Source organism: Tachypleus tridentatus, chromosome 10 (genome assembly GCF_004210375.1).
Source record: "Tachypleus tridentatus isolate NWPU-2018 chromosome 10, ASM421037v1, whole genome shotgun sequence".
Lineage (NCBI taxonomy): Eukaryota > Metazoa > Arthropoda > Merostomata > Xiphosura > Limulidae > Tachypleus > Tachypleus tridentatus.
In genome coordinates this window covers 25,605,915-25,866,015 of record NC_134834.1, presented here as the reverse complement: position 1 = coordinate 25,866,015, position 260,101 = coordinate 25,605,915, and the positions used below count along the sequence as shown (strand labels likewise).

At 34.0% G+C, this 260,101-nt stretch overlaps 4 protein-coding genes across 10 annotated transcripts; 2 read left to right on the top strand and 2 right to left on the bottom strand.

Moving 5' to 3' along the window:
- Positions 1–67,091: 67,091 nt before the first annotated feature.
- Positions 67,092–92,539, top strand: LOC143228910 (protein ILRUN-like). Its single transcript, XM_076460356.1, has 6 exons — positions 67,092–67,655; positions 78,009–78,163; positions 81,934–82,131; positions 85,362–85,514; positions 87,822–87,976; positions 89,751–92,539. The coding sequence occupies exons 1-6, from the start codon at positions 67,501–67,503 to the stop codon at positions 89,841–89,843; spliced, it is 909 nt and encodes a 302-aa protein (XP_076316471.1). The 5' UTR covers positions 67,092–67,500; the 3' UTR covers positions 89,844–92,539.
- Positions 92,540–94,089: 1,550 nt separating this feature from the next.
- Positions 94,090–114,173, bottom strand: LOC143228913 (protein transport protein Sec61 subunit beta-like). 3 transcript variants are annotated; one of them, XM_076460361.1, is made up of 6 exons: positions 114,063–114,130; positions 105,631–105,863; positions 97,791–97,891; positions 96,402–96,493; positions 95,789–95,896; positions 94,090–94,587 (listed from the first exon to the last, which is right to left on the bottom strand). In XM_076460361.1, exons 3-6 carry the CDS (start codon positions 97,791–97,793, stop codon positions 94,500–94,502), a joined length of 291 nt encoding a protein of 96 aa, XP_076316476.1. In that variant the 5' UTR covers positions 97,794–97,891; positions 105,631–105,863; positions 114,063–114,130; the 3' UTR covers positions 94,090–94,499. The 3 variants fall into 3 exon arrangements, with proteins under 3 accessions (XP_076316476.1, XP_076316474.1, XP_076316475.1); XM_076460359.1 differs by lacking the exon at positions 105,631–105,863 and having other exon boundaries at positions 114,063–114,173; XM_076460360.1 differs by lacking the exons at positions 105,631–105,863; positions 114,063–114,130 and adding an exon at positions 111,599–111,614.
- On the top strand, positions 107,259–137,587 carry LOC143228911 (uncharacterized). The gene is made up of 7 exons (XM_076460357.1): positions 107,259–107,415; positions 120,727–120,853; positions 125,791–125,924; positions 126,129–126,228; positions 127,817–128,004; positions 133,548–133,667; positions 135,679–137,587. The coding sequence occupies exons 1-6, from the start codon at positions 107,376–107,378 to the stop codon at positions 133,658–133,660; spliced, it is 702 nt and encodes a 233-aa protein (XP_076316472.1). The 5' UTR covers positions 107,259–107,375; the 3' UTR covers positions 133,661–133,667; positions 135,679–137,587.
- LOC143228909 (uncharacterized) lies at positions 137,584–236,144 on the bottom strand. Of its 5 annotated transcripts, XM_076460354.1 has the most exons (12): positions 235,692–236,144; positions 196,315–196,419; positions 170,925–171,066; positions 163,643–163,785; positions 160,794–160,902; positions 158,168–158,355; positions 156,934–157,060; positions 155,132–155,292; positions 154,075–154,119; positions 149,609–149,710; positions 141,815–141,959; positions 137,584–140,948 (listed from the first exon to the last, which is right to left on the bottom strand). In XM_076460354.1, the coding sequence occupies exons 3-12, from the start codon at positions 170,936–170,938 to the stop codon at positions 140,714–140,716; spliced, it is 1,269 nt and encodes a 422-aa protein (XP_076316469.1). In that variant the 5' UTR covers positions 170,939–171,066; positions 196,315–196,419; positions 235,692–236,144; the 3' UTR covers positions 137,584–140,713. The 5 variants fall into 5 exon arrangements, with proteins under 5 accessions (XP_076316469.1, XP_076316467.1, XP_076316466.1 ...); XM_076460352.1 differs by lacking the exon at positions 196,315–196,419 and having other exon boundaries at positions 235,692–236,140; XM_076460351.1 differs by lacking the exons at positions 196,315–196,419; positions 235,692–236,144 and adding an exon at positions 189,791–189,842.
- Between the last annotated feature and the right edge of the window lie 23,957 nt (positions 236,145–260,101).

The window sequence follows — 260,101 nt, the reverse complement described above, 5'->3', positions numbered from 1 at the left end:
TTGATATGTCTGGTCTATTGTTATGAATAATGTAATTAGTGATTACGTATTATTTTGGTATGTCTGGTGTATTGTTATGAATAATATAATTAGTGATTACGTATTATTTTGGTATGTCTGGTGTATTGTTATGAATAATGTAATTAGTGATTACGTATTATTTTGATATGTCTGGTGTATTGTTATGAATAATGTAATTAGTGATTATGTATTATTTTGATATGTCTGGTGTATTGTTATGAATAGTGTAATTAGTGATTACGTATTATTTTGGTATGTCTGGTGTATTGTTATGAATAATGTAATTAGTGATTACGTATCATTTTGATATGTCTGGTGTATTGTTATGAATAATGTAATTAGTGATTACGTATTATTTTGATATGTCTGGTGTGTTGTAATGAATAATGTAATTAGTGATTACGTATTATTTTGATATGTCTGGTGTATTGTTATGAATAATGTAATTAGTGATTACGTATTATTTTGATATGTCTGGTCTATTGTTATGAATAATGTAATTAGTGATTATGTATTATTTTGATATGTCTGGTGTATTGTTATGAATAATGTAATTAGTGATTACGTATTATTTTGATATGTCTGGTCTATTGTTATGAATAATGTAATTAGTGATTACGTATTATTTTGGTATGTCTGGTGTATTGTTATGAATAATGTAATTAGTGATTACGTATTATTTTGGTATGTCTGGTGTATTGTTATGAATAATGTAATTAGTGATTACGTATTATTTTGATATGTCTGGTGTGTTATTATGAATAATGTAATTAGTGATTACGTATTATTTTGGTATGTCTGGTGTATTGTTATGAATAATGTAATTAGTGATTACGTATTATTTTGATATGTCTGGTGTGTTATTATGAATAATGTAATTAGTGATTACGTATTATTTTGGTATGTCTGGTGTATTGTTATAAATAATGTAATTAGTGATTATGTATTATTTTGATATGTCTGGTGTATTGTTATGAATAATGTAATTAGTGATTATGTATTATTTTGATATGTGTGGTGTATTGTTATGAATAATGTAGTTAGTGATTACGTATTATTTTGGTATGTCTGGTGTATTGTTATGAATAGTGTAATTAGTGATTAGGTATTATTTTGGTATGCCTGGTGTATTGTTATGAATAGTGTAATTAGTGATTACGTATTATTTTGGTATGTCTGGTGTATTGTTATGAATAGTGTAATTAGTGATTACGTATTATTTTGGTATGTCTGGTGTATTGTTATGAATAGTGTAATTAGTGATTATGTATTATTTTGGTATGCCTGGTGTATTGTTATGAATAGTGTAATTAGTGATTACGTATCATTTTGATATGTCTGGTGTATTGTTATGAATAATGTAATTAGTGATTACGTATTATTTTGGTATGTCTGGTGTATTGTTATGAATAGTGTAATTAGTGATTACGTATTATTTTGGTATGTTTGGTGTATTGTTATGAATAATGTAATTAGTGATTACGTATTATTTTGGTATGTCTGGTGTATTGTTGTGAATAATGTAATTAGTGATTACGTATCATTTTGATATGTCTGGTGTATTGTTATGAATAATGTAATTAGTGATTACGTATTATTTTGATATGTCTGGTGTGTTGTTATGAATAATGTAATTAGTGATTACGCATTATTTTGATATGTCGGGTGTATTGTTATGAATAATGTAATTAGTGATTACGTATTATTTTGATATGTCTGGTGTATTGTTATGAATAGTGTAATTAGTGGTTATGTATTATTTTGATATGCCCGATGTATTGTTATGAATAATGTAATTAGTGAATATGTATTATTTTGGTATGTCTGGTGTATTGTTATGAATAGTGTAATTAGTGATTATGTATTATTTTGATATGTCTGGTGTATTGTTATGAATAATGTAATTAGTGATTACGTATTATTTTGGTATGTCTGGTGTATTGTTATGAATAGTGTAATTAGTGATTACGTATTATTTTGGTATGTCTGGTGTATTGTTATGAATAGTGTAATTAGTGATTACGTATTATTTTGGTATGTCTGGTGTATTGTTATGAATAGTGTAATTAGTGATTACGTATTATTTTGATATGTCTGGTCTATTGTTATGAATAATGTAATTAGTGATTATGTATTATTTTGATATGTCTGGTGTATTGTTATGAATAATGTAATTAGTGATTACGTATTATTTTGGTATATCTAGTGTATTGTTATGAATAGTGTAAATAGTGATTATGTATCATTTTGATATGTATGGTGTATTGTTATGAATAATATAATTAGTGATTATGTATTATTTTGGTATGTCTGGTGTATTGTTATAAATAATGTAATTAGTGATTACGTATCATTTTGATATGTCTGGTGTATTGTTATGAATAATGTAATTAGTGATTACGTATTATTTTGGTATGTCTGGTGTATTGTTATGAATAGTGTAATTAGTGATTATGTATTATTTTGATACGTCTGGTGTATTGTTATGAATAATGTAATTAGTGATTTTGTATTATTTTGATATGCCCGGTGTATTGTTATGAATAATGTAATTAGTGATTACGTAATAATTTGGTATGTCTGGGGTATTGTTATAAATAATGTAATTAGTGATTACGTATCATTTTGATATGTCTGGTGTATTGTTATGAATAATGTAATTAGTGATTACGTATTATTTTGATATGTTTGGTGTATTGTTATGAATAATGTAATTAGTGATTACGTATTATTTTGATATGTCTGGTGTGTTGTTATGAATAATGTAATTAGTGATTACGTTTTATTTTGATATGTCGGGTGTATTGTTATGAATAATGTAATTAGTGATTACGTATTATTTTGGTATGTTTGGTGTATTGTTATGAATAATGTAATTAGTGATTATGTATTATTTTGATATGTCTGGTGTATTGTTATGAATAATGTAATTAGTGATTACGCATCATTTTGATATGTCTGGTGTATTGTTATGAATAATGTAATTAGTGATTATGTATTATTTTGGTATGTCTGGGGTATTGTTATAAATAATGTAATTAGTGATTACGTATCATTTTGATATGTCTGGTGTATTGTTATGAATAATGTAATTTGTAATTATGTATTATTTTGATATGTCTGGTGTATTGTTATGAATAGTGTAATTAGTGATTACGTATTATTTTGGTATGTCTGGTGTATTGTTATGAATAGTGTAATTAGTGATTACGTATTCTTTTGGTATATCTGGTGTATTGTTATGAATAATGTAATTAGTGATTATGTATTATTTTGGTATGTCTGGTGTATTGTTATGAATAACGTAATTAGTGATTATGTATTATTTTGGTATGTCTGGGGTATTGTTATAAATAATGTAATTAGTGATTACGTATCATTTTGATATGTCTGGTGTATTGTTATGAATAATGTAATTAGTGATTACGTATTATTTTGATATGTTTGGTGTATTGTTATGAATAATGTAATTAGTGATTATGTATTATTTTGATATGTCTGGTGTATTGTTATGAATAATGTAATTAGTGATTACGTATTATTTTGGTATGTCTGGTGTATTGTTATGAATAGTGTAATTAGTGATTACGTATTATTTTGGTATGTCTAGTGTATTGTTATGAATAATGTAATTAGTGATTACGTAATAATTTGGTATGTCTGGGGTATTGTTATAAATAATGTAATTAGTGATTACGTATCATTTTGATATGTCTGGTGTATTGTTATGAATAATGTAATTAGTGATTACGTATTATTTTGATATGTTTGGTGTATTGTTATGAATAATGTAATTAGTGATTACGTATTATTTTGATATGTCTGGTGTGTTGTTATGAATAATGTAATTAGTGATTACGTTTTATTTTGATATGTCGGGTGTATTGTTATGAATAATGTAATTAGTGATTACGTATTATTTTGGTATGTTTGGTGTATTGTTATGAATAATGTAATTAGTGATTATGTATTATTTTGATATGTCTGGTGTATTGTTATGAATAATGTAATTTGTGATTATGTATTATTTTGATATGTCTGGTGTATTGTTATGAATAATGTAATTAGTGATTACGTATTTTTTTGGAATGTCTGGTGTATTGTTATGAATAGTGTAATTAGTGATTACGTATTATTTTGGTATGTCTGGTGTATTGTTATGAATAGTGTAATTAGTGATTACGTGTTATTTTGATATGTCTGGTGTATTGTTATGAATAATGTAATTAGTGATTACGTATCATTTTGATATGTTCGGTGTACTGTTATGAATAATGTAATTAGTGATATGAGCGTAGTTAAACCAGCTATTCTTTGTATATTCCAAAGTATTGTTGATATAAAGTTATAGTTTGTTTCTTTGAAGTTAAGCACAAAGCTACACAATGGATTGTTTGTGCTCTGCTCACCACGGTTACCAAAACCCGGTTTCTAGCGTTGTAAGTTTGCAGACATATCGCTGTGGGGTGAGGTTATAGTTAAGTCGTGTCTACTTCTGGTGTTTTAGGTGTTATTAGAGATGGCTGTTTAACGCCACCTATACAAACGTAGAGAAAAATGCTAAGGTAGAGTAGTGAATATATAGTATATAATATTATCTTTTTATTATAAAAATGGTGTAGCAAGAGTAGAAAGGTCAACATATGTGCAGCAGGTGTACGTTAGATTCGCATGTGGTAAATCTGTTTGTCAGAAATTGTGTTTTATATTTAAAATTTTGTTTCATATAATAACAATATTACATGTGTATATATTTATACATGTGTGTGTTCATCTATGTATATTTTAAGTGTCTTTGTCAGACTTCCAGTTAGTATGCGAGCATATAGATAAACCACGCGACCTACACGTGACAGCTGAAGCTCCGCCCAGTAATCTTAGTGTCATCCTCACCCCGAACCTCACCCTAATTTAGGGCTACTGGTGAAAATATCAGAGGCGACTTATGTCGTTACGTTGTATCCAGGAACAAAAATTATAGTTACTTGTGAGTATGTAAGTTTTTGTTGACAGCCATCGCCTACATTGGTCATTTATCACACCCATTTAGCCATCTTCTCTGAGCTGCGTAGAATCGACACTTTGCTTTCCAGCCCGCTACTGATAAAGCCAGTTTTAAAATTTCCGTAGCTCTGTATTTTTATCCAGATGTTACGTTAGACGAATGTATATATATATACATATTTATATATATATATAAAAGAAAGATAAAAGCAAACAAATAAACTGAACCTCAAACATGACAAAAAGTTACTTCTTTTGATTAACTAGGAGGCTGTTAGAAAAAAGTCTTAGAATTGCCACGTGCAGAATCTGTAAACATAAAATAATTATCACAACGACCTCTGTAAAATTGTGATACGGAAAACATTTGCCAATTAAATCCTTTCAAAAAAGTAAAAATAAGTCCATTAAGAGTAAACATTACAATACTTCCGAGATGGATAAAGTCCTGTAGTTCCAAAATCGGCTTAATACACTTCATAAAACTCTTACAAATTTAACAGTGTTTGTCTTCTACAGATGATTTATTACTATTGTAATTTCAAATTTGAAAGCAGTGATGACTTCAAAACTGCGCCTTCCTTCTTTTTATTCGCTCTAGAATGTCAAGCTTGTCTAATTACCCATTTATTTATCTGAAAAATAATATAATATTACAAATCTTATTGGAGTGTTAAAGGCTAGCGATATTGTTTTTTTTCCTCTTTCACAGAACATTATGTTCTTACAAATTTTTATATTTTGAAAACAAACTGGCCAATGTGTATAAATAACATTAATTATCTGTATGGTATTCTGTTGTGTGATGAAGATTGTAGCTGTGTAGTAATTCGTGTTATTACAAGAGAACAGAGGCGTAAAAAACTGTCTTATATCGTGGCCTTAGGCATGATTTAAAAAGTAGAACACGTTTTCAGTAAAAAAGACAGTTTTATTTGTTTTGAAATAAGCGCAAAGCGGCACGAGGGCTATCTGCGCTAGTAGTCCCTAATTTAGCAGTGTAAGACTAGCGAGAAGGCAGTTAGTCATCACCACTCACCTCCAACTGTTGGGCCACTCTTTTACCAACGAATAGTCGGATTGAACATCACATTATAACGCCCCCTCGGCTGAAAGGGCGAGCATGTTTGGTGCGACGGGGATTCAAACCCGCGACCCTCGGATTACGAGTCGAGTACCTTAACCATTTGACCATGCTGGGCCGAAAGGATAGTTCACTTAGAAATAACAAACACATATAATCCCATTTAGATGAATGATAAAAGATAATAACGCAAGGTTTCTACTCTACTCTGCTCGATTGATATCATAGACATTAGGAGCATTCTTCAGCTTCAAGTTATTGTAAGTCATTTAAAGGCCTGCATCTCGTTTAAATAAGTCTTTCTGTCTCCAATACTTCGTATGGTATGGACAGAAATCTTCCATTTCCAAGACACTGTATTACTTTAAAGGAAATTTTTCGTCTTTATCTTATAATGAATACTTCCACCTCCAAGAATCTTTATCTAGTTTAAATAAGTCTTTCCATCTCTAAGACCCTCTGTTAATTTGAAGAAACTTTTCATATCCAATACCCTTTATCTGAGAAAGAAAACTTCCATACTTAAGAATTTTTATCTTGTTTAAAGAAACCATATATTCTTTAGACTTGTATGCCGTCATTATAGAGAAGGCTTTCCGTCTCAAGATTCTGTATTTCATTTAAGGGAGACTTTTTTTACCTGTAAGGCCTCACATACTATTTAAAGAAGAACTTCTACTCCAAGAGTCTGAATGCCATTTAAAAGTTGTCATCTACAAAACCTTGTTTCTTGTTTAAAGAAGGCTTTCGCCATCAAGGCCTTGAATGAAACTTGAAGATTTCTGTTCTCAAAAGCCCGGCTTGGCCAGGTGGGTTAAGGCTCGTAATCCAAGGGTCGCGGGTTCGAATCCCAGTTGCACCAAACATGTTTGCCCTTTCAACAGTGGGGCCGTTATAATGTGACGGTCAATTCCACTATTCGTTGGTAAAAGAGTAGCCCAAGAGTTGGCGGTGGGTGGTGATGACTAATTGCCTTCCATCTAGTCTTACACTGCTAAATTAGGGACGGCTAGCACAGATAGCTCTCGAGTAGCTTTGTGCGAAATTCAAAAAACAAACAAACATCGGTTTACGCCTTTTCACGAGGAACTTGGAACGTCAAAGGATGTAGTCTGAATGTTGAAAAACCCTCGAAAAAGGTGTAAACCGAAACGTCGGATAGACTAAAACAACAGTTATCCGAAATTTTTTGTCGTATTTCTTGAATATATTTCGGTTTTAGCTGGAAACAAATTTAAGGGTGCGAATACTGAAACTTGTTTAAACTGGTAAGTTAATTAATAAATATGATGCTTATTTGGTCTCAAGTCAATGATTCACAGTTCAGTATTACAGAGATGTTTAGGTTTTGTTTTATTTTGTAGATATGTGTATTACAGAGATGTTTAGGTTTTGTTTTATTTTGTAGATATGTGTATTACAGAGATGTTTAGGTTTTGTTTTATTTTGTAGATATGTGTATTACAGAGATGTTTAGGTTTTGTTTTATTTTGTAGATATGTGTATTACAGAGATGTTTAGGTTTTGTTTTATTTTGTAGATATGTGTATTACAGAGATGTTTAGGTTTTGTTTTATTTTGTAGATATGTGTATTACAGAGATGTTTAGGTTTTGTTTTATTTTGTAGATATGTGTATTACAGAGATGTTTAGGTTTTGTTTTATTTTGTAGATATGTGTATTACAGAGATGTTTAGGTTTTGTTTTATTTTGTAGATATGTTTTTTTTATCACATATCCACTAACTCTGATGAACTTTTAGTGAACGTAACCTTAACTCAATAATAAAGTTTCTTAGAAGTTCGAGTATGTAATCAGTAATTGTTTTTATTTTACTGTAAGTTGGAGCTTAGTTGAAATTAAAAATATGTCTTCTTTGAATCAAATACTACAAACATCAAATCAGTTTCCACACGCCTATGCAAACTGTAACTCAATAGTAGTTATAAAAAGCACATGAATTGTTTCGAAGTGTACAACAAATGGTGTTTAAAATCTAGAAGATGTTTATGCTATCTAGTTTAATAGAAACAAAATGAAATTTAATATTATTTTTTGTTTTGTTTACCAATAATATTTCTTTTGGAGGAAGGCTGCGATCTTCAGTAGCTATTATTAGGTTAGACTGAGCAGTGAACTCAAATACGTTAAAGCAATAATGAATCTGGTGTTAGAGTATCAACAGTCAGAATCATCCAGCGGCGGAACCAAAATGTCATTTGAAGATGTACAATAGATTTACGATGCTTCTGTAGATAAGAGTAAACTTTATGACCCAGTGTTATAATTTTTGTTTCTAATAGTAGCGCCATTGTAAACAACGTTTATCTGAACCGAAGATGTGTATCACAAGTGAAAGTGTTTATTGGTGACAATAAACTCACAAGTGAAAGTGTTTATTGGTGATTCTATATAAACCCTATCGTGGGTATCGAAACCAATTTTAGCACTATAAGCCCGAAAACTTAACAGTGAGCTACAGGGAGAGAGAAAAGGTAAAGGTGTTTATGAGAGACGTCGATGATGGTAGACTGTATAGCTAAACATGTTTATAAGACATTGTTGATTATAGGTTGTATATCTACAGGTGTTTATGAGACATGTTAGTGATTATAGGTTGTATATCTCCAGGTGTTTATGAGTCATATTAGTAATTATAGGTTGTATATCTCCAGGTGTTTTATGAGACATATTGGTGATTATAGGTTGTATATCTCCAGGTGTTTTATGAGACATATTGGTGATTATAGGTTGTATATCTCCAGGTGTTTTATGAGACATATTGGTGATTATAGGTTGTATATCTCCAGGTGTTTTATGAGACATATTGGTTATTATAGGTTGTATATCTACAGATTTTTATGAGACATGTTAGTGATTATAGGTTGTATATCTCCAGGTGTTTTATGAGACATATTGGTGATTATAGGTTGTATATCTACAAGCAGGTATTCGAGACAACCGTTTCTTACCTTGTTGTAACATATATAAACATATACACAAGCTAAGTCAGTTCTTATAAAACAACTTAATATTACTACTTTATCATTTATACAATTACGACCATGATTTCCACCAGTGTCTCTTTCTATTCATCTTTCTTGTTTGTATTTCGATACAACTGAAACCCTGATTTGAGACTTCACGTTTAGGAAGTTATTCAGTTAAATATAACTTCGAACACAATTATGTACGTTCATATAACAAACACTTGGGTGAAGAAAAGACCATTTTATCTTAATATTTTTCTGATAAATACTTACAGTGTTCCATACTCTAACCAGTTTCACTAGAACAGCTACAAAAGAAACTAACTATTCATATTGTTTGATCTTCTATCCATGGTAGATAATACGGTTTCTTTCTGCGATTACAGTAATGATTTCTTATTATTTTTACAGACATCAAAGTAGTATCTATAGACTATTGTTACCTATAGATAGACAACAAAAGGAAGATTTTGGCCAGCTCATTCGTTCAATGCTGAACGTTGTTTTTGTACTATAGGTTTCTGTTTCCCTTTTGTCATTAACCAGCGCCTGCAGTTTTTCTTTATTCGGATTTCTTCGAGTATCACATATCAGTGAAAGCTAAGTTTTATTTCAACGGATATGTCTTTAAAAACAAAGCCACGAGACCAATTCGAACGTTTTGGCATTGCTATTGATGGTTTCTTAAGAGACAAGAAAACTTATTTTGAATCACAGAATTCTGAGATGTGATTTTTGTGCAACGTCTTCAATCACAAGTTAAACATTTAACTACAAAAGTAAGTGCCGACAATCAGTAGTTGCTGTTTTTGACCCACAGGCAAAGATGATTCGATTGAACATCCAAAGAAATTGGCATCACTTAACAATAAACACGAAAAAAATTCGTGCTTTATAAAATGGCCTGACAATGAGTAGAAATGAAAACCAAATAGGAATCTCTTGTCAGCTTCAAGTGGATCTTCTGCAACTTATTAAATTGCAAATTTTAAGAATTTGCTTCGTAAAGTTTTGACACAATTCACGGAAAAGAAGAAAAATGTTTTGTGGTAAAGCCTATCAATAATGCATGAGGATATAAAAAGTTTACACAAAGAAGTTATTGTTTGCCCATTTGCGTGATGAGAGCTCTTAAAGTCAGCTATTCTTTTCTTATTTCTCCACGTATCAGAATAATTACTTTTCCTAAGCAAGCTAAGTGATCATTGTAATAGTTCAGTCAACAACAAAGAAGACTGAATTCGTATGATTAATGAAGGACATTATGAGATTGATTACGTCATATAAATGATACAAATGAATTACGTGTTCTAATTATGTCTTCGTCCGTAAAGTAACAATTTATCGAATTTTGAAGCAATCATTCATCTTCCGTAATCTCTGTCCCTCCCTCTATTTAAATAGACCGACCTCATTATAACACTTTTCTGCATGAATTCCGTCCACTAGGCTTGAACTCCCTCAAAGGCCTTTTATTTTTTGCTTTTCAAAATGTTTTAAACCTTAACAATTGTCCTTGTCTTTTGATCCTAATATGAAAGTAATGGCCAGTAAATCAATGATGCTGACTGCACTAATTATTAATATGTCTACCAAATATCTTTCTTAGTTTGTGTGAAGGCAAGTAAACTGTTTTTTTTTTCTTAGGTCAAGAAGTATTAGGACACACCCAAAGGGCATCATTAAGGCCTATAGTTTCGAGTGTCCTATAGAAATAAGTGGTAAAAAGAAAATACACAAAAACACAAACTTTGGGATAGTGCTTCGTGATGCCTTTAAAATGGATAAAACAATATTAAATTCTCGTTCAATTTTTGAACACATCTACTTCAAGACTGTCTGTGGTAGACGTCTGGCCAAATAATTTAACAAACTTGATACTAAATAAGCTGCCACTATGAATACAGATTATTTTTTAAACTTTAGAGATTTGATGAACCAATCACAATATTAAAACAGTAACGTAAGAATATTTGCTTTATTTTGTGTCTGATATCCGCCCAAGGTTATAGAAGGACCTTCAAAACGCTATCCGTCTCTAATTTCGAAATGACAGACGAGGTTGGAAAGCAGCTAGTCAAACCCCACAACGCTAACTGTTGAGCTTCCCTTTTACCAACGATTAGTTGGATTGACTCTCATATATACATAAAACGCCCTTGCATCCAGGATGCCGAGCATGTTCGGCTACGGGTTTCGATCCCTCAATCCGTAAACTTGTAGTCAAACTTCTTACCGCTAGATCTTGCCAGATTCCGGATATTAAATAGAATGACTACATTTAAACTACTGTCATTCAATGCAATTAAGTGACAAGAAACTTTCATAGTATGCTTTCCAGGTGGTTTGAATTTATAAAGCTCAAAGGAGAAACACGTAAAAAATATATCTGTATTTTAATGTTCTTAATTAGTTCTGCTGTGTTAATTTTTCACTTTTATTGTAAATTGTTGTTGTTTTTAGCACAAAGCCTCAGAATCAGCAAAACACGATCTATCCACCACAGAGAATCAAAGCCTAAATTTTAGTATTGTATCTCCATAAATTTACTAATGACCCGGGGAAGGGGGGTGTATATGCAGTAAGTACATTTGGCTGATATAAAACATGCATTCTTGTTCTACTTTGTGCTCACAAGTAGTTGAAACAATTATATATTTTTTTCTTGTGGTATTACAAATATTATAAACACACTTTCAAGTGTTCAAGTTTGAGACTTCTATTAATCACTGATTGCAAGAAATAAAGGTTTCTTTAACGCTATGTCACAGACAACTGCTCTTCATTCTAGTGAAAGTGGACACCTGCCATTGCAATAATCAATGCAAAATTTCTCTAGTTATGGTTGAAGAAATTATTATTTGATGCACTCGATAAAGTTAAAACGCCTGAAAACGGGAGGCGTTGATAGATACAAATTATGTTTTGGAGAATTAACATACCATCGGAAACAAATCGTCATTACTTACGCCGATTAGTTTGTGTTTAATGATGGAAAGTTAATTAAAGTGATTGTTGCTGATTTGCATTTACCCTAACGATGGAAAGTTAAACTGTCATAATCAAAAATGTAATTATTTGTTTTATACTTTGTGACTGACGATGACCACATATTAACCAAAATGTTGATATTTTTCATTTGCTTATCACTTTTTTCGGGCTCGGCCTGGCCAGGTGGGTTAATACGTTCGACTCGTAATCTGAATGTCGCGGGTTCGAATCACGTCGCACCAAACACACTCGATCTTTCAGCCGTGGGTGGGGCGTTATAATATTTAGTCAATCCCACTATTCGTTGGTAAAAGAATAGCCCAAGAGTTGGCAATGGGTGGTGATGACTAGCTGCCTTCCCTCTAGTCTTACACTGCTAAATTAGGGACGGCTAGCGCAGATAGCCCTCGTGTAGCTTCGCGCAAAATTCCAAGCAAAACATTTTTCTTTTTTTTCTTTCTTTTGCCGTTTAAACGCCCCCCGCTAGTACAGCGGTATGTCTCCGGATTTACAACGCTAAAATCAGGGGTTCGATTCCCCTCGGTGGGCTGAGCAGATAGCCCTTTGTGGCTTTGCTATACGAATAACACACACACGCCGTTTTAACAGTGTGGTGTGACATTCTGTCTGGAGTTTTTCATTTTAAGTAAAAAGGTTTGATATAAATGCCAAATAGGATAGGCTGAACTGTAAAGTTTTTCAGTTAAAATGAAAAAAATAACATAACTTGAAGTCTGCGTTCATTGAAGATAACTTCACAGACTTTTCACACATGTGTGAAACTATCGAATAAAAGTAGAGACATTCCCTATAGTGTGCTCATGCCGAATTAAAGTGCAAACTTTGTAACTTCTCTTGTGCCAAGAAATACGAATTGTCCAAGTTACTATAATCGAAGGATATGTGGCAAGTTAACATATCTTAAGATTTATAAATCTTATGACGTCAATAAGGACAGATTCATCTTATATCTCCTAGATTCTTTTTCTGTAAGAAAGAGCTGGTTGTTGGTAAAACAGTCGTAAAAAGGTACTTACGTGAATGTAAACTCAAGGAAAAAAAAGACGTTTTTTTTTTAAAATGACATACTATACAAGAAATATACTCTGCATGACTATATATACTGAGTTTCATAAATATTTTTGTTCTGGAATTATTGAATTATTTATGGTTCATATATTCTAACTGTCTAGGAATATTAAAAAAAACAAACACGTATTAATCCAGTCTCATGGTGCAGCCAATAATAAGCTTGCAGCCTACTTACTAAAATTAGTGGGTTGTATATTCGTGTATACGTATTTTTGTTTTCGTCTTGTTAGAAAACTTCATAAACTATGCGGAGTAGCCTGTACGGTTATAACATAGTCATATATTTTGTGTTTTTGATGTTTTAATTCCAATACAGTCACATATATCATGTAGTTAATGTTTCAACCTGTAGGCGGTGCAGTGATGTTCCTTCGTATAATTCATGTAAATTTTCGTATAAAAAAATTACAAAACCTGCTTATTTTATGCACGTGCACATTATATTTTCATAACAACTAACTTCTAACTATATTTTAAAGATCAGTTGTTTTTGGTGTTGTTGTTTTTTTCATCCGTCGCTTAATGTGAAATGAGCAACACAATTTAAAATTTATATGTGGGGTGTAATGAAATACTTAAGAGATTACTTCTTTTGGAATACTGAGAAGAGAAACTTCCAGTTCAGTTATTTACGCCACATTATTAGGGTTGATTGGCTCTTATATCTAATATTTTAATATGCTATGTAAATCCTTCCATCTTGTACCTTACCATGCATAAAAATGATTTCTTCAAAGCGAATGAGCCGTCTTTTCATAACACTACATTGACTTGCAAGTTTGAACATTGCAGTCGGTCTTCATCTCGCGAGAGTTTTTATTGAAAAGTAGCTCAGTTTGTCTTTTATTTATTTCTTATTCGTTTTGTATATAAGTGTTTAAGAGGAAACTTCAAATTTAAATATCTAATCTTACCTAATAAATAACACTTTGTCTGATATAGATTTTTAAGCTGACAGCGTTAATCTATACATTTTTGGTATCACGTGAATATCAGACACTCTTTGATTGGACATTAACTTGTGACATTGTTTGTTTGTTTGTTTTTTTAATTTCGCGCAAAGCTATCCCCAATTTAGCAGTGTAAGAGAAGAGAGAAGGCAACTAGTCATCATAACCCACCGCCAGCCTTTGTGCTACTTTTTTACCAACGAATATTGGGATTGATTATCACATTATAATGCTCCACGGCTGAAAGGGCGGGAATTTTTTGTGTGAATGGGGGTTCAAACCTGGAACCCTCATATTACAAGTCAAGCGCCCTAACTACTGGCCATGCCGGACCGTTGTGCCTTTGACAAGAAACTATAGATGTGTCGTTCAACAATGCTTCATAACAATCCTTGTTCAACTTGAAACGTGTAGAAAAACATGTGACTTACTCAAAACTAGTTCATATAGTTGAGGAAAATTTAAGAAATGAAACATGAAAGTTAGAATTCTTTATAAGTAAATAACTGATAACATGTGGTCTTTACATACAAGTAACAGAATACCATGTTATGAAACACGTAAATATTTCGAAATGAATATTGAATTTTCTGCTGTGAAGATTATAATGCAAACTGCTACACTGCTGGCCAAAATCTTAAGGTCAATGAACATAAACACAAAATATGCATTTTGCGTTGTTAGACTCAACCACTTATTTGAATAGAGAGAGCTTCGAAAGATAAAAATAAGAAAAGGGAAAATAAAAATAATAAACTTTTTTAGAATTTAATAGGGAAAATGTGAACATTATAAAATTAGCCTAAATACTAACTGGTCAAAAGTTTAAGACCATACTGAAACAAAGCGTTAATCGGTAAACATGTAACGAAATTTAATCATTTGTGCTCAAGCATTAGCGTTGTCAATATCTCCCACTGACATCTCATGTGTTACACTGGGTAAAAACATGGCAAAGGCTAAAAAGTTGACAGAGTTTGAACGTGGCAGAATTGTCAAGCTGCAAAAGCAAGGTGTCTCTCAACGTGCCATCGCTGGTGAGATTGGGGGTAGTAAAACTGCTGTTGCAAATTTCTTAAAAGACCCTGAGGGATACGGAACGAGAATTTCAAGTGGTCGGCCCAAGAAAATTTCGCCGGCGTTGAGCAGAAGGATTCGACTGGATGTCTGGCAGGACACTAACAGATCGTCGAACCAGATTAAGGCCCTTACGAACGCAGAATGCAGCCCAAGAACAATAAGATGCATCTATGAGAGAAGGGCTTTAAAAACCGTAAACGTCTTCAAAGGCCACGCCTCCTTCCACACCACGAAACAGCTCGGTTAAACTTTTCTGAGAAGCACCTAACATGGGACGTAGAAAAGTGGAAGAAGGTTTTGTTCTCTGATGAGAAAAAACTTAACCTGGATGGTCCAGATGGCTTCCAACGTTACTGGCACGATAAAGATATCCCACTGGAGACATTTTTTACACGAAACAGTGGAGGAGGCTCCATCATGATCTGGGGTGCTTTCTCCTTCCATGGAACAATAAAGCTTCAGGTAATACAGGGGCGTCAAACAGCAGCTGGCTACATTGGCATGTTGAAGAGAGCATTTTTATTGACTGAAGACCCTCGCTTGTGTAGAAATGACTGGATCTTTCAGCAGGACAACGCTGCAATCCACAATGCCAGCAGGACAAGAACTTTTTTTATGGTGAATAACGTGATTCTTTTAGACCATCCAGCGTGTTTGCCCGAACTGAACTCATTGAAAATGTTTGGGAATGGATGGCAAGGGAAGTCTATACAAATGGACGTCAGTTCCAAACAGTGCATGATCTTCATGAAGCCATCTTCACCACTTGGAATAACATTCCAGTCAGCCTTATATCGACCATGCCAAAGAGAATGTTTGAAGTTATTCACAATGACGGCCGTGCAACTCACCACTGAGGGGCCTGGCATGGCCAAGCGTGTTATGGCTTGCGACTCGTAATCTGAGGGTCGCGGGTTCGCATCCCAGTCGCGCCAAACATGCTCGCCATTTCAGCCGTGGGGGCGTTATAATGTTCGGTCAATCCCACTATTCGTTGGTAAAAGAGTAGCCAAAGAGTTGGCGGTGGGTAATGATGACTAGCTGCCTTCCCTCTAATCTTACACTGCTAAATTAGGGACGGCTAGCACAGATAGTCCTCGAGTAGCTTTGTGCGAAATTCAAAAACAAACAAACAAACACTACTGAGACCTCTTGTTGGGCATGTCGTACCCTGTGTAGGACTTTTTTTTGTATGGTCTTAAACTTTTGACCAGCTAGTATTTAGGCTAATTTCATAATGTTCACATTTTCCTATCAAATTCTAAAAAGTTTTAATTTTTATTTACCCTTTTCTTATTTTCATCTTTTGAAGCTCGACTCAAATTAGTAGTTGAGTCTAACAACGCAAAATGCATATTTTATCTTTATGCTTATTGGCCTTAAGATTTTGGCCAGCAGTGTAACTGTAATTACTTAGTTACATTGACAGTGGTTCATGTACTATTATATAAATACTAGAAACTGTCTTGGCCGTTCTGTTTTAGTGTGTTAATGAAACCGGTTAAGACGCACGATTAAGCTGTATGAAAGCAATAGCCTGAATATTCAAATAGTTTATCCGATTAAGTGTTTCACGGTCTGGTGTTAGTGCACTCATCCTGCTGAGAACAGTATAGTTCTAACGTGTTATATCGTTAGATGGGCTCTTTGGATAATTTGGTAAAACAATGCAAAGTACAGCTCACCTAACCATAACGAATTAATCCGCCTCTTTAAGAGCGTTTATTATGGTATGGACTATGTCCCTTGTAAATCTAAATTCACAAACAACGTTCGATTAGAAGTTCCGAGGCCCGGCATGGTCAGGTGATTAAGGCACTCGACTCGTAATCTGAGGGTCGCGGGTTCAAACCTCCGTGACACCAAACATGTTTGCCGTTTCAGCCATGCGAGCGTTATAATGTGACGGTCAATCCCACTATTCGTTGGTAAAAGAGTAGCCTAAGAGTTGGCGGTGGGTGGTGATGACTAGCTGCCTTCCCTCTAGTCTTACACTGCTCATTTAGAGATGACTAGCGCAGATAGCCCTCGTGTAGCTTTCCTCGAAATTAAAAACAAACAAACAAAACAAAAGCTCCGAAACTTATTATATTTGGGCTTAAACTCGCAAATAAAACTCGCTGCTTACATTGAACTTAATAACACATTCATTACTTATTTTCTATTTCTATCGTACGCATATTTCTACACGCTACACAAAATTGCTCGATTCTTGATCTTAATGAACTTTCTGGCTATTGTTTTGCACCCTCTAGCAACATCTGAATCAAAATAATAAATATATATAGTTCACAAAACGGTTATGTATTTTCCGTGATGACGAGAAAACCCACTTGTAGAGAAGATTATACATGTAAAAATCGGCTGGTGTGGGTAGAGAAAGAACTATGTAGAGGAACGAACAACGTTTCGACCTTCATCGGTCATCATCAGGTTCACAAAGAAAGAAAGAGATAACTGACCGACAGCTGACCACATGTTTGAGAGCGGTTGTGTAATTGAGTGAAGGAATGTAGAGGGCGGGCTTAGATGATGTATTATATTTATTAATATAGATATAAAGATGTTCCGTTGTATTGGTTTATTTTGGGCTTGAGTTGTTGTATAAGTAAGGCTTCTTTAATTTTGCATTTGTTTATGTTTGTTTCTTTATTTAGTAGTTGGGTGATTTCAATGGTTATGTTGTGTTTATTTGACTTTTAGTGTTCGAAAACGTGTGAAAGTGGCTTTTTATGTTCTTTGAATCTGGTTTCCATTTTTTACTTGTTTCTCCAATATAGAAGTTGTGGCAGTTATCACATAGTATTTTATAAATAATGTTGGTTTTGTATTTCTCAGTGTAGTTTTTGCATGGTATAGACCTTAATTTTGTGCCTAGTTTTTGAATAAATTTGGTATTAACTGGAATGTCATATTTTGTTACTAGTTTTTGCCAAATGTTGGTTATTTTTCTGCTGATGTTGAGAATATATGGTATGTAGCAGTATATGGTTTCGTGACTTTTTAATTGTGGGGTATATTTACTTTTGTTAGTTGATTTTGCTTTCTGTCGAGGTGTGTGCGTATAATGTTTTCTACGGTTTGTGGAGGAAACTTATTGATGTTGGTGAAGTGTTGTTTTATTTTGTCTAATTCATCGTTAATTTTATCTGGTGAGCATAGTTTTATGGCTGTGTTTATTTGGTTTCTTAGTATGTTGAGTTTATGTTCTGTTACATGTGCTGAGTCCCAAGGAATGTATTGTCCAGTATAGGTGATTTTTTCGGTGGATTTCTGTTTTAAATTGTGTCGATTCTTGTAATTTTGAGGTTAAGAAATTAGTGGATAAAAATTATGTTGAATTGGTTAAATATAGTATGTCCAAAAGAGATGTTATTGGTTTTACCATGATTCTGGAGAAACTCAGACTAAATGAGTTTTGGAACCACCGGTTTACATCAAGTGAGAATTAATTAACAATTAATCTAAAATTGTTTCTTGGGTTTGGGGGCTACAGAAGAGGCTTAGGCACATTTTGGGGTGTCTTTAGGCCCAGAAAACTTTCTTACCACCACCCCTGCTTGGTACTAGTAGTGTTTGTAATGATATGATCTACTCAACTAACCATTTAACTGTCTCTTTAACAGTTCTACAATCTCTGTGTGTTGTTATAAGTTATATTGATACCAAACTCTAATTAATAATAACTCCCTACGATTATTTTCTGTTTCTAACTTTCCTTTGTAAATCAAATTAATCCAAAAATAATTAAAATTTTTACAATAAAATTACTGCATGTCTAATTACGTAGTCTCTGGTAAGAGTGTGAGGGCTTATAAACCTTAAATTTGGAGTTAGATACCTGTAATTAGTAAAACGTAAGTATTCCATTCTGTGTTCTTGTGTTTATCTTATAGCAAAGCCTCATCGGTCTATCTGCTGAGCCCACCGAGGGAAATTGAACCCCTGATTTTAGCGTGGTAAATCCGTAGACTTACCGCTGTATTAACTGGAGGCTGGTGTTTAGTAGCAAACAAAATAATCTAATTACTTTTATGGTCAATGTTATCAAGTTGAGAGCTTATTATTATCTAGTGTATAACATATATATAAATCTAAAAACACTGACGTTACAGTAGTTTATATTGTTTGATTATAAAAACGGGAATTTGTTTGTGGTGGAAATGTTGATTTGTAGACTGTATGACCTATAGTTCGAGCCCTGGTCCAATGCATACGCTCCGCATTTTTAATTTCAATGGAATATCATTATTAGCCTGAAAGAGCTTAACTTAACCCTTGTGTCAGTGAATGCTGTTGGCAGCCCTGAAAGAGCTAAACTTAACCCTTGTGTCAGTGAATGCTGTTGGCAGCCCTGAAAGAGCTAAACTTAACCCTTGTGTCAGTGAATGCTGTTGGCAGCCCTGTGTCTAGCCAGTAATTCGAAATTAGGAAGTATGGTATCAGAAATCTGTGGGTTTCTAACAAGGTTTTTCCCGATCCATGTGCGTGTTCAAATTCCAGTTATATAACTTTAAATAAGTTGTAAGGTTTAAACCCAAGATCAGCGTTTAATAAACATCTCTGTCTTTCTTGGAAGATGTTTTAAATTCAAACCATGTGAAAAATTAATAGGAAAATACGTAAGGTAAATGTTATTATGCTTTTACGTTTGTCCGTGTGTTTTTCTTATGATGTTTACAGATGGAAAAACTGTGGACCTACACTAACACTTAACAAACCTAAGACAATGGTGATATGTACTATCATAGGAATGTACCAGACACACATCAGAGTAAAAGTAGAAGAATAGAAACAAATACATCTAATTTACAAATTTAAAAAAAAGTAACATCAGTGTTGGAAGCAAAAAAACGACAACAGCAGCATTATACACTTTCAAAGGATTGTCAAGTAGGTAAATGTAGAGTTATAAAGGTCACTAACCAATAAAATGTTACATGTGGTTAGTCCTACTGCAGAAAGAATAAACGTGAACCTTGTTTGCTGAAACAAAGAAAGGGTTTAGGAACTGGAATGCGCTAAGACAGAAAGACAATATGTAACAAACAAGAAAAAGATGCACTACTTTGGGTATATTAGATCTCAGGAAAGGCTTACAGAGATTTTGGTGGGCATAACCTGAGGAGGGAAAACAATCAGAGACTCGTTTGGCCCTATAATATTAGAAAATGTATTGATAAATAGAAGCTTAAACTCTAAAAGTTGATAAAGACAGCGAGAAAAGAAAAAGACCATAGCTGTCGACCTTCAGAATATAGGAAGACACCGTTACTGGATTTTTTATGACCACGACCTAAAAACCTTAGCAACTTTTTTTTCAATATTTTGTAAAAGAAAAAAGAAGAAAAACATAATCACAGCAGTTTGTTTTAAGTTCTCAGGCATGCTGAGCATTGTTTGTTTTGTTTTTGTTTTTTGCGCAAAGCTACTCGAGGGTTATCTGCGCTAAACGTCCCTAATTTAGTAGTGTAAGACTAGAGGAAAGGCAGCTAGTCATCACCAACCACCGCCAACTCTTAGGCTACTCTTTTACCATCGAATAGTGGGATTGACTGTCACATTATAACGCCCCCACCGCTGAAAGGGGCGAGCATGTTTGGTGCGAATGGGATTCGAATCCGCGACTCTCAAATTATGAGCCGAATACCTTAACCATGTGGCCATGCCGGGTCCACATGCTGAGCACATTGAGATGAAAACTTTATTTCTCAAACTAAATGAATCTTTAAAAAGAATGAGTACGAGAAACACTTTTAAAACGTTTCAGTGATGTGTTTATACAACGTTTCATTTGTCTGTTGTAAAACGTTTCAGTGATGTGTTTATACAATTTTTTATTTGTCTGTTGTAAAACGTTTCAGTGATGTGTTTATACAACGTTTCATTTGTCTGTTGTAAAACGTTTCAGTGATGTGTTTATACAATGTTTTATTTGTCTGTTGTAAAACGTTTCAATGATGTGTTTATACAATGTTTTATTTGTCTGTTGTAAAACGTTTCAGTGATGTGTTTATACAACGTTTCATTTGTCTGTTGTAAAACGATTCAGTGATGTGTTTATACAATGTTTTATTTGTCTGTTGTAAAACGTTTCAGTGATGTGTTTATACAACGTTTCATTTGTCTGTTGTAAAACGTTTCAGTGATGTGTTTATACAACATTTCATTTGTCTGTTGTAAAACGTTTCAGTGATGTGTTTATACAACGTTTTATTTGTCTGTTGTAAAACGTTTCAGTGATGTGTTTATACAACGTTTTATTTGTCTGTTGTAAAACTTTTCAGTGATGTGTTTATACAACGTTTCATTTGTCTGTTGTAAAACGATTCAGTGATGTGTTTATACAATGTTTTATTTGTCTGTTGTAAAACGTTTCAGTGATGTGTTTATACAACGTTTCATTTGTTTGTTGTAAAACGTTTCAGTGATGTGTTTATACAACGCATTTGTCTGTTGTAAAACGTTTCAGTGATGTGTTTATACAATGTTTTATTTGTCTGTTGTAAAACGTTTCAGTGATGTGTTTATACAACGTTTCATTTGTCTGTTGTAAAACGATTCAGTGATGTGTTTATACAATGTTTTATTTGTCTGTTGTAAAACGTTTCAGTGATGTGTTTATACAACGTTTCATTTGTCTGTTGTAAAACGTTTCAGTGATGTGTTTATACAACATTTCATTTGTCTGTTGTAAAACGTTTCAGTGATGTGTTTATACAACGTTTTATTTGTCTGTTGTAAAACGTTTCAGTGATGTGTTTATACAACGTTTTATTTGTCTGTTGTAAAACGTTTCAGTGATGTGTTTATACAACGTTTCATTTGTCTGTTGTAAAACGATTCAGTGATGTGTTTATACAATGTTTTATTTGTCTGTTGTAAAACGTTTCAGTGATGTGTTTATACAACGTTTCATTTGTTTGTTGTAAAACGTTTCAGTGATGTGTTTATACAACGCATTTGTCTGTTGTAAAACGTTTCAGTGATGTGTTTATACAACGTTTCATTTGTCTGTTGTAAAACGATTCAGTGATGTGTTTATACAATGTTTTATTTGTCTGTTGTAAAACGTTTCAGTGATGTGTTTATACAACGTTTCATTTGTTTGTTGTAAAACGTTTCAGTGATGTGTTTATACAACGCATTTGTCTGTTGTAAAACGTTTCAGTGATGTGTTTATACAATGTTTTATTTGTCTGTTGTAAAACGTTTCAGTGATGTGTTTATACAACGTTTCATTTGTCTGTTGTAAAACGATTCAGTGATGTGTTTATACAACATTTCATTTGTCTGTTGTAAAACGTTTCAGTGATGTGTTTATACAACGTTTTATTTGTCTGTTGTAAAACGTTTCAGTGATGTGTTTATACAACGTTTTATTTGTCTGTTGTAAAACGTTTCAGTGATGTGTTTATACAACGTTTCATTTGTCTGTTGTAAAACGATTCAGTGATGTGTTTATACAATGTTTTATTTGTCTGTTGTAAAACGTTTCAGTGATGTGTTTATACAACGTTTCATTTGTTTGTTGTAAAACGTTTCAGTGATGTGTTTATACAACGTTTCATTTGTCTGTTGTAAAACGTTTCAGTGATGTGTTTATACAATTTTTTATTTGTCTGTTGTAAAACGTTTCAGTGATGTGTTTATACAATGTTTTATTTGTCTGTTGTAAAACGTTTCAGTGATGTGTTTATACAACGTTTCATTTGTCTGTTGTAAAACGTTTCAGTGATGTGTTTATACAATGTTTTATTTGTCTGTTGTAAAACGTTTCAGTGATGTGTTTATACAATGTTTTATTTGTCTGTTGTAAAACGTTTCAGTGATGTGTTTATACAATGTTTTATTTGTCTGTTGTAAAACGATTCAGTGATGTGTTTATACAATGTTTTATTTGTCTGTTGTAAAACGTTTCAGTGATGTGTTTATACAACGTTTCATTTGTCTGTTGTAAAACGTTTCAGTGATGTGTTTATACAACATTTCATTTGTCTGTTGTAAAACGTTTCAGTGATGTGTTTATACAACGTTTTATTTGTCTGTTGTAAAACGTTTCAGTGATGTGTTTATACAACGTTTTATTTGTCTGTTGTAAAACTTTTCAGTGATGTGTTTATACAACGTTTCATTTGTCTGTTGTAAAACGATTCAGTGATGTGTTTATACAACGTTTTATTTGTCTGTTGTAAAACGTTTCAGTGATGTGTTTATACAACGTTTTATTTGTCTGTTGTAAAACTTTTCAGTGATGTGTTTATACAACGTTTCATTTGTCTGTTGTAAAACGTTTCAGTGATGTGTTTATACAACGTTTCATTTGTTTGTTGTAAAACGTTTCAGTGATGTGTTTATACAACGCATTTGTCTGTTGTAAAACGTTTCAGTGATGTGTTTATACAATGTTTTATTTGTCTGTTGTAAAACGTTTCAGTGATGTGTTTATACAACGTTTCATTTGTCTGTTGTAAAACGATTCAGTGATGTGTTTATACAATGTTTTATTTGTCTGTTGTAAAACGTTTCAGTGATGTGTTTATACAACGTTTCATTTGTCTGTTGTAAAACGTTTCAGTGATGTGTTTATACAACATTTCATTTGTCTGTTGTAAAACGATTCAGTGATGTGTTTATACAATGTTTTATTTGTCTGTTGTAAAACGTTTCAGTGATGTGTTTATACAACGTTTCATTTGTTTGTTGTAAAACGTTTCAGTGATGTGTTTATACAACGCATTTGTCTGTTGTAAAACGTTTCAGTGATGTGTTTATACAACGTTTCATTTGTCTGTTGTAAAACGATTCAGTGATGTGTTTATACAATGTTTTATTTGTCTGTTGTAAAACGTTTCAGTGATGTGTTTATACAACGTTTCATTTGTTTGTTGTAAAACGTTTCAGTGATGTGTTTATACAACGCATTTGTCTGTTGTAAAACGTTTCAGTGATGTGTTTATACAATGTTTTATTTGTCTGTTGTAAAACGTTTCAGTGATGTGTTTATACAACGTTTCATTTGTCTGTTGTAAAACGATTCAGTGATGTGTTTATTCAACATTTCATTTGTCTGTTGTAAAACGTTTCAGTGATGTGTTTATACAACGTTTTATTTGTCTGTTGTAAAACGTTTCAGTGATGTGTTTATACAACGTTTTATTTGTCTGTTGTAAAACGTTTCAGTGATGTGTTTATACAACGTTTCATTTGTCTGTTGTAAAACGATTCAGTGATGTGTTTATACAATGTTTTATTTGTCTGTTGTAAAACGTTTCAGTGATGTGTTTATACAACGTTTCATTTGTTTGTTGTAAAACGTTTCAGTGATGTGTTTATACAACGTTTCATTTGTCTGTTGTAAAACGTTTCAGTGATGTGTTTATACAATTTTTTATTTGTCTGTTGTAAAACGTTTCAGTGATGTGTTTATACAACGTTTCATTTGTCTGTTGTAAAACGTTTCAGTGATGTGTTTATACAATGTTTTATTTGTCTGTTGTAAAACGTTTCAGTGATGTGTTTATACAATGTTTTATTTGTCTGTTGTAAAACGTTTCAGTGATGTGTTTATACAATGTTTTATTTGTCTGTTGTAAAACGTTTCAGTGATGTGTTTATACAATGTTTTATTTGTCTGTTGTAAAACGTTTCAGTGATGTGTTTATACAACGTTTTATTTGTCTGTTGTAAAACGTTTCAGTGATGTGTTTATACAACGTTTCAGTTGTCTGTTGTAAAACGTTTCAGTGATGTGTTTATACAACGTTTCATTTGTCTGTTGTAAAACGTTTCAGTGATGTGTTTATACAATTTTTTATTTGTCTGTTGTAAAACGTTTCAGTGATGTGTTTATACAACGTTTCATTTGTCTGTTGTAAAACGTTTCAGTGATGTGTTTATACAATGTTTTATTTGTCTGTTGTAAAACGTTTCAATGATGTGTTTATACAATGTTTTATTTGTCTGTTGTAAAACGTTTCAGTGATGTGTTTATACAACGTTTCATTTGTCTGTTGTAAAACGATTCAGTGATGTGTTTATACAATGTTTTATTTGTCTGTTGTAAAACGTTTCAGTGATGTGTTTATACAACGTTTCATTTGTCTGTTGTAAAACGTTTCAGTGATGTGTTTATACAACATTTCATTTCTCTGTTGTAAAACGTTTCAGTGATGTGTTTATACAACGTTTTATTTGTCTGTTGTAAAACGTTTCAGTGATGTGTTTATACAACGTTTTATTTGTCTGTTGTAAAACGTTTCAGTGATGTGTTTATACAACGTTTCATTTGTCTGTTGTAAAACGATTCAGTGATGTGTTTATACAATGTTTTATTTGTCTGTTGTAAAACGTTTCAGTGATGTGTTTATACAACGTTTCATTTGTTTGTTGTAAAACGTTTCAGTGATGTGTTTATACAACGCATTTGTCTGTTGTAAAACGTTTCAGTGATGTGTTTATACAATGTTTTATTTGTCTGTTGTAAAACGTTTCAGTGATGTGTTTATACAACGTTTCATTTGTCTGTTGTAAAACGATTCAGTGATGTGTTTATACAATGTTTTATTTGTCTGTTGTAAAACGTTTCAGTGATGTGTTTATACAACGTTTCATTTGTCTGTTGTAAAACGTTTCAGTGATGTGTTTATACAACATTTCATTTGTCTGTTGTAAAACGTTTCAGTGATGTGTTTATACAACGTTTTATTTGTCTGTTGTAAAACGTTTCAGTGATGTGTTTATACAACGTTTTATTTGTCTGTTGTAAAACGTTTCAGTGATGTGTTTATACAACGTTTCATTTGTCTGTTGTAAAACGATTCAGTGATGTGTTTATACAATGTTTTATTTGTCTGTTGTAAAACGTTTCAGTGATGTGTTTATACAACGTTTCATTTGTTTGTTGTAAAACGTTTCAGTGATGTGTTTATACAACGCATTTGTCTGTTGTAAAACGTTTCAGTGATGTGTTTATACAACGTTTCATTTGTCTGTTGTAAAACGATTCAGTGATGTGTTTATACAATGTTTTATTTGTCTGTTGTAAAACGTTTCAGTGATGTGTTTATACAACGTTTCATTTGTCTGTTGTAAAACGTTTCAGTGATGTGTTTATACAACATTTCATTTGTCTGTTGTAAAACGTTTCAGTGATGTGTTTATACAACGTTTTATTTGTCTGTTGTAAAACGTTTCAGTGATGTGTTTATACAACGTTTCATTTGTCTGTTGTAAAACGATTCAGTGATGTGTTTATACAATGTTTTATTTGTCTGTTGTAAAACGTTTCAGTGATGTGTTTATACAACGTTTCATTTGTTTGTTGTAAAACGTTTCAGTGATGTGTTTATACAACGCATTTGTCTGTTGTAAAACGTTTCAGTGATGTGTTTATACAATGTTTTATTTGTCTGTTGTAAAACGTTTCAGTGATGTGTTTATACAACGTTTCATTTGTCTGTTGTAAAACGATTCAGTGATGTGTTTATACAATGTTTTATTTGTCTGTTGTAAAACGTTTCAGTGATGTGTTTATACAACGTTTCATTTGTCTGTTGTAAAACGTTTCAGTGATGTGTTTATACAATGTTTTATTTGTCTGTTGTAAAACGTTTCAGTGATGTGTTTATACAATGTTTTATTTGTCTGTTGTAAAACGTTTCAGTGATGTGTTTATACAATGTTTTATTTGTCTGTTGTAAAACGTTTCAGTGATGTGTTTATACAATGTTTTATTTGTCTGTTGTAAAACGTTTCAGTGATGTGTTTATACAACGTTTTATTTGTCTGTTGTAAAACGTTTCAGTGATGTGTTTATACAACGTTTCAGTTGTCTGTTGTAAAACGTTTCAGTGATGTGTTTATACAACGTTTCATTTGTCTGTTGTAAAACGTTTCAGTGATGTGTTTATACAATTTTTTATTTGTCTGTTGTAAAACGTTTCAGTGATGTGTTTATACAACGTTTCATTTGTCTGTTGTAAAACGTTTCAGTGATGTGTTTATACAATGTTTTATTTGTCTGTTGTAAAACGTTTCAATGATGTGTTTATACAATGTTTTATTTGTCTGTTGTAAAACGTTTCAGTGATGTGTTTATACAACGTTTCATTTGTCTGTTGTAAAACGATTCAGTGATGTGTTTATACAATGTTTTATTTGTCTGTTGTAAAACGTTTCAGTGATGTGTTTATACAACGTTTCATTTGTCTGTTGTAAAACGTTTCAGTGATGTGTTTATACAACATTTCATTTCTCTGTTGTAAAACGTTTCAGTGATGTGTTTATACAACGTTTTATTTGTCTGTTGTAAAACGTTTCAGTGATGTGTTTATACAACGTTTTATTTGTCTGTTGTAAAACGTTTCAGTGATGTGTTTATACAACGTTTCATTTGTCTGTTGTAAAACGATTCAGTGATGTGTTTATACAATGTTTTATTTGTCTGTTGTAAAACGTTTCAGTGATGTGTTTATACAACGTTTCATTTGTTTGTTGTAAAACGTTTCAGTGATGTGTTTATACAACGCATTTGTCTGTTGTAAAACGTTTCAGTGATGTGTTTATACAATGTTTTATTTGTCTGTTGTAAAACGTTTCAGTGATGTGTTTATACAACGTTTCATTTGTCTGTTGTAAAACGATTCAGTGATGTGTTTATACAATGTTTTATTTGTCTGTTGTAAAACGTTTCAGTGATGTGTTTATACAACGTTTCATTTGTCTGTTGTAAAACGTTTCAGTGATGTGTTTATACAACATTTCATTTGTCTGTTGTAAAACGTTTCAGTGATGTGTTTATACAACGTTTTATTTGTCTGTTGTAAAACGTTTCAGTGATGTGTTTATACAACGTTTTATTTGTCTGTTGTAAAACGTTTCAGTGATGTGTTTATACAACGTTTCATTTGTCTGTTGTAAAACGATTCAGTGATGTGTTTATACAATGTTTTATTTGTCTGTTGTAAAACGTTTCAGTGATGTGTTTATACAACGTTTCATTTGTTTGTTGTAAAACGTTTCAGTGATGTGTTTATACAACGCATTTGTCTGTTGTAAAACGTTTCAGTGATGTGTTTATACAACGTTTCATTTGTCTGTTGTAAAACGATTCAGTGATGTGTTTATACAATGTTTTATTTGTCTGTTGTAAAACGTTTCAGTGATGTGTTTATACAACGTTTCATTTGTCTGTTGTAAAACGTTTCAGTGATGTGTTTATACAACATTTCATTTGTCTGTTGTAAAACGTTTCAGTGATGTGTTTATACAACGTTTTATTTGTCTGTTGTAAAACGTTTCAGTGATGTGTTTATACAACGTTTCATTTGTCTGTTGTAAAACGATTCAGTGATGTGTTTATACAATGTTTTATTTGTCTGTTGTAAAACGTTTCAGTGATGTGTTTATACAACGTTTCATTTGTTTGTTGTAAAACGTTTCAGTGATGTGTTTATACAACGCATTTGTCTGTTGTAAAACGTTTCAGTGATGTGTTTATACAATGTTTTATTTGTCTGTTGTAAAACGTTTCAGTGATGTGTTTATACAACGTTTCATTTGTCTGTTGTAAAACGATTCAGTGATGTGTTTATACAATGTTTTATTTGTCTGTTGTAAAACGTTTCAGTGATGTGTTTATACAACGTTTCATTTGTCTGTTGTAAAACGTTTCAGTGATGTGTTTATACAACATTTTATTTGTCTGTTGTAAAACGTTTCAGTGATGTGTTTATACAACGTTTTATTTGTCTGTTGTAAAACGTTTCAGTGATGTGTTTATACAACGTTTCATTTGTCTGTTGTAAAACGATTCAGTGATGTGTTTATACAATGTTTTATTTGTCTGTTGTAAAACGTTTCAGTGATGTGTTTATACAACGTTTCATTTGTTTGTTGTAAAACGTTTCAGTGATGTGTTTATACAACGCATTTGTCTGTTGTAAAACGTTTCAGTGATGTGTTTATACAACGTTTTATTTGTCTGTTGTAAAACGTTTCAGTGATGTGTTTATACAATGTTTTATTTGTCTGTTGTAAAACGTTTCAGTGATGTGTTTATACAATGTTTTATTTGTCTGTTGTAAAACGTTTCAGTGATGTGTTTATACAATGTTTTATTTGTCTGTTGTAAAACGTTTCAGTGATGTGTTTATACAATGTTTTATTTGTCTGTTGTAAAACGTTTCAGTGATGTGTTTATACAATGTTTTATTTGTCTGTTGTAAAACGTTTCAGTGATGTGTTTATACAATGTTTTATTTGTCTGTTGTAAAACGTTTCAGTGATGTGTTTATACAACGTTTTATTTGTCTGTTTTAAAACGTTTCAGTGATGTGTTTTATACAACGTTTTATTTGTCTGTTGTAAAACGTTTCAGTGATGTGTTTATACAACGTTTTATTTGTCTGTTGTAAAACGTTTCAGTGATGTGTTTATACAACGTTTCATTTGTCTGTTGTAAAACGTTTCAGTGATGTGTTTATACAACGTTTCATTTGTCTGTTGTAAAACGTTTCAGTGATGTGTTTATACAATGTTTTATTTGTCTGTTGTAAAACGTTTCAGTGATGTGTTTATACAATGTTTTATTTGTCTGTTGTAAAACGTTTCAGTGATGTGTTTATACAATGTTTTATTTGTCTGTTGTAAAACGTTTCAGTGATGTGTTATACAATGTTTTATTTGTATGTTGTAAAACGTTTCAGTGATGTGTTTATACAATGTTTTATTTGTCTGTTGTAAAACGTTTCAGTAATGTGTTTATACAATGTTTTATTTGTCTGTTGTAAAACGTTTCAGTGATGTGTTTATACAACGCATTTGTCTGTTGTAAAACGTTTCAGTGATGTGTTTATACAACGTTTCATTTGTCTGTTGTAAAACGATTCAGTGATGTGTTTATACAATGTTTTATTTGTCTGTTGTAAAACGTTTCAGTGATGTGTTTATACAACGTTTCATTTGTCTGTTGTAAAACGTTTCAGTGATGTGTTTATACAACATTTCATTTGTCTGTTGTAAAACGTTTCAGTGATGTGTTTATACAACGTTTTATTTGTCTGTTGTAAAACGTTTCAGTGATGTGTTTATACAACGTTTCATTTGTCTGTTGTAAAACGATTCAGTGATGTGTTTATACAATGTTTTATTTGTCTGTTGTAAAACGTTTCAGTGATGTGTTTATACAACGTTTCATTTGTTTGTTGTAAAACGTTTCAGTGATGTGTTTATACAACGCATTTGTCTGTTGTAAAACGTTTCAGTGATGTGTTTATACAATGTTTTATTTGTCTGTTGTAAAACGTTTCAGTGATGTGTTTATACAACGTTTCATTTGTCTGTTGTAAAACGATTCAGTGATGTGTTTATACAATGTTTTATTTGTCTGTTGTAAAACGTTTCAGTGATGTGTTTATACAACGTTTCATTTGTCTGTTGTAAAACGTTTCAGTGATGTGTTTATACAACATTTTATTTGTCTGTTGTAAAACGTTTCAGTGATGTGTTTATACAACGTTTTATTTGTCTGTTGTAAAACGTTTCAGTGATGTGTTTATACAACGTTTCATTTGTCTGTTGTAAAACGATTCAGTGATGTGTTTATACAATGTTTTATTTGTCTGTTGTAAAACGTTTCAGTGATGTGTTTATACAACGTTTCATTTGTTTGTTGTAAAACGTTTCAGTGATGTGTTTATACAACGCATTTGTCTGTTGTAAAACGTTTCAGTGATGTGTTTATACAACGTTTTATTTGTCTGTTGTAAAACGTTTCAGTGATGTGTTTATACAATGTTTTATTTGTCTGTTGTAAAACGTTTCAGTGATGTGTTTATACAATGTTTTATTTGTCTGTTGTAAAACGTTTCAGTGATGTGTTTATACAATGTTTTATTTGTCTGTTGTAAAACGTTTCAGTGATGTGTTTATACAATGTTTTATTTGTCTGTTGTAAAACGTTTCAGTGATGTGTTTATACAATGTTTTATTTGTCTGTTGTAAAACGTTTCAGTGATGTGTTTATACAATGTTTTATTTGTCTGTTGTAAAACGTTTCAGTGATGTGTTTATACAACGTTTTATTTGTCTGTTTTAAAACGTTTCAGTGATGTGTTTATACAACGTTTTATTTGTCTGTTGTAAAACGTTTCAGTGATGTGTTTATACAACGTTTTATTTGTCTGTTGTAAAACGTTTCAGTGATGTGTTTATACAACGTTTCATTTGTCTGTTGTAAAACGTTTCAGTGATGTGTTTATACAACGTTTCATTTGTCTGTTGTAAAACGTTTCAGTGATGTGTTTATACAATGTTTTATTTGTCTGTTGTAAAACGTTTCAGTGATGTGTTTATACAATGTTTTATTTGTCTGTTGTAAAACGTTTCAGTGATGTGTTTATACAATGTTTTATTTGTCTGTTGTAAAACGTTTCAGTGATGTGTTATACAATGTTTTATTTGTATGTTGTAAAACGTTTCAGTGATGTGTTTATACAATGTTTTATTTGTCTGTTGTAAAACGTTTCAGTAATGTGTTTATACAATGTTTTATTTGTCTGTTGTAAAACGTTTCAGTGATGTGTTTATACAACGTTTCATTTGTCTGTTGTAAAACGTTTCAGTGATGTGTTTATACAATGTTTTATTTGTCTGTTGTAAAACGTTTCAGTGATGTGTTTATACAATGTTTTATTTGTCTGTTGTAAAACGTTTCAGTGATGTGTTTATACAATGTTTTATTTGTCTGTTGTAAAACGTTTCAGTGATGTGTTTATACAATGTTTTATTTGTCTGTTGTAAAACGTTTCAGTGATGTGTTTATACAATGTTTTATTTGTCTGTTGTAAAACGTTTCAGTGATGTGTTATACAATGTTTAATTTGTATGTTGTAAAACGTTTCAGTGATGTGTTTATACAATGTTTTATTTGTCTGTTGTAAAACGTTTCAGTGATGTGTTATACAATGTTTAATTTGTATGTTGTAAAACGTTTCAGTGATGTGTTTATACAATGTTTTATTTGTCTGTTGTAAAACGTTTCAGTGATGTGTTTATACAATGTTTTATTTGTCTGTTGTAAAACGTTTCAGTGATGTGTTTATACAATGTTTTATTTGTCTGTTGTAAAACGTTTCAGTGATGTGTTATACAATGTTTAATTTGTATGTTGTAAAACGTTTCAGTGATGTGTTTATACAACGCATTTGTCTGTTGTAAAACGTTTCAGTGATGTGTTTATACAATGTTTTATTTGTCTGTTGTAAAACGTTTCAGTGATGTGTTTATACAACGTTTCATTTGTCTGTTGTAAAACGATTCAGTGATGTGTTTATACAATGTTTTATTTGTCTGTTGTAAAACGTTTCAGTGATGTGTTTATACAACGTTTCATTTGTCTGTTGTAAAACGTTTCAGTGATGTGTTTATACAACATTTTATTTGTCTGTTGTAAAACGTTTCAGTGATGTGTTTATACAACGTTTTATTTGTCTGTTGTAAAACGTTTCAGTGATGTGTTTATACAACGTTTCATTTGTCTGTTGTAAAACGATTCAGTGATGTGTTTATACAATGTTTTATTTGTCTGTTGTAAAACGTTTCAGTGATGTGTTTATACAACGTTTCATTTGTTTGTTGTAAAACGTTTCAGTGATGTGTTTATACAACGCATTTGTCTGTTGTAAAACGTTTCAGTGATGTGTTTATACAACGTTTTATTTGTCTGTTGTAAAACGTTTCAGTGATGTGTTTATACAATGTTTTATTTGTCTGTTGTAAAACGTTTCAGTGATGTGTTTATACAATGTTTTATTTGTCTGTTGTAAAACGTTTCAGTGATGTGTTTATACAATGTTTTATTTGTCTGTTGTAAAACGTTTCAGTGATGTGTTTATACAATGTTTTATTTGTCTGTTGTAAAACGTTTCAGTGATGTGTTTATACAATGTTTTATTTGTCTGTTGTAAAACGTTTCAGTGATGTGTTTATACAATGTTTTATTTGTCTGTTGTAAAACGTTTCAGTGATGTGTTTATACAACGTTTTATTTGTCTGTTTTAAAACGTTTCAGTGATGTGTTTATACAACGTTTTATTTGTCTGTTGTAAAACGTTTCAGTGATGTGTTTATACAACGTTTTATTTGTCTGTTGTAAAACGTTTCAGTGATGTGTTTATACAACGTTTCATTTGTCTGTTGTAAAACGTTTCAGTGATGTGTTTATACAACGTTTCATTTGTCTGTTGTAAAACGTTTCAGTGATGTGTTTATACAATGTTTTATTTGTCTGTTGTAAAACGTTTCAGTGATGTGTTTATACAATGTTTTATTTGTCTGTTGTAAAACGTTTCAGTGATGTGTTTATACAATGTTTTATTTGTCTGTTGTAAAACGTTTCAGTGATGTGTTATACAATGTTTTATTTGTATGTTGTAAAACGTTTCAGTGATGTGTTTATACAATGTTTTATTTGTCTGTTGTAAAACGTTTCAGTAATGTGTTTATACAATGTTTTATTTGTCTGTTGTAAAACGTTTCAGTGATGTGTTTATACAACGTTTCATTTGTCTGTTGTAAAACGTTTCAGTGATGTGTTTATACAATGTTTTATTTGTCTGTTGTAAAACGTTTCAGTGATGTGTTTATACAATGTTTTATTTGTCTGTTGTAAAACGTTTCAGTGATGTGTTTATACAATGTTTTATTTGTCTGTTGTAAAACGTTTCAGTGATGTGTTTATACAATGTTTTATTTGTCTGTTGTAAAACGTTTCAGTGATGTGTTTATACAATGTTTTATTTGTCTGTTGTAAAACGTTTCAGTGATGTGTTATACAATGTTTAATTTGTATGTTGTAAAACGTTTCAGTGATGTGTTTATACAATGTTTTATTTGTCTGTTGTAAAACGTTTCAGTGATGTGTTATACAATGTTTAATTTGTATGTTGTAAAACGTTTCAGTGATGGTTATATGATTCTTTATACATAGTTGTTGTTTGTTCTGTATGTGTGAATGTGTGTGTTTATTTATAGAAAAACCACATCGAGCTATTTGTTGTGTTCGAGGGAAATCGAACCTTTGGTTTTAGCGTTGTAAATCCTTAGACTTTCCGCTGTACCAGTGGGGGACTTTTTGTTCTATGAGTTTCATTAATTATTCTAATAACGTCACTGAAATACACATGTGTCTTTCTCTGTCATATATTATCGATTACTAACTACTGTGCTTGTTATTCTTACATAAATACAGCGAAGCTTTCTCTGCCATCTGAGCTCTCTTAATGTTTTGTAGTTCCAAACTCAGTCGTCTAAAATGTAAGTGATACAGTAGTGTGTGTTGTTTTGTAGCGAATCCCTAATTTCAGCTTTGTAAATCCGTAGACTTACCGCTGTTTAATCGGGAAACGAAGCAGTAATCACATGTATGTAGAGTCTAGAAATCTAATTAAGTGTGATGTTAAGACCGGTTGATATATTTATTTATTTCCCTTTCAAAACTCGTATTGAATATCAAAGAATGTTAAAAAAAATACTTAGTAGAATTGAATATGGGAATACTTAAGTTCTTATACTGCTAATATTCAGAAAGCATCGTTTTATATTTGTTAACCACGTATTGCTCTACATATGGTTGTTCATATAGTAGTTTTGTTGTACTGAGATAACCTTTTGACTTCTTGTAGCCCACAAGCTTAAGGACAGAATATTCTGAAGAAGGGGCGTCTCCTTGAGTCCATCGATCATGGAAACAAAGGAAAGAACCAGTCATCACAACCGCAATCAAGTTTGACGCTCAGATATCTTCGAGAAACATTGATTACAGGCCAAAACTTTGGACATAGCACTAAAAAAAATTGTTGTCGTGATCTGTCGTCTTTGGTTTGAAGAATCTTCTTCGAAGCAACTTTGCTGAGCGATGTCTTGTAATTACCATTAGTAACCGAAAGCTACAGTGGGAAAAACTTACATTTTTGTAATTATAAGCAGCCAATATGTTGTTTTGGTTATCGCGTCGTTCCTAAAGATATCACTCAGAACTACTGGTTAAATTCTTTGCTAAAGCTTCAAGTGTATTCATTAAGTCTTGCATACTGTTTGCAAAGACAAACAAACAAATCAAAATAGTCTCTTTCAAGTCTGTTTGTTTTGAATTTTCGCGCAAAGCTACTCGAGGACTATCTGCGCTAGCCGTCCTTAGTTTAGTAGCGTAAGACTAGAGTGAAGGCAACTAGTCATCATCACCCATCGCCAGCTCTTGGGATACTCTTTTACCAACGAATAGTTGGATTAACCATCACATTATAAAGCCCTCATGGCATGTTTGGTGAGACTAGAATTCGAAACTGCAACCCTCCAATTACGAGTTAACCACCTGGCCAAGCTGGGCACTGTATATTAAGAGTGAGCAGAAACAAAAACCAACTTGTTTTTTTCTATTTTTTGGCGTAATGAAAGACAACGCTTTTCATTAGTTGTTTAACCAACTAGTTTCAGCAACACAGTTACTACAGTAAGGGCTTGTGACTAAAATGTTAGCTTAGCCTATAGTAAACTCCGACTATTAATGGGTACGTTTGTTAATAAAATCAAGGGTAGGAGGGAAGTTAAATATTAATTAAGGAAATAGATTAAGACAAATAATTATTGCAACACAGTACATCGATTAGTCAGTTGTATCTATTTATACACACAGGTCTGCTTTTATCATGGGATATTTGTTTCAGTTTTTAAAAGATTTTTATATTTCTCAATCATAATTACATAAATGTCCAATTACCACAGAAGACATTATGTTATCGTATTCTACGTCATACTGGTGTTCTTTCAATCTCACCTTTATTTTCCTTCTTGAATGTCCTACGTACATTTTACCACAACTACAAATAATTTGGTAAGTCCATCTTTATCGTTAATATGTTTTAATCTTCCAGTGTTTGTAAATAATTAACAAATCTGTTTTGAGAAATGAATGCTACATTATCACCTTTAAATCAGGATGTTTTAACAACTTTTGTTTTACCGGAACGAACGACAGGATAAAATTGTATACAAATATTTTAAGATGATTTTAATGGAGTTAACTTGGAGTGTCTCATTTCATCAATAACTTCTATCCGCATCTATTGCACTGTGCTATGTACTTTAAGTGCTTGGAACATCTACCCTACAGTGGTACCTAGGGCACTAGACAAGCCTTCTGTACTTTCTGCAAAATATTTCCTTATATCAATTTTAAAACACTACTGTAGAAATTCGTTTTTTTCTCTAAGCCTTATCTAACCATTACAGCTTGCTGGGCATCAGGAGGCGTTATTGGAATTATGGCCTATAATACTGTAGCAGTAAACGTATACAACGGTTAAAACAATTGAATATTATATATATATACACAGAGAGAGAGAGAGAGATCGTAGATATATAATGAGATACATATCTATATATTTATTTATAGAGAGAGAGATATGTTATTATTTGAATAAGTTAGATCATAGATCGTAAAATGGTCTAAGCCTTTTACCGTTTAACATTAACAAATCTTTAAATCTAAATATTAGCATTTACTGAGTACCTAATTTTAGGTTTGTTTGTTTTGGAATTTCGCACAAAGCTACTCGAGGGCTATCTGTGCTAGCCGTCCCTAATTTAGCAGTGTAAGACTAGAGGGAAGGCAGCTAGTCATCACCACTCACCGCCAACTCTTGGGCTACTCTTTTACCAACGAATAGTGGGATTGACCGTCACATTATACACCCCCACGGCTGGAAGGGCGAGCATGTTTAGCGCGACGCGGGCGCGAACCCGCGACCCTCGGATTACGAGTCGCACGCCTTACGCGCTTGGCCATGCCAGCCTAATTTTAGGTATCTTAACGCTAATTTCTACTGACAGATGTAGTAGTAAACCTATATTACTTCAATGGGTTATTTATTATTAGAACTATTATCGGTGTTGCCAGTTATGTAGGTTATATACATGCATACGCATTACTGCTATGTGTATAATACTTGATTTATGTATTTCTTTCCACCTTTCATTATACAATCAGTTAAAGTAAAGAAGTGAAGTACGTTACATGAAAACGATTTTAAAATCTCGTCTTGTCGTTACAGTCTCTATCGCCCAGTTTTTGCCTCTTTACATTGCCAAAGTTTGTCATGTCCAAAGCACACAACTGTTCTCTGTAAACTTTCTATGAGCCATCCACTGTACTAGAAGGAAGGTTTCAACGATCCTATTGCACGGAAATATATGGGCACTGAGCACGTTGACTTGACCTGTATGATTTATATGAAGCAGCGTGAATACTTGTTTCATTCTCAAAATATATAGTATTTTTATTCGCATCATTTTCTGAAGACGTAAAAACCATCCACATAAATTCGTCACGCTGTTACATATCAAAACCATCATGGATAAGCAATAACATTGTTATTTTACTTTAATTTATTGTACAATGTAAGTAAAATAATAAACAGTATGAGAACTATTAATGGCTAATAAGAAAATATATTAAGATCACGTTTTACATGAAATCAAATTCTATTTTAGTCTAGGTTTCATTCAGGTTTTGTTGACTTGGCCAGGTTGGCCAGGTGGGTTAAGACGTTCGACTCGTAATCCGAGGGTTGCGGATTCGCATCCCTTTCGCACCAAACATACTCGAACTTTCAGTCGTGGGGGCGTTATAATGTGACAGGCAATCCCACTATTCGTTAGTACAAACGTAGCCCAAGAGTTGGCGGTGGGCGGTGATGACTAGCTGCCTTCCCTCTAGTCTTATACAGCTAAATTAGGGACGGCTAGCGTAGATAGCCCTCGAATAGCTTTGCGCAAAATTCAAAAACAAACATACTAATAAGTCAAATGACATAATCAGAGCTTTAAATAAACCTTTTACTTATATTCAATTTTCATTCAAGATGCAGCCCGGCATGGCCAGATGGTTAGAGCGCTCGACTCGTAATCTGAGGGTCGCGGGTTTGAATCCCAGTCGCACTAAACTGTTCGCCCTTTCATCCGTGGGAACGTTATAATGAAACGGACAATGCCTCTATTCGTTGGTAAAAGCGTAGCCCAAGAGTGTAAGTGGTGATGACAAGCTGCCTTCCCTCTAGTCCTACACTGCTAAATTAGAGATGGCTAGCGCAGATTGCCCTGATGTAACTTTGCGCGAAATTAAAAAAACAAACAAGCAGTTTTTCTTATGCGCAGTACAACAAAGTGTAATCCACGTAATAATACTGAATGAAAGACGAGTAAATAACAAGAGAAGTTCCTCAATAACCGCAACACTTGAAATTATTTCAGGAGGGGTTAGACTAAATTGTTTGTTTGTTTTTTTTATTTCGCGCAAAGCAACTCGAGAGCTATTTACACTATCCATCCCTAATTTAGCAGTGTAAGACTAGAGGGAACACAACTAGTCAACACCACCCAACGTCAACTATTGGGCTACTCCTTTACTAACGAATAGTGGGACTGACATACACATGTAACGCCCCCACGGCTAAAAAGGGCAAGCATGTTTGGTATGACGGAGATTCAATCCCGCAACCCTCAGATTACGAGTCGAACGTCTTAACCCACCTGGCCATGCCGAACTATGAGTAAATTAATTTATGAAATATGTGGTTTATCAAATGCACCAATCGAAAGGATTTGACCTCCTAAGTTTAAAACTGTTATTAGAACTCATATCGATCAAGAAATGATGTAGCTACGAACTCAAAGACTCTTCTTGAAAAATAACAACTCAGATTCATTCTATGAGCCGCTAAGCCGCGGCTAAATATTAACGTATAAAACGTAATCATATATATATATATTAGATTTAGAAAAGGCCTAAAGTGTATTTGTACTCTAACAACACTGTAAGTTGAGTATGTTTAAGACATAGAAACACAATTATTCAAAGCGAGGCTAGTTTTATTGTTTATGTCTAAATATCATAGCTCATGCTACTTACTCCGTCACCCCCTCCCCATAGGACAACGGTAAATTCATAAACTTAAAACGTTAAAATCCGGAGTTCGATTTTCCCGCGATTAAAATAAGTAGATAGCATGCTCTGGTTTTGTTATGAAACCACCACATTATGTTTTATTTTAGCTTTTAAATTTATATATGAAATATCTGTTTGTTTGGTTGCTATTTTTATAATGTAGTCGTTGGCTCAAGACCATTATAAACATTCGTATCACCATATCCCACAAAAATAAAGGTCACTTGAAAAAAATAAGCTTAGCGTAAGAATATAATAAAATTCCCTGTGAAGCAGTTTATTGGGCTGTTAAGTGAAGCACTTAGGTAGCCACAGTCATCGTGTCGTTTATTTTATTATCCTTTTGAATTGTTTCATTCACTTAAATTGGCACTCTATAGAACTGTATTTTTTTTTTTACCTGGGAACCGCGTAGATTAACTGGTTAGGTCAGGAACTCTTTGTTCCAGGTATAGAAGTCCATTATTATGAACTATTTTACCAGAAGGAGGGTAGTTAGCTAAGAGCACCCAACGTTACAAGGATACTTTAAACTGAATGAAAAGACAGACTGACACCTTTATAACATGCCCATAGCTGAAAGTGTGCTACAATCCTGTTATTCTTGATTTCATATTTCGTCATGTTAACCACTCAAAGCACCGGTTGCTAAGTGACGAAAAGGATACCACTTTTTTTACTAAGTCGCAGATCCAGATTTAGAACAATTTATTTAAAGTCCAACACCTTCAGGTAGTTTAAAACTCAAAAACAACTAAAATGGTATAGAGTTACATCATTCCAACTGCTTTTGAATTTTAGTGTTTGTAGAGTGTGGGATACCTTCAACGTTTATATTTATCCACAACTAGTATTGTTTTGTATATAATCAGAAGAACAAATAGTACATCATCACTGAAACAGTACGCTCAAGTTATTAAAGAGCTGCAAGACCACAGAGAAATTATTATATAGTTATTAAAGAGTTGCAAGACCACAGAGAAATTATATCTGATTATTGGTTAACTGTGTAGAAGAAGGAAAACAAATCGTTTTGTTTATGCATTCATTTCATGGAAGTCGCCTTTTTTTAAGGAAAAAAATTAACATGCAGTTCGTTGTTTGTTCAAAATGGAACTCTTCTCAGACCGTCAAACGTTAAGGAATAACCAACTTACTCCTTGTTGGTCCATTATCTGTTCATTAATAGCATCAGTAATTAACTAGGGAAAATATTCAGAGTAGAATATCTTATAAAGAGGGGGGCTCAATAAGTTCGAATTTTACGTTTCTGTAGCTCTTAATGAAACGTCAGCACAGCGAATTTCAAACCATCTTCTCCATTGTCCAAACGAATTAACATAATGAAAATTAATGACTTTTGAGAACAAATGAAAAAAGAAAGGGTTGCAGCTACTGTCACTTGCCTTTATTTGCGCCAGCTAAAAACATTGTTTTCTTTTGCTTCTGGATATTGCAAAAATAATCACCTTAAGAATGTTTCGTTAACGTATTTTTCTTGTCTTAATGGAAGAGTTAGGCAGGTTACTAATAAAACTATAAGAAAATAATGATTACCTGATTATTCGTAAGGTATACAACCTGAAATAACAGCTGTATCTTTATCAATATATCTCAGGACGGCTGGTATGGTTATGAACTTACTAATAAAGTAGAGAACAACGATTCGACCTTCCCAGGTCATCTTCAGGTTAAGGTCAAAACGTTGTTTTCTGATTTTTTAGTAAAAGTGTTAATACCAATACCAGCCGCCCTGAGATAAGTTTTTACTTCAAGTCGGTTTCATCATGAATTGTATCTTTACCAGATTTGCAGTGATAGCCATCTCGTGAAACACTAAACATTCTTGACTTTATATACAAAATGGGGATTTACTAGCCAGAAGTTTTGCTGAAAAAAGCCTACTTAATTATGCCCGAGCTCATGGGTGAGGCCTGATGTGCTTCATAGAAACTCCAAGGTTGGTGTTTGGAACGTTTTTCATTGACTTGTGGTATATAGCGACGCTGTTCAACTTTGTTGGCTTCAGGTTTATACTTCTTGTCATATTAGAAATTACCCTTCGTTTTACCAACGCTTTTTACTTTTTAAATTACTGGTTGTTTTGAACGTTGAATGTTGAATATATTACGGCAACACTGGATCTACTGGTTAATGTGCCAGATTGGACATTCGAATATTGATGGCTTTTGCCATAAAAACTTTCTCCTGATGGCAGTAAGTGAACTATAAATTCTACTGTTTGATAAAACAATAGGTGGTGCTGTTAACTCGCTGTATTTTGTTTAGTTTTATACATATTTTTTACACATTCACAAATTTTTCTTGAGCGAAATTTGTTTTTGGCTGACACGGTACGAGATACGAACAGAGGAACCTCAGATCCAACGTTAGGGAAGTGTTTAACTATTTACAAACAGTACGACAGATCAAACTAAGATATGACGTTAGTAAACTGACATCAAACCTAAGTATAACATGTTTCACATTTTGGATATAAGGAGTAGGGTTGGATGTTTACAAAATGTTCTGGTAATGAACATTTACAGCACCATTTATTTTCCAGGCAATTGGTTTGAAACAGAACCCAGATACAACTAAGAATTCTTTCCTGGAGATTTTACGATCGCCATCCAGTGTATATGTGATTTTCTTATAACAAACTCACATCTAGCTATCTGCTGTTTCCACCGAGGGGGAATCAAACCCCTGATTTTAGCGTTAAAAATCCGTAGACTAATCGCTCTACCAGCAGGGCACCAATTCAGTGCAACACAGCGAGTGTGTATTCGTCTCTTATAGCAGTTTTTAAACTGCAACACGACCTTCCTGTGTTATGATATTATTAATTTTCAAAATTACCTGCAAAAAGTGTTCTTAGATATAGAAGCTTGCGAAACTATTATAGTCACTTTAAGTCTTCAATTCGACGCTATAAAAACATTTCAACACATTGTTAGGTTTTTAGTTAGTAGCAAGCACAAACATTTTATGACTTAATATAATTTAGTCTCCATTTTATAAAGTACACATTTAGTATATTCAGAACTTGTGTCATGTTGAAATTCCCTAATAGCTTGGATAAACTATCAAGATGTGAAGATTAGAAAGTGGCCTAGTGGTTGTTGTGTTAGGACTTTAAAATCAAGGGTTCAGTGTTCTTATCCTCTCGAAAACAGGCTTTAAAATCATTCGTATTCTATAAGCGTAAGAGTGAAATTTCACTATTCGATTACAGTAGCCAAGAGTTGGCGGTGGGTGCTGTTAACTAGGTGTATTCCCTCTGGACTATCAGTTCAAAGTCAAATATTTTCAAAACGAGACCCAAACCTCGAATGCTTTCGAATAGCTGATTATTCTTCTTGAAACAGAAGAATAGTCAACTATTCGAAAGCATTCGAGTTTTTAGTCTCGTTTTAAAAATATTACAACTCTTATAGGTGATGCTGTATGCTAACCACTAAACCTGAGTTCAAAATCAAAGACGGATATGAGCATATATTTCATGTGTTGGTTTTGGGTGAAAACGTTAAACAAAATACACAGTCACGATATAGCCTAATCATTTATATCAAATATTTGTAAATAACATTTAAATACATGCATTTGTGCATATTTTTGATAGATGGATAGATCTAGAAATAAGATACTTTCTTCTTCGGTAATTTTTGGTGAAACTTGTATGCATGTTCAACACGTGCTTATTTATATATTAGTTTAATATTTTATTAGCATCCACTTTTGTTCTAATATTTTCGGCCCCTCAGTGGCTCAGCAATAAGTTTGTGGACTTATAATACTAGAAATCGGGTTTCGATACTCGTGGTGGGTATAGCACATATATCTCATTGTGCAGCTTTGTGCTTCACTTCAAACAAACTAATATTTTTGAAAGTTGCGTGTTTCCTTCTTCAGAAATGCTGGCATAGAATAAACAACTTTATTACTTAAACTAGCATAATACGTTATATCTGACCTTCTTAAAAATGGGCCCGGCATGGCCAGGTAAGTTAAGACGTTCGATTCGTAATCTGAGGGTCGCGGGGTTGAATCCCGATCGCACCATACATGCTTGCCCTTTCATCCGTGGGAGCATTATAACGTGACGGTCAATCTCACTATTCGTTGGTAAAAGAGTAGCCCAAGAGGTAGCGGTGAGTGGTGATGTCTAGCTACCTTCCCTCTAATCTTACACTGCTAAATTAGGGACAGCTAGCTTTATGCGAAAAAAAAATCTTTAAATGTTTTAAGTGCAGACAATTCTGTAATTAATTATAAAATACCTGGAATTATTAATATATATGAAAAAAATGACATGTAGCCGCAGTTGCAAGCCACAGCACACGTACATATTTGGTTCAAGGAGAGTTTCTGGCAATTCGACAGTGCAATACAACACCAAAGAAGACTTCTGACTGGAAGATTATGTCACAGCCATTTTAGAGGAACAATACTTGTACCGCAAAACTGTTAATAGATATAGATGCAAGTCCACAACAGTCCAAATGAAAGAACCATTTAAACAACAAAGAGGGTATTTAAAACAGCAACAAAATCTAAGGTAACAATCCTACCTAATCCAGAACAACGAACTTTTCCGTAAATTCGAAGCTATGTCACGAAAAGAACCTTCCGGTCCTCCAAAAAACAATTGCGATAGATCTAAAATAACTCCTAGCACAGTAAAAAAATCAATGGTTATTTGCGTGAAAAGAATGCTTGAAGAAACCTAGAATCAAAGTGGTCTCATTCAACGATAAAACATACCTTTGTTTTATTCCTGACGTTGATTTACAACAGTTGTATAAAACAAATGCCCCCCGCTAGTACAGCGGTAAGTCAACGGATTTACAACGCTAAAATCAGGGGTTCGATTCCCCTTGGTGGGCTCAGCAGACAGTGGCTTTGCTGTAAAACAACACACGCACACACATAAGACAAATAAATAAATCAAAATGATGCTATTGGTTTTTAAGAACAACAAAAGATTTTACTCATCTAAAAGTCGGTTGGAGCCTATTGGTTAGCGTGCTTGGATTGTGAATCGTGTGGTTCCAAGTCCATTGCTTCGCTTTGTCGCTGTTGGGTGTAATATAAGAGTGACAGTAAGTGCCATTCTATTTGATTAAAACTATTTAATAGCTGGAGGAGGAAGCTGTTTTTCTTATAATCTTTCAGTTCAAAATAAGTGGCAGCAAAATCACATAGCCCTTGTGTAGTAGTTTTTCGTGAAATTTCTGAAACAAACCATCCCATGAATAAATCTCTGTTAAAAACAAAACCAAATAGTTTCGGGGATAAAACTCTTTTCTAGTTAAAACTTCACTAATGTTCATTCTTAAATATCTTGATGTCTTTTGTAATAACGAGAGACAATACTGTTTACACTATCTGATAGCATTTTAAATGCAAATGTTTTATGACTTTCAACGTAATTCGAGTTATATTCCAGATATATTAAAGAAAGTATATCTAAGAGTGCAGCTATGCGGGTACGATAACAAGAAATATCTCTGAAGTTATAGACTTGTTTAACGGCTCATAGCCACTAAAAGATGTAAAAAAACGAACATTTTTCTTCAACAATTGTATTCATAAACATTTTATAAATCGTAAATTTTCAGCTTGGTTCATAAAGAACCGACATCATTCTACAATGTACAAATAAAATTATCTGTAAATCAAATTATTAAATAAATAGGAAAAACTTTTAAAAGAATGATTTTTTCTCTTCTCTTGGGAATAAAAGCACACGTAATCAACATGTTTTTGCAATCATTAAACTGGAAGAAAGGAAAATATACAAACTTCAGTTTTAAGAGTAGACTTTTCTTTGTTTGTTTGAATTTCGCGTGTCCCCGCTAGTACAGCGGTATGTTTCCGTATTTACAACGCTAAAATCAGGTGTTCGATTTCCTCGGTGGGCTGAGCAGATAGCCCGATGTGGCTTTGCTATAAGAAAACCACCAAACACCTTGAATTTCGCGCAAAGCTACACGAGGGCTATCTGCACGAGCCATCTCTAACTGAGCAGTGTAAGATTAGAGGGAAGGCAGCTAGTCTTCATCACCCACTCCCAAATCTTGGGCTACTCTGTTACCAACGAATAGTGGGATAGACTGTCACATTATAACGCCCCCACGGCCGAAAGAGCAAGCATGTTTGGTGCGACGGAGATTCGAATCCTCGATCCTCAGATTACGAGTCGAACGCCTTAACCCACCTGGCCATGCCGGGCTGAGTAGACTTTTAGTTCCATTTTTAAGAAAGTAAATCATTTTGCAATATAAAAAAATTAATCTCCAATTAAAGTTAAGAAACAGCAACAGATAAACATTTTTAATAATAAATCTCTGTTTGTTTTAATAAGGGCCCTCCTGTTGGGAAGCGGTTCGTCTTCAGGTTTACAACACTAAATTCAGGGGTTCGATTCCCCTCAGTGGACACAGTAGATATCCCGACGTGGCTTTGCTATAAGTAAACACAAACTCTTTAACAAGGAAGCAAAGTCGTTTAGCGGTAGACAAATAAAATGATCTAAACCCAAACTTGAAATCAATAAAACTTCAATTGAAAATAAAAATATTAAAATGGAGAACTTGCTGGAAGTTTTCCTTCCTGTGGATGATGTTTTATTACACTTTCGTGGTTCTTTTTAAGGTACATAAACTATTAATCTTCACCAGGAAATATTCCAATGGGTTTCTTATTATAAATCCATTTTATCGTGGATCTTTTTAAGGTACATAAACTATTAATCTTCACCAGGAAATAATATTCCAATGGGTTTTTTATTATAAATCCATTTTATCGTGGATCTTTTTAAGGTACATAAACTATTAATCTTCACCAGGAAATAATATTCCAATGGGTTTTTTATTATAAATCCATTTTATCATGGATCTTTTTAAGGTGCATAAACTATTAATCTTCACCAGAAAATATTCCAACGGGTTTTTCATCAGAAATCCATTTTATCAAACGATCCATCTGAGATTTTGGTCTTCTTCAATAATTATTAAAGAATATTCCTCAAAGATTGATTAATTAACGCTGTCCCCCCTGTGACAGCTGTTAGTTTTCGGATTTACAGTGCCAAAATCAGTGGTTTCATTCCCATTCGTGGATACTGCAGATAACCCGATGTGTTTTTTCTCTAAGAAAACGTACACAATTAATCTTGTAATAACTAAATAATATTTTTTTTCAAGTTTTGCTCTAAAATGTTTTCTAAGAGAAGTTGCTACAAGTGTTTTAATGTATACTGCCAAGATCTGTCATGATATAATAATAATGATTTTTTTTAATTTTAGTAGTTAACAATGTATGAAAAATATGTGTTTAGTCGTGTGTTTTTTCTCGCTGATTTACTTGAAAAGTTATTGTTGTAGTTGTTGTTTGTTATTAAGCAAAAAGCGACCCAAAGAGCCCTCCGTGCTCTGCCCGCCACTGGTATCGAAACCCGTTTTCTATCAGTATATGTCCGTAGAGATACCGCTGTCCCACTGGGGGTCGCTTGAAATGTATAAGCCCAACTATTCTAGCGTTTTTCAAACGGGACATCTTTGAAAGGTTTAGTTTGAGTTTGTTTTGAATTTAGAGCCTACACAAAGGCTATCTAAACTAGCCTTTCCTAATTTAGTGGTCAAAGACTGATGAAAAGGCAGCTTATCATCACCTCTATTGTTACAAATGGAGTGGTTGACCGACACATTATAACTCTTCACGGCTAAAAGAGCGAGCATGTTTGGTGAGACGGGGATTTGAACCTGTGACTCTCATATTGCGAATCGAGTTCCGTGAACAGCTGACCATGCTTTAATAGAAACTATCATTCACTTTATTGATAAAGTTTGTTTTAGAAAAATTGGGTTGTATTTTATTTGTCTAGGTTATTCAAGACGTTAAAGCAATATCAGAGGAGTCCTGACCATTTCCTAACACTCAAGTTACACAAAATATCGGAAATGAATAAGGTTTGGATTACTGAAAGTTTTTTATTTCGCTTCTATCATTATATGTTATAAACAATCAACTTTTGTACAATATATTACGTTTGCTTTTGAGAACAAACGGACATTGAGACTTTTATCATGAGCATTTTCATCGAAATACTTATAGGAATATTTGATTATATTTTATGCTAAAGATAAAATTTTGACTAAATATGAACGTTCCTTACTTTATTTTGTAGATAATAAAATAAAATGAGGAACAAAATACAATATTTAAATCTAAAAACATATATGGTACTAGATCCCTGTTGACGGGTGATAACAGTCTCAGCATTACTGAAGATACTATTTTGTATAGGGCATTTTGTGAAAGAAGGTATTTGAATACGATAGTCACGTATCATTTCATTTTGCAACTGAAACTATCTTAAACTTTATTATAGTTTTCTCCATTTAAATTCAATATATATATATATGTATATATATCCAAAACAAATTCTGGATCTCAACTTGAAGAGATGCGGAAAAAATAAAGAATTCGCCAAATAAATTAGACGAGACACTGTATTTTGAATACAGTTTTAACCATACACGTCTCAGAAGAATCGTATATTTTTTAAAGTTATCTTCGAACTAAAAAAGTATTCATCGCATATATATATATATATAATACTCAGTTAATGTCTGTCCTTAAAATGCGTGTGCAACGCGCACCTCATTTCAAAGGATGTAAATATTCTTTAGTAAACAGTTTGTACAGCAATATTAAAATTAGCAAGTCTAACTTTAGGTTGTCGAATAACATTATAATTTATTTATTATTAGTATTTATTGTTGATTAAACTAAAGGTTCCACAAGAATATAGACCGTGCTTAGTAAAGTCTTAACTAACGTTAGGCCTAAGACAAGTTGACTCAAAGATTTCGATATCTGTTATCAGAATTAATTTGTATTATTCTAGAAATACTGTATTTAAAGAAGACTTGTTGCAATAAAGGTATTAATTTGATTGCAAATATTTTGCGTGTTTCTACCAGTATATTATATTACTTGCACTAACAATTATCATTATATGTAAAGTGGTTAAAGAAATAGAGCTAAATCTATAACACGTTTAGTAAATCCAAGATTTTGTTTTTGTTTTACCAAATATATATATATATATTATTATTATTAGATTGAAAGATAGATGCTATTTTTTAGGACAAATTTACACAATGGGCTATTTGCACTCTGCCTATCGCAGGAGATCAAACACTGGATTTTAGTGCTAACTAAACTTATCGCTGACCCACCAGGGATAATGAAAGACAGATACTAAAAAGAGGGTCTCTAGTTTTACCACAGTATGTTTGTGTTCTTAGAACATAATTCTTGAGAATATCATACAATAGTTTTCTTAGAAGCTTTTGATCATTTTACGGAAATTTAATCGGTAAGCAAATTTTATCATTATATACATGAAATATAACTCAGGTCATAGGAGTTACAAAGATAGTATATTTTTCACAAAAATTACACATTGTTAATAATAAAAAATGCCAATAGAAACAAGAAATAAATTTTGTAACCCTTGTATATACGTATAATTTCATTGTTACAATGAATTTTGAACTTGTGTGTTGGGTACGTATTTTAAAATTCTATATGTTTCTGGGTTCTTACAGGATTACCACAAGGCGATTTTTATATTGAAAAATTACAATAAAGGTCACAAAACCTAAGATAGGTTGGTCCAGTCTTGGTTAAGAAAATATAGTTTATTTTCATATATTTTCACCCGTAAAATACTATTCCTATTTGTTTCTGTATTATTATTATATCGAACTTGTATAGTTTAACTCGCAAAATATCAATAATAAATTTGATATGATTCTGACACTACAGGCCCGGCATGGCCAAGCGCGTTAAGGCGTGCGACTCGTAGTCTGAGGATCGCGGGTTCGCATCCTCGTCGCGCCAAACATGCTCGCCCTCCCAGCCGTGGGGGCGTTATAATGTGACGGTCAATTCCACTGTTCGTTGGTAAAAGAGTAGCCCAAGAGTTGGCGGTGGGTGGTGATGACTAGCTGCCTTCCCTCTAGTCTTACACTGCTAAATTAGGGACGGCTAGCACAGATAGCCCTCGAGTAGTTTTGTGCGAAATTCCAAAACAAACAAGCAAACAAACAAACAAACTGACACTACGTTACCAAGCAAAATATCAATACATTTCATACGATTTTGACACAACACTTCCTATACTTTTGTTCCTCTATCCCCCACCAGTGGCAAAGCGATATGCATGCGGACTCGCACCTCTAGAAACCGGGTTTCGATACCCGTGGTGGGTATAGCACAGATAGCACTTTGTGTAACTTTCTGCTTGATTCCAAAAAAAAGTCAATGAATCAGTCCTTCTAAAGAAGTAATATTTAGAACATAATATTTAAACAACATAACATCGACTAAAATTACGTTTTGCTGTTAAATCTGTTTGTTTGTTCGTCCAAAACTGAACAAGCACTACTACGTGCGATCGCCGTCCCTAATTCTAAAGTTGTAGCCTATATTGCAAGACGCGTATTAAAACTCTACTGCTACTCTTATTACGTACTCATAGCCTGATAACTTCACCACTGGGACTCTCGCTTGATCCGAACCACTAATTAAAGACACACGCATACAAGGGTTTTGTTATTAATATCCAGTTCTGTTGTATATTATTAAGATACACATTTTTAATTTATCACGATGCAAACATCAACATTGTCTCTTCCTGTGCTATTCGAATTGACAAACAAAATTTAATGTCGAAGTAATGCAAACAAAACGAGATGGCTCAACTAAAACCTTCAACCGCTTTCATAGCATCTTAAAGAAAAGGGGATAAACTCCACCAATAAGTTTATGTTGTTTTAGTACTATATAGAAAATCATGTAATGGAAATAAGCTACGAAGCACTTTTAAACAATTTAAAAACAATTTTTAACCAATTTGATTGGTTATCAGAGGTCAGGCCTTCGATTATTTGTTGAAATAATAATAATTGTTTGTTTGTTTTAAATTTTACGTAAAGCTACACGAGAGCTATCTGCGCTAGTCGTCCCTAATTTAGCAACGTAAGGCTCGAGGGAAGGCAGCTAATCATCACTATCCTCCGCCAACTCTTGGGCTACTCTTTTACCAACGAATAGTGGAATTGACTGTAGAATTATAATTATTATGCCCTTATAGCTGAAAGGGCGAGCATGTTTGGTGCGACTACGATTCGACTTCTCGATCCTCAAACTGTGAGTCAAGAGCCCTAACCACCCGGCCATGCAGTGCTCAAATAATAATAATTCAAGATAATGAGTTAGTTTTTACCATTTACTTGTTTTCCTATTGGATAGACTATCTGCGTGAGCCACCCATAACTGCGAACTGAGATAATACAGGGAAGGAAGCTAGCCATCAGCACTCTCTACTAACTTTTAGACTACTCTTATCTCACCGAAGAGTAGGATTTGACTGACACTCTTATAACGCATCTATGACCCGACAGTACAGGTTACTTTTTATTATTATTATCCAGAAATGGATCGTGAAAGCCAAACAGATCCACAATCCAGCACACTAACCGCTGATCGTATTCGAGCCAAGAGAGAGAGGGGCGTGCATGTGTTTAAATCCCACGTTGTCCACCATTTTAGTCTGAACTTCATGGAAGCATAATTAATATTAAGCAGACAATTAAGTATTTCAAGTTGTTGATTTCTATTTACTTAACTTATTGATCGTGATTTCTGCGTTCCCCCATTTCCCGATCGATCAGCGGTAAACTGGATGGCTTTTAACGCTAAAAATCGGAGCTCAATACTCGCGGTAAATATGCCACAGATAACACGTTGTTTTAACAATGTGATAAAAACGCCTCTCAGTGGCACAGTGATACGTCTGCATGCTTACCCCTCTAAAAATCGGTTTTCGATACCCGTAGTGGACAGAACACAGATAGCTCATAGCTTACTTTTGTGTTGAGTTACAAAGAAACATATGTGTTTTTCTTATAGCAAAGCCACATCGGGCTATCTGCTCAGCCCACCGAAGGGAATCGAACCCCTGATTTTAGCGTTGTAAATCCGAAGACATACCGCTGTACTACCGGGGGTCCGCAAAGAAACAAAAAGATACACAATAAACATCAACAAACAATCGAGACGTATAATACAGTGTATATACCTTCATTACCAGTTAAGACATGTATATATCTTTATTATCAGTTAAGACGTGTAAACATATTCATTACCAGCTAAGACGTGTAAACATATTCATTACCAGCTAAGACGTGTATATATATATTTATTACCAGCTAAAATGTGTATATATCTTTATTACCAGTTAAGACATGTATATATTCATTACCAGTTAAGACGTCTATACATATTCATTATTAGTTAAAACGTATTTACATCCTTATTGCCAGTTAAGACGTGTATATATATATTTATTACCAGCTAAAATGTGTATATATCTTTATTACCAGTTAAGAAGTGCATATATCTTTATTATCAGTTAAGATGTGTATACATATTCATTACCAGTTAAGACGTGTATATATCTTTATTACCATCTAAGACAGTCTAGTAACTTGTGTTAGTTATTTATTGTTTGTTCAGTTTGCATGAAAATAATAATGTTAAGCTATTACTAGTTTCTAATGGAACATTTTATGTCTCAGTTGAAGCACTGTGTTATTATCACCTTTTGACTTCATACATTGATACAATGTTTGTGAACAGTTCATTGTTTAAAACAATAAGATATCAGTGAAAATTCGACAAAACCAATAAATGCACAATATATAATTTATATAAACAGGTATACATAGAGAACAGTTGACATACTGACTTAATGGTTTGTTTTCTTACCATGCCCAAAGCCACACAAAGGACTATCTGTGCTCTGCACACAACGAGTATCGAAACCCGTGACCTAACAGTAAGTCCTGAGACATACCACTGTGCCACAGAAGAGGCCTGAATAAATGGACAGACAGACAAATGCATGGACGAATATACACGTGTGTAAGTGTGTGGATATAACAAACAAATATATAACTCAATTCATAATAGTATTTAAGTATACTCATTAGTGCGTTATCACAACATGTAATAACTCGTATTTATTTTATTATGCAGTAATTGAGATTTTATTTTATTAAAGTGGTCACAACTAGCGACCAATTAGTGCTTGCAAGATTAGCAGCAGGGCGGCTGTCTAATGGCTTGTGTAAAGTTTTGGCTCGTAGTGGGAGTTCCAAACCACGTCTAGTTTGTTTCCACTTCTGGACATCAAATGTTCGTGGATTGACCTCCATAACCACGAGTTTAGAAGATGGAAGTGAAGCAAACGATAACAAGGAATAACTTATTAAAACTAAAATAGCAGCTGCAGGTTTACTTCCTAGAACATTAAAAAATAAATGTACACGTGCAGACAATGTTATAAAACAAAGTTCAGAATAATGACATAGAACGTAAGTACACAACAGTGGAATAGAACTATAAACACAATAATGACATAGAACGAAGTACACAATAATGACACAGAATAAAGTACACAATAATGACATAGAACTAAGTGCACAATAATGATATAGAACTAAGTACACAATAATGACATAGAACTAGTATACAACAATGGCATACAACTAAGTACACAATAATGACATAGAACTAGGTAAAGAATAATGGAATAGAACTATAAACACAATAATGACATAGAACTAAATAAACAATAATGACATAGAACTAAGTAAATAATAATGGCATAGAACTAAGTACACAATAATGACATAGAACTAAGTAAACAATACTGGCATAGAACTAAGTATACAACTATGGCATACAACTAAGTACACAATAGAGACATCTGCGCTAACCGTCCCTAATTTTGCAATGTAAGACAAGAGGAAAGGCAACTAGTCATCATCACCTTCCGCCAACTCTTGGGTTACTTTTTTACCAACGAATAGTGGGATTCACCATACATTATAAGGCACCCACGGCTGAAATGGCGAGTATGTTTGGTGTGATGGGGATTCGAACCTGCGACCCTCGGATTACGAATCGAGTGCCTTAACAACCTGGCCATTTCGGGCCAAGAGTTAGATTATATTCCATTATTTGGTCACACTCAATAAAACCTAAAATTTAATAGAATGAAATGGCAAACATTTTCTTATTTCTCATAATCCCCTTTATTCATCATGGCTTTCTTTACTCACGCTTGTTTAATATGAAATGTTGAATTAATATCTTAGAGATGTTTAAGGGTCGCGGGTTCGAATCCCCATTACACCAAACTTGCTCAGCCTTTCACCAGTAGGGGCGCTATAATGTGACGGTCAAACCCACTATTCGTTGGTACAAAAGTAGGCCATGAGTTGGCGGTAGGTGGTTATGACCAACTGCCTTCCCTCTAGTCTTACACTGCAAAATTAAAGACGACTAGTGCAGACAGCCTCCGTGTAGCTTTGTGCGAATTTCAAAACAAACCAAGAAGATGTTTTTTAATTTGGCTCTCCCCGAACATTCGTATCCTAGTAACGTGACTGTTTTGATATAACATAAATTACGTGATTCTGGGATCAAATAAACCAATCATTTCATAGCGTTAAGTAAAAAGCGAAAATGATTTATTTATCAATTTCTACTCTGAGTCTATTACCTTCCCTATCTGTCGTTAGTCACATAAGCTACGAAGGTGTTAAGAAAACGGAACTGTCAGTACTTTTTTCTTTATTTTACACTTCTTCAAATAAGATTGTTGTTCGACACTAATTCCAGGTGGCACCATAGGGAGCTTGGAAGCTTAAAACACTAAAAGTCGTGATTCGATACTTTCGGTAGATCCAAGACAGAAAAACGTTTCGAGCAGATTTACTCTTAAACAAATAAAATAATAGGCCCGGTATGGTTAGGTGGGTTAAGGCGTTCGACTCGTAATTTGATGGTCGCGGGTTCGAATTCCGGTCGCACCAAACATGCTCGCTCTTTCAGCCGTGGGGTGTTGTAACGTGACAGTCAGTCCCACTATTCGTTGGTAAAATAGTAGCCCAAGAGTTGGCGGTGGGTGGTGATGACTAGCTGCCTTCCCTCTAGTCTTACACTGCAAAATTAAGGATAGCCCTCTAGTACCTTCGCGCGAAATTAAAAATATAAAAAATAAAATAATAATAAACATTTTCGACACTAGAGGAGCGTTACCAAAACATCAAAAACAAAGCTTCATACAGTCTTTTTATTTATTACAAGCTCACTCTAATTGAGAAAAAAATCTTCTTAGTCTTTTCAGTGTTACAAGAGACATGAAGTAATTAATAATCAATATATTTTGATGTCTTTAAACATAAGATTTGTGGACACAGTCATAAAACTGAGAAATTTTTGAGTTGCGCCTTAAAGAGTATCAAACAAAATGACAGTTCTCCAGATGTCATAGGATTAATGATCCTTTACGCAACTTCATTCAAATTTTTTTCTTTGATTCCTTAAAGTAGCTTAAAAACAGTGCTGCGATGAAGTCATTCCGGGCGAGTTGTTACGAAATTCACGCGAAATTATTCTAGAGCTATCTACGCTAGCCGTCCCTAATATAACAGTAAAAGACTAAATGGTTTGTTTGTTTTGAATTTCGCGCAAAGCTACTCGAGGCCTATCTGCGCTAGTCGTCCCTAATTTTGCAGTGTAAGACTATAGGGACGGCAGCTAGTCATCACCACCCACCGCCAACTCTTGGGCTACTCTTTTACCAACGAATAGTGGGATTGACCGTCCCATTATAACACCTCCATGGCTGAAAGGGCTATCATGTTTGGTGCGACTGGAATTCAAACCCGCGACCCTCAGATTACGAATCGAACGCTATAACCCATCTGGCCATACCGTGCTTATACTAAATGGAAGGCAGCTGGTCATCACCATCAACCGCCAACTCTTAGGCTATGTTTTTTACCAACGAATAAATGAAATTGACGGCACATTATAACGTCCCCACAGCTGAATGGTCAAGGATGTTTGGTGAGACGGGATTTCGAATTCGTGATCTTTAGATTGCGATTCAAGCGCCTTAAACACCAGGCCATGCTAGGCCTTCTGGGAGAGAATTCACGATGACACGAGTTGATTCTGAACCCAATCTAACAATTTAAAACTTTTGTTCGTAAGGTGTAAAACCCAAGTACTGTAGATTTCTTTATAATTTATCACAATTACTGATAATAAGTAGCATGCTATATCCAGGTAGTCTGTGAATTTTAACAGCTTTCAATGTCTCACGGGCCGAGCACTGACAAAAAGATAGCATGACGAACTGTGGAGCTTGGGTTCCGTGGTTCACTGAGAGTACGTCATAAGAGTGACAGCCAAATCCAACCATTCGGTTACAGTTTGTTTTAAATCGAAATACATCTAGTACAGTTAACTCTCGTGCAGCTTTTAGTTTGAATACATCACGTATGTGAGGTAGAAACATTGTTATGTGTGTAATCCTTTTTGGTTAGATGAACTAAAATGATTAAAGAAATTAAATATTTGTTGTAGAAAGCTAATTTGGACAGCAGGGGGCTCTTTACACGAAGTCCAATAAATTTGTCTCACTATTGTTGTTTTTTTTCCTCTTCCTTTGCCACCTAGTGGCACAACGATATATCTGCGGACTTACAACTCTAAAATCCGGGACCCAGCACAGATAGCCCATTTTATAGCTTTGTGCGTAATTACAGACAAATTAACTTTTCCTTTTTCTTTTTTATTCTTTTTTTACGTTTATGGTGCTATGACATAAAAGCAGGGGCCCGACATGGCCAAGCGTGTTAAGGCGTGTGACTCGAAATGTGAAGGTCGCGGGTTTGCATCCGCGTCGCGCCAAACATGCTCGCCCTTTCAGCCGTGGGGGCGTTATAATTTGACGGTCAATCCCACAATTCGTTGATAAAAGATAGCCCTCGAGTAGTTTTGTGCGAAATTCAAAAACAAACAAACATAAAAGCAGTAATAAAATTTAATCAGTTTTTGTTTGTGAAGGGTCGATATGATAACAGCTATTAATGCATTCAACAAGTGTTTCTTTATTTTTATTCTTTGGTTGGTCACGCTGCATTTCAATTCCATAAAGTGACTGTTTTATTTTAGTAGGTCACTTTATATTCAGTTCCACGAAATGACTTCAAATGATATTTTTTCTCTGGTAGATCACATTAAATTCAGTTCCACGAAGTGACTTTAAATGGTGGTTGTTTCTTTCCCTGGTAGATCACATTAAATTCATTTTCATGAAGTGACTTTAAAGGATTTTTGTTTCTTTCTTTGGTAGATCACATTAAGTTCAGTTCCACGAAGTGACTTTGATGGGTGGTTGTTTTTTTTTTCTTTATATTCATTCCAGAAAGCGGACATAGCAAGTATACAATTACGTATTTGTTTTAAACTAAACACAAATACACACACACAGTCCAACAAAGTTACTTAACAGATAGGAACGTGTTTCCTTTAGTTTGTTACTTTTTATTTAATGGTGTAAGTGTTCTAAAAAGATGTTCCTTTTTCTTTGGAATTCATTTTGTACAGAGATGTTTTAGTAAGATCAAACTATGATTCCAATTACATTTCCTCAGGAACGCATAGTGATAAGAATGTATTAAGAATTCAATTATGTTTATATTACACTTTGGAATTGCTTTTCAAAACTTTTCAAACCAATCTACAATCCACTGAGATTTTATAAAACAATCTAAATATGTATAACCGGTATTTATGGAAACGTTTCTTTTGAACGTTTTTACTCTGTTTGTATTTTAAAAATCTTGTTTTTATTAATATTTCAGTATTGTTTCTAAGATTAAATCTGAATCAGTTTTGTTTTAATTTTCGTGCAAAGCTACACGAGGGCTATCTGCGATAGCTGTCCTTAATTTATCAGTGTAAGATTACAGGGAATGTAGCTAGTCATCACCCATCGTCCATTCTTGGACTACTCTTTTACCAACGAACAGTGGGACTAACAGCCATTTTATAACGTCTCCACGGCAGAAAGGACAAATATGTTGGGTGATGACGCGGATTCGAAAACGCGACCTTCAGATTACGAGTCGAGCGCCCTAACCATCTACCCACGCCAGGCCTCATGTTCGTCGACATAGCTCTAATTGTATTTTATCATCTGTTTCTTCTACTAAGAGACCATGGCTAAGTTATTAGCTTATAATTTTAATTTATACTCATCAAATATTGTTGCAGGTATAAAGTAATAGAATCTAGCTATGAACATGTATTTTTACATTTCAACCTTTAAAAATACGTGCATACATTTGATATTGAGCCATAATTACATTTAAGACGACAGGTTTATTTATTTCATTTTCAATACATTATTATTCTAGAATAAAAAATAATATTACTTTAGTTGTGATCCCAGTTTGAAATAACCTTAAAGTTTATACGGGTTCTAAAGAGAGCTCAGTGGCACAACTGCAGACCGGAGGACTGATGACTCTAGAAACTGAATATCGAAATCTGTGGTGAGCACAGCACAGATAGCCCGTTGTCTAGCTCTGTGCTTAACTATTAACAAGCCTGTGAGGAATATTCTGCTATGGTTGTTTTTTTTTTTTCATCGATACGTACACCTTGACTTATTTTTTCTCTTATAACAGAAAAAAAAGAAAAGCGAAAGATTATTGAGTCTTCCCTTTAACTTAAGCCAGGTCTTTAAGTCTTCCCTTTAACTTAAGCCAGGTCTTTATGTCTTCCCTTTAACTTAAGCCAGGTCTTTATGTCTTCCATTTAACTTAAGCCATGTCTTTATGTCTTTCATTTAACTTAAGCCAGGTCTTTACGTCTTCCCTTTAACTTAAGCCAGATTTTTATGTCTTCCCTTTAACTTAAGCCAGGCCTTTATGTCTTCCCTTTCACTTAAGCCAGGTCTTTATGTCTTCCATTTAACTTGAGCCATGTCTTTATGTCTTTCCTTTAACTTAAGCCAGGTCTTTATATCTTCCCTTTAACTTAAGCCAGGTCTTTATGTCTTCCCTCTGACTTTAGACGGATATTTAAATCACCCTTCTGATTTTTGATCCCGTTTTTCTATTTATTCCATGTCATTTTTACAAAACAAAGGAAGGAACAGAAATAGAATGAAAAAGAAACATTTAAATCTTTATTAAGCTCAGAGAGGGTCATAAAATATTAGTTGGGATAATAAAAAACGATCAAATAGCAGCTATGTAGACACGTGCAATAGACTGAACTGGTTTAATACCAGTTACAGCGAAACAGAATGGTTGGAGCCGATGGTCCTAGAAGAAAACAATACGTTATTTAATGATTTTTCCTTTACAACATCAGTAATTGATTTATTTGACTCTCTTACTTCTACACTGAAAATATTCACTATAATGTTAAAACACAGGAAATTAATTCTTACTATCTTTAGTTATGCGTCGAATGCAAGCATTTTTTACTTATTGCAAGTTGCTACAAATTAACAGTTCGTTTGGTCGTTGTTAAGCGTAAAGCTACACAATGGGCTATCTGTGGTGTGCCCACCACGGATGTCGAAACCGGGTTTCTAACAAAACGAAAATTCTCAGACTTACTGCTGAGCCACTGTAAAGCACAAATCAACATATGCACTGCACTAGCAGTGAATTTAATTGTAAAAAGGAGAAAAAAAAATCTTGATTTATTGATGGAACGCCATCTTAGTTGTTTATTTTTTACAAACTGTGTCGTCTGTTCAACTTCATTCTAACCTCAACTGTAGAAAATGTCTAAAATAAACAACTCCGTGTGGTCATGGCATTCGTCTGTTTAAGAAAGAAACACCTTATTTTACTTCTCGTGGACCAAACGCAGCTCAGTGAGTATTTTCTCAGGCTGTGGATCTAAGGTTTCCTGGTTTGCTTTGTTTGTTTGTTTGTTTGTAATTTAGCACAAAGCTGCACAATTGGTTATATGTGCTCTGTCCACCACGGATATCGGAGCGTGGTTTCTAGCATTCGCAGACATACTGCTGTGCCGCTGGGGTTGAGGTGACAGAGACGGTAGAATTTCACTACTTAGTCTGACAATAGTGATGGGGCAGAGACAGTATCCTTACCTTGATATTTATGCTTTTGTATTCAGAGTATGCAATACGTACTCGACAAAACTCGGTTCTGTGTCGGTCTGGCATGGCCTGGTGGCTAGAATGCTCAACTCACAATTTTCGGGGCACTGCTTTGAATCCCCTCGTCTAACATACTTTGAACTTTTAGGCCTTGAAATTGTTTGTGTGTGTGTGTTTTTCTTATAGCAAAGCCACATCAGGCTATCTGCTAAGCCCACCGATGGGAATCGAACCGCTGATTTTAGCGTTGTAAATCCGTTGACTTACCGCTGTACAAGCGGGAGGGATAGTTAAGTTTTATTTTTTATTTTAAAAAAGTTTACTTTATAATGTATAGTAATGCATGTAACTTAGTTAAAAATTTCAACATGAGACAGATAAGATATCCTTTCTCACTAAATATTTATTGATAACATAGTGAGTCAGTGTCTTCAGTGGCTCATAATATTTGTTTTTGTCTTCAAGCAAGACACTTCACCTACATACACAATTGCAGGTAGGTTAATCTGGGATGGTCATTGTTATTTGTTATTTTGAATTTCGCGCAAAGCTACTCGAAAGCTATCTGCGCTAGCCGTCCCTAATTTAGCAGTGTAAGATTAGAGGGAATGCAGCTAGTCATCACCACCCACTGCCAACTCTTGGGCTACTCTTTTACCAACGAATAGTGGGATTGACCGTCACATTATAACGCACCCACGGCTGAAAGGGCGAGCATGTTTTGTGCGACCGGGATTCGAACTCGCGACCCTCGGATTACCAGTCGAACGCCTTAACACACTTAGCCATGCCGGGCCACCTGGTATGGATTGGCATCCCATTCAGGGAAGGAGGGATGCCACCATTCTCAACTATGCTGGGGTTCAACATCGGATCCTATGTGGCATTTTGAAATAGGAGGAATTTAACTGAACTCATTAAGTAATTATTAAAATTTAACAGCAACACAAGTTAAATACGTGATTATAATTAACAGCTATTTTTAAAGTAAACGTTAATTAAAAAGCATTGTCGTTAAATATGTATAGCATTTATATTTATATACGCTGAACGTAGTTCATTTTCAATGTTTTTGTTTTTAAAACTTAAGAAAACAAGGTCAACGACCAAAGTCAGTTTTCTAAATAATGTTATCAATAATTAAGGTGAAATTTACAAATTATAATATGCTTTAACATGATATCATGTTATATCAAGGAGGGAAAAAAGGATGTCCCAATAAAAGCTTTTGCTCTTCAAAAAGTTGAACGTGTTTGCTTTCTTTGTTTCCATGGTTACGAAGGACAGCTAATTGACGCAAACTGCTCTTTAGATTCTCACAAAAAGGTTTAATAAAAATCTCACTCAGTCGTACACCGAACCAAAGTTTTTTACCATATAAATGGTATTTAGTATCAGCAACGCCAACTGAGATTTAATTAGGGGGGGGGGAGAGACAAATTCTTACGGAGGTTAAGAGGTCGCAGCTCTTGGATTTTTCTCAAGTGTATGTAGCCTAACATTGGATTCTAATGTAGTTTTACAACACACATAGCAAAAGCGAAAAAGAGGTATTTGATTCTTGAATTATTTTAATTTTCTCATTTGGGGTGGCAGATTTGCTCTTGTTATTACACAAAATTTATGTCTCTTATTTAGAATATAGCACCGAACAATAAGCATATTTTTTGAAATTTATATACCAACATTTAACATTAGGACGACGTTAGCGACATTAATAAAAACCTTAAAGAATATAGCATAATATTATCGTGCATAAATCTAAAATATATATATATATAATTTATTTCATCTCATCGCTTATAAAATATTTTTATAGGATGATTGTCACAACTGATAACGTATTTATCATTTTAAATTTATTATCATTTACTAAATAATAGTTTTATAATTATCATTTAGCGCTGAACAAGGAAAATAAACAAATGTATTTTAATGGTTAGCTTGCGAAGCTGTTAAACCAAACGTTCTGAGTTTGCATCCAATGACTGCAAAGTCGCGCTTCAAATTTTAAGGCCGTATGTCATTAGAGAGACAGTTAAATCGTGATACTCGATTTGAGAATTGACAGAGGGCGCTATTGACTGCCTGCCTTTCCTTGTGTGCGTTAATTAGTGCAAGATTAGGACACCAAACGCAGGTAGGCCTCATGTAGTTTTGCGCGAATATCTGAAATATTTAAGGAAACTTTCCAAAAGCGTTTATGTTTAATGATTTTCTGTTTGTTTGTTTTTTTTTGTTATCCTATATTTTGTGATTTTACGTTATTTTAAAAGTTATAATGCATTACTACAAAACTAGGACAGCAAACGCAGGTAGGCCTTGTGTGGTTTTGCACGAATATTCGAAACAATTAAAGAAACTTTCAAAAAACGTTTACGTTTAATGATTTTCTGTTGTTGTTTTTTTCTTGTTATCCTATATTTTGTAATCTCACGTTATTTTAAAAGTGGTAATGCATTACTACAAAACTAGGAGAGCAAACGCAGGTAGGCCTTGTTTAGTTTTGCACAAATATTCGAAACAGTTAAGGAAACTTTCGAAAAGCGTGTATGTTTAATGATTTTCTGTTGTTTCTTATATTTTGTGATCTCACGTTCTTTTAAAAATTATAATGGATATTTTACTGCCTTACTCGGGTGTGTAATCATAATACTTAAAATTTCTCCCATCATGTACTAAAATTTATCTAATTACGGCTGTACTTTGGAATGTAGATGTAATTAAAGAAACAATTATCGATTGTGTTTTGTAATATACAAACGATTAATAAAAACACGTATGTTACCACTTTCTTGTTTGTGAGAAGAGAAAAGGTCGTCTATTAACTGATGGTTAGTTAAGCCTCTATAGTTAATAATGCGGTATGACATTCTGTGGCACTCGTATTTTGTAGTTATTAGTAAAAAAAGAAAAACATATATCAGAATATCAGTCAGTTGTATTATTTCATAATAATTATTGTTTCATTGATGATTCGTCCACGAGTTGCTAAGGAAAAATGAATTTCCTCTTTGAATGCTTTATTTCTCTTTTATTATTAATGTTGCTATTCAAGCACTGCAAGGGGAAAACTTTGGTATAAGTAAAAACTAAAATTAAGCAAAGCTGATTGTTTCTCTTTACTCTTTGTATTGTGAGCATATTATACTAGGGTTGAATACGTTATATTAAAATGACATCGAAATCTCAACATGTTGTTACGATCCACATTCCAACTTTTGGTCATGTTCTGTATGACGCTCGTGAATCTTGACAATAGCACCGCAACGTAATATCTCTTGCAAAGAACTCTTTTGTAAAGCTATCATGTCCGAAGCACATTTTACTTTTCTACATGCTACTTATAAACCAATTAGTGAATGAGGACATGGACCTCGGGTTAATACATATATCATTTTTTTCCAATGTCACTAAGTAAAGGCCCGGCATGGCCTAGCGCGTAAGGCGTGCGACTCGTAATTCGCGGGTTCGCGCCCGCGTCGCGCTAAACATGCTCGCCCTCCCAGCCGTGGGGGTGTATAATGTGACGGTCAATCCCACTATTCGTTGGTAAAGAGTAGCCCAAGAGTTGGCGGTGGGTGGTGATGACTAGCTGCCTTCCCTCTAGTCTTACACTGCTAAATTAGGGACGGCTAGCACAGATAGCCCTCGAGTAGCTTTGTGCGAAATTTCCAAACAAACACTAAGTAAAAGGTATATTCCCAATCTTAACATATCTTTTTACAAGCTTAGTTTATAAATATTTTGCGTCAAAAAAAATGTTATATACCCTCTCAAAAGTCATAGACTCTCGGTGGTTTCACACCAACTACAGAAATACCAAACAATGGCAAATATAATTCTAATACATACCGTACCACCTTGGCTTCATAATGGTTATGGATGTCACATTAACTGTGATTAACGTATTACAATTGTTTTAATATAACATACTGGATCGATTCTCTGTGTATATATTGTGTTTTAATAGTTCAACTAACTAATAGTTTGCAAAGTCGTTTTCCATATGTGCTGTTTTTAAAATACATGTGTTTATTGTGGTGTATAAAATAAACCCACACATCTTTTCCTTCACCAAAGATCAATATTCTCTTTGTGACACCCATCAACCAGTTTGAGCTCAGGAAAAAAACACGAATCATAGACCTTACTTCAACCAATACTGTTAGCAGTGTAAAAAGGAAAATGTAAACACAAGTGCGAAAAAAGTTTGAGTAAAATTACTTATAATTTTATATTTCATTTGGCCTAGTTGTAATGTCATTTCAAGTCTTTCTTTAATCATTGCATAATGCCATATTCTACCTCCATTTCTCATGACATTTTAAAATTTCTTCTATAGAAAAACAATCAGATAAAAACTGTTTCCTTTTTTGTATTCAAGGAAGCTATATTAAGATATTTGTTAAACAGAAAAGAAGGAAGAAAATACACAAACCGTTACACCGTTTTTTTGCGTTTCTTCCTCTTGCCAATGCACAGTGTAAAATGGTTTGACTGGATCTTGATATGTTCTAGTTTGAGTTGTTAACAAAAAGTGATGCTACTAGAGCCGTTGTTGGGTTAACCCTTGAATTCAGTTGGTTTGAATTTCGCGCAAAACTGCAAAAAGACTTTTGTTTGTTTGTTTTTGAATTTCGCACAAAGCTACTCGAGGACTACCTGTGCTAGCCGTCTCTAATTTAGCAGTGTAAGACTAGAGGGAAGGCATCTAGTTATCACCACCCACCGCCAACTCTTTTATCAACGAATAGTGGGATTTACCATCACATTATAACGTCCCCATGGCTGAAAGGGCGAGCAGGTTTGGTGCGACCGGGATTCGAACCCGCGACCCTCAAATTATGAGTCGAACGCCTTAACCCACCTGGCCATGCCGGGCTCACAAAGACTATTTGCACTATCCGTTCCCAAAAAAGCAGCAAAAGAAGGCAGCTAGTCATCACCACCAACCCTTGGGCTATTCTTTTACCAATAAATAGTGAAGGAGTGAACATGACGTGTATTCGAACCTGCGACTTTCAGATTGCAATTCGAGAGCACATTCAGAAGTAGTCAAATGGGATACTGTGACGGTAAAAATAAAACATAACTAAGATTTCAAGTCATGCGTTATAGTGCTTCCATCTGTAGGTTGAATTTAAAATTAAGTGACTTTTCCATCTCCACAATTCTGCCAGGACAGGCTCATGAACAAGAGAAAGCAATATATTTCATAAAGATGAGTTACAGTGGAAAATGAGTAGTTTTCCTAACGTAGAATTTGCGCAAAGATGCTTTTAAAAATTAATGCAGTCAAAACCTAGTTTTTAACTTATCCAAGTTAAAATATTATCAAATAAAAACTTTTTTTTTCAGAAAGATTTCAACAAAAGAAGAACACAAGCTTCATGAAGTGTGATAATGGTTTGTGGTAATGTAATGATTATTTTATTATTCCGTGTTGTAAAGGAAAATTCACTTCATTTGATGACTATTTTGAGTTTAACATTCTGACAGTAGATACTTAGTCTTCTATGGTATGACGACAATTACAAACGTTTTGCTAAGTATGAGTCACCTGAAGGTTCAATTTGCCTGTATGAAAACTATAAACGAACGCGTTTATTGCTTGACCGCAAAGAATAACACAAAGTTATAAATTAGGGGAATGTGACTAGACAACTAAAAAAATTCGCAGGCTTTAAAATTATCTATTTCTTAGCAACTTTGAAATGTAAATTATTGAGTTACCTTATTTATTGTTAAGAGCAAAGCTGCACAATGGGCTACCTGTGCTGTGCTCACCACAAATAGAGAAACCATGTTTTTTTAGCGTTGTGAATTTTCTAACTTAGCGCTGAGTCTATTGGAGGACTTTATTGAATATATTATGGAATCGTAGTCAAATTGATGAAGAGGACAACTCTTACCAAACTGCAGATATTGATTGACACGTGGTTTTAAGAACTTATGATATCAAAGTCTATGACAATTCTGCAGTATACTACATAAATGCATGTATCTATATATGTATTTCTCTCCAAAGTATTTACATTGAGAGAAAAAAAAACTTGTAATTAAATGGTTATACATCATATTATAATTTAAAGCTATGCGTTTGTTTTCAATTTCGCGCAAAGCTACATGAAAGCTATCTGCGCTAGCCGTCCCTAATTTGACAGTGTAAGACTAGACGGAGGACAACTCGTCATTATCATCCACCGCCAACTTTAGGGCTACTCTTTTATCTACAAATAGTGGGATGACCGTAACATAACGCTCTCATGACTGAAAAGGCGAACATGTTTGGTGTGATGGGGATTCGAATCCGCAACCCTTAGATTACGAGTCGAATGCCCTAACCACCTGGCTATGGAATTATTTTTAGGTTTAGTTTTCACCTACCATCATAAAGAGTTTTACGATGTAGTTTTATATCCTTTTGTGTGTGTGTTAGTTTTTCGTTATTGTTGTTTTTAATTAGAGATTTATAGATTACTTATTTCTCTAAGCTAATTTCAACTCTTTCATGTTGTTAGAGTGGGATACCATAGATAACCATAACATGTTTAACAAATCTGAGAAAATGCACACTTGTCCCGATTTAGAGTTGTAATTGTGAATCTGAACAACACCTTATTCATCACTTAACTGTCCAGAACTTTGAACTGTTGACTCGCTTCCTACTCTGAAACGAAAAGCTCATAGCACAACGTCCCCAGTAACATGTCTGCGGACTTACAACTATATAATCCAGATAGCCCATTGTGTAGCTTTGTGCCTAACTTCAAAAGAACAACAACAATTTCGCAATACGTTCAGAAAGTGTTCAGTAACATCACGGCTCGAACCAAGTATCTTTTTATCCGTCTTTCGGCGTTGCTAAATCACACTCGACAAGCTTCTTGAATGTTCCTGACGTATGTAATAATGGTTAGAACATTATATTTTAAAGAAGAAAACGTTTTTGGTTTATAAAAAATAGATTTTACACACATATATATATATATACCCTGATAATATTAATTCATAAAGTTATTTTGTAATTTTTTCTTCTTTTTTATAACTGTGGCTAATATGTCAAATATCAATATTTTGAAGCATTTTAGATGTTCTTATTTATAGCATCACTTCTTACCTTTTTTTTCTCCTCTCGGTAGACTCAACAGATAGCCGGATGAGGCTTTGCTATAAGAAAACACCATCCTACGTTTTTCCAAATTAATTTTTTTCTGATTTTGAAGTAATTCGTAAAACCATATTTTCTTATTCATTTTTCTCTAGTATAACTGGTACAGCGGTAAGATGACGGATTTACAATGCTAAGATCAAGGATTCGATTCCTTTCTGTAGACTTAGCAGATCGCCCGATGTGGCTTTGCTCTCTGAAAACATACATAGTGAATTTACCCTCAGTGTAACTCCCTAATATATGTTACACCAATTGTAATTTATAATATAGCACTTTGTTTATAATAATTTTAATTTTCCGGCATTTCCTTGTTTAGTAAATGTAATTCATTAATATAATTTTCAGCTAGTGTCGATAAAAGAAATTTGAACGGACATCACACAAAATGAAACACATCATGGCATTGAACAAATACTTGGCTCAAAAAACAAAAGTAATACAAGCAACTCTGGTACGAATATTTCTCTTTCATAGTTCAGTTCGAACAAACTGTTTTTTTTTACTTAAAAATAATTCTGTTTTAAGATTCAAAGACTAAAATTTACCCCTGACTTCAAGAATTTCGTAACCAATTTTTTCATTTCGTCTTTCAAACAGACCCGCCATTTTGAAGAGGACTGTTCCAAAGTTCTTTTCACTTTGACTTAGTTATATAATTCTGTAATGATTTTATGTAAAGTTATTTGAATCAGTGGTGTATAAATTATCAAATTCATATTCCTGATAATAAGACGAAGCTATTTTTAATATATCATGTGATTATATTTACTGAAAAATAAAGCAACTTTGTTTTTGTATGTCTATAAAAATTGCGCATTATTTTACCCATCATTCTGTACGAAAGACACGTATGACATCATCTACAGAGCAGACGCTCGAAAATGGAGGAAAATCGTGTTAATGTTATTGAAGCGAAGTTAACAGTAGATTTATAAATACAGCTTTAATTTTAAAGTGTGTGATTTTGAGTGATTCTCATTGTGTTTGTAGTACAGTCAGAGGTAAAAAAAAAAGCGTTATGGACATTGACAGTGATTTAGATGCAAATTTATTGCAACAGTTCAGTTGCATGGGTACAACTGACCGAGATATTTTGATTTCTCAGCTTCAAAAATTGTTAGGAAATCAGCTCAATCCTGCAGGGTGTGCTTTCTTCTTGGATATGAATAATTGGTAAGCAGATATGATGTTTTCATTATTTCTGTGGTTTTCTGCCATTGAAAATATAGTCTAGGATCATAGTGGCGACTGTTCGTGAATTGTACGTTTTGAAAGTACAACAACAAAAATTATAACGTAGGGCAGTCTTTCTATAAGTGGAGTAAAATTGAAGCTATTATTAGCTAGAGCGCTAATAATAGGATTTGTTTGTAAGAATGAAAATGAGAGACCTAACAGTAACACTGTGCCTTATTACACTGTTAATGTTAAAGTGTAAAAATTTAGGCTAATTAAAAAAGCAGTATCATATTAAAACATTAATTTGAATAAATGCTAGAAGATGGATTATTTTCTAAAAAACACAAAGTGAGTTTAGTTGTGATAAAGTAAAAATTCTCTAGAAAGGGTATAATGTTTAATAAACATATAAAAGAAGGACGTTCAGAAAAGGTTGTGTGTTTGTTTATTTAGAAGGGAAAAAATATAACACCTAATGTATGATAATATGTTAATTAACATTGTTAAAAATTAAACAGAAGGTAGAAACATATTACTTCACAAAAACAATTTAATTCCTTCAGCTAGGCTTTTAATTTTAATATTTATCAAGCCTCCTGCAAATCTATTTCATCTACTATATCTGGAGGTAATCCATTCCAAAAACTAACCACTAATTAAGAAATGATTGCATACATATTATTACCAAGGAAACAGTCTCCCTCTTTCACTAACACTTGTGTCTATCTATAAATTGTACAGGAAAAACAGTTTGAATGCATTTTTTGTGTTTGGAAAATTATATTTACAGAACACCTCCAGTGGAATAATTAGTCTTTTAGTTTGGAATATTTTTTCCTCTCTAACACCTTCAGTTACTTTTCAAAAACCTCTTGAAGGAAAAACTTTTAAAAATATTTTCTACTGGATGACTCATATTTGCAGTTTTATTTAATAGCTACCATTTTAGTGTAGCTTTGCATTTTTATAAAGCCATTTGAATCTCTGAGCGAGGAAGCATTTCTCCTTTAATTGTTTTAAATGAATTGGTGTCTTTTATTTCCAGTCAAAAATGGTGATAATTTTTTTATTCTCATTAATTTATTTACCATTATTGCAAAAACCACTTTGTCTATTAACTACCGTATCTTATTTAGCACTACTCACTAAATGTCAGGCAGCACCCATCAGCAATTCTTGGACTATACTTTATCACAAATAGCAGAACTTGATTGTCAGTGTCATAAATGTATTGCAATTACTGCTCAAAATGTTCAGGAAAAAATTTCTAGTTCTGTTTGCAGTTCAAATGTAGCTCATCAGTCTCGAAGATGAGTGCTTTACGCAGTGGGTCCTCTTAAGTAAAATAAACTAAAACACAAATAACAGTTGTATTGTCTCTTATTTTATTCATGAAATAATTATGGTTTTTATTGCCAGTGGTCAAACGGTGGTGGCATGTCTGTTAATAAACTTAATTTTTCTTTTAATTGGTTCAAGAGTTTATATTGGTTATCTTTTTGTTAGAAAATTGTCATCATTGAGCAACTCTGTTACAGAATAGTTACATTTTGTACTGATAAAATGTGTTTCAATAACTGGGATGATTTCACAAACACCCTCACATATGTATTTGTTTTGAAATAGGCAATTTATTAACTTTCTTCGTGTGGAATATATGGTCAGTTTATTTGAGAATAACAGGTAGTATTTTTACCATAGCTTTAATTAGTTCACTACAATAACATTTTAACACAACAACAAAAAAATAAAGTCCAGGTATTTGCCCATTTGTATTATGTTGCATATAATTTAAGAACATACAGAATCTGTCGGTCCAGCTCAGCTGTCCAATCCACTAGGCTAAACATTAAAGTGAAGATGAAATACTTGTAGCCATCCCTTATCATTATAATATTTAATAAGCATTCCCGTAAACTCTCATAAATTAATTGCATCTATCACACGTGAAGGCAATCTGTTCCAAATGTCAACCACTCTGTTAAAAAAATTAAGCCGTCTTAACTATAGATGGCTCATACACCATCAAAATATGTGTGTACCATAGTTGAACCATTCTCACTATGTGTGAAGAAGATTATTCATCAACACTATCAATTTACTGAACAATCTTAAACACTCCAGTCAGATCTTTTCTGACTCCTTTTGCACATTGGCTCCCATGTCTATTTTGTTGATACTTTTGAGGGTCCCACTGGTCATATTACAGTTACTTTTTTTTTTAGGAAGAGTGTATGTGTAGCCATTGTGTCCCATCTAACAAGTGGCCCTTTAAAAAGAAAATAGAACATGACTCACTGGTGGGTCATACAGGTCTTACTGGAATACTATCATGACCCACTGGTGGGTCATGTTAGAGCCAGCATGTTAAGAGAAAGTTTCAGAGATTTTTATCTTGTCTTTATTTAGCAATTTTTTATCACAATTATCATTCTAACAGACTTCCCATGAGCCTTTTTTTGTAAGATAACCACAGACTGAACACAACACTCCAAGTGAGGTGTAACCAGTGGCCTGTGCAATGAAATTATAACTTTGGTAGACATATTTTCAGTATTTTGTAAATGCAACTTAAAATTCTATTTGACTTACCATTTTTATAGGCTTAATGGATCATCTGGTTAGCTTAAGATACATCAACTAAAATATCACTGTTGAAATTATTCCTATCAAAAGTCTATTCATAGTTTGAATAATGAAAATCTACATGAAATAACTATCATTTATTATAATGAAAAGTCCTGCAGTTTATTTTTCCAACTTACAAAATGACATAAATCATTTTATAAAATAAAGCATCCTCATCACATCTGGTAAAGCCAAAAATTTTTATCATCAAATATGAACAATTTATTGATAGTTACTTCATCTGTTATTAATGTAAGTCAAAAAGAGTAAAAGTCATTACAGTGAGCCTTAAGGTACTCCATTTTGTGACATTAATCCAGTTTGAATGAATTCCGTTTGTAACCAGCTTTGGCTTGAGAAACATTTACTCACATCTGCTCAGTGAACAAGTGCTATCTCACACCTCTGATATGACAATGTTTGCACATGCCACAAACCTTAAATGAAGCTCCCACTCCTACATGTACAATTATTCTTCCTGAGACAGCCTATGATGCAATTATCATTAAACTATTGATCTTTATCAGTAGGAAAGCAACAGTCCCCATAAACACTAGCCTTTGAACAAAGACTCATTCTTTCATTGGCACTGCTTTGTTCAGATGCATGTTTTTGTAAACATTAATGACATTTCTACATATATTATTTTGAATTTTTATTACAAGAAAGGTAAGTTTTAAAATTTGCAGTTATAGCTTTCACTTGAATTATCTTCAGTTTGATTTTGTTTTGTAATCAGATTTGTAATTGTGGGACATATGTCCTGCTGTTTGTGATTAGGTTACTTTTAAGACTTCTGTTTAACCAGCTGTACGATTCATTAAATATTCTTCAATGTTATCATTAGTCCAACAACCTAAGCTTCTTTATTGTCATTATATCAAGCTAATCTTTAGTTTTAAAACAAAAACAGTAAAAAAAAAATGGTTTCATGGATCACTAGGATTATCCATTTATATTTCAACATTTCTTACTTTTCTTGATGTTCTGAAACTCTTGGGCAGGAGTCATCAAATACTTTAATGATGACTGGAAGCACACTGATAGTCAGTGTTATCACTGCCATTCTGCACTAGGTGGTTGTTTCTGTTTTCACCTCAGATCCAGAATACCCTATCTTTTGTTTCTTTTACTTCAGCTGAGTCTGCCCTATCTTTCAAAAAGTGTTTTTTCTAAAATTTGTCTCCATGTCTGCTTAGCATTTAGTTCCATCTTCCTGACAAGGATCAGGTAATCTTATCTGTGACATTTATTGTTTGAATTATGTAGTTATTTTGGCTGAATATCAGCCTATAAGCCTGTGATTGACCTCTGTATCAGATGTCAATAGTTGTCCAATCTAAAAAAAATTCCTGATGTTCTTCTGATTTGATTTTTAAGGTCAGATTGATAAGTTTGTTTTTTCTTTGAAAATACACAATGCATTCAAATGCCTTTGTCATAAAGATAAATGTGTATTTAGTATAGCTTTATTTGCCCTAAAATATCCTAGCATCACTCAAATGCTGTTATTTCTGGTACTCATAACTGTAACTAGGTTCAGCCTTTTCTGTACTGTTTTTGTTGCAGGGAGGTTTGTTATAGGGGTTGACATTTTGTTTGTTTATTCTTGTGGGAAAGAGAATACCTGTCAACTTTATCAGATAATCTCCCATCATGTTTGTCATTCCAATACTTCTCTCACTTTTCACTGGTGAAGTCCGTTGGACATATGGCATTCTGTTATGCAGACAACCTCTGGCATATTTGTTGCTTATTAGTTACATCCTACAGTGATTTCCTCTTTCCATTTGTCATTCTCCAGTGAGATGAGTATTGATTATCTAGTTATTGTTTTGTATTTTTCTTTACCAACAATGTTGTCACTTTTATGACGTAACTACATATGTAAACTATAAATGATGGAACCTGTTAAGTGGCTGTTGATGCCTCACAGGGAAGTATTTTATAAAATATCAAACTATAAGGCAGTTATGGGATTCAGTATTAAAGACATCTTTTCTTACTCCATGTCTGCTGTTAAGATGGGGTTTTCCATAAAATTGCTTTGGCAGAGTGTGTATCTTTTTCTCTTCCAGGCCATACCTCACATGGAAAAAACGATACTAGGTGTGTCTGTCCTCACAGTTAATTAGTGTTTGCTGAGATTAGTCCTGGTAGCCCAGTGCACAGGCTATCAGCATGGAAGCTTATGGATATGTGATGTTTCTTGTTTGGTTCAGATATTTTTGTGTTGTTCTTCCTTATTAAGATTTCTTTCTCTCTCATGTTTTTTTAGTGGAGTATTAGAGAACCCCTGCTTCTATAGCTTTTATCTTAAGGAAAAAAAGTGCCATTTTTACATCTTACATTGCAAAAATTTGAACTGGCTATATCTAGACCTGTTTAATTTCAGCCAAAGATGAGTTAAATTTCCTCTGTGCTATTATTAGTGTTGATTAACTGGAAACATTATATTTTGTTTATATAAAGTTTACAGTTAACTTTTAAAATATGAACTGAAACATCATGCAAAGTATTTTTAATTCAACCAAAATTGAAAAATAATGGATTTGTTTAAAATAAGGAATAAATGTTATGTATACAAGTTTGTAGAAAAATTCAACTGTGAATAAATTTACAGAACATATAAACTGTATATCAGATATGTTGGTCCTTTGATTATTGTGAAATATTTTTATAATTTAGTTAGAATGCTAGGAAGTTTGCTATATTGTAAATATGAAAACCCAAACAGACAAGAGTCATGGTAAGGCTGTGAAGAAGAAAAAAAAGAAACAAGTGTTACCAGTGTACAATTAAAAATATTGGTACCTAAAATCCTAATGTTATTATTTGCCCAATTATTTATGCTTTTCAGTGTTTTTAGGAGTAGTGGATTAACCTCTGAACTCATTACTGGTACTTAATAATTAATAATAATAACTGCTTCTTTAATGCCACTTAACTCTTGTTCATTTAACTCTTAAAGGAAAGTAAGGTAGCCAATTCTGCCTTGATTTTGCCCAGCAGTGTGAATTATGCAAAAGGGCAGTTACGCACAACCAGTATTATCTGTCCCAGAAGTGCAGAATAAAGACTGCATGTAGTCGAACAAATTTAGTTTGCTTACATCATATTATGGTTTCAGTTATGGACCAAGAGTTTGATTTGTCTGTGTGCATTGCTTTACACTTTTTTATTTTTTATTCACACTACTAAAGCCATCAGCATGATCCATTTTATACTATTATTAATTTATTTCTATGTGCCATAAGTACTTCAGATTAACGGAACAATTATATGTAGAGCTGAGTGATGAGTGGAATTTGCTAATTGTTTAATCATGTGACTCATTAACCATGAATTGTTGGATTAATTGAAAATAGTAATATTGGAAACACTAACTATGATCAGTTGGTTTTCTTGATGATAGTCAGTGTGGTCATAATTTAAATTGACTGATTATTTGTTGGGGCACAAATAGATTATGTTGACTAATTGAGTTAATTGTTCAGCTCTACAAGTATAGTTCCAGTTGACATCTAATTGGAAGAATAGAAGCCAATGCATAAAAATTATTTTTAATATGTTAATTAAATGGTTATTGTGGTACAAATAAAATTACTCCTCATATTACAAGATTATTGTTGTAGTAATTCATACAAGTCTTCCAAATGTTTGATCTTATTGTCAGCAAATAATACAAATTATTTGATATAAGCAAAGTGAAAAGCTTGGTTATTCTGATGTAATTATGTTTACTGAAGTTGTGCTAAACATTTCAAAAATATTAACCAAAACTTATTTGTGAATAATACAAATTATTTGATATAATCAAAGTGAAAGGCTTGGTTATGCAGATGAAATTATGTTTACTGAAGTTGTGCTAAACATTTAAAAAGTATTAAGGTAGATTATTTGTGAATAACACAAATTATTTGATATAATCAAAGTGAAAGGTTTGGTTATGCAGATGAAATTATGTTTACTAAAGTTGTGCTAAACACTTAAAAATATTATAGATAAATGCTTAACTACATGTACATTAAAAGTATATTTGCAGTTTGTACATTAGTACATTCATATTTCTTGTTATTTTATTTGCTTTTTCCATGTTTTATGGGATGTGTAAGCTGTTTGTTCAGTATTTAGATGTATTAAATGTGTAATTTATTTACAAGAAACTGTTTAAGACTTACTGAATAAGGTATGATTAAGAAACATTTCTTTTTTTTTTTTTTTGTAGAAGCTGATTTAATAGATCTCTGTGATTGGTGCAGTACGTTGTACATATGGATTGGATGTCATTTCATGTAGAGCTACAGAAAAGTAGTGTTGATATTTTAATATAAACAGAAATATCCAATAACATTTTTCTCCCCAATTTTTAATGCACTGAGTTTAATAAATCTTCCACTTTCTTTGTTTAGTTTAGTGCTTATTTTTAATTTATAGTCACAGATTGGGGAAGGGGGGTAGATAATGTGATATCAAAAACTAGAGTGTGATCCAAACATGACATGCAAATAGTCAGCAGCTGAGGAAAGTCCGTTATGCACATCAAAATATTTACTGATTTGTTTCAAATAACAGTGTAATAAGTCATATTACTATTTAAATTCATTGTCCAAAACAGAGACCTTGATTTTCATTTCTGTCATTTTGTATTTATAATTTCAATGCTTATGGTAATTAAACTCATTATTTCATTAGTTGTTTATGAAAGAACTAACATCTCATGCTCCTTGATCATGCAGTGTTATTTTTATAAAAGAAAAACTTATTGGTCAGTTATGATAACTGATTGGATGTTACAACTTATTTGACTAGCTGAATGAGTTGTCATTGGCACATTTTTGCAGTAGACCACGATCGTGAAAGCAGTAATTATTAGTGTAAAAATAAAATTAAGTTGTCCTATCATTGAATTAATTACATCAGTTAAGGGAATTAACAACATTAAAAGTAAAAAAAAATAACTGGTGTAACTTTCAGTGGTTTAGTGACACGTTTGTCACATGTACAGTGGTAAATTTTACTAAGTTTTAGTGGTGTAGTGACACGTTTGTCACACGTACAGTGGTAAATTTTACTGAGTAACTTTCAGTGGTTTAGTAACACATGTTTGTCACATGTACAGTGGTAAATTTTACTGAGTAACTTTCAGTGGTTTAGTGACACATGTTTGTCACATGTACAGTGGTAAATTTTACTGAGTAACTTTCAGTGGTTTAGTGACACGTTTGTCACACGTACAGTGGTAAATTTTACTAACTTTCAGTGGTGTAGTGACACGTTTGTCACACGTACAGTGGTAAATTTTACTGAGTAACTTTCAGTGGTTTAGTGACACGTTTGTCACACGTACAGTGGTAAATTTTACTGAGTAACTTTCAGTGGTGTAGTGACACGTTTGTCACACGTACAGTGGTAAATTTTACTGAGTAACTTTCAGTGGTTTAGTGACACATGTTTGTCACACGTACAGTAGTAAATTTTACTGAGTAACTTTCAGTGGTTTAGTGACACATGTTTGTCACACGTACAGTAGTAAATTTTACTGAGTAACTTTCAGTAGTTTAATGACATGTTTATCACATGTGCAGTGGTAAATTTTACTGATAAATAAGATCAGCAATAATGATGGTGGAGAAATAAGATATTGCATTTAAAGTTCTGAGCTAGATTGTGTGAAATTGACCTAAATTGAGTAATATGAATTCATTGGTGGTAAGTATAATAGTGAGATATCAAAAATAGATAAAGCACTAGCAACAACATTTTTTCTCACTTTTAAGAAAATGACAAAGATGAGATATGCAAGTCTCTGATATTAGATAGGTAAGTAGACATTAGGTTGATGCTTGTTTTCTAAAGTGGTTAATAAGAGTTGCCAAGCCAAAAATTATAAGCCAGTTAAGCTTTTTTATATACTAAAAATATTCTCAAAAATCTGATGTAAAAAGCTTTGCAAAATAATTTACTGAAATATGAAATTACAAGAAATAGCCAGCTTGGATTCACTGAAGAGAGATCTTTCTTTAATAACTTTTGAAAAGTTGTGCTTATCTGGATGTTGGAAAGTATGTGGATTTGGCTTGCTTAGTTGCAAAGCTTTTGATGAAGTGCCACACAAGAAGTTAACTGAGAAGATTGCATTAGAAGGTACTGGGAAAGATTAGCTAATTCAGTTGTAGGGTGATTGTATGAGAAACAACAAAAGAATATTGTTAATAAAACCCATTGAAACTATACTCTTGTTACTTGTGGAGTGTCTCAGCAGTCAATGCTTTGGCCCTTGTTTTATGTACATTAATGGTATTAGTAAAGTAATAAAGTTTTTTGATACCATTTAAACTGTTAGGTATCTCTACCTGTATTGAGAATTTAAAAATAGTATGCAATGGCTTGAATCACTTGTTAAGTTAGAAAAGTACTGGATAAATGACCCTTAGTGGTAGTAAGTAAGGTAATGAATGTGGTTTATCATGACTTGGACCATGGTATTTGTTTAATATACATGGTAGTCCCATTCAATCGGATGACCGGAGAATAGGATGTTGTAAAAGTGGTAGGTATGTTTTTCAAGCTATTGGGATGTGCTGTGTTGCTACTAATATGGCTGATAGACCTTGAGGGTTTATTTATAGACAATGATGATTACAAGTCAATAATGGAAGTTATTTCTCCATATAAATTGCTAGTTAAGCCTCACTTTGAATAGATGTATGGTTTTGGTTTTGTTTAAGAAAGAATAATTATTGGAAAAGGTTATTAGTAGATCTGCTTGGATATTATCATTCTTGACATTTATACAAACTTAAGGGTTTTTTTTCTAGACATTTCTGTTAAATGTAAATAAAATAATTACCATTATCTCTAGAATGTATCTTTATTACCTAACAAAGAATTCTGCAGATATAATCATGATTTTGGGGATAAAAGGACTTTTTCCCAGGGATAGATTAAGTTCTCGGTTAGTTTTCTCTTGCAGAAAGAAGGATAAGAAGTGATTATATATAAAAGTTATAAGGATATCTATAAGATTAATAGGGTCAAGGTGTCATTATTTATTTGTGCTGTGTTCTGAAGACAAGAAGAGACAAGGTTAAGTTTTGGAAAAGATGGGCCAGGCTCCAGTTAAAAGTTTTATTTTTGAACAAGTTGATTGAATTATAAAATTGCTGTCAGCAGCAATTTACATTTTAAGTGGGGAAAATCAATGCTTTTCTGAAAAATAAAGGGTTGGTGTGCAAGGACAAAACTTGTCTGTATTAGATGTTTATATGTCGTAAGCAGAAGTTTAAAATGTTTATTATAGAATAAAAAGTTAAATTCATTAAACTTTAGTAACTTGGTGAATCTTTATTTGTATTTTTAAATCTTATAATGAAACATTGTATCACTATGAGTCAATATTTTCCTTTATCCTTGTTTAAAAAATGTAAATCTGGTATGGAGAAAATACAACAAAGTTTCTGACTGAAGTGCACTTTAAATTTAAAACTACCAAACTGCTTTGAAAATATATAGATTGCTTTTTGTTTGAAATAGGTTCATGTATTCCATACTGTACTCAAAAAATGAACTACTATTGCTTTAATACTTACCTTGATAAGCAGCTTTATTTTCTGTATATATTTTTATGATCTAGCATTCTATAGAGAATGAGCCTTGTAAAGATATGTGAAATAAAATCTAATTTCAGTTTCTATACTATCCTGATTAATTTTGTAGGAATCTGCAGGCAGCTGTGTGTTCTTACTTTGACTTTGAAGCACCTCTAGATAAGCTTCCTTCCATGTCATTTGTGAAAGATGTAACCATAGGGGAAGGAGAAGCTGTTCCACCCAATACTAGATTTGTGAAAACTTGGAGAATCCAAAACCCAGGTAACACACACTTTTGAATGTACAGATGTTTATATTACCAATAGAAATTTAAATTTATTTGCATATAAAATATACTGTCAGACCAATTCCTGTATTTGTTTAAGGAGAATTTTGCCACTACAATGAATATCTCATAAAGCATGAAAATGTGTTAGAATATTGAAGAAAATTGTTCATCTTATTAACAAAGTTTATTTGTGGTACACGTATGCAAAATCTGCATTAAATATTATGAGAATTGTTAAAGTTAGTAATTACTCTTTGCACACCTTGTAGTATTACATAGAGCTTTGTATTATGCAGGTTAAGGTCACTGGTCTTTAATAAAAGGGAAAGACAATTTGAATGAAAGTATTATTAATTTCTGACTTACAAGATTTGTGAAAAACAAAAGACCACAGTAAGTTTCTTTAACCTGTTCACTGCCAAGTATTTCTGCTGCTATGGCAACTCTGAATCAAGTTCAAAATACAACTCTAAAGCTTCTTCATTTTGTAATTTTTATCTTGACGCCATTTTGGATCGAAAGTGAAACAATTTGTAAGTAGGTCAAATGCATTCATGCTGCTGATGCCTAGTGTTGAAGTTAGGTATTAATGAGAACGAAATAACTTGTCCATGGCACTGTGTCACTGATCGGCTTGGACGAGTTATCTCGTCTAAGGCACTGAACAGGTTAAAATTACATTTAAGATGTAAATGTTGAAAGACAAATCCAGTGAGTTCATTAATGATTAAATTTAACCATAACATATGGTTATAAGCTAACATTTAGTCTTTAGTTATTCCATAAGTAAGTTATACTATACTCTATACATGTAAAAATGGCTGGTATGGGTTGAGAAAATTTTTTATATAGAGGAGCGAACAACATTTCAATAATGGTGGATGTAAAAACAAGATATTAAGCTATACTGGTACAGATAAGTAGATGACATGATTGCAGGATTCACATCTGCAGAACACGCATTTAATTTTTTCAATCACATTAACTCTATACATCTTAACATTAACTTCACATGTGGACAGGAAGAAAGCAATCAAATATCATTTCTTGATCTCAAAATTACAAGAACCGATGCATAATTTAAAACCCAAATCCACTGGAAAATCACTCATACTGGACTATACATTCCTTGGGATTCAGCACATGTAACAGAACAAAACTCAACATACTAAGAAACCAAATAAACACAGCCATAAAACTATGCTCACCAGATAAAATTAACGACGAATTAGACAAAATAAAACAACACTTCATCAACATCAATAAGTTTTCTCTACAAACTATAGAAAACATTATACACACACACCTAGATAAAAAGCAAAATCAACTAACAAAAGTAAATATATCCCACGAATTAAAAAATCATGAAACCATATACTGCTGCATACCATATATTCCCAACATCAGCAGAAAATTAACCAACATTTGGCAAAAACTAGTAACAAAATATGACATTCCAGTTAATACCAACTTTATTCAAAAACCAGGCACAAAACTAAGGTCTATACTATGTAATAACTACACTGACAAACACAACACCAACATTATTTATAAAATACAATGTGATAACTGCCACAACTTCTATATTGGAGAAACAAATAGAAAAATGAAAACCAGATTCAAAGAACACAAAAAGTCACCTTCACACGTTTTCGAACACTGCCAGTCAAATAAACACAACATAACCATAGAAAACACTCAAATACTAAGTGAAGAAACAAACATAAACAAATGCAAAATTAAAGAAGCCTTACATATACAACAACTCAAGCCCAAAATAAACCAATATAAAGTAACACCTTTATACCTATATTAATAAATATAATCAAACATCTAAGCATGCTCTCTACACAACTGCCTTCAGACATGTGGTCAGTTACCTCTTTCTTTGTTTGGGAACCTGACGATTGAAGAAGGTTGAAACGTTGTTTACTCCTTTACGTAGTTCTTTCTCTACCCATACCAGCCATTTTTTACATATATATTTTTCTCTACAAGTGGGTTTTCTCGTCATCACGGATCATACTATACTCTTTCTTTAATGTAATATTCTTTAACAGCATGGGTTAGAATGTTTACTTCACATATATCTTTCTTATTTTTGATGATAATATTTTAGTATAAAGATCATTTTATATTGTTAGCATACATAGATTTAGGAGTAACCTAAATGTATCACTTGGCTGTACATCATAATATATTGTTGGTTTTACTGTCAAAATTGTTATTAACAGGGAGAGTAACCAACTGATCAAACAACACATTTTTAGGCTATATTTTTATTTTTTCAACATCATAATTTGTTTGTTAGGTAGAACTAGCTACTGGTTTTGATGATGTCATGCTGAATGTTTTTTACCATACAATTTAAAAGAACTATTGAAGAAGAAGTGGATATTATCTTGATGAAAATATAATCTCAACTGTTGAAGATGGTGGCCATAAGGTCAAGCAGCAAGAGTCAAGGATTATGCAAGATGATGAAGTTATTAAGGCAAGATTTGAAGGAATGATGCAGAAAAATAAAAAAAAAAGGTCATGGAGAAATTGACACAAAAATAAAATGAGGTCAAGGTAAAAAGAGACAGAAATTAAAGTGACAGCAGGAATAGAGAGACAGAAGCTTAGAAGAAAGAGGTGTACTCTTTTAAACAACAGCTGATAATAAAAATTAATCTGATCAAGGATTAGCTCAATGAAACTATTGGAAGTGTGTAGAGATATTACAACACTAGGAATGAACAGGCATGGAAATGCTGTATTGACAAGAAATACAAAAAAACAGACAAACCACAGATGAAACAGAAAAAGAACACCACCAACAGAATAAGTAAACTGAAAAGTGAATTATTAACTGCAGGGACTAAACTGGCCATGCCTATTTTTTGCATTGCCTTATGATTTCCAACCAGAAATACTACTACTCAGTAGAATTTAGCTTAGTCAAAGAAACTCAACTAATGAGGTATCAGAAAGACTGGAATTAGTTGAATTTATGAGGCAAAGTTCAGCTGGAAATACTCCATTTACCATTGAATGGGAACTTGTTTGATCTGCACATATTACCACTACTGTTGTACCACCTATTACTCAAGAACCTTCATGGATTACCCCAACCATGATACTACCAAATCCAATTACAGAATTGACCAACAGAGGCATATTGCTAGGAACTGAAGATAAAGGTCTAGGACTATATGACATAAGAACTATAAAATATATCAGGAAGAGGTAACTGTTATAATTGTGGAAAGCCAAAACTACCACTTTCAACATATGAAATCTGTGTAAGTTTAATGTTGTGACAAATGTATATTTTAACTAGGTTTTGTCATCATCAGGTATTTTATCAGAATGTTGTATATTTGTTACAGTGTTAAACTTGTAATGAAGTTTCTTTCAGGGGTGAAGGTAGGTGTGTGTAAATGAGCTAAATCCAAAGTGACAGATTTTGCATTATATGTATTGAAATAACTTAAGACTTTATTGTTTGACTTAACTACTATGCTGAATCTGGAGAAGCTCATTATGTGTTTCACTGATGTAGAAACTGATACCATTGATCGTTAAACTATTATTAAAGTTCTGCAGCATGAAAATGACACTGCACAAAATTGTAATTTCATGTTAACTTTATCCTTTTTGTCTTTGTCTGCAACAAAAACATGAATTTATTCTTCTCAAAAGTCAAATCTAACATGCAGCATATCTTCTGATATTAGGTAACCAACATTACATGATAAATATCATTTTGGTTTTTCAGGAGATGATCAGTGGCCTCCAGGCTGTTGTCTGAGGTTTACTAATGGTCATCGTCTTGGTTGTGAAGATCGAGTTTTAGTTGAACCACTGAAGCCTAAAGAAGCAGCTGATGTTTCTATAGAGATGCTAAGTCCAGACCGGCCAGGTATATACCAAGGCCAGTGGAGGATGAGTACAGCAACTGGACAGTACTTTGGAGGTAAGCTGTGATTATTATTTTATTCAAAATTGGTCTAATTTTTAGAAATTTCTTTTGCATTTCCATTATTTTCACATGTGACTTCTCGTAATGTTGTACATAGTTTGCTAGACTTGCATTTTCAGAAATGTTTTGTTGCTAGTCGAGTATGTGTAGACTTTTAACCTGTAATTTTTAAATAACTAATATCAATACATTAGCATGACCTTATCAAATACATGTATTACTTAAAAAATGTTTTTTAACAAGCAAACTCTGATTCAGTGACAATGGAAATGGTATGGTGTTTTATAGAAATCATATCCAATGCTTATTTTATCTTTACGGAAACCTGAAGGAATGTACATTATTTTACAAGAAATCCAGAGGTGTATGTTAATTTATAATTGGGTAGTATATAAAGGGGTTAGTACTAGTTTTTATCTCTAGAGTTCAGGGATTTTTATTTTTACCCTTTTACAAACAATGATCATGGCATTCTTTTAATACATTATCTTCAAAACAACTCACTGTTCCCTATTTTAATACATTATCTTCAAAACAACGCTCACTGTTCCCTATTTTAATACATTATCTTCAAAACACTCACTGTTCCCTATTTTAATACATTATCTTCAAAACACTCACTGTTCCCTATTTTAATACATTATCTTCAAAACAACGCTCACTGTTCCCTATTTTAATACATTATCTTCAAAACACTCACTGTTCCCTATTTTAATACATTATCTTCAAAACACTCACTGTTCCCTATTTTAATACATTATCTTCAAAACACTCACTGTTCCCTATTTTAATACATTATCTTCAAAACACTCTCTGTTTCCTATTTTAATACATTGTCTTCAAAACAACGCTCACTGTTCCCTATTTTAATACATTGTCTTCAAAACAACACTCACTGTTCCCTATTTTAATACATTGTCTTCAAAACAACGCTCACTGTTCCTCCCTATCTTCAAAACAACGCTCACTGTTCCCTGAATACATTATCTTCAAAACAACGCTCACTGTTCCCTATTTTAATACATTATCTTCAAAACAACGCTCACTGTTCCCTATTTTAATACATTATCTTCAAAACACTCACTGTTCCCTATTTTAATACATTATCTTCAAAACTGTTCAATTTTAATACATTATCTTCAAAACAACGCTCACTGTTCCCTATTTTAATACATTATCTTCAAAACAACGCACTCACTGTTCCAAAACACTCATTTTAATACATTATCTTCAAAACACTCACTGTTCCCTATTTTAATACATTATCTTCAAAACACTCACTGTTCCCTATTTTAATACATTATCTTCAAAACAACACTCACTGTTCCCTATTTTAATACATTATCTTCAAAACAACACTCACTGTTCCCTATTTTAATACATTATCTTCAAAACAATGCTCACTGTTTCCTATTTTAATACATTGTCTTCAAAACAACGCTCACTGTTCCCTATTTTAATACATTATCTTCAAAACAACACTCACTGTTCCCTATTTTAATACATTGTCTTCAAAACAACGCTCACTGTTTCCTGTTTTAATACATTATCTTCAAAACACTCATTGTTCCCTATTTAAATTTGTTGAGACCATAAGGTATGATTTTTTCCCTTAATAATACATGCTGCTATAAGTTACTTCAGTTTTCTGTAAAACAAAATTCACAAATAAACATCTAGCACATTAGTACAAATGAGTGTTAGTGACCAATAACTAAATATTATGTTCTGTTTATAAAGTCTGGCATGTCAGAGGAGTTAAAAATGTTTATCTTTAGTGTATAATTAGAAAAATGTGTAGTATGGTATTTGCAGTGCTATATAAAAAAAACAAATCCAACATTTTAACAATTTTCAAGTGTACAAAAATTAAATTAATCTAGCTTTATTGATATGGCATAGTTTGATGGAGTTATAAAGTGTATGACCATGGAATACATGATACAAGTAGTTAGTAAGTGTGAACGTCCATATCAGTCAAAACCAAAAACTGACATCTTGGGGATAAAACTTTAAAGTGGTTAAATAGATAAAAATGCCACTTATGTTTGAAAGTACACAGGTTATTACATTTCTTTTCTGATCATTTTTTTGTTGATTCTGTGTGTTTTTAAATATCGTTTATCAGTTATTATAATTTGAATTACTTTGCTGACTATATAAAATATGAGAAGCCTCAGAAACTCCAGAGTAACAGAAAAATATCATTCTTTTGTTTGTTTGAGTTCATGTTCTTTTCATGTGCTGTTTAGAGCACAAGAAATAAATGTCATTTATGCTTTAGTTATTTCTTTTAACATACCTACACATGATTTGAGATATTTTTTTTAAACAAATAAGCAGAAAAAATATTGTATTTTAATACAGTGAAAATATTATTAGGCAACAGTTTTATAATGGTGCACAAATTTTGTTCCTGGATAGAATGTGTTATTTCTTAATTACTTGTGTTGTAAAAGTACTGGATAATGAAATTTAGAAATTAACCTATTTTCTATGTAAAAATGGGCAAATTTGCACATTTTCATTTACATAAGGTCTGAATAAAACAACATATGAATCAAGATTTACATGTATTTGTACTTTAGGCATAAGCAAATGGGAAATAACACTTTCTGTCCAGGAACAAGAAAAAGTAAAAATTTTGTTACATAGTGTGATTTATGTAAGCCACTTACTAATGCTATGTTTTCTTCATGAATTTCTTTCATTTATTCAAGATGCCTATTACATAATATTGGAGTAATGTTTGTCATACTGCATACTTTTAGGGAGGTGTTTTTTCTTGTTTAGTTTTTGTTTTAAAAATTGTTTTATTTTAGTTGGTCTTATGATATAATAAATAATTACTTGTTTTCTACATGAGAATGAACACATTAAAACTAATTTATTTCAAATAAACTGAAATATCCATGTTGTTTTAATCTACTAGAACTTCTAATCACTCATTAATTTGCTCAATATTGAGATGTTATTGTCAGTTTCAGATCTTGATTATGTGTAGGATTTTTATACAGCTTTTAAAGATAGGAATTCATTCCGTGAATAGTGTTGAGCTTGCAAAATGTTTATTTTGTGTAACAAGTAAAAACACCTCTCATTAAGCACTTTAAAATTTGTTCAAAAAAGGGTTGTAGTTTTACTTGTGTTTAAAGCTTAGTACTTAAAAATAACCTTGCTTTAAGAAATATTTACTATGGTCAGTTTTACTGTTTCCTTCACAGAAGTAATTTGGGTAATAGTCACAGTGGCAGAAGGCGGACTTCTCGGTGTAACTCAACAAATGGATGCTTTTCACCAACTAGGTCAACCTCCACGTAGTGCCCCTATCCCCACTAATCCTTTTGCAACAACTGAAAGGAAGTATCCATTCAGCAGTATGTATCCATAAGTTTGTCTGATCAGTTCTGACTGTTAAAGCTTTTCATTGTTTTGTAGTAAACAACTATTAGAAGGAGCTGCCATTCTTCATGTAACTTTCTGGAACAGTTAATTATTTTATAATAGCTAAGTTTGTGATAAAGTTCCCATGCACAAGCTTGTTAGTTTTATAGGGTTTTTTTCCTCTCTCAACTTCTTTGTAGAAGACTAATAAACATAGTTTTATGTAACATTCAGTTGTGTTAATATTGTATCTAAGATAGTGATACGGCTAAATGTAGCCTAAGGTTACACTTATTAGTCTTATGAAAGAGTCATTAATATAACAGTTTCTGAGATACAAAGCAAGAGAAATAAAGGCTTTGAGGTATAGCTTAAACTTACATAAAATTTAAGTGTATTATGTCACATTAGTGTATATAACAGTCAGCATATATTTTTAAATGAATATTAAGATATCCTTTGGCCCAAAAAAACAAAGTTCATGAATTGGTTTCACACTTTGTAACAGAAATATATAATAAAGTGTGTAATCTTATTGAATTACTTTTGTTATGAATAAATGAAACAATCGGGAATTCCAGAGAATTGTTTGAAGTTTTTTTGTTTGTTCAGTGTTTCAGCTTTCCACCTTTATCAGGAGCTTAGTTTCTGTAGTGAACTAAGACCGTTATATTTTAAAATAAAACGGGAATATTTTGCATGTTATTTCTATAAGTACAAAGTTTGTGGTATTTAATGTGATAGATGTCTTTTAGTTCAACAGAATTTAGCATTAATTTACTTTTTGAATCCTAAACTATTGTAGATAAAAATGTATAATCTATGTAACATAGTATAAAACCAGTAATAGTTTGAAAGTATAATTGATACAGTTCCATGGGTTATTCAACTAAAACTAAATAAATTAATCCTACATTAAAAATAATTGTCTTTAGACTTCATATAATGAAACTAGTAAACATTGTCATGACAATATGTTTTAGATAATTTATAATTCTGTAAAAACAAGTCCATGCCCATCTTAAAAAATCTTACAACTTTTGACATCAGTCCTAGTAATGTCACTATATCACTTTGCAAAAATTACAGTGATTCATAAGATGGAAACCAAGTTATTATAAGTACCAAAGTCACAATAATATGGAAACTAATGTTTAATTACAGAAATTTTGAGCTATCTTTGCAGTTCCAAAATTATTGTGACAAACCTACAAAAATTAACAACTTGATGGGAAAAAAAAAACTAAGGTTTTAGACAAGTTGTTGATACAGATTGAGTTTAGAAAGATGTTCATAACATTCAGTAGAGGCTAGAAGAAACAATAGAAACATGCTGAGAAAACAATAAATCAAATGCATAAAATTATATTATACTTGGTAGGGTTTAAGTGACACATGCTTATAGACATGATTTTGTTTCCTTTTCACAGTGCTGTCCTGTTTAGATAGTTATTTGAAGTTAAATGAGTCCTATTTGTGAACTTAGGCTAATGACTTAATATTGTTACATGTTTTTAGAATGTTATTGTTCCATGTTTAGTAATTGCTGACAAACACAGTTAAATCAGGAAGTTACTCAAAAATCAATAGTATTGTGGGTGAACAAGTGTCAGAAAATATTAACTTGCCATAAGTTTGTTTGTTTTTTATTAAAGATATCATAATGGTAGCATTTTGATTAGTTGTTTATTTTTATAAGTTGTCACACTAATTGATGTTCCAAGGTAGTTGAACTACTTGGCCAGTTCTAATAATTTAATAATGTTGTTGTTTGAAATTCCTTTATAAAAACATATTTGTAATCTGTTGAAAGGTACGTAAATTTAAAGTCTAAAATAGGGTTAATTTGGTTGTCTATCCATTACTAATTTTAGTTGTTTTTGTTTACAGTTATTTGTATAGAGATATTGTGTAATGAGTTAGTGACAGCAGTGTATTAATGTTTAATATTTGGAACATTCATTAAAGTTTTACTCCTTGTAGGAAAACATATTTTCACTCATTCAATTTCAGTTTTGGTGTTAAAAAATTCTGTAAAATATGTTTATAAGGAATGGATAGAGAATATATCGTTTAGCTGTCTGACTATCAAATATAAAACATTTTACAGTTGCTTTCAATCATATACAGTCTGTTTTCATAACCTGATGTTACTGCTAATTGTTTGAGTAACAGGCTTTTGATATGTATTAATTGTTACAGCATGTAGTTTATCGGTATAAAACTATGTATCTTGCATTACACCAGTTTATTTTTGTCTTGAACTGTAATGTATATTTTTATGTATATTCACATTTCAGCCTCACCACAACACCCCCAACAAGAGGGAGGAGTCTTCCCTCAAACTGTCAATGGATATTCTTGTAGTTCTCCTAGCTCAGTATCTCCATCAAGGTTCATGTACACTTGCTCTAATAGTCTCCCATCATCTCCTGTTAGAAGGCCATTATTTGAGGTAAGCATGCATTCTTTAAAATGATGCCTACCACACTGTTAACTACCGTAAGGTACTGTTTTTAGAAATTAGATTTCTTGTACGTACCAGTACCATGATGTTAATAGTGTGGTGCAAATATGTTTAGTTTCACAGTATTTTGCCTTTGAGAAGTTACTATTAACCATAAAAAACTGGGATTATATATTTAATGATAACCTCTACTGCTGACACTATAGCACATTAGGTTAGGAAAGTATTCAGCATCTCAGTAGAGATTTGCTTAAAAGACTGAAATACAATAACAGATATTTTCAATGAAATAAAAAGTCACCTGAAGTGTATTTAAAAATAATATTTATTATTTATTTGAATACAGGATGTGTTTCCATTTTTTAAGTACTTAGAAATAGTTAAATAAACATTTTAAAACTTTTATATGTTGAAAGATTTGTGTATATTTTGTTGAACTTGCACATATTTTATTTTATACAAATCAGAGAGGAGTGTAGTGTATATTAAATTTAAAATTAGGGAAGGTTTATTTTAAAAATATTTTTAAATATGTATCTTTTATTTTCAAATGGTAAAAACATTAACTCTGTGAGGGTTGTGAGGTTTTTATTGTTTTATATTAAGATGATTTGAACTTGCATGTTTTCTGACATCATGAATAATTTTGTGATGAATGATATAAAATCATGCTTGTTTATAAAACAATACTAACAATGTTGCACTTTTCTCTTAAATGTGGTTGTAGCCAGCAAAGAATATTTATAAGATTAAACTGAAGCAATGTAATGTTGTAATTATTGACAGGCACAATTTTTTGTTTTCTCAATGTATTGATGTTAATCTCTGTTTTGAAAGGTAGCCTGTCTTAGTGGGGTAAATGTTAAATTAGACTTCTAGCAACATTGGTTTTGAGTATGTTGATGACAATAATAAAAACGAAATATCTCACATTAAATATTTTAAAATTTAAACTACCTATTTGAGAACAGAATTGCAATCTGTTGATGCAGGACTTAGAAGACAAAAAGGCACATATTTTTTAATTCAATGTCCTTTGTGAAGACTTTCACTGAAGTATTCTAGAAAAAGCTTTGAAACGGGCTGATGAAGACTGATCAGTCTTAAGACATGAATTATAATTTTCTATTTAACCATTTTTAAGACATTTCATTGTAACTGTAGAATAAGAAGAAAGGTTTTATTTTTATGAGAATACATGTGTTTATTCTGTACTAAAATAGAAGAGAGATTAACCTGTTCAGTGCCGTAGATGAGATAACTTGTCCAAGCCGATCGGTAACACAGTGCCATGGATGAGTTATTGTTTCATGTTTTGTATGTATTTCTTCATTTTGTGTACTACTATAAGTTTAGTTTAGAAAAAAAATAGTATTTGTTGCTTATTTCCTTTGTTTTAAAAATTACTCAATTTTGCTGAAAAAAAAACAGCTTAGGAGCTGCTGTAGCAGCTGAAATACTTGGCAGTCAACAGGTTAAAAAGTATTTTTGTATGTGTATATGTGTATTTGCATGTCTGTCCTAAAATATTTAGTTAAAATCTTATGCCAAAAATACATTGTACTTTCTTTTTGTTTTTTTAATGGCATACTGACTTAAATGTTTTTCCTCTTCTATATTATGTTTGTGTTTTTGAAAGAAACACTCAGCTTTCTAAATAATTAAATATAGTCTTCTATTTGAATTGAATGTTTAATGTTTTAGTGGCAGGTGAAATATATCTAAAACCTGGAAAATAACCATAATACATTTTTGCTTTCAGACATCGTCCACAATACCCCAACTGTCTTCTTCCTTACCATCATCTCAGAAACAAAGCAGCAGTGAAAGTGGTTCAGAAGATATGATGTTATAGAGTTATTTAAAACTATTTTATGATTGTCATTGTTTTATTTGTGTATGGGTGTGTTTTAAACTTCCTAAACAGAAGTTGACAGATTTTGACAGCACACTTAATTCTTTTCTGTCTGCTCATTTTTTGTTTTATGTCTCTTAAACTATGAGGTTACAGTATATATATGTTGTTTATACACATATGAGGAAAACAGTTGATACTCGTGAGGAATACAGTTGATATTCATTCATAACTTGAAAACATAAAAATTTAATAACTGGTGACAGTACGTGACATAAATAGGGTTGTAAGGACTGTATATATATGTAAAAAATTCCCTTAGAGACAGAAACAGACAGCTAATGAATTATTTTCAGTGAAATGCAGATACTATAAACTTGCAGAATGGTTTTTCTTGTGTGTGAGGAAATTACTAAATAAATTGTGAATCTTCAAATACATGTTTTATAATGTGTAACATATGCTTTACTCCAACACTCACTTATGTTTTATGTATGTTTATAGTTTTGCTGTGATTTTGAACTGTAAAATCTAAAAAACAGTTTTATTTTAAAATAGTTTTATGCATTGAAAGTGAGGCTCTTGAATGATCTCGTACCTCGATAATTATGTTTGTGAATGGATTTAATAAAAAAGGATCATGAGAAAAGATTCAGTCACTAGTTTGGAGTATATGTGAGTAAAATAGTCACATGAAATTTGGGGGACGATTTTTTTTGAGAAACAGAAACATGCTATTAAATCATCACCTGTTTGACGTAACGTCAAAGTACGAATTTTTTATTTATATCTGTCAAAATGATGAAATTTCACTCTTGTAGTGAGGGGGGGAATGTATGAGATTAATTAGATGTAGCTCAAAGTGGAATCATAAAATTAATGTAATCCTTAGATGTATGTCTACATTGATAGCTGTTTAGAATAATTTTCAAATCATGTACTGTTCATTAGTTATTTACGAACAGATTCTTGCTTATTTTATATGGTAGCACTTGAATCGTCCAAGCTTTTTAAAACAACTATTTATCGCTTGAAGATGTTTACTTTGAGAACTAGTCTGCAGTTATATCAGAAAGTGGTTAAAATTTTCATTTAGTTACAACAGTATATTTACTAGTAAGATGTACAAATATTTCGTTACTTGAATATATAGATTTGTCTCTTGAATTTACAGTTTTTAAATAATTGATTTATAGTATAGTGTCTACATACCAAATTCCTACTATAGACTATTTTAGTGACAATATTCCTGAATTTCTATCTTCATTAACAAAAGAAAACTAAACATGTGGTATGCCTCATTTTTTCTTCAAAATCTTGGAAAATATATATTTCAAAGCAATGAATTTTCAACTAGTTGGTGATGCTGATTTCATTCTAAGATAGTCTATACATATTATCAGATCACTTGCTTAAGGAAATTGATTCTGTATGTTTATAATTGCTGCTACCAGAGTTTAAGTTGCAGTTAGCATTGATATCAAAATCCAATGTTTTCCAGCACTTGTTTCAATAACCAGTATTCACTCTCATTCTGCTTTTCTTTCTTAGTATCATCAAATGATATAACCCACAGAAATAACAGATGTCAGCAGCTTTAAGCTTATGTTAATTTACCAAACACAAGGTGATAATTTCAGCAAATATTGCAATATATTAATAAAAGTCTTAACTAGAACTTTCAGATTTTCAGTGTAGTATTGTCTCTTATACTGTAGTAAATATTTGTGGATAAAGAGTGAAAAGAACCTGTGTTGTTACATCTATGGGTAGTTCTGTCTCGTAAAACTTGTTTCCTGCATCTAAGAGAAATTGTCCTTTTTTCGATCCTTTGCTAAATATATTAGACTATGATGAAGCACTGTACCATTGAGTATTTCTAAAGATAAAAGAAGGTATTAACATAATGTTTTTCAACAGTACCATCTGTGATGAAAATAGTTCATTAACTTAACCATTGGTTAATAAAAACAAGTTCCTGTATGACAAGGAACAAAAGGCTTGATACAAGTGATAAATTCGGCAGAGATCTCTACTGAAAGTAAGTTATAAAAATAAAAGCACTTTTTTTTAAAGATCTCTACTGATTTGCTAAAAAAAGTATTGAGAGATCAAGCTTTGTATCAACTTGAGCAGTTTCAAATTTTACTGATAATTAATATTCTTCATTGCAAGCCGAGGTGAAAAAGCTTTTCTCAGAACCTATTAACTACCAGCGGTTAATATACGTGACTAACATTACGCCCCTTCTGTTGATGAGTGATTGCCGTTTCTCGTATTTATTGTTATTCTTTTGTTGAACTCAATGCTTATCAAAATATGACATTTTTTAGTTTAATTTCATTTTGATGTATACACTTGAGGCTGTTTTATGATTTGAATGCTTAAAACTAATGTTTCACATATCAACTACTAGAGACTTCATCAGTAGACTGTCAGAAAGTTATATATTAACAAATCTTTTTGAATGGTGAAAACTACCAATTGAATATATTTTTGAATAGTTATAAGTTATTGGAATGTATTGTTATGCAGCTGCTAAACTTTGATTTTGTGTACTTTTGTCTGTTTGCTTATGCTGAGAATCTTTTCTAACATTTCAGTGTTTAGCATTCTGTTCTTAGCAATTTCAGGAATTCTTAAATGTTAAGTAATAAAAACTGTCAAAATTACTTTTCTCTTACCACATTTCAAAAGTTTTGTAATTATTTATTTCTCCAAACAAATTGTTTTAGAAACAATTTCATGTACCCTTAACCTATTAATGCTTTTAAAGACGTGATGAAAAAACTATATGGGAATCTTTAAGTGAACCATATATACCACTAGAACACTACTTGAACTCGGATATTTAACTCGCAGAATATAACATTGAAATATGAAACTTTCAGGCTTCTAGCACACTGAGCTATGAAAAGAGTAGGCTTTAGGAGGTGTTAAATGCACAATGTAGCTCTAAGTGGGGTTGAATTAAACTGATTCTTCATTGTAATAATAAATGATCATAAACAGTTGGAAATGAATATTTTCTTAACTGGAGTTATTGAAATGAATTATGAAAATGACAATTAAGTGACATATGAAACATTAAGTTACCATGTTTACTTTATAAAGTCATGAATTGTTACAATATGATAACAAAATTACTTTTCTAAATATAATAGTTTGGAAACCAGAATTGTTATTTAGTTCTTTTCACCAAAAGATTTCTTGAAATCAACTTTTTTTACACCAACTAAGATTAGTGTGTGCTTTAAGCTGCATCAGTAGCAGACTTGGAAACATGTAATAACAATATGTGCATGTCTAAATACATCACTACAAACTCTTGTCAATTTTTCAAGTCACTGCAAGCACATTAGTGCTTTAAAAATTCTTAAGTTTTTCATAAAAGAAAAAAGTGATTTTAACTTGTAAAAGTAGAAACTTTTGGAAATATGGTACTTGATAAACATTGTTTGTTTTGAATTTTGTGCAAAGCTACTCAAGGGCTATCTGTCCCTAATTTAGCAGTGTAAGACTAGAGGGAAGGCAGCTAGTCATCACCACCCACTGCCAACTCTTTGGCTACTCTTTTACCAACGAATAGTGGGATTGACCGTCACATTATAATGCCCCCACGGCTGAAAGGGCAACCATGTTGGGTGAGACTACGATTCAAACCCGCGACCCTCGGATTACGAGTCGAAGATAAAAGACAAGTACAGCTATGGAAAAGGTACTTCACATTTGTTCTGTCATTACTTTGAGAGCCCCCTGCTAGTACAGCAGAAAGTCTACAGATTTACAACACTAAAATCAGGGGTTTTGATGGACTCAGCTAATAAAAACATACACTATTTTGAGAGCAGCGTTCTTCTTGAAGCAATGTTTGTGCACAGGGTTAAACATCTAAAGGTTAATCTGCTATTTCTAATTATTTTTCTTTAAGGTCCAATTAAATTAGCTTTGAAGAGAATGAGGGCAACAAAAATGTCCCTTAAACAAACTGGAAGGAAATTTGTATGAGTGATTCTTGTATGGAATCATTAAATACTTTCATGGAAACTTAAGGCTCTTAAGTTACATATTAGCTTGAAAACATAAGGATAAAGTTGCATGTATCCTAAAGGGTATATAAATTGTCATAATGTGAATATTTCTTCATTTGAAAGTTGTCTAAATGAAAGTATTTCGGTTTTGAAAATGTGCAGAGAAGAATACAAGGTTGAGACAATATTGGGAAATGATGACAAACAAACAGGTATTATAATGATTTCAATAATAATATATACTTTATTACAGATGAAACTTGGAATGGTTACAAGTACAGGAGAGCAAACTTTTCCAATGTCTTGGTGTAATCTGTTTCTTGAAAATTCCAGTTTTAAGCCATAACGTTTCAAATTTTCTTCCAGAGACAAGGCCAGAACTGCTCACTTACATATACTCACATATAATACTTTGTTTTCTTTACACACAACAATGGAATCACTGAGAAAAACACCCAAAGTCCAATTGAGGCTTGTTTTTCAATTATAACCTGTGCATGACATACAAAAAAAAACTGGACATGATGGAGCTTTGGTGTCAAAATGTTGAGGATATTCTTTTTCAATATGGTCCCAATAACCAAATTAAATTTTTTTTAACAGGTTTTATTTTTTTTGACAGCTTTTAGCTTCTGGTGTACTTGCCCCAAATGTGAAGCATGAAAACTGAAGCAATGAACAACAGGCTCATCACCAACACTGGCACGGGTCCTCTAAAAATACACATTTAACACATTAGTCAGACATGAACAATAGCTTGGTTAATATGCAGAGTGAAACAGTACAAACATCTTAAATCAATGCATTTAGGAGAAGCGAACAATGTTTTGGGTATTGTGAATAAATATAATACTGAAAAATAAGAAGGAAATGAGTGAAATGAAATCGTTGGTTGGGAGAACTGAAATCTAGTTTACATCTTTATTACACATGCTTTTTATGACAATTTCAAGAAAAAAAGCTTGGGTGATTAATGGTAAATTTACTGTTTTATAGCATAAATAAATCAGTTATTGAAAATATATATTCTTTCCAGTTTGTAAATGTGAAAATATACTTGCATATTGTATCTTGTCAATCATAATTTTCAACCTCATTATATATTATTACAATTTCTAAATCTTTTTAACTTAAATTATTTCAAGGATTATTAACCTTACAGTTATAAGTTATGACAAAGCTATTAAGTATAGAACTATTTACAGGTGAAATTTATTGAATACTAATCAAACAAATGTTAAAAGCATCGACACAAATCTAATCATCCAACTAAAACATAACATTTTATTAAAGTTATTTCTTATGGCAGTCTGACTTTGTTATAAATGACAAAACTGTCTTTGAATTGAACAGTAATTTTAATCAAGTCTAGGGTTTGCTTTTTTTTTTTAATGAAGCAAAATAAAATACTTTAATTTTCATATTTTACCATCTTGCCAAATATACCTTATTGGCCTGATCATAAGACAATGTTTTTTAATTAACATTATGCTGGAAGATTCATACTTGCCTTATAATTGACTGCAGCCACCTAACCACCTACTCTAGCCTGTTGCATTCCTGTATGTCCTGTTAGCAAGTTTACCATGTGTTTGTTCAAGTTCATTGCTACTTCTTGCAACTAATCCACATGCAAGCTGTTCAATTATAGTATGGATTTTGTGGACCTAAAAAATGCCATTATGACACCCAGCTTTTTTTCTTTCACCTAGAAATTGTGGTCACCAAGATCACCCAAAACTAATATGGTAAGCTGGCTCAATAAAATAGTTCATTATAACTGGACTGCTACGTTTGGATGCGATTAAAAGGTAATGATAAATATCAAGTCTTTCTCACTTCCTCCTGATGTCACATATACCATTTATGTATTTTATTGTGTTTTTTCTCTTATACATCTAAGAAATTGCTTACACTTTAATGCCAGGCGAGTCATCAGTGTAAAACCTCCACATTCCACCAGTACCTGCAGTAGTGGGTCCTGTGGTTCGTCCCCCTCCAGCACCACCAGAAACAGATTTTCTTTAGAAAATACAAGTACTCTATTTCCAATCAAAGCACGAAAAAAAAACAAACTGGTAATTCTAGAGATGAATGACCACTATACTGGTTTGGTTTGTTACTATAAACACTAATTGTTGAATATATTTCGTAAAACTATTTTTATTTAAACAATTTTTACTCTACATGGCTTCTAATTCCCACTTTCAAAATTTCTCAGACACAGATCTGTAGTTCTTTATAAAATAACAGAGTATAATACATTGGGAAGTACAAATCCACAAGTGACAAATTTACTATAAATTGACACTTTAAGCTCCACTGTTTATTTAACAGGTACACAAGGTATTATAAAAAAGTGTTTTAGTTAATAAACAAATAACTCACAGGACTATGTTAATAGATTGATAAAAATTTACGGATTAACAAAATTTAATAACAGGATGTAATTCATAAATTATAGCAAATGTTATCTACTTAACAATGCCAAATAATTTTAATAATGTAAATTAATTCAGTTTCTTACCTTTGCTTAACTGTAGAACCTCCTGATGACCGAGGTGACATAGCTTTCGAAGAGCGACCTCCACCAACACTTGTAGCACTTGGTGATGCAGGCTTAAAAAGGAGAAATGTAATTTTGTATATTTTTCTTACCTCACACTTCCAAACTGTACAATATTATATTTCATAATATATACATTATATATAACAACATTGACTGTACATTACATACAGCCTTTAAAAAGGAAAAAAAAACAATCAGAATATTTTATAAGAATAAACTTATGAGTGTGTATATTATGTTCAAACGTCACTGGTCAGCTATTATCAGAATTTTAATTTATTGATGTACACAACACAACTTGTGCCAACTTTCATAATCATTAATCAAACAAGTTTAGAATTTATTCATATAAAACGTCTTTTTTTATTTACATTATTATGTAGATAAAATATTTCTCGACACCTTACAAAATGTTTCTACTCGGGTTTTTTGAGTTATTGTTTCTTAAGTCCTTTTCAATTCTATTCTATTTTATTAATATAGGATTTTGGGTGCAAAAATTAAAATAAATATAACTAGTATCACAAAACTTAACAGGTTAATTTTTATTCTGAAGAGCAGATTTAACAGTTTAGTGGCAAACATCCTACATCGACCAATAGTAAAAATGATTCTGTCCGATAAATTAAAAAATGTCACTCTTGCAATTTTCACGTACAAAAAGATATATTACTTCTATGAAAATGATACACTAACCTAACGCCATATGGCAAGACGTTATTAAAAATATTACATTCCATGTCATTAAAAGACGTAATGTCCAGCAAAAAAGTGACAACGAAAAAAAATCTAATAAAGTTTTACCCTTTAAAGTACTGTCAACTTCTATAATTATTGCGTTCATTTCCACGCAGAGTACCACTGATAAAATATATTATTACTATTATTGCTTGTATTAGCACTTTTAATGCTTTTTTGTTAATTGGTAATGTTAGCGTTAGAATTGACAACATAAAAGAATAAAACAAACTGAAGGAATCACTTGTTTTAAAAATTTAAACAATGGATATTTTTTCAGCCTTTAGTAGGATTAAATGCAATACTTATGATATGCTACAAGCTATAAACATACTGTCAAAAAGTAAGTACAGTGTCAGTATTTCATTTGATAACTGACGTTAAATGTTATAGTATTACTCAATTTACAGTTAGTTGTTCAGTGTTAGTGACAAAGTTTAATAACTTATTATTGCACAAACTACAATAAAGATTACAGAAACTGAAACTTTAAATATCAGTTTTGAATCTCGTGTTCATAAAATAGACAGAAATAACATTTTTTTTATTGAATATAGTAACTTATATATTAACTGTTCACTTCAATAATATTTGTTTTTAATAACTTACCATGCTTATTCCTCTCCGAAGAACGTTGGAGCAACAAGAAAGGCTTAAAATGGCAAAGCACGCAACGTCAGCAACAAAAATAAATAAAGATACAGTGCCATCTGAAATATATTATGAATACTATTATTGAATATCTTTTAATTTTCAGTTTCGTTTGAATTGTTTGTTTGTTTTTTGGAATTTCGCACAAAGCTACTCGAGGGCTATCTGTGCTAGCCGTCCCTAATTTAGCAGTGTAAGACTAGAGGGAAGGCAGCTAGTCATCACCACCCACTGCCAACTCTTGGGCTACTCTTTTACCAACGAATAGTGGGATTGACCGTCACATTATAACGCCCCCACGGCTGGGAGGGCGAGCATGTTTAGCGCGACGCGGGCGCGAACCCGCGACCCTCGGATTACGAGTCGCACGCCTTACGCGCTCGGCCATGCCAGGCCAATTTCGTTTGAAAATGTTTTACAATAAAGTAAAAACAAACAAGTTCGTTTGGAACTGTTTCAATTAAAGTAAATGTCAACTTATTTTAACTAAATTTGTTGTTTTTGCGTAAGTTTATGAGTCAGAAAGTGTATGATAGTTAATATTATATAACATCTGGGGTTTGAATCCCGGTCGCACCAAAACATGCTCGCCCGTTTCAACCTTAGGGGCGTTATAATGTTACAGTCAATCACACTATTGCATTGGTAAGTAGCCCAAGAGTTGGCGGTGGGTGGTGATGACACTAACTGCTTTCCTTTTAGTCTTACACTACTAAGTTAGGGACGGCTAGCGCAGATAGCCCTCGAGAAGCTTTGTGCGAAATTCAAAACAAACAAACCTTTGTGCCCCAGTGGCACAGCTGAATGACTGTGGACTTACAATGCTAGAAACCGGGTGTATCGACCCGTGGTGAGCAGAGTACAGATAACCCATGGTATAGTTTTGCGTTTAATTCCAAGTAAAGAAATGAACAAGAAAACCTATAGTTACCCTAATCTTCCTAATTTTGATGAATCTTGTTAGATATGAAGGTTACGATGTTGTCAATAGCAACAGTACACAACTGATAAGTTGCTGCACCTCATTCTTTACAGATTTGTTTTTCTGTTGTGTTACTTTGTAACAAGCAGTATTTCTTATAATTTTGTTCCATAGAAATGTCTGAGGTTACCATTTGTTTGTTTGAGTGTGTGTGTGTTTTCTTACAGCAAAGCCACATCGGGCTATCTGCTAAGCCACAGAGGGGAATCGAACCCCTGATTTTAGCGTTGTAAATTCGTAGACTTACCGCTGTACTAGCGGGGCGCTTGTTTGTTTAAAATGAAGCACAAAGCTACACAAAGAGCTATCTGTGCCCTTCTCACCAAGGATATCGAAACCTGGTTTCTAGTGTTGTAAGTCCATAGGCATACCGCTGTGTCACTGGGAGACCTGAGGTTACTTCTGTTACACAAATCTTACATTTGTGGTATTATTTATAATTTGTAAAATAGTAAAGTATCATACATTTATATTTTGTTATGGTTTTTTTACTGTTCATTTATTATTCTATAAGATTACATTATTATATTTTTAGTTACATTAAAGTGTTAACTCATCTTCTGTATGGAACTTATTGATTTTGAGTATGTATGAATTATGAAACCGGCACAAACTTCCCCTAGCACTAAAGTGCAGTTATTGATGTTTTGGGCATGGCATGGCCAGGTGGATTATGGCATTCGACTTGTAATCTGAGGGTCGGGGGTTCGCGCCCGCGTCGCACCAAATATGCTCGACCTTTCAACCGTGGGGATATTATAATGTAACGGTCAATCCTACTATTCTTTGGTAAAAGAGTAGCCCAAGAGTTTGTGGTGAGTGGTGATGACTAGCTGCCTTCCCTCTAGTCTTACACTGCTAAACTAGGGACGGCTAGCGCAGATAGCCCTCATGTAACTTTGCTCGAAATTCAGAAACAAATTTAATATTGTGAAATACTATGTAGTTCCCTAGTAATAACTAACCACATGAGATTTAATCTCATGATCTAACCACTAAATAAAAAGCTTTTCTTGATCTTGAAAACGATTACGAGATATAAGTAAAAGAATTGTTACTAATTTTTGTTTCTGACATTTAGAAACAGATTAATTTTAAAACATTATGTTATTATCTGGTGTAATAGTTTGTTTTTTTTATTCTGGCTGTTTTTCCTATTTTGAAAGTCGTCGTTAGGCACGAGCACACAGGGACCGTGCCCTGAATACCCAGTTGATATCTTAAAAAATCTGAATAAAAAAAACATGATCGATATCATACCGAAACGCCAAATATTCCTCCACCTATAGACTTTAGTCCTCATTTAAAAAATAATATATTTAACGATGTCACTGCCTAATTATTTTCATACTTAATAACATTAACAATATTAAAATTTATATTGTATTGTTTATTAACATTTATACCTAATCCTTGGCAGGTGCAGGTTTAGTAACTGTTTTTGAAGGTGATAAAATTTATATTCAAGTTATGTGAAAGTTTTATTTGGAATTTCTGTTGCTATATCTTAATGAAGTATTTTTACTTGACCCTGGTTGCAGCAGTGTTTTGTTTAGACACTTGCAAGATAAATTTAATAATATTTTTAAAACTAAATTAAAGTAGTGTGATATATATTGTACATCATATACTGAGTAGATATACTTCTACATCTAATCTAATTACTTACTTGAAAAGCTAAATGTCTCATACTTTATGGTACACCTCACACCTTTGCCTGGAATAAAAATTATGTGTTTGTTTGTTTTGAATTTGGTGCAAAACTTCTCCCTTTTGCTAGTACAGCGGTAACTCTACGTGTTTACAACGATAAAATTAGGGGTTCGATTCCCCTCTGTGGGGTCGGCAGATAGCCCAATGTGGCTTTGCTATAAGAAAACACACACATACATACTCGCGCAAAACTAGCTACACGAGAGCTATTTACGTTAGCCGTCCCTAATTTATCAGTGAAAAACTAGAGAAAAGGCAACTAGTCATCACCACGCACCGCCAACTCTTGGGCTCTTCTTTCACCAACAAAATTATGAAAAACACATTTATTAAATTATATGATGGATGTTGTTTATTTTTTGCACCAAGAACATGAAAATAAAAATTACAAACTAGCCTGAAAAAAATAATTTACAACAAAATATAATAGTTTATTTAATTAGTATAATTCTCGATGAATAAATAAAATTTGTAAACGTTACGAAATTAGGAGTTAATTATGATAAGTTTTCACGAGTGGAGGCCAACAATATTCTTCCTCAGGTAAAGATGGCGACAGTTATCTCAACCAGCAGTTATAGTGTCACGGATCAATAGTAAAAGAATTTTTAATCTGCGCATGCTTGCCTTAACCACTACCGTTTTCCGGAAGTTATTAAAAGAAAAGGAAATGGTATTTTATTAGCCCCTTGGTGACTAAGCGGTAAGCGTAAACACTTATAACGTTAAAAATATGGTTTCGGTATTCACAGTGGGCATAATACAGATAGCCCATGGCCAATATGTAAGACATCGGTACCTTAAGAATCATTTATATTGTAGTACAACTAAGGATTTCATTTTACTCTAACAACACGTTAGAATGTTAATATTTGTTGTTCTTGTCTTTGCTTAATTTGTTTTGTTCATTGACAGTAAAGGAACATGTCTCCGATCTTTGCAGACGAAGTATTATATATTTTGGGATTATCATGTTTACTCTAGAATTGCTTATAGAATTCTTAAGGTTTGTTTATCTTCAAACTGTATATTTTTTACAAACTTATGCGCTAAATGATTTGATGGTCCTTGAATTTGTTGATTCATGATATTACCAATAATACACAGGCCAGACATACAAACAAATGAAATAAGCATTATATCATCAACAATGTAGTTAATACTATTAACTACTGCTGGGTTTTGTGTATTGTATGTAGAGAAAATGAATGACTTGAGTTTCTCGTCAACTCTTTACACTGAGCATCGTAACATAAGAGTTTGTTTGTTTGTTTCTGAATTTCGCGCAAAGCTACACGAGTGTGTAGTCCCTAATTTAGTAGTGTAAGACTGGAGGAAAGGCAGCTAGTCATCACCGCTCACTGCCAACTGTTGGGCTACTCTTCTACCAACTAATAGTGTGATTAATCATAATATTATAATGATCCCACGCCTGAAAGGGAGAGCATGTTTGGTGTGACAGGGATTCGAACCCACGACTCTCGAATTACGAGTCGAGTGCTTTAACCACCTGACCATACCGGGCCGAACGTTACACTCAAACGTATGAAATTATTCAGTACGATGCAATACGTGATTCCTACCGTTAGGAACCAAGTCGTTAATTTCTAGATTAAACTATATTTTGAAGATCAACTCTACAATCAGCGTTCTGTTTGTACTTGTGATTCCAACACCAAGGCGTGGTCTGGGATGGGGTTCGAATGACAACTCCAACAGTCTAAAATCACTAAAGATCAAATTTCTATTTTGTTTATTTATTTATCTTTTTTTTTTTTTTTGTAGAATATCCACATTATCTTGAGGGGTAAATACACTCTGTATTGCTGTTGGTTATCGTCGTGTAATGAAATGCTTCAAACAACAATAAAACTTATTGGTTTGAATATTTTGGGGATATGGTTACACAACCAATCACAAATGGTAACTAAAATAACAATATCTTTAATAATTCAAAAGCAAAAGTGAAAAAAAAACACAAAAAGTATAACATTATGTCAAGCACACTATATATGCCACCGCAAGTGCGCCGAGGCCTTTTGCTTGATATTACGTCTCTCCCGGATAACTGGGATACAATAAACACAGGATTAATTCAGGCGCCATTTTATATTATCAAACAACGGCTGTTATAGGGTGAGCTGAATTAAGTTGGTAAAATGTAATTTTATGTAACTTACATTCAGTTCAGAATTGGAGTAAGGATGATAATTATCTCAGTATTCTTTATTTAATATTAAATATTATTATTATTTATTTTCGTTGGTATTGTCGAAGGTGAGCTTGCGGAGTCACAATGCCGAAATCTGGAGTTCCATTCCCCATGGAGTACATAGTGCAGCTAGCCTTTAGTGTAGATTTCGCGCTCAAACAAACTTAAACCATTAAACTCTAGAGGTTAAGTGTTTTGTGTGGGTGTGTGTTTTTATAGTAAAGTCACATCGAGCTATCTGCTAAGCCCACCGAGAGGAATCGAACCCCTGATTTTAGCGTTGTAAATCCGTAGACTTACCACTGTACTAGCAGAAGGCTTGTTGGTATCAGTTAGACCATCTTAATTCTTTTTTCAACGAGCTGAGAATTCGTTGGTTAAACACAGACAAGTTTTCAGAAATTGAATCCATGACGTTTGTTATATTTCACAACTGTCCTTAGAGAGTAGTGCATAGAAGTAAAATCAAAGCAGTGGGAAAATGTTATATATATATATATATATATACATAATAAGGGCTTTTCACGACACCGTTTGAATTATTCGTGTTTTATTTAGTTTGATACCAACCTTTTGTCTTTTATCTACTTAATTAAAAACCAAACAATGCGAATCTCCTGTTTCTCCGTATTACTAAAGAATGTCACATCGTTTACTATTGGGGAAAAAAAATCTTTTGTAAAGAAGCCAGCATGCAGGCGAATGTAAGAATGCGTGTAGCATTCAGATAAGACACATATACATGACCTCAGTTTCACCACTGCAGGGTTTCTTTGTCTAAGATGGGCTAAGCCTTACAAACGAAATAACAAGTCATTCTACATGCACTAGAAAATATCGTATTACGTAAGTTACCAAACCTTCCCATTGTTATCACTAAGACTGAAATGGCGCATATATGCACAATAACAAATTAATAACCTGTCGTGATCAAATTGACTGCTGTGTAATCGTGATAAAAATGTGTTTAATAGTTAATAGATTGACAATACTAGATTGGAAAACAGTTATTAAAATACAACGAAAATAATAATTAAATACTTATAGAACACAACGACCAAAGCGACATCTGTTGTTGTTGTTTTGAATTAAGCACAAAGCAACACAATGGGCTATCTGTGCTCTACCCACCACGGGTATCGAAACCCGGACTTTAGCGTTGTAAGTCTGCAGACATACCGCTGAGCCACTGGGGCCCCCAAGGCAACAGCAAAATACAAAGTACCATAATAATTAATCAAATACTGATAATATCTGCTACCATGACGATTACAGAAGGACAATAAATAAGAGGTACATTAATCATAAAATAACGATAATTCTGGTCGGTACAACGACCATAACAACATTATGGAAAAGAAGTACTTTAGTAATGTTATCATAAATAAATTTCTTGACTTTTGCGCGGAATCCAAACCAAAACTTTACTCACCAAAACATGGATTTCAGTGAAGAAAAAAAAAAAAAAAAGATAACTTAGAGGCCTAATCTATTTTTGGATTCGCTACTTTCTCTGCAACAGACTAGATGTGCTGAATTCACAAATCGTCTGTGCTTCTTAGAGAAAAGAAGCACGTAAAAAAGTAGGTCTCACAGTAGCGAGTGAAGAACAAGACATTAAAACTCAAACACGGTTGATGGAGTTTATTTTCAGACACACTGTCCTACTATATTAAAAGTGAAAAGCGCAAAAACCGACGTGTTTTTTTTTAATACAATAAAAGGAGAATCATTATTATTAGTTCCAGCCGGCCAGTTTCGGTAACACAATCACCATCCATCACCAGGGCTAGTAACCGTGATCATGGTAACAAGTCGGCTGTAACTAATAATAAGGATTTTTCTTTCATTGTACTAAAAAAAAATCAGTTTTTGTAATCTGTTTTACTCTTAGTAACGCTGATATCAATTGAAAATTTGTTATATGTTTCTTTTTTCTAATTGAAATGTTTCTTTGAATTTACCTCTACGTTGAAATTTCTTCAAAATGAAACCCTAAGAATAATTTGCCCACTTTAAAAATCGATCCATTGGTGGCATTGCGATTCCTTTGAGCACGTGCTGCACCTCTAACAATGGATATCTAATTCGTCTGAACACGTGCTGCACCTCTAACAAGGGCCATCTGATTCATCTGAACCCGTGCTGCACCTCAAGCAAGGGGTATCTCGAAATCGTGACAGTCAATCTGGTTTTCAGTTCAATCCGCAACAATCCATACAGTAGCAATTGCTGCTCCATTGCAAGTCAAAGTTAGACTGACCTTCTCTAAACCTGTGGTCATCTGACCTGGCACTTCAGTCCATGGCGATTAGGTTAAAATATTAATTACAAAAATGTTTGTTTGTTTTTGAATTTCGCGCAAAGTTATCTGTGCTAGCCGTCCCTAATTTAGCAGTGTAAGACTAGAGGGACGCAGCTAGTTATCACTGCCTACTGTCAACTCTTTGGTTAGTATTTTACCAACGAATAGTGGGATTGACCGTCACATTATAACGCTCCCACAGCTTAAAGGACGAGTATATTTGATACAATGGGGATTCGAACGAGCGCCCCAACCACCTAGCCATGCTGAACTCACCAACATTTTCAGCAAAACAATATAAACTTTTATAAACAAGAGAAATGTTTCTAGCTTCTTACTTTGTTCATCAGTATATTTTAAACACGTTATTTCAATCTTTTTGTTTGAATTTAAGCACAAAGCAACACAATGGGTCATCTGTGCTCTGACCGGCATCGAAACATGGATTATAACGTTGTAAGTCCGCAGACATACGGCTGTTACTGAGGAGCATTTCAAGCTTTCCAACAAATTTGAATTACTGTTTGAAACTTCTCTGTTTAGATACGTTTGTTAAACAACGCAGAGACTGACTTCAATAACTAACCTTTAAGATGTTTCAGGGAAGGCAGCTAGTCATCACCACCCATCGCCAACTCTTGGGCTGCTCTTTTACCCACGAGTAGTGGGATTGACCGTCATATTTTAACGCCTCGATGGCTGAAAGGGCGAGCATGTTTGGTGCGACGGGGATTCGAACCCGCGACCCTCAGTTTACGAGTCGGACGCCTTAATCCTTCTAGCGACTCTATTCTTAGTCATTCTTTATTCACAGTGCAACTACAAATAAATAAACTTTGGAACAACAACGAACATTGTGATCATTAACATTAACAAACAGTACTGAACATTGTAACCATGATCTGTTGGCTTAAGCATTTCTTTAACAAACACAGAAGTTTCGCCAGCAAATCATTTTTTATCGTAATTAAAACGAAATATTGTTGTGAGTTCACACATGCAGTGACTAAGTTTTTAAATACATTTCTCGTGAACTGTGCTTATAACATTCTGTACGGATTACATGAATAGGAACGAATTATTTTTGCGTTTTGTTTTGCTAACTCATTTGTTTCCTCATAAAGCTACGTCCGCTGCAAGAAAGAAACCCCGAATTCTATTGTTATCTGGGAATAATTTATTTACATACGTATACATGGTTAGGACGCTTGACTCGCAGTCTCAGGGTCGCGGGTTCGAATCCCCGTCCCATCAAGTAATCTCGCCCTTTCAGCCGTGATAGCGTTATAATGTTACAATCAATTCCACTTTTCATTGGTAAAAGTGTAGCCCAAAAACTAGCGGTTGGTGGTGATGACTATCTGCCCGCCCTCCAATCTTTCACTGCTAAATTAGGAACAGTTAGAGCAGATAGCCCTACTATAGCCTTGCGCGAAACTCAAAAGAAGCCAAAAACAAATATACGTATATCCCACAGAGACATTTTATCTTCAGTTACAATTACAAAATAAACACGAAGTTTGTGGTAATAATACTTTTTTTTCTTATGGTCTTTTCTGTTTCTGATCCTTTCCATAATTAGGTAAATATGAATACCTATAACGCTAACATTTGAGCTTTGATACCCGTGGTGGACACAGTGCAGATTGCCCACTTTACGCTTAACTACAAACAAACTAATAATTCGAAATTTTCTGACAGGAAATATCTGATTTTAAAATAACTAAGATTTGTTTGTTTGTTCGAATTTCACGCAAAGCTACACGAGGGCTATCTGCGCTAGCCGTCCCTAATTTAGCAGTGTAAGACTAGAGAGAAGGCAGCTAGTCATCACCACCCACCGCCAACTCTTGGGCTACTCTTTGACCAACGAATAGTGGGATAGACCGTCACATTATAACGCCCCTACGGATGAAAGGGCGAACATGTTTGGTGCGACTGGGATTCGAACCCACGACTCTCGGATTACGAGTCGAACGCCTCAACACGCTTGGCCATGCCGGGGCCCAAATAACTAACTAATGCAATCGTTAGAAAATTGTGATAAAGCGAGTAAATGTCTGTGAAACCTAAAAAATAAATAAATATATAAATAAATAAGAACAAAATATAAAGTAAGCAATAAATTTCAAAGAAGAGTTCCAACGGTTTTAACCGAATTTTCCTCTTTCAATCGCTGCTGAAAACTGTACTCCCTACAGTTGTCAGTAGGCTATTCCAGTGTGCAATATATAAACACATGAAGTGGATCAGAGCGCAAAACTTCAGAGTTAACGGTTGCCAAGTTGAGGTTTGTTTGTTTTTTTTCCCTGCTGAGAGAAGACGTTTGAGATGTGGAAGTTACCCATGTTTCTATTTCTAGTACTTCAAGGTAAGAGTTTAAAAAATGTTCCATTTTCTTTTTTTACCTCACTGTTTCGTTGATATAAACACGATTAGTGTGGAGCTTACAATTAAGTGTCCTCGGAGTTGATTTTTCTTTTCATTCCAATAAAATACCTATTTTTGAAAGCTTTTATATATATTACTCTGAATTGACATACGCTAGAAGACTTTAGTAATACATATGCGAAATAAGACAGGTATGGAGGGAAATATTCAGGGTTGAAACTTAGAAATGTGAGAATAAAAATAGGCTTAATTAAATTTGGGTCATTGTTTGTTTGTTTTGAATTTCGCACAAAGCTACTCGAGGGCTATCTGCGCTAGCCGTCCCTAATATAGCAGTGTAAGACTACAGGGAAGGCAGCTAGTCATCACCACCTACCGCCAACGCTTGGACTACTATTTTACAAACGAATAGTGGGATTGACCGTCACATTATATCGCCCCCGCAGATGAAAGGGCAAGCATGTTTGTTGTTACAGGGATTCGAGCCCGCGACCCTCAGATTACGAGTCAAACGCCTTAACCCACCTGGCCATGCCGGACCAAATTCAGGTCAAGAAGAAATGGAGCATTTCTTTAAAAAATAAACATTGGACATTAAAAATAATCAATGTTTTTCTTCTTCATACTTGTTTCCTACTTAATCCATAAGAAAATAGATTTTAATGTGCTGTGACAAGTACAACATGCAATGAATTAGTAAATAGTATATATAACGTATACAGTGGGCTGGTTAAAGAGTACGAGTGATCTGATTCTTTAACATTAACCTTACAGAAGTTACTCGCTACGTCTGATATGTTATATTAAACATAACATGAATAGAATAATTTAGACAGAAGAGACGAAAAAGATGGTTAAGGTGCTCGACTCGCAATTTTAAGGTCGTGGGTTCGAATCTCCGTCACACCAAACGTGTTTGTCCCTCTTAGCTATGGGGCATCATAATGTCACGACCAATTCCATCATTCGTTGGTAAAAGAGAGTAGCCCAAGAGTCGGCGATGGGTGGTGATGACTAGCTGTCTTCCCTCTAGTATTACACTACTAAATTACAGACGGCTAGCGCAGATAGCCCTCATGTAGCTTTGCGCGAAATTCGAAACAAACCCATTAGTTTAATGGGTGTTTTAAGTCTGTATTATAATTCATAAACGGATAACACAGATAAGACAAAGGACACTGTGGCGGCATTTTTTTTTCTATAGAAGAATTACTTCCACTTTCTACAATAAAAACGTAATTATTTGTTAGTTTGTCACAAATTCTGCTGATGCTGAGTGAAGGGGTTATTCATTTAGACGAATTTAGAGCAACTTTAATAAATAAAACAAGAGAGGATTAGCCATCTAATTTAATTTAAATTTATCAGTGAGATATGACGCACTTGTAACATTTACGAGTAAAATTTTTATTAATTTTTCACATGCTCGGTAATCATTAAAAAACACTTTTGTGACAGAATCCATCAGTTATCCCTGTTCTGGTATTTTTACAGCCTAATGTATTGTTATTATGATTAATAATGTCTGATGCTGGAAAAAGGATTTTCTTTGTTTGTTGCCCCCCGCTAGTACAGCGGTATGTCTCCGGATTTACAACGCTAAAATCAGGGGTTCGATTCCCCTTGGTGGGCTGAGCAGATAGTTCTTCGTGGCTTTGCTATAAGAAAAACACAAAACACACTTTGTTTGTTAGTAATCATAAAGCTACACAATGTGATGTGTCCGCCAAGAGTGACGCAATTAGTTTTTGTGCAATAACCTCACAGACGTAATGCTTAGCCACTAGAGGACGAGAGAGGAAATACGTTAATAATTACAAATATGAAATATATATGTATTATGTTGATAAATTAAATATTTCTTAGATTGATGTAACAATGTGTTGATAAGTGAAAACATGTACTTAAATTCTAAGGAAATTAGCTGACACGATCGGTGATACAGCAACAAGTTTATGGGCCCGGCATGGCCAAGTGGGTTAAGGCCTTTGATTCGTAATCTGAGGGTCGGGGGTTCGAATCCCCGTCGCACCAAACATGCCCACCCTTTTAACAGTGGGGCCGTTATAATGTGGCGGTCAATCCCACTATTCGTTGGTAAAAGAGTAGCCCAAGAGTTGGCGGTGGGTGGTGATGACTAGCTGTGTTCCCTCTAGTCTTGCACTTCTAAATTAGGGACGGCTAGCACAGATAGCCCTCAAGTAGCTTTGTGCGGAATTCAAAAACAAAACAAGTCTATGCACTTACAATTCTAAAATCTGGGGTTCTATTCCTGGCGAATGAAACAGGAGATAATCAAATATTGCTTTGTTAGAAAACATTCAAGCAAATTAACTAATTGTGAAAAGAAACAAAGAACCTTCATTTCACAGTGATATATTTTACAAAGACAAGTATGTAATAGTTTTCCATAAAAAAACTCTAAATCGCTTTTCGTGTAAATAATTAGGTTCTGAGTCAGTGCAATTACACGTAATTGTCAATAAAATTCTACTGACGTTTAAATAATATTAACTTACCAAGTTTTGTTTGCTAACCAACTTATGAGCGTCAGCTAGGCCTGTGAACCGCAGGGACATGAGCTTTTCGAAAGCAATTATGTAACTGCTATGAAGCTCGGAATCAAACATGTACTGGAGTAATTTACCTAAGTGGAGTATGCACCTCTGCTATAAATGCGTGGGTTATAAAAAAATGATATTCCATGTCTCGGGGCAAGATCTGAATCTGAAACCAACAGGTCATGGAGACACCTTTCAGTTTGCTTGAGAGTTTGATGTGGCTCATTGGTTCTACACTCAGCTACTCTCAGCGTTACTTGACACTGAAGATAATTAATCATCTTGTTGACCACATAAACCACAATTCCAGCAATGTGGTCCACAGTAGCCTTCTTGTAGAGTGATAGGGTAGGAATGTTCTGGACAGCATCAGAGTCAGCACCAGATTCGTCAGTTGACAGCAAGGTGTCTTAGTGTTTAGAAACTAAGGTATTTTGAGACTTGTTTGGCACTGCATCTAACAGCGATTTAATTGTTTGGACTTTTGTCGTATCCTTCAGGATGTAGCTTTCATCAGCTCCTTTCACATCATGCTAAAACAGCATCCTCCTTCATGATGTGATGAGTTGGCGTACGGTTTGGCTATAGTTAAAAACCATTTGATGACGTGAGAGCAAGAAGGAACAGCTCAAGACGATTCTGACTTAACTTGCAGTACAACAAATACGTGATTTACTATGCATCTGGATGTATTGTTCACAAAAAGCTTTGATTTATGATGGCTGCCCAGCATGTTGCAGTGGTGACGAACTTAACCTTTGATCATTCGCTGTTACTGCGTACACTGATAATTTTCATTAAATAACAGCATCATAATTTTCTTGCTGGTGGACTTCGTAGCTACCTTCTAGCTGCGAGCCAAAAGATTCCTTAACTTAAATATGTCAAATAACTTCTTAAAAAGCTCAGTAAACCTGTATGTGAGTTCATCAGTAGTAAAACATTTCAGCTGTAACTTCTTCAGACAGAGGTATAGAGCATTATAAACACTTGAACTTGGTGAATGGTCAGCAAGATGGTCATGCAGGGGCTTCTTTTCGAAGTCTTCATTAATTCATAGTACATTCACGGGCGTATGAATAATTTCTCTAGTGGAAGGAAGCCAAATGTGTTGAGAATTTACATTTTTTGAGGCAAAGCGATTTCTCGCAGTACTGTGATTTTTCCTTAAGTATATCATGAAAATTATAATACATTATTCGTTAGCCCATATTTCTCCAGGACTGTAGCTCCCCATGACCTCCCTTCTCGTCAGGTCTGACGACATGTGAGCTGGACTGAGCTTGTTCCAAAGATGTAAGCCCTCTTTTTGTGAATGTCTCTTGAGGCTTTCTAGATTCTGCCCACTCACCTTCTAATCACAGGCATCAGTGATGATGCCACATGAGCCAAGGTTGTTTATGACCACCTTCTGCATGTAACAAACATTATTTTAACTTACTGCTATATCAAGTAAACTGTATATGAATATGTCACTTTTTTTTGAAAATGCCAAAGACAAACGTTATATTTTACCAAACGAGTGCTCACTAACATCCATGATAATAAAATAAGTACAATTATAAATAGACATAAGCAGAAAAAAACAAGTTTAGCATTTACCTTATTGCAACAATAGCATATTCCAAGACTTCGGATGATAAAGATCTGTAAATATTTGCAGAAAGAGCTATATTGATGAAAGTTTGAATATCTGAAACAACCATCATTTTACATCAGCAATACCACTGCGAATACGTGACAGTTTAGACCTATGAAAATAACTTTTGGGTAGATAATGAGGCACCGAATCAGTACTATCGCATGTAATTACCAATAAAAGTTTCATTATTTAAGTTTATCCAGTGAGATGTGATATTGCTGAGTTAAGTGGATGCTCGTATCGTACATTAAATACACTTTATAAGGTGCCATATATGATGGGATTTTGTTTGCCACACGAATGTTACAGACACTACTCATTTTTTGTACATTAAAATCGATAAAATTTATTTAACTGATACGTAACGAATTTAAAATGAATACTTACGAGTGAAAAATTGTGTTACGTTCATCAGTTTAATAGTAATAAGCTAGTGAGTGTGCGTCAATACGTCTGGTGTAACCGTACATTTGAACACAGTCGAGACGTTACTAATTAGGTTTTAGTAAACACATCTAAATAATTAGAAAAAGTAATTTCTCTGCCTACCAACTTTTAACACAATATGTTACAAAGTTTTTCGTATTACCAGCACACTGGTATTACAAACAACTCAAATCAGACATGAACAATTACTTATATGAGGGTGGATATATAGACATAATTTATATAGGTGAGGAGACATAATTTATATAGGTGAGGAGGACACGTCCTCATTATATCTTCATTAAACGTTTATTGGTAACAGTATATTCCTCATAATGGGTCAAGTTACTTAGTAATCACGTGAGAACTCAGCTGAAACTGACTTCAAATGGCCACGTGGGATGTGTTCAGTGTGTAACTGATATCAATCATTTTCAGTTTCTTGTTCCTTACCCCAACCCTGGAGACAGGTATTGTGTTAGTTGTTTGAAGTTAAGCACAAAGCTACACAAAGGGTCATCTGTGTTCTGCCCACCCTGGGTATCGAAACCCGGTTTCTAGCGGTATAAATCTAGACGTACCACTGTACCACTGGGGAAGGCAGTTTTGCAGTTTCATATCACCTGACGGATATGAGTCAACACGTGTTTACCACACTGTATTATGTCACCTGACGGATATGAGTCAACAAGAGCTTGTCCGGTCAATTTTGTGAGACAATTAACAATATATTTTAAGCAAACTAAATCAGTCTGCGCTTTTATAAGAAGACAGATGTTGAAGGTAAATCAAGTTATGTTTATATCAATGTTATGTTGGTGCAGTATGCAATCCCACAGATCCCAAATGTTTACAGAGTATCTAGGTTTGTATGCCGGAGATACCATGTTACACGTAAGCTTCATTTTCTCTAAAATGTGATAAGATATAATAACAAAAATACTGATTATATATCTTATAACCATAAATTTTTAAGCCATAAACAAAATACACTACATATTTTCAAAAAGATCCTAGGGTACAAGCAACAACGTGGGATTATAAAATGTATCCTAAGTTTTGGAGGTGACTGCAAAAAAGTAGGACCCACATTGCGGTGGGGATACACCGCTCTCCTAATTTCTATTTGGAGAGCGAGATGTGGGTGCTCAAGCCCACAACATCCTACATCTATATCGCCCTTCACTGCTTGCAGACAGTTGTGGGGTGGTGACTGTTTATGAATTTCGCGCAAAGCTACTCGAGGACAATCTACGCTAGTCGTCCTAATTATTTAGCAGTGTAAAACTAGAGGGAATGCAGATAGTCATCACCATTCACCCCCAATTCTTGGGCTACTACTCTTTTACCAAAGAATTGGGATTGAGCATTACATTAGAACACCCCCACGGTTGAAAGAACGAGCATATATGGTGTAACGGGGGTTCGAACCCGCGACATTCGGATTACGAGTCGAGTTTTTTTAATTTTTCTCTTTATTCATCCCACCTCAAAGAGGGGGTATAAACAAAAATACATGAAATAAAACACTAGTTAAATAATTAGCATATGGAGAGAAAACATTGCAAGATACCACCTTGTTAAAAAATTACAACAAAAGGTATAAAATGAATTAGAAAATATAAAAGAAGTAATGGTTAGCGGTAAGTATCTAAATCAAATTACATGAAAAACATTAATAAAACAAAGAAAACAATGGAACACTTGTGATAAAAAAGAAAACTTGTAGAAAAGAATACACTTCATCAGGTATCTCTGTTACCAATCTACCATTATAGTGATACAGTAAAAGAAACACTAATTAAGTAAAGTCGAGTGCCTTAACCACCTGGCCATACTGGGCCTGACTTTTCTCCAAAGTTAAAATAAGAAAAATATAAACTAAAAAAAAAAAAAAAAAATATAAACATTAAAATATAAAAACATAAATAAAATAAAAAAATAAATAAAATAAAAAATAAGGTACTACCATTTGGGGGTAAGTAATTTAAAACTTACCTCCTGACGTTAGCAATCCTGCCTCCAGTATGGTAGAGGCACTAATTAACACGACACTGAACCATATCACTATACTAAGTTTAGTGTGAACGTCATGCTTTTATATGCGGCTCAAGGTGTACATCCGCATCAAGTAGTGCCAATTTCTTAAATTACCTTATTTTTAACTAAAAATAGTTATTAGTTAACGCAGTCCTTCCTCGTGATTTTGTTTACTTAGTTAACTTCATTTAAATGTAATTATATCATGAAGAAATAAAAACTTTTGTCGACACAATAAAAAGACTTTGCTCGTAATAAGAACTTTATAGTTTGGCGGTTAAGGTTCGTCCTTCCAGTCAGTCATAGGGACGTTATAATGTGACGTTCCATCTCATTCATTTGTTGGTTAAAAAAAATAGCACTAGTTGTTGATTAGCGGTGTTTTCTAGCTGCATTATTTAGTTTTATCTAATCAAGTTTAGGGACAGTTAATGCAGTAAACTCTGGAGTGGCTTTGTGCAAATTCCAAGAAACAAACTGAAGAAATTGCTCTAAATATTGCTAAAGCAACTTTATAATATTTAAGACATAGCTACAGTCTTATATTATTTAATATCTACAGTTTCCATACAACAGCCAAGTTTATTTTCTCTAAAATACATTTCAGCTCTGTCTTTATACCCTTGTGACAGGATATTTAAATTACGAAACATCCACAGCGTTCAAATGATTAAAAATATAAATAAAAAAATCTATTAAGTCTTACATTACCTTTCGTAGCACTTATGAACTTAAGTTTCAAGTTGTAGGTGCAAGTTATGTTTGTATTAGATACTCTAAATATTCAGATTATGAAAAAGCTTATATATACATATAAAGGTCGTCATTCGTACTCTGAACGTTGGAGAAAATCGATTTCATTATAGGGTAAAGCCCGATAATTGTAATGTAACTATTCTGGAGTCACAACAACACAGACAGGAAGGCAGGCGCTACTCTTAGTGAAATGGCTAACGTATGAACTGTTACTAATCTGTTTTATACTCCTATAATAAGACAGTTAGCGTGTAATGGTAATATCTTCGGAATTCATAGTTTAACAAATAAAATCTAACATAGACCATCATGAGCACGCAATTGTCATAGTTTTCTTATACTTGACGATTTGATCGGGCGTGGCCTAGTGGTTAGCCTACTTGGACTACGAATGGAAGGATTTGTGAGTCGCAGTCTGTTTCTGTTTTATAAAAGAGAGCAAAATTAGAAGTCGCGAAAACATTATTACTATACAACACATTCAAATCAAAATGTTTAGAACCCGGATGTTCATGTGCTTTTCATTTCGTCCTACTAACTACTTTGAGTTCAGCTCTCCAAAGTTAATGAAATATTAAACATGTTCGATATTTGAAATAATATAACATTTCGTAGCTAAGTTTCAAAGACTGAAATTGGAATTTTCAACATGAATGGCATGTAATGTGTTACGTAGATTAAGGCCAGGTGAAAGACCATTAGAGCTCGGGGTTAACTATCTCTCATTTCGAGTTATTGGCCAGATGGAAGCCAACGAACCTGCTACCGCAATAGTTTTACTTAGCTTTTTTTAACTGAATTATGTTTTTTTGTTTTGTTTTTGGAATTTCGCGCAAAGCTATACAAGGGCTATCTGCGCTAGGCATCCCTAATTTAGCAGTGTAAGACTAGAGGGAAGGCAGCTAGTCATCACCACCCACCGCCAACTCTTGGCCAACGAATAGTGGGATGGACCGTCACACTATAACGCCCCCACGGCTGAAATGGCGAGCATGTATGGTGCGACGGGGGTTCGAACCCGCGACCCTCAGATTACGAGTCGAACGTCTTAACCCACCTGGCCATGCCGGGCACTGAATTATGAGACTGGTTGTCACTTTTCATAACTGAATGTGCGAAACGTACTTATCGACATAACAGTTCGTAAGAACCGGTAAATATTTAATGATATAAATATTACTCGTAGCGACATGTTTATTCTTCCTACAGATTAAATTAAGATTAAATGCAAAATAAAAATAACTTACTACTAACTGTGGGGCCCCTCGCTAGTGCAGCGGTATGTCTCCGGATTTACAACGCTAAAATCAGCGGTTCGATTCCCCTCGGTGGACTCAGTAGATAGCTCGATGTGACTTTGCTGTAAGAAAACACACACACACACACCAACTGTGAAATGAAGTTACGCCCTCTTTTGGAAACTTTTCTCAACTAGTTTTGATTGCCTCTTTTTTTTCTTTGGTATTACATTTTATGGTCTCGCTATAGAACGAACTAGTCTGTTGTTTTTCGACTGGAGACGAATAAGATCAATAAATTGATTTAATATCGATCAAGTACAGATTGTTTGATCCCAGAATCTATATTGTACAAACGTAAGCAATTTTACTTTATTGTCGCAACTGTTTGAAGTTTGTAACTCGTATTGTCATTTAGCAAATTGTCTCTTAGTTTCTACTAAGTTCAGAAAAAAAAAGCTATTGTTGAGAGTGTCTTCATAACAATCGGTATACATTTAACGATGTTTCATTTGCAACGAAATATTTATTCTTCCTGAACGTAAAATGTAAAATAAAAAGCAAAACATCTTATCAAACATCAAGTTAATAATATTTAGGACCGAATGAACTACGCGACTGAAATTTCTGTTATTATTATTTTATTATTTTACTTCGTGTATTACACCAAGACTTGTTTAGTTGATTCTTCTGTTCAATCACCAATCGCAATTAGTAAGACGTGTGTCCACATTCTGCGCAAGTGGTTGAACAATAAGGAAACATTGGAAAGCTGCATTCTGTTTTCCTTAATTACGACACTAACCATGCTAGCCACTTGACTTTGTCTGAATTTCCGACAGTAATCAAGTTGAATCAAGTTGGTTGTTGTTACCGTTTGTAATTAATCACAAAGCTACACAAAGAATTATCTGTGCTCCGCCCACTACGAGTATCGAAACCTGGATTCTTGCGGTATAAAACGCAGTCATACCATTGTGCCACTAGGGGGCAATCAAATTGGTCAGGAAAACAGTGATCTTCGGTTTTCTCTCATCTAAGGACTGCCCCGACACTTTGGCACCGTTGTGTACTTTCTCTCTACTGAACCTCTATTATTCACTTCTCATCACGATTGGTGCTGACGTAAATGGAAAGGCGCCTCCAGTCTTGTGAGAGAGACTTCTCTCTTATGGTAGTTCGAAATAAAATAATTTGTTTTGAAGTAGCCATAGCGTTATTGGTGTACACAAGCAGCTTTGAAAAAAAAAATTCATCCAATTCGATGAAACTACAAAAGACACTTACATCACAGTGAAGTAAGTTAACGCGGAAAGGAGATTTTGACAATAAGATGTAAAATAATTCTTAGCCCAAATATAAGTTCGTTATCAATAGTTTACTTTTTCTTTTCTTGGTTTCTGACCTGCGTGTTTTAAAATTTATTTCAAATAGAGTTGTAGTTTAAAAACATGAAACATAAATTTTAACAACCTCAAAAAAAATAGTTATGCTATGTATTATAATTTATCTCGACGAGTCTCCGATTTATTGTGTTAATATATTACGATTTCATATAGCCTAAAATTTCAATCTGAATTTAAAAGTTAATTTAATGTTGGTGTGTATCAAAGTTATTATATTTGCCAACACAGTTGATGCACAAAATGTTCTTTCTTAAAACAAATATACAAGCAATACTACAATTTATAATAATGGTTATTACAAATAATGATTTGTATACAAAAGGTTTACAAACTTAGAAACAATATTGAGTTTTCTATTTGGTTTGGAAGTGAATATTGTATCGACGGTTCACGATGAGCGATTAATTTTGTGTTTTATACACAGATACAATTCACTTGATGGAAGCTAGCTAGCTTCTTCACATGTAAGCTTTTTCCCGACAAGAATATCTAATGTTCTCGTAGAAATACCAATGTCTGAAGTTAGTTCATTGTATTTATACGGCTTGTAATGTTTGAAATAAACAAACGTTCTGGCCAAATATCTAATCTTCCCATTAATAAGCGTTTATCATAGTTTTAGTTTCCGAGGTTTATAGTACACTAACTGTTGCAAATCAATAATATTAAAATTGTCTCTCGGAGCTTCGATTTATAAACTTTAGGCGAGGTTCTCAAAAATATAGTTGGCAACAGTATTTTACTTACCCGCATAGCACATTGTTGATTCTTAGACTCAAGAATCTTCTACAGATTTAGAGAGTAGGAGGGAATTTCGCAACACATATCTAGCACTATAAGTTACATGCATTTCTAAATATATATTTAACTAAACCAAATATTGATATTAAAATAAATATAGATCAGTAAATCTGTTACAGTCATAGATTATTTTAATTAAAGTATTCGAAATTAAAAACAAACCTGAAATGTTTGAATTATTTATAATAATTATATCAGCAGTACGTCAAATATTTAAATTATTGGAGCAGTTTCTACGAAGAATGCGATTAAAATTAGTTAAATTACTTTCGAGCCTAAAATTTCATTAAGATCTTACGTTTGGCTGTTTATTGACCTGGTCATAATTATATATAATCTCATGAATTGGTTATATGCATTTATTTCAGTATTAACATTTCTTCCCTTCGTAATTATAATAGCGAAGGTATACAACTAATGATTCGGTGCATTTTCACTTTTACTGCTTTTATTGTTCCTCAATATTAAGACAATCGATTAGAATAAATTACAGTAATGTGAGTGTTGTGGTGGTACACGGCTTACCAACTCGAATTTCACATGATCATAAGAAAATATATTTATTGACTATATTAATACTTACGTTTATCTGATGATAAAAATGTTGATTATTAATATGAAACAACATATTTCAAACCAGCAGCAAATAATGGATAATACCATCTAAATAATACACAACGTTTAACCAGCAGCAAATAATGGATAATACCATCTAAATAATACACAACGTTTAACCAGCAGCAAATAATGGATAATACCATCTAAATCATACACAACGTTTTCAGTAAAATCTTTTATGTCAACAATTTACATCTACCAAATAAACGTACAATATAATTGAAGCTTGAAATTTGATAACAAGGAACGCTACTTTTTAGAGAATATAGTTTGTAGACGGCTTCACTGTTAGTAAAAAAAACATTATTACAAATGTACAACGTTTCGCCAAACTTTACAATATCCACAACATTCGAAAGCAACCAATTCCGTAGGCCAAACGCCTTATTTGAGGACTAAAACTGCCTTAGCCGTAAACGCTCATACTATACCTAAACCTATATCATATTTGTGTGTCCTTGTTCTATAATTCTCGACGTTAAATATGAAAAATGTTGATACATCAACATTATCAATTCCTTTTAGAATCTTAAACACTTCAATCAGATCCCCCATAACTCTTCTTTTTTCAAGACAAAACAATTTTAAGGATCTTAATCTCTTCTCATATGACAACCCCTCCATTTCAGGTACCAGTTTAGTAACCCTCCTCTGAACCACTTCTAACAATCCAACGTTTTTCCTAAGGCAAGGAACCCAAGATTTAACACAATACTCCAAATGTAGCCTAACCGGTGACCTACGTATACAATGAAATTAAAACCTCTTTAGGCTTACATACAGTATTTCTGTAGAATTTAAAATACTATTTGCTTTGCCACTAGCAACAAGACACTGCTTGGAGGGCTTAAGAGACTGATCAACCATTACACTAAAGACCCTTTTCCTTCATGACACTCTTTAGGTTATTCAACTCTAAATGATATCTATAGTTTTAATTAGGGTAATTCACATGGAATAGTGTCTTTCACTACTCATTTAAGTCGTCTCCCAACTTTATAGTTGAAGCTTCTTCCAAGATGGCCGATTTTATTTGTTTGTTTGTTTTTTGAATTTCGCACAAAGCTACTCTAGGGCTGTCTGTGCTAGCCGTCCCTAATTTAGCAGTGTAAGACTAGAGGGAAGGCAGCTAGTCATCACCACCCACCGCCAATTCTTGGGCTACAACGAATTATAATGCCCCCACGGCTGAAAGGGCGAGCATGTTTGGTGCGACAAGGATTCGAACCTACGACCCTCAGATTACGATTTGAGCGCCTTAACCATTTGGCCATACCGAACCTCCAATAAGTAACTACCAAAAAAGTTGTTCGTTCAATGCCAGAATTCGCAAGTTAGGAGAAAATAACAACATATTCGAAAATTAATAGATCTCAAATTTGTAATAAAAACAAGTTAATCGCCGGTGCGTGTTCGTTATTATTATTATTATGTGATACTTTGCGGATTCAAATCAGAGATGTATTTGGAAGAAGAATTTCAAACTGGCTGAGATACAACAAACTAAACAATGGTCGGAACACTACTTATGTAAATCATTTCTTACAACAACAACTGTTATGGTGCGAGCACATTTTCTAAATGGTTGAAATATAACGTTGTTCGAACAAATAAATACAAGCATTTCCTGTTCTTATATTCTAATTTAAAACGTCGTGTACTTCTTGTAAATTAGTTATAAAGTGAGTTTGATTGGCTTGTAGTTCTCATATGCACAGCTAATGTATCAAAAAATTATATTTAAAAATATTTTTTTCCACTGATGCTTTTTTTCAACCAATGTTGTTTTAACTTTTCTTCCAGCTAGTGTACATTCTAGAGGATATAAATGTGATGGTACGGAAGCCAGTAAGTGTCAAACCGGAATCTTAGAAAAAATTGGAAAAGATAGCAGATATTTTCCTAAAACTGCCCTTCACGAACATTGCAGGTATGTTAAATAATTCTACTCTGTAATAATAATAATAATAATAAACTCTAATAAAACCTTGAACAAATGTCTTTACCTTTTACTACACATTTTGTATCATTTATAAGTTTTATAGTGATTAGCGCCCTCTGTTAAATATATTTTGCTAAAATTTAACACTTTACTTCAACAGCCACATCATTAAACCTTTAAAAATGACACTACAGTTTAACTGAATTAAAAATACCTTACTTATACCTGTAATTATGAAACAAAAATTAATATTTTTTATTTCGTAAACTTGTTTCTGTGAAAAGGCAAATAAAAATTACTTTTAGTTCTTGCTGTGTGAAACTAGTAAAATGAAGAATAAACAAGATGGTGGAAAATAATACGAGGGAAACGTATATATAAGGTGTAATTAATATGTATTATTATATATTCTAGATGGCGTCATCAAACATATTTTTTTCTATTTTATTTATTTTTATTTGAGTAAAGCCCGCCAATGACATAGCGGCATGTCTGTGACCTCGTACCGCAAAAAATGTGGTTTCGATACTCTTGGTGTAGCGAAAAATAGCTCTGTGCTTATTTCGAAACAAATAATTAATTATTTTAATAATTGATTACCTTGATAAGTGGCCTCGCATGGCCAGTTGGTACGAGCGTTATAAGTGCGAGCAATCCCATTATTTGTTGGTAAAAGAGTAGCTCAAAAGTTGGCGCTGGGTGGTAATGTCTAGCTGCTAAAATAGGGATGGCTAGCTCAGATAGCCCTCATGTATTTTTGGCGAAATTTCAAAATAAAACAAATACGAACACGCTTGAAGTTAATATGGCTAGTACCATTTAGAATTCATTTTAACACCAGTCCTCAATTTATGTATCTTTTAGTGCTGAGGCACTGTGGTGTCAAGCTTTAAAAGTATTTTGAATTGTCTGTTTTATTTAAAACATTGTTGATGGAGCTATGAGTAAAAACGTATTTCCTTTAATTTCTTCAGGGGTTCGATTCCCCTCGATGGACTAAGCAAATAGCGCGATGTGGTTTTGCTATAAGAAAACGCCCTTATTCGCCTTAATTTCTCATTTTAACGGGCCTAGATGATTTCTTAATCAAATAAGCGAGATTAATCCATTTTATCCATTTTGCGTTACTTAAACAGATTATGAACTATTTATAGTGAGAGTATATTGCTTTGTTCTGCATCTTTTGTTTTTTTATATTGTTGGCTGTATAGCAATGCACGAATAACGATAGATTAAATGTCCCCTGAAAATATTCTTTTTCAAAAGTATATAAAACTAAAATTAAGATTAACAAATGTTTATTTCTTACTTTTGGTATTTATATGCCATGATGTGTTGTAGCCGACAGAGTGCATATTTCTTCTTGTGATTCATGGCGTGTGCACGTTTTATTGTCGTTACGACAGAACAAACTGCAACGTTAAGCATCCCTTATGCGACGCCATTTTAGTGTCTACTGACTGGCAGACGACACACTGCTGTAATGTACGTAGTTAAAACAGGTGGTCCTTCCAGTCGGCCTTTGGTCCCCTTTCGGGGAAATAAATATATCTTTTATGCACGTGATTTGAACAACATAATATGCTCTATTAAAACCGATTTTTTTGCAACAGATTAATTTATCTAGTTTACGTCTGATAGGCAAACGTTTCGGATATCTTACTCGCTATGTCCATATTATATATAAATACGAAACTAAACATGACTCGCAACTTTTTTACCATCTGGTATATTCTTACGTAAACGCACTCATTTGGCATCGGTCTCGAGCTATTTCTGTCACAAGTACGCCACAGAAAAATTCATCCTTTACCATCAACGCACTTGTCACGAGACTCAATTAAGGATGCCAAGTGCAAAGTTCCATAAAAAAAAAAAAGTGGATATTCTGTTCTTGTTACATAAATAAGCTACGATTAGTGGCTAAGCGCTCTCCAACATAGCTTTCAACCAGAAGACCTCTAGTTTTCTTTCCTGCGCCAGACATACAAGATATTTTGGCTTTATGTGAGCGCGTGTAAGACCACAAATTAGACCAGTTTATCAAGTCAACTGTCATGGGCCTTATAAAGCTCTAATTTAACATCTTGTGGCGCCTGAGCTACTCTATGTGGTCAAAGAAAGTGAATAAACTTTACATACTTTATCTCTGTACAAACACATTCGCACATGCGCAAAAAATATAATAAAATAACTCGCCGCTAAAAGGATTGAAACTTAAATAAATGACGCTGGTCTACAATTTTGTGAGGAAGTTTTGTCTTGATACTAATGAAAGTAACTGGGCAATCAAAAACAGTGACGAATAAATATTTTTGCAAATACTTGGGTTTTTAACGGCCCTTGAACATCCAAAATCGTTGTCTTTAGTCATTATATTAAACAGACTTCTTTCCAGGTACTCGCTTTTTTCTTCGTTACATCGATAGGGGTCGCCTAACAAGATAGAGACTAGAATCATTCTTTGTCTCTTATTTGTTTTAGAATAAAAATTCACCACAGTGTGTGCCAGCTATTTGTCGATAGAAAAGTACAACGTCATTTTAGCTCGAAGTTCCGCAAATCATTGTTTGTTTGTTTTGGAATTTCGCACAAAGCTACTCGAGGGCTATCTGTGCTAGCCGTCCCTAATTTAGCAGTGTAAGACTAGAGGGAAGGCAGCTAGTCATCACCACCCACCGCCAACTCTTGGGCTACTCTTTTGGGATTGACCGTCACATTATAACGCCCCCACAGCTGGGAAGGCGAGAATGTTTGGCGCGACGCGGGCGCGAACCCCCGACCCTTGAATTACGAGTCGCACGCCTTACGCGCTTGGCCATACCAGGCCCTCCGCAAATCAACCAGTATACATGTAATTACAGAAAATATTAGTACAAGTAGATGTGTTTGCACATTCTTTACGCTTTGTTTATGCAGGCGACTTATACTTTGTGTAACGCCTTAGGAGCGTTGCGAAAACTGTAGGGTACGTGATATGCAAAAGGAGAAACGTCCATAATAGGGGCGGCCCGGCATAGCCAGGTGGGTTAAGGCGTTCGATTCGTAATCTCAGGGTTGCGGGTTCGAATACCCGTCGTACTAAACATGCTCGTCCTTTCAGCCGTTGGGGCGTCATAATGTTTGACAATCCCACTATTCGTTGGTAAAAGAGTAGCCTAAAAGTTGGCGATGGGTGCTGATGACTAGCTGCCTTCCTTCTAGTTTTATACTGCTAAATTAGGGACGGCTAGCGCAGATAGCCCTCGTGTAGCGTTGCGCGAAATTGAAACCAAAATCTATAATAGGGACGCTCTGTGAATTTGAAATACTTCATAGTATTTTGTTGTAGTAAATAACAGATCTAGAGTTTCGTTTCTCTTTTACCAATTTGAGAAGAGCTAATTTGTTTTAGTGTAAATAAACTGTTATATCTGAATGAAATCATTTTAGAATTTCGTACAAAGCCAAATAAGACGTCTCTAATTTTGAATTGATAGACCGAATTGTGGGGTTTAGACGTCATTATTTTAGCGCATCCAAGTCCGCAAAGTGCGAAACGAGATTTTAGACGACGGGAAGCGAAGTGGAGTTTTAGATTAACAGTCCTGATACGCTAACTGCTTATTTCTTTACAACGTATCGTCTCTAACAGCGATACGTTATCGCACGTGGTCATGTCTAAGTGCTAAAGACAAAGCGTTGTACAGAAATAAATCTATCTCACAAACAGATATTTGAAAGCTTCACAAGAGGTCCTATTCTATATGCCAGAAATGCAAGAACTTGATTACCATAGAAATATTGATGCCCAACTAATGGTTGCCCTTTGACCCTGAGATAAGGTCTTAAGACGGATCTTCTTTCTGAAAGGACAATAAGGTAATAGTTTCTGTTTTTAACCTGTTCATTGTCGTAGACGAGATAACTCGTCCAAGCCGATTGGTAACACAGTGTCACGGACGAGCTAATTCGTTCTCAATGATACCTAACTTCAACGCTAGATTTCAACACCATACATGCATTTGACCTACTTACAAATTGTTTCACTTTCGATCCAAAATGGCGTCACGAGAAAGTTACAAAATGAAAAAACATTAGAGTTGTATTGTAGCAGCTGAAATGCTTAGCAGTCAACAGGTTAAATAATACCTTATTATCAACTGCTATTGAGTTAACCCTTTAGATCAGTTGGTAGAGCACTCGCTTACAGCGCTAACAGTTCTAGGTCTAAATCCTGCTTACAAGATACGTAGAACTTAGACCAGTACAAAGTGAAAAATTCACATTTGCTTGCATAGAAATATAATTTTTTCAATGAAAAAAAACCACAGGAAAACAAACTTACTTTATTTTATCAAGTAAATTAATATACTTCAATTTGGAAATGTTTAGTAAAAAATATCACTTCCTTCTGTTTCTTATCCTCTCCTCTTTTTAGATTATAGATTTATTACAGTTTCGAGATCCTAACTGACAGTATACCAATATTTTAACTGTTGTAATTGACAAATGCTTAATAGTAAATAACGTTGACTTACACAAAGCTTTCAAAACGCAATGATATGCCAGTTTTGGAGTGTGTGTGTTTTTTCTTATAGCAAAGCCACATCGGGCTATTTGCTGAGCCCAGCGAGGGGAATCGAACCCCTGATTTTAGCGTTGCAAATTCGTAGACATACCGCTGTACTAGCGGGAGGGTGGGGTGGAAAGTCAATACCATAATTACGATAAGAAAGAATAATGGTAAATTTGTGAACATTTTCTAATTAACTAAATTCTTTTTATGGTTACAATAAGGCATCACGATTTCATTATTTGAGAAGCAGTTTTTAATCACTGTTTGATATTGTAATCTTAACTTTGTTAGAACATCGGTAACAATAATTGGAAAATCTGAGTAACTTGTGTTGTTTTTTTTATATTTCATGCATTTAACTGTATAGGAGCTTACGTGAAAACATGGCATGTCTGATTAAAGAACTTTCAAACTGCACAACCAAGAAAATAAACGAGGAAACCCGAAATATTTTGATGAAGGCAAAAAAATATGTGGAAGATAAATGTCATGAAAGTGAAGGTAAGTTCCCGTAAATCTAGCCCTAGAATTTTTAATGTTTTTCTTTTAACCTTTTCCAATTGTTATTATTTGCTAACCATGCAATTATTTTCAAGTGAAATTCGTATACATAAGTCACTAGTGTTTTACAGACTCAGTTTTCAAACCATAATTATATATGTGTGTATACTATACAATAGCCGAACATTTTGAATTCATGTTTAGAATGGGCCACGAACCAATGCTTCCAGGAAGCACAATTTTCAAGCTGCTTAGTTGATTCAGGTCTATTCAACGAACAAACATTGTCAAGAGAAACCTGTGGGTAAGTATGGTAGAAATAGAAATTAAGATAAAAAACAACAACAACACTCGAACTAGTGATGAATAACCAATGACAATATATCGTTAAAACTACTTTTGAATAAAACCAATGTTAATCTCTGTAGTTTCTTTGTAGTTAAACATAAAGCTACACATTGAGCTATTTGTGTTAGAAAACTAATACTAATCTATCTTTGTTTTATCTGCTGTTAAACACAAAGCTACACATTACGCTATTTGTGTTGTACACAAGATGATTTTAGCATTATAAGTTACATATGCTTTATCCATTATGAATATCGAAATCCAAATTTTGGCTTTTTAAGAGCCCAGACTTGCCGTAATGATAATTACATTAAAACAGTTGATGGAAGATTAACATTGAAAAGCTATTGGTGAAAACTAACGTTAATAAACTATATATTATCGACAAGCATAATACTACTTGTTTAAAAGAAATAACCTTTAAATTTGCATTTTATTTCAAGGGAAAATTGCCTGTTTGATACAAACTCATAGTATATTACAATGGAAATATTTCTGGTTGAGCATTTTTCTCAACCACCATATTTTCTATAAATAGACATATATATATATAAATCATCGTTTTAACACAAGTTTTCTAACCTTATATTGATTTGAACACTTGTTTTTCTATGATGTATATTTAACGATCGAGTGTGGGCGAGTGATTAATCTATCAGACTGTAACGCTAAGGATTCATGGTTTACGTCCCGTTACTATACAAAAAAAAGCGTTTCGCACTTTGAAGCCTTGGGAATGTTATAAGACTGGCGGTCAGCCCCTATATTCGGTCTAAAATATCGTAATAATTAGCAGTAGGTGATGTTGACCAATGTCTTTCCTCCGTATATAGCCTATTGCTTCAAAACTAGGGACGGCTAGTTCAGATAAACCTCATTTAGGTTTGCACTAATCCAACAAACAAACATAACGGATATTGTTAGAAATGTGTTGGAGGTATAATTTATTGTATGTTTCTTTACATCAGTTATTTATTTAAATTCGAGGATTACAAAGCAGTTTCATGAACAAATAGTTACAAGTATAAAAATTCGCGCTTGTCTTCAGGTTTTTCTTTATTTATTACTTGTTTGCCGATTTTTATCACTTTTAAAAAGCTTCAATAATTCGCCATCTTAAGCGCTGAAAATTTAAGAATTCCCAACAAAGTATCATTCTTATTGAGCGGTCACAAATAATCCAGAGGGCGTATTATCCAACAACGAACAAATAAAAGAAATCTATATGACGAATAGATGTACTCTGTAAGCTACCATATACACAGCTTTTATAAACTTCTGTTACAAAGAATGTAAATAGATCATACAAAAATGCTTTCAAGTTTATTATTTGACATAGCTGAGAGATAGTATCTTAAAGTTAGGTCCTTTTATATCTGGCGCAGAGCATATATTTTTGTTTCAGTGTGTGTGTGTGATATGTAACTTTCCATCTACTCTGGCTTTCGTGTTAGTAAATTTTATTCGACAGTAAATCACATAGTTTATCATAATGTAACGTTATCTCTAACCTTAGTAACAATGAATTATTTCTCCGTTGACAGGAAATACGTAAACTACAGAAACTGCGTTTCATTGAGGTTGCAGGATTGCCTTGAAGAAACTCAACAACTGCTAGACGTTTTTGTTTTTGACAAAGTTGGAGAGTTAGTTTGGGAATGTCCAAGACTTAGCCAGATAAGAGATGAAAAAGACAGTCGCCAGTTGATGGGGGATGCTCCCTCAACTGAAGGTGATATAATAATTTCAATTTGTGTCAAATGTCTAAATGGTTTCAGTAGCTAACTTACGCATACATGAGTTAGTGTCTTTACTGTACAGTTTAAAGTTTTCAAAACGTCTGCGCTCATTTAAATGTAATAGTTTTCTAGCTTTATTAATAATGTAGTAGAGGTAAAACCGAACTTTATATAATGGTCTCACTTTTGTTTACTATATGTGATGGCAAAACAAGTTCAGAACCATAATTTATGTTGATGGGTTTAAGGAGGTAAGTACATCGTCCAGATGTACGTCCATCGTACATCTGCTTTTATAAGTAGAATAATGAAAATACCAGAATTTGATGAATTTGTTTGAATTTCGTGGAAAGCTACTCGAGAGATATCTGTGATAGCCGTCTCTGACTTTGAGGTTATACACTAGAAGAAAAGACAGCTGGCTACCTCTTGGATTAGTCTTTATCAACGAATAGGGGGATTGGCCGTCACATCATAAAGTCTCGACGATTGAAAGGGCGAGTATGTTCGGTGAACCCACAATTCACAGATTACAAGTCGAGCGCCCGAACCACCAGACACTAACTTACTGGTAATTTGTCAGCTTGTTCCCCATGCTCTCTTTATCAGTTTCTTTCTTTGTTATATGATTGACTTTATCAAAATTGTTACGTACTGGCAATATTTGGTCTTTATTGGGTATTGGAACTCACTTGAACCGGTTCTTTATATAGAATTTTAAATAGATTGAACAGTCTTTGTGGGCATGGGGGAGGTGGGGGCGTTAACGAGTTTCACTATTTTTTTTTTTTTTTTTTGGATTTCGTTGAAGTTGAAAGTTGCGTAAAGCCTTATCGACCGTGATGCCAAAGCCTGACAGAGGTGAGTATACCTGCCTTTCTAAGGAGAATTTCATCACTCGTTGTCAGATGAAGGTTCATCGATCATGAACCTTCGTTACGAAAATCGTGATGCACATGACCAGTATTGTCTCTCTCTCACTTGCACGTGCGATAGGAAAAAAAAAAATGCATTTTAATGTCAGTTTATATATCCTGTAAGCTGAATGATACAATGTATGCGTCATGTAATGATCAAAGTCAACACGATGACGGATGTTTTTGAGTGCGTAAGCAGGGGTGGATACAGGATTTTTTGGTGGGGGGTATGATCGACTAAGTAACAGTGACTTAAACCCGACCACAAGTAAACTTTTCCTTGTTACTGCAACATAAATTTCATGGAATTAATTTAGAAACAAAGAAAAGAAACATATATGACTATGAACCCTCATTTATTGATTTTATTCTAAAATATCAAGTTACAAGTAATCGTACAGCACTATACTGAATCACACAACATAGTGCATGTGACAATGAACTTTCATATATTCCTAAATAACATGTTACAAGTAAACATAAAGCTCTTAGGCCTATAGCAGTGTATCGAATCATGTACACAACATATTAACATGAACTCTTTAACGCCGCAGTACATATGACCATGTACTCTCATTTATTCCAAAACATTTCTGAGAGGAAGTAAGTGTCAGCCTAGTGGGTTGATCTAGCCAATACTATAAAGTCACTAGGTCTGAGGTCAATATAGTAATGGTGAGACAGTAGATCCTTGTTTCTGGGGAAATCCCACTCAGTGGTCTACGTAATCAAAAATATTCTAATTGAGATGATCAGTACTTTATATTTGAGATTTCCCATTAACCTACACAATTTTGGTATGGCCAGTGGGGGGATGCATCCCCTCTCTGTATCCATCCCTGTGCATAAGAAGCGAAGAGTATACTTATTCTTGTACATGACATTCTCAACATGAATGGTACCTTATCTGATACATGCGTAAATGGTACCTTATCTGATACATGCACTAAAACCAGTCAGATACCCGTACAGGTTTAGTCTTAGCTATCTCTAACGTTGAACTATTGATCAAAGGGAGGGTGACCAGACTCTGGTTTTCCTTGCCTATGGTATTAGGTTTTTAATCGAATGTTGGGATTTACTTCCATCATTAATTATATCGGCCACAGACTGTTAGTATAAATCGTATTCAGCGATGAACTAATCACTCCTGACCGAATACAATTAGCATACATTTTAAATTAGGTGTAATTTAGTTTAACAAAAACATTTTGAATGAGTGTTTACGATATCTAGAGTGCATATTGATAACGTGCTGAGACGGGATTCTATAACTGGAAGGAGGAGAGCCCGTGCTTTGGCCGATGCTAAACTTTTCTAACCTGTAAGTAAATAAATGAGTCTTCGGGACAAAAATGATTTTCTATTATGGATACTGAATAATTATTTATCGATTTAATTTTCATTCTTTATAGAGATTCTTGTTATTCTTGGTATTATATAACTATACAATGGAATTAGTGTCTGTGATATATAAATAATAAACTTATGTAAGGGTTAAAGAGTGAAATTGGTCACAATAAAAGAAGAAATAAACATCTGAGGTTAACGACTTTAAATCGTGGCTAAACCATTTAAGAAGTGCATATCGCTCCTTCTAAAGTTCACTCGCAGAAGAACTGTAAAGTCAAATCGGGTGGGATTTGAACTTGCCCTTCTGGTTTATTTCCTTAAAATATCCCAACTTCAAGTGCAATTTACTAGATGTCAGTGGTGTACATTTTCGCTGGAAATCGAGAATTTCATTGTTTGTTATAAAACTTAAGTTTCAACGGACCCAGTAGTTTTACTTTGATTAGTTATTTAGTTGGCAAGTACATATTGTTTATTGTTGTTCTATATTACTGTTTCAGTTTTATCATATAAATATCGAGTTTAATGGTGACTTTGTTTCAGAATAACACACACACACACAAGGTGTAAAACTAATTACTTTACGTACGTGACAAATTCCTTCAAGAGGTTTAGAGCGTAATACGCCAGAGCAGTGTTTTTACGCACGCTTCACAGCGCCGGAGATTAATATTCGTGACTGTTTACAGAGAGACTTTAGTTAGTTACTTTAGCTGTTCACCATCATGCTGTCAAATAGCATGAACAAAAAAACTGGTAGTTCTCGTCTCTCGGGCATGAAAACATGTTTGGTCAAATTAAGTCAACATGACAAGAGTAATAAGTAATATTTGGCGCCGTCAAGCTCGTTGTTATTACTAAAGATAGGGGTCTCCCCTCGTATAGGTAACTCCTGCTAATTGGACAGTTATCACTACTGTTGAAAATGAATATTGATAAACTTTCTGGTAACGCTTAGAGAATAAATCATGACCGTAAAATAATAAAAGGCGGAAACGGACACAGCATATAAATCAGTTAATGGGCTGCACGTGATGAGCGTGTTTGATACAACGTCATTTTGTTAATAATAAAATCGGAAATTAATTAAATATTGACTCATGGAATCCGGTTCCAAATTGCCTCTAACTTTCAAATCTGACATATTTATCGGTATCATGGCTGAAAGAGGTAGAAAGCTGTGGGCGAAAAAAAAAATCTGTTGGCGCATTGGGAAAACGTGCACGCGGCTTTGAAACAGAATTTGAAAACCCGAAAGGTTCGTTTGTTTTTCGAATTTCGCGCAAACCTACTCGAGGGCTATCTGTGCTAGCCATCCCTAATTTAGCAGTGTAAGACTAGAGGAAAAGCAGCCAGTCATCACCACTACCCACCGCCAACTCTTGGGCTACTCTTTTACCAACGAACAGTGAGATTGACCGTCACATTATAACCGTTGAAACTGTGAGCATGTTTGGTGCGACCGGGAGTCGAACACCTTAACAGACTTGGCTATGCCGCGTCTATCCCGAAATGACTACAAAAACCCACATAACTATATATGAATAGACAACTTCTCCAACTTTCCAGTGAAATTCCTAGAAATAACATAAGGTTCTAAATTAACGTGGATCAAACACACAAGTAATATTCTAACCAACGTACATCAACGTACGAATAATACCAGAAATCAGAAAGAGCGGGATTTCAGGTAACAACATAATTAAAATACACAAAACATGCGAACGTCCAGTAACTGGATACGTATGCCCAACTTGGAAACACACAGCACCAAAACACACCAGTAAACTGTAAACAATATTAACTTCATTACTGACTACTGCACACAAAGCAGCTAGATACACTTAATCAATATTTATGCACATTTATGCAAATATATATAAACTAGTACCGATAGACTCGTGCATAATTCGCTAAATTATTTCGCGAAAACTTGGCACAAAAATGACAAAAATTACACCGCCACGACATATATAAAGGTCGTCTTAAGTAACTCTCATGATTTAATATATTTTAAGAATGACGGCCTAGTGGTTAGGACGCTCATCTCGTAATCTGAGGATCGTGGGTTCGAATCCCTGTCGCACCAAACATAGTCGCCCTTTCACCCATGGGAACGTTATAATTGACCTTCAATCCCACTCTTCGTTGGTAAAAAGAGGTGGTCTAAGAGTTGGCGGTAGGCGGTGATAACTAGCCGTCTTCCCTTTAGTCTTATACCGCCAAAATAGGGACGACTAATGCAGATAACCCTCATGTAACTTTGCGCAAAATTCAAACAAATTAACGCCACCTAATGCTAGGTTAACCTGTTGACTGCCAAGTATTTCAGCTGCTACAATACAACTCTAAGGCTTCTTCATTTTGTAACTTTTTGTGACGCCATTTTGGATCGAAAGTGAAACAGTTTGTAAGTAGGTCAAATGCATATATGGTGCTGACATCTAGCGTTGAAGTTAGGTATTATTGAGAACGAATTAACTCGTCCGTGGCACTTTGTTACCGATCGGCTTGGAGGGGTTATCTAGTCTACAGCACTGAACAGGTTAAGGTTAACTTTAAACTGATATGACAGTATTAAAAGGGTATTCCTGTAAACGCTCTCGATTAGTGTAAAATTTATGTTTGTGAAAAAGTACATAAGGAACTAATCGCAACCTGTTGCACTTTATTTCGTATTGCAATATATTTATTAACAAGCATATAAATGTAATTACCTACATGAAAATTGCCCTTTGAGAGGTCAGGATAAATGCAGGGTACCTTCATGTAGTATTAACGAGAAAAAGCTACCAAGGGAAGGAAAAGGTCATTTGTACCTGACCCTTCGAGATGTCCCCTACTGGTACAGCTGTAAGTCTACAGATTTACAATGCTAAAGTCAGGGGTTCGATTCTCCTCGGCGGACATAGCAGTTAGCCCGATGTGGCTTTTCTATAAGAAAAACACTGTTCAAACAAATACGCCCTTCCAGATATATAAGACCTAAACACGGAATAACAACTCGCATAGATGAGAGCATCAGCAGTCAGTCGTAGCTCAAACTTTGGACCTCCAATCAGCAGCAACGCTGTTCGGTCAGTAATCGCTGAAAATGAGCAAATACTGTTAATAGTAAAGTTGGTCTAAAATTATACAAAACAATATGTTTAGTGGTCATATGTTAAACTGAAAGAATACCAAGAGAAGTTTTTCCTGTTGAACATTTGTGAAGTCTACGATATGGGAAGTTTATTGACTAATTTTTGTTATTGTTTACTATGTAGATTTGATATGCTTAGCCAAAGTTAGCAAAGACGTAAGTAAATGCTCCGAAGAATCTTACGACTCAATTAAATCGTCAGAGAAGGAAACATCCAGTATTGAAAACAACGTATGATTTGTTGGTGAGTAGCAGTACTTCGAAGTTCTTAATCCTATATTAATTCGTGTTGTTAATTTTGTTTGTTTTTCCCTGAACTTCTCCCACAGTTTAAAACATATAGGACCAAACTGGGCAGAGAGACTTGGAGTGTATCCTAATTTATATGGCATAGCCCCCTAATAAATGGAACTAAAACACGTCATGAAGGCCATCCAAATACAACAAGGGTAAAGGAGTAAGTTTTTAAAGTCGCTGAGCTCGAATATAGCATCGAATTTTGTGCTCCTGGTCGATCTTGGGATCCCGTGGGTGACACTTTGAAACTTTGATAATACTCCCACCCATAAACTACCGGGAAGAAACATGGCCACAACCTGGGAGTGAGTGTTCTATTTTTTTCCTTACGAGTACGAACTCGCATTGGGGTAGCTTTACAAGTTATTTCTGATAATGGAAGAACTTGTTTGTTTTGGAATTTCGCACAAAGCTACACGAGAGCTATCTGCGCTAGCCGTCACTAACTTAGCAGTGTAAGACTAGAGGGAAGGCAGCTAGTCATCACTACCCACCGCCAACTCTTGGGCTACTCTTTTACCAACTAATAGTGGGATTAACCGTCACATTATAACGGCCCCCACGGCTGATAGAGCGAGCATGTTTGGTTCGACGAGGATTCGAACCCGCGATCCTCGAATTACGAGTCGAACGCCTTAACCCACCTGGCCATGCCGGGGCCTGGAAAAAGTTTTACTGCTACATTGGACCGATTGAATTACGAGGAAGGCCTTTGAACCTCATAGCCGAGTGCGAGTATCTTATGTTACACAAACTCTTAACGTTTCGACTTTTACATTTTACAGTTATTATCACTGATCTATCACTTGTGCAAGCTTAAGTTTCATTTGTACTGATTCATCTTACATTTTACAGTTATTATCACTGATCTATCACTTGTGCTTAAGTTTCATTTGTACTGATTCATCTTACATTTTACAGTTATTATCACTGATCTATCACTTGTGCTTAAGTTTCATTTGTACTGATTCATCTTACATTTTACAGTTATTATCACTGATCTATCACTTGTGCTTAAGTTTCATTTGTACTGATTCATCTTACATTTTACAGTTATTATCACTGATCTATCACTTGTGCTTAAGTTTCATTTGTACTGATTCATCTTACATTTTACAGTTATTATCACTGATCTATCACTTGTGCTTAAGTTTCATTTGTACTGATTCATCTTACATTTTACAGTTATTATCACTGATCTATCACTTGTGCAAGCTTAAGTTTCATTTGTACTGATTCATCTTACATTTTACAGTTATTATCACTGATCTATCACTTGTGCAAGCTTAAGTTTCATTTGTACTGATTCATCTTACATTTTACAGTTATTATCACTGATCTATCACTTGTGCTTAAGTTTCATTTGTACTGATTCATCTTACATTTTACAGTTATTATCACTGATCTATCACTTGTGCTTAAGTTTCATTTGTACTGATTCATCTTACATTTTACAGTTATTATCACTGATCTATCACTTGTGCTTAAGTTTCATTTGTACTGATTCATCTTACATTTTACAGTTATTATCACTGATCTATCACTTGTGCTTAAGTTTCATTTGTACTGATTCATCTTACATTTTACAGTTATTATCACTGATCTATCACTTGTGCAAGCTTAAGTTTCATTTGTACTGATTCATCTTACATTTTACAGTTATTATCACTGATCTATCACTTGTGCAAGCTTAAGTTTCATTTGTACTGATTCATCTTACATTTTACAGTTATTATCACTGATCTATCACTTGTGCTTAAGTTTCATTTGTACTGATTCATCTTACATTTTACAGTTATTATCACTGATCTATCACTTGTGCTTAAGTTTCATTTGTACTGATTCATCTTACATTTTACAGTTATTATCACTGATCTATCACTTGTGCTTAAGTTTCATTTGTACTGATTCATCTTCTGACAAAGCTCTTCTTCCTTTTTGTTTTTCGATTTCTTTAGCACAATGAAAAAGCTGGAGAACTGTGTTGATGACATCTTGGAGAAAGAATGCAAGAATCCAGACGCTAATCTATTGAAGAAGGCACTGGGAAAATCGGTAAAAAGCATGGAGGCGACTTGTAAGGACTTCGACATGGACACTTGCGGTGTAACCTCTATTTCACCGCAGATTCTCTTAATGGCTGTGTCATTACTCAGTTGTATATTTTGTCTGAAAACTGCCTACGTAGCCTGAGCTTTTTAAAGAACATCTTCATTTAGTAGATTTTAATACATATTTATAAAATATTTACATTTGAAACTAAAAATATTAAAGATGACAACGGCCAAACAGATTAAATTACAAATCGTAAAAGGCGGAGTGTGAATTTTGTTAGTTTATCTTTGTTAAGTAACATCCAGAATTAATTCAGTTTTTTGGTTTTTTTTACTGAAAAACCAAATTTTCATCGTCTTTGGCATTTACAGGCTACTCATTTAATCTAGACTTAATGAACTGATAGATAAAGACTACATTTTGTATTTCTTGGTGTTGTAGTCATATAGTGTCTGTTACGATAGTTGTTCTTTCCAAACGTGTGTTAATGATTAAACTAAACGTGTAATTTGTCTCCTATACCAAATAATCCAGTATAATAAATACCAGTTTCAACATTTGAACCAAACAAATTCTTAGAGTATCGAGAATTATTTCTTTTAATACTAAAAGTATGATTTTTTTTACGTTTGTTATCCCTATGCAAAATACTGTAAGAGGCAATTTATTTTTTAAGTTTTATATCGAAAGTGTCAGAGGCTGTCATTATGAAAAAAAGATTAATAAAGCAAATACATAAGCGTTCGTTTAAAAAAGTAACATGTTGGAGATCATTCTATCTTCTTATTTTTTTTTATAATGGCTAAACCTAAACCTAGGATTGCCTCAGTTTCAAAGTTCTCTTTGGCACAATTTCAATTGTTCGCTGGCGGCAATTAATAAACCACGTTTCAGTTACTTTCCTTGATATCCATAGTTGCTTTTTATTAACCTCGGAATTTGCAAATCATTTAAAGCTCTATACATTTTTTTTTTTATAATTATTTGTTATTTGGAAACTTCTACAAGAACCAATAAATTTTGCAAAATCATTCTTGTTAGTTTTATGAAGTTAGTGAGTATATTTACGTATATTAAATGGTTTTTTTTGGCTGATTATAAACGAAGTTTACGTCAGTGTTTTGTTAATTGCTGAATTGGCGGAACTTCTGAGCGTATGCTTTATCAGCATGCAGTATCTTATGCAAATTAGTTATTGCTATCATTAGGGTCATTTTCCTAATCTAATAAAACTCTTCATGTATTGAATGTAATATCTCAAATGTTATAAGACTTATCTTCCATTTTTATATTGTTAAAAGTACTTCCAGTTTATTTAATTTCGTGCAAAGCTATTCGAAGACTACCTACACTAGCAGTTTCTAATTTTGAGAAGACATTTAACCAATATCGCCTACTATCAACCTTTATGTTACTTTTAATCAAAGAATGCTGGTATTGATTGTTAACTTATACTACCCTCGCGGATCAAAAGGGACAAACTTACTCGTTGATGGGTTTTGAAACAGCTTATTGCGAATCCAGCACCCTAAGCGTTAGGCTTAGTGGGTTGTTCAATTTGAGAACAAAGGATAATGTTCATAGTTCAGGTCTATATACTGCTAGAATCATATGTAAATTAAGCCTTGTATTTCAATGTTCAGCGTTATCTTTGTAATGAGGCTTACTGCTTAAGTTTCGTAATCAAAGTTGCTTCCAGTGGAGTTGTGTTACCTTACAAGAATGTCAGAAATTGTAACGAGTAAATTGTGTAATGTAAACTGGATTAAAAAAATCAAATTATCAAAATAAAATTATGAAAAGCAACAAAAATATCATTCGTCTTTATTCTACCATTTACATTGGATTAAGAATAAAACTATTGTTTCTTTTTACATTAACTTTTTTCGTTAACAAACACTACCAAACAGTATACAACTGCACATACATAAAGTATTGCTGCTCTGTTTAACATTGTTAATAAGACTAATTCCCACATAAATTGCGATTAGCAGAATTAATTTGGTCATCATTTCATTACATGTATATACAAAACAAATATATATATCGATAATAGACATTTCAATTGTTCCCAGTTGAAGAGCATAATTAAGAAAAACAAAATAAAGAATTAGCTAGGCTATTGACCGTATTCATCCATGTCCTACGAAGTTTAAAAAGAAAGTAAAATATATATAAATATATAAAACACAATGTATAATTTAAGACATCGATCTAAGTTTATGTGACGGTTGTATTGCGTTCTAACAGATATGCCACTTTATACCGCATTTTCTTCCTGTATCTATGATTAGAAACAATAAGCTCGTACGTTATGTGTAAGAGAGTAGGGAAGCAAATAATTCTTCCAGCGACATCTGCCGGCTCTAATCTTAAACAAATTGCTCCCTTAATTCATAAGACACACAAATCGTAGTACAGGCCTAACATTAGTGCACTGTCATTTAAATTGACATCTGCTGGAGACTTATAGCCGAAACTAGTCTTTACTTTTTTCTTTTTTAAGATAAAGATGTTTGAAATTAACTTACTGGTAGTTTTACTTCCCAATATTATGAGAAGGTATTTTCTACAATATAGCCCCCCACGTAAGTGTTTTGCACTAAATAGAACCTTATATATATATATATAATCTGTTCTCCCAAAAATAAATCGGCAAAAGGGTTCAGTGCCGTCAATAAAATATTGTAAAACTAGAGGTAAAATTAGAATGAAAGTTGTAAATTTGACAATTTAAACTTTATACACAAACAAATGTCAAAAAAACGCACGAAGAAAAGTTAATACAGAATCAAACTTACTGAAGAAAAAATTGTGTCAGTAAAAATGTATGTAAAAACGGCTGGTTTGGGTTGAGAATTTTTTCATGTGACGATGACCGAAGTAGTCGAAACGTTGTTCGCTCCTCTACATAAAAATTTTCTCAACCCAAACCAGCCGTTTTTACATATATATTTTTTCTCTACAAGTGGGCTTTCTCGTCATCACTGATTATTGTGCCAGTAAATCTTCTGCAATAAGCAAAGTAGCAGTACCCGGATACAAATACAATTAAATTAATTACATACTATTCTAGGGGATAGTTTTAAGGTAATTAAAAACCTTAACTTCGATTTTGGACACTTTGTTTTATCAGCTTTTCTTAGTTCAGAAGGTACCTCTGTCCTATCAAAAACACGTTTGATATGCAAAACACAGCGAAAGGCCTAACATTAACAATAAGTAGTAGCGTTAATATTTCAATGTAAGACGTAAATTAAATGTATTATTCAATATTCAGTCAAATATACATACAATGAATAACGTGTTATGGAATCAGAAAAAATGTTCACAATTATGTATAAAAACGTACACATTTGACAAAACCCAAAAGAAAATTTTAAACATAGCTCTATCTGAACAGAACTGTTAGTTTCAACTTTTAATTTAAAATGTAGAAAAAAGTGTAGTTTAGAATTGATTATGTACATAAAAGTGATAATTTTCATAATTAAAAACATTTAATTTTCAACATAAAGAATATTTACTCATCCAGGATTTAACTTCATTAAAATTGCTTCATTTTTAGCGAAGGCGTAGAAGGTAAAAACAAATAGAAGAGTTTTATTCAAAGACATCACAACATTTTTATTTAGGATTTGACAGTAACTCTAAAACCCAATAGAGAAAATGTGACCCATCACAACCCTCATATGGTTGATGTTATATGTTCTGATCCTATAACATTTATATTTTACAAGTGTTTCGGAAGAAACGTGATTGTCTTGAACACTTGCTGCCTCACTTATGCTGTTTTTTCAACATAAAAATACATCCTAACCACCGCTGTCACACCGTGGGGCCTCACCGATGCAACCATATCTCAAGTAAGAGAAAGGATGCATTACTTAATTAGAGCCTACAAAGAAATGAATTAAATTTGGCAATAATCCATTTCTTCCAAGATTGTTTTGAAGATATGAATTTTGGGAACCCATTGGAATTAACTTTTACCATTTAAAATTAATTCACTCTTCTCATTTCAAAAAATATCGATAGTTTGCATAGTTTAGGGCAAAATTACACAAATTGTCTCTCAGTATCACATTCACATGAAAATACAATATTCACGAAATAGCTATTAAATAGCAAATAGCGATAATTCACTATTCACACAACAAAACATAAACTTAACATTCCTTCTAATACTTCAGCATGTTATGCTTCATACCTCTTAGATAATAAAGTAAAATGGAATCTTATTAGTATTTTAAAATTACTCTTACCGTTTAATGAAAAAGGTTTTACAAAAGAAAAATAGAATGTTTGTTCTTTACATGTAAGTGTAATGAAACATTACACATATTATGCATTATAAACAGATGCTAATGTCATGTTTTCAGTATGATGTTTTGTTAAAAACAACTTTTGTAAAAGCAACTTGAATATGTGAAATACAAGATATGACATTAAACTTTTGGATATTGCTAGATGAACATTATTTGTGAACACACAATTATGCAAAACAAATCTTTTTAAAAAAGATATTAAATGAAGATGCACATTTTGAAAACAAACTAAACAGTCGAAAATGTGTTGACAATAATACCTTTAAATAAAAAAAACAGATCTTAAATTTAAGTAATGAAAGTCTGTTAGAAAATTATTAGCTATGTGCTATTCTTTTCAGCACCATACTTATTTGCAATCACTTGATTTGTGGCGATTGTTCACTTAACAGCTTCAAAACCCCCAAGTTTAGCTTTGACAGTATATTTAATCTTAAGTTATGGAAAACTCGTATGGAATTATAATTTTGCTAGAATTGAATGAAGAACTACCATCTAGTTCCACTTTACATAACCCAACCACCCTACTGATAGAAAGCCAAATAACTTTTTTTCTATCTTTTCATACCTTCTGCTGAACTACTTTAGCTATGTACAACTTATAAGACAGTTAGAATATCTGTTTCCAAGGTAAGATTAGCCAAAGGACATTTAAAGTAAGAAGGAGGACTGGTGTTGAACTCATGTTACTTGCTGAACAGAAGTGTGCTTCATCATATCCATCACAGAAGCCTTGTGTTGTTATTTTTATGTTCTTAATAAAAGCTTCAGCATACTGCTCTCCAAGCTTGTCACACCGATAGTTTGCTGAGGAGTGCACACAATTTACATATTTGTGAAAAGCGCTAAAAACGGAAGAAAAAAAAAGTATACAGATGTTTGTTATACAGACAACTCTTTCTAATGGTACTTAAAGTGAAAATATACATAAAGTTTAAGGCAATATGAGGGTTAACAATTTAAACTCAGCATTTGCTGAGGAGAATTGAGCCCCTAATTTTAGCATTGTAAGGTCAAGGATTTACCATTGTCATTCTAGGGGAGTCTTTTTTTTTTTTTTAATTAGATTAAGGCATATTGATTTTCAAAGTGTTTTGATCTTAGACAAAAAAAACATTGCTCTTATTTGAAGGGTTGCTGACCCCTGGTATAGACCATACTTTATACTTTACATTAAAACAAAACTGGCTACTTTAATGTTACCATACGTATTAAGTAAGAAACATAATTAATCATATTAAGTAGCTAAGCTGAAGTTGGAAAAATTACGTATGCACTCCAAAAATGAATATTTTCATCCAAATTTTGAAAAAAAGAACACTAGACAGTACACTCATTTGTAATCAATTGCATTAGAGAAAAACCTTTTAAATTTTACACACACACCTACACACACACACACACACATCATCTTTAATTTCAATAACTTGGAAACAAGTTATTTCTTCAAGATTGAATAAATAATCTCACAATAACAGCTAAACTTAATCCATGGTTTTATTTAAGTAAACTGAATTATGCTTTTGTATGCAGAAGGACATACCAGCAAATGTTTCAAGTACCTCTGTCCTGCATTTCAGAAGTGTCCACACACACACACACACAAAATACAGCTTTTAGTTTTGTATGACCTCTTATCCTTTACAAGCATGGGTGCAATGTTTAATATGGTACAAGACTCAAAAGTGAAAAAGTTAACTGTTAAACTCACCAGCAGTGTTCTTTTGTTGAGGGTGGGGCTGGAGTTCCATTTCCATTTCCTTCTTGCTTACTCTCTGTAGCTTTTTCAAACATTTCTCGACATGTTTTTATGTCTCCTTGCATTTTCACAAAGCAGTAAGTACTTTTGGAAGAACCTTTAAGAGTAAACAAATTTATAAAAATCTTCATTTATTTTTCCCTAAAAGTAAATGGGATTTCCAAAAATGAGATTGAAATATAATATCAAATTCTCCCTGCTCAAATATGCCACTATTTTTTGCATACAGTGAGAGGCAATAATAATTTATAGTTTTGCAAGTGATCTCACTGCTAGATAACATTACCCTAAGAACTATTTAACTATTACATAAAAGGTACTTAAGGTGTGCAAATGCTAAAACTATTCCTCATGTAAAAATATATATTGAATTTAAACATTGAGAAATGAGAAGAATGATATTAACCAAACTTGTATAATAAAGAACATTATGAAGTTCAGTCTGTTTTTTTATATTCCTTTGAGATTAAAATTTCTTCATAATTCTACATCAGGTAACCTACTGAAAGTTTGTATTAAGAACTGGCTTAGCTTTGTTTTTTTTTTTTAGTATTCTTTATGAAGGAAGAAGGTCAACAAGCTGATTTCATAACGGATAAGATTCAGTTTTAAAATTACTAGAAGCTGTACCATTACTGGAAAATCATTGTATTCTGTATCCTGAAGTCACACATTTTTATGTATAACTTAAAAATTTGTGCGTAAACTTTTCAAGCAAACTGAATTAACACAAAATAACTAAATTTTAGTGTTTATAGATCAGATTTTGGGCTAAATTAACACAGAACACTTAATTGGTTACAGGACACACTTGTAGGCTGAATTAGTATACAGGTTTTATTGATTACAGGTAGATTTGCAAGCTGAATTACAAAATATTTTCAGTCTTTTAGACATCAGACTTGAAGGATGCGTTAACAAAAAGCATGTTTACACATCAGACTTGAAGGATGCGTCAACACAAAGCATGTTTACACAGACTTGAAGGATGCATCAACACAAAGCATGTTTACACATCAGACTTGTAGGTTAACTAAAGTTAACATTTTTTAATATGGGAATGTATTTCCAATAAGTACCTACCTCTTCATACCCAAAGCTAGCTTGATCTTTACCTACCCTTTAAGCACTGCTAACATGTTCTGTAAAAAGCACATTTTTTTTTTTAAATTCCATCAATTTTGCACCATTTGACGATCATATGACAACCTTCCACCAATCATACTGTACCATCTCTACTAGTGCAGCTACTTTCCTCTACTATTCTAGAGAAATCCTCACTTTTGAGAATTGGGAGGTACAAACCAGAAACATTGGAATATCAGTGGGGAGAAAGGATAGCAAGTGGGTGAAAGAAGGCAAGTACTTATGGGAAATATATTTTCAGTGTAAGAAAAATGTTAACTTCACAAACAGTCTTACCTCCACTTACCCAAAAGACAGAATCCTACACTGTAGAGGTGGAAAAGACAGTAAAGGTGCATCAATATCTAATCAAGTGGAAAGTGATTGCATTGAGAGAACAAGTGTACAAAAAGAAAGCTTCTGAAACAGGTATGCTCTTTGCCACTAATTAACACAGCAACAAAAAGAAGGAAGAATTAAACTGGGAGGCACCAATGTAATCAGAAAAGTACAGTACCTGAAGAAAATACTGTATAACCCTCACTTGAAACAGCATTGACAAACATGGAAGGTCTAGTGTGGAACTGACAACAGGCCTGTATAAGTATGTGACAAGGGTTACATCAGAGCACATCAAGTGCTGCCCATTTGGGCAAAACATCTACAGTGGAAGTGCCTTGTACTAGATACTGAGATCAAAAAGTGTGGTTCTTCCAGGCAAAAAACATTCTGGGGAAGTGTCTTGGGTACATAGGAGTAAGAAAAAATTACAGACAAGAGTGTGACCATGAAGATTTTCATAACCAGCCCAACATCAACATATGAGACATACATCATTCTCATATATAGCAGTTCATAACACTGAACATAGTGATGGTGAGCCATAATATGGTGCAAAAGAAATAGGTCTATATGGCTAGGATTGAAGAATCATGAAATCTGTATGAATAAGCCAAAAGTAGTCTGCCTGGGCAAAAAAAAATCCAGTGGAAGCATCTTGCATAAGATATAGAGAGAAACAAGTACAGTGTGCTTGGGCAGTACCTTGGGATATGTTGAACTATGCCAAGTGCAGTTCATCTGGGCAGAAAACATTCATTTCTTTACATTTCATAAGACGTGTTAGATGAACAAGTGCAGTCTACCTGAGTAAAAACATTGAGGGGAAGTACTGCGAATCTTAATGGTTATGTTACTGTATAATCATTGTTTGGTATAGCAACAAGTATAACTACAGTAGCTTTCTTCTCGCAGAGTGTGTTCACGTGACATATAAAGCGTGATTTTGTTTGACAGACAAAATCCATGCAGAAAAAAAACCTCCTCAGCCTACTGCTCTAACAACTGGGAACTAGAAGTGATAAGGGCTCCCATGCTCAATTAGAAGAGAAGGGGGGCAATACACATTGGAGAGTCTGGAGCAATGGCACATTAGAGAGGGTGCCATCAATAAGCGTCTACAATGGCACACTAGAGAGGGTGCAATCAATAAGTGTCTACAATGGCACACTAGAGAGGGTGCAATCAATAAGTGTCTACAATGGCACACTAGAGAGGGTGCAATCAATAAGTGTCTACAATTCCCGATTTTGAAAGGCAGAAAGATTCTAGTGGGTGAAATCATGGATCAGTTGGGATGGAGAGAAATCCATTTCATGAGGGCCATGACAGACAGTCCTGTTATATATATTTCAGAACAAACAAGTAGAAATGAAGTTGAAACAGATATAACTTTCTGATCAAGCATATTCAAACTTTTATGGTCACATGGAGAGTGAGATAATATACTTTCACACAAGAATGCTAATTTGGAGAGTGGTGATTGATCTGTAATAGCAGAGAGAGGTTGCTGCACAAGCACAATTGATGTAGGGTAGTCATACAATTAGCATTTGTTCTGAAATGGGACAAAAGTGATAGGGTATAAAGGAATGGTGCACTTTTAGTTAAACATTTTAGCAATGCTTAGAAGGCAATCTAGGACTGAGATAACTTTAACTTTGGAGTTTTAATTGCTTTCAGACTAGACTTGCAGACTTAATTTATGATAAAATAATTTTTGGTGTTTAGAGACCAAACTTCCATCAAAGAACTTTGACTGAAAAGCTAATTATTATCAGTGAGAAAAACAAAACTTCTGAATTCTTCAAACATAAAATAAAATATAATTTTACAGACATTTACATTACTGTAAAAATACATCACTTGATTTTTATTTAACAACAATCCTGAGTTTAACATTTTATATTTAAAATATGAAATCAGATGTTTCATAAAATAGGAATATGTTGCTAGATGGGGTCATATTAGAGACATGTAGTACCCTTACATGTGTCAGTTGTACATTTGAAGCCCATAAGTACCATAAAACCTTTCCAAAGATGAACAACTTTCCATTGTAGGAATTTAAGATTTTTTGTTTGAATTTTATAAAAAAATATTTCTTACATACTATAGTAAACTACAATAATTACAATATTAACCTTCTTCTAATGACTAAACTTCTTGTATATGTTACTTTTGCATAAAAATGACATTGATAAAGGTAATAAAAGTTGTATGTAAAAAAATCGTTTATAGATTTTCTGCTATAAGCTAGATTTAAGGAAAAATTTATGACGTCCAAAGAAATTACATTTTTAAATTTCTGTGTTTACTTGATCTAAATATTGAATTCAGTAATATTGTTTTTTAATGTATATTAGAAATACAAATTCATTTATCTACTTTGTTGCCAAGAAGAGAAATTCTTAATTACATATTTAGGATATTGACTGTAATGACGAATTAATAACACTTAACTATGTTTGATATTTCATAATGCCTTCACATTAAAAAACAAATTAAAACTTCAATCTGTCAGTACTATGATACCTTAGGAAGGATTTTGATTTGTTTTTGAGCTAATTAACATCTTGGAAAATGTTGTTTTGGCTCAGTATCATGAGCTTGTAATACTTTTGGAAATTAACACAAATACATTAATAATTTACTTAGCTATCATGGTTTCTCCTTCAAAAAGACTTATTGTTTTTGATATCTTCTGTAGCTTAAAAATTCTTATTAAAACCTATCATAAAAGTTATGAAAGACAAACAAATTAAAAATGCCTGTGTTATAGCAAATTCTTACATTTTCAAGTTAGCTGACATGAAAAAAAACTATTTCCAACACCCAAGTTCAGTATATTTATTTACTCTGGAAGTAATCCACATCACACATCTGGAGACAATCCAACACTACTTTCTAATTCATTATAAAACTTAAAGTTTAAGCTTTAATTCTGGTTAGCAGTACATGGTGCTACAAAATAAAAAAAATTGAAAATGAAGTAAAAATAGAAGTCTTAAATACAAACAAAAACGATGACTACAGAGAAACGTAAATCAAGTTACAGATTTAGGAGCTGCAGACATGTTTAAAAAAATCATTAACAGACCACAATAAATGTGAGGTCACCTGAATTACTGCTGAAATACTAAATCAAAAACTTAATTTTACTTGCTCAAATTGTTGGTTAGCTAAAGTCATTTATCAGGTAAATAGGTTTCAGTCTTACAGAACAGATTATAAAAGAATGTGTAGTTACAAAAGAGAGGTTACTTTTTTGTTCATTGTCTAGTGTAAAGTGAATAAATACAGAAATTTGTTCAGGTCTATATTTACATATAAATATATTAAAGAAATGGTTACCACTGTTTAACTCTATGTGCATGGGTGGGGGTCAAAGCACACATTTCATGGCCTTTTACAGATTGGCATTCAAAATGGTATTATGTAGCTACTGTCAAAGTTGTAAACTGTTAATTTTACCCTGCAATTTAGTAACACTTCCTGATAGAAGATATTAAATAGCAAATAAAATACACTAGAATATTAATGAAACTTTAGATATATATTCTGGATGTCCCAGAGGTTAAGGAAATGCAGTACGCAAACTGTATAATTGTATTCAACTTGTCAGGCTGTGACTTAGATTGATATTGCCAATTCACAGACATATTCTAAGTAACAATATTTTTGTAAGACATCTGATTTTCTTGTGTAAAACAGACTTGTAAATTTTAACCAAAAGCTTAACAAAGTTCATGTAGATACATTGAGAATTATAGTCAACATTCCTTCTTCAGTACAGTCTAGTAGATTGACCACATGCACATTTGGGTGACACTTGCACATTTATAGATAAAGTTTTCCAGTGCCAAGTTGATATCTGATATTTTAATATTTTCTTGTTTATCTGAAATGTGAAATTGATAAAGTTTGAGAGATCTGAATGCAAATACGCTTTCTTCATGAATAAAATAAAAAAGTTTAAGTTTACATATGGTTAATATATTTTCCAAGGCCAAAAAGAAACATTATGTATAGTATCTATGTATGTGTTCATGTTAGTGAAAGAGCTAAATAAAATATTTATAGAAATTGATAGAATGACCAGAAATACATTTTTTAAACTATACTAAACCTAAATTATTTTAAAAATATATCATGGCCATATATCAACATGTTAATGGACTAAATCTATATCTACACATTCTAAAAATACTCAATAAGAAACTATATATTCATTTTATTAATTTGCTATAAAATAATTTGACATCAAACAACAATTCTCACATGAAATTTCAGTTTATATAATGTTAACCAGTTTCAGGAAATTATATCAAAATTAAGGAGTTTTCACACACACACACTCTTTCTCTCCCACTAGAGATGGTAGATTGAGATACTTATGAAAAGTCAAATAACTTATTTTGTATTCCTTACCTAATACAGTAGAACCCCTCTAAGTGGCCACCCTTCAGATTCTGTCAACCCTTGAAAGCAGTCATTCAGTCAAAGTCCCTTTTTTGTTTACATAAACCCTAATTATGTACAGTTTGTCTCAGTCCCGAAGATGGCTGCTTTAGAGGGGTTCCACTGTACTCTTAATCATAGAGTAATAAAAACTAAGCTGAGGATAAAAACAAAGAAAACTGTATGTTTCACAAATGCTCCATCTTTTAACAACAATCACAGTTTGATCTTTACCGTTTCACTATCGTTGTTATTGATGTACAGGTTTTTGTTTTTATCCCTAGTTCTGTAATTATGGAGTTTCACCAAGTACCGATAGTTTTAAGTGTCAATTATATAAAAGAGTAGTAAAACATAAATTTACTTGAAGAATTACAACACAACCCTGAAAACCCTTTTATATAAGTAATTAAAAATAAAACTAATACAAAATAGACAAATCAAGTAAACACTGTGGTAAACTGGTGAAACAACAAAAATACAAAACGTATTCCATAAATATCATCCTTCACTGAATATGGACAAAAGTGTCAAATAATAGTTCAACAGTTGGGAAAAAACAAATAAAAGCTCAGTAAACATGGGCCAAACCTCAAAGAAGATCAGGAACCATCTTCTGTAAAACAGAAAGAATGAAGATAGACAAACTAAAACAACAACAACAATCACCTACTTCAGAATTAACTCCACGAGGAAGAGAACAGGTTTCAGAGAGATTCATTGAAAACATGACACACCAACAGATGAGGTGATTAAAAGCATAGTTCCCTTTGGTATACTCAGTCGACACCAAGAAACAAAACCTCCCGAGCAAGAGCTTTGGCTCAGAAAATCAGCTATAGATTTTCAGAAAACTAAAGCAACATATTTTGTTATATCCTTCAATAAAGAAACAAATCACTTGAAGTTACAGTAAAACTTCAATGAATAAATACACCAACCAGAATTTGAAAAAAATTCTGTCTCATAAGACAAACCAGATTTCCTGGATGCTTGCTGACAAGAAGAATAACTAGTATGACCTGTTGGACTGGTGTTTAGGTACATTAATAATTCCCATCTCAGCTTCTCATGTTTTAAAAATATATAAATTAATATTATTTCAGTGTTATTCCTTTAACTATTTTTATGGTGCATTTGATTTTGATTAATGAACAGTTTTTAAAACTTGTTTGACGCGAGTTGTTGAAAACGCAGAATCAAAACTTTTTTCTATTTGATTATATAAACCTAGCATCTTAATTAACTAATACTATGTAGTTTTAACTAACGTTCTGCAAGATCTGAGCCAGTGAACGTAAAAATATTTTAAAAGATAAAATATATTAAAAACAAAGTGTAAAATTTCAACAATATTAGGAACACAATATTTTTTAATTAATAACCCAAATACTGAGAAGCTGAATTTATTTCCAGAAATAAGGCATATTGTTTCATCTCTCAATAGTAACTTGGAAAATATGTTTGAATCTGTATAAACCACTTAATTTGTTTTACAAACCAAAACTCGGGAATGCTTAAATGGAACTTTCGTTTTGTTTATGATCGTACAGTACTTTCTATATTCTACTACTATTCATGCTGAATTTGTTTTTTACTATGAATCTCTATATATAAATATATACAATTTAGAATACCTGAGAGAACAGCAAACTTGTTGGCTATCACAGTTCAAAGTCTAAAAAATCTACTTGTGAAATATGGTAGACAAATTAGTAGCAATTATTCTGATTTAGGAAAGAAAGAAAATGCATTGCCTTGATGCAAATCATATCCTCAGTGTTTTTAAAAAAATGAGAGGTCAATATGTTTATGACTTACGCTTGCTTAAAGACAAAATTCTTGTGCTACCAACTTCAGTTGTAGGAAGTCTTTGAGTACTTTTTATGGAGTTTCGGGACTTGCTGGGGACTGAAGAACCCACTGGAACAGTGTAAGGGGTTAAAAAAAAAAAAGGTTTTAAAGAACCAAAAAATGAGTTCTCAAAGCAAGCAGCAAAACCTAAACTTTTGTTATACAATAAGTAAGATAAAGGAATTATATAAAAACATGAGAAACCGAGATTTGTTTAGCGACATAACATTTAATTACAAAACAAAAATTAACCAAAGAATTTGAAACAAAATAAAGCAGAACAACAGGACAAAATGGGATAGCTTTCAAGCAATACAAGCCTTACATGCATAATTGTTTTCTATTTAGATATCATCAGCCACATGTGCATACAAGATAATTAGTTTCTTACAATGAACTTTTAGTATAAACTGCAGTGTATTAAAAATACTTAACTAAAATAAGAATAAATGACTGCAGATAAATCATCATTCTTTTATATTATGTATGTTGCATTTTTTAGCTTTGTCATAGACAGTATCATTTAGCTTATGAACAGACAATATTTTAATTTATAGATCAAATGCATTTTAGTCCTAAAATTACTGTTTAATATTTGGAGATTAAACAAACTTTTCATTTTTTATATCTTTGTGTTTAATTAATAAAAACATAAATGCTCATTTCTGTTTCAGATTTTCAGCTAAACAAATTTTCCAAAACTTTATATCCCATCATCATAATTTCAAAATAACACCAAAAGTTGTCAGTGGCATTACAACATACTTAGAAATCAAAGATTACAGCAATTTTACTTCAAATGAAAATTCCCCTAAACATTATTACATCTACATAGGACTTAGAGAAAATTCATTAATGTAGAGAAATGTATCTCAGACTTACTTCTACTTCAGTGGACTAGTAAACAAGTTTTTAATATACATGTGAAAGTCAAGTTTTTAATAAACCTGTGAAACTCATCTCAATGAAAACCCTTGCATGCGTTTCAAAATGCTTTCTTGCAATTCAATGACGTAAATGAGTATGGGTTTTGTTCTTTGGAGGGAAGGGGAAGAAGTTACACATCTTTGAAAGTGAGATTGATTGAAAGTTAAAATGTAAGATGAAAAGTTTACAAGCTTTCATTAAAACTAATTATTTTAAGCATGGCATGAAGAATTTTCCATTCTTTAGTAACATATGCTTTCTTATTTATAAGTTTTATAAGTTATAAAGTTTGTTAAATTTGTTTCCAATGTGTTCTGGCCCAGTGTGGCCAAGTGGTTGATGCACTCAACTCGTAACCTGAGGGTTGCGGGTTTGAATCCCCATCACACCAAACATACTTGCCCTTTCAGCCATGGGGGGTGTAATAATGTGACAGTCAATTCCACTATTCATTGGTAAAAGAGTAGCCCAAAGGTTGGCAGTGGGTGGTAATGACTAGCTGCCTTTCCTTTAGTCTTGCACTGCAAAATTAGGGATAGCTATTGCAGATAGCCCTTGTGTAGTTTGGTGTGAATTTCAAACCAAACCAATGTATTCTCAGAACCAAATGCTGACAGTTACATAAGCATTACTATGGATTCATTTAGGGTCTTCTGTTTCAGACAATGCTTTCAAAAACTTTTGAAAAAGATACATTTTTGTTTTACAAACTAAAGCATTTTATTAAAACTATTCCTTGCTTCTGATTGTGTCTCAATTTATTAGCAACAAATTTACAGAACTGCTTCCCAGTAATTAGTGCAAGTTAGACTACTATATTTGAATCAAATATGTTCTGGCTTAACCTCGTTACAAGGTGCTGTACAATCACTGACAGTAAAAATAGTAGCCCATTCATTTCTTCAAACAGAAAAATGTTTCACAGGCACATAATCAACCAAGTAGATTTTCTAGCAGGCATTTGATAGTTGACAGAAAGAAATTTAATTCCTTTAAAGAGCATATTTCTAATGTTCCTAAACACCGACTAAAACACAACAGGTACACATCTTCAAACATTTACGTTGGAGACAATAAAAACAAAAGTAAATTTTCAAAATTAAATTTATAAGATTTACCACTGCAATTCCAAAATACAGCTACATTTTTAGAAATGATGCATGAAAAATAAAATTGCAATCATATATATTAAGTTTGGACTTAAAAGATTACATGAAAAATGTATATAGTATGTAAAAACACACACACGATAACACCACTTTTAAAAATGTGTACAGATATGGGCATGTAGAACAAATCATGAATTGGGTATAACAGAGCACTTTGATGACTGACTAAATCATGAGAAATAATGTTTGTTTATGGCTGATAATACTTTTATTACAACTCCGGGTATGTTATATATGATTTTTTTAAAATAATGTACTTGTGTATTGAAGTTACTAAACAAATTAACTGTAAGGATAAGAAAAAAAAAGGCTTTCTCTGGTTAACATAAAAGTTTCCTACAGTTTTGATAAGATAGAAGTTTGCAAGGTTTGTGTCTTAAAATACATTTTTATCCAAGTACTGGTTTCTCAAAGAGATAATTGCAGTTTTTAAAAACTTAAACTATGACTACTTTAAGTCAGTAGTATGTTCTGTAAAACTTTACTTACACTACAACCAAACAACTGTTTTTGTTCATATTCTTTTATTTTTCAGCTACATATTGAGCTAAGTTCTCTGTGCCCACCAACTTTTAGCACATAAGCCTCAAAGTTTACTGATAAGCTACCAGGGGCCACTTATGTTGTGACATAGTTAATGATTTGACTGAAAAAAGTATTGAATTTTACAGACTTGCAAAAGTATTATGAAGTTGCATAATTTATTCAATGCATATAAATAATTAAACTAACAATTTACAGATACTGCTGAGATGCCATGTTTTGTAATAATTAAGACTGGTTATTATTTTAAAAATAATTAAAATTTAGTTTTCTTGTTAACATAACTTGTTTGCATGACCTCTTAAGCCTAAATTTCATTTAATTTACTTAAAATTTAATTTATAAGGTTTAGTAACTACATAGTGACTTTGAACTTCTTTCAAAGGTTCTCTTGACTTCTGATTTTTATCAGTGATTCACACTTAAGTTCTAATTATTTCTTTTTTAAAATTTACTAAAATAATTTCAACTATGTTTATTCTACACCTGGCATTATTGTTGAGGTTATGAAAACCTGATTAGTCAATTAAATAATACAAGAATATCACCAGTAGGCAAAACTTGTGATACAATTAAAAAAATAACATTATAATCAATTACTCGTATGAAGGAAGAAAAAATTATCTTCACATGGCAAATTTTTAAATACCAATAATCATACAGGCAATTATATTTATACAAATATAACTCTTAAATTTACTTTCGTAGAAAACTAAACTGGTTAGAGGTCCAAAACATTGGTATATCACAGTCATTGAGAGCATTAAGCTTAATGTAATAATTTAAATTGCTTCCAAATATGTATAGCTGTAATAATTGCGTAATAAAATAATAAAGTGCTATAGTTTTCTCAACTTTTATGTTCACTATGCTATGCAGAGACTTAAGCATAGCACATAACCTTAAATATTGTAGTATTAAAGCAAAGGTTAATTCTGGTAAGTTGGGTTTTCTAATAATGAAATTGATCCTTAGGCACTCATCTTTAGTCCCTGTGGATTCCAGCCAAAAGTAATAGTTCTCAGTCTATTAAGTTTAAGTAGATGCTTTTTATTGGTTACTTTATTTGGAAATCACAGAATCAATAATTTCTTCAAAATTTTCATCTCTATTTGTATCGATTTGAAACTATACAATGAACTTAAAACACTTAAAGTTTAATAAAATACTTAAAGGCTAAATACAAATTAATTCAGTGTTTGAGTGATGAAGAACTCGTTAAAAGTTTGGCAATCATTAAAACAAATTATTGGTAAAATAACATGATTTAAGAAATTCAGAAAAATAAAGCAAACTTAAAAACATCTTCACTAAAGTTTGTTAAAAGACAACTTTTCCCAAACATTACATGTGTATATAAAATGAACAAGGACATTACAGTAAAAATAAAATACTCATGCAAAAAGAAAAGTAATATATATAAATCTTACTGTTTAGTTTCTGAACAATAGTCTTAATAATAAATTAAAAAGTTAATTTTGGAGTCTTTTTGACTTGGTAATACAGAAAAATATTGAGGAAAAAGAGAGTAAAGCCTAAAATTTAAAAAAAAGTCACAAAACTTCATATTTTAATCACAAATGTTCTCAAATCCTTCTTATCTACTGAATAAATTAGACAAAAAGAATGTCTGACAATATATTGAACTCTTATTCATATTTAAATGATGTCAAGTGTTTGTTCCATTTTTAGCATGTTATAAATCATAAAACTTCTATTATTTGAAGATAAGGTTTAGCAGCAAATGAGATATGTGTGTTTTCTACTTCTGCTAAGAAAGATATTTGGAAATACCTGGAGCTTCGGTTGGATTTCTTCCTTGGTCCGAGATGTTAACTCCTACAAATAAATTATGAAACACTTAGTAACTTGGTACAGTGTTCAGAGTATTATAATGGCATTTTAAATCACATTAATAAATATTTAAATATGTGTACACAGGGGTTTTCTTTCTATAGTGCAGGAGGAAGCCTCATCTAAAAACAATAAACTGCACCATTTTAGATATACTTGTGAAAAAACCCTTGGGGAATACAACTAGACCATGTTTATACACATACTATACTTTTGGCACTGGAATGCTCTTTGCCATATCTGTCACCAAATAAAATCTTTCGTTTCCAGAAATAATTCTGAAAGAAAACTCCTGTGAACTGTTAAACTAAACAGTCTAATATTTATACCTTTGCATTATACTGCCCTAAAAAAAATGTTCACCAATGAGATGTATATGAAATTTGACTGTTGCACAGATGGAGAAAAAGAACCAAAAGTATTTTGCACATAATTTTGCAAATGTAATGGCCAGAATTTCCTTTATGAAATGTTTAGATCTCCAATATAATAAGAATTAGAATTATTCAAATATTTTTGAAACAGTTCCAGAATCCCAAAGAGAAATTTTAAAATGTCTGTATGCTCTGACATGCCAGTTTTAATAACAAGAACAATAAAATGGTAAAAACATTGTTTGGAAATACTTATTATTATATATTATCATGAGTAAAACAATGACCACTAAAATTAATTGGACAAGAGAATACTAGTGGACAAATTAAAGTATATATTAAACTACAAAATAGTTGTACTGAATATTTAACCTTTTTCTTAAGTTTTTCAACAAAATAACTTGAAGAGATAATTCTACAGGAACTATCATTTGATTTGTGGTATATTCATACAATCACAACATTGTTACACATGATGTAACATCACACAACTCCCTCTTTCTTGAAAATAATTCAAAATGAAAATTACAATGTTTGAATAATAAATATATATGCACATGAGAAAGGACAAGAATGTATTAAAAATAAAATCTGAAACATCACGAGGAAAACACATAACTTACTAGCAAGTGTAGAACACTCTTTCTTATTTTCATATTTATTACAGCTGTCTCCTGTCAAAAGTTTTGCCTGAACAATAATGCTTTTGGCAATTGATTGTCCAGCTTTATCACATCTATTTTTGGCAATAGTATTCACACATTCATCGTACTCAATAAAGGCACTGAAATAACAGAAAGAAACAAAAGGATTAAATATATATAAACCTAATAATGTGTAATTTAAACAATTATTTATGAAAAAAGTTTAAATGATACATGTATTGAAAATTCCTTATTCTATTTATTCTTAAAAACGTTAACAACTGGAAAATTATTTTTATAGTGTGCATAGTATTAGTTTCTGAACTTCACCTGTCAAAGATTTAAATGTTACTTTGTTATTAATCTGCTAAATAATACATAGTAAAAACCAATGTTTAATGCCATTACTGACTAAATATTTGACTAAACTGAAACATTTTTCTAAAAAAGCATATGGATGTAAAAGTCTTAATTGTTAAACGTTTGGCATATTTTTATGAATAATATTCAAAATTAATAATGTTTGTAAATTCAAAACTCAGATATGAGTATAAAGTTCTACAATGTTGCGAGAAAAAAAAAATTAATACTCCTGTCATGTCCCTGTGAGAGAAGTTTTGACTATCACCCATAATAAATATCTTTTGTTGTACAAACTATAAACTTCATATGATATCATTTAACATTACTGAAAAGTTTGAAACATTCTGATAATGAAGTTATTTTATCTGTATATTCGTATACTTATTGGAATTTCCAACCTGAATGGTCAAGTCAAAGAACTCTAACTTAACCTAAGCCATTTGTAACTTTAGAGTTCCTGGCCAGTTAAGAAGCACAACTAGTTGGTAACACCTTTTATCTAGGAGACTATTGTCTTTCACAGTTGTATAGTTTCCAGAACTGAAACAATGAAGCATGTTCAACAGCATATCATACATTGAACCTTGGACCTTCTGATCCATAGCCCAGTCTACTAACTATCACATACCTAGTTCTTTTAATGTAATGCATAAATGCTGAAATACATGTATTGGTTGAAAATCCTGAATATTGATTCTACAACTTTACTTGACATTGTAAACCCCGAAATACCTCATTAAAACTGTTACATGATGTTGTAAACTGCATCTGTTAGACCAGCACTATTTCGTTATTAAAAAACAAAGTCACAGAAAAACAAAAAACATTAATTTTTATTGAAATTTTGTAATATTTGTTGTATTTACAATTCCTTGAAAACTTCCATTTGTTTTCTATCTGAAGTCATATATTGATGGACTGAGTTAAAAAAAAAAACTGGTATAAGATAATTTTATTAAAAATTACATATTTTATGAAAGACCCACATTTTTTTCATATAAATTTTTAAAAAATTCAAATTAATTTTGAAATGACTGGGATTAGCTCACTGACTTTATGGACTTGTGTTATATTTAGTGCAAAGTCCAATAATACAAATTATGTGCAGCTTTGGTAATAAATCACATTCAATTAAGATAATTTAATTTTTAAAGACACAAATAACAATACCAGAAATATATTTGAAATTTTCTATAACAAACAAAGAGGAACATTTCACCCAAAGGCATCCATCTTTAATCAAGTAAAACAAACAGACTCAGTTTAAAGCTGTTATTCTTGCTAACATTTAAGTAAGAAGCATTAATAAACAGATCTTTTTTCAAGTGTTTATCAATCATTCTCTTCAAAGTAATACTTACCAACAATTCTCTTATAAGCCAGTAAGTACCAATAGTTGTTTTCCAATCACTACTTACCAACAATTCTGCATCTTAGTATTTGATGAATAGGTTTCATCATTACTCATTTTCTTATTGAATTCTTCTCGGCAGGTGTCATATTTTCCTTTTAATTTAGATATACACTGAATACCCTTCATAACATCTGAAAATAAACAAATATTTTATGTACATTTACCAAAAAAAAATAATGTTACCTGAAGTTAAATTATTATGAACCTTATGTAACAAGTTTCAATGCAAGCAGCTAAAAAAAAAAATCTAGACATTTTCACTTTTTTCAGTGCTAATCATCGTATTCAGTATTTTTAATTATAAAAACTACTACTCTAAAAGTCATTTGGAATGTAATACTATATGTGATATAAAACATGCATTTTAAAGATTTTATGCAATAAATTGAATTGTAAAGTTGTACTATAAAATAAACACAAAAAACAAGAAAGAGGTCATTCTGGTAAATAATTCCAGTTACTACCAAAGAAAAAATATTCAGTTTAAAACTTATTCTTACTAATGATGTGCATATCAGGTACTCCATGATATAAGCATAATACATATGCAGAATATTATGTTGAAAACATTTGTATTAAACACAGAAATGCTTAAAATTTCACTTTTTTTAATGTAGAATAATTAACAACATGAAAGAAGCTACGTCTTGTTCATTTATACGAGCATTTTAAGTGTCTAGCCATGAATCATTATGACATAGTAAGGGACATGCACTATACTTCATATTTTAAGTGTTGCACTTGTACACACATTTTAAACATCTTCATCAAGAGATAAAAAATAAAAATAACTTTTTTGTTAAAACCTTTTACTTACAACACTGTTTAGTAGCATTTGTCTCTGACAACTCATGATGGATACTTAGAAGCATATATTTATAAGTTATACATAGATGTTTATCATAGTATCTTTGACTTTGCATTTGGAGATATAAATGTTCTCTAATAACAATTCAATATATAAAATGCATAGGACATAATACAAGCTTTAGTCAAGCCGTTAATTTTAATGTTTATTCAATAAACATTTATGTGTTCAACATTAATAAAATGAGTAGAATTAATTAAACATTATAAAATCAATTTTATGAGACTTAACAAGTGGTGCTGAAATTAGTAGCAAGTCAGAAAAATAATAAACAAAATTTGAAAAATGAAATTAGAATTAAATATTTCAGGAAATGACAATTATAAATGGTAATATAATAAATCAATTTGCAATCTAGAAAAAAATATACCTTCTACATCTCTCTGATCAGATAAGCTTTCTGTCTTGGGTATATCCTTTGTTTTACGGTATATATCTGAACATGTCCAAGACAATGTTTGTGCTTCATCAATGAGATATGATGTTAAATACAGGCGAGCCTTAGGCTTACAACGGAGAACAATATTCTTCACACAGTTTTCATAAACCAAATAATGCCTGGAACAAGAAAATGTATGAGAGAATTTTATCTGGTATTTTGTGATAAGACTGCCAAAGTATGAAAGTTAACAAACAGTGACTCCCTTGATTCTACAGCAGTTACTCAGATTTTAACTGACTAAACCATACAAAATACATTTATCATCAGAAAATGGATATTACTTTGTGTACTATTTACACCTAATAAGAAGTATTATCAGTGCTGTATCCATCAGTGGCCAAAAATATAACCAACAAGTAAACAATATACTTGTAATTAAGAAAGCAGCACAATACCCTGTTTAACAATTAAAAGAAAGAAGAAAAAAAATGGAAACTATAGTTTATTAAAAGACTTCTATAGTTTATTTGTTTGAAGTACAACGCTACACAAAGGGCTATTTGTGCTCTGCACACCACAGGTATCAAAACCTGGTTTCTAGCATTGTAAGTCTGCAGACAAATCGCTGTGTTACTTATATAGTGATACTGAACCTCGGTAATAAAGACAAGAGTGACAAAAAAGGGAATGAAATAAAAAAAAAAGTTCATCTGTAATATAAAACTACATAAAAGAGTATCGAAGCTTGGTTTGTTTTGAATTTCGTGCAAATCTATATGAGGGCTATCAGTGCTAGTCGACCCTAATTTAGCAGTGTAATACTAGAGAGAAAACAACTAGTCATCACCACATAATGCCAACTCTTGGGCTACTCTTTTACCAATGAATAGTAGGATTGACCATCACATTATAATGCCCCCATGGCTGAAAAGGCAAGGATGTTTGGTGTGATGGGGATTCAAACCTGTGACCCTCAGATTACGAGTCGAGTGCATTAACCACCTGCCCATGCCAGGCTAAGTAATGAAGGCAATAACAGCTAAGCCAAGCAACTATAGCATATTTATAGATTATTAGTTCATAACATGGTTTAAGCATGTATGTAATAACAAAAAAGTAAAATGCCTATTTTGGAATTTATTTTATATTATTCCTAAAATTTAGGGTTCATTTTTTCACTTTTTTTTATCTGTTTCTGTAATTTAAGTTTTTATTTTTGAGTGACCTTCTTTCTTTGTCTTTTTTTTCCATCATTTCGTTTACTCTTGTCTTTATTATCACCACTGAATAATACTAGGTTTAACATATTCAGAGGACACTGTTTTCTTTCAGTTTGTATCAAGAAAAATGGAAAGCATTTCATAGACAGGGGCTTTCCATCATGTTGGTTCTCTAATATAATCCTTTCTGAATTATTAAAGTTTATTTGTTTGTTCTTAAGTGCAAAGTTAAACAATTAAATATCTGTGCTCTCTTCACTGCTGGTACTGAAACCTGATTGTTAGCAGTCTAAGTCATTTAAATTTTTGCTGAGCTACTAAAGACAATTTTTCTTTTAAAGATAATCTTAATAAAATCATTCCTGACTCATAAAAGTCAAATTCTAGTCTTTCTCATTAAGTATTTAAGCATAATCTGAGGAAAATAATGTTGTTTATTTGAAGGCAGTTTGAGGTGTCTTAGGAAAAGTCTTGAAATGAAGAGAAACAGCCTTGAATTCCATGTGTGTTTTCCGTGTCATTCACTGGAATATAATTATGTAAGAATTACCTCAGTCGTCTTGCCCCTGTGCATTTACAGCCCAATTACAGACATTTTCATTCTTAAAGGCTGAATAATTAATGGTGCTTAGGAAGGCAATTTTATACAGGAAACCGATATTCCATGTTTAAGAGATCCTTTCATATAGACTTAAACATGGCAATCTGTGTATGTAAAAAATATAAAAAAGTTGGATTAATACCACAATAGGTCTAGTACACTTTGTCAATAACATAAAAAATGTTTCAAGTGGTCTTTGGAGTAACATTTTTTTCTTCTGTACTGTATATTCATTCATCCATAACCGTAACTTATAGATTTAATATGCCATGTGAGAGATACTTGCTGTATTTGTGAAATAATTTATTCTGTCTAATTTCAAAAGATAATTACAAAGCACTACATTAGTTTTCTTTAGTTTTAACATCTTGCTATGATTACGATATGGTGTCATTTAGAAATTGAAATTCCATTGGTTTTCAACACTTGATAATTCAGTATGTGTTCACAAGTCAAAACCTAGATGTTAGAACATTAGACAGAATACACAAACAGCTCTTCTAATAAGAACTACACCCAATTAGGTCATATAAAAGAAAATACAATAATCTAACCCCACGACTATGCAAGACAGTAGTTTTCATAAATAATTATTTTTGTTGTTGTTGTTTTTATAAGAAACAAAAACAATCAGTTTAATCATATATTCTACATCAGTAACACTTTGGCAAATGTAACAATTATGGAAAACATAATCATACCAGCAACACGATAAACTATCAAAGTGATTGTAATACAACCCATAAAAATTTCAGTAGTAGGAAAACATTTGTAAACTTGTTAGAGTACCTACCCACAATTAGCCTCAGAGTTGATGTTCTTGTCTACTGACTTCTTAGCAAAGTCTTCACTACATTTCTTAATAGTTGTTCTTCCATAACACCCTCCTCCTGTCCAATATTCTATAACGAACAAATCTTATAGTATATTTTTATAACCTCTTTTTATATTTACTCATAAGTTTTAATTTTCTTACACTGAAAATATATTTTCATACGTAGTTACCACTTTTCACATAAGTACATTCTCGTTCAGTGCTGCTCTCTATAAGCAATTTTTGTTTTACATGCCACAATCTTCAAGTTCTCACGTACTCCATGATTAACGTGATTCAACTGCATCTCGTATGCAAATCATCATCCAACAACCCTCTACCAATAGAGTATGACACATCCTCCTGACGCATGTAATTCCCTCTATTCGATCCTATTGTATTATAACTTTGAGTTGAGGCAGAAAATGGAAGAACCGATTTTCTGTGAGGAAGAAGTGTGGGAAGTATAAGTTGATATAAATACGTATCGGAAATATATTTTCAGTATAGGAAGATTATAACTTCTGATGTGGTACATTACCTCCTCTCACATAAATAGACAAAATATCACACTAAATAGATTGAGGGACTGGTGCAAGGGAAAGAAAGAAGCATGCCTCAAAAGCATCCATAGGACATTGAAAAAGAGTAGATGACCACATGTGGAAGACTGCACAATTTCTGTACTGGGTATATTCTTCACAGAGTATGGAAATAAGTGTTGCAGACATGGGTGGGAATTGAGAAAAGCACATCTGAAAAAGGGAGAACAATGGCTGGATAGGGATTTGAACCACACAGTATTGCAATCTTAATCCCACATAGTACATCAATGTGGGTGTGGCTAAAAGGATGTGCCTTTAGGTTGAGAGTGGCTATGGCACGACGGACTATACACAGCAAGTCAACTATATTTAAAACCCACCCACTTGGAAGAGACATCCATGCGAGGGTAGCATTAAGATCATACTTTTGGTAAGTCAACTATAACTCAAAACCAAGCCACCATGTAGGGATATGAAAGAGAATCAACAGTGTGCATTTAGTGGCAATGGAAATTATAATTGTTGAGTTATCATGGTCTTATAGTGTAGATTTGAATTGTTTATGCATATATAGACAGACAATACTTGCTACATAGCAGGATTCATAAAGAAAAAGGGACATTTCCCTGACAAATAAGAGATATGCATGCAAAATGAATTATAACCAGTCACAGGTTCACCAAAAAGTAAAGGATGGTGACAGGTAGAATACCTACTCGAAGCAGATAATGGGAACTAAACATATAAGATGTAGTTTCAGTGCTCGATAGAAGAAGTACCTCCAATGTATGACAAGAGTAAGATGCAGGTAAAGGGGACGGTGCCTAATCAAAGTGAAAATACCAGGAAATTATTACAGTGAAAAATGAGACAAGGAAAAAAAGACCAAACTAATCAAAAGGATAAGGGAGGAAGGAAAAAACTCCATAAACAAAGAAATGGTGCAAGGAAATGAAACAGAAGGAAAAGGAACCAACAGTAAAAAGCTTTGAAGGCAATGAAGCAACCAAAAATAGGTACGAAACCTATTAGACCAACCAGATCCATCTGAAATTAAAGGTGAGAGATGGAAGGAAGCGAAAAAGAAAAAAGAAAGAACCTGCCCCACTAACAGACAAAGTGAAAGGTTGGAAAAACGATTCAGAAAAATGAACAGGTAAAATGGAAGCAGCTGAAAAAAGGTAATTCTTTGTCAGCCAGAAAGGGGCAATCAGAAAGACCTGACAGAGTGGCATGGATGAACAAAATCATCCAAGGAAAGCAGTAACACCACCATCTATATAACTTTAATGTAAATAAATCATAACATTTTCTGAGCGGGAGCATAAATCTCAGTGAAATCCAAAAAAACTGAAGAACGATAAAGGTAATTTATCACTTAAAACAGGTAAAGTGAAGTAGAAAAATATATCTTCACTTGATAAGGAATTTCAAAAACCAAAAACATCTTGACGATATTACTGTGAAGTGATAGTTTGGTACAATCGAATAGAGGGAGTAACATGTATCAGGAAGGTGTGTCACACTACCATTGGTGGAGGGTTGTCACAAGTTGATTTCTATATGACATGCATGTAGTTCAGTTGTTCCCAAACTTTATGTTATGTTCTATTAAAATTTTGTACGTTGGTTTTTCATAGAACAGTTTCTGTATAAAATTAATATCATAGAAATTAACAATATAAGTTTTGTTTGTTTGCATTTGGCATTAAGCTGCTTAATGGGCTATCTGTGGTCTGCTCACCATGGGTATTAAAACTCGGTTTCTAACTTTACAACTCTGCACACACACTGCCGTGCCACTGGCGGGGAACCATATAAACCTGGTAAACTGAAATATTTTTAAATGTCATCACTGGCCACAATGGTCTGTACTCAGTTCATTATTAAAAAGAACTACAAATTCATTATACGAAAATGGCAGCGAACACAAATGTGGTCTTTACGTCAGGTAATGTAAAATTTGTATAGCAATTCTTACAGTAAATGCAAAAAACTGTTTCTGAAATGACTAAAAATTCATCTATCGGATATAAAATCTCTAACCATTCAAGTTATAATACATTAAATTGTAATGGTGAATTTAAATAAAAACATAAATAACAAACAACAAATAAACAAATAATTAATCTGTTTATTTGTTATTGTTCGTTATTTGCTGTTGTCATTTGTACCCAGTTTTATCAATGTTCATAAAACTTATTATTAGTATGATTTTGTCAATAAGCAAATGATATGTTGGCTTTACAGCAAATTAGCTCCACCTCATTTCATATAACTCACCATCAACAGAATCTTCTCCTTCACAAATATAATGAATATCATTTCTGGTTTGAATAATTAGATCACTTAATTGAAGCCTTTGGTTGGGTTCCAGACAAATCTTGGAGTGGTTGAAGATACAGTTCATGTTATTTCTTAATTTTCTGCAGAAAATATTTTGAAAACAAATCAATAACATAATATAACGCATCATTCAAAATGCATTGTTGTTTTTTAAAAAAAGTGTAATAAATTAAATAAGACAATGATCATTTACACTTGAATTTTTCAAAAGCGCCCTCTACAACAATAAACTAAAAACTAGAAGCTGATCGAAGATCCACCAATTTCTTGATTGTTATGAACTATAATTAATAAAATATTTTTAGAAGATAAAATTGAAATATACTTTTCATGTAGTTATTTATTTATCAATGTCCATGCATACCCACTGTAATACTAATAGGCGTGATTATGATATATTTTCTCACTAACTCCCATAAAGCGCTGGGAATTGGATCTAAAATTAGCCAATTTCCTGAATGAACAAACATTGCATGTGACACTTCGGTTCAAGATCATTCAATTATATTTATAGTGATGTGGTTAAGTGCATGGGCTGTTATTTCGATCATCGATATAAATATAATACCATAGTATTTCACAGCATTAGCAGAAACGGTTTATTTGTTTGTTTTGAATTTCGCGCAAAACTACGCGAGGGCTATCTGCGCTAGCTGTCTCTAATTTAGTAGTGTAAAACTAGATGGAGGGCAACTCTTGGGCTTCTCTTTTATCAATGAATAGTTGGATTGACCGTCACAAAATAAAGCCCTCACAGTTGAAAGGACGAGCATGTATGGCGAAATAAGGATTCAAACCCGCGACCCTCAGATTACGAATCGAATGCCCTAACCACTTGGCAATGCCGGGCCCATTAGCAAAAAACGAAGTGATAACACAATAAGCCTCCAAATACACCTAAATACAAAAGATAAACCCAAACATGAAAAGCTAGGAGAATCTATCATTATTACATTTGTGATAAACTATATTTTAAATTACCCGAAATAAAAAAAAGAGTTAAAGTAACGTAAGAAGATAAGAAGGTTATGCAAAAATTATCTGACAACTGTAACAGCAGTGTAGTTTTTTTTGCATGAGGCTGTTATGTCCAAAGCACATCACTCCTCCTTACTTATTTTCCATAATCCATTTAATGTACGAAAGTGGACTGGCATTAAAAGACCAACCAGTACAATACCATATGCTGCACACAGGTTACACAATCAAAATTTGAAACCAATTTCTAAGAATGTTTCAACTGCACTGACCCATTGGGCAATTGCCTGGTATCCTGGTGGGCTAATCTGCCCCTGCTAATTTAGGACAAAAATGATTCTACAGTGTCCATTTTAACAATCCAATGACACAGAAATTCTTAGGCACAGCATGTTTTGGTATAGATTAGCATGAACACTCGCCTCCTTCTCCAGCTCCTTGAAATACGTAACGGTTGAACAGATTTGTTGTGGAAACGACCTGTATACAGGTGACTTGTGTCGCTTTTCCAACCAGTGATCCTTCTTAATTATGGAACGTAATATTACCTGGAGTTTTTGAACGGCTTTTGCCATTTACCTTTGAGTACATGGATTATCACCTGCACAAGATGGTGCAAACTTCTTTCCTAGATGAGACAGAATTCTTTCTGAGATATTTCTAGTCCTCTAAACTGGTCCATATTATTTTGTTCTCCAACGTCATTAAGTACAAGGGATATTCCCCTCATGACAATTTTGATCTCCGATCTGATCACATCTATATGACCTGAGTGTACGAATATTTCCATCGGAAAAACTTATTACACACTCTTTCCTCTGTATATCGCATATATTAAATAGTGCTACAATATGTCTATCAAATAAAGAAAGAACAAGAGAAAAATTTCCTAATAACCTAGGTTTCAGCTTTCACTCATAAAATCAGCTTTCTGCTTAACAAACAATAATACTAATGAACCATTTGCTTTGCAAATATCAATAAGGTCTGACGAAGCGCCAACGCTTAAGATCAAGATGAAATAACAGCTATTAGTTTCTTCTAGTCAAAGGAACAGAAGAAATACAGAAGTCATAGAACATTTCACCTTTCGGGTGTATTTTTAATCATTTACAATAGGGAGCAATGTGTAACATTGTGCAAAATAATTGCAGCTTTCCTCAGAGAGGCGTAATTTTTCTGGTTCAATCTTTGTTCTTCAGTATAACCTTTTTAGTTGCCAAAGTCAACACTAATAAGAAACGATTTACGGTTTGTTTAGAACTTTCGCGCGAAGTTGAACAAAGGCTATTTGCGTATGGTTGGTTTTTGAATTTCAGGCAAAACTACGCTAGGACTATCTGCGCTAGTCGTCCCTAAATTAGCAGTGTAAGACTATAGGGAAGGCAGCTAGGCGTCATCCCCCCTTTCCAACTCTTGGGCACTCTTTTACCAACGAATAGTTGGATTGATCGTAACATTATAACGCCCCCACGGCTGAGAGGGTGAGCATTTTGGTGTGACGAGGTTTTGAGCCCATGACCCTAAGATTACGAGTTGATCACCTTAACCAACTGGCCTTGCCGGGCTCTATCTGCGTGTAGCTGTTCCAGTTTTGAACTGAAAGACAGAGGAAAGACACTTGATAAACAGTCAACTCTTGAGCTACTCTTATTTGACTGAATAGTGTTTGATTTGAACGTCAAGTTTGTACCCTCAGGTACATAGTCCGGGAACACTAATCATTATACCACGTTCCACTTACGACTCGTAATTAAAGGAACTCGAGAAAATCGAGAGATATTAGCGTTGTGGATAACAAAAGAGAATAAAAAATACGCGCTGTATCTTCTGGTCCAGTTTATTTACACAGGAATACACTTTGATCTAATGGTGACAATATATTTATTTGAGGTTCTAATGTCATGTGTAAAATATATTATCCTCGTAAAAGTTTTTCTATTTAATTTTTTCCAATGAGATGCGTTAGTTCAGCGACCTAGACTGTAACGTTTATTAAAATGTGACATGTTTATAAGTTCCACGAACTTCATTTAGAACCTTCCCTACATCTATATTTTGGGTAACCGGATCTTTTAACGCTCGAGAAAAAATAATAGTAATAAAAAAAGAATCTATGTATCTTATATGTGAAAATTCCCATGGTGCAGAACATTCACATATAAATTATCACCGTGAGTGAATAACGATCGCACGGCGTTGCGTTGCGCGTTGCTTATAGTGTTTTAGCACAGTTAGGCACCGTACTACACCAAAAGTTACACAACACTGCTGGAATTTGCCGCTGGGAAAAAAAAAAGTTCTTCATACGAATGTGGTTTTTGTTATTGTTTGTTTTGTTTGCACTTTTGCAAATATCTTGATGGCAGATCATATTCTTCTGAACTGGTTATCTTTGGCGGCACACATCAAAATAAAAACAGCAGTACGCTTTCTCAGCGTGATGTTTAATCATAGTGAGTCAGACCACTAGAAGTTCAGAACACTCGCATTCTCTCGGTGCCATGAACTGTGGAAAGTAGTGATGGTTTAACCCAATATGTAATGAAAACGTACTCGCTTGAAACTTGTGGTAGAACTCTGGGTTTTAGATTAGGCCAGCCAAGTTCGAATTTGTACGATATCACAAAATATTCCTCGCACTTTAATAAGTTGTGAGTGCGTTATAAGAGTGAGAGTCGATTCTTTAAAGTGGAACTTGGATACTGCGAGCTGGTTGTCTACCCTCTTGGCAGCAATACAAAATTGGGGACGAAAGCAGGTAGATTTAGTAGCTTTGCCATAAATGCAAGTGCACTGAAAAGTTTTTCTCCAGTTCCTAACATAAAAAGTCAATATGTGTGAGCATTTCAGAGATAATTTTGTCCAGTTTGTAACCTAGTGTTACTACTCCAAATGTATAATCATGTTTAGAAAAGAAATAACACTGAAGAGCTATGAACTTTATTTGGTGTCAAGTCTCATAGCTCCAGTTTTAATATTACAAGAACAAAACTTCTTAATGGCTATGTATGTAATTGACAAGCAAAACTACACGTAACGCTTGCGTTTGCATATTCATAGAAAATGACAAAAAATTGCATACTTGCTACCCTACATATTCTCTGCATATTTGATAAAAGACCGAAATGAGTTTTTTATTTCCCCGAAAGGGGCCAAAGTCCAACCAGAGAGGTCATCTGTTTTAACCACTCGCACCACTTTACAATAGCGTGTTCTCCGCCAGTCGATAAACACTAAAAAGACGTCATGTAAGTTTAACGTTGCAATCTGAACTGTCGTGACGTCAGTCAAACGTGCGCACGTCGCAAATCACAAGGAGATTTATATAGTCTGTAGGCTATAATACAGCATGATATATGAACTTCAAAAGTAGGAAATACAAATATTTGTTACTTTTAAATGTGGTTTCATTTATTTATTCTTGAAACAGTATACGTTGTGGAACCATGTGGAAGTAGATCTAGTCCAGTAACATGTTTCATAAAGTGTTTGTACCATTTAATTCAATGCCAGTCCTGCAGATAAATTGATTTCCCCTATGTATGTTTATATATACACAAACATACAAGTGCATAATGTGCAAGAGTACCAAAAGTAAGGAATCAAGGTAGAAATGGGCGGGAAAACATTACAACATTTGGTGATTTTTGGCACGATGCAACTTCAAAGTGGTGTGGCTATCGCTAAGAAAAGCTACAAGAAAGATAAGGAAAGAGCCCAGTCACCCACAAGACTTAGTACCAATTATTTGTTTCTTAGTTCTGATCCACACGGTTACCTTGCTTTTCATCAAAAGTCATGGATGATTTCCAAAACAAAGATGATAAACAAAGCTGAAAACTTTATCTTCGTAAATTAGATCACAGTTAGAATCTGGATCTAGATATTGTAAATAGTATACTTTTTTTTTATCTAGCTGATATAGCTGCAGGTGGTTCACGTAGAGTGGGTGCATAAGCAATCATGCAGCCTCATGTGAGATGCGAATGGGTTGTTTGGCAATTCACAGAATGTTTTCGTAAGCATAGAATATGGCTACTAGTATATTGTTAACTCGTTACTACTATTATATAATGGTTATTACCGAGTTTATAATTACAACTAAGATAAATGCATTTAGCCAAGGTGGCGCAATTCAGTCATGTGCATTTAGATATGCATAAGGTGAAGAGAGGAGAGGGATATACCTTTACAACAACGTTATTCATTTAGCCAGAGTGACAAATGTGTGGTGTTATGAAACCTTTGCTTTTAATTTTCGACTTTCTCAAATGTGTTGATAGCTTGTCACTCTGTAATTGGTTCGTTTATTACTCAACAGTGTGTGTACGTTTGTTTGTTTGTTTTGAATTTCGCGCAAAGCTACTCGAGGTCTATCTGCGCTAGCCGTCCCTAATTTAGCAGTGTAAGACTAGAGGGAAGGAGGCTAGTCATCACCACCCACCGCCAACTCTTGGGCTACTCTTTTGCCAACGAATAGTGTGATTGACCGTCACATTATAACACCCCACGGCTGAAAAGACGAGAATGTTTGGTGCACCTGGGATTCGAACCCGGGTTACAATAAATATTACTGTACTTATGCGTAAATGAACAAATTCTTCTATTTCAGTTTTAACTCTATAAGTCTCTGATGGGTTTATTTGTTGTTATGAACAAAACTACACAATGGACTCTGCCCAACACAGGTACTGAAACCCATTATAAACTTGCAAACTTATTGCCGAGCCACTGGAGTGAAGGGACACGCACTCTCGACGAATTAACAGTTCGTTTATGGATTTATTATGTTGAAATCAGGGTTCGATTCGCGGTCGCGGACAGAACACAGATAGCCCATCTACAGTAATGGCGTACAAGGATTGTCCACCTTTAAAAATTCCAACAAACTATTATTTTTAGTTTTTTTATATATACATTTAAATTAACAAATACTAAACATGACGCATACACCCAAGCATCTATGGAACTTTGTTAATCGAATTTCGAAACTTGAGTAAGTATATGATTAACTAAAGGTTTGGTTTGTTTTGAATTTCGCACAAAGCTACACAAGGGCTATCTGCGCTAGCCGTCTCTAATTTAGCAGTATAAGACTAGAGGGAAGGCAATTCGTCATCAACCACCCACCGCCAACTCCTGGGCTACTATTTTACCAAGAATAACAGGATTGACCGTGACATTATAACGCCTCCACGGCTGAAATGGCGATCATGTTTGGTGTGATGGAGATTCGAACCCGCAACCCTCGGATTACGAGTCGAGTGCCTTAACCATCTGGCCATGCCGGGTATGTATTAGGTGACAAGCAGATAAAGTCAGCTGTACGAACTACAATTCTTATGACGATTTCCTGTCGTGGGTGGCTTTTCCAGTACTATGACATGACCAAATTATACTTACTTCATGGGTATAGTTTATACATTTTCGAGTTATAAAGGTATTTGTGGTTTACTACTACTGTTACGTGGCTTCGACATTTCAAACTACTGGTCTTTTTGTGTTTTGTAATAATCGCATACACAATTTTTAATGTTACTTTCGTTTAAAACAGTCCTGAATATTGTTTCAACTTTTTACACGTGTGAATATTATTTTGCCTTATTTGGAATTAGGGCTCACTTAGCCGAACCTTGCTCCTGAGATACTGGGTTCAGAGCTAGCAATGTATCAAAAACCAAGGTCATCCTCCTGAATCAATGTGTTCTATTCATAAAATATGTTAATTTTCTTGAATATTGATTAGGTTTAGTTGTTTTGAATTTCGCGCAAAGCTACACTAGGGCTATCTGCGCTAGTGGTCCCTAATGTATCAGTGTAAGACAAGTGAGAAGGCAACAAAGCATCTCCACCCATCGTCAACTCTTGATCTACTCTTTTACGAAAGAATACTGGGATTGGCCGTCACATTATAATGGTCCCACAACTGAAAGGGCAAGCATGTTCGATGTGATGGGGATTCGAACCCGCGACCCCCATGTGAGGAGTCAAGTGCCCCAACCACCTGGCCATGCCGGGCCTCTGGTATTGATTTAAAATGCCGGGAACTTATATTCAGTTTGGTAATACACAACTAACTCTTATAAACTTATAATTTTTTATTATTATTTAGTTCTAATCTACAGAGGTATTTTACTTTTCATCAGAAGTCATGGGTAATTTTTTAAGTTATATTGAAACTTCGTTTAATGTTTATACGATTACGTTCAGTTTGTTGTTTGGTTCACTAAAATCTTACTTGCATAATTTCATTATGTCGAGCTGTGACAAAGCCGCTTCACTCACGTCCCTGTATTGCAGAACTGTTGCTTTGCAAGTTTCTAGGTGATCAGTAGAGCAGTCATCGTAGAGTCTGGAGGTGGCTCCGGAACATATTACCACTAAAGAAAAATAAAATACAAAACGTACGTTAAAGTTCTTGTTAAAAATATACATTCATGTACAACTGTTTGTTTGTAACGCCCAAAGCTATAAGACGCTAACCGTCCCTAATTTAGCAGTGTAAGACCATAGAGTGAAGCCAGCTAGTCATTATCACTCACCGCTAACTCTTGAGTTACTATTCTGCCAACGAATAGTGGGATTGATCGAAACATTTTAATGCTCCCCCAGCTTAAATGAGGACGAGCATGTTTGGTGTGATGGGAACTCGAATCCTTGATTCTCAGATTACGGATCGAGCGCCTCTAACTACCTGGCCATGTTGAGTCACTTCACGTACGAAGATCGTGTTTATATCTACAAACGTCAGTACAGAACTAACGAGAGGATCTTATATGACCTGATTTAGTTTCTAAAGTATTTTTCTCAACTCTTTGCATCCAAACCTTACTGTAGGTCCATGACGTTTTGATTTCAGGGTCCCTAATAACAACAACAAAAATTAACAAAATCACTAACATTAATGTTACAATTAATTTTGCGAAATATTCCGGGATTTCCGACGTATTTTGCGCAAAGAATGTCGAACTGAATGTTAGGAAAAGTAAAAACATGAAATGATTCAAATTGCCCAATAATTTGAACAACGAGAATAGTTCGATAATTTGGATGTTGAACAAGAGTAAGGGTCACACATTTCGTCGACTTCTGTAAAGTGTTGTAAAAAATATAGTTAATCTGAAACACAAAGGGCTATCTGTGCTTTGCCCATCACTGGTATCAAAACCATCAGACATGCCGTTAGGCCACTGGGAATCAAGAGAAACGTAACATCATACTAAAGCATACGGAGTTTAGTTATATATTTGTTTTTGATATATAGACCACAAACTGACAAGTAAAGTTACAAGAATACATCTTTCGCTCATTGGTCAATTACATAAAACGTATTCTAATGACAATATTCGTATTTTAGATAGCATAATTTTGAAAGTTAATTTTTTTTAACTATCAGCGGGGGTTTGAGAAAGTTTTGTATGTCTACACAATGTGTGTCTGGTCTCAAAATGTTATTCACGAAAACATTTTTAAAGGGCTCGTACACTTGTTAACGTCTAGATGCGAGTCGAGATCATTGTCACGTTTTCGTAAAGTCAATTCGAAATCCATTACACCAGTAAACACTAATCAGTGTATATAGAAGAAAGACAAAAGAATGAAATAAAAAACCAACCAAATACTAAATGAGTATGTGACTTTATAAAGCACATGTTTGTTTTACTGACTTCGTTTTTACATGTTAAACTGCCTGTGTTTCACTTAGCAGCTCCCCTTTAATTTTACTGTTTTACCCCCTATATGGCCGTAAATAAAAAGACCAGTGGACCAGTACTGCCCTAGGGTATAGTTACCCGGTTCACCTGCATGATTGTTGGAGGTCATTACAGTGGTACTAAAAGAAATAAAGACGATTTTTTTAAAGGTTTCCATGCAGGAAAACGATGACGTAACTACTTTCTGTTTGCATAAAAAAATCTATAGAAATAGTTGTCAACAATAATCGTACCAGTGGGATAAAGAAGCACTAATAATAACACTAAGTGTAAAACAACAAGGGCAGTGGTAATGTGGACATTGGTAAAAATTGTATCAAGTAATACTAATAATATGTGGTCGGAAAATCTTTCTATTTTAATTAAATTACAAAAAATCATAAACTTATAATTTTTATATATATGTGTGTGTGTGTGTGAGTATTGCCTTTGTTTGATTAGTTACACTTTTTTTCTACTTTGCAGTTCAGGCTCCGGCATGGCCAGGTGGGTTAAGGCGTTCAATTCGTAATCTGAGGGTCGTGGGTTCGAATCCCGGTCGCACAAAATATGCTCGTCCTTTCAGCCGTGTTATAATGTGACGGGCAATCCCACTATTTGTTGGTAAAAGAGTAGCACAAGAGTTGGCGGTGAGTGGTGATGACTAACTTCCCTCTAGTCTTACACTGCTAAAGTAGGGACGGCTAGCGCAAATAGCCCTCGAGTAGCTTTGCGCGAAATTCAAAAACAAGCAAACTTTGCAGTTCACTGGTGAATCATCAGTAAGCTTACAACGCTGAAATATGTTACTGCAGTATCATCTCGAGATGAATATACATTATCTACTAGAATAAAACAAAAGAATAAGGCACTCCCAGTGACTTTTTGGACCACGTGTTCATACTGCATAAAAAGCTAAGCAAAATATATATAAATTTTGCATTCTTACATCTCTAAACCAGGTAAAAACATAAGATGTTTACACTGTATCTTGTGGGTTGTACAAATAAAACAAAAAATCCTCAGTATGATGGAAGATATAGACCCCTAGGGAAATGAACGGTATAAAAACAAGTCGGTTATACAAGGTTATCAAAACTTGTTATGTTAAAATGGGGATAGAGTTCTTCAAAAAAATTACAGAAAAACGACAGATAACTTAAAGTAAAAATAAAATCGCAGATAGATGTAAGCAGAAAGCTTAAGGTTTGAGATATAGAACTAACATTATTTCCTCAAGCTATAAGTCCCTATCTTAACTCTCCAAAATATTACAGCTTTTAGACATGGTTGTTTTGTTGTTGTTTTGAATTAAGCGCAAACCTACGCAATGGGCTATCTGTGCTCTGCCCACTACGTGCATCGAAACCTGATTTTTAGCATTGTAAGTCCGCTGAGCCACTGGGGGACTTTAGAGATGGACTCAGAAAAAGGATCAACAGCTTGATAAAATAACGTCAACACTGTGCCTCAAACCCCGCGAATCTTCATTTGTTTCGTATCAAATATTCATTTTGATAGATTATATTATGCCATCTTATCAAGGAACAGTAAACTGAATATAGCATGCTTTGTGTAAAAACTTTATATTAAAATTAAATATTAGAGGGATATTTATATTATTATATAGTTTATTTTAACAAATATTAATTGTGATGGATCATGTTTGTTTAGTTCTGATTATGCAGATAAATCAGACAAATCTCCAGCTGACGAATGACTACACGCAAGGACCAGGTGACCACCATTAATCATGTGTTACGTGCTTGTAGAAAGTTTGCTTGTTTTTGAATTTTGCTCAAAGCTACTCAAGGGCTATCTGCGCTAGCCGTCCCTAATTTAGCAGTGTAAGACTAGATAAAAGGTAAGCTAGTCATCACCACCAAACGCTAACTCTTTGGTTACTTTTTTACCATCGAATAGTGGGATTGACTGTAACATTATAACGCCCCCACGGCTGAAAGGGCAAGCATGTTTGGTGTGACAGAGATTCGAACACGTGAGCCTCGGATTACGAGTCGAATGCCTTAACCACCTGGCTAAAGTTTCTGTAGAAAGTTTAAAAATTAATGTAACCATAAGTGTACGGGAAATGAAAGCGTTTAGAAGTGATAACTAATTAACCGCCTCTGAAGTCAGTATTTTATTTTTAACACGGCCCTCAGGGGCCAAGGAGTTTCCTTACATTACAACTTGCTGAATATTAAAAGAAAATTCAATACAAAAACTCCCAAAGAGGGTGGTTTTGGATGTGTCTTTTCGAGACAACTTTGAGACATGTTTTAATTTGTTAACTGATAAATGTTCAAGAAATAACAGCATCTTCAAGTCTTAGTACTAGCTAGTAGAAAGATCAACCTGCTGAGAGTAAATTCAGTTTATATGTCAATAAAGCCACATTCTTAGCATCATTAATTAAATAATTACCCACATTTTATACTGCTGCTATCACTTTTTCATCTTTACTTTTCAACGAGTTCACCTGTGATTCAGTAAGGAAGATCAAATCATTACGATAGTCAGCAGTAGGATGAGCAGACAGGAACACTTTGAAAGCAGCTACCGACATAATATTGTACTCAGCTTGCTGCACAATATCTATCAAGGTGGTTCTAAACGGTACCTGAATACCTCTGCGTGTCATTTGGAGATTTCCATGTTTTTTTATGCTTTTGGTATCTCTGACACTAAAGGAGTGCAGGAAATGTTTCCAACTAATAAAAATATCAGTTCAACTTTTGAAAAATATGGATTGGGTAGTTTTGTTTTTATAAAACAAAAATGTCTCCCATTGGCTCGTGATGGGACCGTTAAGTATACCGCGTAAGAATTAGATCAGAAAAACATAAAAATAAAAATAACAACACAAATACTTGTTTCATATTTACTTCAAACAAACGTTTAAACATTTTAAGTGTATAATAATATCTTAACCACTCCTGTGTCTATCATGTCCCAGCCGAGCTGATGACCCAAAGTAATTGGACATAGGCCTCGTCGACACTGCATATAGCAGATTTAAGGTAGTTGAAATGCTGGTTTATATTCTCTTTCACTTTCAAACTTTAAGTACTTATAACATTCTCAGCAAGTCTTGCTCACAATTTATTACGGTCATAAATATTCTCAAAATTACAAATGAAATGAAATTTTACTTTTTAGATTTGTAGCTGGATGTTTTTATGCAACTGAATTGTTATTAGGCCGAGCCAGCAGTCACGTGCTTTCTTTGAAACTGTAAAATACTGTCACACGTTTTTGTATTTGACTGCTGGAAAATTAATATCATGGCCTCCATATGTATATGTAGATGCAACTTAAATATCCATTATAGTTCTTAACATTATCCATCCAGGATTTCCAGATTTATAATTTACTGAGTTAGTATACAAAGTACCATTTATTGCAACTAGTCTAGCGTATATATTCAGTACTGAGCTATTACGTTATCAATCAAAACAATCGAACAAGTTGCTCAGCATGCAGTTCTGTCCAAAATCGTCTAAGTATATTGAAATGACTTCTTGGTACCTTCCACTTGGGGAAATCAGTACTTTTCTTTCTTCAATTCAGTGTTATTCGAAATAAGTTCACAAAATAAGTTACAAAGTTGTTTAGGTAAAAGAAATGTTTCTACTTTGCAGTTTTGTTTTTGTAGGGTTTTTTTTTTTTTTTAATTCATCCGAAGAAATAGTTAAATACTTGAACCAATTTTTCTCTTGTCCTGGCAAAATGCCATAAAACCATATTTTAAAAAAGATTATTTCTTTATGAGAATTACAGCTATAATTACATTAAATAAAAATAATTTGTCCAGACAAAGAAATTATAAATAGAAACGTATTTACAGAGAAAAAGTTTCTATTTCTATAGTATCTATTACCTCTATTTACTACGTGGGGTTTTAAATAGATCACTGTTTACGCTCATAAAAAATTAAACCACTTGAATAATAACTTGTCATTATAATCTATTCTAGGTGTTTAAAAGGAATCAAACTTTATTTCAAAGTTTATTGAACTTAGGACGAGCTGTTCAAAATCTATTTACGTTATTTAACCGTTGTTATCAGCCATCCAATCTTATTTCTTCGTAAAGTTTGAAAATCATAAGTTCAACATAAAGTTCAGATAAATCTATAACAGGGTTTTTATCTAAGTTAACACTTAACGATTGAGGTCTTTTAATGCTGTTAATTTGTTACTATAACCTCATGATTTCTGAAAATTATTTATTATATGGTTCTTCTACGTCACACAATCATTGTACAATAGGTTTCCTTGAAGTTTAGCACGTGGACGTATTTTCTGGATTATGATACAGTTATAGTAACACAGTAACTTACAACATACTTTTCTGTTGTTTTTCAGTTTTAGTACTTTTTACATTATTTCGTTTTTTCTCTAATGTTTTTTAAAATTAGTATGTTATTGATGTACCTCCCTCAAATATCACGAGAAAAATTCTATTGTACGTGCATCAACACTAGCTCACACTTACATGTAATACTGTACTATTAGTAACACGTGATTCTGATATAAGTATAATTATGGGTTGACAGCTGTAATATTTTAGCTATTAGCAGGTATCAACAACGGCGGTGGTCGTGCGCTCACACCGAAAGACGACTTTTGATCAACTGATTTTAAAACAAGAACCTGGTAATAGTTGACTGGACGTACAGCAGGTTGGTGGAAACGTATTTTGTGTGTGTGTGTGATTTTGTTTTCTTTCTGACGATCGTGGGAACTTTCGTCATTTTCGTCTGAAGTCACAAAATGTCGTCACTGGGACATCGACTTGTTTTTGACGTTTTCTACAGTTTTACACTTTTGGAATAAAAAAAATTAATTCTACAAACAGTTTGTTGCATTCGTAAGGCGTGAATGATCACCTCAAACGAATACTAAACAATTTTACTGCGAGATAAAAAAACTGAAACAACGAATGTTTGTTGTTTGTTTGTTTTTTGTTGTTTTTGAATTTCGCGTAAAGCTACACAAAGCTAGCCGTCCGTAATTTAGCAGTGTAAGGCTAGAGGGAAGACAGCTAGTCTTCACCATCCACCGCCAACTTTTGGGCCACTCTTTTACCAACGACTAGTGGGATTGACTTTCACTTTATAACGCCTCCACGGCTGAAAGTTCAAGACCCTCTGATTACGAGTCGAGAGCCTAAACCACCTGACCATACCAGGCCGAAACAAAGAATTCAAGTATGCTAAAGACTGCACGCCGTTGACCGTCGTGAATTCTACACTTAAAACTACAAAGAAAATTACAAGTTGATACACCCTTTCAACACACAAGGAAGACATAGGGGACACCTAGGGGTGACAAAAGAATGGTCAGATTCGTACAACGACCCTTTCCCCGTATCACTTTCCTGGGAGATGGGTTAAGAGCACATCCTAGGTTTATTGAGGATTGATCTATAGGCTCAACAGTTATAAGTAAAGACACAAGCAGAATGTTGTTAGATATTGTAATGTTTTCTATATTTTGCCTTTTGCTAATATATATACATATATAAAGAGAGAGATAGAGAAAGAGACTTCACGGCTATGAGACATTTTAATAGGTTTAACTTTATACGGTTTTTAGTTGCAGATTTTATAAAGGCAAGAATGTTAGATGACAGGTTTGGATCCCTTTGGATTGCGAGCTAAATCGTTCTAAGTTGCAATCCAGATGGATCCAAATCTGTCATCTAACATTCTCGCCTTTTCAGCCATGAAGACGATAAAATATTATAGTCAATCCAACTGTTCTTAGATAACATGTAGCTCGACATTTGACGGTGGATAATATTGACTAGCTGCCTTCCCTTTAGTGTATAACTTCAAAATTAGGGACGACTAGCGTTTAAGTAGTTTGTGCGTGAAATTGAACAAAATGAACATTTCTACTTGTGAATCAATCGGATAAACCTATTAGTCTTACTTACCAAAACTCTATACGATAATTCACATATTTTATCGAAGTAATAAACTAGTTTACTTTATATAATGCTTACAATTTCAGTTATATGTAACATTTTAATGTAATTTTTTCCACTGTTATCTTAGATTCTGAAAAATTTGGCGAGCAAAATCTATGAGAAGACGCATAACTAGACCACTCACCGGTTTCGTATACAGCTTGTGTAACCAAGGTTAAGGAATATCAGATACGATTGACGAAGCTCTGACGCTGGAGTTGATTATCTCACGCAAGACATGCGCTTGTCGTTAACCTGTGACATTGTAAACAGCGTTTTCTCGTGACATTAAACTGAGATTTCATCGACGAGTGTTTAATACAAGTAGCACGGAATACAATAATGGTCACGATGTCTCTATTCAGTACTATACATATATGTGAAGTGTCCGTCGGATCGACGCACATATCACGGATAACCAATGCGTAATTGTTTTTTCTCACCTGACGTCGCACGTTTGGCATGGAACACACAACTGAGTCACGTAAGCAAACTAAGGTTTTTAAACGTTACGCATTGTGTCTACTATGGTTGAACAAGTGGAAGAGAAACAGTGAAACAACGTGGTGATATCCAGAAACAAAGTTGCGAAAAACAACAAATGTTCTATTTTCTACAATGGAAAGCGAAACTTCTTTGTACTGGTTGCATCTTCCTACAAAGCATCATGGAGGTTTTGCACGTTTGATTGGCGTAAACTCTAAAAGATCTCACTGCTGTTTATCCTACTCAATTCGGTTACTAACTGCTCACTCTGTTGTATACACTATTAAATTCAGTTACTAACTGCTCACTCTGTTGTTTACACTATTAAATTCGGTTACTAACTGCTCACTCTGTTGGTTACACTATTAAATTCGGTTACTAACTGCTCACTCTGTTGTTTACACTATTAAATTCAGTTACTAACTGCTCACTCTGTTGTTTACACTATTAAATTCAGTTACTAACTGCTCACTCTGTTGTTTACACTATTAAATTCAGTTACTAACTGCTCACTCTGTTGTTTACACTATTAAATTTGATTACTAACTGCTCACTCTGTTGTTTACACTATTAAATTCGGTTACTAACTGCTCACTCTGTTGTTACACTATTAAATTCGGTTACTAACTGCTCACTCTGTTGTTACACTATTAAATTCGGTTACCAACTGCTCACTCTGTTGTTTACACTATTTAATTCGGTTACTAACTGCTCACTCTGTTGGTTTACACTACTTAATTCGGTTACTAACTGCTCACTCTGTTGGTTACACTACTTAATTCGGTTACTAACTGCTCACTCTGTTGGTTACACTACTTAATTCGGTTACTAACTGCTCACTCTGTTGTTTACACTATTAAATTCGGTTACTAACTGCTCACTCTGTTGTTTACACTATTAATTCGGTTACTAACTGCTCACTCTGTTGTTTACACTATTAAATTCGTTACTAACTGCTCACTTGTTGTTTAATTCGGTTACTAACTGCTCACTCTGTTGTTTACACTATTAAATTCGGTTACTAACTGCTCACTCTGTTGTTTACACTATTAAATTCGGTTACTAACTGCTCACTCTGTTGTTTACACTATTAAATTCGGTTACTAACTGCTCACTCTGTTGTTTACACTATTAAACTAACTGCTAACTCTGTTGTTTACACTATTAAATTCGTTACTAACTGCTCACTCTGTTGTTTACACTATTAAATTCGGTTACTAACTGCTCACTCTGTTGTTTACACTATTAAATTCGGTTACCAACTGCTCACTGTTTTTTACACTATTTAATTCGGTTACTAACTGCTCACTCTATTGTTTACACTACTTAATTCGGTTACTAACTGCTCACTCTGTTGTTTACACTATTAAATTCGGTTACTAACTGCTCACTGTTTTTTACACTATTTAATTCGGTTACTAACTGCTCACTCTATTGTTTACACTACTTAATTCGGTTACTAACTGCTCACTCTGTTGTTTACACTATTGAATTCGGTTACTAACTGCTCACTCTGTTGTTTACACTATTAAATTCGGTTACTAACTGCTCACTCTCTTGTTTACACTATTAAATTCGATTACTAACTGCTCACTCTGTTGGTTACACTATTAAATTCGATTACTAACTGCTCACTCTGTTGGTTACACTACTTAATTCGGTTACTAACTGCTCACTCTGTTGTTTACACTATTAAATTCGTTACTAACTGCTCACTCTGTTGTTTACACCATTAAATTCGGTTACTAACTGCTCACTCTGTTGTTTACACTATTAAATTCGGTTACTAACTGCTCACTCTGTTGTTTACACTATTAAATTCGGTTACCAACTGCTCACTGTTTTTTACACTATTAAATTCGTTTACTAACTGCTCACTCTGTTGTTTACACTATTAAATTCGGTTACTAACTGCTCACTCTGTTGTTTACACTATTAAATTCGGTTACTAACTGCTCACTCTGTTGTTTACACTATTAAATTCGGTTACTAACTGCTCACTCTGTTGTTTACACTATTAAATTCGATTACTAACTGCTCACTCTGTTGTTTACACTATTAAATTCGGTTACTAACTGCTCACTCTGTTGTTTACACTATTAAATTCGTTACTAACTGCTCACTCTGTTGTTTACACTATTAAATTCGATTACTAACTGCTCACTCTGTTGTTTACACTATTAAATTCGGTTACTAACTGCTCACTCTGTTGTTTACACTATTAAATTCGGTTACTAACTGCTCACTCTGTTGTTTACACTATTAAATTCGGTTACTAACTGCTCACTCTGTTGGTTACACTACTTAATTCGGTTACTAACTGCTCACTCTGTTGTTTACACTACTTAATTCGGTTACTAACTGCTCACTCTGTTGTTTACACTATTGAATTCGGTTACTAACTGCTCACTCTGTTGTTTACACTATTAAATTCGGTTACTAACTGCTCACTCTCTTGTTTACACAATTAAATTCGATTACTAACTGCTCACTCTGTTGGTTACACTATTAAATTCGATTACTAACTGCTCACTCTGTTGGTTACACTACTTAATTCGGTTACTAACTGCTAACTCTGTTGTTTACACTATTAAATTCGTTACTAACTGCTCACTCTGTTGTTTACACCATTAAATTCGGTTACTAACTGCTCACTCTGTTGTTTACACTATTAAATTCGGTTACCAACTGCTCACTGTTTTTTACACTATTTAATTCGGTTACTAACTGCTCACTCTATTGTTTACACTACTTAATTCGGTTACTAACTGCTCACTCCGTTGTTTACACTATTGAATTCGGTTACTAACTGCTCACTGTTTTTTACACTATTTAATTCGGTTACTAACTGCTCACTCTATTGTTTACACTACTTAATTCGGTTACTAACTGCTCACTCCGTTGTTTACACTATTGAATTCGGTTACTAACTGCTCACTCTGTTGTTTACACTATTAAATTCGGTTACTAACTGCTCACTCTCTTGTTTACACTATTAAATTCGATTACTAACTGCTCACTCTGTTGGTTACACTATTAAATTCGATTACTAACTGCTCACTCTGTTGGTTACACTACTTAATTCGGTTACTAACTGCTCACTCTGTTGTTTACACTATTAAATTCGTTACTAACTGCTCACTCTGTTGTTTACACTATTAAATTCGGTTACTAACTGCTCACTCTGTTCTTTACACCATTAAATTCGGTTACTAACTGCTCACTCTGTTGTTTACACTATTAAATTCGGTTACTAACTGCTCACTCTGTTGGTTACACTACTTAATTCGGTTACTAACTGCTCACTCTGTTGTTTACACTATTAAATTCGTTACTAACTGCTCACTCTGTTGTTTACACTATTAAATTCGGTTACTAACTGCTCACTCTGTTGTTTACACCATTAAATTCGGTTACTAACTGCTCACTCTGTTGTTTACACTATTAAATTCGGTTACTAACTGCTCACTCTCTTGTTTACACTATTAAATTCGATTACTAACTGTTCATTCTGTTGGTTACACTACTTAATTCGGTTACTAACTGCTCACTCTGTTGTTTACACTATTAAATTCGTTACTAACTGCTCACTCTGTTGTTTACACTATTAAATTCGATTACTAAGTGCTCACTCTGTTGTTTAAACTATTAAATTCGGTTACTAACTGCTCACTCTGTTGTTTACACTATTAAATTCGGTTACTAACTGCTCACTCTCTTGTTTACACTATAAAATTCGATTACTAACTGCTCACTCTGTTGGTTACACTACTTAATTCGGTTACTAACTGCTCACTCTGTTGTTTACACTATTAAATTCGTTACTAACTGCTCACTCTGTTGTTTACACTATTAAATTCGATTACTAAGTGCTCACTCTGTTGTTTACACTATTAAATTCGTTACTAACTGCTCACTCTGTTGTTTACACTATTAAATTCGGTTACTAACTGTGTCGTTATTATTATTTCTCCTGTTTCAGGATAGAGTTCCATTTGTGTATATACTTTAGATTTCACGTGTACAAATAACAAAAGTGCATTTATGAGGGACATTTTATTATAGCAAAATGACTACTTTAGAGAGGTTTATTCAGTGTAGTTAACACCACCTGAACATTTAAATTGTCACATATGCTAACGACTTTAAACAGTATTTTCATTTTTGGGTATAATGTTCGGTCGCTATGACAAACTATTTTCACGTAAGTATACCTTAACTCGTATAGTTTAGTTTTTTATCATAACTAAGTGGTTCCTTTACCATCATGGAGGTTTTGCACGTTTGATTGGCGTAAACTCTAAAAGATCTCACTGCTGTTTATCCTACTAAATTCGGTTACTAACTGCTCACTCTGTTGTTTACACTATTAAATTCGGTTACTAACTGCTCACTCTCTTGTTTACACTATTAAATTCGATTACTAACTGCTCACTCTGTTGGTTACACTATTAAATTCGATTACTAACTGCTCACTCTGTTGTTTACACTATTAAATTCGGTTACCAACTGCTCACTCTGTTGTTTACACTATTAACTTCGGTTACCAACTATTCCCTCTGTTGTTTACACTATTAAATTCGGTTACTAACTGCTCACTGGTTTTTACACTATTTAATTCGGTTACTAACTGCTCACTCTATTGTTTACACTACTTAATTCGGTTACTAACTGCTCACTCCGTTGTTTACACTATTGAATTCGGTTACTAACTGCTCACTCTGTTGTTTACACTATTAAATTCGGTTACTAACTGCTCACTCTCTTGTTTACACTATTAAATTCGATTACTAACTGCTCACTCTGTTGGTTACACTATTAAATTCGATTACTAACTGCTCACTCTGTTGGTTACACTACTTAATTCGGTTACTAACTGCTCACTCTGTTGTTTACACTATTAAATTCGGTTACTAACTGCTCACTCTGTTGTTTACACTATTAAATTCGGTTACTAACTGCTCACTCTGTTGTTTACACCATTAAATTCGGTTACTAACTGCTCACTCTGTTGTTTACACTATTAAATTCGGTTACTAACTGCTCACTCTCTTGTTTACACTATTAAATTCGATTACTAACTGCTCACTCTGTTGGTTACACTACTTAATTCGGTTACTAACTGCTCACTCTGTTGTTTACACTATTAAATTCGTTACTAACTGCTCACTCTGTTGTTTACACTATTAAATTCGGTTACTAACTGTGTCGTTATTATTATTTCTCCTGTTTCAGGATAGAGTTCCATTTGTGTATATACTTTAGATTTCACGTGTACAAATAACAAAAGTGCATTTATGAGGGACATTTTATTATAGCAAAATGACTACTTTAGAGAGGTTTATTCAGTGTAGTTAACACCACCTGAACATTTAAATTGTCACATATGCTAACGACTTTAAACAGTATTTTCATTTTTGGGTATAATGTTCGGTCGCTATGACAAACTATTTTCACGTAAGTATACCTTAACTCGTATAGTTTAGTTTTTTATCATAACTAAGTGGTTCCTTTACCCCCAAGCAGTTTCTGCTCCTAGACCACGCTGGGGTTTTAAGCGGCTCCCAGTGACCTAGTCCAATTAGTGGTCTGGTAGGATTTGCTTAAATTAGGCCTTGACGAGAAAACAAAGAAAGAAGAAAAAAACTGAACTCTACTTAATATATGTAACTTATGCAACTAAATGTTCGTTTTAAACAAATAATAAGAAAAAATAAGAGGAAATAATCACAGAAAACCATTACCATTACTGAAAAAAATAGCGAAAAATAATTGAAATCCCAGAAACTTTTCCTTGAATAACGATTCACGAGATAATACGTTAGTCCTAATAATCCATGCTACAATATGATCATTGCATGACTTAGTTATTCCTTTTAGCCTGCTGTGAGTTTATTGGACAGTTTAAACAAGCTTAACATATATTTTATTTGAAGTGAAAACTTTAATAGTATTATGATTTTTGTTTTTCAAGATTTAAGGCTTGGAATGTGTTTAAGCAATACCAGCAGTAACTGTAAGACATTTTCCGGTTTGTTCCGCTATTGTAATGTGAATGCATTGAAAAAAACAAACAAACCATTTGAAGACTTCGATATTCGCCCGGAAATTGTTAGCATGCTAAACAAGATAATTGGTTGCATTAGAATAAGATTATATGGAGAACTGAAATTTGTATATTGTCCTCGAGTTATATTCAGAGCATAATTACGCAATGCAGTATTTCCACAGAGCTTGACAGAACCTGTATTGCATTTTCATTACAAACTGTGGCTAATATGATTGGTAGTTTATTACACAAAACGACACATATTATAAAAAAAATAAAGACAGCTAAAATGGGTTAGAAAAACATGTAATAAAACGACGTTTCGCCACCGTTCACATGGCTTCATCGGGTAACTCAATATGTCGTGTAAGGAACCTCGTGATGCCGAGTTAACAATGGCGGAACGTCGTTTTTTTTCATGTTTTTCTATTCTGTGTCGCTTCAACTATCTTTAATCTTTAAAGTATGTGGAATGCTCTAGTATTTATATTCAAACTATGTACAGTTTGAATAATGAGTCTAACAAAGACACAGTCGTGATGAGAAACAACTAAATTAAGTGGAACTATATCAGGTAAAACATTTAGTAAATTGAAATAAAAATAAAAATTTGGAAAATATTTATGCGGAGAATGGATCAAAACATTACATTTTCAACAATGTTGTTCCATTTATGCCCCCATATTGCTAAAACCATATGGTGGGCAGAAGACAGATAGCCCGTGTGTAGCTTTGCTGATAACAGTAAACAAACAATACAAACAAGCTCCATTCCAGTTAAATTGCTTACGACGCTAACCTTAAGTCGTAAACTGCGCAAAACAGCAGTGTGTGAACAGTATATATTTTCTGCATATAACATCTTAGTATGGTTATAGGTAAAGGTAACCAACACTGGAAGATATTTACTGACTTCTATGTTATAAAGTCATAAAAATATTGAGTGTAACTCAACTTTACATTAAAATAAAATTTTAGTAGACATTCAGTTAAGTTTTATACGTGAATAGCTTGTCCAGTTTTATGTTGTAGCTTTACTTAGATGCTTACAACTGGCCAGATAAGGACATCCTATCACAATTACATTTACTATTTTACAAACATTGATGCAAAAATAACATTTTGAAACGAAAAAGAAAAGTCTTAGTCACCTTTCAGACGTAAGTTTATAGGAAGAAGTGGGTTTTTACTTTTAAACATCTTGTGGAATAGGTTTATTCTATACGACTAAAGAGCACTACAGCTCATTTCGACAAATTCGAATTATTGCTGACTTGTAGTCGTTTAATAAAAAATTTGTATAAACACCTGAACAAATCTTCTGTAGAAGACGGAAATTAGCTGTTTACAGAATATGTCAGTCACACACATGCAAACGTCAGAAACACAGTACAGTTTCTGAGTAAGTTATGATAAAATCACAAACCTGTTCATGTACAAGTGGCCTAAAAAGCAACCCGTTTGTTGAATTAAGAGATGCAGAGTCTGAATGCTTCGTGACATCCTGCAATATCTGTGTATAAACCAGAAGACAACAAAGTCCGTGTACATTTTTCCAAATCAAAGCGTATGTTTGGGGAGGAGAGAGATACAAGAGCTTAGTAAAATTGCTGGTTTATTTTTAGTTATAATTCAGCCAAAACCAGTTGATAAAAGAACAACTGATTCGTTTGCTCTGGATATTTATAAATGTATTGCCAGTTCAATATATCACAACAACATATACGTGTACAAGAAGACAGTTTGACAAAGGACGCACACAAAAAAAAAATTCTGAACTTTCGAAACGTAATTTTTATCCACACAAATTAGTGGTCAATTAGAATTTTAAAAATGGGGTTTAATTAACATAATAATAAAATGTTGGAAACAGTCGACCAAACACACACACACACACACATATATTGTCGGATTAAAACAAAACAGAACAGCCTCTTCATGTTTCCAATCTTATCACGTGCAATATTGATGCCGTGTGTTCCAACCGTTAAAATGCTTTTCATTCTGGGAAAAACGTCTGAGAAGAAGACGGCACAGTAATATAAAAAAAAAAAATACATCATGCAAACATTTACTGATAGCAAGTATGAGCACCCCTGTGGGTGTACCGCACCCAGAATCATGCTGTTTTGGAACGTTTTCGCTTCTACAGCCGAAGCTAAGAAGGCTAGTTCCCTGCTGAAACCGAACAGTAGTCAATCTCATCCATCAGGCTGTACCTGCCAAAGACGGTCTTATCACACTTAGGCTATAAATTAACTTTTGTCAGAAGCGGTAGATTCTAAGGATCTTACAAAACATTTGCCTGGTACAAAAACTGGGAGGACTGAACCAATTTATAACTTAAAACCTTCAGAATATACGTCCTTGGTATAACATTTCATTTCCCCTTTCTTTCTCAGTTTCCAGAATGTATTTTTGTTTTTTAATGAGGGGGTGGGGTGGTTACCTTAGGTAGAAGGGAGATAATGTCTCGAACAGAATCTTTCGTACCGAATGTTGTGTTTGAAACACCTTCAAAGAAAGATAAGAATCACCCAGAGGATTCCTGGGTTATCTTGTTCTTATGACTGGCACTTTAATTTATGACTGGCACTTTAATTCTTTCTGTTCAGACAAACAATTTTATAATAACGAACAAAATTTCTGATTCCACGATAAAAGTTTTGTCGATCGAGAGAAATGACATGTTACATCCTGTACAAGATTGCGTTAACCCTCGTCACTAGCCACAAATTTGTAATTGCTTCCGAAGTACTCACGATATCTAATAACAGCTAATAATAACTTTAGAGGCAAAGAATGTGGGTTTGACTACTGGTTCATATGTTTATTTTTACGAAATAAATGAATGATATTATTATGTTACGAAGGTGGCCAACTTGATTAAGAGACTTGTTTTATTACAATGAAGTGTATTTTTTTCAGAGTTATTTTTAGAAGAATTAGGTGATCTTTTAATTTAGGTTCTTTAATATTCAAAAGACATATTTAAATAATATCATGTATGTTTCCCTCTAGCATGATGCTCGTTCGTATAAATGTTACACCTAGCATTGTGGCTTACATTAGTAATGTCAAATTCTGATCAGATATTAATTATTTATGTTATAACAACTAAAATATTGGCGAGGTTTGTATAGTTGTGGCCCTAAATTTACGTCTGTAAGCTTTGTTTCTTTGTAATTGAGCACAAAACAACACAATGGGATATCTGTGTTCTTCCCACCTCAGGTATCGAAACCCAGATTCTAGCGTTGAAAGTTCGCAAGCATACCACTGTGCTATTGGAGGGCTTCTTTAAGTAGCGTAAAAAGTAAAACAAAAGATTGATGAACTCATGGCTACACGAATAGACTGTTTATTATGCTGTGTACACTGCGGGTATTGAAACATGAAGTTTAGCGTTATAAGCCTTCATATTTATCGCTGAGTCACGGGCGATGATAGAGATGAAGCGAAAGTTGTAATAATTATACTTAACATTTAATGACGTTGAAATATCCTTTAAAAGTTGGGAAAATAATATTATTCACCTTAAAGGTTGTTTCCCGAGCATTCTAGTTGTTAGTGTAGAAATACTTTCGTTGTTCAGTTTCGGAAGTTGTACATACACCATACTTTGTATATCGATATTATCTTCACATAAGAAGAAATGGTCGTATGTTTTATCAGCTTGTTTGAAAATGATCAATTCGTTCACAACAGAAATCACAGGGGAAAAAAACAACAACGCAAGCCCAACCCAGACCCATAACCTATCACTGAGCCCACGAGAACCTGGGTTACCTAATCAAACAAACAAGCGGGGATTGTTTGATTAGACATTCAAGGTGCTTGTACCTACGTGAGATGCGTGGGAATGTTATAAAACTATTACGACTAGTTTCAACACACGTCAAGGTCCTACTAAGCTTTAGATGTAGGACGGTATATCACACGTGATAAAGTGATACGGATGTATACATACAACATTATAAACTTTGGCGAGTGCATGCAATAGAGCAAGTGTTCACAGAAAAAAATTAAAAAAACATTTGTTTTCAACGAACTTTTACAGATTTAAGACTCCCACTTAAGAGAATGCTCTTACCACCCAGAGCGGTAAAACGTCTTTTAAACCTCCTTGACTAAAATATTCCTGCTAGGTAAATCCCTTTCCGACTTTCTGTTTGTTCGTGGACAAACAAATCGAACGACGGGCAAGATAATTAAGGACTTGGCTCTTAAACTTGGTCGACACGGTGTTTCTAATGATAACTATATAAAGCGAAATGGAGTGATACAGTCTACCACGACGTAGGGCGTCAAGATTCTGTGACCCGACATCAAGGTGGATATTTTTGTCCCTAGGGTTCAGCATTTACTTAGGGTGTGTAGCCCATTTGTACGTGACAGGGGTTTCCATGAAACTCTCCCAGTCCCTGCCTCTAATAGAAAAATATTAAGATAAACAGGGAGGACCATCAGAAACGTTCCAATAAACTACATTCGGTTCAAATGTTAATGTAACTTATCAGTCATTAAACTACAAAATTGATAGGTGTTTCAAAGATATCCATAAACGACACTAATTTAGCTAACTGAACTATTTTACTTGCATGTCAAATAGTTAGCGGTAAAAATTGCTAGAATATAAGATGAGCTAAGTCCTGGCCGGTACTTCCTAACCATAGAGCTCTTTTCAAACGGCCAACACGTATACTCTGGTAAATTTGGGTCATAATTTTATGTTGTTGCCAAGTTCTATAGTAGCATCGAACTCTCGATTTACAGGTTGAGCGAATGGTGACTGGTAATCTATTGTTTGTTGTGGATAGCTACGTAACGGTTATTTGCGTTAGTGGACCCTGAGATCGAAGTGACAAGACTAGAATACAATCAGACAACACCAACCGACTACGACTCTTGTCTGACCGGATTTCAGTGTCATTCTTATAACGCCCTCAGATGATGAGTGTAATTCTGTTGTGTAGGGAAGTAAAACTCTCGGGTCCATAGTCCAAACGGTAACGACAACGCCAAGCCCAACATTGTAAAAATATCACTTCTAGATACAGTGTAAATATTGTTTGTTTTTCATGGACCTGCCGGAGAAAAATATATATAATTAATATTGGTGAAATTATTCATGTAGTTTGAATTTTGCAAAATGAGAAACACGTCATAAATTTGAATTTTAGACACGAGTCGAAGTCAAACATCTAATCGCTATTGACATTACTTTTACATTATTATGGTTGATATTAATGTCTGTCCTTTATACCTTGATGTAAGTTTAGGTACTGAATAGGGGAGTTTCTACTCTTAGAAAGTTCTACAATCATAGAATATTCTCGAAAGATAAGAGGGAAGGCAGCTTGTCAACACCAATTACCACCGATTCTTGGACTAATCTCATCAAATAGTGAAATTTGATTGTCACTCTTATTACTCATCCACAAAGCATGATTTATTTCTGCTGCAACGGGACGCGAACCAGGAACTTCAGTTCCAAACTCCAATATTCTGTCCTTCTAAAAACACACACACAATATATATACACACACACACAAAATATATATATATATACACACACACACAAAAAAAATATATATATACACACACACAAAAAATATATATATATACACACACACAAAATATATATATATATACACATACAATATATATATATATATATACACACACACACACAAAATATATATATATATACACACACACACACATTATAATAAACATTAATTTGTTGTTGTATTTTTACAATTCACTGTCTGGTTCTACAAATCTATAGGTTAAAATTGTACTGGTACTCACATAAAACTCAGAAACCGGGTGTTTTTGGAAGTTGCTAACGAGTTTCGTTATTATTACAACTTTTTATTTCGTTTGCAGTTAAATTTTATAGTGCATGAACAGTTATATCTTTGTTTTGTCGACAATCTGATATTCCCGTACATTGTCAGTCTAGGTTCTTGTAGACAATCTGATATTCCCGTACACTGAGTCCAGGTTCTTGTAGACAATCTGATATTTCGTATACTGTGAGTCGAGGTTCTTGTTAAGGTGAGTACCTTGAACTTCTCTACTACCTAGAAGTGATGTTCTATTTGAACATAGCCTTAAAATGATGAAGTATGGAAAATTCTACGAGAATATTGAATATATTTGTTTACTCGTTACTGGTTGTTTTTTAATTTGCGCAGCACTAATCAAGACGCACAATTTTTGCGCAGTTTGAAACGTAACTTCTGTGTTCTTTGAGCTTTAAAATATCACTTTTGTAATTTTAATTTATTGTTCGTTTGTTTGTTTGTGTTTAATTTCACGCACAGGTACTTTCCCTAATAACACTCCGTCTTGTTTGAAATAACCAATTCATTATGAAAAACAGTTCGGACTGTAATTTGCCAAAGAAACAGAAAAGAAACGTGGCATTCTTCGCACGTGCAATTCTGAGCCCCAGTGACTCAGCACTAAGCCTGTGCAGGTTCCCGACACTAAAAATTGGGTTTCACCACCGCAGTGCGGAGAGATACATTGTGTAGTTTTGCGTTTAAAAACAACAGACTCACGCAAGACCCGATTGTTTACGAGTCACTACATGCAAGTGCACGCTGGGCCTCGCGTAATGGAATTGTGGGAACAGAATTAGAAGCGTGTTACTCCCTGATTCTCCAAAGTTTCAATGTGTGCTCTTGTTAAACGTCTTCGATATAGAAAGTTTTTTAATTCGTTTTGCGGTGTGGCAATCGCACGTTTGTATTTATAGTCTACAGTTCAAAGTATGGCCTTTTAAAAGAAGCACTAAGGAATTGTATACACACTTTTACGAGTATTTCAGTGCGTGACTTACTAAACTTTTTACTTCACGTTTAAAAGAACCGGCACTTGACGGAGGTGTGGCTCGATCGTAACTTTTACGACGCACTACAAAAAAAAATCTATAAAAAAAACTGCCACTTGAATATGAGTTTAATGTTGTTATGTTTCTCTTATAGATTGGATTAGGTAAATCTACGAAAAACTGGCTGTTGTAGAGGGCGTACTCGTAACTTTTATGTCAGACCAACCATGTCTCTAATAATCTGTGAGGGTGGGCGGCTAATTTTTTGTTTGTTTGTTGCTATTCTAATGTCGAAATAAAAGTGTACAAACTCGGTTTTATGCCTTTGAAGACTAATGGTTACACTTTAGAAATTAAATTTACGTTCCAAAAGTTCATTTCTCATGCTATATCTTTGCTTTTTGTTTGCTTTAATAATGTATAATGTAACTTGAGACGACAGAATATCATTAGTAGTCACGCCTATCGCCAGGGTGCGTTTTGTTCAACGGGAACAGACTAAATACACTATTTATTAATTCCTTAGCGCCTCAACTGTTTTCAAATGTGTCGGGGAAAAAGTGACTGTTATGAGTCAGTTTAAAAGGTTTGTTTGTTTTTGAATTTCGCGCAAAGCTACACGAGGGCTATCTGCGCTAGCCGTTCCTAATTTTGCAGTGGAAGACTTGAGGAAAGGCAGCTAGTCATCACCACCCACCGCCAACTCTTGGGCTACTCTTTTTGCCAATGAATAGTTGGATTGATCGGCACATTATAACGCCTCCACGGCTGTAAGGGCAAGCATGTTTGGTGCGACAAGAATTCGAACCCGCGACCCTCACCTTATGAGTTGAACGCCTTAACCCACCTGGCCATGCCGGGCCCAGTTTAAAAGGATTATGTGCTCAGAATTAAACACAAAGCTACACAGTGGGTTATCTGTGCCCTGCCAACCATGGGTATTGAAACCCGGTTTTTAGCAGTGTTAGTCCGCAGAAATCCCGCTGTGACACTGGGGGCATTCAAAAAGAAAGCCATTGGTACGTGGGTAGCTAAAATAAGACGTAATTACCAGTTTTAACTTTTGAAATAACCAATAAGCTTACTCGTACGTCAGTTGTGAGTTGGAAGAAAACCATCAGCTTTTGACATGTTATGTAGTTTTTAGGGTAGGTAACAACTGACGGAAAAGATTATAATATAAATCTGCGTGGCAACTTTAACTTTGCACTCATGGAAGTACAGTAATTCGTGGAAGTGCAGTAATTCGTGGAAGTGCAGATCACGAGGGACGTCGAACAGATGGTTTATGTTTTACAGTATTTACAGTTTCAGAAGTTTAAAAAAATATATATTTATATATACAGAACAATAATATGATCTTTGCATGAATAGGTTATTCCGCGTATTTTCTTTGCCAAGATAATATTATATTATGGTCCCCAGTTTTACATCTTTCAATTTTTGTTTTTTTTTGTTTTGTTTTCGCGCAAAGCTCCTCGAAGGCTAGCTGCACTAGCCGTCCCTTATTTAGCAGTGTAAGACTAAAGGCAAGGCAGCTAGTTATCACCACCCACCGCTAACTCTTGGGCTACTCTTTTACCAACGAATAGTGGGATTGACCATCATATTATAATGCCCCCACAGCTGAAAGGACGAGCATGTTTGATGTGATGGGGATTCAAACCCGCGACTCTCAGACTACGACTCGAGTACTTTAACCACCTGGCATTGCCGGGCCTGGTATAGTGGAGTGTGCGGCATTTGAATGGTTGTTGTGTGGCCACTCACACTGTTCAGGAAAACTTTTCAATCTTGCCTTAATAAGAACTCAGTTTTCAGTTAAAAACTCTAACTATAATACAGCATGCGTATCAATTTTGAGTTTCGTAGCGCCTTCTAACGGTAAATTATACAGTGATGTCGAGAAATATATATGCAAAAACGGCTCGTTTGGGTTGAGAAAATATTTTACGTAGAAGAGCGAACAACATTTCGACCTTCTTCGGTCATCGTCAGTTTCACAAAGAAAGAAAGAGGTAACTGACCGGAAGCTGACCACATGTTTGGAAGGGGTTGTGTAACTGAGTGTCGGAATGTATAGGGCGGTGTTAGATGTTTGAATATATAATTTTATATTATTATATTTAATATAGGTATAAAGGTTTTCCTTTATATTGGTTTATTTTGGGTTTAAGTTGTTGTATAAGTAAGGCTTCTTTAATTTTGCGTTTGTTTATGTTTGTTTCTTTATTTAGTATTTGAGTGTTTTCTATGGTTATGTTGTGTTTATTTGACTTGCAGTGTTCGAAAACGTGTGAAGGTGACTTTTTTGTGTTCTTTGAATCTGGTTTCCATTTTTCTACTTGTTTCTCCAATATTGAAGTCGTGGCAGTTATCACATTGTATTTTATAAATAATGTTGGTGTGGTGTTTGTCAGTGTAGTTTTTACATAGTATAGACCTTAGTTTTGTGCCTGGTTTTTGAATAAATTTGGTATTAACAGGAATGTCATATTTTGTTACTAGTTTTTGCCAAATGTTGGTTATTTTTTCTGCTGATGTCGGGAATATATGGTATGCAGCAGTATATGGTTTCGTGATTTTTTGATTCGTGAGATATATTTACTTTTGTTGGTTGATTTTGCTTTCTGTCCAGGTGTGTGCGTATAATGTTTTCTACGGTTTGTGGAGGAAACTTATTGATGTTGATGAAGTATTGTTTTATTTTGTCTAATTCATCGTTAATTTTGTCTGGTGAGCATAGTTTTATGGCTGTGTTTATTTGGTTTCTTAGTATGTTGAGTTTTTGTTTTGTTTTATGTGCTGAGTCCCAAGGAATGTATAGTCCAGTATGGGTGATTTTTCGGTGGATTTTTGTTTTGAATTGTGTGTCGGTTCTTGCAATTTTGAGGTTAAGAAATGATATTTGATTACTTTCTTCCTGTTTACATGTGAAGTTAATGTTGGGATGTATAGAGCTAATATGATTGAAAAAATTAAGTATGTGTTCTGTAGATCTGATTCCCGCAACCGTGTCATCTACATATCTGTACCAGTATAGTGGTGGATGTAATGCTGTGTTAATTGCTTGTGTTTCAACTTGTGTCATAAAAATATTGGCTAGAACTGGTGATACTGGGTTGCCCATGCTTAGGCCATTTTTTTTTTTTTTTATATAGTTGTAGTTGTTAAACATGAAGTTTATCTTTATCGTGGTGAATTCTGTGCGGGTTGCTAATTGGTTGCTGGGAATGTGTACAGTTGGGTTAGGGTCTCGGACATAGAGTTCTAAGGCTATCTTGCAGGCTTCAGTGGTTGGAACTTCTGTAAAGATGGTTATAACATCGAAACTGGCCATTAAGGCTTTATGATTAAGTTGATTTAGACTATACTTGAAATTTAAAGAGTCTGATGAATGAGCTGGCTGAAGTTACATATTTGGAGAATGCCCATGCTATGTATTTACCAAGATTGTAATTAAACGATTCATATGTGGACATTATTGGTCGTATTGGACAATCTGGTTTATGAGGTTTGGGGATGCTGTATATTTGTGGTGTGCGTGAGTCGGTTTTACGTAGGTAGGAATAAAGTGTTTGTGAAATTGTGTTGGCTTTTTTCATTTGTAGTAGTAATTTGTTCAGTTGCGTCTCGTGTGTCTTTGTTGGATTTGTGTGTATTGGTTTAAATTTGTTCGTGTCTGATAGGATGTTCTTCATTTTTTGGGTGTATTCATTCGTGTTCATTATGACTATAGCGTTACCTTTATCTGCTTTTAGAATTTTTATGTTTTTTATCTTGTTTTAGGTTTTTAATGGAATTAATGCCTCTTTTTGTAAGGTTGTTTTTTAGTTTTCTGTTTTGTGAAATTATGTTGATGGTTTTGTGAAAAAATTCTTTGAAAAAATCGTTTAAGATGTTGTTTTTAGGTGTTTCTGGAAAATATAAATTTTTAGTTTTACCTGGGAAGTTTGGCTGTTGGATGTCAATAAAATTATGTAAGTTGTCGTCTTTCTGTTGGTTGTTTTTAGTTGTTTTCTTGTTTTTGTTTTCTGTAGAAAGTATCACAAGTCTTCTGGCTAGATCTTCTAAACATGTTTTGATTTCTATGGTTGGAATGTACCTTGGTGCTATTGCGAAGTTGAGTCCTATGTTAAGTAGATGTATCTCGTCTGTGTTTAATTGTCGGTCGGGTGAGTTGATCGGTAAATTATACAGCTTTATGTTTTAAGTTGATAAATACTAAAAGACTGTTAAATATCGTACTTTGGTAAAATAAATTATTGAGATTTCCAATGTTACTTCTTTTACTTTACCGATACTGATAATTGCTACCGCTTTCACTCATTAAGACTTTTACTGAATGAACCACAAGGATATAATTTAATAATCTGTAATTCTGTACACAATTACAAAATTGTCAGTGTAAAACAAAACATTACAAGGTTTGTTTTTTTGTTATTTTAACAAGCTTATAATGGCTTATGTACGAAGAAACTAAAATAGATGTAAACACTGATTTATTTATCTGTCTATTTATTCGTTCTTATCTATCACTGTTAAGTTGTTGGCATGCCAGTTCACGTTTCCGAACCTCAATTTTTTCACGTATAAGAAAATCCCTTTCCACCGACATCGTTTTCCATTTAAATTATGAAATGTGTCTTGACGGCCTAACAGCTAGGGTTAACAGGTTGACCTGGAAAAGAAATATTAGAGTCTTTGTACAAGAAGAAGAAAAAAAGTTATTTAGCTTTTTAAAGATTGTTGATATAACCAGTAATTTAACCGGCCCTCTCCTTGCACTGTACGCACTAGTAGGACTAACCATGGATACATAATGTTCAGCAAATAAAAGTGGCATGCAAACGCTATTACCTACGGTGGAACTCTTCAGCATGGATAATTAGGTAATTAAAAAGTTTAAGGTACGATGAAATAGATGGGTAGATGCCTTTCCTTCCTGTCCTCAGATGATAAATGAACCAAGTTAAACGTCATTTTACACAATATAGATATTCCTGTCTTTTCAAATGTGACAGAAAAAAGACCAAGTAGTCAATTGTACAGCATTTATTAGGCTTAGCCAATTAACTCTCTCCAAGCCCACCCCGAATTATATGGAAGTTGGTTGTTTTAGAAGAACCAACGAGAAAATATACCGCATGATAAAACTGTCAATGTTGGTTTTAACCCTGTAATTTATCTTATTTTTTTTCTCGCTCTGTTTTTTTTTCTTTTTTGCTAAAAGCCACTCTGCTATTAAGTGTATGCCCTTGAGATCTGAAATTCGACACATAACTAGATCACAGTCATTAACAAAGACGTGAAAAACGTTCGTTAGACAGACAAACGTTTAAACTTACGCGATGGCGAATCTACTGTTACTGTTACGTTCTGATTAATTAAGCAATGTTTTATTTTTCTACCATTTAGTCATGTCATAAGCATCACTCTGTTTTACCATATGGTTTAATATAAAGAAATATGGGGGCAGGGGATTAGCTTATCTTGTGACGAACAGATTGTCAAGTGAAGAGTGTGGGAAAAAATAACATTATTATAATATCATTAAAGTTATACTGCAAAGTTATAATTACAAAAATTTAAGATTCTCTGTTGCTTATTGGTCTACAACACGGAGTTATTCGCAGCTTATTTATCCACAGTTCGTTTATAATGACAACGTATTATATCATAGTTTATGTATTCTTAATTCTAGGGTTCTATTACTAAGTAATAGGTTCCCTGTTACTTAGTAATAAGTTTGACTGCTTAAATCGCTAAAACCCGGGGTTTGATTCAATTCACTGCGGTGGACTCAGCGCAGATAACATATTGTGTAGCTTTGCTAAAAAAAATAAAACAAACAAAAATAATTCGAATCTACAACATACACGTAATATCAACTGACTGACACATAGTTCGAGTCTAACGAATACGCATTGTTAGCACCTGATTGACAAACATAAATAGAGACTAGAAAAAAAAAAAACACGTGATAATAAGTGATTTAATTTAATGAATACACGTTATTGATGACTTATTGGTTCATAATTCGAGCATAAAAATACATTTAATATTTTATTGACCCAATTTGAGTCTAAAGCATACAAGTAGTTCATGGCATATTAATTCGTACCTTATCCAGACAATACACGTTATTTATAACTCAATGACCCATAGTTAAAGTCTAGACAATACACGTTATTTATAACTCAATGACCCATAGTTAAAGTCTAGACAATACACGTTATTTATAACTCAATGACCCATAGTTAAAGTCTAGACAATACACGTTAATCATAGCTCACTGACCCATAATTAAAGTCTAGACAATAAACCTTAATCATAGCTCACTGACCCATAATTAAAGTCTAGACAATACATGTAAATCATAGCTCACTGACCCATAATTAAACAATACACGTTACTCAGAGCCCACTCACTCATAGTTCTAGTTTAGATAATACATGTTACTCATAGGTAAATGACCCATTGTTCTAGTTTAGACAATGCATGCTACTCATAGCTCAATGACCCATAATTCATTTCTAGATAATACACATCAATCATAGCTAAATGACTCATAGTTCTAGTGTAGACAATACATGTTACTTATGGCTAACTAGCCCATAGTTGTAGTCTAAACAATAATGTTACTCATAGCTGGAGTCGTGGCATTCATTTTTAACTTGACATAAGTTTGTCGGATTCCTCAGGTTTAATCAGTTAAGCTGTTATCCTTAGGAGTTTAAAATCTATAGATTAGTTTCAAATTACTTTAAATTAAAATAAACGGAATATAATAATATATTGGAATTTATATTCCATATTTTTCTAGTGAACCTAAAAAGAAAACGTTTTGACCAAATTTGGTAGAGATCAGAAGAATGCCGATGACAGAGCCGTTACTTATGGACCTCATGCAGCTGTTACCTGGAATTTCCCGTCGCATGGCAAAAGTCATGACCTTTAACCTGCTGAGTTTTGAATTGCGTTTCTGTGTGCTTACTGCGTTCTCCGTGAATTTAATGTTGTTGTTTTTTATAATAGTAACTTGAGGACTGGGGTCGTGTCTTTCCTACCTAGCTTGACATCTACTGCTCTCAACTGTAAATATACAAGTCAAAATTTGAAAACACCATTTATTATTACAAGAACGGCGGTAACATAACTGGCATTATCAGATCGGTACGTACAAGATCCGTGATACAAAACTCAGCGTTTAAATCTCAGGTATAAAGATGGTCATCTCTACAAACTTTAAAAGACTTTGTAAAAATCGTGGCATGTACTTTAGAGTTAAAAAACAAACGAAAACCAACCGGAGCGATAGTGATGTACACGATTCTCTGGTTTCTAGGGTTAATAACATGAGAAAAACAGTGTAATGAGGCACGTATTTAATGTTCTGTATGGCAGCTGTTCATGAACGAGTTTCGTTATCTACCACCATATAAATGCACAAATTACAAAAAGGGAATTTCTTTAAATATACTAATGATCAGTTTCCAGCTTCAAGGAATTTAGATTCTATCGTGCAAAATATAGCATTTGCAAAAAAAAACAAAAAAAAACACAAAAAAACAGAAATTGTGCCTAATACACTAATAGCAAAATACTGAATTATAATTTTTTGTCCACATTTATCGTTAAATAAAAGTCATAATAATGTGTAATATTTTGCAAAAGTTGCTGTGTAGTTATAAAGACAATTTAAGTTCAGAGCGAAAACGACACTGCTCATGGTTTATTAACTGTCATCTGAGCCGTGTCTTAGAAACTACATAGGAGGAAGTGATGTACAGGTCTCTAGATGATGTCATATCCTAGTTTGCTCCACATATTTCTGCAAAGCTACACAAGGACCATCTGCGTAAACTGGCTTTAATTTGAAGTGATATGATAGAGGGAAGGTAGCTAATTAACAGTATACACCGTCAACTCTTAGGTTAGTAGGTTTAAACCGTGGGATTTGACCTTTGTTCTTATAATGCACCGACAGACCCAATGCACGAACGGTGATGTTTGTTTGTTGTAACAAGACGCGAACCACGAACCCTTCCGATCCACATCCTAGCGTTGTATCTGTTCTGTAATAAATTGGAAAATATCAATGCATACCTTTTATATATGCATAATTTGTGAAACATTGTTTTTGTAAACAGTTGCGCCTCTGTTGAAACACATCCTTATGATAGTTTAAATTTTATAATGTTTATTTGGTTAATGTTAAAAAACATAACTACGTACAATAAAGTTTAAACTAATATAAGTATGGGAACAGCATTAATTTCTTCTTTTCGAGTTGGACAAATTAAACGATTTCCAAGTCTTTGTTTCTGATGCCCAAGAAAATCTTTTGTTTAAAGTATCGAACATGATCAGTTGTTATTGATAAAAGTAATGAGCCAATTAAAAGTGTGAAAAATAATCAGTTGTTACTGATATAAACTAATGAATTGGCAAAAACATGGCTAGCCGGATTAAGTCAACATGTGAATCCACGAACAGTTTCACTTGTGTGTGTCTTCCTTTCACCACAAACCTCCCTTTATTTTAATTTTGAAAGGGAATTTTGCCCGTCAAAACAGTCTATAATTAAACACAATGTTTTTAAAATACTACGGTTTCCAACTTTTAAAAATATCTTTACTACAATATTAATTTCTTTCATGAGGTTATTCAAAAACACTGGGTCTCTTCACAACGGTCCACTCTGCTTTATTGGTTAATTCGGTACTGGAAATACGTCTTTCTAAGAAGGCACAACGTTCATTTACACTATACGACAAAGAATTTCCGTCACTGGCACGGATTTGCCGTTTGTTTTTACAGTGGCTCATCACAGACCAGTCTCGAGTTGAATAGAACAGCCTATGCCATTAGTTCTTCTCTCATGTACCCCACAAGTTGGCCCAACAAACGAAAATTTAGCACGTGAAATCACGTGTACACGTGCATTCACACATAGCTGGGCCATAGAACTCAAGATCACCTAATGTCTGAGGTCACGGTTAGTGTCGTCAGCTTGACTCTGCAGACTGGTAATAAAAGACCTTGCAGTACATAATTTATGACAAACCTGTGATTATTTAAATTGATTTAACGGGTCGTAGGTGTCGCTCGGAAGCAATTAACAGACGAGCACCAAAAATTTCTTTGTCGTTGCGTTTAACATTTAGACATAAATGGCGCATGTAAGTCTGCCCCCCAACCTCCCTTTTCTTGAAGAAATAAAAAGTAAACAGTTTTCCTTCGTAGCTCCCTCTTATCCTAAAACGTGGTCTCACACGGAAAGCAAACTGGTCTGGCTTCTCTTTGGCATTCCTAACCACAAAATATAAGTCTTAGCGAGAAGCCTAGCTACTAATGGCTCGGTGAAAGCTCGAAGAGGCTCTGACCAGGTTAGAACAAAATAAGAAGGGCAAGGTTTACGGGGTGTTGGGAGGGAAATAAAAATACCTGTCAAGCTTAACCGCCAGCCTGTCGCCCACACCTTTGTTTTGAGAATCTTGCCAGTGTATGGGGACAATAAAATTAATCGGTAATGCAAAGACACTACTTTTCTAGCCTCTAAAAAATATTCTTTCTCCGGTTCCAGAGAGCAAATAAATCTAGAAAGCGTGGTAAGGAAACAGGATGTAGAAAAAATGTGGTAAACAGCAAAAGTACTTTACATACACATACAGCATTTCCAGAAGTGTCTCTTTCACTCATTACAATATTTATATTTATGTTCTTAAATAAGAATATGTAAACATGTACATGCTTTCTTGTATAGTAAGAGATGTTTGGCTAATCTAATACAATCATGATTCCTGGTTCTCTACAGTCATCACTAAATCACTGATAAAATCAGTAGTTCTGAAAACATCTAATCACTGTGAAATTAGTTCATAATGCGTTTTAAGCACATGCATCTCAAGGGTTTAACAATAACAGCAAACCTTAGTTTTATAGAAATACAATACTCCTTGAAGTTTTCATAACAATATTTTGCTTTACATATGCGTTGATTTTGATAAATGTTATTATTATACTGATTATTTTCCGCTAATAAATAGAAAAATATGAGAAGTACTACCACACTACAGTAGAGAACAGGAAAACTATGTAATATTATCCGATTATCACAACAGTGTAGACTGCAGGACAACTATGTAATATTATCTTATCACAACAGTGTAGACTGCAGGACAACTATGTAATATTATCTTATCACAACAGTGTAGACTGCAGGACAACTATGTAATATTATCTTATCACAACAGTGTAGACTGCAGGACAACTTAGAAATATTATCTTATCACAACAGTGTAGACTGAAGGACAACTATGTAATATTATCTTATTATCACAACAGTGTAGACTGCAGGACAACTATGTAATATTATCTTATCACAACAGTGTAGACTGCAGGACAACTATGTAATATTATCTTATCACAACAGTGTAGACTGCAGGACAACTATGTAATATTATCTTATTATCACAACAGTGTAGACTGCAGGACAACTATGTAATATTATCTTATCACAACAGTGTAGACTGCAGGACAACTATGTAATATTATCTTATCACAACAGTGTAGACTGCAGGACAACTTAGAAATATTATCCGATTATCACAACAGTGTAGACTGCAGGACAACTTTGAAATGCTATCTCATTATCACAAAAGTGTAGACTGCAGGACAGCTTTGAAATATTATCCGATTATCACAACAGTGTAGATTGCAGGACAACTTTGAAATGTTATCTGATTATCTCAACAGTGTAGACTGCAGGACAACTATGTAATATTATCTTATCACAACAGTGTAGACTGCAGGACAACTTAGAAATATCCGATTATCATATGCAGGACAACTATGTAATATTATCTTATCACAACAGTGTAGACTGCAGGACAACTTAGAAATATTATCTGATTATCACAACAGTGTAGACTGCAGGACAACTATGTAATATTATCTTATCACAACAGTGTAGACTGCAGGACAACTTAGAAATATTATCCGATTATCACAACAGTGTAGACTGCAGGACAACTTTGAAATGCTATCTCATTATCACAAAAGTGTAGACTGCAGGACAGCTTTGAAATATTATCCGATTATCACAACAGTGTAGACTGCAGGACAACTTTGAAATGTTATCTGATTATCTCAACAGTGTAGACTGCAGGAAATTTTTGAAATATTATCTGCTTATGACAACACTGTAGACTGCAAGACAACTTTGAAATGCTATCTCATTATCACAACAGTGTAGACTGTAGAACAGCTTTGAAATGTTATCTGATTATCACAACAGTGTAGACTGCAGGACAGCTTTGAAATGTTATCTGATTATCACAACAGTGTAGACTGCAGGACAGCTTTGAAATGTTATCTTATTATCACCACTGTGTAGACTGCAGAAAAACTTTGAAATATTATCTGAATATCACAACAATGTAGACTGTTTTAGATTTTTACGTTTGAACCCAAAAAATCCTAACACAAGGCTGAATAAAAACATTGGACCAAGGTAGAGCCTAAAGTGAATACACTGAGAAATGAAAACATGAAGGTTGGCAGAGGAAAAAGAAAGATAAAGAATCTAAGACCGTTTGTGTTGAGAGAGAATAAAGCATATTTTACTTAATTCACGTTTAAATTTCTTATCATGAGGACGTTTATGTCCGACAACTATTTAACACTTGTCTCATACTTTAGTCTGATAATTTGAATAGAAATTGAAATAGAATGGAGATTAAAGTGGCTGATGGCGCCACTTGGATGTTAGTCTCCATAACTGAAGCTATTTAAACATATATTTTATCATCTGTAACTGGAGCTATTTGAACATCTATTTTAATCTCAGATATCTGCCAATCAATGTCTCCTACTTTTGACCTGTTCAAAATAGTTGTCAGTATATCTCAACCACAGAGAAAAAAACGTTGTCTTCGAACACAGGATTTAAGGTGGTCATAAAGCTTGTTAAAAACAAAAAGACCATAAATCATTATAGTATGTGTTGAACACTCAGCTGGAATATAACTATATCAAAACTTTAACGATGCACTGAACATAAGAACGTAATTTTTCAGGCATTTAGAGAGTTATGCATAATATATTACACTTAAACATACATTTGTTTCGTTTGAGTGTCAGGTAGATACGTGTGCGCCATATTAAACTACGAGGAGCAGATAGCAAGTTTTTATGGTGATAATTTTCGTGACCACTTATAATAAGAATACAGGTCTTGCGTAATTAATATTAATACCCTGAAGAAGTGTGTGCGTAAAAGTTCATGTGGCTACAACCTATAAAATTACCACTGGGTTCCTTATCTCACCCCTCCCTCGTAGCTTCACTTAAATGAACTCCACGGGGTCGGGAACAAATTCATATTTTGTAAGATCATTATGATCAGCTAGGTTTAGAAAACTCTGAAGTTCAAAGGTGAACAACTCTCGTCTCCCGTAAGGTTTATTTTGATATTCTAGCTCGTTGTAGATAATTCTGTGAAAGCATTAGGGCTGACACTTTATTCACGTGTTAATACAATTTATTAATTCACTTTAGAAAGTTAATTGTGGTATCGTCTTACAAGACGTCAGTTAATTGCACAGACAGATAGAAAGACGAACTGAAAGTCATTTCACTACACACCTACGTCCTCTGCATCAAGACCTTGACCGATGGGCAGGAAAACAAAGCAAATATGAATCAGACACTTTGTAGCTTCCGTAGGTTTGTCACTAACGGCTGCAATAGGCTTAACGCTATTTGAGTTCCCGACTAAATGTTTTACATTTTCTATTTCGATTATTATATTCCACCGCCATGTAGTTTAGTTGAAATTTAAATGAATCCTGTGGTTAAGAAAAGTCGTGATAAAATTGAATAAACAAAAAATGAAAAAAAAAAATTCAGGTTTAAAAAATGATTTTTTGTCATATTATGAAACCGTCGATCATTCAAATTCATATAACGTAGTTTTAGCCTAGCACCAATTTTTCACAATACGTCTTAGAGGTTCATACAACCTTGCTGTAGAGAACAACCACGTTATATATATATAAATATAAGGATTCATAATAATTATCTTAGAACTGAAATACTACGAAAAGCGAGCATCAGAAATAAGATTATTCTTGAAAAGTGAACGTTGCACATGACATTACAGCCGGTAAGGTTACTGTACACTTGAAAAGACGGTAAGTTATCATTTTATAGTCAATTAATCGTGATACAGTTTTCAGGAACTTGTACTAGTTGTTTCTATCGTTTCATAGCCGGGAATCGGTTCAGGAATTCTTTGCAGAATGACACACATACCTGAATAAATTGTCATAGTTCCTTTTGACATCCGAAGAAAAAATATAAGAACTGGCTTGGCCAGAAACAATGAGATTTGTTTGTTTCTTTGAATTTCGCACAAAACTATACCGGGACTATCTCCGCTAGTCGTCCCTAAATTAGTAGTATAAGACTAGACAAAAGGCTCTTGGACGACTCTTTTATCAACGAATAATGGGATTGACCGTTACATTGTAAAAGGGCGAGGTTATGTGGTCTGACAGGGATTCGAAGCTGCAATTTTCAGATTATGAGTCGAGTGTTCCTAACAACTTAGCCAAGGATTCGATTTGTATTCCCCCCATAAAAGCAGTGATGACAAAGAAGGGCCCCCTAATTTCTTGCTCCGCTAGAAACCGGGTCTCGATACCCGTGGTGGACAGAGCACAAATAACCCATGGTGTAGCTTTATGTTTAATTGCAGATAAGCAAAACTTTATTGAAAGCTAATCCTAAATAGACATGTGAAATATTTTCATATTTGTTTTATAGAAAAAAACAGTTATAACTACATAAAAATTCTCTGAAGAAATAAAACAATGGCTTTCAGATGTCGCAACAGTTATCTCACCAGAAGAGTAAAACAAAAACAAAAAGCAGTAGTAAAGCTGAACAACACAGTAATAGTGATGTTCACACAATCTCTTACTGGTATCGGAACATTTAACACAAGATAAAAAAAAATTGTTTGTGTTTATTGTTTATTTGATTTTGAAAACAAAACAGTAAAAAAAAGGGCTATCTATGTTTTGACCCGAATCTTAGGGTCATAAGCTCTGCTGAGCCACTGGGGGCTACAGTTGTATATCCTTCAATATTTTCGCGTTTTTTTTCTGTTAGACGGTTAGCCTGTTACACGATGATAATTCCTGAAGGTTATTTGTATGCTGACCAGTTGTAAATATTATACAAATACGTCTGACACAGAATTTGTGCGAGCGTTTGTTTGTTCCAGAATTTTGCGCGAAAACTATGCAAGGTCTATCGGTACATCGCCGTTCGTAATTCTGAAATGGGAGAAACATCTTTCTGATCAAGTAAACAGTACTTATTTAACAAGAACATGACCTAAGATGGTTAAAATATTATTCTGTATTCATTTTATTTAAAGTTCTAACATCCATACCAGTCGTATTAAGTATGCATTTAAACAATACTCAATTATTAATCTTGTACGACTGACGAGTATGGAATTAGAACACTAATCTTACAGAGCTCTTCCAGCCTCAAAGTGCCAAAATCGTTTTTGTGGCATCGATTGTGAGGATGAAACAGTAATGATGTAATGATTTTGAAACTGGAGAAAAGAGTTAAAGGTGAAGAGAACGTCGTTCGGATAAAAGTCCTACAAGCACTGTGAGCTTCAGCGCCCTCTAGGAACGGATCATGTGCACGATATATATCCAACAGTTTAAGCGATCAACTTGGGATTTTTTTTATTTCTGGGTTAATTAAATGTAGAGGTCAAAAACACTGTCTTGACATACACGTGCAGGATTAACATCATTATGGCTAGTTCATGGTTTCGAATATTTAGCAGTCCACATGTTTCTTGGGACAAAATAACCATCCGCTGATACCAGAGCTCTTGCTTTTTGACCCCGTGTTTTTCAAAGTTACTTAGTCATACCTAATTATATATCATACATTCATTTCCTCTTAATGAACTTTCCCATGGTAATTTGTAACTGATTTCCTTCAGCTGCGAGTTTTTTGGTTTTTTTTTTTTTTTGTGATTACCATGTTGATTGGAATGGTTCTTAACAATAGCTTTTTGATCGATTTATGGTACCTTCTTCATAGCTTTGACCACCTGTGTTTTTGCGGCTTTGTGTATTTATTCCATTATAAAAAAAAAACTAATAGTGGTGTTTTACAGTTTGTTGTCATAACAGTTTATTATGCCCTATCCATTCGTCCCAGTATCGTGGACAGGCTATACGGTGTTGATCATACTTAAAGCAATCTATACACGATTAACATTTGGACGAAATGGGCCAAAGGCCAGTGGGTACAGAAAAATCTACCTCAGTCTTGTGGACAGATAGTGCATCATCAAACCAAAGGGACAATATAATCTTGGCAGCATACGTGATTCATAAGCACAATTTGCACATTTAACTTATCGTTTACAAAGTTTCTTAATTGACGTAACATGGAATGATTTTTTATATACACGGAATTCTCTCAACGCTAAAATAACTTTATTTGTAGTGAGAGGGTCGAAACTTCATAAATAAAAGTGTTTTAACGTAAAGAAAAGTCCGTGTGTAATTCCACATATTAATTTACTTGCGTTATAAGCATTAAAAACAATTATCAAAATGATTTTGTTTGGGTTTTTTTTTTAAATTCGCACAAAGCTACTCGAGGGCTATCTGTGCTAGCCGTCCCTAATTTAGCAGTGTAAGACTAGAGGGAAGGCAGCTAGTCATCACCACCCACCGCCAACTTTTGGGCTACTCTTTTACCAACGAATAGTGGGATTGACCGTCACATTAAAATGCTCCCACGGCTGAAAGGGTGAGCATGTTTGGAGTGACGGGGATTCGAACCCTTGACCTGTAAGGACTAACGAGGTTATTAGTAATAACCATACGCGCTAGGCCATGCCAGGCCATTGTTAGGTTTAATTGCTTCATATATTTATAGCTCTGATTGTTGTTTGCAGTTAATCGCAATTCTACTCGCGGGAATCGAAACCCCAGCTCTAGCGGTGAAATTTCGCAGACATACCACTCTGCCGCTAGGAGGCTTGTAGCTTTAAAACACCTTCTGTACTGTTTAACGAAAGAAATAATGTGATGTATTGATAATATCTTTTAAAAGCCTTTTTATACACGAAAAAAAAACACGTTTTCGATTCTGCACACAATAAAAAAAACAACACCAAAAACATGGACAAATAAGATTGGTTAATGCGATACGATTTACAAAAAAAAAAAAGTTTTTTTTTTGTTTCTCAGAGGTATAATGAGGCATTTCAGTAAAAAAAATAAAACATGAGGCCATTCTGTTATAAGACATCACTTGACACCGAGAGTGCTTTTGGAGAATTCCATCCCTCAATCGAATCCACGTTACATCAAACATGCTCGCCCTTTCAGCCATGGGAGTGTTATAATGTGACGGTCAATCACACTATTCGTTAGTGAAAGAGTAGCCCAAGAGTTTGGGGTGGGTGGTGATGAATAGCTAAATTCCCTCTAGTCTTATACTGCTAAATTAGGGACGTCTAATGGAGATAGCCCTCATGAAGCTTTGTGCGAAATTCAAAAACAAACAAACCCTCAATAACTACGAACAAAGGTAAATCAAAGAACAAGGCTAGTCTTCTTGTTTTGATAAGAAATAACGTATCGATATTTACAGTGGCCACAGCGCAGATAGCCTAATATGTTTTATCGATTAAAAATACACAAACAAAACTATAGTAATCTGTAGTTGATGTTGCGGTACTAGATTTATTTCCTCGGCACGAGTAAAGTATAGGGCCCGGCATGGCCAAGCGTGTTAAGGTGTGCGACTCGTAATCTGAGGGTCGCAGGTTCGCATCCCCGTTGCGTCAAACATGCTCGCCCTTTCAACCGTGGGGGCGTTATAATGTTACAGTCAATTCCACTATTCGTTGGTAAAAGAGTAGCCCAAGAGTTGGCGGTGGGTGGTGATTTACTATCTGCCTTCCCTCTAGTCTTACACTGCTAAATTAGGGACGGCTAGCGCAGATAGCCCTCGAGTAGCTTTGTACGAAATTCAAAAAACAAAAAAAACAAGTAACGTATATTTATATATTTGAATAATATGTAGCTTTAATAGTAATATGTTTGAAAATTTAGCGAACTACAACTGCCTGGTGAAAGAAAAGAGGATATCTTTTCCGCTTCTATACTCAAGGTCTCAATATAGAACAGTGTTTTAACAGACAGTTGCAGTCCGTTAAAGTCTTCAAACCTACTGTTTCAATCCTATCTACAGCGTTAACACTACTAGTTTATTGTTTTGAACTCGTCAGTGCAAAGCGTTACGAGTTAAACTGTTTTGTTTCTATTTATATTAAATTTAACAACTTTCACGGAGGAAGAAACGTGGGGCCCAGTCTATTATTGGATCTGTCACTCGTCACTGATTTAGGTCAGTTTCGAGGAATATAATCCCTCATCAGTAATCTAAACAAGAACAAGTTTAAAAAAGACTGAACTTTAGTAGTTGTGACTGTGTAATTCATGTGTGGTGTTTGAATCTGAGTTGTAGGAAAGAGTAAGTTTAAAACAAGACTAAACTTCTTTAGTAGTGGTGATTGTGTAGTTCATGTGTGGTGTTTGAATCTGAGTTGTAGGGAAGAGCAAGTTTAAAACAAGACTAAACTTCTTTAGTAGTGGTGACTGTGTAGTTCATGTGTGGTGTTTGAATCTGAGTTGTAGGGAAGAGCAAGTTTAAAACAAGACTGAACTTCTTTAGTAGTGGTGACTGTGTAGTTCATGTGTGGTGTTTGAATCTGAGTTGTAGGTAAGAGCAAGTTTAAAACAAGACTAAACTTCTTTAGTAGTGGTGACTGTGTAGTTCATGTGTGGTGTTTGAATCTGAGTTGTAGGTAAGAGCAAGTTTAAAACAAGACTAAACTGCTTTAGTAATGGTGACTGTGTAGTTCATGTGTGATGTTTGAATCTGAGTTCTAGGTAAGAGCAAGTTGAAAACAAGACTGAACTTCTTTAGTAGTGGTGACTGTGTAGTCCATGTGTGGTGTTTGAATCTGACTTGTAGGTAAGAGTAAGTTTAAAACAAGACTGAACTTCTTTAGTAGTGGTGACTGTGTAGTCCATTTGTGGTGTTTGAATCTGAGTTGTAGGGAAGAGCAAGTTGAAAACAAGACTGAACTTCTTTAGTAGTGGTGACTGTGTAGTCCATTTGTGGTGTTTGAATCTGAGTTGTAGGTAAGAGTAAGTTGAAAACAAGACTAAACTTCTTTAGTAGTGGTGACTGTGTAGTCCATGTGTGGTGTTTCAACTTCGTTAGTAGTGGTTATGTGGATGTAAAAAAAGCAGAAGGTGTTACAAATAGAATTCAGTCAAACTAGATTGTCACAAATGGGATACCTGATACCTGAGGGCTCAGTCGTAAGACCTTTGTTCTTTTTCAGGTTACATCAATAGCATAGATGAAGGAATGGTTAATAAATTACTTGGGTTTTGGCAGCTGTTAAAAGGATGCTGCCGATTTACAAAAGGAGTTAAGTCAGTTATTGAGTTGGACAAATAAATGGCAGATGAATTTTAATTATAATAAATGCAAGCCAATGCATTTGAGTTTTCATAATTTGAGTATTAAGTATAATTTGGACAAGGATAATGTGAACAGTGTTATGAAAGAAAGAGACCTTAGTGTAAAAGTTGATAAGTCTACTAAGCCATCCAATCTGTGTGATGTTGCTAGTGGTAGAGCAAATATGATTTTAGGTTTTATCTACAGAAATATTGAGCAATAATATAAAGAAGTTATAATTTCGTTATACAGGTCACATTTAAAATATCATGTTCAGTCTTGGATTCCTTACCTTCGGAAAGACATCGAATTACTGAAAAGGGTTTAAATGAGATTTGCAACAGTGATGCCTAGGATGGAGGGGTTGTTGCCATATTGGAGAGACTGAAATTTCTCAGATTGTTTTATCTTGAAAAAAGAATTGTTAGGGGGAACTTGATTGAGGTAAATTTTGAAACTGGAAAGGAAACTGATAGTGTTAATGTATTTATATGTATATTTAACGGCGAGAAAAGTAGGACTAGGGGACAAATATATAGATTCTAGCAGGGTAGAAGTTATGTTCAGCTAAAACAGTTTTATTTTTGTAAAGGGTGATTGACCTTTGGAATGAGTTGCCTTCAGATGTTGTACAGGCAATAAATTAAATAAGTTTAAGGCAAAGCTTGATAATTATATGAATTATAAGGCCTGGCTTTAAGTTTGTTTTTTGTTTCCAAGTTAATTTAGTTCAGAGTTTGGAATATTCGACATGGACCAATAGGTCCAATGTTATCTCAGAACGTTGTGCTATGTTATATGTTAAGATTTAATCTGTTTAATAATATCGGTTATAATAAATGTCATTAACTGAGACACATTTACTAGTTTGTCAATAAAGGCGTGGTCAGATTTGAGATATTTAAAATACAAGTATTTAAATATCATAAATAGTATGTAAGTTTGTGGCTTGTTATGAAAAATTATGTATTATTAAATATTAGAAAGAAAAAAATTAATGTTTATGAATTACAAACTTAAAACAAGTTTTATGGCAATAAATATGTTTAAAAAAACATATTATATCCATTTGTAATTTGTTGCACTATGTTGTAGATTGTACAAAATGAACTGAACTTATGACAGAGAACTGTATATGGACTATAGTTACAATAGAAAACTATATATGAACTGGAGTGACAATGAATAACTTTTAAATGGACTCAGGTTACAATAGAAAACTATATATATGGGTTGGACTTACAACGAAGAACTTTATATATACTGGGGTTACAACAGAGAACTGTATATGGGCTGGAGTTACAGCTGAGAACTGTATATAAAGACTCTAGTTACAACAGAGAGTTGTATGTGAACTAGGGTTACAATAGAGAACCGATATGAACTGATATTATGATAGAGAACTCTATTGATAGATGAATAACAATATGCACCTTACTTTAGCTATGACTTGCTACGGCTTTTAGTTTTGTAGTTAGCTCAAAACAATTTAAATGTTTGGTTTTTATTTTTTAATACTAGCATCGGATAGTAAATCAGCAGTATAAAAGAGATAAGAAAGTAGGCATAGCTAAAATGTCACACACAGAGTATAAATGTTTGAATATTTTCTTTTATCTTTAATATCTTATCGCAAGTTTCTATTAAAAAATGTTTGAATACAGTTTCAGTTTAATTTCTGATCCAAAACGTCATTGAGATTATTTTTCCTAGTTGCATTGTTTCTTCATTTTCCATAGCAGTTGATGTCTATTCTGCCACAGTTGATTTTGCAGTAATTTATAGCTCCAAGATCGAAATGATTAATGACTGTAATATCCTTTCCTGGCCGAAATGGCGTTGTCTAACTGCTACAGCTGACCAATGTTATACGAAAACAAAAGTCACGAAGTGACGATGTTGACTGGATAAAAACACTAGTTTACCTTCAGGAGCTATTTCTTAGCTTAGTTCTACCCGGATTTCTTTGACTAAAACTTACTTTAAGGTCACCATGTTTAATTTGACAGAAGTATATCCTGATAAAAGGAGAGCTTTCCACTAATCACATTCCAGTAGAAGTGAATATTTCCTCATGTGCATAAGTACATAGTGAAATGTTCTTTCTTTTTTCAGTTCTCTAATAAGGATTGCATTAACTTTGTGAAACTTATCCAGTCTCAGTAGTTCACATATACTTTAATAGATTAAGTTATCGTATAAGTTTATTGTCCTCATTCCCTGAGCAAATTTGCAGCCATTAGCGGGTCTCACTATCTAATATTTTTCATGAAATCAGGTTTCATGTGAAAAGACTACAAGTGATGTCACAGGAGGATGAATTACAAACTTTCTGTTTTTATTAAGGTGCACACTCTTCTTTGTTTGATCTATTGTGTTGAAATATTTTAAAAGAATGACTTTATTGAAAAATAGCTTATTCATCATGACCAAAAGGAGAGATTAAGGAAGTGAGGATGACTTAAAGTTGTCAAAGTTGTACCACTGTATGGGGATATTTCTACTGAACTGCTAAGTTGTCGCTAGTCAGCCCACAGCAACCCAACCTATGGCCTATACCACTGGTGACCAGTGAGAAGAGGGTAGATGTGCTATTGGTGGATAATTTGTGCCAGTTGAAGTTGTCTCTTCAGCAGGTGAGGTAATGAAAACTTGTGGGTGAAATCCATGACCCATGGTGTGAGGTACCTTTTAGGATGGAAAGATTCTCTGTGACACTAATGGCATCTCATAATACCTTGAACCATGTAGAGATGTACAACAGGCTACTTTAGGTAACTCATTACTCTGTATGCCTAAATCAAGAATTAACCAACCATTGGTGTGTCTGAGTTTCCATCATTGGCATCTTATTCTGTCATATGTTTGGAGTACAAGAGAAAAGTAGACTTTGATGCAGCGCACAGATTTTTTGTAAGAAGCCAGGTAGATCCCGCCTCCAATGTTCAATGGCTTAAAATGGTCCCTAAAATGTTTCAGGCAGGTGACTGTCTAGAGTGGATGGTCTCAGGAAATGGTAGCTGTGCAATAATTGGTCCTTAGTTTAACTAGTCTGGCTTCCAATCGATGATACTGGACATCTTAATGAGTGATAGAATTACCAGAACATAACTATGTATCCACTGGATCACCACTTTTACGTAGTGGAGATTCATACAAAGTGTTGGGCCAAGTTCAAGGCTTGGAAGAGAATCAGCAACGAAGGATTGACCTCCTGCAGACTGAAGGAAAATATTAAAGCATTTGCTTCAGTTGTGTACTAATGGTGCACTGGTAATTGAGCTGTCCATATTTTGCCATAGAGCAAAGAAAGCATAACTATCGACTTCAGCCAGTAACTTAACATACGTCAGTTAATGGTCAATGCCAGCACTTTTCCAAGCAGCAAAGAGTATGAAAATTAGCCGTAGGATATATAGACCCGAGATTATTAGCACTATCCAAACATCTGCAAAAATGACGGAGTCCATTTGGCTTGGGGAAGCATAGCAGACAGTTTGCACCCAAGAATGGTTGAGTAAAACTTGACGTTTGCTGATAAGAGTAAAAGGCCAAGAGATTTAGTTCCTGTTAGATACAAGAGTGGCAAGGACACTAGTAAAGCTCACAATTATTCAAGCCAATGAGTTTTGTGTACAGTGGCTTCCTAAGGAGTCTGGAAAGGAAACTGATGAGCCGTAAGAGGATGAAGACACCATCTCCAGTCATCTGGAATAGTATGTTGAGGGAAAATAAACTACAGAAACTTATTTGGAAGTATTAATCAAATCAGACAAGAAGTCACTGGAAATAAAAACGAGTGTCGGCTCTGACTGGTGTACAAAATACAAAGAGTAGTTTTCAAATCAGTATGGATGGTATTTACCAAAGCAAGGATAGTTAGGTGGTTGAAAAACTCTGCATAGAAAGAGCACTGTGACCCTTGCTTTCAGATCCATTGAGTACATTTGGAAGAACAGAGTTCGTTCTTAAAATGAACAGTGAAGTTCTGGCATTTAAAAAAATTGTCTTCTTTTGTTTTATTTTTGTGATTGAAAGTGTGTATTTGCATATTTTTACCTGTAAAAAGGGTTTAACATCTTTTTCTTTGTTAAAGAGTGTTTTTAGTATTGTGTAATGTATTATTTTTATTTAATATATTAAAGTCGAAGAAGGTTTTACTGTGTGATCCATTATCATATGTTTAGTTAATAATAAAGTTAACGAATTTCAGTTTATTTTAATAATGTAGCTTGATATTGTGTTTTATTTTAAATATTATCAAATGTCCTGTTTTATCACTGTAGTTTAATTTAGAATTGTCGTTAAAAGATTTAGTTGTACATTATTGAGATATCATTGTGACATGTACGCATCTTTAGGAATAAATAAAAGTTAACGTACTCCTTAACCACGTCACGAGTGAAAAGTTAATAAATTAATTTTAAAGTTAAACTTAATCGTTAGACTGAGAGCAAACCTCAAACAGAGTAGACCGTAAAAGTATGACTAGGCAGCATATCACATGCTATCTAACAACTTTATAGAGTTATATGAATTATTTTTAAATCCTTTATTTATTTTTAGACAATATTAGTATAAACAAGTGGCCCAGAAAGTCGTTAAGATTGTCTTGTTCTATTTTGCTTTGTTTCTTTGTTTTTCACAATGTATATTCTATGCGAGAGGAAATTACAGTAACATGTTGAAAGGATTAGTGGCTGCAATAGTCTTTCCTGGCCGTGTTGATGTTGTCTGAATGTTATGACCGATCAATGTAGTGAGAGAATGAAAGTCACGACGTGATGCTGTTGATAAAGAAACTAAATTTAATTTTTGAATTCAAGTGCGCTTTCTTAGTCCAGTTCTATAGAGAGTTCTTCGACAAAAGGCTTACCTTAAGGTCATTGCGTTTAGTTCGACATAAGTCAATTCTCAAAAAAGTAAAGCTGTGGAGCTAACATAGTCCAATAGAAATGGCTGTCTTTTCGTGTGATTAAGTGCCTTTTTTGGTTATTGTGTAATATGGACTGTATTCATTTTGTCAAAACTGTCAATTATCATTATCTCTCTCTCACACACGAAAACTTTCAAGTTATCAGACTAATATTACTTTCCCTGTTTCCTGAGCGAATCTGAGATGATAAGCGGGTCTAACTATCTAATACTTGTCAGAAAATCAGTTCATAGATAAAAATATTACAATAAGATTTAAGAGTTATGCTTAGTAATTAGCCATTTGCTGTTGGTTTGTGACAACGTTTTTATCAACAGTCCTGTGTGTAGGTGATATCAGTTCAGGAGGGAGGGGGGGGGTGAGATTCATTACCAGATTCATTCAGAAATAAAACCCCGTTAGGACATCACCGATTTTGGTGTGACACTGACCAAATCTGTGAAAAGGGATAGCAAGCAGACAAAGAAATAATACTGTGTAACACTATAATAATTAACATAAAATGTCCACTTCAAGAGGAGCGAAGAGGTCGCTCCTGAAAATAAACCTCTTTATGTCCTGCTCCCTTGTGTATGGAACACGAGCCTTAATGCCACATTAGGGCTCAGGGATCCTGATAAACTATTTCTAGACTCCTATAATGTTCCACGGCTTGTTATGGGCTACTACAAACAGATAAGGACACCCCACACTTCCCCAGGTTTGTTCGAGTCTACCTGTCAAGTTTGATCTTGCTAATTTCTTAATTGTGGAACAATATCGTAGATAAACAAACATTTCACAAACATGCAGCGTGAATTAATATGAGATATTATTGGAGTTGTGGCAATAAAATAACAACAACAACAACATTTATTTCGAATGAACAGTTTATTAAAGAACTCGTTGTTGGGAAAATTCGCACAAATTGCAAAACTGTAAATTTGCTCGATTCTTGTACGGTGCTGCTAGGCCTGATTCGGTGTGTTAACGTTGGCAGATTGGAGTGATTACGTCACATTTAAAAACAAAATCTCTGAAAAAAGCACGATCTGCATGTATCGATGCAAGCGGAAAGAGCATCATTAACTGTCTAGATGAATATCTTCAAAATAAAACACAAAATATGATGTTTAATTCATATATCTTCCTCTCTTTTTTTCCACATCATAAAACCTAAGGGACTTGTACGTGACACGATAACGCATAGCTCGCCCTATAAAACAAACTCGAACAGCTGCACTCCTAAATTATTTAGCTTGGTTTACAATTAAATGAAGACGTCATTAGCCGACTGGACTGGGCAGATACAAGTAGAAGATAACACAGTAAAGAGATGCATATTTTATACCCAGTATCTAAAACACATGCAACTCTCTTAACATCGAGAGTCACATGTTCGTACAATATATGACGTATATTAAGGTTTTCACGCTCAAACTCGAGCTGATAAATAGATACTATTACCTGAAGTAGAGCGTGTTAAAAAAAGAAACTGTGGCCCATTACTAAAGTAACTTTAATCTAGCGTGGAGGATTCGGTTCTCTGCATCAGAATGGCTGTCTGACTGTTATCAAAGCGATCTTACAAGACATGGGGCGGTCTCATATCCATCACGATGTCATTCATTTTAAAGGGCAATGTGGAACAAACCTCCTCCCACTATTGTAGTTGGTTTTTAAAAAAGCAAGTGTAAGAAATTAATATTTGACGTAGTCACTGAGAGAGATCCAATTGATCATAATAGGTTAACCAGATATTCAGAGGTTTTTATTTTTATTTTTGTATAATAAGCAAAAAGACAGCCAATACGCCTTCCTTACATGAAAAGTACAAAGATAATACTAAATGGAGCACTTAGATAACATCAAACTCTCAAGGGTGGAGTCAGTGTGTATATCACTATACAAATCTGTATCTAATTATGTTTTTTATTATCACAATAATGTACAGTTTTTGTCTATGCACTGACTTCCAACTGGTAATTAACCAGCCTGTCGGTATATGTGCACGTGTAATCGTGAATGCATTCTGAACATTCATAAGAGGTAGCTAGCGAATTTGAAACAATGGTAGACATACATGTAGTATGATCTATTAGCTAGAGTACACGGATTGCGAAGCCCAGGACTCACAGTTCGCGATCCGTTATCACAGAAAAAAAAAAGTTGTCCTATTTTGGAGCTATGGATGCTCTAAAAGAGTGACACTAGTCAAATACCATCATTCGATCAGAGAAGAGTAGCCCAAGAGTGCTTTTGATGAAGTGCTTTCACTGATCAGAGAAGAGTAGCCCAAGAGCGCTTTTGATGAAATGCTTTCACTGATCAGAGAAGAGTAGCTCAAGAGTGCTTTTGGTGAAGAGCGCTTTTGATGAAATGCTTTCACTGATCAGAGAAGAGTAGCTCAAGAGTGCTTTTGGTGAAGTGCTTTCACTGATCAGAGAAGAATAGCCCAAGAGTGCTTTTGATGAAGTGCTTTCACTGATCAGAAAAAAGTAGCCCAAGAGCGCTTTTGATGAAGTGCTTTCACTGATCAGAGAAGAGTAGCCCAAGAGTGCTTTTGGTGAAGTGCTTTCACTGATCAGAGAAGAGTAGCCCAAGAGTGCTTTTGATGAAGTGCTTTCACTGATCAGAAAAGTAAAGAGCGCTTTTGATGAAATGCTTTCACTGATCAGAGAAGAGTAGCCCAAGAGTGCTTTTGATGAAGTGCTTTCACTGATCAGAGAAGAGTAGCCTAAGAGCGCTTTTGATGAAGTGCTTTCACTGATCAGAGAAGAGTAGCCCAAGAGCGCTTTTGATGAAATGCTTTCACTGATCAGAGAAGAGTAGCCCAAGAGTGCTTTTGGTGAAGTGCTTTCACTGATCAGAGAAGAGTAGCCTAAGAGTGCTTTTGATGAAGTGCTTTCACTATGTCTTATCAGTTCAGAATTAAGGACGACTCTGCACAAATAGCCCTTAAGTATATTTGTGCGAAATTCTAAAACAAACAAAACTTGCATGTAATCTGTCTGTAATGAACTACAGATTTTGTTAAAAATTAGCCATAATATAAACGTTTAATTAAATAATGCATTAGAATTAAAATAAATACGAGATAGACCTCATGGCAATAGTAAATGAGAAATAGCTCAAAGCTACACAGAAAGTTATCTTGAGGGAAGGCAACTAGATAACCACCACCAACTCTTGGGCTACAATTGTTGGACCGTATGGTGAGGGGCCATAAGCTAGGAACACTTAATTTTACAACCTGAACATGCTAATTTCTAAGGCACGCCCGGTCATAATCATATGTTATATTAGCCCTAGATTTTTTTTTTAAGATCCCATGTGCCATTACAGCGATATCTCACACCATAAGTGAAACTTCTCCATTCGCCACAGAGCACTACTGACATTTTAACATTTTTTTTTGTTTTAATTTGGGCCCCTCAAATTCATACCTCATCAGTTCCTGTAGAATAAATTGTTGTTGTTTATCTTCCATAGTGGAACAGACCAGCTTATTCCCAAAACCTTGAAAATTCATTATACTAGAGTAATTTGTGGGAGAAAGGGCGTCGTGCCTTTTACGCACAATACGTGCACGTGCATATATAGGATTTGTTTGTTTGTTGAGTTTCACGCAAATCTGTACGAGGGTTATCGGCACTAGCCGTCCCTAATTTTGAAGCAATAGACTAGGGGGAAGGCAGTAAGTAAACAACGCCCACCGCCTACTCTTGCTAGTCCTAATATTGGCATTTGACCATCACTTTTATAACACTCTCACGACTCCAAAGTTAGTCAACAACGCCCTTCGTCTACTCCTGCTAGTCCTAATAATGGGACTTGACAGTCACTTTGATAACGCACTCACGTCCCCAAAACGTGGAGAGCACATTTTGTTTTTAGGTGTAATGGGACGCGAACCATGTACCCGCAGTTGTAACGGTAGGCACCCTAACCACTGGGCCGCACTCAATCTCTAACGTAGGGTGTTTTCTCAATTGAAAGAACACTCAAATCGACATTAAAATGCTATCTAAAACATAAACACGAGAGGCAATAAAACATTTTTTTCTATAATTACAGATCACCCTAATGGGCTTTATTCCTTTCTCTCTCTTATCTGGGTTACCCCCCATCGTCTGTTAGACAATTTATTTTCTGCATGCACCCATGGAGGGTGTAAACGATATTTCTAATTTTCATTGCATTTAATCCCGAGCGCAAAATATTTTCAATACTACATATATATTCTTCTAGAGTTTGAATAAGGAGAATGCAAATAAAAGCCATATAAATCTGAGAGCAATTTATGTAACGAGTCTTGAATATTCCTTTGAAACTACTTGCTGTTTTTGTTTTCAGAAAATCTTCAGACTCTTGAAAGTGGCAATTTATTAATGGGGCAGAAAATAACTTGACGGTAATTCTTAAGAAAGTCTGTGTAAGTTTAAAACATCTCCTTATTTGGTGTTATAGGTCAACAACATATAGAACACAGTTTAAAAATTGAATAGAAAGATGTAATAGTTTTGATTTGCTATGATGGCACGTCGAGTTTGAACTTGGGTCACACAATTATATTGTTTAATATACGGCAGTGAGAATCATCGTTAATAATATATATATTTTAAGAACCATGAAATTCATTTGTTTAAACTGCACCAAGTCACTCTTTCTGTTGCTTGTGCTGTCACAGCACAATTTGAGGTGGCGCCATTTTGTACAATATGTAACAGTGCCTCTTGTTTCGTAATCAAAACTGTCTGAGTCGTCAACCTAAGAATGTGTTATTTCTGACAACACAACTTAGAGGAAGTGTTTTCTTTTGTGACGTGTGAAACTTTAAGCATTTGTTTCTGTCATGTCTGACTTTCACGCAATAAATACTATGCAAATATCTTATATTATGGATAATATAACATTATATATATTTCACACGTTGTAACAGCCGTAGGTTATTGCTCGAATTTATCATGGTTGTAATGAGTGTAAGATACCGGAGATATTCCGGAGATTAAAAGTTGGATTTGGTTAAAGAAATATTCACTAAATGGAGTAGAAATAACCAGTTTATGGTGAAAAAGAATTACCGGAAGTACAAAAACGTTGTGCAATTCGATAGATAGGGGGAGTAGCGGAAGACGGGGAAGAAAAGCATAGTGACGCTAAATACAAACAGGAATTAGTTCTACCCAGTTGTAAATTAGCAATTATCGTGGCTAATAAAAAAAAATACACGAAAACAACAATAAACGTAACAACTAACCTACTTGTATACTTTCATTATCACTACCAATCTATATAGTCGGATTTTTTTCCTTTTTATTCAAAATGTAAAAATATTTCAACTCTAGTTTAATTTCTTTATTATTATTCAACTCTAGTTTAATTTCTTTATTATTATTGTATATGATTAGATTATCTTTCTGTTATTGGAAATTAAAAACTAATCTTTTAGTTTAATTTCATTATTACTACAATTCCATGTGGCAGATTTTTTTTTTTTTTCTGGAAATTATAAAAGAGTTGTTTTCACCTGAACGTAACTGGTTTATTCTTAACAATAATAATAGTATTGGCACTGAAAAACAACCTTATATGTATGTATATATTGCAAGGTATCTGGCGTCTTCTAACAATACAGGCTCAAAACTGTTGCATCATGTAGCTTCTTTAATGAGTTTGCGCAATGTTAACTTCGATCTGACCAATAATCGTAAGCAAACTGAATACTAGTGTCTTATATTTTGGAAAAATTGCTGGTTGGCCGTGAGGAATGTGCAAGAGTAGAACGTGTGAAATGTGCAACAGTACCACTGTATTATTACTAATGAATGTATAAAATGTTGTTTTTCTACAGCTCAACAACTTTAAAATATTACAACTTTCTAAGCCTTAACATGTGACGTAAGCAAAGAGTGATGAACCTGTAATAATCAAAATATATTTACTTTATTTGTTTAGTTTTTGAAACAATCAATGCACCGGCAATGAGCATTTCCTACCAAGCTTGCGACCCCTAGTGTCAGCTAACTAAAGTGTTCCCTAGACTTGTACACCGTATTTTTAAAACTCACAAACCCAGCCCGTGGACTCGAAAACCTAGCGTTGACAAGCCAAGTGCTGCCTGGGCTCGAAAACCTTGCATGAACATGCTACAATGCACCCCTAACTCGTAAACCTACCTACCATCAGCAAGTTACAGCGCTCCACCAGCTCGTGGATTAGCATCACAAACATGTAACGTTCCCTTGATCCATAGGCCTATCGTTAACAAACTGAATTATTTCCTAGGATTATAAACCTACCGTCAGCAAACGAGAGTGTTCCCAATCAAAAGGGGGCTCAGCATGATCTAGCGGTTAAGGCACTCGACTCACAATCTAATAGGTCGTGGGTTCGAATCCCTGTCACACCAAACATGCTCGCCCTTTCAGTCGTGTAGGCGTAATTATATCACGGTCAATCCCACTATTTGTTTGTAAAAAAGTAGCCCAAGAATTGGTGTTGGGTGGTGATGAATAGTTGCCTACCGTCTAGTTTCACATTGCTAAATGAGGGGCGGCTAGCGTAGACAGCGCTCGTGTAACTTTGCGCGAAATTCAAAACAAACCAAACTCAATCAAAACATCGTTCGAGTTTTACGTCGTACTTAGTAAAGCCACTCTCGAATGTAATTAAAAACCATGTTTGGACTACTTCAATAACACGATACAAATGTTACGCTCGAAAGTTTTAAAATTAACACTAAATGGGCGACTAACAAATAGAATAGCGCCTGTGAGGCAGTCGTAACTGAAAAACCTATTTAACAAGTTACAATAAGAAAGAGTACATTTTGAAATTATTAAACAAACAAATAAAATCAGTTTTACTAAATAAAATAAATAATACTAAACTCCAGTAATAATAAAATAATAGCAGTAATATTAGTCAAAATATCTTGCTAAACACACGTAATTTACAAGCAGTGCAGGATTTGTCCTGCAAGGAGAGAACTTGTAGAATTCGGTTACGTCATACGCATGCGCATTAGACCCAAAACGTTATTGACGTTAGACAGGGGAAACAATTTTATTACGAAAGGTGAAAATACAATTAGAGAGTTTGCCGGATAAATGATGCTGCATAATAATAGATGTTTTTAGCCAGAAGTGAACTGTCAAAGCCAATCAACCTAATGTGTATTCCTACAGTTGCACTCGAGTGTGTTTTTACAGGATGCACAACAGAGAAACCAGAGCGTTATGCCATTTTACAGTGTGTCCCTGGAATCTACCACCTACCTTTATTTATTCGCAGGGATCGAAATTTAGGCTTAGCCTATTTGAGTTTTCCTTTATCAAGCACACAGATGTACTGCAAACTGCAGTAACATTCCTATTATCTTCACCTAATAATATACAAGCACAATAAAATATTTTAGTATTTTATAAAGACAAGCAGGAATCGATATATACATAACCTAGCTATGGTAATATATAAAGTTTTAATGTTACATAAAACACGGAAAAAAGTTAAAATTACAAAAAAATGAGTTACTTGAAACTAAGTAGGAATTATCCTCACTTTAACATATCAGTGTAACTGTGTTAATCTGTGTCAAATATTACTACAGCTGGTTACGAATACATTACTCCCTATCTGTTTCCATACAATCTGTAGACATTTTGTTTGTTTCCCTCTTATGATATTTATTTTGTGTTGTTGTTGTTTTTATTCATTTCGCGCAAAGCTACATGAAAGCCATCCGCGCAAGCCGTTCCTAATATAACAGTGCAAGACTAGAGGGAAGGCAGCTGGTCATCACCACCCACCGCCAACTCTTGGGCTACTCTTTTACCAATTAATAGCGGGATTGGCCGTTACATTATAACGCCCCCACGGCTGAAAGGGCAAGCATGTTTGAAGTGATGGGGATTCGAATCCGCGACCCTCGGATTACGAGTCGAGCGCCTTAACCACATGGTCGTGCAGGGCTTTCTATTTTGTGTCCAGCAATGCCAAGCACGGAGCATGCGTATACACGATTCGCGTTTATTACTCATCCTGCTCTCTAACCAATCTACCCCTCGAATCTAACAATATGTCCAAACTTGTGCACAGTGCGTTGTTTATATATATATATAGTACACAGTGCGTTATGTGTATATATATAAAGTAGTACACAGTGTATTATGTATATATATAAAGTAGTGCACAGTGCGTTATGTATATATATAAAGTAGTGCACAGTGCGTTGTGTATATATATAAAGTAGTACACAGTGCGTTATGTATATATATAAAGTAGTGCACAGTGCGTTGTGTATATATATAAAGTAGTGCATAGTGCGTTATGTATATATATAAAGTAGTGCACAGTGCGTTGTGTATATATATATAACGTAGTACACAGTGCGTTGTGTATATATATAAAGCAGTACACAGTGTGTTATATATATAAAGTAGTGCACAGTGTGTTGTGTATATATATAAAGTAGTGCACAGTGCGTTATGTATATATATATATAAAGTAGTGCACAGTGCGTTATGTATATATATATATAAAGTAGTGCACAGTGCGTTATGTATATATATATAAAGTAGTGCACAATGCGTTATGTATATATATATATAAAGTAGTACACAGTGCGTTATGTATATATATATAAAGTAGTGCACAGTGCGTTATGTATATATATATATAAAGTAGTACACAGTGCGTTATGTATATATATATATAAAGTAGTACACAGTGCGTTATGTATATATATATATATAAAGTAGTGCACAGTGCATTATGTATATATATATATATAAAGTAGTACACAGTGCGTTATGTATATATATATATAAAGTAGTGCACAGTGCGTTATGTATATATATATAAAGTAGTGCACAGTGCGTTATGTATATATATATAAAGTAGTGTACAGTGTGTTATGTATATATATATAAAGTAGTGCACAGTGTTATGTATATATATATATATATAAACAGTGCGTTATGTATATATATATATAAGTAGTGCGTTATGTATATATATATATATATAAAGTAGTGCACAGTGCGTTATGTATATATATATATATAAGTAGTAGTACACAGTGCGTTATGTATATATATATATAAAGTAGTACACAGTGCGTTATGTATATATATATATATAAAGTAGTACACAGTGCATTATGTATATATATATATATAAAGTAGTACACAGTGCGTTATGTATATATATATATAAAGTAGTACACAGTGCGTTATGTATATATATATATAAAGTAGTGCACAGTGCGTTATGTATATATATATATAAAGTAGTGCACAGTGTGTTATGTATATATATATAAAGTAGTGTACAGTGTGTTATGTATATATATATAAAGTAGTGCACAGTGCGTTATGTATATATAAATGCAGAAATTCTGTAAAAGAAATAGAGCAATAAAGTTTCTCCTTTTTTTTCTCTGTATGCTTGACTGGAAACTTCACTTACTTATATTAAAATTCTGAGTCATTCCATAAACACGTATATAGCGATTTAGCTGGATTCATAAGCACAGTAAACTTTAGTTCTGTTCAGTCAATACTGTGAAACAGTTATTTGTTAGTATTTAGACATCTTAAAGGTGGTTTTTTTATGGCTACCATTTTATTTCATCAGAATTACTACTATTAATTACTACCGTGCTTACTAATAATCCCTGAGTTTCTAACATGAAGTTACAAGTTGGCAGGCATATCTCGCCTGCAGAATAATCACACGTGTTTAAGATACTATGAGAAGAAGTATCCTTGACATACATTAACGACCTGTAGAGAGAGACTGGTGGTAATCGAATGCTAATAGTCAATTTCAGTCTGACACCGGACTGATGGAGTATCTTTTCTTACCAATTTGCATCAAGAAAACGACAATTCTAGGAACAAGGGTAGTGGAACCACTCAGTTGACACTTTGCCATATTTAATTTATAATGGTTACGTATCAGATAACCTACTGAACACCAGTGCCTTTTTCTTTTGATTTCCTTTTTTTTTTAAATCCTACGCTCTATGTTTTTTCGTTTGTTTGTTTTTTTTAGTTGAAGTGATTCAGCTTTGAAATTCTGTCACTTACGCTGTTCATATTGCGTTCATTTCGACCAAGACATGTACTTAATCTGTTTCAAGTCTGTCACGAAATAAAATCAGGCAGGCGCCATTTTAACCTCCTAGCATCAGAATTGGATTTAACAACCAAAGAAAACAGATTTGTCTTTGCAGTTAAAATATTTTGTTGTCAAAATAACAAACCATTAAAAAAATTTAAATACTCGTGAAGAAATAGAGAATAACAAGTGTTTTTTCAAGCAGTTTTTCTTTTATAAAAAGTAAATAACGTATCTCAAGATCAACACTTCACTTTTCGAACGTCGTAAGATTTTGTTTAAAACTTTGTGTTGACCGAAGCCACAGAACTTCATTTTTTAATTTTTTTTTCTTTAAACCATTAAGTAGAGTATTCTTGAAATCTCACAGGCTTCTTACCAGTATCGAAATGAAAACGGTTGAAATGTGAAATCCTTAATAAATCTCATGGTTGTCACGTGAAGCCTCACAACTTCCATGTCTTGGTATTAAAACAAAATACCAAATAAGTAATATTTGAAGATTAAGTCTTAAGCCTTAATTCTTGTGTAATCACAATTTTCTTGATAAAATAAAATAAGAATACTATAATATGCAAAGGTCTACCTGTGCGGTAATTATTAAAAAAATAAATTATTAAGTATTACAAATTTAAATATCAGAGTTAAAATATCGAATTTGGTTTTTGAAATAGTTATTTTTCTGAAATTTCAAAGGTTTTTAAAGTTGGCATTTACCTTCAATCAAACTTTCTTTTGTCCGAGATTCTGTGTTTTGTTTCATTATTTTCAGTTTTAGTTTATACTAAATCGATCGCTGTAGGCTTAGAGCAGTGGTTCTCAACTTTTTTATGCCCCGCACCCCTAAAAAAATTTAATATGTTTTCGTACCCCTCAGAGTTATTATTTATTTAAGAATAAAGGTGAAAGTAGCCAAAACAAATGTAATCTCGCACCCCTGGCTTAGACGCACGAGTGGGATTTTCAAAAAAGGGGCAAAACAGTTTTTGCCCAAATGAGGTAGGGAATAAAAACTTCTGTTACCAGGTTTTCCAAATGAAGATAAAATTACCCGAATCACCACATTTTCTATTTTTAATTTTGCCTGAATGAAAACTGAAAATGTGCCCGAATGTCCGGAACGGGACTTTATGAACACGTGAACTGAACAGGGGCCTCTAAATACACAATACACATATTGCAAGTTGGAGGACCGCTCCCCTCTGCCTCGTATTCCTATGACCGTTGGTGTATTATAAAAGTTACTGTAAGGTGCTACTATTCGGTCTGACAAGAACAGCCCAAAGAGTCAATAGTGAGTTGTGTTGATAAACTACCTTTCCTAAGATTATCACTTCAAAATTAGGGACAGCAAGCGTAAATAACCCTCATGTAGTATCAGGTTCAAGTTCAATAAATAAATAAATTAATTAATTGCCACTTTTTACTGTGAATTTAATTCTAGCAAAGGTGTTTTTGATCAGATATTATAACAACGATAATGATGGAATATACGTGGCTTTAAACAATACAAGTGCTATTTTATTTTATTTTATTAGAGTACGGAAAATATTAAGAACCTCAGGACGTCATTGAATACAAACACAGGAATCGACTGAGAAGAAAGCTTCCAAAAATGAACTGGAAAAGATGAAAATCTAGTGGAACTCGATACCGCATTTTGTTAAAAATTCCAGTTGAAAAAAAACCGCTAGTTTTCTCTTTATTGTACCTAGTTTCGTTATTTTTTATATTTCGTGCTAGTTCCATTTGAATAGCGCTCAAAAAAGTACCGTTAACTAGCAGACAACGTGAGATTTATGAATAATAGTAAATACAAATGTATACAAACTACACTATGTCTTCTATATCTAATGAGGAGGCCATGACATGGCCAGGTGGGTTAAGATGCTCGACTCGTAATCTGAGGGTCGTGGGTTTTTATCCCGGTCGCACCATACATGCTTGCCCTTTTATCCGTGGGAGTATTATAATGTGACGGTCAATCCCACTATTTGTTGGTAAAAGAGTAGCCCAAGAGTTGGCGGTGGGTGGTTATAATTAGCTGCCTTTCCTCTAGTCTTACACTGCTAAATTAGGAACGGCTAGCGCATATAGCCCTCGAGTAGCTTTGCGCGAAATTAAAAAAAAAGAAACAAATCTAATGACGACAAGACCTGTCATTCAATGTCAGGACCCATCAAGAGAACTAAAATATGAATAGCACTGTTTGATTGTTCTTTTAGAGCAAAGCCACATTTGGCTATTTACTTAATCACCGCGAGGATCGAACCTCGGATTTTTAGCGTTATAAATCCATAGATTCACTGCTGTCCCATCGGGAACGACTGATTTGGTCGTGGTTAAGACAACACAATTTATGGAGTCAAAATTACATGAATAATAACTACATGAATCAGATTAAGTCGATGAAGTGTAACTTTTACTACTGTAACATGAGTAACTTAGAAATTAGAATTATTGTAAGAATTAGCAGCAACATATTATATAGTTATTTAATACCAATTATTTAATCACACTTGAATTAATTTTACCGATCATTCAGCAGAACTAGTAAGCCAACAAGATTGTTTCAGTAGCAGGTCAAGCGACCACAGTGACAACAGGAAACGACCACACTAGCAGTTCTAAGAAAGGTAAAGAAAAATATAGTTGCAATATCTTAAACATACTACACTGTTTGTTTGTTTGTTTGTTTTTTGAATTTCGCGCAAAGCTACTCGAGGGCTATCTGCGCTTGCCGTCCCTAATTTAGCAGTGTAAGACCAGAGGGAAGGCAGCTAGTCATCACCACTAACTTCCACCTCTTGGGCTACTCTTTTACCAACGAATAGTGGGATTGAACGTCACATTATAACGACCCCACGGCTGAAAGGGCGAGCATGTATGGTACGACCGGGATTCGAACCCGCGACCCTCGGATTACGAGTCGAATGCCTTAACACGCTTGGTCATCCCACATCTTCTTTATCCAGTGTGCCAATGAGGCCTTTCGAACAATATCAGAACTCATCATACAAGTTGGGATACAACGAACACACCGATGGTTAAATCACTATTTAAATTCCCAAAAGTAATTAAATTTACTAAATTAGATTAAATTAATTAAGGAGAAAGAGGAGTACTGAAACTTTACATTTAAACTAATTCAATAAAAGGGTTTGTGTGTTTGTTTAAAATGTTTGTTCCAAACTGAAAACTATCAGCGCATAGCCATTTTTAATTTTAAACTGACTGATTGGAGTATTCAACGCCAACGATTTCTTTCTCTGCACAAATAGTGGGTTTTAATGGTCACCCTTAAATCACAACCCTAACTTCAGAATGCATTTTTGCGACATAGGACAGCGAACAATAAACCTTCGGATTTACAGCCCGGATTCATTAAAACTTGATCAAGCAGGCCCATTTAAAACAACAACAAAAAATATTCTGTAAACAAGTACTATTTTCACTGTTTCAATCAAATGTTAGGGACAACAGAATCCTCGAATTGTTTGACTAATACAACGTTTCTCAGCCGGCTTTGCCAGATGACTCACGTCTGGTCATTGTGACCCCCATTATCTCTACAAAGATGACAAAACACAAAATTTTCTTTTTTTTTTCTTTTCTTTTGAATTTCGCGCAAAGCTACTCGAGGGCTATCTGCGCTGAAAACACAAAAACATTTCGTCATAGTTCATAACAAAGGTGATAGGTGCACCACTCAGACATCTCGAGAACTGAGACAAAAACAAATATTGATTCAGCGCAGACAGCTTGTTACTCCCACTACCCTCGAAAAAGTTCATTGCGACCTCTACTGAGTGACGATGTAAACACTCTGTGTCTCAGAACAACGTACTACACGAATTGCGAGTAAAATTTGAGTGCACTGCTGTTTTCGAAGTCTTCAGGAAATTTTCCTTCTCTTCCATACCCTTAAAGCAACATTCTCCACTCTTTTGTTTCTTTAGAAGACTATTAATTTTGTGCGCAAAGTGTTTGACCTAAATAAGATCTGATGAACATATGAACGAAACGATAATAACTGACATGAGTAATACCTTATGAACATATGAACTACACGGCAATGTTTAACCACGAAAGAACCTTATGGACAAAGGAACTAAATAATAATGCTTAACCGGAACAGGACTTTATGAACACATGAACTAAACGATAATATATAACCTGAAAAGGACCTTATGAACATATGAACTAAATAGGACTTTATAAACACGTGAACTAGACGGTAATGTCCTGAACTGGACTTTAAGAACTGTAATGTTTAACCTAAATTGAACCTCATGAACGTATGAACTAAACGAAGTTTTATAAATCAATGAACTAAACCGGACTCAAAACGCTAAAAACCGGAATTCAACACTCTTAGTAGGCAGAGCACAGATAGCCCATTGTATAGTTCACAATGTGAACTAAACGGTAATGCTTAATCTGAAGGGAACCTATAAACAACGAACTAAACAGTAACGTTTAACATAAACAGAATCATAAAGGTTAAAGATTACTACTGTTTAACCGTTCCTGATTTTCTGCTACTGAGCAAGTTAGTTACACCCACCTAACTTTAAATCGAATCATGGCATTGACTCTCACTCTTATAACACTATTGAAAATGCTTAGCGAATTCAGCCGAATCGCGGCGGGACCATTGATCTTCAAGATTTGCAACTCGGCGCGCTGACCTCTAGGTCAAACCTAATCCTGTAAATGGGAAGTAGTGTTTTTATGCAAGGGAAACGCTGGACTTCCGTTGCGGTCTACGAAGGGGTTTCTACCCGTTTCACAAATCAATAACCACAATAAAAGTAAATAGCCTAATCTACCAAAACGATACCAGCCAGTAGCATAATTAATAGGTACTGTTACCATTGGCAGGGAAAGGCTAAGGTAATATCAAGATTATGTGCGTCTCAGTTCTTATACGCTTAAAGTTTCTAGAACATTTCTCAGCACGTTTTGCTAATGTCTGTTCGTGACTTTTCTGAGGATATGTGTAATAGTCTTCCATCCACTGCACTTTTATGGAAACTAATGACATACATATCATGAAGAGACAGTAAAAATATCTCAAGCAACGATGATGAAGCAATGTAAACTATACACTTCTACATGAAACTTTGCATTTCTGCTATAGCTGCTGTATATCTCCATAAAAGTGGATAACAAAATTATTCGTATATATATGTGTGTGTGTATATATATATCGTACGTGAAATCTTGTATCTTTGTTATAGCTGTTGCATAGCGTATCTCCATACAAACAAATAGTTAAAAAAACAACAGTATACGTGTATATTTATGTGTGTGTGTGCGTGTGTCAAACTTTCTATCTTTATTATAGCTGTTGCATAGCATATCTCTATAGAAACAAATAGTTAAAAAAAAAACAATACTATTGTCTATACGGGTTTACCTTAAAAACAATTGTAAATGTTGTGACATATCTAAAAAATAAACATCAATAACTAATTAGCATCCCTAAATGTGAGAGTTTGATACGCATACTGTTTTTATTTCGAATAAAATCAGCCAGGTTTAGCTTATAACGTGTTGTAATCTACAAGTTGAAACACCTAAGGACGAACAGAAACCAGTTCGTTTGATTTCCATATCCACGCTACCAAGATATCAGTAGAATCATAACTTGTACGTACCAAACTTTTGTTGTTTTTTATTTCACTAATTTCGTGTCTTTTGAGTAAGTTTGTTTGTTTTTTGAATTTCGCGCAAAGCTACTCGAGGGCTATCTGCGCTAGCCGTCCCTAATTTAGCAGTGTAAGACTAGAGGAAAGGCAGCTAGTCTGTTTGTTTGGGAATTTCGCACAAAGCTACTCGAGGGCTATCTGTGCTAGCCGTCCCTAATTTAGCAGTGTAAGACTAGAGGGAAGGCAGCTAGTCATCACCACCCACCGCCAACTCTTGGGCTACTCTTTTACCAACGAATAGTGGGATTGACCGTAACATTATACACCCCCACGGCTGGGAGGGCGAGCATGTTTAGCGCGACGCGGGCGCGAACCCGCGACCCTCGGATTACGAGTAGCACGCCTTACGCGCTAGGCCATGCCGGGCCAGGCAGCTAGTCATCATCACCACCCATCGCCAACTTTTGGGCTACTCTTTTACCAACGAATAGTGGGATTGACTGAAACATTATAATGCCTCCACGACTGAAAGGGCGAGCATGTTTGGTGTGACGGAGATGCGAACCCGCGAGTCGCACGCCTCAACCCACCTGACCACGCCGGGCCTTTTGAGTAAGTAAAAGTGCATGTTAATTACTGTCGGTCTATAAAACAATATCCTTTTCCAAGTTGTATAATGATATATAATGTTTTTATGTTTGTTTTGACGAGTTTTCTCTCGTTTCTTACTTTGAAAAAAAACAAACAAACCCACAGTTAATCATGATATTATCGTATACATAGTAAAAAAACAAGAAGAAACATTCACGATTTGCAAAGGAACAAAAACTAGTCCCAGTAGTTGGAAAGTAATTTTCCTTGTGGTAAAACTAGTTACCTCTCACCAGTTCCAGGAACTGAGAGAAGAAAAATATTTTTTAAGCTATTGTATATTACCCCATCACATGAATAACACAATTTGTTCTTTAAGGTTTTACCGATGTGAGACAATTTTAAATGATACAGAAGTTCAAAAGACATCCATAGCAAAAAACCTTTCATTCATAGAATTTATCAATTCGGTAGAAATATATATATAGATATATACAAGTTCGAAATGTTTAAATATATAGATGAGTAACAAGAAACATATGTTAAAGTAATTTATAACCAATTTTCAAATGAATTTAATGGAGCAGTAAGTAGTTTATGTAACAAACACATAGTGTACTGAAACTAAAAGAAATGTAGCGCAGGCGCCAGAACAGGGGTGAAAGGCCCCCTCATCTTCAACACAGAGGGCCAACACCCACTTCGACCCACCACACATTTCGACTGATTAACGATTTCTCCAACTTGAATCGAGTTTTTCGTCCAAATTAATGACTTGCCATGAACACATAGAGATTTTAAAATGAGTTTGGAAGCTAAAGATAAAACGAGTCGGAAAGATAAGATTAAGATAAGACAATTATAAGATCATATAAGATTACAATTATTATTTTCATACCAATCTCGCTTGAGTGTCTTTTTTTAAACCTTAATTTCATCGTATCTTAGACCGTAATTCATCAAAACAGGCCAACACTGTCACTCCAATTGTAAAACATTATGAAGGAAGTCTTTTCCCCTAAGTCCCTATACTTTTCCCCTTATACTTTCCAACTGGCAGACGCACTTTTGATAATATTGATTTACTATTGACCAGCCCTTTCTCTACATACCTTTTGCTTCCGACGACTAAGATTGGATATCACGATCGGGCGTGTGTGTGTTTTCTTATAGCAAAGCCACATCGGGCTATCTGCTGAGCTCACCGAGGGGAATCGAACCCCTGATTTTAGCGTTGTAAATCCGTAGACTTACCGCTGTACAAATAAGAGTTATAACATTTTGAAGTAACGGATTTTAAAAGTTTAAATACGAAAAACCAACATATTATCACTAGTTTCGTACATACTTCTGTTTGAAGAGTCAATGAAACCAAAATTAAGAGTAACAAATATTTTTTTTATTTTTTGCTTTTGAAGTTCGTATGTCGTGCTGTGTTGTACCAAACAGGATGCATAATTATCCTCGTGATTCGTGATATGCGCACATTTTACTGACGTCACAATGATAGAGACTGTAGCGTTAAGCGTCCCTTATCTGATGCCATTTTTAGTGTTTACTGACAGACTGGCAAACAACAAACTACTGTACAGTGGTGTAAGTGGTTAAAACAGGTGACCCCGTCGGGGAAACAAATTATCAAATATAAACAACGTAGAACACAAAACGAAGCTACAACACGCTACTTATGTATCAAGCTGCACAGCGAGATTAAAAATTAAAAATGTAAAATATAAAACGATTCGAAAAAGATGCCAAGAGAGAGAGGGGGATAGAATTTGTTTGTTTGTTGAATTTCGCGCAAAGTTACGTGAGAACTATTTGCGTTAGCTGTTATAAATTAATATCTTAATCACCACCCACCGCCAACTCTTGGGCTATTCTTTTACCACCAAACAGTGGAATTGATCGTCGCTTTATAACTTCCCTACAACTGAAAGTGCAAGCATGCTTGGTGTGACGACGATTCGAACCCGCGTCCCTCAGATTGCGAGTCGAGAGAATAATTAGTCAATTTTTATGCTTTTGGAAATCTAAAAATCCTTTACTTTATGAATACAGAGTGAAGCAGAAAACTGTACGATTATTTAGCAGAATAAAATGTTGGTATGTGATGATGGAACTCGAGGTCAGTAGAATAATTTTAGTTTTAAATAACACCAGATTTATTAAAAAACAAAGCGAAATATTACACATAACACTTTGCTGAATCAAACTCGGTATTGTTAAGTGTCATTTAAACTTGCACAGTGAATGTTATTGAGCAAACCTTTAGGTTGTTAAAACCGTGCAAGTCTTAACAGTATGATAGAAAGAAAACCTATCATTTAAAGATAAGCAGTGGACCACGTCTCCGGTCGTCAACTGCATTAACGTAGTTAATTCTTATAGCTTGTACAGTTTACAGTTTTACTGACTGCATACCAAGAACAGTAGGTCACTGTTGATAAACATTCACATAAACGTCAGACCAAGAACTAAACACAGGAATCTGGTCAGGCTATACCTCAGGCACGAGCTGTACATGTGGACTAGTGTAGTAGTGAAATACAGGTGGTGGGCTGATCAGATGGTTGAACCATGGCTTTAATTTATGATGGTAAAATGTTCATGTTTGTTAAACCAAGTTAAAAAGACTGTAAGTGAATAATTTACCCCTTCTCCCTCCCTCAGTGGCTCAGCGTGGTAAGCTTACAAAGCTGTAAACCGGGTTTCGATTCCTGCGGTGGATACAGTGTATGGAAACCATTGTGTGGCCTTGCGCTTAAATACAAGTCAAACGAGTGATTCTCTTTTGTCAAGACACGTAGATTTGAGTTTTAATACCTCGTACAACACCCTGGAAATAACATATCCTGCAATATCCGTATAATTTATATCGTGGAATTGAAACCTAAACGGTGTATTATTGAAATTTTAATGTTCCACCTATGCACGAGAAGATAATTTAAATCCAACATCCAGCAAAGTCCTACAGGTAACTTATCAGTGGCAGTATCCTAAAGTAAGTAGAGATATTATCGGATGAAGTTAGAACTTTATTCCATTTTAATGTCCGGTTTATTCCTTCAAATACCGTCTCTTCTCATCTGAAGAAGGAAAAGACGCGATGTAAAATCAGCGTATCGGACAGATTCTAGAAATATATCTATTGCTTCTACTAAGAAATGTATTCGACTTTGGAGCTACCAGCGACCTCCAGGAACAGAATGAAACGTGTTATCTTCACCCACCCCTTCCCAGGAAACACAGGATATTTTCCCGCCACATACATGGTCGCTACTGGTGACCTCGACTGAATCGCATTCACAAACTAGAACTGTTGAAAACAATAAAACTTATCCTGATATTTAAGGCTTTTTATATTCAAACACAGATCAGTATATCGGGAAATATCGAATATCCAAAGTTTTGTGTTCCATGAATATAAAAACAAAGTATGAGAAAGAGTTATACCAAAGTTAAACTAAATATATCGGTGTTATGTACGTACAATTACAAAAAGGTATGTAAATACCAAAATATGCTCGTGTATGGCTTTATAAACACACACACATATATATATACACGTGTAGTAAAGGGTTTTGTTTTAATATATGCAATACTATTTCAAGTTCTAGCTATCTGCCAATGAGGTAAGATCGTCGAAACCCTTATTCAAAGTGGTAGACCACGGTTACTGGTTTTTAGGTTTCTATCATACCACAACAAAAAGGGAAGTTATCTCTCCGAACGTGCTTACACGATGTCAAACGCCACGAGCGAGTTCGTTTACTTAAAAATAAAATAACTCCATGCATAAATCACCACTATTTCCACACAAAATCGAGAATAATGAAGTGCCTAAGAAAACCTGATGAAAATGTATAGGTGTCCACAACTATACGGATGAAATAGTTATTTGTATGCAAGCACTCACAGAACTAAAGTTCGCGTATAAGCGGTCAATTCAAATACAACACCCTGCCTCTTAACAACACATACGTCTTTAGTCACGTTACACGCTCTCACCAGGAACCACCACACGAAGAAACACGCGACGTACAAGAATGTTAGATTGTTACTTACTTGTTGATAGTAGTTCTAATACCACCAAAAAGGCCATTGCTGTAGCGTGGTTGTAATGAGCACGCACCAATATAAGTTTCTAAAGACTCACGTGCACTTAGTCTCGAATGTGACACGTTCTTCAATCGGGACACACTTGATCAGTGGATTTAGTGGAAGCTGCTCTAAACTATACAACAAGTTACTAACTACACTTGTGAGAGAGGTGGTGACGTCACAGAACTAGCACGATCAGCGAGTATAATTGGCTCTTGGAGTTTTACAATTAAACAAGTTTACTTATACGTTCGCTCACTGAAGTGACACTTCAAATTGATACAGCAGAAGTCAATAAGACAAGATATTGTTTTAAAATTACAAAACGGGTGACTACTTATAATTAACTTCGACAACATATAATTTGCATTAAATCAAAGTCATGGGGGCTTTTAAGGCGTCTATCTGTGTGCAATTGCTATAGTTCATTACAACCGTGGAAACTCGAAGTTTTAAAGCAAACTTTGATTCCGATGTCTATTATTCGCGTTCTTTAACTGGGTCTTCAGACTTGCGAATCGAGTTTTTTGGTCAGTAACTGGCGCCAGTGTGAAGTTGTATCACAGAGAAAGAAAACCATAAATTAAATGCACTGCGCTATTTAACCCGTCTATAAGCTATCAGAATATTAGCTAAAACACGACTGGACGAATGCCATTTTCTGTTTGGTTCACTGTCCTTTATGGCACAAAAACTGGCGTCTGAGGCAGTACACACCTCACTTGTTTCGTATGTAAAAAGTGTTTCATGGAATTCACGTTAGGTGCAACTAAAAAACAAAAACACGACCTATGTCATATAAAAATAGCAACAAAGCTAATACATTTATTTAAGGTAGCGACAGGTTATGAGTAAATGCGTAGCAGCACTAAACCCAACTGAAAAGCAAAACAAATATGATTTCACACAGTTATGAAGTACAAATACTAGAGATGTATTTACTAGTGCAAGATAAATCAGAATAACCAAATACGATAACACAGAAGAAATAATAGAATTTGATTGGACAATTCCAGGTCATGTGACTTGGTGTAGTTCACACATTATAAAGAGCTAAAAACTAGAGTTCGATTTTATACAGTTATGAACTGGTGACATGATTGTAATTTTGCTGGACAGCACAAGGTCAAAAAGTCATAACAATTATAATTAACTAACTTTATTCAATATCACGGGTCAAGCAAGGTCTTTGGCCTCGAACTTCTCTCTAACCCCACCCGCCAATAACAACAAGCATGAATTTAAAGTTCATCAAATATTCACGAGTTAATATATTATCATACTTGCAGTCGCATGAAATTTCCTGTTAAGGAATAGATTTTCATTTCATTTAGTTTGAGAAAAATAACTGCTAAATGAAACGTTTTAATAATTATATCATTATGTAACTGTGTTCATTATGGCGTCTAAACGCCAAGGTTAAATGTAAACCTTTAAATACGTCATCATATTTTCGATCAGTTTTTGTTGTCGTTATTTTTGCTATATTGCTGTATTGTCAAACTCTTCCAACACGATAACGTGAGGTTTCCACATTGTGTGGGTCACTGTAGGAGATGCATGCTAAACACGTTAACATCTAGTACTGTCACATGAATTTCAAACTAGTTAAGCCTTGTTCTGATATGAAAGTAATATCAATGAATCAATTATTTAAAATATAAGAAATAAATAACGTAAAAACACAACAACAGTTAATTGTGAAATATAAAAACTTATATAAAAGGCGTCGACGCTTCACCATCAAGATATTGGGATAATCTTGACGAATTGTCGACGCGGACCGGCATGGCCAGGTGGTTAAGGAACTGGACTCGTAATCCGAGGATCGCGGGTTCGAATCCCCGTCACACCAAAGATGCTCGCCCTTTCAGCCGTGGGGGCGTTATAATGTGGATCAATCACTATCGTTGGTAAAAGAGTAGCCACTATTCGTTGGTAAAAATTAGACGGCTAGCGCAGATAGCAAGTAGTTTGGCGAAATTCAAAACAATTTGTTTGTTTGGCGCGACTCGAACCCGCAGATGGTAACGCGTTAGCTAAAAAACAAACAAAACAAAATATTTGGTAAAAAGTAGGATGGCGGTAAATGGTAGCGGGATGGTTAGCGTAGATAGCCCTCGTGTAACCATGCGACGAAATTCAAATAAACAAGCAAACAATTTATTTTATATATTATTTTTAACTTTTTTTCTTTATTTATTATCAGTGGTGTAGGAAAGAGTTTAGAAGTGAGGGTTTTTCGCTAGACGTGTAAATTTTTTACATAAGTAGATTGAAAGTGTAAGCAGCTGACTCAATATAGTGGATTCTCGGGGTATGCCCCTCAGAAAATTAATTTACAAAGATAACTTACAGTTGCTACATAAGACAGATATGCCTCTGATTACGAATTAGTTAAACTTGTAAAATCTAATGGTTTTATTGCTTTGTCAGCCATGCTGTGGTTTTGGGTCAAAAATAGGCTAATATAATACTGCCATTTGATATACCACTTATAACGTGTGTATCGATGCACCAGTTTGAGTGCGTCGTGACCACTGTTGTATACTGCAAGACTACGAGGAAGGCAAAACATATGATTGGCTGAAAGTACTAGATTAACAAACTACATTTAACTGGTGAAATAAAATATTTTTAAAATGTGGTGAAGTTATGTGGTGATGTCCCTCTTGACTGAACTTTCTTGATATTCATAATGTGAAGTAATAATTTATTCTAATATCGAGTGATAAAATTGAACAATAATTTGTTCAAAGAATTATTCATTGGTTCTTACGTCCGATTTATAGTTAAAAGTGAAAAACAATTTTGAATTTTTTTTAGACAATATAAATTATCATATTTATACACTTGTTAATTTTAATGTTAAGTATTTTATTATGAAGGTATTTATGTTCCTAAAATGAAAAAAAGCTAAAAATGATAGTGATCCATAGAATAACAACACTTTTATATGCCACCATTTTGTGACGTCGTCAAAGTTCTTTACTCTGATTATTATTACATCTTCAATAACAAATCTTCAAATGCCTACCTTGAACATAATAGAGCCGATGTACAGTGTGTCCAAAAGTGATTTTGATAATTTTTTCTTGTGGTTTGATTTAGCTGTTGTTGCACAAAAAAATTACACAATGGACTATCTGGAAATCTACATGGTTTGTTTGTTTTGAATTTCGTGCAAAGCTACTCGAGGACTATCTGCGCTAGTCGTCCATAATTTAACAGTGTAAGACCAGAGAGAAGACAGCGAGTCATTTCAACCCACCATCAACTCGTGGGCTACTCTTTTACCAACGAACAGTGGGATTGACCGTCACATTATATCGGCCCACGCCTGAAAGGGCGAGCATGTTTGGTGTGACGGGGATTCGAACCTGCGACCCTCATATTGCGAATCGAGCGCTCTAACAAACAAACCATGCCGGACTGAGGGTGGAAAGAAAACAGAGCTCAAGATATTTCTAAACTGAAGAATTCCATTGATTCATTGGATCAGTGTTTTGACACTAACATTGAATGGAGACTGTTTAGAATGTTTCTAAAGTCTAAGATAGACAGAATACATAATATTGCTTTTTATCACATTTCTTTCCATTTTTCTTTCAGGCTTAACTTCAAACCGACAATTAAAATTAAATAAGAAATGTATAACAATTACAACTTAATTAGTTTTAAACTCACGATCTAATGAAGATATACGTTGGCGTACATGATGTTGTTGTTCCTCAGGACATGTACACGCCCTTTGAATAACACGACCCTTTAACAAATAACATAATATCATTAAACAAAGATTTAAAAAGAACTGGCCTTCAGGATAACCTCTTACAACAAAACTGATTAATTAAAGTTTTAGCGTTGATAAAAAACATGATAAAGCAAATTCAAACAGATACGTCATGCTAATAAATACGTTACATTTCACTAATTAAGGATACAAAGTACAATAAGTATATAGAAACAAAACCTTTAACGTAGATAAAATGTAAAACAAAAAGACCATTTGACATACAAAATATCCTTAAACACTGACATAAAAATACGTGAAAATATCCTTAAACACTGACATAAAAATACGTGAAAATATCCTTAAGCACAGAACATATCGATACTGTTTAACAAAGAACTGGTAACACCCAATAAGCACTTTCATTGATACAAAACACTTTACTTCCTTCCTATTGTTCTGTTGTTTCTATAGAGATCCCAGGAATGGAGATTGAGGCTAGTTTCTACACATATGAGCTGACTCGAGTCAGGTAATGGTAACTATACTTTTGTCCGTTAGCCCTTGTCTGTGTTTTTACCTTCTTTTCTTAGGAACTCCCGTTCATTTCTACGTCACATATTTGTTTCGTAATACAAATTACAAGTTTTCATCATGTGTGGATTACTTTTCATACAAGTACAGCTTGTATCTTGATAAACCTTGTAAAATCACGATATTAAGGAAACGCTCAGTGAAACTGTTCACTTATTAAGCGAGTTTTGAACCCACATAGCCGAAACTATTCCTGTCATAACCATATAAAATACTGGGTACATTACATATAAATATTTTATATGATATCTAAGCCACTGTCTATAAATTTCATTTAGTGTTGATAACCTCACGTGATCATGCATATACTCAATTCATATGAAATATTTTCTGCACTACTTTATGAGAAACCACAAGGTTTTTTTTCTTTTTCTCATTTATAGAGGGAGCCTCTTCTCCTAATTTTTATATCCTCAATAACAATTCACTATCTGCCGAATATTCCAATATCAAAACTGAAATATTATATTTCTGATATTAATAGAAAGGACAAGGTATCTGCATTTTCCTAATAATACTTATTATAAATTACACTGCACAACAGTTTTTTGAAAAGTTTTGCTTCCTGTAAAGTTTTTGCTGATTGTGACAGATACCTGGTGGGTATGCACAAATATAGTTTTGGTTTTGCTTCACCACGTAGGAACTCTGAGAAATAGACAGTCAACTGTTTACCGGCAATAACGTATTTAATTGCGCTTATGTTTCTAATACGCTATTAAGTTTAACATAATTAAAAGTGTTTTGATCCTGATTTTCGTTTGTATTCAATGTCTGGTGCTTCACGTTGTAGTGTCCAACAGTAGTCAGCAAGCACAAACGGATCCCACTTGCTCTAATATCGTTTTTCCATTGCAGAAATGTCCTGGTGAAACTGGAGATGTCGATGAAACGGTACGTGATGGGCAAATTTGGATGTGATTTTCGTGATCAGCAGCCAAAGTCTATAAGAAACACCCAAGAGTGTTCAAGAAGCAAAAACTTTGTTGTGCAGTGTTATTAGATTTACCCTTGCATGTATTCATCAATTACAACCACTAAGATAAAATCATGTGTCTCCATTCTGTTATCTTTTCAGGTATCTACTTTACAGTATACTTACTGTGGTAATCCGGTCAAAAATCTAATGAATATAGAATGGCCTCTTCGTATAATTCTTAACACTCGTCTAGATTATGGGAGTGAGTGTCTCGAAACTTTGGATGATGTTTTGCTTCAGAAAATTCATTTACTGACTTGGAAAGAAAGGGTTGCAACATCATTTCAATCTCTAATTTTTTCCAGTCATGTAACCACCCTAATTGTACAATCAAATTGAAATTGCACAAGTGTAGTGTGTACATCATGTGGTGAGCATCCCTGATAGACTGGCAAGAGACGATTACCACTTCTTTTCAGTCGTTGATCATAAATACCAGTGATTGTCGTAACTGTTCGTGTTTGAGCAGAAGAAAACCAATATTCTACAGACACCTCATCTAGTGAAACTCTACTCAATAGCAGAGGAAACAAAGGAAGCTATTGCCTTTCATCATTGGTATCATACCCTAATTGTTGTCCTGGCTTGGGATGATGGTACTCACTATTTTTTCTGCCAATAAATCAGTTCAATATAGTAAAGGTATGTGTGTGTGTGTGTTTTCTTATAGCAAAACAACATCGAGCTATCTGCTGTGTCCAGAGAGGGGAATTAAACCCTGATTTTAACGTTGTAAAACCGAAGACTTACCGCTCTCCCAACAGGGGACATGTAGTAAAGGTTATGCTCAATTACCCTCAGCTGCTTTAGCTACAGTATAGTTTGAGCTTTAGTGTTCTAGTTACTCCTCAGACATCCACGTTTCATCAGATTCTTCCGTGGCTCATGGTAAACAGTTCTACGCCTAGAACAACCCGTTCTTTCTGTAAAAGCGTTAACTAAACTTTTATCAACCACTGTCTATTCACTTGTAGTGTTCTCAGATAAAGTGATTTTTCTTATAAGTATACGACGGGCCTACGAATAACAGCATGGTTGCACAGGAAATTTGCTAAGCTTTCTGAATTTGAAAACTCGACTGTGTGTTTAATTTGTGTGAGAAAGAAATTGATTTGGCACGTTTTGAGAAAAGTGTAAACAATCTTTGTTTTTGAATTTCGCGCAAGGCTACACGAGGGCTATCTGCGCTAGCCTTCCCTAATTTAGCAGTGTAGGACTAGAAGAAAGGCATCCACAGACAATTCTTGGGCCACTCTTTTACAAACGAATAGTGAAATTGACCATCACATTGTAACGCCCAAGTGGTTGAGAGGGTGAGGATGTTTGGTGTGACGGGGATTCAAATCTGTGACCCTCAGATTACGAGTCGAGCACACTAACCACCTGGCCATGCCGGGCCAACAGTCTTTATAGCAAGCATCACAAAAAGGTATACATATTTGTATAGATATATGGACGATCACATCTGCTGTATCGGTGTCTAGTTCTTCAGCTTTTCTTCCCTGGAGACGAAACTCTGTAGTACCAATAACAATGAAGACCAAGTAGTGTGAACAAGAAAGTGACGTTTAGAACTCACAGGAATCATCCGTCTGTCTCGTGACTGATCACTCTGACTTAGTATTCACAGTCTTAGAAACGCTGATGGCGCCTCCTTAGCCAACTAAATAACGTCTCTATACATTCATAGTCTTAGACACGCTAATGTTGCCTCCTTGGCCAATGAAAGAACGTTTCTGTACATTCACAGTCTTAAAAACGCTGATGTCGCCTCCTTAGCCAACTAAATAACGTCTCTATACATCCATAGTCTTAGACACGCTAATGTTGCCTCCTTGGCCAATGAAAGAACGTTTCTGTACATTCACAGTCTTAGAAACGCTGATGTCGCCACGTTAGCTAACTAAATAACGTCTCTATACATTCATAGTCTTAGACACGCTAATGTTGTCTCCTTGGCCAATGAAAGAACGTTTCTGTACATTCACAGTCTTAGAAACGCTGATGTCGCCTCCTTAGCCAACTAAATAACGTCTCTATACATTCATAGTCTTAGACACGCTAATGTTGCCTCCTTGGCCAACGAAAGAACGTTTCTGTACATTCACAGTCTTAGACACGCTAATGTCGTCCTTACTTCATAGTCCAATGAAATGAAAGAACGTTTCTACATCATAGTCTTACACAGGAATATGGCGTTTCTGTAGTTGTTTCTTGGCCAATGAAAAACGTCTCTAAAAAGGAAATGGCAGTGTTAAAAAAATAGGCAAAGAGGACAGTTGGTTCTCTGGATCGGGGTTCTTACGCTAAAACTGCATTGAAACAAATTAAAGAAATATATGTTAAGCAAATTGCACAATAATAATAACTTCTGATCAGAGTTATCTATGTACTGGTCACACAATAATAATAACTTCTGATCAGAGTTAGCTACGTACTGGCCGCACAATAATAATAACTTCTGATCAGAGTTATCTATGTACTGGTCGCACAATAATAATAACTTCTGATCAGAGTTAGCTACGTACTGGTCGCACAATAATAATAACTTCTGATCAGAGTTAGCTACGTACTGGTCGCACAATAATAATAACTTCTGATCAGAGTTATCTACGTACTGGTCGCATAATAATAATAACTTCTGATCAGAGTTAGCTACGTACTGGCCGCACAATAATAATAACTTCTGATCAGAGTTAGTTACGTACTGGTCGCACAATAATAATAACTTCTGATCAGAGTTATCTATGTACTGGTCACACAATAATAATAACTTCTGATCAGAGTTAGCTACGTACTGGGCGCACAATAATAATAACTTCTGATCAGAGTTATCTACGTACTGGTCGCACAATAATAATAACTTCTGATCAGAGTTATCTACGTACTGGTCGCATAATAATAATAACTTCTGATCAGAGTTAGCTACGTACTGGCCGCACAATAATAATAACTTCTGATCAGAGTTAGCTACGTACTGGTCGCACAATAATAATAACTTCTGATCAGAGTTAGCTACGTACTGGTCGCACAATAATAATAACTTCTGATCAGAGTTAGCTACGTACTGGTCGCACAATAATAATAACTTCTGATCAGAGTTATCTACGTACTGGTCGCACAATAATAATAACTTCTGATCAGAGTTAGCTACGTACTGGTCGCACAATAATAATAACTTCTGATCAGAGTTAGCTACGTACTGGTCGCACAATAATAATAACTTCTGATCAGAGTTATCTACGTACTGGTCGCATAATAATAATAACTTCTGATCAGAGTTAGCTACGTACTGGCCGCACAATAATAATAACTTCTGATCAGAGTTAGCTACGTACTGGTCGCACAATAATAATAACTTCTGATCAGAGTTAGCTACGTACTGGTCGCATAATAATAATAACTTCTGATCAGAGTTATCTACGTACTGGTCGCATAATAATAATAACTTCTGATCAGAGTTAGCTACGTACTGGTCGCACAATAATAACTTCTGATCAGAGTTAGCTACGTACTGGTCGCACAATAATAATAACTTCTGATCAGAGTTATCTACGTACTGGTCGCATAATAATAATAACTTCTGATCAGAGTTAGCTACGTACTGGCCGCACAATAATAATAACTTCTGATCAGAGTTAGCTACGTACTGGTCGCACAATAATAATAACTTCTGATCAGAGTTAGCTACGTACTGGTCGCACAATAATAATAACTTCTGATCAGAGTTATCTACGTACTGGTCGCACAATAATAATAACTTCTGATTAGAGTTAGCTACGTACTGGCCGCACAATAATAATAACTTCTGATCAGAGTTATCTACGTACTGGGGGTAATGGTTGATTAATTTTCAAGTGTCCAGCTTCTAGCGCCCTCTGCTAACAAACCAGTTAACTTAATCTCGTTGTTGCTTTGCCTTTATAAAGGTTTCGACCAAAGGTTTCGATGAAGTAAACAAAATATTCATGGGATTTTCTTTTATACCAATTGTATTCCACTGTTGTTCATCTTATCATCACTTGACACTTGCTGTGATAACGTTTTCTCATTAGGGATAATACAGAAGTTTGATCAAACAGGTGAAGTATGTAATACATTCAGTTTATGATTGTTTGTTTGTTTTTTGAATTTCGCACAAAGCTACTCGAGGGCTATCTGTGCTAGCCGTCACTAATTTAGCAGTGTAAGACCAAAGGAAAGGCAACTAGTCATCACCACCCACTGCCAACACTTAGGCTACTCTTTTACGAACGAATAGTGGGATTGACCGTAACTTATAACGCTCCCACGACTGAAAGGGCGAGCATGTTTTGTGCGACCGGGATTCGAACCCGCGATCCTCAGATTACGAGTCGAACGCCTTAACCCACCTGGCCATGCCGGGCCCTTCAGTTTATGACATTAGCACTTCTTAATGACATGTTTACAGTATTTATAGTTTTTAAATAACCATTTTTTTATGTTCATATTTGAAACAAGTTCTTATAAGTGTAAATTACGATGTGTAGCCATCGTCTTCTTGTGTTATTTGGATCGGTAAACCACAAAGCACTGTTGTTAATAAATGAATGTTCAAGTAACAATATTTATGGGAGTTAAATTTAACGGTTTTAAATTTGTTGCGGTTTTCTTTCAGAGTGACTATCAGTTTCTATTTCGGTGTTCTTAGATTTATGGACTATCTTTTTTTGGCACTTACCTTTCTGAGAATAGCATTTCTCTCTGCAGTTTTTTAGAGATAACATCAAGCTATTCAGATACGGTACAAGTGGTTTTTCAGCATTTTACTTTTTATACTGGCACCAGCTAGTCGCATATGATAACTTTAGTATAGTTTTAAGTTTTATGAAGTCTAGTTCCTGTTCTTGTTTTATGAGTTTAAAGACGCTGATTCTGTTTGGTTTCATTATCTGACCCAGACGTAGGAAAACGGCAAATACTACAAATATTAAAGAACAAACTCCGAGTTTGAGCTTATGTGGAATAAGACGCTTGGATTATAAATAAAATCGAAATCATATTGATTGGTATGTCGTTTTTGTTGTTGTTGTTGATTGGTTTGTTGTTGTTGTTTTTTTCTAATAGAAAGGATATCATAAAATTACTCGGTTGTTTCGTAAGAAGATAACAGATTTAGGGTAAACACATCTATTATAATATCTTAATTATGGAAAAAAAAACAACCCAGTTTCATCCATTTGTTGGGCTTAGGGCTTACGTCGATGATTTCCCCAGCATTTATAACACTGAAAACCGGTTTTCGATACCTGTGGTGGGCAAAGCACAGATAGCCCATTATGTAGCTTTCTGTTAAGCGACAAACATAAAAACAAATTTTCGAGAATCTAAAGATCTCTCCTCACAGCCATGTTCTTAAAAATGTTTCCTTACGATGAACAGATGTTTTAAGAGTAAATCAGGTAAATATTTTTGACACAATAAAATCAGTTACTATTTCCAAAAGTTATATGTGTGTAACAAATTATATGTGTGTAACAAACTGAGTCCAGAAGCCAACAGATGACACGATACGTGACACTATAAGTCTTCAAACATGAAGTGAAAGACTAGTTAGTCATTAAGTGTGACCGTAATCTGAGGGTTGCGGGTTCGAGTCACTGTTGCACCAAACATGCTCGCCCTTTCAACCGTGGGGGCGTTATAATGTTACGGTCAATCCCACTATTCGTTGGTAAACGTTGGCGGTGGGTAGTGATAACTAGGTGCCTTTTAGTGCTAAATTAGGGACGGCTAGCGCAGATAGCCCTCAAGCAGCTTTGCGCGAAATTCAAATAAAAACAAATTAAGTTGAAACACAGGTGTTGAAACTCAGTAATTTATCGATAGCGAAACAGGAAATATTTCCTCATAAAAAAAAAGAAGGTATTTTTCACTTGTATAATCGGTCGAGCAAGAAATAAGAGTACAAAATAAGCTTGTTGCTTAATCTCATAAATGTATTAGTTGTTTATAAAGATTAAAAAAGTTCGCATAATATTCGGAATTATACACATGGTATGCAAAGAGATTAACTAATCGATTATTATTTGTTATTCTGTACAGTTACGAATACCATTCTATAACATAGATAATTAAATACATAACGGCTAGACAGTTGTTTTAAATTTAGAATTGCATTTTAAATGCAACCAATCATGGCCGAATTATGCTAACATTAGGGGCTAGAAGTTATTTGTACGTTGTTAGTACAAGGTGACACATCAGTAAGCTACTCATCGCGAGTGTCGAAATCCGATACTCAGATTTACTGCTATTTATGTTTGAATTTCGCGCAAAGCTACACGAGGGCTATCTGCGCTTGCCGTCCCTAATTTAGCAGTGTAAGACTAGAGAAAAGGCAGCTAGTCATCACCACCCATTGCCAACTCTTGGGCTATTCTTTTACCAACGAATAGTGGGATTGACCATCACATTATAACGCCCCCACGGCTGAGAGGGCCAGCATGTTTGGTGTGACGGGGATTTGAACCTGCGACCCTCAGATAACGAGTCGAACGTTATGGTAGTTAGTCAACACCACCAACCACCAATTTCTTCGTCTACTATTTCGCCAAAGGATTGTGGAATTTACCATCATAATATGACGCATCCCAAGACCGAAAGGGGAACATGTTCGATGGAGTGTTTTCGAACCCGCGACCCACAGATTGAGAGTCTAATACCCTAACCACCAGGCCAGACTTTTCTTGATTGTATCCTAAAACTTCTATAGAATAAGCTGTTCCTTTTACAGGAGTAAATGAATTTTTCAGGTTGTGGGATTTCAGACATTATTTACCGACTTGTGATTATTTTCTCATTTTTCAACTAAGAGTGTTAACCTTGGAAGATAACTTAGTAATATCATGAGAATAACTATAGGTTTTTAATTTAATTTGGTTTCGGGTTTGGTTTATGCAACGTTTCGGACTAAGTTCGCTTCAGGTAAAGAACAAAACTGATCTTTATGTTTAAAGTAGTTGTTTGTTTCTTGTTAAGCCCTAAGCTACACAATGAGCTGGCTATTTGCGCTCTGCCCATCGCGGCTATTGAGATCCGAGTTTGTAGTGTTATAATACTCTAGTTTTACCTATAAGCCACAAGGGGGCAAGGTATTAGTTGCTTCTCGAGACAGAAGAGGTAGCACAATGAAACGCACTACACTCAGTGTATTTGACCATGACAGATTTTTAGCGATCAAAATTTGTGAGCCCAGCATGGCCAGGTGGCTAAGGTGCTCGACTTACATTATGAGGGTTACAGATTCGAATCCCCGTCACACCAAAGATGGTATCCCTGTTAGCTGTGAGGGCGTTACAATGCGACGGTCAATCTTACTATTCGTTGGTAAAATAGTAGCCCAAGAGTTGGCGATGGGTGGTGATGACTGTTAAATTAGGGACGGCTAGCGCAGATAGCCCTCGTGTAGTTTTGAGCGAATTAAAAACAACAACAGCAAAACAAAGAAAATTCGTCTTCTGTTTTTCACATATGAAGATGTAGTGGTACTGCACTGATGTTCTGGTTAAGATCTGATTTTCTTAGCCCACCAGCAAGACATTTTTACCATCGTAAGATAAAACTCTCCCGCAAATGAAGAATGACGCAGAAAAACTGGAAGCAAACACATGAACTACATTCGTTCAGACAGTGGTTGGTAATCTGATTGGTGTTGTAGGTTATGGCGTTGCACCGTTCTTTATTTGATTGCAGAGCTTTCTTATGGTTGATTCAACATACCCTTGGTTGAACCTCAGGCATGTGAACGCTTATCTCACTAATAATGTATTGAATAGGTGTTGCTTATTTACAAATAAGAAGTGAGCATGAAGCATATCACATATACTGCCATCCATCCCAAGAATTTCTATGTAATATACAATCATTTTATGACTTACCATGTCAGATATACCGCCATCCCAGGAAAAGTGATGTTAAATATTTCATCGTTCCAAGAAAAACTATATTATATATACGACATTTCTCACAGTTGTAGGAAAACGACAAATTAGATCTGTGATTTTATTTATTTACCCATAAGCAAAATAAAACAAAACGAGCTGATTTGTATCTTTACAGAAATATTATTTACTGTATATATATATATTGTTTTTTCCTGTAAAGTTCTCAGTAGTTTAAAGGGTAAATCTGAAGTCTTATTACACTAAAAACCAGGTTCTGATATCCGTGGTGAGCACATCACAGATAGCCAGCCCATTCTGTAGTTTTTGCACTTAAAACTAAACAAACAAGCAAACTATGTTGTAAGTTTAAGCTGAAAATAGTTTTATTTTCACAATTTACAGATTTTGCTTCGCCATCTTTGTTATAATTTTCATTATCTAAACTGGCAATATCTAGTTACCGTGAACCCCTAATAAATCATTTTGAAATACCTTCTGTTAATTGTGGCACACCCTAACTGTAAATTTTCTTCATGAGACCTGTCAAAATATGCCATATTGCTACAGTGAATACAACCCTATAACAAGTACACGTTAGGTGTTTAAAAATCTCGGGCGTGGTAAAAAAACTGTCTTCTTATTTGACAATTTATGTTTAAGTTTGATACTCTCAATTCATTTAACAGCATGATCTTCAAATTGAATGTTTTGTTTCAAGAATTTGCATAAGAAAATGGTCAGCAGGGTCTCTCGCTAATTCCCATACAAGCTCACGCATGCGTAGTGCCAAAGCCTTTTTGATATTATCAATCAATGAATCGATCATCTTCCATATCAATTAGTGAGGTATGTTGAACATGCATGGCGCAGACAAGAAACGAGTATCCAACATGCAACGATGGAAACTTCGAAAATTAACACCTGTAGCCGTGCAAAGAAGCCCAGCCCAATTCACACGTGCGTGTCTTGAACTATAGGACGGGAATCTACCTGGAGGTGTTGGCCAGCATAAAAATCATTAAATACCACGCCCCCTGTCAGCAGACCTCTGCGGATACCAACCTTATTGAAGAACAAGAATTTATAAAATGCCTTTGGTGATCGGGTATAATTTTTTCACACCTCGTTAGGTTAACATACAACGTGCATCTGTGCAGAATGAGCAACAACACACACACACACATACATATGTACATATTAAAATTAATTCAAATAAATTAATCATCTTTTCATAGATTTAAATGATGAGGATGGTGTGAGGCTAAATCGATAGCATGGAACTGAGAGAAATGAGTGAACTAAGTGCTCGTGCACAAGCTATTACACGTGTTACCAATTACATTTTACATCAGTTTAATGAAGTTTACAATCTTACTCCCAATGGACTGTCCTACTCACAAATACTCCAGGGCGTTGTGGCCTTTCTTAAAGACAGTTGCTGTTGTACGTGATGATTTAATTTTTTTTTAAGTTCATTACACTATGCACGGAATTTCCTGAATAATTTTCAGAAGTTCAAGGTCAAATAATATCCGTGAATGTATTTTTTTATAACCTGAATTAGATGAATTAATGTCTTGATCGACCGATAGATAAGACTATAAAGAATTATTATAATTACTTGAACGCCAGGTATATAGAAAGAATTCTATGCATGTGTATGGTATTTTTGGTTTGAACTGCTCGTTATGCGACCTCGAGACTAAACGTGTCATTTACAACTGTCAGCCACACAGAAAGAGAGAAAAAAAGGTAGTCAAGAGTACCCGCCGCTTATACAGTCATTCGTAACAGAATAGTAGGATGGACTGTCTCAATTATAATGTTCCTCCAGTTAAGGATGCTGCATATCGGGGTACGAATCTTGGATCTTCCGACTCGCAATCTGATATGGTAACCAGTAGATCACTCAAGCACGATCCTAATTGCTGATATAATGAAATCTTATATGTATTTTATATATAAGTAAGAGAAATATATATTTTTTAAATTTCTGAAAAACAAATAGTATGATTGTATAATCAGCAAGAACGACCCGATACTGTAAAGTTTAATAAACGAAAGAAAGCATGACATGGCTCACTGAACAATCCTAAATAGCCGAATGTGACGGACATTAAGTTGGTATGTTACCTTTGATATGTTTGTTTGTTTGTTTTTGAATTTCACGCAAAGCTACACGAGGGCCGTCTCTAAGTTAACAGTATAAGACTTGAAGGAAGGCAGCGAGCCATCACCATCCACCGCCAACTTTTTTACCAACGAATAGTGGGATTGACCGTTACATTATAATGTTCCTACGGCTAAAAGAACGAACATGTTTGGTGTGACGAGGATTCAAACCTGCGACTCTCAGCTTACGCTTCGAGCGCCCTAACCACCTGGCTATGCCAGACCGTTACTTTTGATAATGAAAATATAAATATTTAATACAGTTATAGTGTTTATGAAAAGAGGTTTGACTTTGCTATATTGCAAAGACTTTGAATATGTCAGTCAGTAAGTGATGTGTCAACAACAGTCAGTTTAAATTCTCGACAGAACGGAATGTATCATAACTAGTTATGACAGTTATACTAGTTTGGGTTCTTGTAGATATTGTGATGCCACTGCTATGGGAAATACATCATCCCTTTCAGATAATACGTATTTGTTCAATAGGAATTTTGATTTTTGTAAAACGGGAATATCTATTGTATTCAATGACACTAAAAAAACACCCAAAAAGACACCTGCAACAAATCATATCCCAGAATTTGTAAGAAAAATACAGTGTCTTATGAGAGGTGTGAGTGAATCCATGTGTCCAAGGCAATAATATGTGGCACAGTCAAGACGTATCTCGCTGTGAAAAAGTGGTACAAATCACATGCGCACAATATGCTTGTATAACATATTCATTCAATTTTCACATATTTCAATCAGCTGGAGAACTAAAAGAGTATTAATGCTAATCCATACAAAGATGTAATAGTAAAGTCATCAGATTTAGTGCCTATAGATTTATTTGGTAGGAAACTGTCCAAACGGGTGCTGGAAAGTGTCGTCCTTGCATACAGAATGGATTATGAAAAGCCTGCGGAGATGAATGGTGTGCTTTGGATAAGGTATCTTTACGCTGAAGCCATATGCAATGGAAACTACGCTGCAGGATTATTGTTAAGATGCAGTCTGTTAAATACAACATTACTAGATGTTAAGACATTGGCCGTAACGACGTGCTGAAGCTCGAAAATAGTGTGCAATCTTTGTTATGTCGGGGCGCTGATTAGTCCTGTGGTAGAGCTTTGAATTTCGGTGTGTGTGTTTTTTTATAGCAAAGCCACATCGAACTGTGTCCACCGAGGAGAATCATAACCCTGAGTTTAGCGTTGTAAATCGGAAGACTTACCACTGTCTCAGCGGGGTATTGAATTTTGAAACATTCTAACTAGGTTCGATACCACAAAATATTTTCTGCACTTTAAGCTGTGAGTGCGTTATAGAAATGGCAATAAATCCCTTAGCATTTTGACAGCATTCCCACTGGTCAGTAGCTCAAACAGTGGTAGATAGTTTTAGTATCATTGTCATAAAAATACAAACGCACAAAGTTCAATTCGATTCAGTTACCAAACAACTTTCCACTTCTCGCTTGGCTGATTTGTAATACGAAAACATTAAGTTTCATCGAAGAGACAGGCTTAACCTTGAACCTATTTATAGGCTGACAAAAGTTCTCAACTGGTCACGACATGGGTTGTTTATCAATACGTGTTAATAAGTTTTCACTTGTCGACTCGCTGCACAGAAAAGCGAAAATGAATTCACGCGCTACATTGAATTACAGAGCGGATTAATTAACCTCCGGGCTATCAAACAAGGAACTAGAAACAAAAACTATGTTAGTTTAAAAATGAAGTACAGTTCAATCTTATTGAACGAAAAAAAACAATTAAAATCTAGGATAGGAAAACATAAACCTCATCTTTTACAACCTTGACCTCATCTCTTACAACCTTGAATATTCGTGGTAATAAAATGTATTTCCCCCTTAAAGTTGACTTCAACTATAACTACAGAAACATCAGAGTATTTGCCATGATGATTGAGTGAAAATACACGCCTTTAATACAGGTATATATGTGTGTGTCTGATGATTGTGTAACATCTGAGTATGTTAGGAAGATAATGTACTAGACAATGTTAATTAACACAAGAGCGTATATAGATAGATAGATTGATTGATGAAGTCAGACAAGCCAGACGTTAGGCAACATGGATTACAACACTCAGGTGTAAACTTCAGAGATGGAATGTGGTTTTTAGAGGTATTTCAAAAGTATAGGATATACCATTTATCGGATTGTTTTAACATAATTCCTACTTTTAAGATCCCACTTTTGAATGATTGGATAGGAGGATATATCATAAGGAAGCTTAACCACAAAAAACTCATATTCACCAAAATACATTGTTACGTATGAGCTTCAAGTGGCCAATGGGATGCAAAAACATTATAACTTGAAATAACTGTCATATTTTCGTGCTATTATCACACCCACATACATCCAGACTACCACTTTCATTTTGAGGTATGTAACAAACGTTCGCTGTGGTAGGCCTGACATCTGTATATCAGTGATGGACGTTTATCCCTGAGATTTGGGTATCTAAATCATTATTCAGTGACATGCGCAGAAAAAAAAGTTGGTTTATAACAACTTCACCAACAAATAATTCATAACTGAACATTAGAGCTAACGCCCATTATGAATTCTTCTATTGTGTTTTACAAACCAGTACTTTTTTATATGCTTCGGTCACTCTCTACCTTCACATTTACATCCTCAACAGAAAATTAGAAAAATGAAACTTTTATCGATTTGTCTGAGATCAAGAATTAGTAGAGAATTATCATAAATCTTCCAAGTGTCAAAAAATTCACGACGTAACAGGATCTAAACTAGTTTACAAAAACATTAATAAGAACAAACAGCATCTTGAGTAGACAAACAACATCATAACCAGATAAACAGCATCTTGGGATTTATTTACTTAAAATATCTTTCAGAATTCCCGCTGTTTCATTAAACTCAATAAATTGTCTTAATCATTTGGCCATTAGATGCTAAAGTCTCTACTTATATCAGATTATTCATTTTCCACGTTGTGTCGTGTGAAGGTAGCGAGATAGTAAAACGAAAAAAAAATCTTTCAGAAATTTTGCTTAGAAGCGTTTAATTAAGCTGAACTAGTATAAAAGAAATTAAAATAAAAACAGTTAAAAACACGACGCATATTTTTCTAACATTAATTTGCCACCAAGTTAAATGAACTAAACCTTAGACATTTATGTTCTTTTAAGTAGGAAAAGTAAGAAAATGTTTCGAAAAAGTCCTTCGCTGGTACAGCACTAAAATCAGGGGTTCGATTCCCCTTGGTGGACTCAGCAGACAGCCCGCTGTGGCTTTGCTATAAGGAAATTATACTTATAACTGCAACATATTATAATGTTCGATATGGAAACAATTCTCTAGTACATTGTGTTTGGAATGTATAAATAATTGTTGAATAAAAGAAAAGAAATAAAAAAAAATAGCTTTATTAAATAGATCACTGGATTCTTATTCGAATTTTCTGTCTCCCGCTGTTTCATTAAACTCAATAAATTGTCTTAATCATTTGGCCATTAGATGCTGAAGTCTCTACTTATATCAGATTATTCATTTTCCACGTTGTGTCGTGTGAAGGTAGCGAGATAGTAAAACGAAAAAGAAAAATCTTTCAGAAATTTTGCTTAGAAGCGTTTAATTAAGCTGAACTAGTATAAAAGAAATTAAAATAAAAACAGTTAAAAACACGACGCATATTTTTCTAACATTAATTTGCCACCAAGTTAAATGAACTAAACCTTAGACATTTGTGTTCTTTTAAGTAGGAAAAGTAAGAAAATGTTTCGAAAAAGTCCTTCGCTGGTACAGCACTAAATTCAGGGGTTCGATTCCCCTTGGTGGATTCAGCAGACAGCCCGCTGTGGCTTTGCTATAAGGAAATTATACTTATAACTGCAACATATTATAATGTTCGATATGGAAACAATTCTCTGGTACATTGTGTTTGGAATGTATAAATAATTGTTGAATAAAAGAAAAGAAATTAAAAAAAATAGCTTTATTAACTAGATCACTGGATTCTTATTCGAATTTTCTGTCATTGGTTGTTGCTAATCACGTGATTATCAACTCAATCAAATATTCGTATTTATTTTGATTTGTTAGTGATTTCGAGACATCAGTGAACCCTCTTTCTTATGATATCCATATTTTAAATTCCTGTCAAATAATTTTAATTATATCATGAAGGAATTTTTCATGCTTATAAAGGTTGCAGAAAACTTCGTAAACATTTTGAATAAAGTATATATATCAAAATTTGGTGAGCTATTTCAAACAATGCTTGAAATGATATACAAATCAAAGTGCCCATACTGTGCAGACAGCATGTTTTTGAGTTTCATGAACAATTTCACCTTGCATGTTATACGTACCCCTAGAAGATCAGCGATAAATGTACGGACTTAGAACGCTAAAAAATTCAGGGTTCAAATCTCCGTGTTCGGCAGAGCGAAGATAGTCTACTGTGCAGTTTTGCGCTCAACCAATCTCGTGGGACAAAGAGGATTCTTAGACGTACTCTGGCTCACGGATCGCCAGGTAGATAAAATATATTAAAAAAACTCGCAAGTGTGTGCGTCCTGAGCCAATCAAAGCTCTACTTCATTTATCCTTTTGACGTACTCTACCTGAGGAAGGCATATCCTTAAATAATGGTTTCTTCATTGATTATATGTTCTTTGTTTTATTATTTATTTCTGGTGACGGTTCCGAGTGTAATGATTATAATTACAGTGTGCAAAGCAACTATAAAAGGTCTTGATCGCATATATAAATTCAAATTCCAAGACACGTTCTTAAAATTAAATAATGTAAGCTTATGCGAGGCTCTGTATATCAATGACCATCTAACCCTAATATTATATATTTTGTGTAGCGTGCCTTTACTAATACACTCAGATTAATCTTGTTTGTCTTGTGTTATAAGGATAGCTTTTCGTTCTTCAGATCTTGAAAGAATGTTGTCTTCTTTTAACTAACTCTTGTCTTTTTGTTCGTACGCACATATTCTGACGTGAATCAATTTGGTTATCAATTAGTTATTATTATAAGGGCCGACATTTCGCCTCAATCAGCAACTCCAGAAAGTAAAAGTTAAAAGGCTAAAACCAGTCACACAAATTAACAAATTCCTAAAAATAATAAAAAAGTATTTATATTACAAATTACCTTACAAGTAACGACAGATTTGTTTTTCTTTGTTTTGTTTTTTTTTGAATTTCGCGCAAAGCTACACGAGGGCTATCTGCGCTAGCTGTTCCTAATCTTAAGACTAGAGAGAAGGCAGCTAGTCATCACCACCCACCGCCAACTCTTGGGCTACTCTTTTACCAACGAATAGTGGAATTGACCGTCACATTATAACGCCCCCACGGCTGAAAGTTTCCTCTACTAGTAATGAAGATTATTGTTCTCTTCTTCTTAACGTTATTTGACTTAAGATATTAAAATAATAATAATATTAGCAGTATTAAAATTTTCACATAATTGTTCAGAAGTTTAAAAAAAATTACGGATAACAGTATAATAGGTCTGGAATGATTACAAATATATCTCGCTTGGCATGGCCAGCTGGTTAAGGTGCTCGATCGTAATTTGACGGTCGCGGGTTCGAATTCCCGTCACACCAAACATGCTCGCCTTTACAGCCGTTGGAGCGTTATAATGTGGCGGTCAATCCCACTATTCATTGGTAAAAGAGTAGTCCAAGAGTTGGCGATGGGTGGTGATGACTAGCTGCCTTCTGTCTAGTCTTACAATGCTAAATTAGGGACGACTATCGCAGATAGCCCTCGTGCAGCTTTGCGCGAAATTCAAACCAAACAAGTATATCTCAAAGTGCTATCGGCTCATATCCATAACAAAAGATTAAACACATAGAACAAGTGTAATGAACATTTAGGCTTACAAAAGTAATTGATTTTACCTTCAATTTTCAAAATATGGGCTTGTGAACACAAAGAAGCCACGTAACCCTTTCGCTGCCACGTTTATCAGGTAATAAACAATTTTAATAAGAAACAAATCAACAAATATGTTTCGATATTCCATTACGTATTTGAAGCTGACAAACGTTGAGAAGTTTGAAGGCTATGTACTTTTCATTAAGGTGGTTACCACGAGTCTTTAAAAAAATAAAACAGCCACTCAACACCACCAACTGCCAACTCTTGATTTACTTTAGTCTCACTGAACATTGAGATGTGACCTTCGCTCTTATTAGCGACCCCAACGTATACGTTGTCTTTTTTTCTTTCGGAAACAGGAGACGAATCCTTAGATTCATGGTCTGAGCATGCTAAGCTAAGTTTAGACCACGCAAAATCTCATTTGTTTTGAGGCTAAGGACATTTGGCATTCATTCGTATTTTTTTTATTTCAACGTTTATATATTTATTTGTTCTTAACTTTTACATTTACATAAAGAATTGTTGTTGAGATAAATAAAAATTCACGTAGGAGGATGCTCAAACAGACTTCTGATAAGTTATGTAGATAACTCACTGAATACCTCTGAAAAGGTATGTGGATAACTCACTGAAGACTTCTGATAAGGTATGTGGATAACTCACTGAAGACTTCTGATAAGATATGTAGATAACTCACTGAATACCTCTGATAAGATATGTAGATAACTCACTGAATACCTCTGAAAAGGTATGTGGATAACTCACTGAAGACCTCTGAAAAGGTATGTGGATAACTCATTGAGGACCTCTGATAAGGTATGTAGATAACTCACTGAAGACCTCTGATAAGGTATGTAGATAACTCACTGAAGACCTCTGAAAAGGTATGTGGATAACTCATTGAGGACCTCTGATAAGGTATGTAGATAACTCACTGAAGACTTCTGAAAAGGTATGTGGATAACTCATTGAGGACCTCTGATAAGGTATGTAGATAACTCACTGAAGACTTCTGATAAGGTATGTGGATAACTCACTGAAGACCTCTGATAAGGTATGTGGATAACTCACTGAAGACTTCTGATAAGATATGTAGATAACTCACTGAATACCTCTGATAAGATATGTAGATAACTCACTGAATACCTCTGAAAAGGTATGTGGATAACTCACTGAAGACCTCTGAAAAGGTATGTGGATAACTCATTGAGGACCTCTGATAAGGTATGTAGATAACTCACTGAAGACCTCTGATAAGGTATGTAGATAACTCACTGAAGACCTCTGAAAAGGTATGTGGATAACTCATTGAGGACCTCTGATAAGGTATGTAGATAACTCACTGAAGACTTCTGATAAGGTATGTAGATAACTCACTGAATACCTCTGAAAAGGTATGTGGATAACTCACTGAAGACCTCTGAAAAGGTATGTGGATAACTCATTGAGGACCTCTGATAAGGTATGTAGATAACTCACTGAAGACCTCTGATAAGGTATGTAGATAACTCACTGAAGACCTCTGAAAAGGTATGTGGATAACTCATTGAGGACCTCTGATAAGGTATGTAGATAACTCACTGAAGACCTCTGAAAAGGTATGTGGATAACTCATTGAGGACCTCTGATAAGGTATGTAGATAACTCACTGAAGACCTCTGATAAGATATGTAGATAACTCACTGAAGACCTCTGATAAGGTATGTAGATAACTCACTGAAGACCTCTGATAAGGTACGTAGATAACTCACTGAACACCTCTGACAAGGTATGTAGATAACTCACTGAAGACCTCTGATAAGGTACGTAGATAACTCACGGAACACCTCTGATAAGGTATGTGGATAACTCACTGAAGACCTCTGATAAGATATGTAGATAACTCACTGAAGACCTCTGATAAGGTATGTAGATAACTCACTGAAGACCTCTGATAAGGTATGTAGATAACTCACTCAAGACCTCTGATAAGGTACGTAGATAACTCACGGAACACCTCTGATAAGGTATGTGGATAACTCACTGAAGACCTCTGATAAGATATGTAGATAACTCACTGAAGACCTCTGATAAGGTATGTAGATAACTCACTGAAGACCTCTGATAAGGTATGTAGATAACTCACTCAAGACCTCTGATAAGGTATGTGGATAATTCACGTTTATATATTTATTTGTTCTTAATTTTTACATAAAGAATTGTTGTTGAGATAAATAAAAATAAGTTTCAGTCTGACAGAGATCCGTGAGAATTTAATGATAAGGTATGTAGATAACTCACTGAAGACCTCTGATAAGGTATGTGGATAACTCACTGAAGACTTCTGATAAGGTATGTAGATAACTCACTGAAGACCTCTGATAAGATATGTAGATAACTCACTGAAGACCTCTGATAAGATATGTGGATAACTCACTGAAGACCTCTGATAAGATATGTAGATAACTCACTGAAGACCTCTGATAAGATATGTAGATAACTCACTGAAGACCTCTGATAAGATATGTAGATAACTCACTGAAGACCTCTGATAAGGTATGTAGATAACTCACTGAAGACCTCTGATAAGGTATGTGGATAATTCACGTTTATATATTTATTTGTTCTTAACTTTTACATAAAGAATTGTTGTTGAGATAAATAAAAATAAGTTTCAGTCTGACAGAGATCCGTGAGAATTTAATGATAAGGTATGTAGATAACTCACTGAAGACCTCTGATAAGGTATGTGGATAACTCACTGAAGACCTCTGATAAGATATGTAGATAACTCACTGAAGACCTCTGATAAGATATGTGGATAACTCACTGAAGACCTCTGATAAGGTATGTAGATAACTCACTGAAGACCTCTGATAAGATATGTGGATAACTCACTGAAGACCTCTGATAAGATATGTGGATAACTCACTGAAGACCTCTGATAAGGTATGTAGATAACTCACTGAAGACCTCTGATAAGGTATGTGGATTACTCACTAAAGACTTCTTATAATATATGTGGATTACTCACTAAGGTTCTTTGATAAGGTATGCTGTTTACTCACTGAGGATCACTGATAAGATATGTGGAGAACTCACTAAGGATCTTTGATA

Bases quoted from the DNA above. Each gene is read 5' to 3' on its own strand.
- LOC143228910 (XM_076460356.1), top strand. From the start codon at position 67,501: ATGGACATTGACAGTGATTTAGATGCAAATTTATTGCAACAGTTCAGT. The intron at 85,515-87,821 runs GTATGTATCCAT...TTCACATTTCAG, and splicing joins AAGGAAGTATCCATTCAGCA to CCTCACCACAACACCCCCAA. The intron at 87,977-89,750 runs GTAAGCATGCAT...TTTTGCTTTCAG, and splicing joins TTAGAAGGCCATTATTTGAG to ACATCGTCCACAATACCCCA.
- LOC143228913 (XM_076460359.1), bottom strand. The intron at 95,897-96,401 runs GTAAGAAACTGA...TATTTTCTAAAG, and splicing joins GGTTCTACAGTTAAGCAAAG to AAAATCTGTTTCTGGTGGTG. The intron at 94,588-95,788 runs GTAAGCAATTTC...GTGTATTTTTAG, and splicing joins GACTCGCCTGGCATTAAAGT to AGGACCCGTGCCAGTGTTGG.
- LOC143228911 (XM_076460357.1), top strand. From the start codon at position 107,376: ATGTGGAAGTTACCCATGTTTCTATTTCTAGTACTTCAAG. The intron at 120,854-125,790 runs GTATGTTAAATA...TTAACTGTATAG, and splicing joins GCCCTTCACGAACATTGCAG to GAGCTTACGTGAAAACATGG. The intron at 125,925-126,128 runs GTAAGTTCCCGT...ATTCATGTTTAG, and splicing joins TAAATGTCATGAAAGTGAAG to AATGGGCCACGAACCAATGC.
- LOC143228909 (XM_076460352.1), bottom strand. From the start codon at position 235,728: ATGGCCTTTTTGGTGGTATTAGAACTACTATCAACAA. The intron at 171,067-235,691 runs GTAAGTAACAAT...ATTTTTCTTTAG, and splicing joins ATTAGAACTACTATCAACAA to TGGTAATATGTTCCGGAGCC. The intron at 149,711-154,074 runs GTATTTCCAAAT...ACACTGTTCCAG, and splicing joins AAATCCAACCGAAGCTCCAG to TGGGTTCTTCAGTCCCCAGC.